This window comes from Phoca vitulina, unplaced genomic scaffold, assembly GCF_004348235.1.
Source record: "Phoca vitulina isolate PV1807 unplaced genomic scaffold, GSC_HSeal_1.0 scaffold21, whole genome shotgun sequence".
NCBI lineage: Eukaryota > Metazoa > Chordata > Mammalia > Carnivora > Phocidae > Phoca > Phoca vitulina.
Window position 1 is genome coordinate 7,159,507 of NW_022589724.1, and position 276,746 is coordinate 7,436,252.

Genomic DNA, 276,746 nt, shown 5'->3' on the forward strand with positions numbered 1-276,746 from the left:
TACCCAAAAACATGCAGTCATGTGAACAATGAGTCAGGCATTATTAAAATCATAGGAAAGACCATTAGTTCAGTGTTTTCCTACTGTGAGTGACCAGCACCAAGTCCTCCATCTGAAACTGGAAAGCCTGGAATTCACACGGCCAATTATGCAATACTAGACCACTGGGAAGCATTTCTGGCTGGCTCAGCTGGTGATCTGCTTTTACCCTGCAGCACCAAGATTGATAGACCTTATAATTTTATCCTGGTTAGTGCAGATGCTGTTCTTACATAAGTTGAAAAAAAACCCAACAATGCTCTTTTTCTCAAAAGAAAAACAAACTAAGCCCTTCCCAGGGGCTTGCCTTGATGACACCTCATGGTGGTGAGATTGGTACCTTGATCACTGGCTAGAAAAAAAAAATCCCAATCATGATTTCTGAATTTTCTGTAACTTAATTTCATTGAAGGCTGAACGTGCTTGTTTAAGAGAAAGAGTGAAAAGGAACAGCAATTTGTCCCCCTCTAAATCACTCCTTTATGAGGCTTCTTTGGGTATGAGGGGGATGGGAAAGAGACTCCTTCTTAGAAGGTACAGAATATCAATTCAGGAGCCGCTAGTTTCTCTTATGCTAATGACGAGGTATAATTTTAAAACATCACATTCATATGCATATATGGTGCACACATACATAATTAGTATATTTACAAAGCACCTTGCAGAACCTTAGAACTCCTAGTTCCATTAACCCTTAAAGGGAAAAGTTCATATCAGTCAAGCACAATGGAACGTACTCCCTTTCAATTATATTCACCCATCATCCATATCTACGAAAGAGACCTTCAAGAAAGTGAAACACATTTTTTTTTCTGAAGCACTGCCACAGTCTGTTATGTATTTATCTGCTTTTGCAGCTCTAATTACAAAATAAGCACTAGCTACTACATGGAATAACTACACTAGCCAAAAAGATTTTTATAATCTGAGAGAAATGCTCCCATATTGACTCTGCTAAGAGAAACAACTCCCCTTTCCTTGATTATAAAGAAGGAAGACAGATGGCTTCTTGTTTAAGACTGTAATTTTACTTTCAGCCTCCTCCCTCAGTTAAAAACAAGATGTACTTTGAGGCTTTGAGGGAAAATCTCAAGGGAAAGTTTTTTATTCTTGGCTGCATTGAATAATTCAACAAACACTTGAGAGAGCTGAGGGAAATACAAAGGAGAAAATCCTTTCCCTTGTTCTCAGGGAGTTTACAATCTAATTGTGAAGTTTATAATCAGAATTGGGACTAGGGCCATTAAAGTTTTATTTTTTTTCACTTCTATATAGTGGCCTGATGGTTACTGGTAACACACGGAGGATTTACTAGCCCAGCGGTATGGTACACCCTCCGATCAAACTGAAAAAGGGCATAGGTAGAATGCAGAGGAAGTATTGATGATCTCAGGGAGTAGTCGTAGAGTACAAGCTCTACCTACTAGCCGCTTTCTTACCTCATCTTGATGACAACGCTTCGGGGTCATCCTATTATTAACATTTCACAGAAGACCAGAAAGAGGTTTAGAAAGGTGATTGATTCATCCCCTGTCACAGACCTAGGAAATGGTATTGGAATACACCAACCAGGAATTCTTCTCTGGCCTTTTCTTTAGCTGTCTCCAGGTTCCTATTTTGACTTTCCTTTGCTTTCAATGCACATAAGGTCAACTTAGTTCTGTGCTGTTTTTTTTTCCCCTTAGACTTGGAGTAATCTCTAAAATTTGCTGTCTCTCATTTAGTCAGGCCTTCCAGAATCTCACTCCTTTGCAACTTTGCAAATAAACTTTTTTTTTTCTTTTCTGATTCTGTTTTTGAGACATTCTTTGACAGGATGAAATGAAACATGTAAAAGACTTACAATAGTGTCTGATACCTGGTTCTCTTAATATTAACCCTGATCTTTAAGTTTTATTCCTGCCACATTTTCACTTGCTTTTCACCCCCCCCCCCCCCCTTTTCAAAGTAAACGCTACACCAAACATGGGGCTTGAACTCAAGACAAGATCAAGAGTTGCATGCTCTACCGACTGAGCCAGCCAGGAACCCTTATTTCTGTGGCCCTTTAACTGTTCTCATCGGACACTATTTCCCAAGGACTCCCCGGTTGTAAATTTCCTGAAGGTCGTGACCACGCCTATTCTAACTTGTTGCTACCAGACAGTGTGTTAATGTAGCAACAAGGACTTGTAAGAGAACACAAGCTAATTTTTTTGTTGTTGTTGTTCACCTCTTTATTCCCAGTGCCCATAAATTACTGGAACTTAGTATGTCCTCGGTAAATATTTTTAATATGAATGAGTTAATACTCGCTTATTGTTTTTTGTGGACAATCCTGTATAAGAAAGTTTAGTTCAGATCCAACATGGCTCTGTATTGAGAGACCTGGCGAACTTGTTACCTTTTCCCTGTCTACGGCTCTTTATAAAAATTTCGACCTTGGGTGCATTTTATTAGGCTGTCTCCTTCAAAAGCTCAGTTTCATCAGCAAAATGGGGCCAGTAGCAACAGATGCTTGTCTCTCCCCGTTTTCTATCACCCACTCCTGCACCAGGGAAGGTTTATTGTGTACACTTTGCTCTGGATAAAAAGCGACCGTAGAAGCAGTAGGATGCCCTTAGGGTCTTCGGGTTGCGCGTCCAGTGGGGAAAGCGAGCAACTCCGCATGCCTCGCCAGTGCCTCTCGGGTCCGGAAGCAATCCGGCCACATTTCGGCTGCGAGCCCGCTCAGCCCCCGGGAGCCTCAGCCCCATGCGACCTCTTGCTCCGAGGCAGCGTTGTGCCTCGGTGCCACGGCTAAATAGGCTCGACACTGCGCAGGCTCCGACGCGCGCCGAAGGGCCCGGCCTCGTTTTGGCCGCCGCCGCCCGGCTGTCGGCGCGGCGCTGCACTGGGGGCGGGGAGTCTGATGGGAGACGCGCTCGGCGCTGAGGAGGCGGCGGCCCGGGAGAGGGAGCGGGAGAGGGACTGGGAGCGGGAGGCGGGAGGCGGGGGACAGGGGGAGGCGCCGCCGCCGCCGCCGCCCGCCCCTTTCCGCTGGGGAGCAGCTGCAGCAGCAGGAGCCGAGCAGGAGCCGCGCAGCCGCCGCCGCCGCCGGGGGATGTGGCCGGCGCCCGCCCCGAGCCGCGCCGCCTCCTGAGTACCCGCCGCCACCCGAGCCGCCGCCGCCGCCGCCGAGCCGTGCGGGGCCAGGCCGCGCCCTCCCCGGGCGCCCGCCGGCTCGCATGCCGAGGGGCTCCGGGGCGTAGCTGCGCGCCGGGCGCCGCCTCCGGGCTCCTCCGGCCCCGCCATGGGCTGCTGCAGCTCCGCCTCCTCCGCCGCGCAGGTGAGGGGCTCCCGCCTCCCGGCCGCCCGCCCGGATGCTTCCCCAGCGCCGCGCCGCTGGCACCCGCTGCCTCCCGCTGCCCGAGATCCTCCCTTCAGCCCACCGTGCGCTCCGGAGACCCCCACCCCCGCTTATCCCTGGAGTCTGTCCCGCAGGTGCCCCCGCGCTGGCTCCGCGGCTGCCAACTCGCAGCCCCCTCTGCGCGGCCCCCAGTACGCCCCTGGCTCTCGCTGGCCCCTTTCCGACTTGGCCTCTTCCCAGTCACACCTGAGCGGCCCGTCCCGCCCGCCTGCAGGTAGAAGCAACACAGGCGCCTCCTCTCTGCTCTGCCCCAGGTGGCCCCCCATTCCCTCGTCTTCTGGGCCTTGCGCCTCTCTTCCCATCTCCTTGGAGTCTCCCCTTCCTCATCCACCGGCTGTTTTCTGTGCTCCCAGGCGGAGTACCCTCAGCGTGGGCTCTTCACCCCTTTTCCACGTTATTCCAGTTTCTGCTCCATTGGATATTCTGTCCCTTTCTCTTGCTCGCCGCCCCTGACAGCAGGTTCAAGTGTTTAAGCGGGTTCCGGAGCCCTTACACGGCCCACTTCCCAGATCCCACCCGCTCGCCTTGCACCCCATCCCCCCTTTGTGCCCTGACCCTGGGCACCGCGGCCTCTTCGTGCACCCAGGCCCCTGCGGGAGCGCTGACACTAGGCTGGGAAGGAGATTGGGCACCTGGTGGGTGACGGGAGCGTTACGGAAACTCCCTCTTTGTTGCCAGTGTAACAGGAGGAAGAGGTGCCGAATTTAGTTTTTCTGTGGGCACTGGCTGAATGTTGCCGCTGAGGGCTGAGATGCAGAGATTTCTCCCAGCTTCTACCCTGCCCCCATCCAAATTTCGCTAACCTCCCCCTCCCTTGCCGATCCGAGCCCTTAACCTGGATGGAAATGTTTAGACAACTGTATAAGGATCAAATGTAATAGAACTTGACTGCTGGCCGCTAATAACTGAGAGGACCTGTTTGTAAATTACCTAATTTAGTGGATTAGTGAGTATTTACAAATACGATAAAAAGCAATCAGGAATACTGCATCAGACGTGTTGGTGTATGAAAAATAGGCTCTGACAACGCCTGGGATGTCATCTCACAGTTTCATTAGCGTAGAATTTAACTGTGGTCTTTGATTTGTTTGTTTTGGGGGGAAGACAAGGGCTCTTGTTTTTAGAAATAAAGGCTGGTTGGTTCTTGGTGAAGAAAAATGCTAGTTTGGAAAAAAAAAAAAAATTTCCTCCAGAGATGGAGCATCTGCGATAATGCCAGAAGTGTTTTGCGGCTGCTAAATGACTATATATAACTCAGTTTTAAATAACCTGCATACTTGCTCTGAAAATCTGAGATCTGTTCGAAAATGACTAGAATTGCAGATGAATGGAGGACATTTATGTTTTATGAAGTATCCAACCTATTTGTCCAGTTCTTTTTATAAAGGGTGTTTGCTTACTGGGTTTTTTGTTGTTGTTGTTGTTTTTTCCCCTACTAGGATCACAGTCAGGCTGATTGGTTTAGTTAGTTAAACCTTCCTATTCAGTTGGAATAGGCAAGAAAACTATAGGTGGTGGTATGGAGGAGAGGTCGAAAGACCAGGGTTTTCATATTAACAGTTAAAGGTGTGGGATTACACAATACCTTTCAACTGGTTAGGGAGTTTTGGGGGAGGGGGGAATCTAGTTGAGTGCTATTCATCTCACATTTACTTAGATATTATTTTCACCAAAAAGGTGTTTTCATACTGCCTTTCTTTTAGGAACTGGGTGACTTTACATCCCCCTTTGGTGGTGAAATGCCTTTAAAACAGGACATTATTGATAGTTTGTGGATGGCTTATTCAGTGTGTGAACAGTTAAAATTGGGAGGGATGGATGCTGGACCAAAACTCTGCTTTAATCACAGGTCTTGCATTTGACTAGCTCCACATCTTACTTTTCAGAATGCTGTCACATACATTTTCTTCGCTTTTTCCTCCTCTTGCAGTCACTGTTTCCTTCATGCCATGTTCTACAGACAAGATGCATGTCATGCACCCTCAGGGGTGCATTTTTTTTTTTTTCCTTCTGTAGATTCCTATAACCAATCAGCAGCTGTCACATGCCTTTAAGTTCAGCTTTAGGGACCTGTAGTGTTCAGTGGAGCATCGAGGAAGAGGTTTTGTGCCAAAGAGCTGGTCATCTTTTTTTTTTTTTTTTTTTAAATTTGAGATTTTGGCATCATTCTTCATTTGTGAAATGTTACCAATCTGCTGGCATTTTAATGCCCCTTTCAGGAGTGTCCCCAGTTTTAGAATAATATCGTATCTATGTATGTTGTGTTGAAACAAAATAGGGATGCAACTTCACAGTCACTTTGAACCTCTCTTAGATGCCTCAATTGTATTTTCAGGCAGAATGTGTTTCTTTTCATCCCTTCTACTGAACTGTAAGCTTCTTGATAACAGGAGCTGCTTTTGTTTTCCCCATCTTTGTATCCATTGCAGTGCCTCACTATACCTTGTACAGAATAGTTGCTTAGCAGTACTCAATAAACAGAATGTATACACACACATTTCACTATCTGGCTGGCAAGTAATATTGAATATGAGTCCAGCCCTGAGCCGCGTGCTGTTTCACTTCATGGGCTGGTTGACTAATTCCACCAAGCCATCCTCTTTCAAGCTCAAATTTGAACTGTTTAAGTTAAAATTGACCTGCCTTTCCCACATTCCTTCCTATTTTGTCAATGGTACCATCAGTTTGCAGAATTGAGCAGGATTCTCCTTTTCTCCTGGTGCTCTGCTGAATTGCCTGTATTTTAGTTGGAGCAGTGGCTGTAACATCTTTAAAAAGCTTGTCTGCAAACTCTAATGATAACCTGCATAGCACATCAAAACAACGTGCTTCGGGGTGCTCTGCAGTTCAGCTTAGCTTTTCTCAGTGGTATCGTCAGCAATTTTAAAGCTCTGGCAGGTTTTATCAATGTAAATATAGTGCGTTTCCTTTTTGTGGTAGGGATTCACTTTTGAAATGTAATTTATTTTTCCTCCTAGTCTCTTGCTATGTTGTAGACTCTCATAAAAGAGTTTATGGTCTTCCCAACTGTTTCATCTCTTGTAGTCTGTCCTGATATTATTTGCATTTTCTTGGCAGTGTCTGGATATCATAATTTGCCATCAAAATAATTATCCTGTTTTAGGATTTAGATCAAAGGGAAGTGTCACCTTCTATATTAACTTGTATTTCATTGCCGAAGGAGCAAATTATTGGCAAAATGATTTTGTGCTGTATCAGTTATGTACATCTAAGAGTCTTAAGAATGTCTACAGAGTCAGGGCTCTTATAGAACTCTTAATTATGATTTTTATTAGTGACCACTACAAGTTATTTGCTAATATTAGTAACTGCTCAAAACAGGCCAACACATGATAGCCTTTGCCTAAAAATCTCTTTGAAGGGAACGTAGAAGTGAGATAGTCTTGAGTTTCTTTTTACAGCACTAATCTTCCCTAAGACTCTTAAAATTTATTCCCAACTCTCCATAATTCGTTTATTCTGTTAAACCTGACATAATTTCTATTCTTGTAATGTTAAACTTCAAAGTTCATGTGTAAATCTTCAGATTTATGAAATGTTCTTTCCCATTGACAAACCAGTTTGAATGAAGCAGGCTTTCCAAAGATTACTTAGCAAATTGCCGTAAGTCTTTGTTGTTAATGGCTAGATCATTATTTCTCACAGCAGTGCTTTGGAGGCCAGGAGATTCTGCAAGTGCTCTGAAGTTCTGTGTCCTTTGGTTCTAACCTTAGAAATTGTGAGAAGGATGGAGGACAGTCTTTCTGGTTGAACAAACCACCCCTTGTCTGTCTGACTTTAGCAGAAATTGTACTTGTCTACTGTCTTGTCCCATGGTCCTCAAATTGAGAGCTATAAATTTAACTGTCTTTTTGTAGCTCTTCTATCTTGTCTAGGGAGTAATGAAAAACAGTCAAGTGGTTCAGTAATACTGGTTAACTTTTTGAGTATGTTAACTGTTCCTTAACAGATTTTAATAATACTGTAGTCTCCATCTGCTTTGTGGAATTTGAAGTCAGATGATGAAAATGGCATTTGAAGAGTGTAGTGGGTTTTCCCAATAGAAACTAAGTTGTTCCATTAAACTATGTCCAGCAAAGTAGACCTTCTGGGATTAAAAAGTCATGGCATGAAGACAGTTTATTTTTCTTCTTCTTCTGAATACTGTGCTCTTAGTATAGAAGATCCTCAAAATATGTAAATCAAAGTTACTGTTAAAATTGGAAAACAATGTAAAAATGGTAATGCTTTTTGTATAGCTATTTTCCACAGTGATTTTCGTGTTGTAATTTCTACAGTAACTCTGAAGTTGACTCTACTTTCATTGTACAGCTGAAGAAATTGGGAGTTGGAGGTTAGGAAAGTTGGCTGAAGTCAGCTACCAAGTGGACAGATCCAAACTTTAATCCTGGTCTTCTGGATCGCAGTCCTGTGTTTTTGTGTTCACATCCATGTTTCCCAAATCTTAAATTGCAGCTCACTCTGTCTTTAGAAAAAGTCCACTCGATAAAATTTTGGATTAAGGAATTTCCAATTTAAATTCATGGCACCATTTTGAACTTCATGCAGGTCCTAGCTGTGGAACAACATAGTATATAATAGAGCAAAACTAGTCTAGCTAGAATGTTCCCATGCTTCACAAATGCTATCAAATACTATTTGATGTGTTCATCCTATCATTTAGAAATGTTATTGGCTTGGGAGGATAATTATTTATAAAAACGCATTCTCTATTATGCTCTGGTAATTGGTTAATAGCTGTGTTTCTACATAACCCTCCACAGCCTCCCTTCCCCCTCCCCCCCAAGAAGAAGAAATATTTCCATGTTGTAACTTTGGCTCAGATTTTTAGGACTCTAGGGGATATTAGAGATAAACCACTCACCTTTCTGTTGAGCTAAACTAGAATTGAGAAGCTATGAAGTAGTCTGAGGTCGGAGAAATCGTTATGAGGTAGCTGGGACTAGAAACCTACTCTGTCTCTTAATCTCCTGATCTTTCTGCAGTCCAGTTAATTCTTAATGTTTTAAGTCCTCTTATCTTTGCAATCTTGGCTGTACATTAGAAACACTTAGATAACTTTAAAGAACACTAATGCTTGGGTCCTACTCCCAGAGATTCTGATTTCATTGGTTCAAGGTCACTGCCTGGGCATCAAAATTTTTCAAAGTTCCCTTGGTGATTCTCCTCTGCCGCCAAAGTTGAAAACCACTGAGAACATAGCCTTTCTTTAGGTAACTTCATCTCCTCTTATGGTTTCAATTACAATCTGTATGCTGACAATTCCCAAACTGAATTACTGAATTGAAAGAAACTCTGTCCTGGCTTCTGATCCTAATATCCAACCGATTACTTAGCACTTCCAGTAGGATATCTTATAGGCAACTCAAACTCAGCATGTCAAAAACTGAACTCAAAATTTGTACACACACTCATCTTTTCAGAATCTCTGGTTCACTGAAGGATACCAATATCCTGGTGTGGAAACTGAGGCATGCAGGGGCCTACCTTTCATTCCTCCACGTCTCGTCACCACATCTTGCTTCTTTTACCTTCTAAATTCTACTGCCAACACCCCAGTCTAAGCCTCCATCATCTCTGGCCAGAACCTTGCTTAGGGATCTCCCTGTATTATTCATGCTCTCTTCAAATTTTTCTTTCCGTACTGCAGTCTCAGTGATCTTTAAAAAATCCAAAGCTGATTGTGTCCCTCTCCTGCTTGAAACCCTTTAATGGTTTCCGGCTGCTTTTAAGACAAAGACCAGAATCTCTGACCTTAGCCAACAAGACTCTTTGTGGGGTGGTCTCTGTCTCTCTAGTGTCATTGTCCTCTCATGCTCACTCTTCGTGCTCCAACCTCACAGATTCCTCAGTGGATTGTATTCCTTCTCCTTTTAGGACTTTTTCCACTTGCTATTCACTTGTCTGGAAGACTGTTTTCTCCCCGGCCCTTGGTTGGCTACTACTCATCCCTTAAGTTTTAGCCTTAAAGTTACTTTTTTGGAAAAGGCTCCCTGATCCTTCAAACCAGGCCACGTCTCCTCAATAAATTCTCATAGCCTTAAGAATTTTGCCTTTGGGGCGCCTGGGTGGCTCAGTCATTAAGCGTCTGCCTTTGGCTCAGGTCATGATCCTAGGGTCCTGGGATCCAGCCCCACATCAGGCTCCCTGCTCAGCAGGAGGCCTGCTTCTCCCTCTCCCACTCCCCCTGCTTGTGTTCCCTCTCTCTCTCTGTCTCTCTCTCTGTCAAATGAATAAATAAAATCTTTAAAAAAAAAAAAAAAGAATTTTACCTTTGAGTACTTAAAGCAAAAAACAAATAATTATACAGTTGATATTGTCTAGACTGGGAGTTGGCAAAACTATAGTCCATGGGCCAAATCTGGCCAGCTACCTGTTTTTATATGGCTTGCAAGCTAAGAATGCTAAAATTGTGTGTGTGTGTGTGTGTGTGTGTGTGTGTGTGTATTTTTAATGGAAACAATCAACAGATTATTGCATGATACATGTATTTCGTACAATTGTATAAAATTCGACTTTCATTGTCCACATAGTTTTTTTGTGACACAATCCCACTCATTTGTTTACATATTGTCCGTGGCTACTTTCATGCTACAGTGGCAAGGTTGAGTAGTTATGACAGAGACTCTACAAAAGTAAATATTTACTCTGTGGCCTTTAAAGAAAATGTTTGCTGACCCCTGGTCTAGACCGAGCTGACAAAGAGTGGGACCATGTCTGCTCTGTTCATTGCTGTTATTCTCTGTGCTAGGTCGATAGCCGGTACATGATAGGTGCTCAGGAAATATTTGAATAAATTAACAAATGTTCTCTTTCCTTCCATGAACGGATGTGGATGAACTGCTACCTTAGCAAGTCTGATGATTGAAAATTCAATACAACAATTTTTTAAAGGGATAAAGACTTCGAAAGAAGATTCTCTATAGCATCCTCAACAGCATTCTTTGGCAGCTTGTATGTTGCAGGTATACATGTCATATGTGAAGCAAGGGGACTTATAGAGGTGTAAGTTCCCGGGTCAAGGTGGATGGGAAAAGACTGGTCCACTCCAATAATGGGCCAGTTGGATTTACAGTGCTGACGTTTTTATAGCAGGCACAAATGGATGGGACTTTATGTGAGGTGTTATAAAGAAAAAGTGTTTGAACTGGTGAAAACTTCAGTCGTTAAAGAGGCATTGTTATTTCTACTGTGGGAATTCACTCTGGAAATGGTTAAAGTTTTTGGCACAGTAATATTTCTTCCCTTTTAGTACTTTTTGTTGTCTCATTTATTTGGAAAATAGCACAGCATGATGTTCCAATTTTGAATTTATGCATTGTGTCAAACTTGGTACTCTTTTTAAAAGGTGATTTTTGAAAGTGATTTGCATTTTTCAGTTTTTTTTTTTTTTTTAAGATTTTATTTATTTGAGAGAGAGAGCGTGCGCTTGTTCACATGAGCTGGGGGAGCAGCAGAGGGAGATGGCTGAGCAAGGAACCCAATGCAGGGCTGGATCCCAGGACCTTGGGATCATGACCTGAGCCGAAGGCAGACACTTAACCAACTAAGCCACCCAGGCACCCCCTTTCAGTAGGTTTTAATATACTCCGTGGTAGTGGGGGGTCCTTAGTTTATTTTTTCCTGTGATATATTCCTTTAAAAAAAAAAAAAGATTTATATATTTTGGGGGGGGAGCGGCAGAGGAGAGGGAGAGTTGTTTTTTTTTTTAAGATTTTATTTGGGGACGCCCGGGGGCTCAGTTGTTAGGTGTCTGCCTTCGGCTCAGGTCATGATCCCAGGGTCCTGGGATCAAGCCCCGCATGGGGCTCCCTGCTCAGTGGGAAGCCTACTTCTCCCTCTCCCACTCCCCCTGCTCGTGTTCCCTCCCTCGCTGTCTCTCTCTCTCTGTCAAATAAATAAATAAAATCTTAAAAAAAAAAAAGATTTTATTTATTTATTTGAGAGAGAGAGAGCAAGTGTGCACATGAGCAGGGGGCATGGGGGGCAGAGGAAAAGGGACAAGTAGAGTTCCTGATGAGCAGGGAGCCCAACATGGGACTCCATTCCAGGACCCTGAGATCATGACCTGAGCTGAAACCAAGAATCCGACACTTAACAGACTGTGCCACCCAGGTGCCTCAATAGACTCTTCTTTGATTTCATATCAGTTGTATAATAGGATTTACTTAAAAAACATTTGGTTGATGAATCACTGGAAATTATTTTTTGTGTGAAAATAATATTACTCTTTTTTAGCTGTTCTCTACAACATCTCACAACCAACTATTTGGACATTTATTTAGAAAAGAAACTCTTAAAAGCTATTTTTAGTCTAATTTTTAAGGTTGTTAGATATACTGAAAATTGTTAAACAGAAGTGTTTGATTTCTGGATACTTTTATATAACGTAAAATAAAGAAAACAGCAAAAAGAAAAATTGGAAATAGGCGGTTACTTCAGGATGTTCAAGTAGAGTTAAGGTATAAAAGTTTTTTTTTGTAGCATTGTGGTGATGATGATGATCTTGTAACATTTTTCATTATGAATCACTTAGGATAATTCCACTGTAAGAAATAAAGAAACCTTAAGGGGCGCCTGGGTGGCTCAGTTGTTGGGCATCTGCCTTCGGCTCGGGTCATGGTCCTGCGGCCCTGGGATTGAGCCCCACATTGGGCTCCCTGCTTGGCGGGGAGCCTGCTTCTCCCTCTCCCACTCCCCCTGCTTGTGTTCCCTCTCTCGCTATGTCTCTATCTGTCGAATGAATAAATAAAATCTTAAAAAAAAAAAAAAAAAGAAACCTTAAATCTAAATAGCTAAAATATTAAAAAATTAATCTCACATAAATTGCAAGGTAGTATGGCTTCTAGGTTGGTTAGTTTAGCGGCTTGATGATGTCAGTGAGGACCTGACTTCTCTTTTTGCTTTTTAAATTTTTTTTTTATTTTAAGGAAGATCATTTCTCCTCACTTATCTGCCCTCATGATCCCAAGATGCATGTGGCTCTTCCTACTTTCTTTTGCTGAGCTGACAACCTCCAGTGTTTTCCCTTTAGTAGGAGTTAGGGAGGGTTGCATACTCATGCCTAAACAATTTCTAGCAGGGGGGAGACCAAGTACCCTGTCGTTGGTTGGCTTAGACTAACCAGGATTTCCTGGAGTCAAGTGGAGGGTGGAGCAGCACTAGAACTCCGACTGCAGTGCAGAGGGTGGGGATGGCGACGGGTCGTCAGCCAGTAGTCCCTGTTACATAGTTTTGCCATTTTCTTCTGCCTGTAAAGTCACACCTCTGCAGTGTTTCCTAACATTTTGCTTCTAGCTCCATTATAAGACTTCACAGCTCATAGCTGGAAGTCACACAATTATCTTTCTGTTCTCCCAGGAATATTGCTCTAGCCACTGCTGAAGCCCCTGTTTCTTTTACCCACCCCCTGCCTCTTTCCCGTTCTGAGGCCAGAATAGCTTCAGGATAAAGAAGACCATTTAAGGTTGGAATGATGGTTAAGTAGCTAATTAATATTCCCACAGTCACTGATCCTCAAGAGAATCTTGGGGGTTTGGATAACCTCTTCCCTCTGGCTCTCAATTTCCTCGTCTACCTCTTCTGTGTGTATTTATCTCTGTCTATTCGGTACTCGTTTATTCTCTTTTCCCTAACATTTTCTTTTTCCTTCCTTTTCACCCCTCCCTGATGCATTTAAGGAGCCATAATACTGAGTGGGATGTACTAGGATAGAGAAGGAAAAAAAGAGAGTGCCTTTTTTTCTTTCCCTTCCGTTTAATTTCTTTCTTTCTTTCTTTTTTGTATAAAGAATAATAAACCTGAAGATTCACATCATTATTTAGGATATCTACGATATAAAGAGCCCTCATAAAAAATGCATCTCTGCAACAAATAGCCAATTTACAGAAGAGGAAATAGTAAACTAATATGTAAATGTGTTCAATCTTACTGATAATCAAATTAACTGAAAGCACAGAGACACTCTTTTACACCTGCAACTTTGATAAAAGTTAACAGAATATTAATTGCTCATGTGGTTTTGACTCAAGTGTACTTTATTGATTTGCTGAATAAATTGGAATGACTCTCTTGGGACATTGTTTGATGACATACATTGAAAGCCATAAAAAGCAGTAGACATCACTTAATTTAGTACTCCAAAAGTACAGTAAATGCCATATGCAAGAATCTTTCCATTTGGTGTTATTTATAATAGCAAAAGAGTTATTTTAAATACAGTATTTTTGGTGTAAAATTTTTTTATACTAAAAAAAGTCTATATGTGTCTCATTTCCCATCCCCAGCTTAGTGATCCTCCCTTAATGCATAAGTGGCCTTCTACCTTCCTTATAAGAAATCCTTTCCCTACTGTTACCCCAAAGGGCCACTAGAATCCGTAGAATTGAACACCATCTTATACTGATGAGAATATGGGCTGCATAGCCAGACTGCATGGGTTTGAATTTCAATTCTGTCACCAGGTGGGTTATTTGGACCAAATTCTTTAACATTTGATGCCTCACTTTCCCCAGATGTAAAATGGGGACAAGTAATAAAACTTGTCTCATATAGGCTTATAGCAAATTGCACAACCCATGAAAATATCTCTAGCATTATCATATTAATGGAAACTAAATCTGTCAGATGTCTTTGTATCCATTAATCCTCCCCTGGAAAAAATCCTGTTTGGGTTTTGGAAAAGGGACCCTGACTTCTAAAAATTTTAAATTGTGTCTAGAAGATGAGCGCTCAGGGTGAAATAAGCAGCAATAATGAGAGGCTAAACTGGGTGCTTAGGAGTTCAGGGAATGGGGAAACCAAGAAAGGATGGACTAGCTGGTGAGTGGGCTACCTGAAAATGACTGTTGATCTGGCCTTAAAGGATGGGGCTTTGAGTGGGAGGAAAGACAGATTTCAGTAGAAAACAGAAGGGGCACTCCAATGAAAGGAATGGCTTGAACAGAGGCAAGGAAGCCTTTAACTCACTGCAAAGGAGACCTGGCCAGAGTAGAGAGAAGAGATGTTACGTGTAGGGAAGGCATTAATATTTGTTGTTTTTTTTTTTAAAAGATTTTATTTATTTATTTGAGAGAGAGAATGAGATAGAGAGAGAGAGAGCATGAGAGGGGGGAGGGTCAGAGAGAGAAGCACACTCCCTGCTGAGCAGGGAGCCCAACGCGGGACTCGATCCCGGGACTCCAGGATCATGACCTGAGCCGAAGGCAGTCGCTTAACCAACTGAGCCACCCAGGCGCCCGGGAAGGCATTAATATTTGAAGGGAAGGAAATAGGCAGCCATGGAGGGTTTTTCAGAGTGATTTAAGGAAGATTAATATGACAGCCTTGCTGTGCTCGAAGTGGGAGAAAGGGAAACAGATGCCACCCAGGAAGCTGTTCACTATCTTGGACCAAACAGTGTTTCCCAAATGGGAAACAGAGAAGAGATATTATGGAATTGAAATAGGACAGACTTTCCTGATTTATCTGGGTCTGTGGGATGAAGGAGAGGGATAAAACCAGTTTAGAATGCCATATAATAGAGGAAGGGTATTGTAATAGGCATTGCAAGGGGAGATGGAGACTAGTATGTGGGAAAGGGAAGGTGAGTTTAATTTTGTGTGCACTGAGGTTTGAGGTGATACTGATACTTCCATGTAGCTAGCAGTTTCCCATAGGCAATGGAAGACCTAGAACTGGATTTCAGATAATGCTTTAAGTCATGCGCCTAGAGGAGATGCTTTCAGGATGGGTGATCTCTGAGGGGAAGGAAAGGGCATGAAATACGAGAGCAGACAACTAGGGAATGAGTGATGACTGGTCATGAATTGGGGGTTTCTCTGTGCTCATTCCCTGTCTGCTCTCATATAATAAATTTCATTTTTTTCTCACAACTCTGGGAGGGGGGGGGGGTGCCACTGTTAGCCCCATTTTACAGATTAGGAAGCTGAGGCTGAGAAAGCTTAGTTTGCCCAAGTTCCCCCAAGTAGTGTGAAGCCTGGAGTAGTTCAAAGCACGTACATTTCCTACTGCACTACATTCCTCTCTCTCTACTGTACTGAGGACTACTACATTTGGATAGTATATTAAATGTACCTCAGACACCACTTACCTGTCACTTAAATTCAGAGATTGTGTGTACTGTTTGCCCTCACTTTAAAGTGTGTGTGTGTGTGTGTGTGTGTGTAGGGGAGGGTGTTGGTTTTTATCTATTTTTTAACATTTATTTATTTGGCTAAGATCAAGTGTAGTATCTGTTCTTACCAGTTTAACGTTTATTTATTTTAGAGAGAGATTGAGTGGGTCGGGGTGATGGGCAGAAGGAGAGGGAGAGGATCTCCAGCAGACTCCTTGCTGAGCATGGAGCCCAAGGCTGGCTTGGTCTCACAACCTTCAGATCATGACCTGAGTCAAAATCGAGAGTCTGATGCTTAACCGACTGAGCCACCCAGGTGCCCCGAGGGTCTTGGTTTTAAATCAATGCACCCCAAACTGGAGGTCCAGGATGACAGTTTGGAGCAGAGTGTGGTCTGCATAAGTGGTGGTTATAAACCTGGGACTCTAGGGACCCTTGACTGCTCTGCATTCCCTCCTGGGCCCTTTTACAGATTCTTCTAAAACCTTAAGTCTGAATAAGTCTATCATGGCAGTAAGTTTACCAAATGTGACTATAATTGTGTCCTTTCCCCCATAACTCAGATTCTTGAGAATATCATTTTAAATAAGGAGTATATGTTTATTTAGTCAGTCTTTGGAGATCCATGGCCTCTAAAAGGGTTAATGTAATTGATGCTGGTGGTATTTAATAGTGAGTACCAACAAGGCTCTGGAGAGCAGTAAGAAAGGAAAGGGTGAAGAAAACAGCCACAGTGAAGTTGACTTTGTAGCACAAATGATTAGCATGCACATTAGGATCAAATTACAAAAGCAGAAATTTTCACCACCAGGGCAAAAGCTGGATTTTTTTTTTTTTTTAAACGAAATTGTGCTTAAAACTCAGCATATTTAAGAGAATTTTATTCCTTGCTTGCTAGGCTCTGAAGTTTTTTTAAATCTGTTTTGCATGTGATTTTGTATTTTCATGACAAGTCCAAAAACATGAAGTGTTGGAAGACAATTCTAGAGATCTCAAGTTTTAGGTCTAGCATATTAAATACATTCTGAAACTAACTGTACTTCTACGTCAAGAAAAACATTTTGGAATAGATGGTGGTGGTTGAAGTAGATTTCAGTTATGAAAGTTTAGAAATAATACTTTAATACTTTCATTTTAAAATTGAATGCAATTCTATTTTTAAATAGGTAGTGATAATTAATACAGTTTAATCTAGAAACTTGCCAAGAGCAAGTAGAAAGGCATGTTTCTCTTGTAGTAACAAGCAAACAGAGCAGGGAGCCTCCTGGGCAGGAGGAACACTTTCTTCTGACCTGCTACTTACCAGGCTCTGTGATCCATGGGTGCTGTTCCACAGTAAGGATACAAATGTTACTTATTTAAGAATGCCTTAAGGGTTTCTCCAAAGGCTGTGCTCCGGAAACACCAGGGCTACTAGGTGATCTTCCAAGAAAAGGGCTCTCAGGTCATAAAAGTTTGGGAAATTCTTGCTCATTCCATACCATCTCCCCAACATCTCCCTTACCTCTTTTGTTTGAGTCACAGTGCATATCAGCCTATTAAAGGCTTATTGCCCCACACGCCCCATCCCCAACCCCAGGAAACCAGTTTAACTTTGCATAACTGACCTTTTGAATTTATTTGTCCTTAAATTTTTTCTTTTCATTACATCTATTTTTAAATATATTTTACTTATTTTTAAGTAAACTACCTCCAACGGGGCTCGAACTCAACAACCCTGAGATAAAAAGTTGCAAGCTCTATCCATTTAATCAGCCAGGTGGCCCTTTTCATTACATCTTGAGGAACACACTTTGAGAAATGGTTCTTGAAGTATTCCTTCTCAGTTCCCTTAAGTGACAACAAAGGAGAGTGTGGTAGTAACAAGAATGTTCTTGGATCAGATAACCCTTAGGTAGGAAGCTCTCAGCAGATCTGAAACGGAGTTCGAACACATCACAAGCTTCATGTTGTTTAAAATACTAGCAGAACAATGTAAATAAATTTCAAGTCACTTGAGTATATTATAATCTAAAAGCCTTCATGTGAATGGTTTCTCAGATTTGTGGTTTGAGATCTCCCAAGAAGTTAGGGAAGAGTTAATAGTTTACAGAAGGACCCTACCAGTTTGTAATTTGGGAATCTGGCTAGACTGCTGTGCGGCCACCTGGGCCAAATGCAAGAGAAGGAACCAGCCATTTGGGTTTGGGGGTTTTCTTCTTTCCTCTGGGCCTGCTGCCTACCACTCCAGAGGGCCATCCAGAGGTGGACCTAGTGATCCAATGTTGTCTTTTGTTGGAGAAAAAATTGAGAATGGAGATGTAGTTAGAGGGGCTAAGCAAATAATAGATCCGCAGTAGATGCTTATTGAATAAATGTGATGGTGGGATGGGGTATTCAGGGACTAACAGTTTAGGATGCTAAAGATACTTGTCAAAATTACTATTAAAACAAATATAACCTGTGGTGGAAGGAAATGGGAATGAACCTGAAAATTATAATAAGGCCATTATTCGAAATGTTTGTTAATACTAGTGATCATGAACCTGACCTTGTTAGCATGTGTCCCTTCATTATAATGAAGTTTTAGTGAAGACATTAATACTAGTTGGTCAGGGGAAAAAAAAAAAAGGGCACATCATAAACTAGAGACATCTGGGCTGGTCCACACCTAAGTATGCTATGTAATCAGCACTGGTTGATAGATTTATGAGAATGAAGGCTTCTCTTCCCTTCTGCCTCTGCCTCCCCTCTCCCCTTCTTCTTTTTTTTTTTTTTAAATTGGCTCGCATTGCAGAATACATGAAGGAAGCTCTTCTGGCCCATCTTCACAATGCCTGTCTGGTAGCAGAGTGAGTAGAGCTATAGGTCCTATGTATTTTGTTCAAAGTGTGACTGGAAGGACAAAAAGCACAGCAAAAATGACCACCCCTGCCCATGACTGTGGTGCAGGAGTGAGAAGCTCTGAGGCCAGTGGGAAGGCACTGAAAAGAAAAAAGTAAAAGCATCAAGAATGTTGGTAAAATAAAGAGAACATTCCAGGCGGGTCACATGCTTTGGTTCAGTTCAATGTTTACTGGCAAGTGTGCTGGTCAGGCTGCAAAGGACTGGCTTTAACCAAGAAAGAGACTTTACCTCTATAAGTATACAGCCTACAGAGGAGGGCAGGGGCTCCCACAGTGCTGGAGTGCACCTGCACCTCTCTTTCCACTCGTTTACAGGGTGTAAAGTGCTGACAATTTCTTGGTAGATTCTAACTAATTTTTTAAAAATAAGAGCTAGCAGTTGGTTGAGCAGCTGACTCCTGATTTCATCTCAAGTTGTGATCTCGGGGTCCTGGGATCGAGCCCCGCATCAGGCTCCTTGCTCAGCAGGAGTCTGCTTGAGAATTCTCTCTCCCTTCCCCTCTGCCCTTCCCCCTGCTCGCTTGCTCTCTCAAATAAAATAAATCTTTTAAAAAAAATAAAATACAAATAAGAGCTAGAAATAGATACTACTTTTGAAGTATGATCTGTGTCAGTTCCTAACTGGTAAGGGTGGAGTTCGGTAAACTTTGGGGTAAATTTATTGTGTCTGTAGGTGTGATAGTATTTTATTGCACAAAGTGAAGGGAAAAATAGTGTCCTTTACTAGAAAATAAAGCTTCCCTGAAGCCTATAGACTGGTCACATGGACTCTCGAGGTAGTCCCATAGAAAAGATGGTACCTATAATATGTTTAATATATTTTTTCAAGTTTTTATTTATTTAAGTAATCTCTACCCCCAATGTGGGGCTCAAACTCACGACCCTGAGATCAAGAGTCACATGCTCTTCCACCCAGGTGCCCCATATGTTTAATATTTTTATTCCTGCATCGAAATGACTAACATTTAAGCTAAGGTATGGTTTTTGTTCTTTGATAGTGCAAGGTTCTAGTAACTTTATTTAAAGTAGAACAAATGAAAGGTATTCTTTTGTTGTTCACTAATCTCTGGTGGCTTTCTTGCTGCTCATCCACATCTGTTGACTGAATCCCAGATCTCTGTCCTTTCACCCTGCCAGGAAGCCCAGGCACTCTTGCCTCATACCAGAGGTGTGGTCCCAGAGTCTCATACCTACCTGGGTACTGTGACCTGTTTGATGTCCCACAGCCACCGAACCACAGGGCCCAGAGTGGGTTCTTCAGTTGTCTCTTATCACTACATCAGACCAGCTTCTTGATTCTCTTCCAGCTTTCTCCCACTCAGATGGGCATTTTCTCTTCTACTCTCTAAGTATTTACACTTCATCTGCTTCCAAAAATATTTTACATGATTCATAACCAAATGTAAATATATTTAAGACTTTCGAAATGGGGGCGCCTGGGTGGCTCAGAGTGGCTACCTTCGGCTCTGGTCGTGGTCCTGAGGTCCTGGGATTTAGCCCTGAGGTGGGCTCCCTGCTCAGCAGGAAGCCTGCTTCTCCACCCGCCCCTCCCCCACTTGTACTTTCTCTCTCTCTCTCTCTCTCTCTCTCTCTCGCTCACTCTCAAATAAATAAACAAATAAATAAATCTTTTTAAAAAAAGACTTTTGAAATGAAAAGTCAAAAGCTAAAAGGAGAAGGTGGTATGGAAGGAAGAGACACACATGTCCTAAGTGCCTAAGCTTATTCATCTACCAGAGTTCCTATACCTTCTTTACAATAGTACTAATTCAAAGGAGATTATTACGTGAAATCCTTTTACAGAATCCCACAACTGGCAGGGCCTTGAGGTCTGTAGCCCAACCCACCAAGGTATCATATCCACTAAGTGGACTTTGTTCAGGCTCTGCTTAAATACCTCCATCAGCAGAGAGCTCACTGCTTCCTGAGATAGTTAATTCTGCTTTCAGGCAGTTAGTAGAAATGTCTTCATTTTTGCACAGCTGAGCTCTTGTGTCCATGTAACTTTACTGTTGGTTCTGATTCTGCACCCTTTAGCCAGGTAGAATAACTGAACTGAAGATAGAAATCAGCCTTTAATGTGTGCCAAGTTTGTGTGTATTTTAAACTTAAAAACCCTTAATTTATACAACCATTTCTACATGTCATGATTCCAGATCCTGTACTATTCTGGGCTCCCCCTTTTTTCCCTCTTATGCTTTGATTTTTAAGATTTATTTTTTTATTCCTATCAAAGCTAGACATGCATATATTTTTAAAGAGTCAAACATTTGTAGCAGGATTTTTTATTTAAGTCTCCCCCATTTTCTGTTGCCCTGAGGCCATCACTTTCAAATCTTTGAACTAAATCTTTTGCTTTTGCCTCTGTATCTCTAACATGCTTGTATTGCTGCCTCCTGGTTCTTCAGTTTCTGGCATTAATTTTGGCCTCCCATTATGGACCATGAAGATTGAGCTCTCTTGCAACACCATTCTTTGCCCCATCCCATGGGCACACCCTGTTATCCTCCTGCTGTAGACATATCATGATTTTGTTTGGATCAATGTTCAGTCTTTACATTATGACTATGTAAGTGTTCTTCACAGCAGAGTCATGTAATATTTCATCAATCTTACATAATCTTTTGTTGCTCTTGGAGATAATTGTCTTGTTTTGCTGTTTACCTAGTTTTCTATGCACTTAATGAATAATTTACCTCTAAATTCTTGCCTAGTTGTGTGAATTTCTTTGAGTCAGCTCAGATACCTTAGATACTCATTTCAATTTCAATTTCCCGACTCGATCTCTTCCATAGCTCCAGTCCGGGCTGGCGGGTTTTCAGGCCTACTGTAAAGCTCTTGATTTGAGATTTCCCTTCACATCATACCAGGGATTACCTTGATCTTTATCTGGATCCTGTGGACTTTTTAAAAATTTACTTAATATTTTTAAAATGTCTATGCGGCTTTATTTTATGAAATAAAATACCTTTCTGTGTAAGGAAAATGAAGGAAAGGAGGGAAGAAGGTGAAATAGAATTGGAGGAAGAAAACTTTTTTTTTGCCTTTAAACTGCAAGATCTGGGAAGAGTTCAGAACATCTTTCTGCTTGAAATGAGACCAGTGAGTCTGATCAACATGGTGGATTCAAAATGCACTTATTTCTGCTCCTTCTCCAAACTCCTTGGGGTGGCATAAATGTAGATCCTGATCACCTAGAATCTAAGGCCCAGGGATCCCTGAGGGCATGGGTGAGAAAAGAGGCTGAAAACAACAGAATTGGTTGACAGTGTGTGTTAGGAGTAGGTAGACCTTTGGATCACTTCCCCAGTGAAGCAACTAGATATACACACGGCCCTACAATTTTCTATTTTTACATCTTACGTTAAGGGCTGTGATCCATTTTGAGTTGAGTTTATAGAGGGTTTGAGGTATAAGTTGGGTTTTTGTTTGTTTGCATTTTTGCATATGGGTGTCTAATTATTCCAGTACAATTTGTTGAAAATGCTATACATTTTCCCACTGAATTGCATTTGTACCTTTTTCACTTGATCTTAGCCAAAAGGCTGAGAAGCGATTAGATACCAACCATATATGTGTGGGTCCATTTCCAAACTTTCTATTCTGTTTCATTCATCTGTTTTATGGTAGCTTTATACTATATATTGAAATCAAGTAGTGTGATTCCTTTAACCTTTTCCTTCTTTTTAAAGAACTGTTTTGGCTGTTACGGTTCTTTTGTCTTTCCTTATACATTTTAGAATCAGCTTGTCAATACCTACCAAAAAAATTCCTGCTGGGGTTTTGATTTGGCTTGCGTTAAAACTGTAGATCAGTTAAGGAAGAATTGTCAAAGAATACTGAGTTTTCATATCTGTGATGGTGGTATAGTTCTCCGTGTATTTAAGCCTTTAGTTTCTTTCATCATTGTTAACTGTTCTGGTCTTTTCTGTCTTGGTTTATTCCCTTGATTTGGTAAAATACCTGCTTCGGTAGTTTCCTGAGAAAGGATACTTGAGGTAATTTTTTTTTTTTTTTTTTTTGATACCTTGTATACTTTTATTCCTACCTCTTACCTATTTTACATTTGGCTGGATGTAAAATTCTGGATTGGAAATTATTGTCCCTCAGCATTTAAAATGTGTTGTTCTTTTGTCGTCTTTGTTTCTAGGGTGGCTGTTGACTCTGTTGCCATTCTGATTCTTGATTTTTTGGTATTCAACTTGTTTTATCCTCTCTGGAATCTTTGAGGATCTTCCTTGTAACCCGTGTTCTGACATTTTTCAGTGATGTGTCTTTTGAGGATCTGTTTTCATCTGTTACGCTGACCGCCGTGGAGCCTTTCAATCTGGAAATTTGTGTTTTGCAGTTGGGAAAAATTTTCCTGAATTTTCTTTGATTCTTTCCCATCTGTTTCCCCTGTTCCTTAATTTTCTTCTTTCATTTCTGAACTCCTGTTTTCTCCACATTCTGGTAGATTTCCTCAATTTATCTTTCAGTATTTCTATTGCATTTTTATTTCTGCTGTGAGTTCTTAATTTCCTAGGGTATTTTATTTTGTTCTCTTCAACATTCTTTTTCATTTTTGCATCTTCTATTCTTATCTTTCTGGGCATATGTGTGCACATTTGTCTTAAATTCAGTTCTCTATCTGCATCATCTGTTTCTTCCAACTTTGTTCTGTTTGTCTCTGCATTCGTGTTAAAACTTTCCTTAAATGCCTAGTAATCTTAGCTATCTGCTCATTATTTAAGTACCGGGCTCTAAAATGTTGTTTGAAAATATTCTATTCATTTGGGAATGGTTGACTGGGCTTCACTGGAAGGTGGTCTGGCTGGCCTGTTTCCTTGGGAAATGCCCAGTGTCAGCATCTTTTGGACTGGTCAGATTTTTCCAAAGAAGTTTGCCCCTCTCTCGTGGAGGGCATTACTAGCCTGGTTGCCAGAGTTCTGGGACACAAGGGGGAAAGAAAGTTGGGTGGGAGTTGGTCTCAATATTTAATACGTAAATTTCCACTTAAATTTTTTGGTTTCCCATGGGGTACCCCTGGGCCACAACCCTTCTGGGCAGACAAGGGGCAGTTAGGTGCTCAGTTGCACACAGGGTGTAACTTGCTTTTGAGCCTCCTTGCCCTAAATTCTCCCATTTAAGCCCACTGTCACCTCCAGTTCCAGAGATATCTTATACCACTAATTCCTGAGATTTGGGGGATTTTTTTGTGCCATAAGTCGGTATGCTTCCTGGCTTTTCCACTGTTGACTCAGAATAGCTTTTTGGAGTCTTCTAGGTCAGTTATCTCTCTCCTACCCACTTCCAAGCTCCAAATATTTTAAATCCCTTTACTGTCATTTTAGTGGCATTTTGGAAGGGAGCAGAGTTAAATGCATGTATTCAGTAAGTCAGCATTTACTGGCAGTACTATTTAAGTCTCTTTCATCTTTATGAGTTCTGGTTTAACAGTTTCATTAAAGTGTGGTGCACAGAAAGGAGCTCACTAAACTAGACTAAGTCAGTCCTTCTGGATTCTTCATGTTGCCCAAGGTGGAATGAGCTTTTCCAGTAACTTCACTTACGTTAGCTTGCAGTCTACCAAAAGCCCTAAGACATCTTTTTTTCCTGTCCTGATGTTTCTATAATGTTGGATTTTTAAAACATGAGGAAAAACTTGAATTTCCCTAGGAAATTTAAAGCTATTGGTTTTTGCCCAGTTTTGTAGACTTTCTTGAACTTTTGGAATTCTGACTTTATTATCCAGTATATTTGTTATTCCTTTCTTTTTATTTTTTATTATTTTTATTTTATTAAGTTTTTATTACCTGATGATTGGGTCAGCAAGCCAATTATGTCTTCATATTCATTTGAGAAAGGGCTTGTTAATTGTGGGGTTCACTGGCCTCTTTCCTTTGGAAAACCCTTGTGTCATTATCTTTTAGCCTTGATATTATTTATTGTTTAATTATTATTAAAAATATTTTTCATTTCTTTTCAAGACCTCTCTTTAGTTGGTCAGCTCTTTTCCCAAGACCATTTGAGCAGTTCTGGGGTGCCTGGGTGGCTCAGTGAATTAAGTGTCCAACTTTTGATCTCAGCTCAGGTCTTGATCTCAGGGTCATGAGTTCAAGCCCCATGTTGGGCTCCATGATGGGCATGGAGCCTACTTAAAACACACACACACACACACACACACACACACACACACACAAAACCATTTGAGCCGTTCCAAATATACTTGACACTTATTTGAGTCCATCTCTTATCTTATTAGATAAGATCAACACATTTTAGTAAAATTCAGCTGTATCATAGGTTTCCCAATCTCTGTTCTCCTAATGTCAAACAAGGACATGACATTAACCAGGAACGGCTTGCTCAGGTATATGTGCTGGCTCTTACTATATACCTCTTCTTGAGAGCCCCCAAACCCTCTTTTGTTAATCTGCGCTAGAATTTTACAGAGTTGAAGTTATGCTCAATCACATTCACTTTATTCTCCTTTCTAAAAGTGGGGCTGCTAACATGTTTCCCCCTGGTTCTCTGCCATTGTGGAGGGCATGTACTTGTCTGGATGACCAGGGTGTGAACTCTCCCCTGGGAGATAGGAGAGGAGGCAGTGTCTTATCTCCCTGTGTTCATGGCATACTGCATCGGTCTGATATAGAAGACACTCCGTAAATGTTTGAGTGAGTTTGTTTGAAACAGCTTAGGGTTCTTTCTGGACTTCCTCACCTATTCACCTATTGGGCTTCAGTGTTCCAGCTCAATGTTGAGTCTCATCCTACTAAATTTTGCTGATACTTCTAAGGGTATACTTTCTCACTTGTGTTTAAAGTGTCAAGATTTGGGGCGCCTGGGTGGCTCAGTCGTTAAGCGTCTGCCTTCGGCTCAGGTCATGATCCCAGGGTCCTGGGATCGAGCCCCACATCAGGCTCCCTGCTCGGCGGGAAGCCTGCTTCTCCCTCCCACTCCCCCTGCTTGTGTTCCCTCTCTCGCTGTGTCTCTCTGTCAAATAAATAAAACAAAAATTTAAAAAAAAATAAAAAAATAAAAAAATAAAAAAATAAAGTGTCAAGATTTGTCAAAAAAAAAAAAAAAAGTCTTTTCAGAGTACCTGTTGGTGTTGCAAGCATTATGCTGGCTTTTGGGTCTATAGTAAAGAAAAAGACAGCCCCTGCTCTCACGGAGCTCACTACCCAGTGGGGAGGAAAGCATTGAAGTGCCAACAGTAAAGTTTCCTGTGCGCGTGTTATCTTGACATTGGAGGTCATGTTTGGGATACTTCCTCCCCCCCCCCCCCCCCCCCGCCCCCGCCACATTCCCTTCTTAGACTGCCTCTAGTCTTTATGTATCATGTCTGGCATGTGCTAACTTTGCTGCCACCACCCTAGTCTGAGCCTACATTGTCTTGTGCTCAGGGGCCCGCACTCCTTTCTCCACACAGCAGTCTGCGTGATCGAAAAGCAAACTCCTATCCCATCTGCCCTGTGCCTAGGACCCTGCAGTACCTTCCATCACACTGAAGTGTGTATCTGGACTTCCTTTCTGCCTTGATCTGGCTCTGCCTACCTCTTCAGCTCCCCTCCTACCAGTTTCCGTTCGTTATGTTCTGGCCAGATTCACTGTTTTCAGACATGCTGAGATCCTTCCATGTCAGAGCCTTGCTTTTCTTCTCTCTTCTGGACGGTACCCTCAGATTTGTCAGCCTTGCTCCCCCTCGGTTCTGAGATGACCCTTCTACCCCAACCCTGTCATGGGCTATTTCTTACTTGGTTTATGTTTCTTTAAGCTGATCATCACCTGAAATTATTTACATGTATTTACTGGCTTTCTCCCTCCATAAACTCTGCGAGCACCGGGATTTGTCTGGTTGGTTGAACGCTGAATCCCTCAGTGTGGCACCAGGCTGTGGCAATTCGGAGATGGTCAGTCAGTGTTTATTACTGGATGAATGATGCATTATAGTATCGGCTTACATCATGGCTTCTACCTCTCTCTGATTAGTTCAAGGCCCTTTTGATGAGATAGGCCAGTCTGTGAGCAAAGTCATTCTTCCAGACTTAATAAGGTTCCTGCTGGTAGAGTTGTGTCTTAAACTGTAAAATACTAAATTCTGTTCTTTATGCCGTTTGTGTAACTAGTGGTTAATTTTCCACGTGCTTCCTAGTCCTGTCGGAATAATAGATAAAAAGACCAACTGTGGCTCTAACTCCCTGGGATTCATATTTCCTAAAAACATTTCTCAGATTTCTGCTGCTAGGCTTTTTGTATCATGCAATTTTTTTTTTTTTTTAAAGTAATCCCTCTGCCTAGTGTGGGTCTCAAACTCACGACCCTGGGATCAAGAGTCATATGCTCTACTGACCGAGCCAGCCAGGTTGCCCCAGTATCCTGTAATCTTGACAGGCTTTCTCTTACCTCTTGGATTCTTCCTGTTGAAACTTGTTAGACTTGTTAATTTTCTGTGTAGCATGGGATGATGGTTTTCTAGAAGATTCTGCAAATCCTTTGTCTTATATTTATCTTATAGCTTCTCTGGTACAGATTTTTCATTCCTTCCTTCCTCTACGTTCCTGTTCAATGGTATCTTTTTTTTTTTTTTTTTTTTTTAATCACCACCCTACTTCCAACTGGTCATGGGAAGGGCTTTGTGACTGGAGTATGTGTTTATCAGTAGTATGGGGTCTGGCTGAAAGGTAGATTGTGACCTTAAATGGAAGGTTCAGGATTATGGAGATTCTGTACTCTCTCTCATGATATTTTTATATTCTTAGTGTGGGAATTATTTTCTTCCTTTTATATATTAGTTGAAGGTGAGGATCTCTTAAATTTTTTTTTCCTGTCTTCAACAGCACCCTGCCTAGTAGCTTGCACATAATACGTGTTCAGTGTTGAGTTGAATTGAATTCTGATAAGAAGATTTACTCTCCCCAAGAATCTAGAAGGCCACACCTTTTCTATTTGAGAGAGAGAGAGAGAGAACGAACAGTGGAGAGGGGCAGAGGGAGAGGGAGAAGCAGACGCCCTGCTAAGCAGGGAGCCCGATGCGGGGCTCGATCCCAGGACCCTGGGATCATGACCTGAGCCGAAGGCAGACACTTAACGACTGAGCCACCCAGGCGCCCCAAGTCCCCACTCTTGATAGGACAGTTAATATTTTCAAAATCTCCAGTGCAGTGCTGTACAGGGGCATCTTCATGTACCCCGTTCCAATCAGGGAATTACTTCTGTTTCCCTCTGAGAAGAAAATCTGGAGCCACTATGAATTATCCTGTGTGAGGTATAATGGTCCTGTTTATAGATGAGAAAACCAGTTGATAGAGGTCAAAGGTCTAAGATTATTTAGCAAACAAATGACCTGGAATTAGAACACAAGTGTTAGGTTATTTTCTCTCCTCTGTGTTTTAGGTATCCCAAATCCCACTTAAGGTTGATGAGTGGCCTACTGGCCAATTGAAAAAAAATGCAGTTTGTGTAGCAGTGGTTAGTCCACATGCTGAAAGTGAGCCTTCCCCATCTGCTGAGGGTTATAGGCAAATTCAGAGCCTCTGGCCTTTCTTGTGACATGTACATGAAAATGGGTAAGAGAAAGAAAAAGGGGCACCTGGGTGGTGCAGTTGGTTAAGCATCCGACTCTTGATTTTGGCTCAGGTCATGATCTCAGAGTTGTGAAATCAAGACCCGCATGGGGCTCCGTGCTCTGCGGGGAGTCTACTTGAGGTTCTTTCCCTCTCCCTCTCCTGCTTCTCCCGCTGCTCATGTGCTTGCACGCGCGCTCTCTCTCTCTAATACATACACACACACATACATACATACATACATACATAAAATCATTAAAAAAAGAAAAATATTTTATACCACATTACATATTATGTTAAAATAATTCCATTCAGCATGTTTAATTTTGTAATTTTCCTGTATTTTCACTAGTGACATTATAATTCTCAAAAGGGCTTTCTTCATTTGGCGTAAGCTGGAACTGATACTGATAACTTTGATTAGAGTAAGAGTCAACCAAAGTTTATTTCTGAGACATAAAATGTTGATGAATTAGAGGTGGAGGTTTTATTCCTTATTGTCAGCATAGTCAATATGGACTATGGAGGTGAATGGACTACATTTTGCTTTTCTTAATACTTGTCAACTAGGTTTTTCTGAAGATTCTTTTTTTTTTTTTTTTAGTTCTGTTTGAACAGGTACCCATTGCTTTGAAAAATCCGTATGTAAACTCAGGATGCTGGGCTCTTATATCATTTCATGGTGGATGATTTGTGTAAAATTTCAACTGAGTAAATTTCATTCAAGCAATGGGAGTCTTGAAGATGTGAGTCCATTGCGAAAAAGTATTATGTTCTATGTATATTGTCTGATTCTTAACCTGCAGTTCCAGAGCAGTAATAATTCAAACCATTGTACCTACAATATCATAGTTCATTAACTAATTTGGCATTACTCTAAAATTATGGTTTTTGTTTTCCCCTCAACAGAATGTGCCTAATTTTTTTTGTTCTTAGTAATATTAATAATAAACTACTTTTCCTGGCTCTGAGGGGCTTTAGAATCAGATAGCATTTTTTAGTTGTAAGGAACCCTCAACCCTTCTTTTGTGTTTTATCCACACCCACAGCCACATGTGAATGAATATGGTAGTTCTCTAAGTTATTATTTCTCTATGCATTCAAATATGTTTCACAGTGCTGAAAGATAGGGTAGGGAAGGAACACGGACATTGAGGTTAGAGATAATGATAGTGAACAAGGCTAATAAAAAAAGGATATATCTATCAGGTTTTGTTTATGCTCATTATAGCAAGTTCTTCATGCATTCGTTAGATAAACCCCTAATTCTCATTTTATTGGATGTTTTCCTATGAGCAATATGAAGCTTCTCCTTTCCCACTTTTATCCTGTTGAGCTGTGTATCTTTTACACCAGCATTCGATTCAAAATTCCCTCTGGACTCTGCCCTCAGTTTATTCATATGGTCTTTGTCCACTGAGCAAGATGGTACTTGAGGCATATTGGCCTTTTCAAATAAGCATCTTACTCCTGCCTCACTGCTTTTACTTATGATGTTCTCCTTGTTTGGAGTTTTTCTCCCTTCTATCCAATTCTGTCCTGATGAGCCAGCTCATATTCCCTCCTTTACAGAAGTCTTTCTCTTTAGTCTATACTGATCAGTCTCATCTCTGAACACTTAACACATAATTGTCTCACTAGCCTGAGTATTGTTATGTAAGTGTTCCATGTCATCTACCTACAGAAATACTGACTTTTTAAAAGCATAGAAATGAGGCCCTGTCATTCTGGGCATGAAGCAAGTTCTCATGCCCAGAATTTAATTAACATGTTGTAGAATCGAATAACAGTAACACCTAACTACTTATCAACTTACTTTGATAGTTTGCTATCAATTTACTTTGCTACATGTAGTGCTCTGTATTTTATACATATTATCATTAGTCTCACACTGTTACAGATGAGAAATTAAGGGCACGTTGGTTAAATGAGTTGTCCCAAGGTCAGATAGTAGCTTCTTTGTGGTAGAGCCAGGGTTTGTAAACAGTTTGCCAAGTTTCAAAACCAGTGTTCTTTGTACTGTGTGAAACTCTTTGTACCTCAGATTCAAACACGTATGTGTGTATGACTGAAGGAATTAAGTAGAAGTCTAAGTTTCTTTGAACATGACTTTCTTCTTTGATAGACACTGAGGACTACTACCCCATGATATTATCGTGGGTCCAGGTTGTGAAGGGTAGTAATTTTGCTGTTCCTGTCTTCAAAGCACTTGAATCTAATTGGGTAATAGAGGCATATGTATTATTACCTACATACAAGGAAGGATGGAATAAGATCTACAAAAGGAAATTAAATAGTCGTGTAGGTCCATGGAAGAGATTATCATTTCCAACCGGAGGAATTAGGGATGGTACCAGAAACTAGCATTCTGGGATTGATGGAAGGATGGAAGTTTGAAAGAAGATTGTGTTGAGTTTGGACTTTGGAACTTGGAGATTGGGGTTCAGTTTCTTACACCATCACTCACTAGCCAGGTAAACTTGGGAAAATTAGCCAGTAGCTCTGACTTTTCTTCCTTTACTACCACTTATCCCTAGGGGTTAATGAGAAGACTCTAGGAAAAAATTACATGTGAATCTCTTGGCATTGTGCGTAGTGCATAATAAGCACTCAGTAAATGTTAGCTAAAGTAATTTTGTTAATGGAAAGGTCATGAACAAACCCTTAGAAGAAACTTGAAGGTGACTATTAAGTTTGTGGAAGGGTTTAGTCTCTTTGGGACACAGTGGGCTAAGCCTTGAAGGGTAAATTGGAAATTATGGTTCCAGTGAGTCATTTCATCCTTAGAATATTATTGCTTCTTCCTTAGACAATAGAGCCATTAGAGTTTTGTTTTTTGTTTGTTTTGTTTTGACAGAAGTGATGTTTTGTGACCTGAATTTTAGGAAAATAACTTGTAAGAATGGGAAAACTAGACTGAAGATGATTGGAGGGGTATGGGAAGACTGGCTGATGATGCAGCAGATGAGGGGAGAACTGATCAAAATCGAAACCAGTGCCAGTTGGGGAGGGGGGGAGTAAGGGGGAACAAGAATGTGAGACCTTGCAGGAGCAGGAATAACCTGTTATTTCAACCTCAAAATTATATGCACTAACACCAAAATGTATGTATTCTTTTTTTTTTAAGATTTTATTTATTTATTTGAGAGAGAGAGAGTGACAGAGAGCACAAGCTGGGAGGAGAGGGAGAAGCAGGCTCCTCCCCGCTGAGCAGGGAACCCGATGTGGGGCTTGATCCCAGGACCCCGGGATCATGACCTGAGCCAAAGGCAGACGCTTAACTGACTGAGCCATCCAGGCATCCCCGAAATATGTGTATTCTTATTGTTCAGATTATAAAATCTTTATGTGCTCATTGTAGAGAAAAGTTTAGGGTAAAATAATCATTTATAATTCCAGCACATAGAAACAACCACTATGTGCTTTTACTTATTTATTTTTTTAAAAATTTATCTATTTGAGAGAGAGAGAGATTATGGGTAGGGAGGGGCAGAGGGAGAGAGAGAGAGAGAGAATCTCAAGCAGACTCCCCACTGAGTGCAGAGCCTGACGTGGGGCTTGATCCCATGATCCTGAGATCATGACCTGAGCCGAAATCAAGAGCTGGATACTTAACCAACTGAGCCACCCAGGCGCCCATCCCTTCCAAATTTACAATGTCCTTTATACCCAATTTTGGTTGAAATATTGGTTTATTCTAATCTTCACATCACTTCATATCCATGTAAATGTGATTACTGTTATTATCTTGAGGTGGTTTCCCTTCATTTGTTTTGGGGTATTTGTATTTTGTTGTGATAGGTCTGGAAGGTTTTTTCTTTTTTTTTTTTTTTTTTGAGAGCGAGAGTGCTTGAGCAGAGGGAGGGGCAGAGGGAGACAAACTCAAGCAGGCTCGTAGTCAGCGTAGAGCTCACCGCAGGGCTTGATTCCAGGACCCTGAGATCATGACCTGAGGCGAAATCAAGAGCCGGGCGCTTGTCTGACTGAGTCACCCAGGTGCCCCTTAAATTTTTATTTGGAAATAATTTTAGATTTACAGAAGAGTTGCAAAGAATACAGAATGTTCCTGTGTTCCCTTCATCCAGCTTCCTCTATGTTAACATCTTACATAAAATTGATACATTTATCAAAACTAAGAAATTAATGTTGGTACAATACTGTTAATTAAACTACAGCCTTTATTTGGGTTTTCCCAGTTTTTCCACTGTTGTTTTTTTTTTTCTATCCCAGGATCCAATCTAGGATCCCTCACTGCATTTAGCCGTTGTGTCTTCTTAGTTAACTCCTCCAGTCTGTGGCAGTTTCTCAGGCGTTCCTTATATTTCATTACCTTGTCCTTATTGAAAAGTAAGCACCTGTGCTTCTGAAGTAATGAATTGTGGCTTCCCCGTTATCCAAAAGTAGAGGATTCCGGGGGCGCCTGGGTGGCTCAGTCGGTTAAGCGGCTGCCTTCGGCTCAGGTCATGATCCCAGGGTCCTGGGATCGAGTCCCACATCGGGCTCCCTGCTCAGCGGAGAGCCTGCTTCTCCCTCTCCCTCTGCCTGCCTCTCTGCCGACTTGTACTCTCTATCTCTATGTCAAATAAATAAATAAAATCTTAAAAAAAAGTAGAGGATTCCCTTGAAACCTTTTGTAAGCTTGAGATGCTGAACAAACAATTATTTCATAAAGACGAAAATCCTCTTCGGATTTCATTTGAGGAAAATAAGAGCTAATGTAATTATTTGGTAAATCGAACTTTTGGATAGCAGGGAAAACCTGTGTATAATTTGAAATTCACCCTATGTGTGGGCCCATATGAAGTTTAAATTTTTGTTTTCTTAAGATTTATTTAATTTTTTAGAGGTTATTTATTTTAATTAAAAATTTTAAAATTATTTATTTGAGAGAGTGAGCGAGAGAGAGAGGGAGAAGGAGCAGGGGTAGGGGCAGAGAGAGAGGGAGATGCAGACTCCCGGGGAGCGGGGAGCATGGGAGGGGGGCTCAGTCCCAGGACTCTGGGATCATGACCTGAGCCCAAGGCAGATGCTTAACTGAGCCATCCAGGTGCCCCTATTTATTTATTCTAGAGAGAGAGCACGAACAGGGGTAGGGGCAGAGGGAGAGAGAGGGGAAGCCGGCTCCTCACTTAGTGGGGATCCCGACACAGGGCTCAGTCCCAGGACCCTGAGATCATGACCTGAGCCAAAACCAAGTGTTGGATGCTTAACTGACTGAGCCACCCAGGCACCCCTAAATTCCTTTTTAAAAAAGTTCTTAATAATGATATAAAACAGATTAATGAAATTAAGATTTCAGAATTAATTTGAAATCATTTTGAAAAGTAATTTAATAAACTTGTTGATCCCCAAACTGCAAAGTTACAGGTTACAGGCCTGGAACTAGTCAAGTAGCATTCTTGATGTATTGATAAGAAAGTGGCATTTAAGAAACAACCATACTCTACAGCTATTGGGTATATAGTCAGGCATATTTCAGTTTGTCCTGACTCTAGGGTTATACCACAAATGTAAAGCTCCAGTGTTAATTCCAGCCCTTTCATGAAAAAGAGTATGTTTTTACAGCATCAGGGATGGTAAACACATTCCAGAATTGAGCACATGTCAGAAGTTTTAGGATAACTTTAAGCTTGTAGATTCATCTTCAGACTGTCCTAAATATTGACTGTTAGTTAAATTTTGCCTTCAGCTCTTGCATTTTGTTCATGAAAATGTGAGCCATGCCAATGGGACAAATGCTTGATAATTCAGGCCTGTCCCTGAAAGATGCACTTTAGAGGTAACCACAGATAATCTTTTGAGATTAATTGATAAGATTCTCTAATTTTAAAATTCAGTGATTCCACTGAGTGTGGGGGTTCGTCAGCTGTGGAAAATGAATGCAGTTTCCATGGGCTTGATTCACATGTCTGGTTTGAGGCAGAACACTTGTATTTCGTTGGTCATATCAGTAGTGCTCTGGGTTTTTTTTTTCCCCCTGCAGTTTCAGTTTTGGTGTGTTCAACTGTCTTGTCACATCATGGAAGAACAATCTTGTGAGTCGCCAGGGGGTCTGACAAGTCGAGCCACTCAAAGCCCTTTAATTCCAAGTGTCCTTGATCTGAGGAAGCAGCTCAGTAAATCTCTTAAATAAGTTTTCACAGCCTAGCCATATGCCTGCATTAAAATAAAGGGAACTTCTGGGGGCGCCTGGGTGGCTCGGGTTGTTAAGCGTCTGCCTTCAGCTCAGGTCATGATCCCAGGGTCCTGGGATCGAGCCCCGCGTCGGGCTCCCTGCTCCACAGGAAGCCGGCTTCTCCCTCTCCCACTCCCCCTGCTTGTGTTCCCATTCTCACTGTCTATGTCAAATAAATAAATAAGTAAAAATCTAAAAAAATAAAAAAATAAAATGAAGGGAACTTCTGTGCACTGCTTCACCTTCTTCCAAATATTCCTTGCATTTGTGATGGTGAAGGCCATAACCTGGAGTTACAATCTGTCACTTCCTTCATCACTTCATGCAGTGACCCTGATTCATTCATTCAGTAAGTAGTAATTGAGCTCAGTACGTTCTATGTCCCAGCATCTGTTGTAGGTACGGGGACATAGGACAGCACCAGGCTTCTTTTCTAGTGGACAGGGAAGGTGCACCAAATAAGTAAAATATACAGTTTAGCAGATGGAGATACATGCTGCTATGGAGAATATAAGGGAGGGGGAATAGGGAGAGTGTGTGTGTGTGTGTGTGTGTGTGTGCACGCGCAATATACAGAATGGTGGTCAGGAGAAGCCTCACTAAGATGATGACATTTGAGCAAAAACCTAAGGGAAGTGAGGGGGCAAGCCAGTTTGAGTACCCAGGGAAGGACTACTCTAGGCAGAGGAAACAGTAAGTGCAAACGTCAGGAGTTGGAAGCAAGCCCGAGGGACGGCAGCAAGGCCGTCATGGTTGCAGGTGTGTGGGGAGGGAAGGGAACAGCTCATAGGTGCGTGGCGCCAGAGCACCTGGTGTGTGGTAAGCCATCCTTTCAGTTGGCCTTTGCTCTGAGTGAGGTAGGAAAACGTTGTGGGGTTTTGATCTGGATTTCCGATTTCCGATGAAAAGGGTTTCATTTTATTGACTCTAGTGTTGAGGGGACAAGGATAGAAGCGGGTAGAAGGCTGTTTCAGTAATTCAGGTACGAGATAATGGTGGCTTGAACCAGGGTGGTAGAAATGGTCAGATTCTGGACATGTTTGGAAGATAAGAGATATTAGCATTTCTTAATGAATGGGATATGTGGTGTGGAGAAAGAGGCCCTCAGGTTTTTAGTCTGAACACCTGAGAAGGTGGAGTTACTGTTTGCAGGGATGGGGAAGGCAGTTGGAGCAGGTTGTGTGGGAGAAGATCAGGAGTTTTGGTGGGGTCTGTGTGCGTTGTGAATGAGACGATGGGGCCTGGTGTGGCCACCGCCCTTGCTTGAATGTACTTCGGAAATTTGCACATGCCCTCTCTCTTCGCTGCAGGTACTCCGTCTATGACAAATGATTTAAACTTTTCAATATTTAAATCAAGCATCTTAAATTCCTTGATGGCAAGTACTTCGTGTCTGTTAGCTGACTGGGTTAAAAAGAACCTCACATCTCAAGTGGGCTTCAGTGTGCTAAGCAGGTTGCAGTAGACCCGATAGGTCTGGAATACAGATGTTTCAGCTGCCACACCATATAGGTGAACCTGGAAAAGACAAGCAAACAAAAACAACAAAACTAAGACCTCAACAATTTAAAAGTTAAAATAAACAACCTCATGTTGTACAAAATCAGGCACTCAAACCACCAAGGCTGATTGAAGAAATGGAGTTGGGAAAGAACACTTAAAACTAAGGAACTTTGTAACTAACAGATGTAGTAGTCCTACTAGAAGTATTAAGAAATTAGCGCAGTTTACTGGTGTTGCACCCAGTATAGCAGTGAGAAAATTCTTTGTAGCCTTACACTCCAGTGCTCAGGCTTTCTTCTTTAGAGAAGTAGGTCTTAGAGGGTTTTTGCTTCTAATAGAGACCCTTTCATCAAAGTTAAAAATCTGATCCAGGTTATATAGCCTTCATTAATCCACGGTTGTAACAGGGAGAAATGTCTTTGCAGCTTCCTCATCTGCATTTACAGTTTTGCCCCAGATAGTTTAGAAGATGGAAAGTGTAGGGAATCCTGGGTGGCTCAGTTGGTTAAGCATCTGCCTTTGGCTCAGGTCATGATCCCAGGGTTCTGGGATCAAGTCCCGCATAAGGCTCCCTGATCAGCCTGCTTCTCGCTCTGCCTGCCGCTCCCCCTGCTTGTGCTCTCTTTCTGAGAAATAAATAAAATCTTAAAAAAAAAAAAAAGAAGATGGAAAATGTCGTTGTATTTGAAGCTAATGAATCAGCCACCCCTTAAAAGTAAGTCACTTCTGTAGATTTTTCAGCTTTCCCCCCCCCCTCCCCCCTTTAAGGTCTTCTTGCTGAGGCTTTCTCTTTAATAATCATGAGAAAACTTGTGTCTGATTCCTCAGAAACATTAACATGCCGGGAAAAAGTACATGGGAGCCAATGTGACTTCTTCATTATGCAGATATTCATCTGTTGCCAGTCGTGTGTGAGATAATGTGTGTTAAAGAAACACATTGTGGCAGAACAGATTGTTCCTGACCTGGGACTCCTGATTCCTGAGAGCTGACATACAATCCAGGACCAAACTTAGATCTACCTCCTTACTGAATAGTCCAGAATTTTTCTGTTTAAAATAGGTATGCAGGGGTGCCTGGATGGCTCAGTGAGTTAAGCGTCCAACTCTTAATTTTGGCTCAGGTCATGATCTTAGGGTCGTAAGATCGATTTCCACATATGGCTCCATGCTCAGTGGGGAGTCTGCTGAGATTCTCTCTCTTCCTCTCTCCCTCTGCCCCTCCCCCTGCTCGCATGCTCTCTAAAATAAGTAAATAAGGGCGCCTGGGTGGCTCAGTTTGTTGAGCGACTGCCTTCGGCTCGGGTCATGATCCTGGAGTCCCGGGATCGAGTCCCACATCAGGCTCCCTGCTCAACAGGGAGTCTGCTTCTCCCTCTGACCCTCCTCCCTCTCATGCTGTCTCTCATTCTCTCTCGCAAATAAATAAAATCTTAAAAAAAAAAAATTAAAAATAAATAAATAAATAAAATAAGTAAATAAATCTTTCAGATGTGCTTTAAAAAATAAAATAGGGTTTTCAGTAAGAAAAACCGTAATGTTGTTTCAATAGTATGCTCAAAAAACATTTGAAAAAGTTCAGCATCTATTCCTTTAAAAAACAGGAAGGGAAAACTACATCTTCAACAAGACCCACTGTTTCGAACCAACCAAAAGCCAGTATCATTCTTGACAATGATACACTAGAGGATTTTCTGCTTGCTTCAGGAACATATTAGCAAGACTTCTATTGCTACGAACAGTATTCTAGAAGTTCTGACTGGTGCAGTAAACCATAAAGCAAAAATAAGTATAATTATTTGAAAAGAGATAAAATACAAAAACCAAGAAAATAACTAAAAGTATTAATAAAGGGTGTATATATGGTAAGTATACAAAATCAATAGCTTTCCCAAGTGTTGACAATAACCAGTTAGAAACATACAATGGGAAGAACATCCTTTCAGTATAGTAACAACAAATAAAAAATACCTAGAAATAACCCTAATAAGAAATAAGTGGAATTGAAATCAAGAATACTATAAAACTTGAGATTTTTAAAGTAAAACTTGGATAAACTGGAGGGACGAACATGATCTGAGTAAAAATTACGTACATTTCTAGAGGGGCTTGAGAAAATGATTCTGAATAATAAACAAAGGAGAGACTAATATCAGATAATAAAACTTAACATAGAGCAGTCAATTATGTGTTACAGTTTAGCAGAGTAGTCATGATGTCAGGTGTTGGAGGTAGAGTACTTGGATTCTAGGCAGGTGATCATGGCCCAGTTACTTAATCCCTCTACTCCCGAGTTTTCTCACCTGTAAAGCGTGAGATCGAATGAGATAATGTAAATAAAGAGCTGAGCAAATTGCTGGTACATGGGAAATATCCAAAACATGTTAGTTGTTCTTGTTTTGTGTTGACACAAGAGTAAAATAGGTCAATGGAAGAGAATGTAAGACCATAATATAAATAAGAATTGATTATTTATTAAAGGAGCCATTTTGAATCAGACAATTGATTAGATATATTTAGGTAAAAAATTTTGGATAACTCATATTGCACGTCAAAATAAATTCCATGGAACCATAAACAAATAGAAGGAAAAAAAGGTATCAAATAGTTGAAGAGCTTAAAAGCAGTGAGAAAAGGTCCAAAGTCAAACTGATTTGCCTAGACAAAAAATTTATTTCTGTATAAAAGAAAAACTCACATGTTGGATGACAAACTGAGGCACAAGTAGTGGTGTATTGGTAAATATATAATCACCAGCTCTGAGGGAGGGGAAAAAAATGCCCAGATGTGTCACACTGGCAGATTTCCTTGGTATAAATTCTCTACCATACTGACTTCAGGCTATCGACATGAAGTCAGTGAGCGGGAATTGGGAAGGGATGTGCATCATTGGCTCTCAGGAGCCTGGTGCAAGCTAGCTGCAGTACACCACTTGCTCAGAAATGGCAGAGCATGCTGAGAAACCACCTAGAGATCATCCCAGGTCAGAGCACATTCCTGCTGGAAACCGCCTTCCCCAGGAAGCATCAGATAAAGATAACTGAGAATAAAAATCTACTCTGTTGTATCATGGAGAATACCCTGAACTGGACCTGCGCAGGGTGTCTGGGGTGGAAAGAGGCCTGTGGGGTGGCTAGCGCCCATCCTGGGAGCAGCCTCTTTGGAAACAAAATCATACGTTGGTTGAGGACTAAAGGGGCAAGGTGTTGCTAGGCAAACACTTAGCAGAAAAAGAACAGTTAGAAGAACAGACCAGAGCAGAGGTTGTTTCTCCCTTGGTTTCTTCTTCTGAAGCCCATGGTTCTCTTGGTAGTGGTACATGTGTTTATCTTCTGTCTCTGCATATTTATATTCTTATCTCTGTGTTTTTTATTCTCCTTTTAATATTGTTCAGTTACTGTCTATAGTCGTTTTCATAAGTGTGGTCACCAGAAAGACCAGTCATGATGGGAATGATGTGTGAGAGCATGAAGGCTTGTGTTTAGACAGTGATGAAGTGAGCCATATGCTTTCTTATGGTAGACCAGGAGGCCAAAGACATGTCTCATTGTGATCAGGGAATCATGGTATTGTCAGGAAGGGAGGCTTCAAGGTATGGAGACTTGGGGTCCTGTCTCATGTTTGTTGGATATTGGGATTCCATCAGGGGTTTGTACTTTCTATTCCACAGTGGATTGCTAGCTTATTTGGTAACCCAGCCTCACATTTATCATCGTAGATGATATCTGGATGATCATATCTGGAGTTCTAATAGATTGGAAGTAGGATTTAGTTGGATTTCAGGGAATTGGAGACTTTCTGAATAGGGGAGCAATATGGTTAGAAGTTGTATAGTTGCTTGAAGCCTGTGATTGAGAATCATTACATACTTTATGCAGTAAAGAACCAGTTGGTATGGAGTGGGATAGGGGTGTGGAAAGAGTGAAAAAAAGTAGTTACTTTTAAGGGGTTAATGAAAATTAATCTTATGACATGAGAAAAGTAACTTAAATAGACACACAGAGAACTAGTTGGTTGGAAAGATGGGTTGCCAGATTTGGATATAGACCAGTCAAGGTACAAATGAGGTGAGCCAGGGTTTAGAACTTATCTTTGGAGATGGACAAATATTGTTTCTTATGAGTGGGATTTTTTTTTAAGTGGGCTCTACACCCAGAGTTGGCTGGGGGGGTGGAGGGGGGGCTTGAACTCATCACCCTGAGTTCAAGTCCTGAGCTGAGATCACGAGCTGGACCCTCAACTGACTGAGCTACCCAGGTGACCCATAGTGGGATATTTTAATAACTCATTGGGCATGGAAGTTTACAGATGTTCATGTTTTTAGAGCATTTATTTATTCAAGTTTGGTCCATTAACATTCATTTTTCTTGGTTAATTTTTTTTTTAAGAGCAAGTTTAGTATCTGTCATTTACAGGGCTATTAATTTGATGATTCAGTGTTCCTTCTCACTTATTTGGGTGTTCCTAGCCTTTTCCATGAGTTTCTTTAATCACTTCAGATCTTTAGCTGGTTTTCATTAATTTAGCTCCTGATGTGCCCACATATTTTCCTGAAAACCTTCCCTGATGATAGAACATTGTATCTCAGGGTTGTAAAGGACTGTAATGGTTTTCTAATCCATCAGTTTGATGCTTGAATCCCCTGTATTATTCTTTTCCATTTCAGATTTACATAATTGATGTCTTGATTTTTAATAGTTGGATTTATCCTGGAGTGGGATTTGAGGGTTTGTGGCAATATAGCATTCTCAGACCCAGCATTCACTTGGAGATAACCAACTGGTCATACTTAGGGATGGCTGAAGGCCAGTTGGTTACTTGATGCTGAAAACATTGATACCATTCTGTGGCCCTTACTGCTGGGTACTCTGGCCTCTAACTTTAAACTCTGGGCACAGGGTGGGAGTGTGGTTGGATTTAGGACTCAGATTCTAGGCACAGGCTAAACCCAGGACTCTCATGTTCCTAGAGCTTCCTCCATAGTTCTTATCTATTTGTAGGCAGAGAGAGGGTGTTCAAAGTTGGTGGTGATATAGAACCAACCTCTTTGTTTCCCAGGCCTGCCAGCTAACAAGGCCACTCTGTAGGTCCAATAATAGCTGCCTGTTTGTAAATTATGCTGAAATGCGGGAGAATTCTCTAGAAGGCTCCTAAGTTATAGCTCTTTAATTTTTTTTTAAAAGATTTTATTTATTTATTTGAGAGAGGGCATGAGATAGAGAGAGCATGAGAGGCCGGAGGGTCAGAGGGAGAAGCAGACTCCCTGCTGAGCAGGTAGCCCGATGCGGGACTCGATCCCGGGACACCAGGATCATGACCTGAGCCGAAGGCAGTTGCTTAACCAACTGAGCCACCCAGGCGCCCCTCTTTACTTTTTTTTTTTTTTTAAGATTTTATTTATTTGACAGAGAGAGAGAGAGTGTACAAGCAGGGAAAGCAGCGGGCAGAGCAAGAAGCAGACTCCCAGTGAGCAAGGAGCCTGATGGGGGGGCCTTGATCCCAGAACCCTGGGCTCATGACCTGAGCCAAAGGCAGACACTTAACCGACTGAGCCACCCAGGCATCCCTCTTTAATATTTTCTGCTTATAGAATTTGAATGCAGAATACTTGGTATGGTTCAGGTTTCACCAAGGAAGCCCAGCTGATGGCTACAAGGAGGCTTTTACCAAGTACTGATGTTAGAATTCACCAAGCCCTACAGCTTTGGAAGCTCAGAAAGCTAATTTTGCTAGTACATATAGAGTGCATCCTTCTGTTAATAGTAGAATCACGTAAATCTAAGTTGTAAGACACATGTCAACTCAGGAGGCTAATTTATGAAACTTACGTATAGAACAGAAAATTTTAGTCGCCTTAGCTAGTATTAAGGTAAAGCCGAATCATTATTTTAAAATTATCCTATTTACTCTTTTTTTTTTTTTTAATTTTTAATTGTATTTATTTGTCAGAGAGACAGAGAGACAGAGAGAGCACAAGCAGAGGGAGTGGCAGGCAGAGGGAGAAGCAGGCTTCCTGCTGAGCAGGGAGCCCCATGCGGGACTCAATCCCAGGACCCTGGCATCATGACCCGAGCAGAAGGCAGCTGCTTAACTGACTGAGCCACCCGGGCGTCTCCCTATTTACTCTGAATAGAAAGGAGTACTTTTAAAAAAAAACAGTCCAATCCAAATTTGGAAATGTGTAAGTCAAAAGTCCTTCTGATCCTACCTGGTGAAATAAGTTGTTACAACTTAGTCTAGGTGTATTCATCCAGACTCTTTGCACAGGCAGGAGTCTGTGTTACTCTGTTACTTTATTTTTGTATAACTTTCTAGTTCAGTTATGCACCTCACTTGTTCACTTATGGGAAAAAGCTAGAGGACAGTCAGAAGGTTGCCTAAAGGGGCGCCTAGGTGGCTCAGCCATTAGGCGTCTGCCTTCCGCTCGGGTCATGATCCCGGGGTTCTGGGATCAAGCCCCGCATCGGGCTCTCTGCTCTGTGGGAAGCCTCCTTCTCCCATTCCCACTCCCCCTGCTTGTGTTCCCTCTCTTGCTGTGTCTCTCTCTGTCAAATAAATAAATAAAATCTTTAAAAAGAAAAAAAAGGTTGCCTAAAGACATGCAATCAGATGAACAGAGCAGCCTGGATGACTCACAGTGCAGCCACATGTCAGTAGCCTGAATTGTCTCTTCATCAATCCAGAGCCTGCTGCCCTGGAACTTCTTCCTCAAGACATTTTGGAAGGGCGATGTCAACGTTTCTCTCTCAGACTGTTATTTTTCAGTGTAACTGGTCAAGTACAGATCTTGCCATCTACTAGGTGCTAAGTAAATAGGAGCTGTGCATGTACCCGCCCTTTCTGGCCCTTTTCTCTGACAAGTACATTCTTTCTCTAGGTGTGTTTATACCACAGTCTAGTTTTGCCTTGGCATGTGTGCCCTTTGGTCTCTTTAAGATGACTTTTCTATTTCTACTTTGAATTGTTTTATCTTTTATTTCAGTTCGGTACGGCCTTATTTCTCTTTTCCTCTTGTGTTACCCACAGAAGGATTGAGCTATTCACTGAAAATCAGCATTCTATTTAGTAATTCTTGTAATTTCTGATTTCTCACAAAAATGCTTCCTTTCATCAAATTTCATTATGACCCAACTCTTTACCTTAATTAAAACTGTTCTGCTTTTATCTTGTTGTATATCTAATGTAGCTATGTTAGAAGTGTTTGTATGAAGTCTGTCGTGAAATCAGTAGAATTCCATGTGACGTGGCCAATATGGCCCCCTTTTAAGTGTTTTCTGTGATTTATACATATAACTACTTTATTGAGATATAATTTTTTAGAGGGGGAGGGACAGAGAGAGAGAGGAAGAATCTTAAGCAGCCTCCATGCCCAATGGGGGGGTTCGATCTCACAACCCTGAGGTCATGACATGAGCCGAAATCAAGAGTTGGACACTTAACCGACTGAGTCACCCAGATGCCCCGAGATTTCATTCTTATACCATACAGTTCACCCATCTAAAATTTACTGTTCAGTAGTTTTTAGTATATTCAGAGTCGTGTAACCATCACTACAATCAATTTTAGAACATTTTTATCATCCCCCAAAGAAACCCCATACCCATGAGCAATCATTTCCCATTTCCCCTCAACTCCCATCCAATACTAGGCAAGCTCTACTACTTTCTGTCTCTGTTGATTTACCTATTCTGGATGTTTTATATAAATGGAATTATATAACATGTGGCCTTTTGTGTCAGGCTTTTTTCACTTTAATGTTTTCAAAGATCATCCATGTTGTAATACGTATCACTACTTCACTCCTTTTATTCTAAAATTTATATTCAATGCTATGGATATACCACATTTCATTTATCCATTCATCAGTTGATGGGCATTTGTATGTGATTTCTTTCTTTTTTTTTTTTTTTTAAAGTAAGCTCTACACCCAGTGTGGGGGCTTGAACTCATGACCTTGAGATCTAGGAGTCACATACTGACTGAGCCAGCCAGGTGCCCCTGTATGTGATTTCTTATTAGCAAAGTAGTACTTTAGTATGATTTTTCTTTTTGAAATCCAAACAGTGTTACATACAAAATATGATGGAAGTTACAGAAGGCTAGGAGGAAACAACAGTTGTTTCTACCTATTAGACATGCCTGCAGGTGTTGACTTCAAATATCAACAGCAATATTTGGACATTTGGAAATTATCTTTGAACTCAAAATACAAAATATGTTAATAACATGTTATTCTTCGTTACGGCCTGTAATTTTCCTGTAAGAAAAATGTTAACCATGTGAAAAAATCAATTTAGATAAAATAAGCCACAGAATATACTACAGTAATTTTGCTGTAATTCTTATGCTTCTCATTGTTCTGTTTACCCTGTTCTCTTCCACATACATCATCAGTCCACGGTATCCACACAGGACTTTAACCACAGTCAACATGGAAGAGCAGTGCGGTCCTAAGCCATTGAGCACAACTACCTGCTTCACATCCCTGCTGTTTTAGTATTTACTGGCTGTATGACTTGGGCAAGTTACTTACCCCCTCTTTGCCTCAGTTTTGTCATCAGTAAAATGGGAATAATAATAGTACCAACCTCGGAGGCATGTTGTGAAAATCAAATAGGTTAATATCTGTAAAGTGTCTGACACATGGCATATGCTTGATGATATAAGCTCTAGTCAGCATGTAGTGTCATACAGTCACTAAAGCACTTGATAATAAAACATTACTTTGGTAATCTTTTTTCCTTAAGATTTTATTTATTTATTTATTTAGTTAGTTATTTAGTTAGTGATTGATTGATTGATCGATTGAGAGAGCACCCCCACAGGCCAGGAGGGAGAGGGACAAGCAGACTCCGCACTGAGCGGATTTTTGTATAGTTTGGTTGACTCTGGGTTTTAGAATTGAAGTTTTCTTCCTATTTCTTAAAAAACTTAAGACCTACGAAGGCATTTCAGTTGCTCTTGTTGCCATTGCCATTTGAAGGTTACTATTAATTTGTTTCTTATATTTACGACGATTATCTCTACAACTGTGCACTCATTAATTTCTCCTGATTGTATTTCCTTTACAACTAATTTTTCATTTTTTCAGGCACGCATTTTAGAATGTATGCAACATGGGAGGAATTTTTACATGCTTGAAATGAGCACTGGTGAGAATTCAATTTTTAAGATGTGTCATAGGGAAGATTTTCCCCTTTGCCAGTTGTGAAAGGTCATTAACAATGGTTTAGGGCCTGGTCCTAGCTCAGAGCTTTACTTAAAATCATTTAGTCCTGAAAACCACAGCACATGGTGTGGGGATAGTCCCCTCTACCTTACAAGTGGGGAAATCAGATCACCTGGTCATATTTCTATTTAGAAGAGGACCTAGGATTCGAACCCAGGTTTGTGTTGCTTTGTACTGTGTTTCCTCTCTAATATTTGCTAGTGTATTTAGTATCTGTCTGATGTTGCCACTTCTGCTTTCTTCAGGAGCAACCTTGCCCCTACCTAGTGGATTCTCAGCATATAGCTTTCCAGTGACATTTAAAGTGTTCTATCTCCTGTCAATAGTGTCAGACAGAATGACATGAACGTTCTCTGGCAGTTTTGATTCTTCGTCTGTTTATAGCTGATATTATACTGAGAAAGCAGAAAAAGAATAATCTGGAGAAATGGGAGCCAGTGTTACTTTTTTGTTGTTATTTCTTCCATAATTAAATAGCATTAATAGAAATCAAAATGAGGAAAACACATCATAAGTCAAACTATTTAAAAATTGCATTATCTCCTTCCAGTGCTTGTACATTTTCATATACTGTTTTACAAGTTTTAGAGCCAGAGCATAGATACAATTTCATACCATGTTTTTAAATACAACTTTTTATCATTATCATTTTTATATGTTACAATGAAAACTCTTCATAAGTATTTTTATAATTGCTTAGTATTCCATTCTCATATTTAACTGTTTTCTGATAGTTAAATTTCTAATTCTTTTCTCATAATAGCACTGTACTGAACATCTTATGTGCAGCTATTTTAATGTTTTAGATTATTTCCTTGGGTTTTTGAAATGTATTGCCAAATTACTTTCCAAAAGTATGTAACCAGTTTAAATTGCTTTCAGTTTCAGCATAGTCTTTTTTTTTTTTTTTTAAGATTTTTATTTATTTATTTGACAGAGAGAGACACAGCGAGAGAGGGAACACAAGCAGGGGGAGTGGGAGAGGGAGAAGCAGGCTTCCTGTCGAGAAGGGAGCCGGACGTGGGGCTTGATCCCAGGACCCTGAGATCATGACCTGAGCTGAAGGCAGACGCTTTACGACTGAGCCACCCAGGCGCCCCTCAGCATAGTCTTAACTAGCGCTACCCGCCTTCACTTCTGAAAGTGTTTTTCAAGTGGGAGCATGAACCCGTATGCTCTGGTTTCCAGAAACGTATTGTTAGAGAGGTTGGTACTGTGTACTCATGTCTCCCGTGACCACATAAGTTTTTGAGTGTCTCACAGTAAGGTCTCAGACAAATCCTACTTGGAAGAATAGATTTTGTTAATATTTCTGAAACTTATTTAAATTTGTCATTTATTTTTCTTGTAGACTTATTAATAAACATCTTTGGGGAATACCATACTATATAATATCTCTGGGGAAAGGAGCCAGCCTGTGATGCAGTAGAATGCTTTTTAGGGACATGATCTCATGCAGGAGGGACAATAAGGATGTTTGCTCTAACATTATGTCACACCAGTGGCAAGGGACCTAGCCTTGTTCATTCATTCATTAAAGAAATTTAGAGAGCCTGCTGTTTGCCAGACACTCTTCATCTACTGAGGATATAGCAGTGAATAAAACCAACAAGTCCGAAGTAGGCAGTAAGGTGGGAAGAATGGTCATTATGTGTTCGGTCCCTTACAGGAAAATTCTATGCACATTTTTTTAAAAGATTTTTTTTATGATTTGAGAGAGAGGGAGAGAGAGCCCGAACTGCAGGGAGGAGCAGAGGGAGAGGGAGAAGCAGAGTCCCCGCTGATCAGGGAGCCCGACGTGGGGCTCAATCCCAGGACCCCGGGATCATGACATGAGCTGAAGGCAGATGCTCAGCTGACTGACCCACCCAGGCACCTCTCTAATTCTGATTTAAAACATAAATTTACTCAGTTCCACCCACCCATTAGCTGTGTTACAGTCAGTGTAATCTTCATATTCCTTCTCCTTAGTCAGTATGGACTTCATGGGTCAGTTCTTTTTTTTTAATTTTTTATTGTTATGTTAATCACCATACATTACATCATTAGTTTTTGATGTAGTGTTCCATGATTCATTGTTTGTGCCTAACACCCAGTGCTCCATGCAGAATGTGCCCTCTTTAATACCCATCACCAGGCTAACCCATCCACCCACCCCCCTCCCCTCTAGAACCCTCAGTTTGTTTTTCAGAGGCCATCGTCTCTCATGGTTCGTCTCCCCCTCCGATTTCCCCCCCTTCATGGGTCAGTTCTTATTGTATCATGGAATGGAAGCCAGATGTGAGTTAGAATCCTATGCTGAGTACCTATGAACTCTTGCTTTAATACATATTTCTAGTATAGCAAGGAAATTCAGTAAATCCATTAGCAGTCTGGAAACTGGCTGTCCTGTCACAGGGAGGTGGTGCAAAGTAGAGCTTTGGTCTTTTTCGTGTCCTTGGTGTCATCAAGTACCGAAGAAGTTCTGACACTTGTAGGATGTAATGGGGGGAAAATGAAGGCCATAAAAATGGTATAATTAGAAAAAAAAAGGTAGTAATTCCAAGTTAAAAACATTGCTCACCACTGATTCAGAAGAAAGACCGGTTAGAAATACTGTTTGAGGATGGCAGACAAGGCTTGGATAATTTTGATCGTGTTTCATTGATGGTGGAGGTAAAAGATGCTATTAGCTACGTTGCAGAGCAGGATGACCTTGGCCTCTGCCCACTAATTATCATGTGCTCATGTGCAAGAAAGACAGCCACTGGGGAGTTTGATGGAAGAACATCTTTGTAGCAGGACCACAGTTATTTATTTATTTTTAGGGCAGCTGGAGGAAGGGTGAAGACAAAAGGGAGATATCTCCCCATGATCTTTCTATCGCTGTGTAACTAAATAACTTACAAAGTGGCTCTAGTTGCCATTTCCCCCTTTATTCTTCAACGGATGAATTGTTTGTGATTTAGCATAAAGTTCATGAACTAAGAAAAGCAGTTGGACACAGATGCTTGTATCTTTCCATTCAATGTATCTTATTACCTTTAACTGCCGTTAAAATCATGCTTTTATTTTTACCTTTCAAAATATAAATTGCCATCACCAGGCTTAGCAAATGAAACGGATTACTTATGGTAACTGTAAGTAGTTATGCACTCCAAATCCTTGAGAGAGCTTTCCCAAAGGGCAAGCGATGTCTTTCAAAATCCTATTACAGGATTTTATTTGCAGGTGCTATGAACAGAAGGCTGAAAGCCTCCATGTTTTATTGCTGCCCAACTTCATCAGGTCTGCTCACTCTATTGAAAATTGTGGCAAAAATGATACACATCAGCTCTTTTATTCTTTTGTTACTACTCTGCGCAAATAAAAGCATATTGGGGAATTTAATGAAGCAGTATGTCCTTGGAGGGAGCTTTGAAGATTTGGAGTGTATGACTATTTGCCTTTAGTACTGGAGATTTTTGTGTAAAACAGACTGGCACGAACAAAATAAAGTCCTCACAGATAGCCCAATGTTTGCCACATGGGTAACTTAAATCACACAGGTACCTAGTAGCAGTCACCTTGGAGATGCATTCAGTGACTACCTTAGAGGTTTTCTGGATGTGCCAAGGAGCAGCCAAGATGATGAAAACTGTAGTAGAGCCATTGGAACTATGGAGCCAATTTTGGAGGCGGTCTGTTTATCCAGGCAGTAGAGAGACCGTGATGTTCAAAAAAAAAAAAAGGCAAAAAAAACCCCTAATAATAATAACACTGGGGAGGGGGGATTTAATTATTCATCAAATTAGCAAACACACCCCAAGGAGGCATTCTGGGAATCTGGCCTGCACGAGAGGCCACATCTCAGCATGCTTTGGCCTTCACATGCACAGTTAGCTTTTCACTGGAATCTGGGAAAGGCAGCGTGGATGGAAAGGATGGATCCGAGCTGCAGAGATCTAGGCCCATACGTGGTGTCCGTATGCTTCTCATGAGGTGGAGGCTTCAGGTTACTGTAATTCCTGACCTCCCAGTTTAACTCTCATTGCAGTCCTGTGGGAGTGTAGGCACGTGTTGATGACCTTTAAGGATAATCTTGATTCTGCTTAAGTTTCTGAGCTTCCATACCTAATTATTAATGATAAATGCTTGCGCTCTATCTCCCGACTGATCAAAACACAGAAATACTGGGCAACTGTAGTTGTGAGCTCCTGGCCCTCACGGTGTTGGAGCTGTTGCTGGCTTGCCCTTTCTTTTGCAGGGTGAACACCAGCCTTCTAGGTTGACACTTCGTTCTGCTTTGAATGTAGGAGAATACAGTCCTCTGAGGCTTACTCGGGAAATGACAAGAGAGCTTGTGGTCAGTGAGTGCAGCAGAGATTCCCAGCTGAAGCAGTTCTAGATGTATGTGACCAGATAGTACTTAGGAGGCTCACCGGTGACATCAACATGAAAATATTTGAGCAGCTTAGTAAATACACTAATTGTGCCAGAAAAGGAAGGAAAACCACTTTTCAGTCTGAAAAGACTGAAAGGCCCCTTCCTCACTGGAGCAACCCTAGAATCTTTAGTATAAAGAAATCTTTTTTTTTTTTTTAAGATTTTATTTATTTATTTGAGAGAGAGAGAATGAGAGACAGAGAGCATGAGAGGGAGGAGGGTCAGAGGGAGAAGCAGACTCCCCGCCGAGCAGGGAGCCCGATGCGGGACTCGATCCCGGGACTCCAGGATCATGACCTGAGCCGAAGGCAGTCGCTTAACCAACTGAGCCACCCAGGCGCCCTAGTATAAAGAAATCTTGATACAAAATAAAGAAATGGCTGATTTTTGTATTTTTAAACCAACTTAATGTTGTTTGTTGACGACTAAACATTTCTGAGTGGAATAATTCTTATTTGGCAGTCAATATTTCCCCATCATAGAGAGCGAGAATTTTCAGTATGTTTTGGGCACAAAACACATTCTATTTTAGACACCAAGGATCATTTTTCAGTGTTTGCTTCAGAATTTGCGAGGTAATTTCAACAGATCTCACAAATGTTTACTCAATAGTTCGCATCTCTATCCCTGCATTACTTTTTACATGTCTCTATTTTGGCCTCACTTGACGATACCATAGTAGCTAATTTGTCTTTCTCTTATTAAACTGGAGTTCAGTGAGGGCAAGAGCTATCTTTTTTCTTTTTAATATTTTATTTATTTATTTGACAGAGACTCAGCGAGAGGGAACACAAGCAGGGGGAGTGGGAGAGGGAGAAACAGGCTTCCTGCTGAGCAGGGAGCCCGATTTGGGGCTCGATCCCAGGACCCTGGGATCATGACCTGAGCCGAAGGCAGCCGCATAACTGACTGAGCCACCCAGGTGCCCCAAGGGCAGGGGCTATCTTACTTGGCTTTGAATCTCAGGTACATTGTGTGGCACTCAGTATCGAGCTGAAGAATCAACAGAATGCCTAAGAGTATTGTCTGAAAATCGATTAACTTCTTAGTGTAATTGTGCTCTTTTCTGTAGCACATTTTTCATTATTTTCAAACCATGTCTACACAGGTCTGGCGTGTTAAGGAAAGATTCATAGCATTAGGTAATATTGTTACTAGATTAGTGTAAGAATCTTTTGGGAAGCTTCATACTTTTATCTTAGTTAAGAGAAAGTCATACAGAGAGTAAGCATAAAGTATGAAAAGAGGGCTGGAAGCATTCAGTCATTGCTGTTAGGTACTACCTGGGTGTCCTGTGACTTCCTGGATTTTGGGTCCTCCTTGACTCCGTGTTTGAGACCCGCTTGTCTCAATTCTGGATTGTTGGTATTGCCTCTCTGATCTTTTCATTTCTTTCTGATTATTCCTGCTCAGCCTACTTCGGTGAACTAGATTCACATCTGCCAGACCTTTTCCTACCCTTGGCCCACCCTGCCTGCCCTTTTTATTGCTGATGCCCTCCAGTGGTACCTGATTTGACCTAACTGGTTATAACATATCATTTGTCCAAACCTTTGTGTGTTACTGTTATCTGTAATACATTTACTCGACAACCATATTTTCATTAGAAATAACATGGAAATTTAGGTCATAACTTGTTACAGGTTTAGTTCCTAAAAAATACACATCCCTACTACAGCATATCAAATTTACCAGAAGGCTTTGGCTTTAGGTATTAGGGCTCATAGTGAATGTGGAGTCTAGGACGTAGTTGCCTGTGCTAAGACTTCTGTAAGAGATACGATGGAAGCTTTTCTTCCTTCCTCCTTCCTTCCCTCCCTTTCTTTCTTTTCATCTATGATGTGCAAAATGTAGGAAGGAATGTGAAGATATTAAACATTGTTCTTCCCTAACTTTAAGGATATGAATATAAGAAAACATAAACATGAGATAGAGGTCAGGGGAGTCCGGGTGGCTCAGTTGGTTAAGCATCAGACTGTTGATTCCAGCGCAGGTTGTTATTTCAGGGTCGCAAGATCAAGCCCTGCATCCGGTTCCATGCTCAGCGCAGTCTATTTGAGATTCTTCCACTCATGTGCACGAGCTCTCTCTCTCCCTAAAATAAATAAATAAATCTTTAAAAAAAAAACATGAGCTAGAGTTTGGTTGTGGTCTGACTTAGAATTGTTTTTTATGGTCTAGTACTAGTATTATAAATTATAATTTTGCCTTCTAGATTATTAACTTTGTATAAGTAGAAAGACTATATAGTATGAATACCATTGTACACATATATTCACACCCTTATTTTTTAAATTAAAAAAAAACTTTGGGGTGCTTGTGGCTCAGTTGGTTGAGCAACTGACTCTTGGTTTTGGTTCAGGTCATGATCTCAGGGTCCTGGGATTGAGCCCTGCTTCTGGCTCCCTGCTCAGCTGGGAGTCGCTTGTCTCCCTCTCTCTCTGCCCCTCCCCTCGCTTACATGCTCTCTCTCTCTAAGATAAATAAAATAAATAATAAAAAAACTTTATTATGGAAACTTTCAAACTTTAATTTTATCCATTTTTGGAAATCTTTGTTTCTCTGAGTACATTGAAATTTGTCTGGTATTTTATTAAGTCTGAAGAATTTTTTAGAACTTTTTTATAGTTGAGGTTTGCTGCTAATAAATTCTTAGATTTTGTTTGTTTGAAAATGTATTTCTGAGAAACATTTTTTGGGGGGTATAGAATTCTGGGTTAATAGTGTTGGTTGTTTTGGCTTTTTTTCTTTTTAAGAGATTTTATTTATTAGAGAATCAGTGGGGTGGGGGAGGGGCAGAGGAAGAAGAAGAAGCATACTCCCTATTGAGCAGGGAGCCGGACATGGGGCTTGATCCCAGGACTCCGAGATCATGACCTGAGCTGAAGGCAGATGCTTAACCGACTGAGCCACCCAGGCACCCCTAGTGTATTGGTTGTTTTTAATTTTTTTTTTTCAGTAATTTAAAGATGTCATTGCATTGGTTTTTTGCTTTGCATAGTTTCTGACAAGAAGGTTGTTTAATCTTTGTGCCCCGCCCCCCTCCACTGCCATCAAGATGATCTCTGTATTTTCGGTTTCCAACAGTTTGAATATAATATGTGTAGGGTGTGTATTGTGTGTGTGTATGCACACACGCATATGTGTGTTGGTTGGATTTTATCCTGCTTGGATTCTCTGAGCTTCTTGGATCTGTGCTTTGATTTCTTCTGTTATAAATTTAGTAAATATAGCTGTGCTAATTTTGTTACAATTTTTGGAAAATTCTCAGTCATTATTTCTTCTAACATTTTCTCTGTCTCATCCAGTCTTCTTCTGGGATTCCAATTACACATATGTTAGACCATTTGATATTGCCCTATAGTTCTTGGATGCTTGGTTGTGGGTTTTTGATTTTTTTACTCTTTTTTTCCTTGTGTTTCACTGTCAGTAATTTCTATTGACCTATCCTTGAGTTTATTGATTCTATCCTTGAGTTTATTGAGTCTTTCCTTGGCTTTGTTTAGTCTATTGATGAGGCTGACAAAGGCATTCTTCATCTTGTTACCATGTTTTTTATTTTTAGCACTCCCTTAACTGGAATAGTGTCCATCTCTCTGCTTGAGTTTGAGGTCTCAGGTTTCAGAAATAGATTTTTCACTTATTTTCTCTGAACCTTGGTTTTCTCTTTTACAAAATAGAAAAATCAGGAATATATAATAATGACTAACAGAATTGTTTTGAGGATCAAATGTGATCCATTGGGCTAGTCCCTACCTCTCCCTTCCCTCGGTCTCAATCACTGTCACTAAGGCTTACACGGTATGGTTACTTTGACCCTATTTAATTCCTAAATTGTAAGATTCTGTGAAGGGGAAGGGAGCTAACATTTACTGGCAGCTTGTATTAATCTCCTGTAGAATTTGAGAAAGGGATAAAAATCACATTTAACAAGTGCTTTTGTAAAACATTTTACTTTTGCTGGGTCTATGTGGATTTTAATTGGAAGAAACAGACAGCATTAAATCCAGTTGCCACTTGGTTAAATCTGTTAAAGAATCATTAAAGTTTTTCAACTGTTGGGTTTCTTGACTCGCTTGAGAAATGTCATGGCTCATAAAACATCTCACTCTCTTTCTCTGTGCATATAGGATTTTAAATAATTGGATTGGCTCCCAAATTTTGCGTTGTGAGGAAAAACTAATGGAGTTTTTTGCTCCTTACTGACTGGTACAAATGAATGATACTCTCATTGGATTTGGCTTTGTAGTCACAGACTTGGATTCAAATTCTGGTTGCACAGCTGTAAAATCTTGGGCTGATTATTTAACTGTTGTGCTTGAGGGTTTTTTTGTTGTTGTTTTTTATCTGAAATAAGGATACGTATATCAGCTGTTTTGCAGACATAATGTATGTAAAGAAGACATCAAGTATGTAAAGCTTTGGGTATAGCACCTAGTTAACAGTGATCAATGACTGATAGCATTAAGAATAGGAGCTAAAATGAAAATATGCCACTGTTAAGTCAAATTTTAGTAAAGAGAAGGGGGAAGTCAAGTTTAATATTTTTTTTTTAAGGTTTTATTTATTTGACAGAGAGATACAGCGAGAGCAGGAACACAAGCAGGGGGAGTGGGAGAGGGAGAAGCATGCTCCCCACTGAGCAGGGAGCCCGATGCGGGGCTCGATTCCAGGACCCTGGGATCACGACCTGAGCCGAAGGCAGATGCTTAACGACTGAGCCACCCAGGCGCCCTATCACTATTTTTTTCATATGTAACCCCTATCCTTTTTCCACTTCTCATCCCCTGTGAAAGGTTTTTTATATATTTGGTTAGAAGTGGCCCACAGTAAGTTGAATTGAATTGTTGAGATGTTGAATCTTTGTGTTTCTGGTCAAGAGTGAAATCCCACTTTCTTTATGTTTTGGTGAAAATCTAAGCATTAAAAGTGGAATGTTGGTCTAAGGTAAAACTACTAAGACAATAGTTGTGGATAAATAAACTCAATCAGTTTATTTATTCCCCCCTCACCCGACAGTTTAGAATAAACAAATATAGTATTTTAAAGTAGCTGTTGCTCTGGAAATTACCTTAGAGTAAATATAATAAATTTCAAAGAGGTGTCCAAATTCTGTGTTTGTAAGTAATTTTACTGTAATGGGTATTACTCAAGATTGAAATTACTTAATACAAAGAAACATTCTTTATTCATACTGTGAGCAACTATCTTCCAAAACACGACCACAATACAGGCATTCTTACTTGAATAATACAAGGAATAATGTTAAATTATTTTTGTAGCTTTTTTTTTTGGTCATAATAAAAATTTTCGCAAAACTGTCTTCCTGATCACAGATTTTTAGAGTTGGAAGGAACCTAAGAGATCCAATCTAACTCCTTCCTGCCACCCAGAGAGATGAAGCGATTTATCTAAAGTCATGTAGCTAGCTAATGACAGAACTAGGGAGAGAACAGAGCCCTTTATCCATTTTCCAAAGTGTTACATTCCTCTGGAAAAAACTGCCTACTCACTCTTCATTTTTTAATGCTAGTTAGAGTCTTGGGGTAAGGTTTTTCCCCATGACTCACTACTGCTCTTTTGTTTTCTTGTGTGGGTGTCTGGGAGCAAGCTTTCAAGGGTGGTGGGTTTTTTTGTTGAACAATTCAACAGTGTAAGGCACTAAACAAAGAAAAAGCATTTGTCTGGTTAGCACGTGAGGGGGCAGGAAAGAGGGGTTGTAGCTCAGACTCTGTGCCCTCAACGTTGATAGGCAGGTATTTTAAAGTTGAGTTTCCTAACCTGGGGTCTGAATTCCCTAAGGTTTTATGAAAATTATGCAAATAGATGCATACCTCCCAAGACAAGAATGTGTACCTTTCATCAGGTTATCAAAGGATACATAGCTAAAAACTTTTTTTTTAAGGGAAGGAAAGCTAATAAGCAAACCTGAGAACCAATTCCTCACTCTTGCACTCTAAATACTAGTATTTAGTATTTAGTATTAGTATATCTAGTATTAGAGGGCTCCGTATTATCTCCAGCTGCCTTCTGCTTGTGTGTGCTTTCCTGCAGATAAGCCTTCTCAGATGGCTTCCTGATCTTGTCATGGAAGCCATTGGAGGCCACATCCTCCTTCTTCTTTTTTTTTTAAAGATTTCATTTATTTATTTGACAGAGAGAGAAACACAGCAAGAGAGGGAACACAAGCAGGGGCAGAGGGAGAAGGAGAAGCAGGCTTCCCGCTGAGCAGGGCGCCAGATGCGGGGCTTGATCCCAGGACACTGGGATCATGACCTGAGCCGAAGGCAGACGCTTAACGACTGAGCCACCCAGGCACCCCCACACCCTTCTTCTTACAGGAAATTTTCCCATAGGTTTCCCGAGACTACCATCTCTCTCCCTTCTCAGTTTATTGTATTCAACGGAGGCTGTGAGGCTCTGGGATTTTTGTTCATTAGAAAGCTTAGGAGTGTTATTTCAGTTACATTCTGTTTAAAAGGAATTTGCAAGATGATTCGAAAACCTAAGACTGTTTGCTATACGAAAGAAAAATACAATCATGATTCCAATCAATACTTTGCAAATTCACTTTTAGAATGCTTCTAGTTCTTTAGTTAGGGAATCTCTGTTTGATCTAGAAACTCTTTAAACTTTCCAGAAACAGAGTAAAGATCCATGGATGATAGTTTAGGAGTTACCCAGATCAGTCTGTAAAAATGTTTTAATTTAGTTTTTCCTTCCTGAATCTTATTAGATATAAAAGAAACTACCCCCGAATAGGAGTTCATTTTAATGGGCTTTCTTCCTAGAAGAGAACACATGTAAAGCACATTATAAATTTGTTAGTCTAGCATCTGGACACACAAAGAGAAAGCTACCACTAAGATCGAAGTTGGAAGAATTTGTTCGTTCTTTTTTTATTTTATTTATTTATTTTAAGCAGGTTCTACACCCAACATGGAGCCCAACGTGGGGCTTGAATTCACAAATCCGAGATTAAAACCTGAGCTGATAACAAGAGTCAGACACTTAATCGACTGAGCCACCCAGGCGCCCCTGTTTATTAATTTTAAAAAGCTCACACTGAGTACATACCTTGAACCCTCCCGTGTCAGGGTAGATACCAGGAAATGAGAAGAGGTCTCTTCCCTTGTGAAGCTCATGCTCTTCTGAGGACACAGCTCAACACATTCCAATTCAGCATGCTAAATACCGTAATAGAGATACCAAAAAAAAAAAAAAAAAAAAAAAGCATTGCAGTCAGTACTCTGAGTGGACAGGAAGAACGGTGGGAGTTAGGGAAGACGTCCCAGAAAGGTGACACATATTTGAGTTGTGTCTTAAAAGTTTGAGTAAGAAACATGTCCAGCAAGAAGGAATCTAGGAGTAAGTGATATGTTTGTGCCTTCCTAATTTTAACTAAGTTTAACACTCGCCACTCTGTTACTTTGTGTTTTCCGACAGAGCTCTAAACGAGAATGGAAGCCGCTGGAGGACCGTAGCTGTACGGACGTGCCATGGTTGCTGCTTTTTATCCTCTTCTGCATTGGGATGGTAAGGATCCTCTCGCAGAGCATCAGACCCGGCGAACTCATGATCCAGGGGAAGGATGCGGAATTGGTTTAAAGAGGGAGCTTATTTATTTATATATTCAACCCCTCCTGAAGTGCTTCTAACTGGAGGTCCTAGGAGACCATCGAAGCTGTTATTTTTGTCCCATGCACTTCATTGGTATTTGGTACCTCTTGATACATGAGATAAAATTCAGAGCATTGGAACTCTGTCTCTTGTCCTAGATCATTTAAGAAAGCCAGATCATTTGACATGAATGTCTGTGAATTGTGATCTTGATGGAGTGTTGAGTGGAGCACTGACCCGAGTCCTGAGCATGTATCCAACCCAGTCCCACCAACCTGATGGTTATTTTTGTACCAGTGTTCCCCTGGGGGATTTGGTGTTCCTTTATATACAATTAGAGTTTGTGCTAGAGGATGTCTACAGTGTTTCCAAATCTGACATCTTTTAGTTCTTCCTCCAGGGGAGGCTGGTTGCTCCCTCCTTCTGCCCATACTAGCCTTCCCCACCCTGTGCTGTGTCTGCTATAAAGAGTGGCATCTCTCCATCAGAGATCAGGGACTTGGTGATTTTCCATTGGGTATAGAGGATGGAGGAGCAGAGCCCCTGGTGCAGAGTGTCGGTGGGGATGGAGGTGTTGCTTCTTCAAACTGCATCCCCACCCCGCCCTGCAGGATTTCTGACGCAGGCTTCAGGAACTTTGGAGTCACTGCCGGTGTGCTGGGCTGGGGGAAAAAAAGGGGGGGGATGACAGCAGTGCTTTTAAAGCTCGCTGATGTTGAGAGCTTAGAATGGGCTTAGAAATCCTCACCTGGTTCATCCCCCTCATTCTACAGATGAAAAGCATCCAACCCCGAGATGGAAATGACCATGCCACGGCCACACTGTTAGTTCATGGGAGAGTTGGTCACAGACCTGCTCTCCTCATTTCCAGGCCGGTACTCTCTTCTGCCTCAAGGGGACTCTGCAGACGGGTATTACGCTCTCTTTCTTAGTCTTCACAACCAAAACACAAATACACTACCTCTGGCAGCCTTTTTTTCACAAATGTATGAGTGTTTTTAAGCCCCATACCTTTTGTAGAGCTTCTTTAAGGATAATCTTACTCTGTGTCCTCTGCAACTGCACACCTCGCAAATGCCATTTGCAAACCACAGAACCACCCTAATCCTGACGAATAGGCATAATTGCAGGGACCAGTTATGTACCTGAAGAAAGGAAAAGAAAGCAGCCGACTTTAAAGAGATATCATAAATCGAATAAAATGAGGAATATTCGTTGTAAAGATAAGGACAGCTCAGTTTCATGAAACCTAAGATACTCAGAAAACATCAGAATACCCATTTCCTCATTTAGGACTTCGAAGATGTTGTTCAAGAGTCTCCTTAGTTTAATGGAGTAGCTTCTGAAATGTGGTGTGTGTGCCAAGTGTGGGAAAGATTTTTTTTGCTAACAGAATTAGCAAACCTCTCCCTACTCCCTGAATTACCCTGAGACAGACGGCAGCTGACCTTTCAAAATTATGTTTATAAAAACATGTACCTGCCTCTCCAGGTGCTTTTGATTTTTTCTGTGATAAAATAGCTCAGGAAAGTGCGATCATTAATGTTGGTAGGCTGACTGAGGAGTGACTTAGAATAAGGAGCTATTTGTTTACTGACACATTTTAATGCAATGGTAATTAATACAATGTTGATTTCAGTGCCATTGCAATTAAGACCCACTGTGTGTACTTCTAAATGTAGGCATAGTGGTTATTTGTTTTAAAATGGTTTTTTTTAAATGGATTACCCTCGTGGAGTTGAGCTAATCTCGCATTTTGCCATGTGGAAATGGGAGAAATTTCCAAGTTCTGTTGCCTACCATACGGACTCAGCAGTAGAGCAAAGCTTTTTGTCTTCTGTGTATTTGTTTTGTCTGGTTTTTAAAAGTTTTTTTCTTTAGGATTTCATTCTGTAGTACGTTTCAGAGAAACATTCATCTAACATTTGTTGAGCATTATCCTATGCTTGATGCTTTTGATTCATCTCATTAAATTCTCCCAGTTACCTTATGAAATAGGTTTTCTCCCCAGCTTACAAACAAGGTGTAACAAGGGTAAATATTAGCTTGTCTAAGAATAGAATACTGGTAATATGTGGCAAAGGTAGAATAGGAACTGGAATACTCTTTTAACCCAGTGGCCAGGTGTCTGCTTCTTTCTGTCATCTCATGGCCGAATATTCAAGCTAAATCTTTATTCACTGTCCTTACTTGCAGTTCTTTGCTCATTCCTTGATATCTATGCTTTGAAATAAAAATTTTAAGATCTTGTCTTATTACATTCATCTCCAGCATTATATCTTTTTATTTACACATGTTCACCTCTTCATAAATATCTGTACTTCTATTTCCTCCCTTACATTCCAGGTTTTTCCATGCTTGCCTTGTCTAGAACTTAGGGTATTTTTCAAAGCAAATTGCTGCCACCTTCTTGAGAGCTGTCATCTTCCACATTTGAACTTTTATCAATATTCTGAAATTATTGGACATACATTTACTGTGTTCTAAAAAAAAATTGCATGTAGCATTGTACTTCTAAATTTCTGTTTTCCATTAAAGTAGCAGTCAAGTTGTTCTCCTATTGGACGAGTTGCTTACGTATCAAAATCAGCTGGGATTTAAAAAATACTCTTTCCTGGGTTCCTCCTCTGATTCTGACTTAATCTCTGTGTTTCCAGTGTTCAGCCAGGGTTGAGACTACTGTTTTAGGTGCCAATAAACCACTGAAGAGTTTTCTATTCTTTTTTCTTTCTTTCTTTCTTTTTTTTTTTAAGAAGAGGAAGAATGGGGGAGGGGCAAAGGAAGAGAGGGAAAGAGAATCTTAAGCAGGCTCCACACCCAGCAAGGAGCCTAACATGGGGCTTAATCTCACAACCCTGAGATTATGACCTGAGCGGAAATCAAGAGTTGGACGCTTAACCGACTGAGCCACCCAGGTGCCCCAACCACTGAAGGATTGTGAGCAAGAAATGATGTGACCAGGCTTAGAAAGATGGCCCTGGTAGCCAGTGTCACAGATGGTTTATAACACATTATGAAGAGGGACCACTATGGAGGCTGATGGAATAGTCCAGGTAACCTGTGGAAAACCTGAAGTAAGGTAGTGATAAAGGAGAGGAGGGAGTACCATCAACGTTGAGGACAAGAGGGAGGCAGAGTAAGGATGACTAAGAGGTTCTTGTATGAAGGGTTCAGGGTAGGGTTTTTCAGGTCAACTCTGACTGCAGCTTATAGGTTCTAAACCACAGTTTCTGTATACATGAAGGAACAAGAATGAGGTGGATCAACAAAGCCCTATATTAGCCAGACAGTCACCTGATTCTACCCAGTAAAGAGCTGCTTGGTAAAAACGACTTATAGAATGAAGCTTAGGCCATGTGGCCTGAAGGTCCTTCCCATGTTGGGCAGTGTGACTTCATTCTGTCTCGGGGAAAGAGAGGTATGAGTGAGAAGAGAGAAGAGAGCCATCTGGACCCTCTCTGCCCAGATCAGCTTACCACAGAAAGGCAGGAAAGAGGTGACTGCTTGGCCCTAATAGGAGTGCTCACCATGGACAGTGGTGACGCCCTATAAGGTACCCCTGATACTGAGTGCTGCTTACTCTGGACTCGAGACTGTCCTGCATGTGACACAGAAACGTTTAAATTTCACAGCTATACAATGAAGTCGATGCTTATTGTTAACATCATTCTCATTTTACAGATAAGAAAACAGAGGCACAGGCCTATGTTAAGTAACTTGTCTAGGTTACACGGTGGCAGGGTTGGGCCTGGAAGAGAAGAGGTCTAGAAGGCGAGGCCTCAAGAGGTAGTCCCTCCTTTGTTGCCTGGAATTGGGAACAGTAGGAAAGTTGTTGTTTAGAACATGGACACAGTAACCTCACCTGCCAGGAAAATGTGGTGTCGTCAGTAGTTCAGATTCTGAGCAAACAGGTTAGCATCCTTGCTTCCTCCGGTGCAGTTAGGAAGCGAGAATGATGGCCAGAAGTGTGGAGGGGGGAGACCGAGGAGTCCGCTCACTCCGTACCTTACATGTGCGGTCTGGTAAGGAACGATACTACAAAGGCAGACAGGGTAGATGCAGGAAAGGGAAGTGGCTTGAGGAAATGTGGAATGAGAAGATGAGTTTGGGACAAGTAGGGTGTGGGTAAAGATAAGCAGTGGGAAATGCAGAGTTGGGAGTTTTGGAGAATGATCTGGACTAGAGCTGGGGGTAGGAGACGACACTGAATACGTTGTCCCTTCAGACTGCTTCAAGGACCTTTTTTTATTTTATAGCATTAGTCTAGTTCCCAGAGCATAGTGTTTCTACCTCATTAACTATTGTTGAGCATGCAGCACAAAGTGAAAGACTCAAAGACTCATTGCAATATTTAGTCATCTGTATGATGGTCTGAGCTCTGGCAGGATCCTAGAATAGGAAGAATAGCACGCCAAAAATTACCCTAAGGTTACCTGATCCAAATACCTACCTACTTTCTGTTAGATCCTTTGTTTTTTTCCTTTTTTAAAAAAATTATGGTAAAATATATATAACATAAAATTTGCCATTTTAACTATTTTTAAATAGTTTGAATCAATTTACTTTTAATCCACTCTTGTTTTTGTATCCTTGGTCACTGTGCTGGACCAAATGGGTTTATCCTTCTTCCTGCAAGTATAGTCTGAAACATTTTACTCTCTGTCTACTTTCCCTTAGGATCATAAAATTTGGGAAGAGGAAAGGGCTTTAGAGATTAATCTAGTTCAAGCCCTGTGACAGGCAAGGAAACTGAGGCTCAGAATTTAAAGTGACTTCCCCACGATCATAAGGAGTGTTTGCGGCAGAGCTGGGTTCAGTTCCTAGCATTCCTTGTCGTGTGTTTTATTTCTATTTGCATTGTTCAAGCTGCCCATGCAACTGAGCCTCTCTGATCTTGCTTCCTCACACCTCATTATTTTCTAATCTTTTGAGAACATTTCAGTTCTTTCAAGGTAAATTGTATGTCTTATAACCCTTTCATACCCTGCATGACATCTTGTGTTTGATGATGCTCGGTAAATGCTTATTGAGAGGCATTTTCTAGACTTCCAGTCATTTTTGCTTATTGCTGCTTTCTTCTTTCTTTGAGTAATACATCCTATTAAACCTTAAAGATCTGGCAGATTAGGGAAAATTTTTAAATTTTTTGTTTGTTTGTATAAATGTTAGCTCTGCATCAGATATTCTTATCCTGTCTGCTGGGTCCTAATAGCCTTTCCTGTCTCGGGGTTCTAAGAAGAGGAGAAACAGAAGCCAAATGTTACTTCAAGGTTTGACAAATTAGTTATTAGGAGATTGACTGCAAGCTTTGGATGAGTTTAGGGATAGAGGTATAGGATTAGGTATAGAACTAAAGGAGGTAGTATTTGAGGAAAAAAAGAGTCTGGGCATATTTTTTTTTAATCCCTGGGAGAGAGCTCTAAGTAGAAGTCTTTTTTTTTTTTTGACCATCTTTTTATTTTGAAACATTTTGCCATATTCATATTTCATCCCCACCTGCCACACACGTTTTTGTTGACTGGTTTTTTCCCACCCCCAAAGCCAAAACTAAGGCCTTCTGCCTTGCTCAGCTGCATGTTAAGGCTCCAGGTTTGAAATTCAAACATGCTTGTGAAATAAAATATGTCCCTTCCTTTGACTAATAGTGAATGAAACTAAGCAAATCCTCCTTCTTACGTTGAACTAGTGAGCACAGTTCGTTAATTAGCAAATTGCCTTTCTCCCACTTAGGCAATGGATACTTACTAGTTTGCCAGATCCAGCTTGGGATCCACCAATGTATGCCTTGATCTGATTTGAGTCACCTCCTGTTTGTGATTAGATTTGTCTCCTCCTCCCGTCTCAAAAGAGCAGTTCTGCAAGGACTTCAGTAACTCAGTCCTTTTAAGATTTTAGCCGTGGTTCTCTTCCTTACTAACAGGCTTACTTTCTCTGCAGTGATTGCTCTCTACTATAGGCGTATAAAAGCTTTCCTCATCCTCCTTATCATTTGCTTCATTAATATGATTTCCTTCTCTTGAATGCCTTTTCCTCTCCCCACTTAGAGCCATTAAATTATTGAGTGCATTCTGTAAAGTTTCTCGCATCCTATTTTAATTTCATGTACCACATTTTTTTCTCATCTGAAACTATATTGCTTCCCGCATTTGGATTTCAGAATGTGTGTGTGTGTGTGTTTTTTTAAAGGCAATTTTATTTTTAATTATATTTGGCCTAGTTCCCCATTGTCAGTACTTGTACCATATGGGAAGTCCCTGGGATAACGGTCATGGTTTCTTCCTATCTTATTAGCTTACTTATTCTCCTCCCTTTCTCCCCTGCAGCTTCTCACCCTCTCTTCTCTAATGCCTTTGGAAGCTACTAAGAAGTTTAAATGGTCTGTGTGAAAATATGTCAGTGTCCCATTTTACCACATATATGTAACGTTTATAATTTATCCTCTGTCTACATCCCAGAGGGATGTGAGGTGCTTATGATTTAAAAAAAAAAAAACCCACAAAAACATGTCCAACTGTACTGTTAAAAATAGAAAGGGAAATCAGAAACCATTTAAAGGAATCTGTAACACAAAGTACTTATCAAACATAAGAAGAACATTTCTATAAAAAGTGAAAGAAGAGCATAACCTTTTAATTATGCAAGGGCTTTGCTATTTTAGACTAGTAGTGAAAGAAGATTGTAATTGTGGTCTGAATGTTTCTATGTAGTGACACAATTACTGACAATATTGCTCATTTTCTCCCTAGAAATTTTTGTTCTACAGGAGAGAACTGAAGGAGTTTTTGGTTAGTCCCCAGTTACTGGTGTCAACTTCTTGAGGCTGGCTTTATCCTTCAGATTTCCCACTAACAGCTCCCATGTCTTATCACCAGCCATGTACCAGACCAGCTACGGGTTAGAGATGCATTATTTCATTTAGTCCTCATCATTAGGCTATGAAATAGATGATAGTACTTTGTGAGGGATGAGGAAGAAACACTCTTAAGTCGGTAATTGGATCAAAGTCACATAGGTAGTAAGTGGTAGAGTGAGGGTTTAAATCCAGATCTCTCTGGGTTCCCTTTCTGTTATTCTTTGATTCTTTTTGTTAAAGAACTGTATTGGAAAGGTTAGCCATTAAACCTCCTAATGTTTACCTTCACTTCCAGTTTTTGTTCAGTGTGGGATTTCCTAATTTGAGGTTTAGCGATATGTTTAACATGGCATGCTGGTTTGCACGTGTGTATGTGTGCAGGGGCTTAAATATTTTTTGTTCTTACGTTTTACTATTGGCTTGAGGTCCTGACATGGAACTGTCTTGCGTTTTCCATGGAGGAGTCAGGAGAGAGGGAGGGGGCAGAAGGCGAGGGTGAATGAGTGAGTCCGGACCAGCCTCTGCCTAACCCTAGTGCAAGCAGTTAGCTGCTGCTTTGAGGTAGAAGGGTACTAACGGTTTTATGGAAACAGACACTTACATGCATTATTTCATATAATTCTCACAGTAGCCTTTGTGGTAAGTGGTTTTAGCCTCAATTTATAGACAGGAAAACTGAAGCACAGAACATTAAGCAGGTTTGTCCAATGTTGCACAAGTAGAAAATAGAGTCATCAGTATTCCATTGACTATCTGACCCCAGAACCCATGGTCTTTTCCTTTACATATTCTCATTTCTAACAACAATAATGGCTAATATTTATTGAGCTCTTATACTATGTGCTGAGCAGGATTCTTCCCACTTTACTGGATTGTTTCATTTAATCCATACAGCAGTCTTATGAGCTACGCACTCACTATGTCCATTTTACAGGTGAGTAAATTGAGGCACAGAGAGTTAAAGTAACCTGGCAAGGATCAGAAGGCACGAGAGTAGCAGATCAGAGATAGTCTCCACTCTGGAGTGGACTTTCTTATAAACTGTAGTTTCAAGCAGTTTCTACTAGCTAGAGCCACACTCCCTACTCCCCTCTTCCCCCACCTCACTTTCCTTACCTGCAAGATAAAACTAGAGGGGTTATTTAGAAAAAAGAGTTTGTTTGCCTTTTTAGGAAAGTATGTTTAAGAGGGAAATACTCTCCTTGGAGGAACTGCAGTAAGTACTGAGCACTGTGGGCCTGAGATCTAGCCGAGTTGCTTATGTACGTCCTACTCATGAGACTTGGCTAGGATACATTAAACACTGATAATCTCTGCCTTCTTTGGCCACTTCAATAAGGATAATAAAAACTCACCCTCTTAATGACCACGTTGCAAGGTTTTCTAACCCCAGTCTTTTCGCCCGGTTCAGTTTATCGGTAGTGATTGACCTTACTTCTATTCTTATGCCTACTAGCCTGCAGTGAGTATGGGCTGTTACTGCTTTGCCTTGGTTAGTTCGTACTTGACTCAGCAGGCACGATGCAGTCCCCAAGCGTCTACCATTTATTTGCCTTTGGCACTGTGATGAAGCCTATTCCCACAAAATGAAGTGAGCTTTGTGGCACACAGACCCAGGGCCTCACTCTCCTTGAGTCTGCAGTATTAAAAGCGTGGTGGTGGTTCATGGCGTAACTCTTCAGCTTGTGTACAGCTTTACTGCAGGAAGGAAACAGAAGCGTTGGGTGCCCCGAAGTCATGATAATTCAAACCCACACGCCTATTCTTCTTTGAATTTTTTTCTTTCATCTGTTGCTCTTGTCCATTTAACAGAACTCCTTTACAACCAAATAAAAGTAAAGAATGAAACAAGCTGGGTTTGATTTTATGCTCTGATCTTTACTAGCTTCTAGGGCGTTGGGCAACTTATTGAACCTCTCTGGGTCTCAGTTTCCCCATCCTGAGGATTATCGATAATGTCTGGTAAGCACCTGGTAGGAGCCCAGCACAGTGCAGGTGTTCCATACAGAGAAGCCGCTATTATTATTATAAAATGCATAGACGATCTTATGATGTAAAAGCTTGAGATTTGTTTTGTTTATGGTAGTAAATAGTGTTTCCCTGTGGACTTCTCTGTGCTGCTTCTGTGAAATCCCAGGAAAACAGTAGAATAGTGTTTGCAGGAAGGAAAGATAGCTCTTTGTTCCCTTCAACAGACAAAAGAAGCTCATTATCGTATCAAGTAGTGACTGTTGCTATTGAACTGGTTTATTTGTATGTTTTTTCTGTTTTTTTTTCTAGGGATTTATTTGTGGCTTTTCAGTAGCAACAGGTGCAGCAGCAAGACTAGTGTCAGGATACGACAGCTATGGAAATATCTGTGGGCAGAAAAATGCAAAGTTGGAAGCAATACCAAACAGTGGCATGGACCACACCCATCGGAAGTGAGTAGACTGTTGGCTGAATGAACACTATGGAAACTTTGAAGGGGGGTGGAAAATCCTGCTTTTCTTACTATTATAAAAATAATATTCAGTAAGATATTATTTTTGTATGACTCCTGTTGGTGGTTTTATTTTTTTTTTTTAACTGCCCACTAGACTTATTCCTGTTTTTGCTCTGTAAATACATTTTCTAGGAAATAAAATTAGCTGCCAAGTTAAAATGCACCATCTTGAGGTTTTAATGAGTAAAGGCTTGATTTGAGAGCGTTATTCCTATACTCTCTTTTCCCATTAGCCTTTAGGTTGTACACGAAGTTTTAACTCTGGAAATAATGTAATTATTTTTTCTTCCTAAGATTGTACTTAATGGGAGACAGAGGGATGATAATGGATTTTGAAACATTAAAGGTATAACAAAACATTTTGTGATGCATCATTTATAAGTACAGTACATATCCATTTCCAGTTTTGTTTTGTTTTTTTAAGATTTTTTTATTTATTTGTTTGACACAGAGAGAGAGAGAGAGAGAGAGAGAGACAGCAAGAGAGGGAACACAAGCAGGGAGAGTGGGAGAGGGAGAAGCAGGCCTCCCGCCGAGCAGGGAGCCCGATACGGGGCTCGATCCCAGGACCCTGGGATCATGACCCGAGCCGAAGGCAGATGCTTAACCGACTGAGCCACCTAGGCGCCCCTTCCTGTTTTATAAAAGATAATGTTTTCTTCGTCAGACTTTAAAATTTGTTTTGAGTTCTCAAGCTTCATCTTTTGCATTTTATGAAATTCCTGACTTAATCGCCTTTTTTTTAATAAGAGCTATTATTTCATTTTTAATGTCTGTGAGGAAAATGTCATTAAACATACCTTAGGTATGATGTCAGTGTATTTGTCCACACTGTATACTAATGCCCCATCATACTTGATTAGACAAGCTTAATAAATAAAAACAGGTCTTCAGAGTTAACCAAACTAATTTTAAAGTAATGGGTTACCCAATTCAGTTAATGAACTTTACAGGAAAAGTCTAAGCAGTGAAAGCTATTTTTAGACTATAGTTGTTTTAAGAAGCATTTTCCAGGATATAGTAGCTGTATTTATTTTATTTTATATTTTTAAGATTTTATTTATTTATTTGACAGAGAGAGACACAGAGAAAGAGGGAACACAAGCAGGGGGAGTGGGAGAGGGAGAAGCAGACTCCTCACTGAGCAGAGAGCCTGATGTGGGGCTCGATCCCAGGACCCCGGGATCATGACCTGAGCCGAAGGCAGACGCTTAATGACTGAGCCACCCAAGTGCCCCATAGTAGCTATATTTATTATTAGATAAATTTGTTTGTTAAATCAGGGCCCTTTCTGGAAAGTATAAGATTAATTTGATAATTTCACAAACTTGAAGAAATCCAAATAGCTAATCATATCTCAGAGATATTCCCCCATTGAATGAAGGAATAATGCATTTCAAATAAATAAAATTTCAAATTATAATAATGAATGTTTGTGTAGCATATCATAGTTGGCAAGCATATGATACCGTGCTGTGAGGTAGGTGTAGCAGAGGTTTAGAGAGATTGAAGTGATTTTCTCAAAAGTCTGGTTGGTCAGTGGACTATCAAACACAGACCATGAGCTTTTCTCTCGATAAGCACCTGTATCCCTTGACAGAAGTGAAAATTGGACTCATAGAAAGTAATTTGGAGGATTTTCATTTATCCCTTTTTTGATTGCTTTATAGAATTAACCACAACTTTTAGGCCTTGTGTTATTTCTGATAACAAGACAGCATATATATAAACTTTTTCTTTAGAAATAATTTTAGACTCCTAGAAGTTGCAAAAATAGCATAGAATTCCACATCTTTTGTTGTTGTTGTTGTAGGTACTGTCTGTGTTGTCAAATACGTTTTGACTCTTTAATGCTGGTGACATGTACCAAACATAAAATATTACCATTTAGGTAATTGATGAGATAGGAGGAAAAGAGCTCTCTTCCCTGAGGTCTGTTGCTCACATGAGGTCATACTCATGTTTATGGCTCCCTTTATAAACTTGCTGATGGTTCCAAGCATATTGTCACCATAAGGTTTGTGTCAATGTCACTCTTTACGCTTAACCTTATGGAGGTTCATTTGGTCATTTCTTAATTTCAAATCCTTATATTTTCTATATACTGATATAGATATTTTCTATATACTGTGTGTTCTATACACTATATATATACACACACGCTATATATATATTTATATATATTGGCCTCTTGCAAAGAGAGCCTGCTTCTTATTCCAAAAAAAAGTGGTTACTTTTCCCCGAGTGCTTAGCATAGTTGGGAGCCATTCATGGATTGCTGTAGAGGAAATAGTTTCCCAAGTGTAGCTATACCTTAAATATGCATGTTTGTTTGTTTGTTTTTTTATTAAAGATTTTATTTATTTATTCGTAAGAGACAGAGAGAGAGAGAGGCAGAGGGAGAAGCAGGCTCCCCACTGAGCAGGGAGCCGGATGCGGGACTCAATCCCAGGACCCTGGGACCATGACCTGAGCCGAAGGCAGGCGCTTGACTATCTGAGCCACCCAGGAGCCCTGTTTGTTTGTTTTTTTATTGAGAGGGAGAGGGTAAGAGAGAATCTTAAGCAGGCTCCACGCCCAGCATGGAACCTGACCTGGCGCTCGATCTCACAACCCTGAGATCATGACCTGAGCCAAAATCCAGACACTCAACTGACTGTACCACCCAGGGGCCCCTGTTTATTTATCTTGGATCTCTACTTCTTCTTCTCTGCATGTAAACATTTCAGTGCTGACCCATCTAAGTATTTCTATCTATAAATGGAATATATATATTTTTAATGAATAATACATTTTTGAACATACCTTTCTCAGGTAAGTCTATACTGTTTGGTTTTGAAAGAAGGCATAGCATCGTCGTGTTTGTTACCTTTACTCCATCCTCTTCTTTTTCCTGACAAATGCATTCGTTCCCTCCTTTTTCATTCATTTCCTGATACATCTTTGTCTTCATTATGAATACTAGGCTGTACCATAGCTATAGAATTTTTTTGTATCTGTTTTGTCTGTTGCTACCTCAACTTGACCTTGATCACTACTTTCTCCCATTTCTTATCCCCAGTCCCTAGTGCCTGATACTTAACTAGGACCTACCTCCATACATATTTGTTGAATAAGTTAATAAATGAATCCTCTAAAATCTTGAATACAACTAACTCTTTCTTGCTTTCATGAGTATCGTTTTCTCTGTCAGAAAGAAACATTTCTCCCATTCTTCACGTGGCTAAATTCTACTCATCCTTCAGCCCTCACTATAAATGTTATTTCTCAGAAAGGTCTTTTTTGATCTCACAATTTAAATCAGGTATTTAAAAATACTTCCTCATGGGGCGCCTGGCTGGCTCAGTCAGTAGAGCATGTGACTCTTGATCTTGGGGTTGTGAGTTCGAGCCCCATGTTGGGTGTCGAGTTTACTTAAAAAATAAATAAATGAAAGTAAATAAAAATATTCTCATTGTTTCCTATCATTTGTGTAATTATATATTTATTTTGTGATTATTTGTTAAATGTGTCTTCTAAGTTCTGTGAGAGCAGAGGTGAGGTCTGTTTTCAGTACTATATCCTCAGTACTTGGAATGTAGTAGACACTCAAATATTTGTTGAATGGGTAAAAAAATTATCTTCTTAAAATATTTTCTAGGAAGTGAATTACCAAGTTTGAGGATAAGATTAAGATTACTAATACAGGGGCGCCTGGGTGGCTCAGTCGGTTAAGCGGCTGCCTTCTGCTCAGGTCATAATCCCGGGGTCCTGGGATCGAGACCCGCATCGGGCTCCCTGCTCCGCGGAAAGCCTGCTTCTCCCTCTCCCACTCCCCCTGCTTGTATTCCCTCTCTCACTGTCTCTCTCTGTCAAATAAATAAAATCTTTTAAAAAAAGAGATTACTAATACATATTTTAAGATTATTTTAAGATTATTAATAAAAATTGCTGATGAATATGGCTTTCCATAAAGTCTGTTCCATTTACACTCCCACCAATGTCTGAGATTGCTTTATCTTTGCTAGTATTACTAGTTTTTATTTTTTACTCATTTGGTTAACCAAAAAATGGTGTCTTATAGTTTTAATTTGCACGTCTTTGGTTATTCGTGAGCATGAGCCTCTTTCCTTCGCATGTTTGTTGACCTCAGCACAACTGTTGTGCTAGCGTATCTATTCTTGGTCTTCTAATCTCTAATCTTCTCCATCCTTTATACTGTGATAGGATTAAGTTCTTTCAAACACTTTTTATGGTCATTTCCCTGCTCAAGAGCCTTTGCTTTAGTGTTGATGTTTACAGTATCAAAGGTGAGCCCACTCAACACCTGCCATTTCAGGCTTCCCATGATCTAGACCCATTGTGCCTATTCAGTCCTTTCTCACTGTTTGTCAGTATAGTCGTATTGTTCAAGATAATCATTTTGCCTGTGTGCTGTCCCCTTGCCCTCTCTGCCAATCTGAATTCTTGAAAGCTTTAAGGTGGGTCTCCTAACCTCTTCACGAAATATTTCAAAACAAACTTTATCCCACAGTGATCTTTTATTACTTTCCTAGCTCAAATTTGTTTTTCGGTTGCCTTGGAGTTCTTCTCCAATTATACTGTGTGTTTCTTCTGCCTGTCATAATTACCATTAGCTAGATAACAATGTTACTATAAACTTGGTGGCTTAAAAGAAGACACATTTACTATCTCACCGTTTCTGTGGGTCAGGAATACGGGTATGGCTTAGCTGGGTCTCCTGCTTCAGAGTGTCTCTCAGGACTGCGATCAAGGTGTTGGTCAGGATTGGGGCTCTGCTGGGGAGTTCCTCTTCCAAGTTCATATAGTTGGCAGCACTCTGTCTTTCAAGAGCCTTGGCTCTTTATGGCTGTAAGCCTGGGGCCACCCTCAGTGCATGCTCTGTGGGCCACTGCATATGGTGGCTTACTTCAAAGCCAGCAAGGGAAAGCATCAATAGAGTCTGCTAGCAAGACGGAAGTTAAATTTCATGTATAAAATTATAGAAGTGATGTCCTGTCACCTTTGCCATATTCTACTTGTTAGAAGCAAATCACAAGTCCCACCCAAAGTCAAGGGGATTGAATTACACCGAAGTGTGAATTCCAAGAGGTGGGAATAACTGGGGCATCTTAAAGTCTTCTGCCACCCTGTCCAACTCTGTCTCCCTGGAGTGCTGTGTTTTTGTGTAGCTCCCAGATTTGAATACCCGAGAGTTACTTCATAGGCACTGATTGAATTGCAGTAATAGAGGAAGGAAGAAAGCTAGAAGAGGAATGAGAAGGGGGAATGCCTTTGACCTATTCTAATCGGAAATTTTCAGGGACACCTGGGTGGCTCAGTCAGTTAAGCGTCTGCCCTCAGCTCAGGTCATGATCCCAGTGTCCTGGGATCAAGTCCTGGAATCGAGTCCTGGAATTGAGCCCTGGAATCGAGCCCCGCATTGGGCTCCCTGCTGAGCAGGGAGCCTGCTTCTCCCTCTCCTTCTGCCCTTACCCCCGCTTGTGCATTCTCTCTCTCTCTCAAATAAATAAATAAAATCTTTAAAAAAAAAAAAAGTTTAAGATGCCAAGATGACTGTAGAATTCTATTAGTGGTAAAGAAAAGGCAATGTTTTATGGGGCGCCTGGGTGGCTCAGTCGTTAAGCGTCTGCCTTCGGCTCAGGTCACGATCCCAGAGTCCTGGGATCGAGTCCCACATCGGGCTCCCTGCTCCGCGGGAAGCCTGCTTCTCCCTCTGCCGCTCCCTGCCACTCTGCCTGCTTGTGATTCCTCTCTCTCTCTCTGTGTCAAATAAATAAATAAAATCTTTAAAAAAAAAAAAAAAAAGAAAAGAAAAGGCAATGTTTTATTGCCTTATCATTTTTTTTAAGATTTATTTATTTGGCAGAGAGAGAAGGGGAGGGGCAAAGGGAGAGAAAGAGAAGGAATCTTAAGCAGACTCCATGCCCAGCATGGAGCCTGAAGAGGGGCTCAATTCAGGACCCTGAGATCATGACCTGAGCCAAAATCAAGAGTCGGCTGCTTAACTCACTGAGCCACCTAGGTGCCCCTGTTGCCTTATCACTCTAATTGTAATGTGTTCTTTTTCTTCAAGTAATATTTTTGACCTGATAATATATTTACTGCAGTAATAAGGATGTAAAGGAAAATGGTAGATAATATTTTATGAGATACAGGAAGGCCCCAACTTCAAATGGATTATGTTCCCAAAGCTCATTTTTAAGTTGGTTGTTTGAGATATGTACAAATCTTCTGCATAGAAACAGTGCTATAAATAAGGTTCTGAGGCTGGGTTAACTCAGAAAGCTCATTTATCTTAGAATCATAGACTGTCAGAGGTGAAAGGGATCTTTAAGATTATCTAGTGTGTTAACCACCTTAAAGCATCCCGTCAAATATTGGTAAGCCTTGTGGGTAACCTCCGTAAAGCACCCCATCAAATGCTGGTGAGTGCCAACTGAGGCTCAGAGAAGAAAATGCCTTGTTTTGTAGTTGAGCTATTATTATGTAGCAGAGATGCTAGAGAACAAGGGTAAGGCTTACAGTCTTTTTGGGGGGGGGCGGGTTGTGGGGAGCGGGGTAGTAATAATATGTTTGAACTCTGATCGACAATTCCAAAATTCTACATTGCCTACCATTTTCAAAACCTACCATTCTTCCACATTCTACATTGCCTGCCATTTTCAAAACCTACCATTCTTCCACATTCTACATTGCCTACCATTTTCAAAACCATAAAGCTAGCTTTACAGTGTATATGTCAATTTTTAGAGAATTATTATTATTATTATAGAAATTCTTCCCAAAGGGGAAGCCTCCTCTCCTCCATATCAATTTGGATAGAACAGGGCTGCTTCTAGTTCTAAGATACCTGCATTCGTGGATATGGGGACTATACTGGAGCAAAACATCTAGCTCTGTTGGCCCCTGGGGAGACAGCTAGAGGAGAAGGGAGGTATTGTGTTTCCACCATGGATGTTACCTTGTCCTGGGTGCCTGGGGTGGGAGAGGCTATGGCGAGGTGACAGTGACTCTTAGTATGCATAGGTTATTGTAAAGCCAGGTGAGGGTATGTAGAGAACTGCTGTTAATCTTTTTTATATAGGTATTATATCATTATTAGAAATTTTTTCTCCATTCTGCAAACAATCCTAACGCAGAGCTTAGTGACCCTTTCTTTGTTGACTCTTAAATTTTCTCAGATAAGTGAGATAGGTCTCACTTATCAGTATCGATTTTTTGCATAGAGCTTCCAAAGATATATTTTTTGCACAAATCTAACTTTATTCTTTATCTTTTTATCTTTCCTCTAAGGAAGCCATTTAAAGCCCCAATCATTGATAAAGGCTCTTTGACGGTAAAATGCCTCTCAGATTTCAGATAATCAGTATTAATAGGATGTACAGGAAGTAGAGGTCTGAGGAGGTTGATGACATATATTTGCAAGTAAAATCTATAGGGCGCATTTTATTTGAGACCCCTGTCAGTTACCTTTGTAACCTGTGGCAGGGTATCTAGTGTGAGTTTAACTTCTTTTTTTTTAACTGTCTCATTACCCAGAAATGCACAGCGTAGAATGTTCATGGTGGAAGGGCTCTGGAGAACACTGAGCCCCTTCATTTTGCAGGTGAAGAGCCTGGGGTCTAGGAAACTTCAGTGGCTTGATGAAACAGTATCAGGACTAGCACCCACCCTTGGACGCTCAGTCTAGCGCTCTTTGCATTATATACTGCCCTGTCCCCGGTAAGCTACACAATGATTCCAATTGCCCACCCTTTTTACTTTTGGGGCCTCTCCCTCTGAACATTTAAAAATGAAAAACTTTTGGTAGAACATGCAGAGAAGGAAGGGCAGGTTATATAAATTAATAAAGTTAAAACTAAAGAAACTTTGAAACCTATATGATCCATGAAGCCTTCAAATAATCTGATGGCAGTCTTGTCTGTTTTTCTCTCTGTCAGATAAAGAACACGCATTTTTTTTTTAAGATTTTATTTATTTATTGGATATATAGAGAGAGCACAAGTAGGCAGAGTGGCAGGCAGAGGGAGAGGGAGAAGCAGGCTCCCCGCTGAGCAGGGAGCCCGATGCGGGGCTCGATCCCAGGACCCTGGGATCATGACCTGAGCTGAAGGCAGACGCTTAACTGACTGAGCCACCCAGGCACCCCAAGAACACGCACTTTAATGATGAAATGTGTTGTTTTTATTTCACATTTGGGCATTTTTACCATTTGTGTTTTAAATACTTATTGAAAAACATGTAGCTTAAACTGATAGTGTTACTTTTTTTCCCCTGATAATGTTACTTTTTATTAAGTTAGTTGATTACTTAATAGACAGTAGCCTTATTTTAAAGAAACTCTATTTTTATGATCTCTGCATGGATACAGAATAGGACTTTAGTGGCCACCGGTTACCTTCCCTAAAGCTCAGGTGTCTGTAGGTTTAATGTCTGGTTCAGCCTACCCCATGAGGGCTAATTAGCTTATTAACTCTTATAAAGGCTTATTTGGGAGTCGATACTAATACGGTACCAATTTGGAGACTGTGTTTACTCTTTACTCCTAAAAAGATTTTTTTTTTTTGAAGTTTTGTTTATTTATTAGAGAGAGAGAAACAGCATGAGAGGGGAGAGGGTCAGAGGGAGAAGCAGGCTCCCCGCTGAGCAGGGAGCCTGATGTGGGGCTCGATCCCAGGACTCCAGGATCATGACCTGAGCCGAAGGCAGTCGCTTAACCAACTGAGCCACCCAGGCACCCTAAACTACTAAAAAGATTGCCAAGGTTCCTGGGCCTACACCATGCTGAATACCCATCTATTTTAGGAAGAACATTTTTCTTTAATTAATTAATATGTAAAACATGCCTTTTTTGGAAGACCTTTAAAGAAGTTATCAAGTCTTGTTGACTGTGCATACCTGTCCCTGTTTGGAAAAGAAAAGGAACTAGAAATTTCTAGTACAGATAAAATTTGCTAAACTACTTGGTTCAAGGATCCTTTTATCAGCCAAGTATAGTTGGTTCTTCATGTTTATGCAACTAGGACTTCTTTCTCCTGATGACTGAAATTACTGTTTACTGAATGACTATCCTTCGCCATTCCTAAAAATTCTGTTAATTATTTTGTTTAGTCCTCAGCAAACATTTATTAAAATTTGTGTGCTAGAGATCTCCATTAGGAATAATAAAATAGGAAACAACCTAAATGGCTGAAAAAGAGGTTTGGTAAATTCATTTATTCATGCATTATATTTCTTGTCAAATTTGGGTTAGGCATTGGATCTTATAGTCTAGAGCAAAAGAGGCACACTCTTTTACCTCATGGAAATTATAATCTAGTGGAGAAAACAGAACTTAATAAAATCATCATACAATCACAGTATTATTATAGTTGTCGAAAGTGTTATGAAGGGAGACGCATAAGGGCATGAGATGGGTTGTAATAGGAGGACCTGGCCCAGACTGCGGTACTATGGAGTGAAAAAATTATGGTGTGGAATCATGTCCATTGACATTGAATGGCCATATAATGTTATTAAGGGAAAAATAAGTTATAGAACAGCATATGTAATATGACTTTTATTTATATGTATAAAAACATACATGTACATAGAAAGGTACAGAATGACATGAAGATGTTAACATGTGGTTAACTGTTATATTGTGGATGGTTTTAATTTTATACTTTTTCTTCTAAGTTTTCTTCAATATATATTATTAGCTTAATGAAAAAAATTGGAAAAAAAAAGGCATTCACAATCCCTGATCTTGAAGAGCTTGCATTTTAGCGAGGAAGACAGAATACACAGATAAACCATGACAGGGCAATGTGGGACAGGTGGTGACTCCGGTTTCCTAGGTTCCTAATAACAGGCTGGTGGGGACAGAAAAATAAGGCAATTTGATGGTGGCCCTGGAACCACCACTATATTAGTTGCTACTGCAGCTGTAACAAATTGCCACAAACTAAGTAGCTTGAAACAACAAAGTTCTCTGTAAGTCAGAAGTCCGCATGGCAAAGCTCAGCTGATTCCCTGTTCCAGGTTTCACAAGGCTGAAATCCAAGTGTCAGCAGGGGTTTGTTCCTCACTGGAGGCTCTGGGGGATGAATCTTCTTCCAAGCTCGTTCGTACTGTTGCCAGAATTTGGTTCCATGTGGTTGTCAGACTGGGATCCCATTTCCTTGCTGGTTGTCAACGAGGGGTCGTTCTCAGCTTCTAGAGGCAGCCTGTATATCCTATAGCCTATATTCTGTGGCTCATGGTCCATTTCCGTAAGCAACGGTGGGCCAGATCCTTCTCATGCTTCATTCTCTCTGACCTCCCCTTCTTCAGGGTAGCATCTTGGTTCTAGATTGTCCATTTGGAACCCCCAGTCAATGACTGGGGGTTCAGGGACAGAGTCATTTTAAGTAGTGTTTTAAAGCCTTAGGTTGGAGGTTCAGAGCAGGACTTGTATTACAGCAAGGGGAAAATCAGATAAAGTAGGCTTCTGGAAGGAGGGCACACAGAATAGTGATTGGGGGGGTTGGACACTGGTGGTGAATGGATGGTCATGTGGGTTCTTGGGCCACATGGCAACTCAAGAGCCCATCTCTCCTGAGGATGGAATTTCAATTAGAATGCCAAGCTTAGTTCTCATTGGCTGAAGAACATTGTGGGCTGAGTCTACAGGTTGGAGTTCTGTAGGACATGCCAAAGCTGGCTGAAAACTGGCACCCACAGTGAAGAGCTCCTAACTCTATCTTGTGGAGTTACAGAGGCTTAGGAGAGGAGAGGCAGTGCATTTTATCCACTGTGCTAATGCTTGGGTTTTACAGAATGTTCAGGGTATTCTTCAGAGCAGCCGAATAGATCACCTGCTCATTCCTACAGTTAGAGATAAGTTTGAACAAATGGAGATACTTTAAGCCTTTGACGAGTTTGGCTTTGCTTTGAGGGAAAGCACTGTCCTCTTGGCCTCCTGTCAAATAGTCTCTGATTCTAACATTAATACCACCTCTCCTAGTTTGGCTCAACGCAAAGAAGAGCAGCCTAGGTAGATACTACACATAAACTTGCATTTGTGGACTCATTTTGTCACAAGCTGATAAGCATTTGAAAACAGTAACAGTTCTAAATGGAAACTTATTGCATTATTTATGCAGTTTTTCCCAAACTTTATTTTTCTCTCATGGAAAATGTTAGAAGTTATAAAAATGATAGGTAAATTTCCTGAAGGCAAATTTATGGAGGCATCTTTGGAAAATTTTTTTTTTGCCATATTTTGTGACCACACTACTCTTTAGCCTGGATTTTAAAACTTTTTACAAAGGTAGCATCTGTATTACTAGTGTAATTCTACTTCTAGGATAATACTTGCTATTAATAATAGTGTTAGCAATTTGAAAAAAGAGATTCAATTACATACCTTAGAAAATGCAGGAATTGAAAGTTGAAATGTTTTGCAGATTCTAAAAAGGGAAGTAAAAAGCCACTTAGAATGAGATCACATGCATGCAATGAGGCAAGTAGGGGGTGATTGGTTTTTCTCTTGGTTACCTGCTTTGGTGTGTATCCTGCCCTAGCTAAGTTAAACAGCTGATTATATATGCTCAATCCAGACTTTCACTACTTCGGTTGGTTCCAGGTTAACCAGGCAACTGTAAAGATTCTAAAAAGCTCTTATCATTGTATGTAAGCTCATGGATATGACCTTTGTAATATACTTTAGATAAGTATTAACCACTTCAGCTATGAATTTTAAAGTCATTAGTTTGCCATCTATTTATTTATCTGGACATGAGGGCAACTGAGAAGCTGGAGGGTCCACAGTCCATACATGACCACCCTTACTTCTGACACCAATTGCAAGTTGAGGGGCCCACAAGACCCTTCTTAGGAAGCCTCATAGAACTCCCTGAAATACATTATACTCACAGGGAAGAACTACAGATTAAAATCAGCCAATGAAAGAAGTACACAGGGCAGAGTGTTCATTGTTTTCTCCCTGTGGAGTCAGGGCATTTACTTACCTGGCATTGATATGTAACAATACACATGGCACATTGCCAACTGATAAGCTCACCCAAGTCTCAATATTCAGAATTTTTATTGGTGCTTCATTATGCAGGCATGATTCATTGTGCATGAGGCTGATTCAGTCTCTAGCCCCTCTTGTCAAGCAAACACATATGATCCCAAACTCCTAGTCTGCATGACATTGCTGGTCTTTCTAAGCGTGGTCAACCCCTTGGGCACCTGGCTGGCTCAGTCAGTGGAGTGTGAAACTCTTGATCTTGGGGTTATAAATTCGAACTCCATGTTGGGTGTAGAGGTACTTAAAAATTAAAAATAAAATCTTTAAAAAAAAAAGAGTGGTTAACCCCTGCCCTAAATGCTATCTGGTGTGGCCTGCCCACATCCTAAATCACATTGTTGTTGGACTGTCTGCTATGACCCAAGGCCCCTGGCAAATAAAGACACTCCTTTGCCCAGGGCAAAGTTGAAACCTCTTTCTGAGTAGGTTAAATTCTTTACTACACACTTCAAGTGTGTGGGACTTAATTAGGGACTCTTTAGGTTGGATTTTGTAAAGTACATTTTTCAAGATGAAATTTGAAATATTTTTATAGTTTTATTAAGGTACAATTTACATATAATAGTTTACTGTAACTGGTAACTGTATATAGTCATACACCCTCTATCACAATCCACACTTCTGTTGCCCCCTGAAAATTACCTCATACCCCTTTGCAGCCAGTTCTCCCATCCTTGTTCCCAAGCAACCACTGATCTGCTTTCTGACAGTATAGTTTTGCCTTTTCTAGAATTTCATCTGCATGAAATCATATAGTATATTGTATTTTGTGTCTGGCATGTTTAACATAGCATAATAATGTTATTGAGATTCATCCATGTTGTTAAACAATAGTGTGTTCCTTTTTAATTACTAAGTAGTATTCCATTGTGTGGATATACTACATTTTGCTTGTCTGTTCACTAGTTTTTGGATATTTGGTTATTTACTTACTTAAAATAATTTTGTTCTATTGTGAATAACATTGCTTTGGAAATCTATGCATGTGATGCTGTATGGATATGTATTTCATTACTCTTGGGTAAATACCTAGGTTTGGAATTGCTGAGTCATATGGTGAGGTTATGTTTAACTTTACAAGAAATTGCGGAACTGTTTTCTGGAGGGGTTGCACCATTTTGCATTCCCACTGTAGCTGGCGCATAGGGATGCAAGAACACTTGGTTCCGGGGGTTCCAAACAGACCAGGTTTGGCCGGTCACATGTGCATGTGATGGTATTTCCTTCTGGTTTTAATTCGCATGTTTTAGTGACCAGTGATGGTGAGCATCTTTTTAAAGTATTGGTTGACCATCCATATGTCTTCTTTTGTAAAGTATTTGTTCAAATCTTTTGCACAGTTTTTGACAATTTGGTTTGTTTTAAAAAGTTTTAAGAGTTCTTTATATATTCTGTTTATAAGACCTTTGTCAGGTATATGTTTTGCAAATATTTCTCTAATTTCTGGTTTGCCTTTTAGTTTTCCTAATGGTATCTTTTGACAGACAAGTTTTCAATTTCAATGAAGTCTAACTTATCTGTTAGATACGTTTAAAACACACACACACACATACACACACACACAAATGTTTCTTTTTAATGGCTCATGTCTTTTGTATTCTATCTGAGAAATCATTGATGTCACTGAAGTCATACAGATTTGTTTCTATGTTTTTGTAGCCAGGGCACAGGGGTGCAAGAGCACCTGGCCCTGGGGGTCCCAGACAGACCAGGTTCAGCCCCTTGCCCCTGACAAAATCTAAAAGCAGAGAGACACATGGTGGGGAAACAAGAAAGGAATTTATTTCCATGAGGCCAACATAGGGAAGGTAGCGGACTAATGTCTCAAAGACTGTCTTCAAAGTGCTGAAAATACTTTTGGGTTTATATAAGGAGAATGTGGGACAAAGGTGGGTGGGTACATGCAGGTGGGCAGTAAAGGTCAGGTCATCATTGTCTTGGGGTCAGTCCCAGGGGGGTCTTGCTGGCTCAGGGCGGTCCTTATTGCTCGAGGGGGTGGTTTTGGTTCCCTTCAGGGGATGCTTTGCCTGCAGGGTCTTTTGCCTGAGTTAAGAGATAAACTAGAAAGAAGAACTTAATAGGTTAGAAAGTACAGACTGAGGTCAAAATGGAGGTAGTTGACGTCCTCTTTCATTTTCCTCTAGAAGTATTGTATTTAGCTCTTATGTTTATGCCTATGATCCATTTTGATTTAATGTTTGCATACGGTGTAAAGAGGTCAAGGTTTGTCTTCTTTTTCCTCCATACAAAAATCCAGTTATTTCAGCTTCATTTATTGAAAAGACTGCTTTCCCTGTTGAATAACCTTGGCACCTTTGTAAAAAAATAGACTTTTAAATCTGAGGGCATGAAAGGAAGCTGATGGAGTTTCTGGTAGTGGCAGATACCAGTATTATGGAAAAAAATTAAAGTAAGGATATCACCTCTTTTATAACACTATTTTAAATAACTAGTTGCAACAAATTATATAAAAGAGATAAATGGAATGCGTGTAGGTCAGTAGAGATAAAAATACTATCCACCAACGACAAGGGACTGTAACCTGAATGTTTAGGAGATTCAACAAAAACATATCTTGAAATGAGATGCTTAAATCATGGGTTATAAAACATACACCTAACTCAGTTCAGTCATTTATTTTATCACTAGACAAAAATATAATGAAAAACATAATACTTGTTTTATGAGAAAACAGAATCTAACAAGATATAGAGCCAAATACAGAGAATTATAGTACTTAAATAGAATGAAAAGAAAGCAAATAATAAGAGAATATAATCTACTCCTGGCTGAGTAGTCTTAATATAATAAAGATGACAATACTAACAAAGTTAATTTATAGATTTAATACCAGTTAAGATCCTGATAGGATGGTGAATTGGACTTGATTGATAGTATAAATCACAGAATAAAGGAGCAGGAAAGAACTTCAGGGGAGAACATTTTAAAAATTATTCTTGTTCTCAAGATAATTTGAGAGGATTAGAATTAGGAGCATATATTGTAAGTCAGTTAAATGGGGATAGAAGAGCAGAGAGCCATACAATGGAAGTAGAGAAGAGATTAGACCAGAAATCTAGGTAGTTACTGAAGTTGAGCACCAAATTAAGTGTGGACTTTATGGCTTTGCAGGTAGAAAGGGAAACTTATGGGTTTTGCAAACCAGAGTTTGCATATTTAAAGGCCTCTAAGCAGGCACTATACATCAGTTAAGTGGACTGGGAATAAGATAATAGGGAACGTTGGACACTTTGAACTTGATATGTGTGTGCCCAATAAAAGGAAAATTTCTACTTGGTCCTAGCTGATTTTTGGCATGTGGGTGGATGGCCCAGTGGTGCTGCTTTCTCAAAAGAAGCCAGAAACCCATTGATGGAAGGAGAGTAGGGGAACACCCGTGACCTACCACCTGCATCAGTTCAGGCTGTTACAACAAAGTATCACAGACTGAGAGGCTTATACACAACAGAAATTTAATTCTCTTAGTTTTGGAGACTAGAACTCTAAGGTCAAGACCAAGATGATCACATTCTCATGAGGGCCCTCTTTCTGGTTCATTGCTAACACTTTCTCCCTGTGTCCTCACATGGTAGGAGGGGATAGGGATCTCTTTGGAACCTCGTTTATAAAGGGCACTAGCCCACTCATGAGGGCTCCATCCTCATGACCTCATCACCTCTCAGAGGCTCCTCATACAACCACCTTTGGAAGTTAGGATTGAACATATGAAATTTGGGGGCACACATTCTGACCATAGCACCTATTGATCTTCTGATTCTTAAATATGAGCAATTAGTGTATTGTCCAAACAAAACAGGTAGGGGGGGGAGAGATTACTCACTGTCCAATTAGTGATTGTATAGAGTGAAACAAAAAGGACTTTTGCCATTTAAAACCAACACTACTCCCAAGTATATTAACGAGACTACCTGAATGCAGGTTAATAACAGTGATGGAAACAAAATAGAAATATCAGAAATAAACGGATAGTGGCATATGAGAAATCAAGTAAAATAAAAACTAATAGCAATCGGTATTTAACAAAAGACATTGTTGAATGATGATATGAAGGAAACTACCCCTAGAGCTATTTTAATCTCACACCATGCAAAATAAATTTTAAATGAGTTATATATTTTATTTTATTTTATTTTTTAAAGATTATATTTTTGCAAGAAAGAGAGAGAGAGCATGGGGGGGGGGAAGGGGCAGAGGGAGAAGCAGACTCCCCGCTGAGCAGGGAGCCAGATGTGGGACTCGATCCCAGGACCCTGGGATCATGACTTGAGCCAAAGGCAGATGCTTAACCGACTGAGCCACCCACCCCAGCGCACATGAGTTAAATATTTTAAAACAAATATTATACTTTTGTTATGGAGAGGAAATCATTTATATGTTATTGAAGCATTAAAGGAGTAAGTAGTGGGCATGTTTGACTGTCAAAAAATTTGATTCTCTGATACAAAGATAAAAGCAGTACCTTGAGAACAGTATTTATAGTTTTTCTATGATGGTAAGATTTTTCATGTAATTGGGGATATATCCATAAGGGTAGATTCAGTAGACAGATAACCAGTGGTGGTTTACATTTTCACCAAGGATGATTTACACTGGAGAAAATAACATTAATATGTGTGACCTAAAGATCTTCATTTGTAAAATGAAGATAATAATAGAACCTACTTCCTAGGGGATTTTGGAGGAACAAATATGATAAATGATATATGCTCCTTAGCACATTGCCTGGAACCATAGATGTTAACTGTTATTTATTATAATCTTTTTCATTATTATTATTTTGCAAAACAAGTTTCAAAGTTACTTATCAAAGCTTCTTCCCTTTTTAACCCAGATGAGGAAAACAGCTCATTTAGCCAAGTTTCCATTTGTGGAGTTCACAAAGCACTTTCACGTATTCTGTTTCATTGATTCTCACGCTAGCCCTGGGAACTCTGAATTTTCCTCTCAGTGGGGGCTTTCAGGATTCACTCTTCCGTAGTCACAGCTTGGTTTTTGGTCATCACCCTTTATCGCTCCACCTATAAAATCAATTGAAACTAATTCAAGAACTCCCCACTCTGACCACAGCCTTCTCTCTTAACGTCTTGTGTGTTCTTCTTTGCCTCCTGGAGCCATTCTTTGGCCTTTGGTTCTTTGACTCCTGTACTTTCTCCTAACTGCTTTTCTTTCTTTACTTTCATCCTTATTTTCTCTTATAATTTTTTCATACTCTTGTGATAATATCTAGTGCCTGCCTCTTACTGTGTCCTTCTCAAAAGACTAAAAAGAAGTCTGTGACGGGCAGAGGATCTGAATGGACATTTCTCAAAAAAAGAGGGGTGAATGGCCAGAAAACCCATGAAAAGATGTTCAACATCATGAGTCATCAAGGAAATGCAAATCAAAACCACAATGAGTTACTACTTCACATCCACTAGAATGGGTATGGTAAAAAAAGACATGGTTGCAAGTGTTGGCAAGGATGTGGAAAAATTGGATCCCTCATACATTGCTGGTCTGAACATTAAATGGAGCACCTGCTATGGAAAAGTCTGACAGGTCCTCAAAATATTAAATACAGAGTTACCATTTGACCCAGCAATTCCACTCCTTGTTATCTACCCAAGAGAAATAAAACCATATATCCATAAAAACATACATCCATACGAAGGCTTGTATACAAATGTTCATAGCAGCATTATTCCTCATAGCCCAAAAGGGAAAACAACATAAATGTGCACCAACTGATGAATGGATAAACAAAATGTGTTCTAGCCATACAACATAGTATTATTCAGCCATAAAGAGGAATGACATGGACAAAACTTGAAAACATCCTGCTAAGTAGAAGCAGCCAGTCACAAAAGACCATATATTCTATGAAACCATTTATATGAACTGTCCAGAATAGACAAATCTTTAGAGATAGAGAGTATATTCATGGTTGCCTAAGGCTAGGGGTTAGAAAGTGGGGGAATGGGGAATGACTGTTAATGGTATGAGATTTCTTTTTGGGGTAATGAAATGTTCTAAAATTAGATTGTGGTGATGGATAAACAACTCTGTGAAATATACTTAAAAATATTCAGTTGAACTGAATTGTACAAAACTTTGAACTGTACAGTTTACAGGAAATTTTATGGCATGTAAGTTACATCTCAATAAAGCTATTAAACTAAAAAGAAAAATCTCTGGTCATTGACTCTTAGCACATACTATTTCTCAGCCTGAGTGCTGGAACAAGTTGATTTTGAGAATGCTTCCTGTGACTGTGTGGTATTACTGGTGAACTTGGGGCTGGGGTGTTATTCCAGTTGACTAGAGTAAATAGAGAACTTCTCTTTCCTAAAGCTCTTGTGAATTATTTTTAAAAGGTATTTTAGGGACACCTGGCTGGCTCAGTCAGTGGAGCGTGTGACTCTTGATCTCGGGGTTGTGAGTTCAGGCCCCATGTTGGGTATAGAGATTACTTAAAAATAAAATCTTTTTTAAAAAGGTGTTTTAATTTGCTTTTTTGTCTCAGTTTAGTATGAGGAACACAATTTGCTGCCGAGCTCTTGGTTACCATTCTGGCGATTATTTCTCCCTTTATAGTATATGCATAAGGAGAAGACAGACACTTAGCTAAATAGTAGAATCGTTTTTTCCCCATGACTTTTCAGTTCCATGCCTTTGTTTTGGCTCTTTGCTCATTTTACTTGACTTTTAATCTCTTTGGGGGGCTTTGACAATCTGATCAAAACTATAAGTAAGAAATCTCTCTTCAGAAAACTGCATGTGAATTTGTGTACCAAATTTTGCTTACTATTTCAAGAGGGTCACAGATTTCACCAAGGATCAGAATCTGAACTCTGCACACTCACTTTGGTGATCTCATACACTCATGGGGGTGAGGTTATCATTTATATGCTGGTAATTCCACAGTCTCTATCTCTTGTCCAAATTTCTCTGCCAGAACATTCCAGCCAACTGTCCAGGTCCACTTGGACACTCCAGAGACACTCCAGACTCACACTGTCTACAGTTAGAACATGATCTTATCTCTCCAAACTCTACTCCTCCTCTTGAGATGTGTGTCTTACTGAACAGGAGTCCAAACCAGAACGCCCTGGCTACCCTAGTCTAAATCAGATCATTCTTAATTTCTGCCTTTCTTAATTTTTTCTGTAAATAAGTATCACACTTAATTTCTTCCCTCCCTCCACATATAATCAGTCATCAGGTTTTCTTAATTGTGTCTCAATGTTTCTGAAATCTCATTTTTGTTCCCCCTCCCACCCTAGTCGAAGTCATCCTCTAGGTAGAGATTCAGTCTCCTTACTTTCTCTCTTGCTCCCCTTTAATTCATTCCCCACATTACAGCTGGTGAACCCTCAATGGCTCCCCAGTGTCTTTAGGATGAACTCCAAAGTTTCTGACCTCTTTGATACCACCTATGAGGCTTTTATGATCCAGCTCCAGCTTGCCTGTCCGGCCATTTGGTTCTTTATCACAGTCCATTTCAACCACCCTGACGTTTTCCATTTTCTCTGTTACACCATGCTGTGTCTCACTTTTATGTCTTTTCATGGGCTCCTCTTTTTTCTGCCTCCTTTCCTCCACACCTTGCAAACTCTTACTCATTCTTTAGGTCCTGGCTTTAGATTTCCCTTCTTCTGGACACCTGTCCATTCACGGGGCCCTTTGGAGGCATTCTCTTATCTTTTCTCTACAATAGCATTTATATGCTTTTGTAATTACCTCCCTACTCTCTCTGGACTACCAGAGGGGAAGGAAGACACTTTTTGTGTTGGTCTCACTTATCATGGGAAGGGAGACACTTTTTATGTTGGTCTCACTTATCATGGCATCGTGACTGCATATTTAGCCCTGCACCTGGCAGGGGTGTTTGATAAGTTTCTGTTGAATGAATGAGACTGTTTCCTTCTACCTAAAATATCTTCTTCCTTACCTTCCCTCTACCCTCTGCTCCACTTGGCAAAATCTTACACAGTTACCATCCATGTGTTAACTCAACAAATAAGTTAGGAACTCCTTCTTTATTCCAGGCACTGTTTTAGGCACCAGGGATATAGTGATGAAGAAGACAGCAAATATTTGTGCCTTTGGGGAGCTGATACTCTATGGGTGGAGACAGATAATAAACCAATAAATAAGTAAAATAAATGTACAGTGTATTAGTGAGTATGAGTGCTAAAGAGAAACAGAGAAAGCAGGAAAGATGGATAACGCCCATCGGAGTGGAGAGACAGCATTTCAGATAGGCGGCGGCCCCACCATCATTGAGAGGGTGACTTTTGAGTGAAGACTTGAAGCAAGTGACGGGGAGTCCAGTAGCTGTGCTGCTCTCTGGAGGAAGAACACTCCAGGCAGATAGAAGTGCTAAGGCTTCTAGGTGCAAGTAAGCTGAGAGTGAGGAACAGAAAGGAGACCTGTGGGAGGTGAGGTCTGAGCGGTAAACATCTCCGAGTGTCCCTGTCTTCATCTGATCCCTGGGCTTCCTCCACCGTTGAAAGCTGTTTTTAGCTCTCAGTGCTGTGAATTTACCAGAAATGACTATGACATTTTCCCTTCTTAGCAGTTACCTATGAATCGAGGGCTACAGACGTGCTCGCATAGGAGGCTGCCAGGCTGCTGAGGTGCATGGTGAGGCATTTCTTTATCAAGTGCTACCTCCGGGGACATTTTTTCTCTTCCTCATTGAGACTGGGGCGGGAGGCAGTGGGAAAGCGGGGCGTCGCTGTCATCGGCCTCATGGGTCAGGTTGCCCACAGTTCACCTCCGCCCTTTTTCTCTGTTCCTTAGTGTTCTTGCGGTCTTGGTGGCATCATAAACATTGTACTGTTCTCTCAGCCGCTATCTAGAGTGACAGTTTTGAAGATAAATCACTGCTTTCAACATGTTTCGCCCTCTCCCCCTGGCTTTGTTCCAGAAAGTGGAGGGCCAGTGGGGTTTTAGTTAATTGTGTGTCACGTCGGTTTGTTGGGTTAGTGTGTGTTGGGTTCGTTTGGGTTTTTTGTGGACTGTGGTGTGCACGCTGCATAGCTCTGTCCTGTGTGGCACAGCCCTCCATGGTGCAGTTGGGTCCCAGCCCGGTGGGATGGCTGGACTAGCCTCGCTGGCACCCCACACAGGAAGTAAGAGGCCTCCTCTGGCCCCGTTCCCCTGCGGGCGGAGCAGAGATCCAGGGCTCTCTGAAGTCTATATTTAGCAATAGGAGAAGCCTCCGCGAGGCTGTTGTGTTTTTCCTTTTGGTGTGATTCACTAATGGCAGCATGCTCTGTGGAGAGGGGCTATAAACTGTAAATTGATATGAGGTAATAATTGGAAAAATGATCGGACTCCATTTCTATTCTCCTCTGGGGAAAAACACGTGTCAGGACTCACTAACGCAGAAGGCGATGGATGGAGGGATTTTCCAGCCAGCTTTCCAGCTGTAGTGCCGCAGTGCTTCCGTCCTGATTAGAGAGGAGAGAAGCCAGATTTGGCAGGAGGTGGCCAGCAGACTAGTATCTGTTTTGCCACTTTTTTGCTCCAAAAAGCCTTGCCGCAGAGTTGCCATGGCAGCCGGAGGCAGTTTAATGGCCGGGGCTCGGCTCTGGAGCAGCGCCGCGGGTCCCCGCTGCCCCAGCCTTCCCCTCTCCCGCCTCCCGCCCGAGGGGCTGGTGACGCCAGGGCATCCGTGTGCCGAGACTATTGAAATCACATGCCCCGATGCGGGGGAGCTCTCAGGGCCTTCAGGTTCGAGGGATGGCTACTTCTTCCGTCCCCTGTTTCTCCTTGGGCGTAGCCCTTTGATGTCCCATCCCGTAGTTCACCTTATCAAATTATTTGCAGTTCCTTAAATATGCTCTTTCATGCTTCTGTCCTTTTATACACGCAGTTTCGTCTGCCCAGAACGCTCCCTTCCCCATCTGTCTGGAAAATTCCTACTCATTTTCAAAACGTGGCTTAGATGCTGCCTCTTGCCCAGTAGCGTGCTTCCTCTAACCCCTTACGCTCTGTGCAGAATTCCACTGTTTCCTCTGCCATCTCAACCTTGCCACGTATCACATGATGTGGAAATGACTGTATTTTTGTTTCTTCCTCTCTAGGCTGTAAGTTATTTGCATTTAAGAACTGGTTGTTGTTGTTTTTCTTTAATGAATTTTGTATCCCCAGGCCTAGCCCATGAGTAGATACATAATAAACACTTTGTAGTTTTTGTTGAGTGAATGAGGTGTTTCCGGATCATCCTATATAATTCTTTTTTTTTTTTTAATATTTTATTTCTTTATTTGGGAGAGAGGGGGGGAAAACAGGGGGGGGGGGGGGGGAGCGGCAGAGAGAAGAGGGAGAAGTAGACTCTCCACTGTGCAGGGAGCCCGATATGGGGCTCAATCCCAGAACTCTGAGATCATGACCTGAGCCGAAGGCAGATGCTTAACCAACTGAGCCACCCAGGCGCCCCCATGCTATGTAATTCTTATCATGGGAGTGTAGCATACCACATAAAGGACGGCACTGTGTGATTGGTCTGTAACTCACTTGCCATTACCTTTATTCTCAGTTTCCATTTTAAATTGGAGAGCTAGTGGCGGGAAGAGCAGCTCTTGGGAGTCAGTCCCCCCAGGGTTCAAGGCAGTGTGGTCTTTGGTTGCTTGCCCAACTTGTAAATCTCAGTTCCCTCTTGTTGAGTTAGGATGTGTGAGGACAGTGCTGAAGATGCTTGGTGGCCCAAAGTAAATTCTCGGTAAATCTTATATTCTCTACCTTGCCCTATCTTCCTTGAAGAAAATGAAAGCAAAATAGAAGTTTAAAGCAGTGTAAGCCATCTCTGGCAATCCTTCTCTGCATCGGCTCACTCAGTGTTCACTGCCCTGCCCTGAGCTCAGCTTCAAAAGTCACCGCTTTCCCGAACTTTCATGCCTTACTGCCTTGTCGTCGACTTTGGTGCATCTGTCCCCACGAGTTTACTGTGTCCATAGACATTATCTTTAGATCTCTCTCCTGTCCTGTCTTTTTGGGGATAAGCTGTATTTAAAGAATTTCGATTGAAAATGAATTTATCTGTTTCTCACCTTCAGTAGTTCCCAGGAACCATCTCGACTATAATATATACTTATATGCCTTACCTGCTCTCCTCTGTAGTGTTCGCTTTACAGTTCAGTCTTTAGCATGTTTTGCCATTCCTCTAACTTCAAAGTTCAAAGCTCGCTTAGGTTGTTCTGCAGTCCTCTTTGCAAATGTGTTCCTGGTACCATGTGATGATGCTGCATGCCTGTCGTATGTGACAATGGCCACAGGTGTCTGGGCTGTTCAGGGTGTGAAAGTGTTTTTCTCTTTTCGTGTCTCTCCCTACTTTCATTCACACTTTTGGTATTTTATTCATTCCTGCTCCTCTACAGGATGTGAAACTTAAAGCTGTTTTTAAGTTGTTAGACGGTCTAGTAGAAGACTCACTGAGGACAGCGATGAAAATTTGCTTTTCACTCCAGTTTATTGCTTATCTGTGACAGTGGTTCTCCACCTTGAAAGGATGGAGCATGGGAGCCAGGGTGTGTAATCACAAATCCATGTGCCCCAACCCCTTCCCAACCGTTTACCCAGTGGCAGAGTCAGGGTAGGCTGTTTTTAAGAAACCTTTTAAAGATGTTTTATAGCCTCCTACCTGGTATCTTTCACCTTCTCGGTTAAAAAAAAAAAACCCACTTATCCGTAGATTTGTTAGTTAAAATAATCTGGCCTGCCAGTGTCATGCTTATTTGAGAGTTGGGTATTTGTTTCATCTCAAAAAAATGAAATTGGCAAATACAGTTCATTTTGTTTGAAGTGAAAACTGAAACTAATGTAAGGATTTATTTACCTGGCTAAGGGCATTTTTAAATCAAAAGGCAAGAAAGTGCAGTTTTAATGAATCATAAATTTGTCTGTTTGACACATGCACTTTTCCTACTCTGTAAATATTCAGTTAAATGCCATTTAGTTAAAATTTAATTACTTCCAAACATGTTGCCATGGATTGAACGAACTTCAGGATGGTGGAAACAATATTCAGAGTTAATATAGAACAGTAACAATGATTTATTATTTTGTAGGAAATATTTTGGGACTAGAGCAGGTTGGACAGAGGGTGAAACTCCAAATCAGAAGGACTAGGTTTGAATTCATGCTCTGGCATCTACTAGCTCTCTTGGGCCACGTAGTTAGTTCCTGGGGGCCTCAATTTTGTCCTCTGTGAAATGGTAATGGCCTCTAGCTCATAAAGTTGTTGTGAGGATCAAATAAAGTCATGAATATGCAGTTTTATAGATAAGGAAACTGAGGCTCAGAAGGATAACTATATTCCCCAAGGTCAGAAAACGACTAAGAAAGAGACCCAGAAAGCAGGCTCAAATGGGTCTGACCCAGGCTTGGTACAAGGCTGCTGCCCAGTCACTAGGATAAATCAAGAGTGTGCAGAAGCAGCTGGAAATATAGTGAGGACATTCTTGGCCTTGGAGGGGGCAGAATCCTGCAGGACAATCAGACAAGGTATCTGTTCTCAGCAGGCTGTGAAAGGCAGTGTCACTCATCCAAGGCCCCAGAAGCCTCTGGCTTTCTCCTTTTCCTGGAACCCATTTTTCTATTGTCCTGTGATTTCTCCAGGTATTTCTCCAGGCATTGCTCATCGCTTAGAACTGTGCACTTAATTCCTCTCCCCACCCCAGCTCCACTGCCCCCCACTGCTCACCCCTACAAAAACAGATAACAGGATTGTTGTGAGGATTGTGTGATAAGTGAGTTGATATGTGCAAAAGGTTTATTAATGCAGCATCTGGTACGTAGTAGTTACTCAATAAATGTTGGCTACCATTATTTTTATCAGTAGTGTTAACAGTATCCATGGTTGGTGGTGGTAAATGATTCCAAGTTTTTATGACACCTTCCTCAAGGCCCTGTGTGTGCCCTGCCCTGGGGCTGGCTTTGTGCCGGTCCTTGCACAGAGCCCCAAGCAGGGCATGCTCACTCCCATACAAGGACAGATAGAGGGAGCGTCAGCAAGGGGGCACTTGTTTCTACACAAAGGTGATTGGAGAGTTTTCTCCGGGCGCTCGTTCCTGGCCATCAGGCACAGGAGCCATCTGAATTCCACTTCCAAATACCATCTTTCTGCTTGGCATCTTTTCTTCCTTTTATCTATGTAGAACATGAATGGTATTGGAGTCACTAACACAGTTATAAAATACTCTTTTTTTTTTTTTTTTCAGTTTGGTGGTTGGTAGCTCATCCCCGACCTCCGTTCTGGGTTCCTGGTCCCCAGCTCCTCTGCAGTGTGCAATATTACTCCACCTGCAAAGGCCTCTCAGGTCCCCCTCCCCTTGATATTCACACTTTGTTTTTTCTATTGAATTTTTTTTCCAGTATCCTTTTATATCGTCCATCCCAGCATATGCTTTGACTTGATATTTTTTCTTTTCTTCTTTTTTTTTTTAAGATTTTATTTATTTATGTGAGAGAGAGTCAGAGAGAGACAGAGAGCACGAGCAAGGGGGAAGGGGCAGAGGGAGAGGGAAAAGCAGGCTCTCTGCTGAGCAGGGAGCCAGATGATGCAGGGCTCGATCCCAGGACCCTGGGATCATGACCTGAGCTGAAGGCAGACGCTTAACCTACTGAGCCACCCTCCTTTTTAACATTAAAAAAAAAAGTCTGTTTCAGTGTAATTTCTGATTAATCTTTCCTTTTCTAAAATATAAATGTATATAGGATACAAAAGGGATAATTTAAGATTTGGGCATTACTTTGTTGATATGTAACGGACCTTTTAATAAACAATATTTACTGTAGTTATCTCAACTCAAAGTCATTTACATTTCTAGAAAATGAGAATTCTGAAAAGTGAAAGAAAGAGATTAAAATCACTTTATTCTAATATCCAGAGATGACTGTAGTTAAAATGTTGGTGTATTTCCCTCTAGTCTCCATTCAGCTTTATATGTTCAATTTTATACAATTTTACAATTCATTTTTATAATTATATATTCCTTAGCAAAAGTTTATATATTCATTTTTATAATTTTATATTTTGTATATAATTATATTTTTATTACTAAAGTTTATATATAAACTACAATTCATGTTATATAGCAGTCTTGGGATATTCTAGTAATTTTTAGGGCACAGGTTTGGCAAAAAATAAAACAAATTAATTATTTAAAAAACTAAAGTAATTTCTAATTATAAAGTATACATTACAAAAATTTAAATATTGGAAAAATACATCATGACAAATGTGAGTCCTATAGTTCCTTTAGTCACCACTGTTCACAGTATATTTACAAGCAATTAATTAAAAAGAAAATCTGTGATTAGATTTGTGAAATATCTGTTCATCTTTGATAAAATTTGTGAAGGAGTATAGAATAGAATAGATGTTCTTTGCTTTTAGGCTTAGTCAAATTAGGCCGTGAACCAGAATGTGTTCTTGTGAAATAACATCTCGATATTCTTCTCCATGCTTTAGGTATGTGTTCTTTTTGGATCCATGCAATCTGGACTTGATAAACCGGAAGATCAGGTCTGTAGCACTGTGTGTAACAGCATGTCCAAGACAAGAGCTGAAAACCCTGAGTGAGGTTCAGAAGTTTGCGGAGACGAATGGTGAGACATGAGGCCATCCGAGTCCTCACCCCGGTCACTTACTCTCACTGTTAAATATTGTGTGTTTGCTTTCCAGTATAACTAGTGTTAAAGAAATCATCAAAGAACCTTAAAAAGAGAAAGAGAATTGAAAGTGCTTTTGGACTTCCTTGGTGGAAAAGATGAGAGTCACCTGGGGAGCTTGTTAAAACTCCAGATGCTTAGGTTCTACCCAGGGAAATTCTGACTGAGTAGGTCTTTGGGTTCTGGAAATTTTTTTTTTCTTTTTAACAATGTCTCAGGTGATTTTGATGTAGCCTCTTTGTGCATTTGGGAATTACTAGACTACTCTTTGTGAAATTGGGTTTTTTCTTTTTCTCTTCCTAAGTATTGATTAAAAGTATCTCAATTCGCATATTTTATTTTTATCCCTGGATAACAATGTAATATATGTTCTTATAGTAGAAATTTGAAAAATTCAGGAAAAGGAACATGAAGTAAAAACCAAAATTCTACCATCTTTCAATTGTGTTGGTTTGTTTTGCTTTTTTAAATTTAATGCTGTCTCATAAGAATTTTTCTAAGGGAAAAGTTTTGAGAAACTCTGAGGTTAAACATATGGGAATTAGCTGAGAAAACAAACATAGTCAATTTCCTGACCTCTGACTCCATTCCCTTGGGTTTCTCATTTCCAGGTGCTATCCTCAGTTCTCTTCAGAGAATTTTATTTTTAACCTCTCTTCGTGGAGGGCCACAAACTGCTAGCCTGTGTTTTTGAACTTCCATGAGGTTTCATGTTTGCATTTTGTGTGTTGGACTCCCCAGAGCTGCCTTAGCCCTGCCTGAGTTTACAGGCTAGTTCTGGTTCCTTGGAACAAGGACTGACTCCTGGATCCACTCAGGATAACTTCTAGCTGGGTAAAGAGACAGCTTGGGAACATACCTGCTCACACACCTCTACATGACTCCAGAGTCTTCCCGATTGGTTGCTGGCCTTTTGAGGGCAGAAGGACCGCATCCTTCAAGACTGGCCATATTCCTGTCCTCTCACTTCATGCCCTCAGCGTGAGATAGTGGGAAGAGCATGAGATTAATGTGACCCTGGATTCTAAATCTGCTGTCACCCCACTAACTGGCTCTGTAATGAGGGACAGAAGCCTCTCTGAACTAGATTTCCTCATCTGAAAAAAAAAGTGAATTAAAAATAATGCCTCCTTCATAGGTGGTTGGGAGGATTAAATGAGATGATGCATGAATCCTTGGTACTTTGTGGGCACTGAATAAAGAGGTACCAGCTACCCTTTAAGATCTCATTTTTTATTCCCACATGATATCCTTACCTGTATTGATTTGGTGAGTCTAATACTAGAACTGTTGGCCCTGTCTTTATCAGGTTTCTTAGGGAGAAACGAATTATCCCTTATGGGTTTTTCTAAAATCTTAGACAATGTGAGCATACACATTGGGAGGTGGTAGTGTTGAGTCATTAAGAGTATAGGCTCTGGAACCAGATTATCTTGGTTCAAATGTTGGTCCTGCCACTTATTAGCCATGAGACCCTGGGCAAGTTACTTGATCGCTAGATGCCTCAGCTTCCCCATTTATAAAGGGGATAATATTTGTATGAAAACTATTTCATAGGTTGTTACAAGGACCTCATACATGAAAAATGCTTAGAAGAGAGTCTAGCAAATAGTAAATTGCTAAAAAAATAAATAAAGTATTGGTTACTGCTGTTACATTACTACTATTAATGTTATTATTCCCCCAATGGAATGTAATAGTCTTCCTGCCTACAGTCTCTCTCTACTTCTAGCCCCTTACATACTGCTGCCGTATTAATTTTGCTAGAGCTTCAATCATATTAATCCCTTACTCAGAAGTCATCAGGGGTAAAAAATAAAATAAAATAAAATAAAATAAAATAAAATAAAATAAAATAAATAAAAAATAAAATAAAACACTGTATGTCTTACTTTGGCATTCAAAGCTAGGATCTAGTGTCAAACTATCTTCTGACACGTTTTCTTGAACCCACTGGGTGTGAGTCTTGGTCCCTTGAACCTGACATGTCCTCTGGAGGGCCAGAAGAGAGTTAGTTCCTTGTCGGCTGTATTGCCTGCTGTGATGATCCGCTGGGGAGAAATGCCCCATGCTGCCCTGCTGGTATGTTTATTTCCAGGCCATTATCCTTCTAAGTGATTATGATACTGAGTATGGCCTATTAAGGCCAGTTTATAAGACCTTTCTGGTGAGTTTTGCAGCTTTGTTTTTTTCATAGTGTCTTACACAAAGCAGGTGTTCAAGAATATTAACGAATAAATATTATTCCAGAAAACAGACTTCTTAAATTGGTGCCTAACTCCACAGGCACCCTTAGGCTTTTGAGGCAGCTGTTTGCAAAATAAGTCAACGTGTTAAGCATAAAAAAAAGTATTAATAATGGCAGCGTCAAGAAGCACAGCAGTGGAGGATAGAGAGGATAAATATTTTAAAAAGCAATAGAAAAACTCTGAAATTATAATAGAGAAGGGAGCCTTTGGTGGAAGGACACAAATACCTTTACTTTAATAGCAACCCTAAGTTGAAAATTCTGAATTTCTCAAAAAAAAAAAAAAATCTATATTGTTCTTTGGATTGGTGACTTAATACTGGACCTGGTAAAATTTAATTCCAACATTGTTCTTGTCACTGAGAGAATTCTTTGTTTTTTGCATTCTTCCTCTTTTGTCTTTCCATCATTTGAGGTGCATAATGATTTGGAAGGAGCAGATGGTTTTAAGTTTAAGTGGGAAATTTCCAACCCTCTAAGAGAGAGTTGTTCAAAATCCATGACCGAGTCGGAATGTAGGAGCAAACTATAAAGCTCTTAGAAGAAAACATAGGGGAAAACTTCATGACAATATATTGGCAATAATTTCTTGGATATGAACCAAAAGCACAGTCAACAAAAGAAAAAGAATAGATAAATTGGACTACATCAAAATTTAAAACTAATGTGCATCCAAGGACACAGTCAGCAGAGTGAAAAGGTAACCCATGGAATAGGAGAAAAAAGATTTGCAAATCATATATCTGATAAAGGGTTAATACCCAGAATATATAAAGAATTCCTACAACTCAAGAAAAAAAAAAAAACAACAGCAACCCAATTAAAAATGGCTAAAGGACTTGAATAGACATTTCTTCAGAGAAGATACATGATAGGCCAATAATGACATGAAAAGATGCTCAATCTACTAATCATACGGGAAATGCAAATATAAACCACAGTGTATACCCATTAGGACAACTTCTACAGAGAAAAACCCAAACATCACAAAACAGAAAATAACAAATGTTGGTGAAGTTATGGATAAATGGGAATCTTTGAGCATCATTGGCAGGAATATAGAATTGTATGTCCGCTGTGGAAAAGAGATTGGAGTTTCCTTAAAAAATCAAAAATAGAATTACCACAGAGGATTTTTAGGGCAGTGAAAATACTTTGTATGATACTATAGTGATGGATTCTTGTCATTATACATTTGTCCATGCCCATAGGACTAGGGACTTTGGGTGATTATGATGTGTCAATGTAGGCTCATCAGTGGTATCAGATGTACCGCTCTGATGGGGAGGTTTTAATGGAGGAGGCTGTGCATGTGTGGGGGCAGGAGGTATGTGGGAAACCTTTGTACCTGCCTCTCAATTTTGTTGTGAACCTTAAAACTCTTTTAGAAAGCCTTATAGAAAGTAGATTACCATATGAGCCAACAATCCCACTTTTTTTTTTTAAGATTTTATTTATTTATTTGACAGAGGGAGACACAGTGAGAGAGGGAACACAAGCAGGGGGAATGGGAGAGGGAGAAGCAGGCTCCCCGCAGAGCAGGGAGCCTGATGTGGGACTTGATCCCAGGACCCCGGGATCATGACCTGAGCCGAAGGCAGACGCTTAACGACTGAGCCACCCAGGCGCCTCCAACAATCCCACTTTTAAGTATATATCCGAAAGAATTGGTTATAGGATTTCAGAGAGATATTTGCAAACTCATGTTCATTGTAGCATTATTCATAATAACCAAGAGATGAGAGCAACCTAAATGTCTAATGATGGATGAATGGATAAAGAAAACATGGTATATACCCACAATGGAATATTAGCCTTGAAAAACAAGGAAATCGTGTCATATGCTACAACATAGATGAAACTTGAAGTCGTTATCCTAGGTGAAATAGGCCAGTAATAGAAAGATAGGGCGATGGTTTCTACCGGCTATAAAATCTCAGTTTTGCAAGATGAAAACATGCCTGGGTGGCTTAGTCAGTTAAGGGTCTGCTTTCGGCTCAGGTCATGATCCCAGGGTCCTGGGATCGAGCCCCACGTCGGGCTCCCTGTTCAGCGGGGAGTCAGCTTCTCCCTCTCTGCTGCTCCCCCTGCTTGTGCTCTCTCACTTTCTCTGTCAAATAAATAAATAAAATCTTTAAAAAAAAATGTAAGGTAAAATAACAGTTTACTTACCAGACTAAAAAGATAATATAAATCGTTTTCAAAGAGTTTTAAGTTTCCATGACAACATCTGAAAGTGCTTTTTAGCACTTACAACTATCCACTTGTGTGAGCTTTTATTACCTTCACAAATTATTTAAAATCTTTATAAGGGAAAGCTTTTAGGTTCCTATAATAACGTTTGTAAGAAATGCATTTATTAAGCAAAAAGTATTTCCTCAACTCTTTCTTTCAGACAAGAAAAAGGAGTGTTTTCTTGGACACTGAAGTTTGTAGAACACCATTGTCCAATGTGTCTGACTAGAATAGAAAATTTAGAAGTAACAGCTGGACATGAGATGGTTAGGAAGAGATGCTGCCATATTATAAAGAGCTTTAAAAGGCAAGCAGAAGAATTTAGACGAATGTAAAAGTCTAAGTTCTGGTACATGAGTTGGGTGGGAGGTGGACCAAGCATACACTTTATTATTATTATGGTTCGTCGTTTTTATATGATACAAATATAAATATGATGCTAGAGAATAAATTAAAAATTGCCTTTTAAAAATTAAAATTGCCAAGTACCATAAGGACTCAGTACCAAACTTTTTTGGTTCTTTGTTTATCATTTACCTGAGTAGTGCATGAATTTCCTGTGGGGTGGGATCATGCTATTCAATTCTGAATATCCAAGCCCTAGTACAGGACGCCACATAGTAGCTATTCATGTGTTTTGAAAGAACAATGCATTGGACTTCTCTTTCTCTCTCTCTTTTTTTTAAATATTTTATTTATTTGAGAGAGAGAGAGCATGGGTGGGGCAGAGGCAGAGGGAGAAGCAGACTCCCCGCTGAGCAGGGATTCCCAAAGTGGGGCTCCATCCCAGGACCACCTGAGCCACCCAGGTGCCCCTGGACTTTCCTCTTCATCTCTCTCAGCACTTAGTAATTTCTCATTCCCTCAGCACACTTTATCCTTTGCTCAATTCTGAATCTGTGTCAGTTGCCACCAGCTGGTAAAATGTTTAGCTTCATTCTAACCAGAATTGATGTGAATCTTTGGTCGCCATCTTTCTCATCTCTCAATAATTCATTTTAGTCATTCATTTATCTCTCCTGTCCATCCTATCTGCGTGATTATTCATAACCTTTTTTTTTCCCTAAGCCCTCTTGTTTTTCCTCTTTCCTCACCTTGTGCCCTACAGAGAAAACTGAAATCATCGGGTGGGAGCCCTCCCCTGAGTTATTTTCAGCAGAGCATGAATTCCATCTTACTCTAATTTTGCTTCCCTCCAGTTTCTGGTAAACAGGTTTCCTTCTTACTTTATTATCATTATTTTTGAAAACTCAAATAACGTATCCATTGTACGGGGGAAGAGAACGTCCCTACCTTGGAACCTAACTTCAGCTTTATATGAGATTTTCATCTCAACCCAGCCTGGCCACATCAGGTCGTAATGCCTGCTGGGACAGTCCCTTCCCTTCCTCTCTCCCCCATCCAAGTTTGGCCCATAGTTCATCCTTCACCTTACTCCACTCTCCCCATTGGTCAGCATGGGCGCCTGAGTCTACTGAATAGATAAATCAGACTTGAGCCTTGCCTTGTTTCACCATACCATTTATTGGTACCTACTTTGTGCCATGCACAGTGCCAGATGCTTTGCGTGTCATTTTATTCTTTCCACTTGCAAATCTAAATTCTAAACAGCAGTTTAGAAATAAGAATGACCTGAAAATTGGGGGCCCACTGCATATTCTCAGTCACTGCTAATATTTTACATGGAATACCTTATTATCTTATGCATTACTCTTATCAAATTTTTATAATATCTAATTTGTTTTTCTAACACAGAAGTAAAATGATAGAAATCTTATTTTTCTTGTTTGTGTCCCATTTATAGCATGGAAGAAATCACTCCCATTTGGGAGTGCTTCTTCAGTGCACTGTATTTTGTGAAAAGTAAGAGCTTTATGAACTACCATGTAGACCATGTTCATACTTTGAGTAGGGCCATGGAGCTGGGTGCTTTCTCGGTGATCATTGTTCTGTCTTTGAAAACCTCGAAAGATGATGTGATATATCAGATAAAATTTATGAATAGAAATAAGCCCTTGATTATCATTACCTAGGTGTTACGTTTAAAGTTAGTATCAACAGATGATCAGCATTACCCTCTTTCTTACCAGCCAGTAACAATATCACTTAAACCACACAGTTAGTATGGATTCTTTTTGGCACAGTGAATCAAAAGATTGGACTTGATATCATTTACAAATGAATGAAATGATCAACCCTAGCAACTGCTTTAATTGCCTCCAAGTCAGAAACCAGCAAGGGAAGCTTGGTTGTGAAGGGGGAAAAAAATCCTTACGTTTGATAATGCAATTTTAAATAATTCCTTCATTCGACAATTAATTAGCACCCAAGAAATACATGACAGAGGAACAAAGAAAAAGTACATTTCCCTTTAGGGAGCTTGCATGATAGAAGACAAACTTTTCATTGTCCTCCACAATACCTAGAAGTGTTGCACATAGATGTCCAAAATTAATTCACTCTGCAAATATTTATTATGTGTGTAGTATGTGCTGACAATGGTTGACAGATAATGTCATACCACCAGCTAGTTAATGGGTGCTTCTTGGGAACTACAAATATGTCCATACTTTTTGTTGGTTCCTGGAAATTGAAATTGGGAATTGTATTCTTCCAGCATATGAATATATGTGCTTTCCTAATTGGAGAGAAAGGGGTTAAATTCATTGGACCTCACACAGGAGTGTAATTTGTTTTTTGTAATGAACACTGTTCTGCATTGGGAGATTTTCTTTTTTATTAACTACAATTTTCTAAATTATGTTTTTTAAGGAATCTTTTCTGTTAATTTAGTATATCCTACAAATATCGTTGTGATAGGAGACATTTTTGATTGTCAAAACTGGGTGAAGGGTCGGGGGAGGGTACTGGAATCTAGTGGCTAGAAACTAAGGATACTGCTAAATATCCTGCAATGCACAGGACAGCTCCTTACAACCAAGAATTGCCCAGCTCAAAATGTCATAATACCAAGGTTGAGAAATCCTATTTTACATAGTGTAATTTGTAGTGAGGGGTGAAAAGCATATAAACATTATGTATAACATGTAACACCAAAGTAAGAGATTCAAAATAGGTTATTTTATTTTATTTTTTTTCCAGTCAGGATGTCTGTTGTATTCAACAGATGACTTTTGAGTAGTATCTATGTGCCAGGAGAGAGGGGTCCCACATATTTTGAAGGCATGACGTCCCAGTTCTCAAAGAGCTCACTTTCTAAAAATAGAGATGATATGTAAGCTAAAAAAAATTACAAAATGATATGCTAAGTTTTATAATAGACAAAGCAGTAAATAGCTTTGGGTGCATCAGAGAAAGCTTAATGAAGGAGGTGAGGCTTGAGTAGTTTGTAGAAATTCTGCTCAAACTTGAACATTTACTCAGATGGTCGTTAGGAATGGACAGTCCAAGCAGAGCCAACAGTGTGTGAAAAAGCCTGGTAGCTTGTAAACAGCAAAATTGTAAGTGGTTTATTATGTTAAGATAAGGCTGGAGTTTTAGGTAGAGGCCTGCCTTACGAGAGCTTTGAAGCCAAGGACTTTGGAAATTATCTTGAGAGCAGGAGGGTATTACAAGTAAGGACCATTTTACAAAGACCATTCTCAAGGTTGTGTGCAGCATATAGAGAAGAGACCCTTTGGGAGAGTAGTTTGAAGCAATAAGAGATCTTGAAGCTCTGAGATAACATAGAAGGGTCTGATGGTCAGGACTTGGTAACTTGAATGTCTTGAATGGTATCCAAAGATGATGGATAAAGAAGAAGATACAGGATGACTTCCCATTTCATCTTGGGGATTTCGTGGATGGTGGAGCCATTAACAAGGATAGGAGATATATGGGAGGAGGCAGAGCAGATTTGGAGAGTCGGTGATAGAAACATCTTTTTCTTCAAACATGTTTTTGAGATATCTGTGGGATGTATGTTTTTTGCCCAGAAGCTTATTGAATATTTGTCTGATTATGATGATTAGGAATGGCACAGAAGAAGCATTGTGGCCTAGGAGTAAAGAATTTTATTTCTAAATTTGTCAGTGATTGCTTAGAAAGGCCTTGGAAGTATTACTTTTTTCCTCTGTAATCTTTGGAGCATGGTGATGGAAACATACCTCTTAGGGGAGTTCTTATAAGTGATATTGAGCTAAAGAATAAATAATTCAATATTATAAGGCATTTGAAAAATTATGGTAGTTAAACATTCTGGGGACTATAGCAACTGTTTACCAAGATAAATGTTTATATACCAAAGTTGGCTTCCTAAGATCACTCATTCTGAATACCATTGGCTGAGTTGCACGGATTGCCTCTGGTGTGGTTTAGATAAGCTTTTGTTTTTGGTTTTAGACTTCATTACTCAAGTATGGTTTTCCCTGCCTTTTGCATTAGAAGAAAAACTTTGTCTTACTCTTTATGACCAAACCTCTTGCGCTAAGTATTGTTTATACTCTCACTATAAAAAAAAAGAAAAAATAAGATGGATACCACCTTAAAAAGTGTTCGCTGAAAATGCATTAGCTAATAAACGAGAAAAGAGAAACAAATGTAAAATGTTTGCCATTACTGGGTTGTCTTAATGTTCTGCATTGAGGCTTCTCTGTCCATCAGCCTTTTGAGTAGGAAGCATTAGAAGGTTTCTTCTGATTGTTACTACTAACATTGTAAAGATCTTTTTCCTTTAATCTATTTAGTACAGGATCTATTTAGTACTGGCCTATGTCCCAGAATACCATCAGAGATAAGGCTATTATCCTTTCATTGAGCATTATCCTGGGAAAGTATTTATAAAATTGAACTCTGTTGCACCTGCTGACCTCCTTTTTTAAATGAAGAAAGGGTGGGGACGGAGATTATGTTCGCTGAATTCAGATGGAGCAGTGTGCTTGCACTGACGCAGTGCTTTAGTTAGGCCCTTTTCATATTGTGCAAATTGATTCCGTCTTGCACTCTGAAAGAAAGAAGTTGACAATTCAGATCAGGAAGTTGATGATCACGTTGGGTGCTCTGCAGTTATTGACACGGTTGCTGTGTTTTTCGTGAGCAATTCTATAGTGAGACTCCCAGATATTTCAGGATTAATCTAAAATGTTTGCTTGCTACTGCTGTCATGTTTTCTCTGAAAACTGCTGTAAATAGAATCTAGTGGCATTATCTTCAAAGACGAAAGACTAATTTTAGAAGAGGTGGATATTTAATATTCATGCTTAACTTAAAAAAATAAGTCATTAACATGGAAAAGAATGTTCGAAAACAATTTCAGAAACTTAGTTTCCTACTGAATCTATCTTAAGAAGTGGAAGAAACTTGAACAGTGCCATGTAACTTTCAAGTATCTCTTTTAAAATATCTTACCTTGTCAAGGGGCGCCTGGGCCTGGGTAGCTCAGTTGGTTAAGCATCCAACTCTTGATTTCGGCTCAGATCTTAATCTCAGGGTCCTGGGATCATACCCTAAGTTGGGCTCCCTGCTCAGAGGAGAGTCTGCTTCTCCCTCTCCCTCTGCCCCTCCCCTTGCGCACTCTCTCTGTCTCTGTCTCTCTCTCTCAGATAAGTAAATAAATCCTTTTTAAAAAGTACTTTACATTGTCAAATTACTTGAATTATCTTTATATAAAATAGATGCTACATGTATTTTTGTAAGTATGATATTTACAGCCCATATATTTAAATACCTAGCAAGTTGGTTGCTGATTTGGGGGCAGCATTACTGAATTAAATGCAGGTTTGTGGCTTTTTAAAAATTCTTTTGGCTGATAGGACAAGATATAAATGAAATAAAACCATTCTCAAGGTTGTCCTAGCAAATCTTTTTTTCTGTATTCCCTTGAAGTTCTTTCACACATCCTCATGTGACATTTCTATAATTAGTTCAATGTTAAAACCTGCCGTTTTCACTTCACATTTTATTTTAAACTTTTTCTGTGGTCATATGGTGTGAAAGTCCATTGTTACTATAATATAAACACAAAGCTATTCTGTTTCTATTTAATAATAAAGTATTTGACCAAATTAGTAATCTGATAGGGACTGTAATTAATAAAATATAAACAGGTTACATGATAAAGTGCAGTAGGTCCTCAGCAAAATTGTAAGTAGAGCCTAGGTCTTCTCTTAATGATACCTATTGTATGACGAACCTGACAATATTCTAGTTGCTATGTTATAAAATTAGCAAGTCAGTAAAATAAGACTTATCAAGGATTTGGTGGACTGCATCCATCTGAATTTTATATATTATTATTATTATTTTTTAAGATTTTATTTATTTATTTGAGAGAGAGAATGAGAGAGAGAGAGAGAGCGCACAAGAGGGGGGAGCGGGAGAGGGAGAAGCAGACTCCCCGCTGAGCAGGGAGCCCGATGCGGGACTCGATCCCGGGACTCCAGGATCATGACCTGAGCCGAAGGCAGTCGCTTAACCAACTGAGCCACGCAGGCGCCCTGAATTTTATATATTATTAAGACACATATTAGCCATAGAAACTGAGAAATAGATGGCTGTTTGCATAACCGATCTATGATGGAATTTGAGCTGTTTTAAACTATCTGAAAACTGAATCCTTTTATCACTTTGTTCAGTTTATTTGCAATTAATATTTCTTGCCTTTTAAATAAGGAAAAAGTAATGTATTGTCTGAAAGCATATATGCTATATGCAGTCACTTAAAATATTTAGTAATGGGAAGCATAGGAAAGAGGGACAGGATGTGTAGTTGAGGCTGGGTTTGTAGTCAAAGAGATCTAGGAGTTCAATCCCAGCTCTGCTGCATAGTAACTGTGTCATCTTGGGCAAGTTATGTACCTTATCTCTTAGGCTCTATTTCGTCCTCTCTGAAGTAGGCTTAATAGAGTTATAGTAAATACATAATTAATATATGTGTGGGGTGAGAGGAGAACCTCCCCCGCCCCCACCAGTGACTTTCTAAGAGTTCCCAGCATGATGGGAGGAGGGGGCAGGCCCTTTGTCCATCCCCAGCCCTCCTGCTGGGATGAGAAACTTGCATGGGGAATAGAACCAGCCTTGGGAATGGGCTGCTCTTGGCCTAACCCTCAGAAGCGCTGGGCTGGCCAAAATGCGTGGCTTCTTCAGTAGGAGAATTTTGTCCTGTTTCTGTTGTTCTATTATTTGGAGACACTCCTGGACACGGTTTGGTCAGTTACAATGAAAAGTTGACCTTTTTTTTTTTTTTTTTAAGATTTTATTTATTTGACCCAGAGAGACACAGCGAGAGAGCGAACACAAGCAGGGGGAGTGGGAGAGGGAGAAGCAGGCCTTCCGCCGAGCAGGGAGCCCGATGCGGGACTCGATCTCAGGACCTGGGATCATGACCTGAGCCGAAGGCAGACGCTTAACTGACTGAGCCACCCAGGCGCCCCTGAAAAGTTGATTCTTTAAAAAAAAAATACATAGGGCTTGATATATGGCAGACACTCAATAAAGTTAATTCTAGTACTTATTGTTGTTATTACCCTTAATGTTATTAATTAAAATTTGTATATAAATTACGTGAGAGGAATCAGTTTTAAATGATTGAGGACTGATCAGATTCTTATTAATTTTATAGTGTTTTAAAGTTATATATGTTGAATTAATATTAACGTATAAAATAAATACAGTGAATCAATGAGAGAATTTATGGAGGCTCTGTTCTGCTAGCTAATGTACACCTTTTCTTTCAACAGGCTCAGCGCTGTGTAGCTACAACCTAAAGCCTTCTGAATATACTACGTCTGCAAAAGCTTCTGTTCTATGCCCCAAATTACCAGTTCCAGCGAGGTAAATTTTATTGTATTCTGTTACCTTGTGACTTTTGTTTTTGTAGGTAGATTTTAAACTGTAAATATTATCCTGGGGAAGGAGTCACTTGATGATACGGGTTGCTCAGGACCAATACTTTTATAACAAAATTTAAAAAGTAGTATTAGAAATGACAACATGTATTTCATATCTTAAAACACACACACACACACACACACACACACACGTACACACAGAGGCAAACAACTTTTCTCATTCTAAGATTTTAAATTTCTTTTGGGGGCTTACTTTTTTTTTTTTTTAATGCCATAATTTTTAAGTATATACAACTGCTGAATCATTGCAAAATCTACAGCAAAATTAGAAGCCAAGTCTCACCAAAGATTCTCAAAGATTCTCAAAGAATCTTTGAAGTTGACCCTAGTAATCACTTACTGGGATTATTTTTAATTTACTTTGTAAACTTAAAAAATATGCCAGTGATTATTCTCCACACCTTATTTCAGGCTATATCTTTTAGGTACATTCTCTATAATAATACACTGTTTGTCGTATCTTATCCAAGGTCTTATTCAACAAACATTGATTATTTCAGTACCTCCTGCATCTAATGGACACAAAGAAGAGACAGGACATATTCTTTGTTTGGAAGGATCTCACAGTAGTTACAAGTAAAGCCAACTTTAAAATTATAAATAGGTTTTTTAATGAGGAAATAAATTGGCAAGCATTGTAGAATATATCCTCAGAATTAGGTGCATAGGATTTGGAGCATGTCTAATCTTGAGAATCTTAAGTGTGCATCAGCCAGGTATGACATGAGTCAACTTCGCCAGGAATACTGAATTGAAGGCACTTTTATTATATCTTGGTATATTATAGCAAGCTACTGATTAAAATTTTGAGACTGATTTTATGTGTGCTTTCCTTTGGCTTGCTTATGGGTGTGACTCGTGCTTTATTAACTTGAGTGAAATTTGAAATTTTCTGTTGAAAAGTAGACAAAGGATCTATCAGTTTAATTGATGTCCAGCTCTTTTAGTCTTGTCAAGTTGCTATTGAAATGAAAATGTAAAGCCTACGGAAATGAAAATAAAGGGACTGTTTTAAAAGATATGAAGTAGGACCTATAAATTAGGGGCTTAGACTGATAGGTAGAGAGACCCCATTTGTGACCGTTGAGAATATTAGGGAGGCTGTAACAGTAAAGAAAAGGAGGTCCTTTGAATAGAGTTGTTGGAGAAAATTTATCAGTGTAAAGACAAGAAAGGCTCTGTCCTCTCATCTCCTCGACTGCTAACAGCCTGTTTTAAGTGCATACTGTGAGTATAGAGTCATATTTTAAGGCATAAACATATTACAAAAAGATAACCAGAGAGCCCTGATGTGAGGATGAGGTTGCTCTGTACCTGTGTTATATGGGTGGGGCAGGGGTCCGGTAAATCCTCCTTCACCTCTGACCTCTGACCCCACCGCGTCGAGGGCTGCCTCTTCCTGGTTATCTGTCTCAGGTGTTCCGTTCTTGGCCGTATAGAGCTCACACATCTCACATACAGTGCCCTGAAGAGCATTCACTAGAAGATGAAACATAGTATTAGGGGCTTGGGTTTTAGACATGGACAGACTTGGCTTCTAACAAGGTCATCCACTAATGTCTCAGTAATCTAAGATGCAGTGATGACCCTAAACCATCTGAAAACTGACTGTGTACTATGTTGATACTTTTTTAAAGATCCTCAGGTTTGGGGTGCCTGGGTGGCTCAGTCCTTAAGCGTCTGCCTTCGGCTCAGGTCATGATCCCAGGGTCCTGGGATCGAGCCCCACATCGGGCTCCCTGCTCCGCGGGAAGCCTGCTTCTCCCTCTCCCACTCCCCCGCTTGTGTTCCTGCTCTCGCTATCTCTCACTCTGTCAAATAAATAAATAAACTCTTTAAAAAAAAAAAAAAGATCCTCAGGTTTTACTTAGTTTAGTACCTCACAGTCTAAGTATCTTATCACTTTTATCTGAACTCAGCCTGTTGGAAAGTAAAAAAAAGAAGTAACAGTTGATAGGAGGAAATCAAATCAGGACCTGGTAAATAACATCATTTAGCCTTTGGCAAGCAAAGTGCAAAGATCAGAAAACAATGAATTTTTTTAATAAAAAACTTGGGGGCAATAACCACATTCCACACCTCGTATTAAATACCACATCTTCAAAGATGAGTAAGATCTAGTCTCTGTCCTTAAGAAACTCTGTCCTTTAAAAAAAAAAATACGGACTGGTTTTGGTGACTTTTTTGTATACACCAAAAGATGGGCACTAGGCAAAGCTATGATGCAGGCAAATGGCCTTTAGCATCGTTCACATCTCTTTGGCTTTCCTCCTAGGAGCACCCTAGTGGGACCGAAAGAGCTGCTGTACTTTGAGTCCAGATAGGTCTGGGGGTGAATTCTGTGTCACCGCCTTCTCTTTGTCAGCTTGAGCAAGTCTCTTCCCCTCTCTGTGAACCAAGTGTCCTCACATGTAAAATGGCAATATTAATACCTTTGTCATGGAATTGTTGTAAGAATTAAATAATGGCATATGTTTTAAGCATCCATCATTGTGCTTGGCATCTGGCTTAGGGAGTAGTATTTCTCTCAACCTCTAGAGCCTCCCATTTCGCCCTTAACTTTCCTGGGTACCTGGGCACCTTCTGCCATTGAAAAGCAATGCCTATTCCTTGGAGAAAAGCAATTATAAACTAATTTGCAGTAAAACACTAACACTACGTAATTGCCAAATGCTTGCTATTCCTAAGAGCTTTTGAATTTTAAAAGCAAATGCCTAGAAAGGGCCATGTTTTATACAAATTTGTAACTATTGGTGACATGCTGAGCATGGTAGCCATAGGGAGACTAGCCCTTATACCTAAAATGCTTAAAGGTTTAGGTATAGCTAAAAAAACTGCAGTAGTAGAAACGGATTACATAAATTCAGTTAATTCACCAAACATTTATTTTAATATTTCTGGATGCCAGAAAGGGATATTAGATATTGGGGAATTAATAGCATGATATGGAAATGAGAAACTAACAGCCAAGAAAAAAGTGTTATCTATTCATATTTTTAAAATGAAGGATTCAGTGTAAATTAACATTTACAAATGATCTATTGTGTTCCAGCCACCATATTAAGCTTCTCATGTGTATTCTTATTTAATCTTCACAAAAGCCTATAAGGATATTGTTCCTAATTTATAGGTGAGGAAATAGAAGATAAGAGAAGTTAAGTGAGTTGTGCAGAGTCATACAATTAATTGTTGGGAATCAGAATTTTAATTTAAGATCTTATAAAATCTATACCACAGTTAGTTTTATACTGATCTGAAAGCTATCTCGTTATATCCATGGGATGAGGTGAGTTTAGGGTCCTCCTACTCTGCCATCTTCCCCAAGACAAAGTCCTATACCACAGTTAGTTTTAAAAAAAAAAAAGGTGGGGGCACCTGATCTGGCTCAGTTGGTAGAGAGCATGTGACTCTTAATCTCAGGGTCATGAGTTCAAGCCCCACATTGGGCATGGAGCCTACTTAAAAAAAAATTAAGAATTAAAAAAAAAAAAGAGTACAGGAAGGAAAGGAGAGAAAATAAATGAAATGTATGAAAAACCACTGAATATTGCCATTAGATTCTTGATTTATTTCCTGCATTTTCTGTGCTATAGAGATATTGCCAGAATCCTTTATTATTCTTCTTTCTTAAATAAAACTTTTCATTAGAAATCATGTGTAATTGCTTACCTATAACCTGAAGTTTTAAGATAATTGTGTGAGATGCAAACTCCTGTCTTCTCTTATGAAGGCATATGAATAGGATATACTAGGCTTGTTTGTCACCAGACTTTGAGGGAGGGGAGCTCATTAACTGTGATAGTCTGGACTTAAGGCAAATGGACAGAATGTTTGCCATGGTAAGATATAATTTCTGAGTGGCTAATTTTTAAAAATCTTTAAAAGACTCATTATAAATTCATTTTGTTCTTGTTGACTAATGTTTCAATAATGTGAAACAGCATCAGTTCCTAATGGGACTACATTGACTTCTTAAAGATTCAATATTCTGTGGGCTTCAAAAGGTAGAAAAAGTTGCTATGAATAGAATTCTTTATGCTTGTCCTCTTGATTAAAAAGCACAGAGTGTGTCACTTAGGTTAGACACTGAAGTAGAATAGATCTCACGTACGAGGTTCTCAGAAGTATTCTTTTCTGAGAGGTATATGAAATCAGCTAACTCAAATTCATTATATCACATAAGACTTCAGTGGTAAAATATAAGACAAACCATTTCAATCCCATGATTACTTAGATTTTTTAATAAGAAAGTCATTTGAGTATTAAAAACTCATGGCTGGTTAAGTTGTTTTTGTTCAGGGAACAGTAGAGGGAAAGAATGACAAGGGAGTGTAGGACTTTTTACTTTAAAACTAACTCTTTAACTTTGTTTTTTACTACTGTGTCCAAATACTGTCTTCTCTTTTATTTTCCTTCTATTTCTGATATTCCTTACCACTAAGAGCAGATTTTGACCATTTTGACCAGCAGCTAAACAATGTAATCAGTCTGTGCTAATTTTATACCTTCAAATTTAGAGCTGACTGTCAGGTTTTGTTGTTTTTTTTTTAACTGACATAGATTAAATTTTAAGGTAAGGAACTGTTGTTACTTTGCTTCAGTTCTTTGAAGGAGACTTGTAAAAGTACTCTTTCCAATTAGCCAAGTGTTTAGGTATAGTATAAAATTGACTTGAAAAGGTAAGAGAGCAGATATTACTCAGCATTAACTCTTAAATAGAAATGAAAGGTTTGAATTTTAAGAATATAATCCTTCCCGTTCAGCCATCTATCCTCATTATAAGTCTGAAAAGCAGAAAAACATGAACGCTGCTGGACATGCTGCTCCTGTTAATTTAGAAGCACTGACTTTTGGCTGGGCTCTATTACTATTTATTATTATCATTATTACTCCTACTCTTTGAGCTAACAGATGGAGACACATGCAACTGTGTAATGTTAGGAGGATCACCCAGGGCTTTTGAACTTGTCCAGTTTTGTTTTCTGTTATAACAGGCCCCGCCCGCTCTCTTTTGGAAATGATGCGTATTTCTCTTCGAGTCTAAAACTATAGCAGCATCCTGCTAGGATATGGGAGATAGAGGTGGAGCTGCCTCTGGACGGAGGATAAGGTTCAGTTATGGTTATATGACAGGAGAAAGGAAACAGAGCAGGGCCAGGAAAATTGGTGGATGTTGAAAGCGAGAAAATGGCATCCATATCCTTAAGGTAGATATATTTTATGTTCAAGGTTGGAGGCAGGTGAACTAAACAGAGGCTGCACCAGAAATGATAGGGTAATAAGTAAAGCAGATGAAGATACAGATAATTGTAGAACAGAGAAGATTTTAGTTTTGAAAGGTAGAGAACCAGGCTTTAGTTACCTTAGACAGGGACATTAACGTGGCCAGGGACATTACCTAGATAGATAGCATCAGGAAAAAAAACAGTTGTAGGTCACAGCAGAGGTTTCTGTCCCAAATTAGCCACCGTTGACTACGAACTTATGGTTAATTCTTTTGATCCATTCCTGTAATATTTCTGACTAAATCCATTTCACCAAAAGGTATTCTATAATTTAATAGATTTTTATATCATTAGTGAAACAACTTCGGTCAAAAACGATGACTTGCATACCTTTAATTTAAGCATTGCTCAGAATGCTCTGACTTTCTGCAGTTTCTGACAAAATATCAAATCTTGGGCGTTAACTTTCACCAGTGCCATTTTGGAGGTTCACACAAATACACCCACAAGTCACAAGAGACACTTCTTTTTTAAGTGAACATTCATGTCATAGTGTCACGTCATTATTTTGGAATACATTTTACTGAAGCATAACTAAGGTAAGACTAGATCTTTATTATTATTATTTTATTGTTCCATGAAGTTAACAGCATGGAAGTTGTTGCCTATTCTTACTCCCATTGGTGCTCATTTACCAGCATTTAAGGAAAATCAATACATGGTACATTTATATTTTTATTTGAAAAGAAATATTTTTGTTGTTTTTTCGAGGAAGGAAACAAAGATAGTGTTTTGCTTCAGGTCATACAAAACTGCTTTCCTGAGATCAGAAACCTTGGAAGTTGGTATTCAGTCATATATTCTTATCCACGAATTTGACCCAAATACAGTGCCAACCAAGAATGAGCGCACACTTAACCTTATTGCCATCAGCAGTGTTATGTTAGAGCTATGACTGATGGTTCTACAAATAATTCTAAAATATGAGATTTATGTTAGCGATAGCTAACCTTTAACTTAATGCACACAGATGTGTGTATCTGTGTATGGACAGACATACGGACTCTCTTAGAATCCATACAAATCACAACTGAGGGCATGTTCATAGAGCTTTTTTAGAATCTCTCATTGATCAGATGTATACCATATTCTCAGAGGCTAAAATAGAATATGTTACAACAAACCAGAGCTACATCTCTGTTCACACATAGCTGTGTTCCTTCACAAGAAGAGCTGTGGTCAGTATAAACCTGATATAACTGATGACCTCATTTTTTGGACACAATCTTATAATCATAATGACATATAAAAAGAAAAGAAAACAGTGCAGAATCTCATGACCCTAACAAATCAGAGATTTTTCATTTACTTCTATTTTTTTCTGTTCTCATTCTTATGTTTATATCTTTTGTATGGAGATGGCAACCATCACATTAGATGCAAATTTTTGTTTCTTTCCCCTTGCACTATTACCTCCTGTTTCCATACATTAGTATCCATGGTTATTGTTTTAAACAGCCGCATATTATGCTGTATGTTGATGTCTCGGCATGATTAATTGATAGGAGAGTTAATAAGCTTGTGCCCCAAACACCTTTTCTTAATGCAAGGTTTATGTATGCTGTTCTCATAGAGGCAACATTTTACTCGCGGTGGCACATTTCAAGCAAAAGCATGTGTGTTTTCTCTTTTTAAATAGCTTCTGGCAAAAATTCATTTTCAGTTCAACGAAGTATATGTTTGTAAGTTCTGTCATCTGCCCATTGACTGATAGATGTACAGGCGGAGGAGTTTAAGTGTTTGCTTTTGCTTTTGGTAGTTCTGTACGTGTGTATGTGCGTGTATATGTGTGTGTGTTTCTTTTCAGAAGGGGAGGGTAATGTCTTCCTTTGGAATATGCACTCCACCCTCTCTCTGCTAAGGCCTGTGGTAAGATTCGCATCCCTGCCCATGACAGTCATCTTCATAGCATTAAGCTCACACCTCTTAGCCCCCATATGATGTGTGGAGGGTGGAGTGTATTGCAGTCATAATCACCTTTCATTTGTGTGTTTGATGTGGCATTTATATTGAGTAGGAGTAATTTTTTTTCTGATTTTTTTTTTCTTGTATCACCAGTGCACCTATTCCATTCTTCCATCGCTGTGCTCCCGTGAACATTTCCTGCTATGCCAAGTTTGCAGAGGCCCTGATCACCTTTGTCAGTGACAATAGTGTCTTACACAGGCTGATTAGTGGAGTAATGACCAGCAAAGAAATTATATTGGGACTTTGCTTGTTATCACTAGGTAATTGTTTTTCTCATTATTAGCTATTTCATAGTACCGCAGTAGAAGACTGTTCTGTCTTTTAACCAAAATATGAATACAATCGGGATACCTGTAAAATGTTTAACTTCCCATAGCCAAGACAATTGTTTCAGATTATATAGAGTTATAAATATATACATATTTAAATACATATATATATATTTATATATCTGAAACTTTCTTTTTCTCTCATTGGAGAAAACTGGTGTTTTCCCAAACTGGTTACTGTCTATGATAACCTTTAATATGATAGCAGGAGGCTTCTTTTAGTAAATCAACACCCCTTTGTTTTTAGTTATGATTCCAGAGGCTTATAAAAAGAGGCCACATGGTCTCTTCTCTATTTCCATCAAAGAGCATAGCTTTATGATAGATGACTTTTGAAATACATTTTTTTTTTCATTGCTACAGTTCATAATACCATGGTATTGCGGGAAAAGTTAGGAAATCTCCACTGGTTAGCCATCGAGTTTTCTTGTGAATAGATAATATAATCAAATAAATGTGGTTTTCAAGATGTAAACTCCCTGTATTATCCTAGAACTATATGTAGCCATGTCACAATCTATAGATCTTTCTAGTCGGGAGGAATAAACTGTGGTAGGAACCAAGCACCTCTTTCATTATATAAGTAAAATGAGTATTTATGCCTGTTAACAACAATTATAGTCATTGAGAAGACTAGCTGTATTTCCGTCTTGTCATTAGAGAGTATTTTCTTTTTGCTTAGGTAGTACTTGACTCAATTGAAATAATGCTGTCCATATGAAAAGCTATTTCTGTGATATATGAAACGCTCCCATCTGTTTTTGGTTCCTGTACATTTATTGCGAAAGTGAGTACCTTAAGAATGTTACCTAGTCACAGATCCCAACCATTTATTTGGCTTTGCAAATGGCCCCCCAAAACGTGACTATTAGTCTGGCTTTATAAAAAAGTTATTTGGTTTCTGAAATAGTTGAATACTTTAACCAAGAAAAGAAAAACCAAACCTTAAAAATGGTGATAATAATGTTAAACCATTGGAATTCCAGTTTTTATTAGAATGGTTCTCTTGAGGCTTAAGATCTTTGTTCATTTGTTTGTACCATGGGCCTTTAGATAATTAAAGATGAACAAATTATGATTTCAGAAATGAATTCCCCCATGCAAAGGTCAAATCTTCCCAGTTTCCTTTTTAAGATTTTTTCACTCAAGATTTTAGCATGTTGGAATTTAGCTTGGGTTGGGTAGAGGCATTGGCTAAATAACTCAAACTAAGCTTTGCTGTTTTTTGAAGAGTCTCTCAATCAATCAGGACCCCTGACCCCAGTCAAGAAAAAAGGTTAGAGGAATTTGGGTCTCAGCAGGCTTCAGGATATTATTCCGTAGGGTCAGAGCATTTCTTGGAGTTTTAGAGGAGAAACTATCAGAAAAAGATAAAATACTGTCTAGCTTGTGGACCATCTATCAGAGAAGTTGGTCCTGAAATGCAAGGATTATTCCAGGAAGTGTAGCACCTACTTTAACTGATCTCTGTCTGTGTGTGGTAATTTTTCCAATCACCAACATGACACATCACTCTCTACACTCTGTGTGTTGGCATGTATGTTTGCATGTGAGTTCTGATGTCTTCCCGTGGTGAATCCACAACAGTTGTGTGCTGTTTTTGAGTCACCATGTTGCATTTGCATGTGTTCTTTTCTGTCATTTATAAACCCACGGTTAGGTGCCTTTAGTTTCCAGTGGTGCAAGTACCAGAGTCAAAGCACAAAAGTAGCCAGTTAACCTTTCTTACCTAAATTGGGGTCTTGAACGTGTCAATAGCAACCAGTTATATCCCTAGGAGAAAACAATTGAAAGAGTTTCTCTTTATATTTTCCAGTGTTTTAAAATAATATTCTACGTGTCTCTATCTTCCCTGCAGTTCTATCCATGATTCTGATGGTGATAATCAGGTATATTTCAAGAGTTCTTGTGTGGATCGTAACGATTCTGGTCATACTGGGTTCACTCGGTAAGCTGCTTATTCGTTTGTTTTTTAGTAATTAGAATTGAGAGTTTGCTTTTAACAGTCCCACAATTCAGAACTACTTTGATTATTTTAAAGATTTTATTTATTTATTTGAGAGAGAGAGAACGGGTGCTCGCACCTACGCAGGACCAAGGGAAGGAGCAGAGTGGGAGGGAGAGGGACAAGCAGACTCTGCGCTGAGCGCAGAGCCCAGCAGGGGGCTTGATCCCAGGACTTGGAGATCATGACCTAAGCTGAAACCAAGAGTTGGATGCTCAACCCACCGAGCCAACCAGACACCCTACTTTGGTTATTTTAAATAATTTTCCTTTTGTAAGGCTTGTGAATTCATTTATACACCATAAAAGGACTGGTGAGTGGATTGTACTGATGTTAATTCACTATGAGATCACTAAATGAGATAAAATGGTGAAGTCACTGGCATTCAGAATAAAAGCAGGTGGAGACATTTTTAAAAGGGGGCTAACATTTTTCTGTCAGTACCAGTTTTGGGGGGAAGAGCCCATGAGAAAAAGAAAGCAACTGAGGCCCTGTTCTGCTTCTTGTTCTTTCATTTTTCACTTAATACTTTCCATGTTCCCTTCCTGGCAGAAGAAGGGACCCTTTCCTTTCATCCTAAACTTTTTAAAGGCCTGCATTCAGGTTATTAAAATTAAAATATTATTTGATACGGGCGCCTGGGTGGCTCAGTCAATAAGCGTCTGCCTTCGGCTCAGGTCATGATCCCAGGGTCCTGGGATGGAGCCCCACATCGGGCTCCCTGCTCTGTGGGAAGCCTGCTTCTCCCTCTCCCACTCCCCCTGCTTGTGTTCCCTCTCTCACTGTGTCTCTCTCTGTCAAATAAATAAAATCTTTAAAAAATAAAATAAAATAAAATATTATTTGATATATTGTATCTTTTTTAAAGGATTTTTGCTTTGTCTTGAAATGTTTCATAATTACATTTATAAATTTATTTACATTCTTCTGTCCTAGTTTTAGTGAGAACTACTGGTCTTATTTTCATAAAACTTAATTCTTGAGTTCTTAATTTCGGTTCATCTTTGTTTTTAATTCTTTATTTAAATTCAATTTAGTTAACATACACTGTATTATTAGTTTCAGGGGTAGAATTTAGTGACTCATAGGTTGCATATAACACCCAGTGCTCATTCCATCAAGTGCCCTCCTTAATGCCCATCACCCAGTTACACGTTCCCCCCACCCTCCTCCCTCCAGCAACCCTCAGTTTGTTTCCTTGAGTTTGGCATCTCTTATGGTTTGCTTTCCTATTTTCATCTTATTTTATTTTTCCTTCCCTTCCCTATGTTCATCTGTTTTGTTTCTTAAATTCCGCATATGAGTGAAATCATATGGCATTTGTCTTTCTCTGACTGACTTATTTCACTTAGCATAATACCCTCTAGTTCCATCCATGTCATTGCAAATGGCAAGATTCCATTCTTTTTGATGGCTGAGTAATACTCCACTGTATATCTATACCACATCTTCTTTATCCATCCATCCGTCAGTGGACATCTGGGCTCTTTCCGTAGTTTGGCTATTGTGGACATTGCTGCTATAAACATCGGGGTGCAGGTGCCCCAGTTAATCTTTGTTTTGACGAGAATTTGAATTCATGTAACCTATTTGTGAAGTACTTGCGGGTTGTATATTTTCTCAACCCTTGATTATCTAAGATTATCTTTGCCTTACATGTGAATATTAAATCTGTTGCATATAAAATTCTCGAGGGGCAATATGTTCCCTGGGTCCATACTTCACTTTTTGGAGACCAGTCTAATTTTGTGCCTTTGCCCATCACCTATTTCACTTACCTAGATGTGTATCTTAATTTTTAACTTATCCTTATAACTTAAAATTTCTGTCTGATTCTGAATCTTAACTAAGTTTGCCTATGATCTCTTTTTTGGGAGGGTGTGTCTTTTCCAACTTGGAGAGTTGTCTTATTTCTGTATTTGATTACTGTTTCTGTTCCAGTGGTTTTCCTCTTAGCATCATTGTTCATTCTTCTGATACCATCTTCTAAATTATCATTTTAATCCTTTGTCATTTTCTCTGCACTCAGGAAGAGCTCTTCAAGTGCACCTTCCAGATCACTGATTGAGTTTTCCTCACTGTCACTTCTGTACTTGACTACCTCATTTTGTTATTCCAGTCCTTCCTTCGTCTAGTCATCTTTCTTTTCAGTTCAACGGGTAACCATTATATCTAGTTTCTGTGTTTTAGTCACTTTGGGCTGCTCTGACAAAGTACCATCGACTGGATGCCTTATCAACAAGAAACATTTACTTCTCACAGTTCTAGAGGCTCAGAAGACCAAAGCCAAGGTGCTTTGGTATCTGGTGAGGGCTGGCTCCCTGTGTCCAGCCATCATCTTGCTATTTTCTCCCATGGTGCAAGTGGGGAGGAGCTCTCTGAGAGTGGTTTTATAAGGGCACTGACCCCCTTCATGAGGGCTCCACTCTCATGACCTCACCATCTTCTAAAGACCTACTTCCAAATAACCATCTCATTAAGGATTAGGATTTCAGTGTATGAGTTTTAGGGGGACACAAACATTCAGCTTATAGCAGATGGATCATTTTTATAATAAAAGTAGATTTGAATTCCAGCTCTGCCACTTACTAGGTGTGTGACATTTGGCATGTTACTTAACTTTCCTGAGTTTCAATTCTGTCATTTATAAAGTGGGACTTTTAATACCTAGTTAATGGCATTGGGGTGATTCAATTTGGTCGCCTCTATTGCACACTTCCTCACACAAATTTACATGTTTAATAAGTGATATCTTCTGTGGCTGTTGTGAACAATGTCCTCCTTGATGTCTTCATTATTATTTCGTTCTGTTTTCTTTTCTGTTTTTATTCTTTCTTTCTCATTTCTGTTTGTCTTTCTCTCATAACTTTTTTAAAGATTTTTAAAAATTTTAAGTAATCTCTACACCCAACATGGGGCTCCAGCTCACAACCCCAAGATCAAGAGTTACATGCTCCACCAACTGAGCCAGCCAGGCACCCTTTTCTCATAACTTTTTATTCCTATTTATAGAGAACGTGTTTTATTCCATTCTTTGAGGCTATGACAGTTTTCTTTAAGATTTCAAAATGGAAGGGGCGCCTGGGTGGCTCAGTCAGTTAAGCATCTGCCTTCAGCTCAGGTCATGATCCCAGGTCCTGGGATTGAGTCCTGTATCGGGCTCCCTGCTCCGCGGGGAGTCTGCTTCTTCCTCTCCCACCCCCCCTGCTTGTATTCGCTCTCTCTCTCTGTCACATAAATAAATAAAATCTATGAAAACAAATAAAAATAAAAATATTTCGAAATAGAAGTATTTCCCTTTTTTGAATGTTTTTCATAGACTCGTGGTTGTTTTAAGTTTGTTTACTCATCTTCAATAGAAAAAAATTCATGCTCGCTGTTTGCCACCAGGTAGGGTTGACATTTCCCTTTGATACTATTCACTGTTTACTTGAGTGCTGGTGGGGATCAGGTTGATTTGCATACTTCTCAGCCCAGTTTCTCCTCTCCTAGGCATTTATCTTGTCTGCCTATACATACGCATCTTTACTCTGAATCTTCCATTTCCTTACCATAGCCTATAAGGCCTTCCAGTAGGATCTGGTCCCTGGAGCCCCTCTGCCCACAGCTTTTATCCTCTGCCCCTTGCTTTTTGCTTAGCCATGGTGGCCCCCTCTCTCTCCTGCCAGGCATGTTCCCATCTCAGCATCTTAGAATTTGCTATTACCCCTTGCCTGCACACCCTTTCCTTAGATAGTTTTATAGATTGTTTTCGGTCTGTCTTTGATTCTTTTGCTCAGATATCATCTCACCACTGAGACCTTGCTTACCCATCTTATCACAATGCTTTCCCAAAACCAGCACTTTCTCTCTCTATTAAAAGGTGACTTTTTTTCTTAGACGTCATGTACTATATTTTTACTTATTTCCTTATTTGTTTTGTTTCCTTATTACTATATAAGCTCCATGTGGGATGAGGGTTGGGATGTAGTTTTGTTCACAGCTCTGTCCCCAGCACCTAGAACAGTCGATGCTCTGGGCACTCAGAATGAAGATGTCTGATGCAGCTTTCTCGTGTGGAGGCGAGTTTGCCCCCCTCTTCAGTTTAGCTCTTCGGATCTCTGAACCAGTGATAGGGAGAAAAACTCCCATCCCTAGCACACACTGCTAGCAAGCTATCAAAGATCTCCTATCTTTGTTCCTACTTTTGGTGGGAATTACTTCTTTCATCTTCATTTGCTCATTGTACAAATACTATATCAACTGCATGACTATTTCCACACAAGGCCCTAGGGTTACTAGGATAGCACAACAGAGAGGATCTTTGCCTTCCTCAGTCCTCAGCTTCATTGCTTATTTCTGTGACCCTTACTTGCTTCGTACAAGCTCCTCAGGTCTCAACAGGCGCTGACTCTCTCTTTATGATCAGTTCCTCTCAGGGGTACCTGTCTTTGCAGGCTCTGTCTGAGCTTCAGTGTCAATAATAAATACAGTTGAAGGACATTTATTTGATACACTGAAAGATATCTAAGCACCTGGTGTGGACAATGATAATGGAGTAATTGGAGCTCCCCTTATGCTGCACAAAGTTACAGCCACGCGCCTCCCAGCCAAATGGATTGTTGCTGCGTCAGTCCCACGGTGATGTGTAGGAAGGATCCAGGAAAGTGAAGATTTATGTTACGCATTTCCTCGAGCTAGTTATTTCCAAAACAATTGTTTTTTGAACCCAGGTGGCACAGGGGTCCTGTGGTGGCTGTATGCAAAGCAAAGAAAGTCTCCCAAAGAAACCGTGATTCCTGAGCAGCTTCAGATAGCTGAAGACAATCTTCGGGCCCTCCTCATCTATGCCATTTCGGCCACAGTGTTCACAGTGAGTATGGGCTTGGGTGGATCTTTCAGGTTTACATTTTTATTTACAGGGATCATTAATGGAGCAGAAACTCACCTCTAGCTATTGCATGCCTAACCCTGATCTCCATTAGATAAAATCTCTGACATGGTGTGGAACACTAAAAAGTCTTCAGAAGGCTTCCCTAATTGATGAGTGTTATTTGGTGCAACCTTTTATTCTGCGCTGCCTGCTTGTTGAGAGAGGAGTTTCACCTAGAATATTTACATTATCATTTGTAAGAACATATTATCTTACTGTCGTAATTCCTTTTTAAAAATAGTTTTCGGGGCGCCTGGGTGGCTCAGTTGGTTAAGCGACTGCCTTCGGCTCAGGTCGTGATCCTGGAGTCCCGGGATCGGGTCCCGCATCGGGCTCCCTGCTCAGCAGGGAGTCTGCTTCTCCCTCTGACCCTCCTCCCTCTCATGCTCTCTGTCTCTCATTCTCTCTCTCTCAAATAAATAAATAAAAATCTTTAAAAAAAAAAAAAATAGTTTTCTTTACTAAAGTATGTTAAGAAAGATACTACTTCGTATCATTTCATTTACTTGTTCACTAATTATTTTCCTGTTTTTGCCTTTTAAACTTTTAACAACATTATTCCAAGTTGGAGGTGAGCTTTGCTGCCTAGTCACCATACAGTAAATTACTCATGAACATGTGGTTAAATAATCTGTACTCATACCTTTGGTTCACCTCCTTCTCTCTGAAAAAAGGAAAAAAAATCTCAGACCATTTCTTGGACCAATCCCAAGCTTTTAATTGAGCTTTAGAAATTAAAAAATAAAGCCACCAAAAAGTCATTGGTGCCAAAAGGTATTTGTTTGTTATTATTAATCATCTTTTAAGTACAATTCTTTTCTTTTTTTTTTTTAAGTATAGTTCACCCGCCCTCATCCGGGCCCAGTGAGGGTGTGCAGGGCAGGGAATCTGACATCGACCCTGCTGTTTAGGTGCTCTTGGTCCTATAAAGGAGGTGAAGTACGAATACCCCCTCTGCTTTCCTAGTCATGGCACATGGTCTTCCCCCCTGTTTTCAGAGTGACAGGTGTGTATCCATCCAAATAAATTCAGAGCCTCATGCTGACTGACAACACATTTTGATTCATAATGAGTAGAAAGGGAAAGGTAGGAGAATTCTAGGATTTATTAATAAATTGAGAAATCCTTTTATGTTTAGCCTTAAGGACTTTTTCAGTATACAACTGAGAATGCTAAGTGCCTCAAGACTGATAAAGTATTTTGGGGATTCAGAGAATAATCCTTCCCCCATTTGGAAGGAAGGGTTTTGTTAAAAATGTCCACCATTGTTCGGTTTCTATTTTCACTGCTCAAGACAGTAACCGGAGCCTTTCTCTGCATTCTCTGCACACAGGTTATCTTGTTCCTGATAATGTTGGTGATGCGCAAGCGTGTTGCTCTCACCATCGCCCTGTTCCACGTGGCTGGCAAGGTCTTCATTCACTTGCCACTGCTAGTCTTCCAGCCCTTTTGGACTTTCTTTGCTCTTGTCTTATTTTGGGCGTACTGGATCATGACACTTCTTTTTCTTGGCACCACTGGTAAGGAGACATGCTGCTTCTTTCTCTTAGTGATGATCTGATTCATATTAAATTATTTTAAAACTTCAGATATAATTCTTAGACGTTCATGACTGAGGTCTGATTGCCGTCAGAACTAGCGGTGGTTATGGCTCTTCCCCAACCCACTCCCTATGCGTGGTTTTTAGATCATCCTAGCAAAGTGGTTCTAAACCAGGTCATGGCTTTGAAGTAAACTCCAGGACTGATTCAGACATTTGGATTCATTCTCAGATGAACAGATGAATGCAGTGTGGCTGTGAGGTTGCCTTAAGCCCCAGTTACAGCCAAAGATGAGCTTGCTTCCTTGGGATTTTCTTGTTTGGAAAAGATCTGAACCTACGTAGAGTTCCTCGTGATGATACCGTTCGTAGTTAGACTCTCAGACTTGCTTGCAGCCACACTTCATATCAAAAGTGACCCCTAAATGGAATTAATGGTGAGGAATGGCATAAGGATCGTAGGCTTATATGTAACCTCTCTGGCCATTCAGCACACATTCACCAATTGAATATAATATTAATTTCCATCCTTCGCTAATGATTTAGATCTGTAATTATTGGATGAGTCATAAAATAGCTCTGAAAAAAAAAATGGAAGTGTTTGAAAATTCATGCCTAAATTAACCAATGTGGTAAGAACTATATTCAAATAGAACACCTTTTAAAAACTATATGATGCCTTCGGGGAAAACAGAATGCTTAATTGTACAATGTCTGGCTTCACAACTTTTCAAGTGATAATTATTTTTGTCTCCTAATTAAATAGTGCCGCAATCATCAGGTTGGTGTTTTGGGGGTAGGGGAGGCCTGTTGTTGGAAATTAGATTAATCCCTTACATTGAATAGCCGTATTTCTTAGTTTGCACTTTATGTGCTTCTCGTTTCCTTCCTTGATGTTCTCCTAGGCAGTGCTGTTCAGAATGACCAAGGCTTTGTGGAGTTCAGAGTTTCTGGGCCTCTGCAGTACGTGTGGTGGTACCATGTGGTGGGGCTGATTTGGATCAGTGAATTCATCCTAGCGTGTCAGCAGATGACTGTGGCGGGAGCTGTGGTAACGTACTATTTTACTAGGTGAGAATTCATACTGGCCAGAAAACTTAAGATCATCTAAGGGATTGTGTCTGAAGGAGATGGAAGTGAGGCTGGTAAGAGTTTCATGTCTTTAAAAAATAATTGGAAGTGAATATGACACGATGTTATAGCTGATCATTCTGGGCAGTAGGAACATGGGAGGTTGTTATTTTAATCTTTATGCTTTTCTGTAAGTTTCTCAAGAAATTAATCAGAATAGCAGGTCATGATATAACTTCAATTATATTTAGCAGAAGAATAAAAATAAATCTTGTAGTGTTTCTTTGTATTCTTGCCTCATATAAAGGTCCATCGGGGCGCCTGGGTAGCACAGTCGGTTAAACCTCCGATTCTTGGTTTTGGCTCAGGTCACGATCTGAGAGACTCTCTCCTTCTTTTTATGCTCTCTCTAAAATAAATAATCTTTAAAAAAATTAAAAAATAAAGGTCCACCAAAGGACAACATGCCTTCTTATTTTGTTTGGATCAGAACAAGTATTGTAACTGCCTTTCCTAACTTCAGAGCTGAATACAAGCTGTAGGCCTTACAATTTTCTAATACAATGAGGTACCAGGTCTAGATTGAACATATTTTTTTTAAAGATTTATCTATTTATTTGAGAGAAAGAGAGAGAGCGGGTGGGAAGGGGCAGAGGGAGAGGGACAGCGAGTCTTTTAAGCAGACTCCACACTGAGGATGGAACTGACATGGGGCTTGATCCCACGACCTTGAGATCACGACCTGAGCCAAAACCAAGAGCTGGACGCCTAACCGACTGCCACCCAGGCGCCCCTGAACATTTTTTTTAAGTTCCGTTTTTTGATTGTACATTTATCTCTGTAAATATTTACTAGTAAAAGCTTTCAAAGCACAGTTTCATTTTACTTAAAGTCTTAGAGCCTAAGAACCCCATGAAACCACCATAGAGAAATGAAACATTAATTTTGTTTGGTACATCAGTAGCATTTGTATTAGTTGTATATTACTTTGCCATTTTGTCACAAAGCTAGAATTTTTTTTAGACGAACTAATTTTTTCACTGCATTGGGCTTAAACCATTCCTCTACTTAGCCTTTGTTTTAATTGTCTTTTTGGTTATTTTTAAAATAGGGATAAAAGGAATTTGCCATTTACACCTATTTTGGCATCAGTGAATCGCCTTATTCGTTATCATCTGGGTACGGTGGCAAAAGGATCTTTCATTATCACGTTAGTCAAAATTCCACGAATGATCCTTATGTACATGCACAGTCAGCTCAAAGGAAAGGTAAGGAGAAAATACTTTTCTGGGCTTTCTGTGGTCACACCCCAGACCTCAGCTCTGCATGGGGTAAAGCTCCCAATGATGTTAAGTCCATAGCTGTGAATGTTTTCTTCAAAATCCCTGCAAAGCAGAATCTAGCCCTTCTGCCTTGTCCCCCACTCTTGCTTTCTATATGCTCTGGCAAAATCCATCATATCACTGGTTTCCCAAAGTATCCTGTGCTTGTCTTCCTCTTTGTTGACTCATACCTTCCTCCTTGGAGCCTCCTCCCTGTCCCTAACTGTGAAGATAACATGCATTTCAACACAGGTTGGCTCACATGCTACCTCTTCCCAGAAACCTCCCCTGATTCCTCCTCCTCCTTGATGATGTCATCTCTGTTTTCCACTCTCATAGCACTAGGATCTGTTGCATATTCTGATTCTAACCTTTTTTTATGTTTTGCTTTTTTTTCTTCTACAGTAGTGTAAGTTCCTTTCTGGTCTTAGATATCTTACTCTATCTTATATGCAATAGGTACTAAATATCCGTTGAATTAAATTGATTAAAAATAATTTAGCTATTACATTTTGAGGGAAAAGACTGGTGGGTGTGGAGGCCTTGAAACATAGGTTGTGATTTTTTTTTAACTTTTATTTTTCTAACATTTGGAATATTCTGTATGATGGTTTGATTCTTTGGTTTTTAATTATTTCCAATTTTTGTCCTTTCCAGGAAAATGCTTGTGCTCGATGTGTGCTGAAATCTTGCATTTGTTGCCTTTGGTGTCTTGAAAAGTGCCTAAATTATTTAAATCAGGTAAAATATTTAAAAAATCAATCTAACATTCACTTTCAAAGACAGGTTCATCATTTCTTCTTCCAAGATAAAATAATTGAGCTTGTTGTTGTACATTGTGGCTTGTTCAGGTATGTCTATTTCTATCATATATTTTCTAAAGATTTTATTTATTTATTTGAGAGAGAGAGAGCACCCGTGCCTAAGCAGGGGGAGGGGCAGAAGGAGAGGGTGAAGCAGGCTCCCCACCCAGCAGGGAGCCCAATGCAGGGCTCAGTCCCAGGACCCTGAGGTCATGATCTGAGCTGAATGCAGACACTTAACCAACTAAGCCACCCAGGTGCCCCTATCATATTCTTATTTTTAAAAGTGACATGTATTCTTACCAAGGCTCGTTTTTAATTAATTGTAATGTAGGGATAAAATATCATTAGGGTTCATCTTTCAGGAAAGACATTTATGTCTTATCCCTTAATTAACATCCTTTCATCTTTGATTTTCCCTAAGAACCCATCTACTATAGTCATATTTCTTTAATTCTTCTTTTAAATGTTGTTTGAGGGGCGCCTGGCTGGCTCATTCCATAGAGCATACGACTCTTAATCTTGGGGTTGGGAGTTCAAGGCCCACGTTGGGCGTGGAACCTACTTTTTTTAAAGGAATGAATGAATGACTGAATGTTGTTTGAAACCTTTAGTTTAGTGAAAACCTTTAGTTTAGTTCACTTTTAGTGAAAAGTCACTGTGACACTTAAACTCATTTTTTCCTGCAGTTCTACTATTGTTCAAGACTAGTGTGCTCTCTATCCTGATACTTTTTTTGAGGGGGGAGGGGATCCAGCTGCTTGAAGACTATGATACTAGCCTGGGAAATATTATCAGAGGAAATGCTATCATTTCTCAGGTCAAATGGCAGAACTGGTATTACAGGATAACTGTTTTTAGGGAGCATTTTGGTCCTCTGTCTTGCTGTGTCTGGGTACACAGGACTTGCCAGGAAGCACTCTTCCCATCTTTCTTAATTTTTTTTTTTTTTTACCACTTCTCTCCATTCCTTGAAAATCAATTGTAATCTGCCAATGCCCTCTTGTAATAGACCAAAGATAAAAATGGACTTTCTCACCATTTACGGCTAAGTGATTCAAGAGTAGCAGTGCATTTTCCATTCACTCAAGGATAGTCTGAGGGTGGTAGTCCTGTGGCCGTGGTGGTGAGCATGCCTGGAGTTTGCTTTATTGGAGTTCTGTGGATAATATGAAAAAGCAGGCATGACATTTCATTAGCAAAATAAATTCTTATAGATTGTAATACCGTATGGATGGAAAGTGTTTGGAAGGTCATTATTAAAAATAATTAGTATCAGCCATAACAATCTGAAAAATTACATTCTTTAAAATTCAGAATGAGCCTTATCAAAAAGTTGATGGATGCACTAAAAATAATCATCATTACATTTTGTACCCATCACTAGATAGCTCATCCGCAGAGAGAGATGCTAAACCCACCTTTCCGGTCTCAGTTTCTACCACCTTCCCACAGGAACCTTTTGCTCTCGCAATTAACCAAACATGCCTGGAATGACATCCTTCCAACACTTGAGTAACTCCTACTGATCCTTCACGATTCTGTCTGAGCATCACCGCAAAGACGTCTTCTCTCAGTACCACGGTCCATCCACTGACCTTTCACAGCACGGGTTCATACCTCTGTGAAAACACTAAGAACATTAAACGGAAACCGTCTGTTTACATCTTTATCGCCACCTTTAGACCATTAGCTCCTCAAAGACAGGGATCTTAGTTTCTTCTGTCCCGAGACTATCACAGTGCTTGGTATAGAATAAGTGGTCTTTAAATGTTTTCTGAATGAGAAGTGCCTGGGTGGCTCAGTCGGTTAAGCATCTGCCTTCGGCTCAGGTCATGATCCCAGGGTCCTGGGATCGAGTCCCACGTCGGCTCTTTGATCAGCGGGGGACCTGCTTATCCCTCTCCCTCTGCCCCTTTCCCTGATCGTGCTCTCTCTCAAATAAATAAATAAAATATTAAAAAAAAAACAAATGTTTTCCTAATGAATTATTAATCAGTGAATATTTGGATTTTAAAAGACTAATAGGGTGATATAAAACCAGAAGAAAGAGTCTCCAAAAGGAGATGTGTAGTTATACTGAAGGAAGAGAACAAATCACATGATGTTAAGATGCTCAGTAACCAGGTGAAAAAATCCAAAGTTCTCAGCTCATCCCAAGCTAAACATTAATCAGCAATTTAGTACAAACAGTCCTGAGATGTATATCCAAACTTCAAGTTGGTCTTTCTTATCCAAGTTTTGTGCAGTTTGGATCTTCACTGTTTAAAGATTCAAGGGAAGCATTAACATAGTAATAAATAAATGAGTGAAGGTTTAGGGAGAGTGATTCCAAACTAATACTTGGTTCTGTTTGGGAATATGAAATGCTTCACTCTGGGGACTGATTACCAGGCTGCTTCACGTCTCCTATTTGCACAGGAATTTCATTTGAAGTGAGGTCAACATATTGAAGAAATTAGAACACCTCCTGGCATGAGAGGTTATGCCTAAGTATCAGTTGCCAGTGGAATTTTTTTAACCCTTGTTCCTGTGAAATGTTTCAGAGCCAGGTGGGCACCCATCCATTTAAAATATGTAAGACAGTAGGAATCATGGCAGTACTGAATAGATGAGCTCTAGAGACTTTTCTAAAATTTGAAAAAAAGCAGTAAGGCCCAAGAGTACGATCTGCTGGTGTTTGAAGGGGCATTCTTCTCAGCACTGTCACATACGTTTGGCAGTTACGAGGTTAGTGCTCTGCTAGAGATCAAGCCAGAGCAGGTTGTTCACACCTTTCCTTTTGTCTCTGGTGTTTATCACCGCTTTCTGAAAATGAAGTTCCTTTTTCCCCATACACGTTGGATTGAGTCCATACTTTGATAGCCTTGTAGGAGAAGGCACAGTGGATAATTGGGGGGATAGATAGTGGAGAGAGCCCAGATATTGAAGGTGTGTTTCAATCCCAACAGTTTAACTATTTGGCCAGCTCAGTGAAACCTCAGAGTCTCAGTTTCCTTCTTCAGTGAGTGGAGAAAAATATTCCTGTCCTCATAGGCTTTAGGTAAGGATGAAATCTAACGCAGATAAATCAACGCTTACAGTGCCTGGCTCTTGGTCCTCACCTAGTTAAGTGTTATCGCTCTCCCCCGCTCCCCTCATTTTATTGTTTTATAAAGGACTCCCAATGTTTTACTGTAAGATAAGAGAGTCTGGCAAAGATAAAACAAGAGGCAGTTCTAAAGATGTATCTACTTTCTTTAAAAGTAGATAGAATGTAAAATACTGAAGAGTTTGGAAAACTAAGACAAAACAAAACATCACCCATGATCTCACCATGCTAACATAGGTTACCTTCATTGAAATACTTACTATTAGCTTTGAGAAAAAGTTTCTAATCTTTTACTTCAGTGCAGTAATGTCTTATCAGACATTACTTATAGACTGTCTTATCAGTCTATAAACATCATCTGTAAAATGGGGATAATAATAGTATCTGTAGTGCCCATAACCATGAGGATGCAGAGGGATGGTATCTTCAGTACTCCGAGCATGTGCCTGGACACAGCAAGTCCTCTGTAATGACAGCTCTTATTCTGTAGTACTGTTCACAGTTAGTTTCTTTTACATTTTTATAAAATATTTTATTTACTTATTTGAGAGAGAGAGCACGAGCCGGGGAAGGAACAGAGGGAGAAGCCAACTCCCCACTGAGCAGGGAGCCCAGTGCCAGGCTTGATCCCGGGACTCCAGGATCATGACCTGAGCCGAAGGCAGACACTTAACACATGACTGAGCCACCCAGGCGCCCCTCATTCTTATTTTTCAAAAATTTCTTGTCTAATCACCTGTTTACATTCTGAAATTATCTTTGGAGTGTTCAATAGAGTACAGTGAAATAATAATACTAATTATAATGCCAGCTAATATTTATTGAGCACTTACCATGTGCCAGGCACTGTGGCTCACACTTTACATGTAGAGTCTCCCATTCAGAAATCTGTTTTGTCTACTCTTTGGAAATGGTTAATAATTAGTTAATGCCCGTTGCATTGTTTTCCTCCTGTCCTTTCTTTTGCTGTCACTCCTGAGATCAGTATGCAACTTTGAAGTCAAAAGCCTTGAGTAGGGCTGGATGACGCAGACCCCTGCTGGGCCAGTTGAGGTGCATTATGTTACTCATGGAAATGAGTGCATCCGACAGGGTCCAAGGCAGTAGAGAGTGGTAGAGAGTGGTAAGTTGGGAAGTTCATATTCCATCCAAAGAGGGCAGTCACTTCTTAGTTCTGGTATACTCTTGCTATGTGAGAATTTATAGACAGTTTCTAACTCTTCCAGTTTCTCAAGTGAAGCCAGAATTCGGGATGTTTGCATTTTATCTCCTTGCTATTAAAATGTTGACAACTAATTAAAAAAATAACTGAGTGAGCCAGAGCAAACGAGGTATTTGGGCCACACAATGTCAGTTGACCATGGCCCCCCAGTTGCCAGTGCTCAGAAAATTTAGAGGATAATAGCAGAGGAGTGTTGATACTGAGGTAGAGGAGACCAGAGTCCTTTTGCAGCACCGTATGAATTCCCATAAGCCCAATCCATGGTCCAGTGCCAAACTGCATGGAAAATATGGCTGGCTTCAAAAACGACCTTTGGGTTTTCAAAATAAGTCATTAATTATTTATAGCATAGCTGCTAGAGTTTTGCACATAAACAGAGTGAACTGTGAACTGCTTTTTGTTTCTGCGAGTGCTTATCTTTTTTTTTTTTTTTTTTTAAAGATTTTATTTATTTATTTGAGAGAGAGAGAATGAGAGAGAGCACATGAGAGGGGGGAGGGTCAGAGGGAGAAGCAGACCCCCTGCCGAGCAGGGAGCCCGATGCGGGACTCGATCCAGGGACTCCAGGATTATGACCTGAGCCGAAGGCAGTCGCTTAACCAACTGAGCCACCCAGGCGCCCTGCGAGTGCTTATCTTAACGTGTTGGGAAGGTGATTGTACATCTCATCTAACAGAATTCACTTTAGGTGGAGAGACTGTTAGAACTAGAATCTGTTTCTTGTGGGCATTACTCAGGCCTTGGTTTACTTCGACACCATTTGGAGGTAGTGCGTTTAATACTGGAGGAGATCTGCTTTCTGGCTGCCAAAGCTCTTCTCGACATAGTATGAGTGAGAATTGCAAGGAATATTTTTTGAGCACCTACTACCTGATAATATATACTAAGCACTTAATCTATATTATCACTTTCTCTCTACAACTCTATAAGGAAGGTTCATTTCCTCTGTAGAGAAAGTTGAGACTAGCATCTTGTGACAGACCGTATGACCTAGAGATGGGGGAAGTTTCCAAATCTAAGTTTGTGTAGTTGTTGCCACGATATCACCCTGTTTCCCATATAAATATATACCCTTTTTATGCAACATAAAGAAGACTATAGATTATTATAGAGAGTATGCAAACATCTCAAACTTTCATGTTGCATGCTATAAACTAAAACAAGTGATGGTTTCAAAGACAATTTAAGATTTGCAACATATTTTTAATTCTTATATCTCTTAAAAAGTCTAAGAATTTAGAACCAAACTGAATGAAACGGATGGTGTAGGTGGGAGTTTTTGCCCCCTCCATTCCTCACTCAAAATAAGAAAGGGGTAATTTTAATTACTTTTTCTCTCATTTAATTTACAATGATCCACACATAGAGTTGCACATATCTGTTCCCTTTCCCTACCATTGTTGTCTAGCTCTCCCCTATTGAGTTATTATATAAAGATTTTAAAGAGAATTTTTAGGTCTGTAAGTGAAGAAAGGAAAGTGTGGAAATGTAAACGCTGTATTCTGGGACATGTGGCCAAGCAGGCCTGGGTTATCTACATGGGGACCTTCTACCCTAACATTTTCTTCCATGTGACCAGGACTTTCTCACCTCATCCTGTCACACACCGATGTGACCAGGGACCACTTGGGCCTAATAGTCATCCTTTTAAAATGCTTCCTGGAGGGTGATCACCTTTTATCTTGCTTCCGGGAGTTATATAGCCTTAAGCCTCCATCCTGCCTGAGCAATTGTTGGGCACTCGCTAAATGTTAATCATTGATGCCTCTCTGCGGGAGGTTTAGCTCAAGATCAGGAAGGCTGTCTGAGAAGGGAGGTGGGCTGGAAAAATCTCATCCAAGTAGTAGAGCAGAAAGTTCAGAGAACAGAAATAGGGAAAGCCACAAAGAACTCAGTATTTCTTGAGAATCTTAGCGTGAATCCTTGCAGACAAGGAGGTATAGAAGTGGAAGGAAATTTTCACTAGCCTGCTGTGATCTGTAGTACAGTTTTCCTCCTGAAGAGGTCATCTTGACCTCTGTGTGTCACATGCAGCTCATCTTTCTGCCTTGGGAGTGGGAGAAAGAGCTTACAAAATATCCACTTAACTTTTTTCGGTTAGGCTGAATACAAAGGAGCTGCACAGATCTGTAGGAATATTGCCAAGAAAGCTAAATTTCTATGAGCGTATCCAACCCTGGAACTTAGGAGTGGAGAAAAGAAATTATTGCTGCCTCCTTCCCTGTCCACAAATAAATAGGCTTCTGCTCTAAATGTAGATGGGATGGGTGGGGCAGCGTGGGGAGAGAAGAAAGAAGCAGGAGAGGAGGAATAATAATTTCTTCTGAAATTATTGAAAAACAGAAAAGCTTTTATGGTTTAGTTTGGGGATGTTAGGCTCCTCTGAGTTAGCTGGTCTGATGATAGAGGAGAGAGATTGGAGGTATGGGGATCCTCTCTTGCTTCTGTCTCTTTCAGAGAAGGTCCTTTTCAAACTGGGAAGGGTAGAATAGCATAGTTAAGAGTGAGTTGTTGATCCTCATTGAGGAGGTGAAATTTAAGACAGTACCTACTTGATTTAAATGGGTTATCCAATATCTTTGATTCTAGACATTATAATGCTTTTTTTTTTTTTTTAACTTCAGGAAGCATGTCATAACAATATATAGTTAATATGGCAGGGTATTGTCCCCTGAAAACTTGTTATAAAGTAACTGGTTCATTAGTCTCTTGATTATGTCTTAGAATAAGGGAAGTAAGGTATTTTCCTTATGGGATGTTCTGTTTCAAATCACTACAGACATCTGTAAGTCATTGAATTGAAGAATTATAGTGAAAGATGCTGAAAGACTTGGAAGTTGTAGAGAAAGGCACTAGAAGATTGGAAATGAGGAAATGTGATTCGTATTTCAAAAGGGATAAGAAGATGGGTTGACAAGGTTGATATTGTTCCTGGGCAATACTCTAGAACAGGGGTCAGCAAAGTTTTTCTGTAAAGGAACAGATCGTAAATATTTTTGGCTTTGTGGCCATATAGACTCTGTCACAATTGCTCAGTTCTGCCATTGTAGCATGAAAACAGCTATAAATGCCATGTAAGCAAATGAACATTGCTGTGTTCCAATAAAACTTTATTTATAGAAGTAGGAGCAGGCCAGATTTGGCCCACAGGTGGTAGTTTGACATCCTCTGCTTTAGAATAAATTATTAAGTGGGTTTTTGGGGGGGGTTTGTTTTTGTTTTTGTTTTTTGTGAGTATGGAGGGAACTGGTCAGTCTTCATTCTTCGGGAATAGATCAGGACTAGGAAGTTCTTCTCCATCATTTTTCAGCAGAGTTACTATTATTACATAAGATCAAAAGTATAGTTTATTTTGATGTCATTGAGGCATTTGGCAGAATGTTTCAAAGGAAGCTTTAGAGATGAAGAAATGTAGACCACTGCAATTAGGTAGTTAACTCTTCAGTGCCTGCTATCTTTGAACTGATAAGAAGCATTGGCTGATGACACTATGAGAGCAAGCAGCAAATGAATGATACCAGAATAATCTAATAGTATCATTTCTTTAAAAGACTCTGTATGTTAGCTTTTGAGATAAAAAGAACTGCAAACATGACGTAGTAGTGTACTCTGATAATAAATTACCCCAATATGTTTGATGGAATTATATATAGTAAAATGATACTGTCTGTCTCAAAGAGCATCATTGTACCCCACTGCTCCCTTCCTGAAAACGTAGTGTCCCACTCAGTATAGTTTTCTTTCCTTGGCCCTAAAACACACTGTAGTTTTTTTTTAAGATTTTATTTATTTATTTGACAGAGAGAGAGAGCAGGGGGAGTGGCAGGCAGAGGCAGAGGGAGAAGCGGGCTCCCTGCTGAGCAAGGAGCCCCATGCGGGACTGGATCCCAGGACCCCAGGATCATGACCTGAGCCAAAGGCAGACACTTAACCCACTGAGCCACCCAGGCGCCCCTATACTGTATTTATAATCAATAAATTTAATTGTATAATGGCAAATTAAATTTTTGGTGACTCAGACTTCATCTTCATACCAGGTTCCTATTAACTAACAAGCATACAATAGGAACATTCATAAATTAAAAACTGTATCTCCCAAGCTCAGTGTTTAAACGGGAGTGGGCGGGGCACTTGGGTGGGCTCGGTGTTAAGCGTCTGCCTTCGGCTCAGGTCATGATCTCAGGGTCCTGGGATCGAGTCCCGTGTCAGGCTCCCTGCTCGGCGGGAGGCCTGCTTCTCCCTCTGCCACTCCCCCTGCTTGTGTTCCCTCTCCGGCTGTCTTTCTCTCTGTCAAATAAATAAAATCTTTAAAAAAATAAATAAACAAACAAACGGGAGTGGGCGATACAGGCTTCCAGTTATAGAATGAATAAGTCGTGGGGATGAAAGGTACAGCATAGGGAAGATAGTCAGCGGTGTCATACTGTGTGGTGGCAGATGGTAGCCACACTCGTGAGCAGCGCAGAACTTAGAGTTGTGGAGTCAGTTGTGGAGTTGTATAGCCTAAACTAATGTAACGTTGTCAACTGTACTTCAATTTAAAAAGAAGACTTTACAGGGGCTCCTAGGTGTCTCAGTAGGTTGAGCATCTCACTCTTGGCTTTGGCTCAGGTCATGATCTCAGGGTCATGAGATCAAGCCCTGCATCAGGCGCCACACTTAGCACAGAGTCTACTTGAGATTCTCTCTCCCTCTCCCTCTATCCCTCCCCTTGCTCCCATGTGCACGCACACTCTCTCTCTCTCTAATAAATAAAATCTTTTAAAAAAAGTAAACAGAACTTCACAGATAACACAATGTAAAATAAGCCCTTCATGTGCAGCAGTTTTCCAACAACTTTAACATTCTGGACTCACCAACAATTTAAGTCCACACTAAACCAAAAATTCCTCAGGATTATAAGTTTTAGTCACAAAACCTACATACTTTCCCTTCCGAAGACTCAGAAGTATTTGATGTTCTGGCGTGTATTCACGTTTCCCAGAAAATGTCAATCCTATTCTAGAATGCAGTGTACAAAGGGGAAAAAATTCAGAGTCTGTGACAGAGGGTCAGAGAGGACACGGAGCAGCAGAAGCAGGTATAATTGAATAAAAGTGTGTCAGCTGGGACTCAGTACTACAAGGGACAGAAAGCCAGCTCCATCTGGCCTAAAAAAAGAGAGAGCGAGGAAGCGGGAGGGAGAGAAAGGAGTGATTCTTAGCAATTTATTAGCTTCTGTGGCTGTAAAGTCCAGAAATGTGGCTAGTTCCTAATCATGCAAACATTGTCGCCAAGTACAAGTCACTGGTTTCTCTCTGCTCTTACTTCCATGATGGTAGCCTTGCCCTCTCTTTCACATTGTGACCTTCACCAGCTTCAGGCTCTTCCCATTATGTTGGCCAAACAGCCCTGACAGTTCTTACCCTCACACCTCGCTATTCAGGAAAATGAGAGAGCTGCTTTGTCAGGAGCTCCTATGGAAGAAGAAGGAGAAGAACTCCAGAAGCCCCAGGGTTCCCTTATCTTTTGCTTTCATTGGCTCCATTAGTTTATGTACCAGTCCCTGAACCCGTTGTTGTGGAGGTGGGTAGAACGTGCTGATTGGCTTATATCAACCAAGGCCCACCCCCCAGGGCTAGAGGTGATGTCCCCCACTCAGACTCTAAGAGAATGGGGAAGGACTGTTTTCTCAAAGGGGACTTAGGGTCCTGCTCCCAGGAGGGAGGGGTATGTTGGGCAACAAACAGCTGTCTACTACAAGAACTTTAAGAAGTGATAGCATGGAGGAAAGCACCAAAGAGGAGGTCTTCTAGATAAACAGCACAGCATCTTTGTGCTTTTTACCTATTTGTGTAGCTTTTAAAGCATCACTGATATGGTAATAATGCATCCCTGATACTCATAGTGATGAACCTGAGACATCTAGGAAAGGTTAAATTATGTTTGATTTACTGAGACGGGGAAGAAGTTAATGGATGTTGGAAAGGTTTATGTGTGTGTTAATAAATATCAGTGTTTTAAAAGGACTTAAATAAGCCAACCGAAAAGCTCTTTTTATCATATTGGGTTTTTTGTGTTTTTTTTTTTTAATGTCTAGTATTCCCTTGTGCTTAATCTTAACCTGTACCTCACCAGAGCCATGCGTTTAACTGTGAACTGTTTTCACAAGCTGTGCTTTAAGTGTATTTGGTTTATATCTTAACAAAGTAAAATTACATTTATTGATGAAAATACTGTTTTTTGCTTTTGTCCAGAATGCATACACAGCCACAGCCATCAACAGCACCAACTTCTGCACCTCTGCGAAGGATGCCTTTGTCATTCTTGTGGAGAATGCTTTACGGGTGGCTGCCATCAACACAGTGGGGGATTTCATGTTATTCCTAGGCAAGGTAAGACCAAATACGTTATCTGGGACATACAGTGAATTTTTGCATACATATATTTGCTTTTTCATTTGAAAAATATCTAGCCCACCAAAAAACTAAAAGTAATATGTGTAATATAAAAGAAGCACTTACAAAGCCCTTAGTATGTGTCGGGTACTGTTCTAAGTACTTTACCTGTATGGTGCTCATTTAATCCTAGCAACAAATTTGTAAAGGAAGTTCTGTTATTATCCTCATTTTACAGATGGGGACCTGAGATATAGCAGTTAAGTAATCTGTCCATGTTTCTCCTTACACATTTTGATCTGTAAAGAATTCAGGAATAGTCTGCTTAGTGGTTAGGGGTGCTGTATCTGGAGCCTGACTACCTTGATTTAAATCCTGGCTCTGTTACTTACTAGCTGTGTGACCTGAGGCAGGGTACATAACCATTCTGTGCCTCAGTTTGTTCATCTATGGAAGTGGGATAATAACAGAGCCAAACCTCTAGGGTTGTGAGGATTAGACGGGTTAATACATGTAGTGTACCTAAGACGGTGCTTGACACATTGTAAGTTCTCGATGAATGTTGGCTGTCATTGTTACTGTATATAAATGCCTTTAAAACAGAGCTGTGTGGGAATGAGACTTACCTGTCCTTAAAGTGTCTGAAAAGAGCTAATTTTTCTATATTATTAAAATCTGCAGAATAATAAATAACATTATAATTGGATTTTTTGTATCTGTAGTTCAAACCATAAAATACTCAGAAAATTTGAAAAATTGAACTGACACCACCATAACCGAATAATATCATTTTTATATATTTCCTCCCAGTGTTTTTTCATAGGCTTATATATCTATAGTCCAACAATCATAGCATACTTACCAGTTTGTTCTGCCCTTTGCGTTTATATTATATCGTATCCAGTTCTCCTATTGCTTTGATAATCTTCATAATTATTCATAATCATGATGGGTAGTATTTTATCAAATGCTATTCGTAGACATTCTCTTACTACTAAACACTTAGGTTATTCCAGCCACTGTGTTTTGAAAATGTTTTTGAAAAGGAAAAAATACTTGGTGTAGAGAGGCCAAGATACCAACTGTGCAGTTGTTTTGAAAATCTGTGATTAAACTTATACTATTGGATTTGTTCTCGTCATGTTTTTACAAGAGGAAATGTTTTATAGTAAGGATTGAATGAGTCAGTCCATGTTAAGGACTGAGTATAGTGCTTGACACTCTTATTAACTATTGCTATTATTTATATGCTATATGACTAATTTAGGAAGCCTTCAGATTTTTTGTCTATTTTATGTTTTACATATTTATAATTTATCCCTACTGCTAAGAAGGATATGAGGCAGCTTAAAATATGAACACATGCACACAGAGCAGTTAAAATAGAAGAGAAGCCATATAGAGGAATAACAGAAAATTATATTCAGGGGCAGCATTTTTTTAAAAATTTTTTATTGTTATGTTAATCACCATACATTACATCATTAGTTTTTGATGTAGTGTTCCATGATTCATTGTTTGTGCATAACACCCAGTGCTCCATGCAGAACGTGCCCTCTTTAATACCCATCACCAGGCTAACCCATCCTCCCACCCCCTTCCCCTCTAGAACCCTCAGTTTGTTCTTCAGAGTCCATCGTCTCTCATGGTTCATCTCCCTCTCTGATTTCCCCCCCTTCATTCTTCCCCTCCTGCTATCTTCTTCTTCTTCTTTTTTTTTTTCTTAACATATCTTGCATTATTTGTTTCAGAGGTACAGATCTGTGATTCAACAGTCTTGCACAATTCACAGCACTCACCATAGCACATACCCTCCCTAATGTCTATCACCCAGCCACCCCATCCCTCCCACCCCACCCCCCACTCCAGCAACCCTCAGTTTGTTTCCTGAGATTAAGAATTCCTCATATCAATGAGGTCATATGATACATATCTTTCTCTGACTGACTTATTTCGCTCAGCATAACACTCAGGGGCAGCATTTGATCATGATGGTGATTTTAGTAAACTCTGACGGAGACACTTGCTCAGTACTAGGTACTGAGGAGTGTACTTTATATGAAGTGTTATTCGTCCTCTCCTGTAGGGTGAGCCACTACTATTATCTTCATTTTATAGCAGAGGAAGCCAAAGTTTAAAGAACTAGAATGTGACAGAGCTGGAGTTCAAACTTAGGTCTGTCTGACTTCTCAGTTTTCAGTCACTATGTGCTGACATTAAGTTTGCCCTTGGACTTTTTTTTTTTTTAAGTCTTTTGATTCAGTAATTCTGTTGATGGTAAACCACTGCTAGAAATAATTCTAAATACAGAAAAATACAGCATTATTTCTAATAGTTACCAGTTGCAAAAAATCTACTGCTTACCAATAGAGAAATGGTTAGAAATAATAGCAGACTATTACCCACCTGTTACATCATGTTTTTCATTAAAAGTTTATAATACGATCAGTACATATGACAAGTGAAAAGGCTGAGTAAAACTACTTGACTATAACTGTTAAGTACTGTTTAAGAATGTACATGAGAAAGAATTACTCTCTCAAAATGTTAATGATTATCTTTGGATATTGAAAATATGAGTGAGAGGGAAAAGCAAGATGGCGGAGGAGGAGGAGACCTAAATTTCGTCTGGTCCCAGGAATTCAGCTAGATAGGTGTCAAACCATTCAGAACACCTACAAAATCAACAGGAGATCGAAGAAAACAATAGCAGCAACTCTCTGAACAGAAAAGCGACCACTTTCTGGAAGGTAGGACATGCGGAGAAGTGAATCCAAGGCAATATTTGGGAAGATAGACCGAGGGGGGAGGGAGCCACCATCGGCCAGTTACCGGGAAATGATAGAGCAGAGGAGCCTTGGAACTTTTAGAAGTCTGCTCCGCTGAGGGACGTCGCTCCAGTGGCTAAGCAGGGGGTGGAACCCTCACTGGGACAGTGTGGTCTCAGGACCCTTGGGGTCACAGAAAGACCGGGGGGTGCCTGAGTACGGCAGAGCTCCCAGGTATCGGAGCAGGGAAGCCAGCTACAGAGACGGAGCCGAGGAGTGGGCTCTCAGCTCAGAGTTGCCATAAACCATGATCCACGGCAGAGTCCGGACCACTGCCCAACAAGCGGCAGATCCGGGGAGACTCTCCTTCCTCCCCCGGGAGAAGTAGTGTGGGAGCACACCGCAGGACTCTGCTGGGTTTGGAGACTCCAAACAGGGTTGGGTGTAGGAGGTAGAAATGCTCGGTCACAAGCCAGGTGAGCATAGAGTGAGGCTGGAGACCGCAGAGACAGGAGTGATTGACTGCTTTTCTCTGGGGGCTCACTTTTGGAGGGGGGGCCCCAGCTGTCGGCTCCTCTGGGACCAGAGATTGGGAGGCCGCCATTTTCATTCTCGTCCTCCAAAGCTGTACAGAAAGCTTTCAGGGAACAAAAGGTACCGAGAGCAAACCTGAACAGATTACCTAGCCTGGCCCCTGACAAGGGTGTTGCAATTCCGCCTCAGGCAAAGACATTTGAGAATCACTGCAATGAGCCCCTCCCCCAGAAGATCAGCAAGAACAGCCAGCCAAGACCAAGTTTACCGATCAATGAGAATGGCAAAACTCCAGCACTAGGGGAATACAGCACATAGAATTCATGGCTTTTTCCCCATGATTCTTTAGTCTTTCAAAGTTAACTTTTAAAATTTTCTTTATTTTTTTCTTTTTCTATTTTTTTATTTGAATTTTTCTTCTTTCCTTTTTCAACCAACATCTTAACTTATCAATTCCTTTTTTAAAGTCTTTTTTAATTTTCATTTTTACCCTCATATTCTATCCCTTCATTGTATTTAACCTTATTTTATATATATATATATATATGTATGTATAAGTTTTTCTTTCTTTAAAATTTTGGGATACAGTTTCTTCTAATGGTCCAAAATATACCCTAAATCTAGTGTATGACTTTGTCCTAGTTTCCCGCCTGATCACATTCTCTCTTTTTTTAAAGTTTTTTTCATTCTTTTTTCAACCAACTTCTTATCTTACCAATTCCTTTTTTAAAAACTTTTTTAATTTTCATCTTTACCGTCATATTCTATCCCTTCATCGTATTTACCCTTACTTTTGTATATATATAAGTTTTTCTTTCTTTAAAAATTTGGGAGGCAATTTCTTCTAACAGACCAAAATATACCCAAAATCTAGTGTGTGGCTCTGTTCTATTCACTAGCCTGATCATATTCTTTTTTTTTTTTTTTCCTTTCTTTTCCCCCTGGTTTCGGGTCTCTTCTGATTTGTTTAGTGTATATTTTTCTGGGGTCGTTGTTACCCTTTTAGCATTTTGTTCTCTCATTCATCTATTCTCCTCTGGACAAAATGACAAGGTGGAAAAACTCACCTCAAAAAAAAGAACAAGAGGCAGTACTGACTGCCAGGGACCTAATCAATACAGACATTAGTAAGATGTCAGAACTAGAGTTCAGTATGACTATTATAAAGATACTAGCTGGGCTTGAAAAAAACATAGAAGATACTAGAGAATCCCTTTCTGGAGAAATAAAAGAACTAAAACCTAACCAAGTCAAAATCAAAAAGGCTACTAATGAGGTGCAATCAAAAATGGAGGCTCTAACTGCTAGGATAAATGAGGCAGAAGAAAGAATTAGTGATATAGAAGACCAAATGATGGAAAATAAAGAAGCTGAGAAAAAGATAAACAACTACTGGATCACGAGAGAATTTGAGAGATAAGTGATACCATAAAGCAAAATAACATTAGAATAATTGGGATCCCAGAAGAAGAAGAAAGAGAGGGGCAGAAGGTATATTAGAGCAAATTATAGCAGAGAACTTCCCAAATTTGGGGAAGGAAACAGGCATCAAAATCTAGAGGCACAGAGAACCCCCTTCAAAATCAATAAAAATAGGTCAACACCCTGACATCTAATAGTAAAACTCACAAGTCTCAGAGACAAAGAGAAAATCCTGAAAGCAGCTCAGAACAAGAGATCTGTAACCTACAACGGTAGAAACATTAGATTGGCAGCAGACCTATCCACAGAGACCTGGCAAGCCAAAAAGGACTGGCATTATATATTCAGAGCACTAAACGAGAAAAATAAGCAGCCAAGAATACTATATCCAGCTAGGCTGTCACTGAAAATAGAAGGAGAGATAAAAAGCTTCCAGGACAAACAAGAACTAAAAGAATTTGCCAACACCAAACCAGCCCTACCAGAAATATTGAAAGGGGTCCTTTAAGCAAAGAAAGAGCCTAAAAGTAACATAAACCAGAAAGGAACAGAGACAATATACAGTAATAGTCACCTCATAGGCAGTACAGTTGCACTAAATTCATATCTTTCAATACTTACCCTGAATGTAAATGGGCTAAATGCAACAATCAAAAGACACAGGCTATCAGATTGGATTAAAAAACAAGACCCATTGATATGCTGTCTGCAAGAGACTCATTTTAGACCCGAAGACACCTCCAGATTGAAAGTGAGGGGGTGGAAAACCATTTATCATGCTAATGGACATCAAAAGAAAGCTGGGGTGGCAATCCTTATCAGACAAATTAGATTTTAAACCAAAGACTATAAGAGATGAGGAAGGACAGTACATCATACTTAAAGGGTCTATCCAACAAGAAAATCTAACAATTTTAAATATCTATGCCCCTAACATGGGAGCAGCCAATTATATAAGCCAATTAATACCAAAATCAAAGAAACACATCGACAATAATACAATAATAGTAGGGGACTTTAACACCCCCCTCACTGAAATGGACAGATCATCTAAGCAAAAGATCAACAAGGAAATTAAGGCTTTAAATGACACACTGGACCAGATGGACTTCACAGATCTCTTCAGAACATTCCATCCCAAAGCAACAGAATACACATTCTCCTCTAGTGCACATGGAACATTCTCCAGAATAGATCACATCCTGGGTCACAAATCAGTTCTCAACTGGTACCAAAAGATTAGGATCATTCCCTGCATATTTTCGGACTACAGTGCTTTGAAACTAGAATTCAATCACAGAGGAGGGTTGGAGAGAACTCAAATACATGGAGGATAAAGAGCATCCTACTAAAAAATGAATGGGTCAACCAGGAAATTAGAGAAGAATTAAAAAAATTCATGGAAACAAATGAAAATGAAAATACAACTGTTCAAAATCTTTGGGATGCAGGAAAGGCGGTCCTAAGAGGAAAGTATATAGCAATACAAGCCTTCCTCAAGAAACAAGAAAGGTCTCAATACACAACCTAACCCTACACCTAAAGGAGCTGGAGAAAGAACAGCAAATAAAGCCTAAACCCAGCAGGAGAAGAGAAATAATAAAGATCAGAGCAGAAATCAATGAAATAGAAACCAAAAGAACAGTAGAACAGATCAAGGAAACTAGGAGCTGGTTCTTTAAAGAATTAATAAAATTGATAAACCCCTGGCCAGACTTATTAAAAAGAAAAGAGAAAGAACCCAAATAAATAAAATCATGAATGAAAGAGGAGAGATCACAACCAACACCAAAGAAATACAGTTACAAGAACATATTATGAGCAACTATATGGCAGCCAGTTAGACAGTCTGGAAGCAATGGATGCATTCCTAGAGACATATAAACTACCAAAACTGAACCAGGAAGAAATAGAAAACCTGAACAGACCCATAACCAGTAAGGAAATTGAAGCAGTAATCAAAAATTTTCCAACAAACAAGAGCCCAGGGCCAGATGGCTTCCCAGGGGAATTCTACCATTTAAAGAAGAAATAATACCTGTTCTTCTGAAACTGTTCCAAAAAATAGAAATGGAAGGAAAACTTCCAAACTCATTTTATGAGGCCAGCATTACCTTGATCCCCAAACCAGACAAAGACCCCATCAAAAAGGAGAACTACAGACCAATATCCCTGATGAACATGGATGCAAAAATTCTCACCAAAATACTAGCCAATAGGATCCAAAAAGGATTATTCACCACGACCAAGTGGGATTTATTCCTGGGCTGCAAGGGCTGCAAGGTTGATTCAACATCCACAAATCAATCAATGTGATACAGTACATTAATAAAAGAAAGAACAAGAACCATATGATCCTCTCAATAGATGCAGAAAAAGATTTGACAAAGTACAGCATCCTTTCTTGATTTAAAGTCTTCAGATTGTAGGGATAGAGGGTACATACCTCAATATCTTAAAAGCCATCTATGAAAAACCCACAGCAAATATCATTCTCAATGGGGAAAAACTGAGAGCTTTTCCCCTAAGGCCAGGAACACTGCAGGGATGTCCACTCTCACTACTGCTGTTCAGCATAGTAGTAGAAGTCCTAGCCTCAGCAATGACAACAAAAAGAAATAAAAGGCATCCGAATTGGCAAAGAAGTGAAACTCTCACTTTTTGCAGATGATACGATACTTTATGTGGAAAACCCAAAAGACTCCACCCCAAAACTGCTAGAACTCATACAGGAATTCAGTAAAATGGCAGGATATAAAATCAATGCACAGAAATCAGTGGCATTCCTATACACCAACAACAGGACAGAAGAAAGAGAAATTAAGGAGTCGATCCCATTTACAGTTGCACCCAAAACCGTAAGATACCTCAGAATAAATCTAACCAAAGAGGCAAAGGATCTGTACTCAGAAAACTATAGAATACTCATGAAAGAAATTGAAGACACAAAGAAATGGAAAAACGTTCCATGCTCATGGATTGGAAGAACAAATATTGTGAAAATGTCTATGCTACCTGGAGCAATCTACCCATTTAATGCAATCCCCATCAAAATACCATCCACTTTTTTCAAAGAAATGGAACAAATAATCCTAAAATTTGTATGGAACCAGAAAAGACCCCGAATAGCCAGAGGAATGTTGAAAAAGAAAAGCAAAGCTGGTGGCATCACAATTCCGGACTTCCAGCTCTATTACAAAGCTGTCATCATCAAGACAGTATGGTACTGGCACAAAAACAGACATGTAGATCAGTGGAACAGAATAGAGAGCCCAGAAATGGACCCTCAACTCTATGGTCAGCTAATCTTCGACAAAACAGGAAAGAACGTCCAATGGAAAAAAGAGAGTCTCTTCAACAAATGGTGTTGGGAAAATTGGACAGCCACATGCAGAAGAATGAAACTGGACCATTTCCTTACACCACACACAAAAATAGACTCAAAATGGATGAAAGACCTAAATGTGAGACAGGAATCCATCAAAATCCTTGAGGAGAACACAGGCAGCAACCTCTTTGACCTCGGCTGCAGCAACTTCTTCCTAGAAACATCGCCAAAGGCAAGGGAAGCAAGGGCAAAAATGAACTATTGGGACTTCATCAAGATAAAAAGGTTTCGTACAGCAAAGGAAACAGTCAACAAAACCAAAAGACAACCAACAGAATGGGAGAAGATATTTGCAAATGACATATCAGATAAAGGGCGAGTATCCAAAATCTATAAAGAACTTATCAAACTCAACACCCAAAGAACAAAGAATCCAATCAAGAAATGGGCAGAAGACATGAACAGACATTTTTCCAAAGAAGACATCCAAATGGCCAACAGACACATAAAAAAGTGCTCAACATTGCTCGGCATCAGGGAAATCCAAACCAAAACCTCAATGAGATACCACCTCACACCAGTCAGAATGGCTAAAATTAACAAGCCAGGAAACAACAGATGTTGGCGTGGATGCGGAAAAAGGGGAACCCTCCTACACTGTTGGTGGGAATGCAAGCTGGTGCAGCCACTCAGGAAAACAGTATGGAGGTTCCTCAAAAAGTTGAAAATAGAGCTACCCTATGACCCATCAATTTTACTACTGGGTATTTACCCCAAAGATACAAATGTAGTGATCTGAAGGGGCACATTCACCCAAATGTTTATAACAGCAATGTCCACAATAGCCAAGCTATGGGAAGAGCCTAGATGTCCATCAACAGATGAATGGATAAAGAAGAGGTGGTATATATATGTATACATACAAACACACACACACACACACACACACACACACACACACTGGAATATTATGCAGCCATCAAAAAAAATGAAATCTTGCCATTTGCAACAACGTGGATGAAACTAGAGGGTATTGTGCTAAGCAAAATAACTCAATCAGAGAAAGACAAGTATCATATGATCTCACTGATATGAGGAATTTGAGAAACAAGACAGAGGATCATAGGGGAAGGGAGAGAAAAATGAAACAAGACGAAACCAGAGAGGGAGACAAACCATAAGAGACTCTTAATCTCAGGAAACAAACTGATGGTTGCTGGAGTGGAGGGGGGTGGGAGGGATGGGGTGGCTGGGTGATGGACATTGGGGAGGGTATGTGCTATGGTGAGCGCTGTGAATTGTGTAAGACTGATGAATCACAGACATGTACCCCTGAAACAAATAATACATTATATGGTAATAAAATCATAAAAAAAAAAAAAAGAAAGACAGTATGAGTGATTCCAAACCCCTCCCCCTGCTTTACCATAATGAAATAAATTTCTCTATATTAAATATGCATTTTTTATAATGGATAAATACAGAGATGATAAAATATAGTGTTTTAAAATTGACTTTGAGTTTTTCAGCAGCCTAGTGACCTGTCAAAATTTTTTCTTTAGTTTTATCATAACCTTTTTTTCATTCCACAAATATCCTAGAGTACCCACTAGTAATGTGCTAGAGACTTTTCTGGGTACTGGTTATATACTAGTCAATAAACAAAATTTAAAATCTAGTAGAAAAGTCAGGCTTATATCCCTCTTCTCACTTTATATTATGTTATGAGCATTTCCTGATTTATTAAAAATGTTTTAAACATGGTTATACAATTGTATCATTTATTTAACCAAACCTCCGATTTTTTTTTACAGTTAAACTCTTCTCATTTTACTAATATAAAGTATGATACAGCAAAACTTTTGTATACAAATCCTTGCCTGCATCAGTCCTTATTTCCTGATTCCAGAATCCTAGAAGTAGAATGAATGACTCAGAGTACATAATAGGTTTCTTCATGTGCATTACCAAATTGCTTTCCAGAAACATTTAAGTTTGAATAATAAAAAATTTATAACACTGTAAAAAAATTGCCTTTAAAACCATGAAAGATAAACTGTTTTTTAATCCAGATACCCACCCCCCAAAAAATGAGAGGGGAATAAAGTCTTCTGGGTTTCCAACATACTGAGATAAACATTCTTTAGTTTTCTTTTTTAAAAATGTAGTTCTGATCACCGAATACAGTAAATCTTTTGAAAGCATTTCTTTCATTATAATTAAAAGTGGTTGCTAGTATGCAGAAATAGTTTCTGATCAGATAGTTCAAGTGGGTAGATCAGAATAAGCATTATAAAAGACAGGGAGCACCTGGGTGGCTCAGTTGGTTAAGTATCTGCTGTTGAGCTCAGGTCATGATCCCAGAGTCCTGGGATCCCCTGAATTAGGCTCCCTGCTCATCAGAGAGTCTACTTGTCCCCTCTCTCCCTCTGCCCCTCCCCCTGCTCATGCTCTCTCTCTCTCTCTCTCTCTGTCTCTGTCTCTCACTCACTCCCTCTCAAATAAAATCGTTTTAAAAAGTAAAAGTGTCAGGAACAGACTATTGATAATATACAACTTGGATTAATCATGAGGTAATCTTGCTGAGTGGAAAACACCAATCCCAGAAAAGTAAATACTGTATGTTTCCATTTATATAACATTCTTATATACCTTTTTTTAAATTAAGTAAGCTCTACACCCAACGTGGGGCTTGAACTGATTATATAACATTCTTGAAATGACAACATTATGGAAATTGGGAACAGATTTGTGGTCACCCAGCTAGAGATGGGGTTGGGGGGAAGAGTAGGGGTAGTAATGAAAGGTTAAAGTGAAGGATCCTTGTGATGATGGAAATGTTCTGTATCTTGACTATGTCAATGTCAATACTGTGGTTGTGGTATTACACTATATACAAGATGTTACCATTGAAGTGAACTGGGTAACAGGTACATGGAATCATTCTGTGTTATTTCTTATGACTATATGTGAATTCAAAATTGTCTCAAAATCTCTATTTGATAATACTTCTTCTAATATTAATTACAGGCAGTTTATTTGGCATTGATGAATAAGAAATGAGAATATGAATTATTACTTAAATAGGTGCTATTTTACTGGTAAATAAAATCTTTCAAAACTTGAGTTCCACGTGGAAAGGGCATCATAAATGCAAGATTTATGGTGGAAATGAAAGGAAGAAACAAAGATTGCCAGGCACTGTGTTACATGCTTTTAGAATGCTTATTTTAACAATTATGGATGTATGTACAATTTATGTCTCTTTTAAAGGCAGAAAAACAGATGCAGAAAGGTTAAATTTCAACTTGCTTGGAGTCACAAAACCAGGAAGTATTAATTCTGTGATTCAAATCTACATCTTTCTGATTCCAAAACTAGCACCCTTTCCTTCCTGCTGCTCACATCCTGCCCTGTGTATGAATCTCTAATATTGTATCACCAATAATTTATCCTGTAGAACAGGAGAGTCTAAACTTTTTAAATCATGTATTTTATTAGAAAAAAATTTTGATCACACTTCCTAATATATTTACATTTATTAATATATGTATAGCTTTTAATAATATGTATTATAAAGCATGGTATAAAAGAAAATTTCAACAAATGTGAGATACAATTTGAAGTTCCAGGTGATCCCCTTAAATACTCCTTGGGTATGTGTACCCTGCTATGGAAACCACTGATACAGACCAGTACTTCTTATAGGCTGCAGACTTTATCAGAATGACCTGAGGTACTTTTTAAATGAATATTGCTGGGCTTCGTCTTAGATTGAACCAACTGGACTCAGGGTAGGGCCCAGGAATCTGTGTTATTCACGAACCCCCCCCCAAGTGATAACCAGCCCCTCCATCGTTTGAGAGCCATTAATGTATCCTCTGCTTGAATAAATGCATGACAGCCTTTCATTATATTTGGGAGTAATTATTACATTTCTTTGACCTTTTTGGCTAAATATCATTAACTCTTGAAGTTGTTTCTAATGTGACAATATCCAGCCTTCCACCTCAACAGCTTTTACCTCAACATTGGTTTGTCCGAGCTACACCTTCTCCCTATAATTGACTTTACTTAACATTTCAATGTGGCTTAACTTTAACTGGTATAATGAGAGCATAAAGAACCTCAGCCCTTCTGTAGGGCGGATATCAAAAATTTGAAGAAGAGATTTCAAAAACAGTGGTTTCATTCTAAAAACCAAAAAGAGTGAAAGAAAATGGATATAATTAGCGATCTGTAGAAGTCACCCCAGAAAGTAAGTAACTGTAAGAGAGGATTCCTGAGTGTTTTCCACAAAAAATGGTGGAGGGTCTTCCAAATTTTGGGCAGACCCAGACTTGCTCCCTAAAATCATCCGAGAAGGGTCAATTTATAGCCTAACCAATATTTCGTCTAATGCATTATAGCTCTTGGTTAAAATAATGGTGAAGGAGAGATGCTTTGGTGTGGGTAAATAGTAGGGAAAAGGCAAGAGAATTCTCAGTCTGCCCATTCTCAGCACTGGGCAAGGAAAGGCTGCTGTGGTTCTAGAGACTCTTTCTTTTCCTTTGTTACTTAATGCTGGATGGTAGGCCAAGTAAGGGGCTGAGCATGACTGTGTTTAGGATTCAATATAACCTATTGCTGCTTTATATCCATATCCAAGTATTTGCTGAGTTTTTACTTGCAAAGAGTGCTCGAGTTGGCATCGTAAGACCATGATTTGGGTGGTATCTGCTCTTCTGCTCTGTGACCTTGGGCAGGTTGCCTAGTGTCTCTGAGCACGTTTCCCAGTCTATAAAATGAGGATGATGATGTTTGCCATAAACTATTCAAAGGGACTGAAAAGCTGAACTAAAATGTAGTAAAAGAACCACAAGAAATGTAAAGTGCTGCCTGGGAAGGATCAGAGTAGGTTGTTCTAGATAATAAGCAAATTGGCTATTTCTTGTATTCTTCTATGATGGATGTTTGTGGCAGTCTCTTTCCTCACAGGTAATCCAAATATAAATTTCGTGGCAAATCATATTAAATTTGCCACATATTCTATGTGAAATAAAATATGAAACAGAAAAAACTCTTATGTTTGTTGCAGCCTTATTTATACCAGAAAACAATAGAAGTCTCCAGTTATAGGAGCCCGGTCAAATTTTAAGCCCCCCGTAAGATGAAATTATGTGGCTAAGTATTTATAACATTTATAATGATACTATAAATATTAATGAATAGCTTTTAATGATTCATATGTATAATACTATTTCATATATGTAAAAGTGCTTAGAAAGAAACACATAGCAGTACCCTGGAATGTCAGTAATTTTCTTCTGAGTGCTAATAGGGCCATTTTCTAAAATAGGCATACACTTATTTTTAAAACTGCTACAGGTGCTACATATGGGAAGTTTTAAGGAACAAGCATAATATTTGGAAAACATGACTATTTTTTCATGTAAACCAGAAGTGTTTAAAGGATGATGTTGTGTTTATGTGACGTGCACGTATGTGTGCGCGCACATACGGATGTGTATGTGTCTATGGGTCTGTGTGAGTGATACTTCCTAACTTGAGGTGGAATGAATGTGTGCAACCATCATTTATAAATATTGAAGGGAACTTGAAATCTGCACATGATGAAGAAACAATGGTTTTCTGTCGTAGGCTATTAAGTGTGCTCTTTGTTCTCTCTGCTTCAGGTGCTGATAGTCTGCAGCACAGGCTTGGCTGGGATTATGCTGCTCAACTACCAGCAAGATTACACAGTCTGGGTGCTGCCTCTGATCATCGTCTGCCTCTTTGCTTTCCTAGTCGCTCATTGCTTCCTGTCCATTTACGAAATGGTAGTGGATGTATTATTCTTGTGTTTTGCCATTGATACAAAATACAATGATGGGAGTCCTGGCAGAGAATTCTATATGGATAAAGTGCTGATGGTAAGTACTTCAAATGCCCTCGACTGCTTTAGGGGTAAAAATACTAGTCAAAATATTTTGCAAAACGTTCTCTGTCTTTCATTCCTATTATATGCAACTGAGTGATTCAGTTAGACCTGCAGTGCTCATGAATGAGCTTAGTCTTAGGAAAATCAGGCAAGAAGGTCCTTGGGCATGGATGGGACCATTTAAATACACCTAGCTGGAGCAATACCCATTAATAGTCCTGAGTTCACATTATTTCAGACTCCTGCCTCCCTCTCTGTGGTTAGACGGATTAGAATTGACTTTTTCAACCTGAATTTTAGCCCTTGAATTGGAACACTGGACCACCGATGTTCTAAGTGCCCTTTCCTAAAGTGGAGTTCAAAGACGTCCCAGGTTGTAGTACCTGCCTGTATTTCTCCATCTATCACCTTTCCAAATATTACTGCTGTCAGCCCCATTAAAACTCATTATCCTAAGTATGCCAGGCCAAATTGAAGGTGTTTCGTAATGAATACAGATTAACAGACCCATGATTGTATTGTTTTCCATTAGTCAAGATCCGAACCTTTACACAGGTATTGCATTCAGATTCTTTATATTTAGGTAGCCTCTGCAGCTTTCCTATATTAGAATCTCTATAGAAATTTTTTACAAATTTAGACATCCTATTTAAATGGTTCAAATACTGTTATCAATGTCAAATTCTACCAAATTAAGGAAACTTCTTAATAATAGGACTTTGCTATTAAGCTGTGAAATATTCCTATTTGAAGAGTGGGTAACATTGAAGACTAAACATTAGACATTGAGATAACAAGTCCTCTTCCAGGAGCATGTTTTATCTAGTTAAATCTAAAATAAGTGTGTCAATAAATAGATTTTTTTTCCAATCACAAAAATTCCAAATGATTTAACTGGCGTATTTGGTACTGATTATCTCTTTCACTGAGAACACCATCAACTAAATTTCGGACATTTTCGTAATGTCTAAATTATAATTCTAACTGGCTGTTTTCATGATGGAATTTGACTTGTGAGCATTCCATCTCCCTTCTGATTAAGGCATTGAGAAGAATTTGGGGATGCCTGGCTGGCTCAGTCAGGAGAGCGTTTGACTCTTGATCTCAGAGTTGTAAGTTTGAGCCCCACGTTGGGTGTAGATAAAATCTTAAAAAAAAAAAAAAAAAGGAAGAAGTATTTGTTTTTGTTTTTTAAACACCTGATCAAAAGCTGAGTAAAAGAAATACACTTTTTCTTCTTTTAGTTTTTTCTGTAAGAATAATGAGGATATTTAATGGAGAAGTGCTCCATAAACTTTGACAAGATAGAATTGTTTCCTTCGGGGCATAATCCCATTTTAGCTACTTTTGGCCATAGATTCTGGTTGTTACTTCCTGTCTTCCTGCTTTATGGAGTAATTTCAAAAAGCCAGATAGACTTTTTTTTTTAAGTAGCTTATTTATGGTTTGGTAAAAACAGTATTTTGACTTTAGTGGTATCGATGCTTTCTTTTACCTTCTAGGGTTATTTTAAAGAGAGGTCTTCTGGAGTGAAATGCTCTTGTTGTTCTGTTTAACCTTGATACGGAAGAAGTAAAACAACAAATAAAACAATAATCTATGGGAAAATAGTCCTCTTCAAAAAAAAAAAAAAGTTAGGTATTTTCTCTTCCAAATAGAAGTAACATTCTCTCTTTGAACCTAAGTGCAATGGTACCAATGAATGGATGGAAAAAAGATTTCATCTTGACAAATTGCAGCCTACCCACACAAACTTAGCAGCTCTTGTGTAGGATACTAAATATTATTTATTGCTATGTTTTTAGGCCATCCCTTTACTAACATTGAATCCAAAAATGTAAATGCTCCTTAGGATTCATCTACCAACCACAGTCTGAAAGGACCTAAGAATTTATGCCATTTGGTCCATATTTTGCAGGAGTTTGTGGAAAACAGTAGAAAAGCAATGAAAGAAGCTGGTAAGGGAGGCGTTGCTGATGCCAGAGAGCTAAAACCGATGGTAGGTGGACATGAGGAGGTGGCCGGCCTCCAAGAGTTTCATTTTCACTTCCTCTCTCTCTCTGTCTTCACTGACTGCACTTCTTCGGGAGAAGCTGTTATTATCTGTATCACGCAGGATGTACTGCTCTTTCTGTTTGTGTGTTTACCCATCACTTGGATGGCAGAATTCTTGTCACAACTGAGACCACCTTCTGTAAAAGTAAGCTGAAAGGAACAGCATCTTTTTCAGTGCTCATGGTGGGGAAGGGGCTATTTTTGTCCCTAAACTAGTATTGCCATTTCTGGGGTGGGGGGGTGTGTTTTGGTTTTTTTTTTGTTGTTGTTGTTGTTTTTCTTTTTAACTGTCAGTATTTGGTTTTCATCAGACTGAACATTTGGTTGTACACTTAAACTGACAGTTTGATTTTTGTCATTTTTGGAAGGTGATAATAATTCCTTTCAACTTGCTAAAATTCATATCCCCCACTTTTTTAATATTGGTTTGTTTATGTTGCTGTCTTTTATCCTTCGCTTTTTCTTCTGTTGCCTGGATTGTACTTTCTTTGTTTCTTAAGCTATTTTTCAGTAGAAAACAAGGTTATTTCCATCAACACTCACATTCCCACTCAGTAAGACAACCTGGTCTTGTCTAGCCTCAGCTTAATTGTGGGAAAGATAAATTATCTCTGCTCAGTGATACATATGTATTATAAGTACTCTACTTTCATTTGACAAGAAGAAACTTAGTCAGTGTAAGAGAATCCTGAGTTGCTTTTCCCACAGATATTCTCACCTCTGCATAATAACAGATGTCTCTCACATATGTTTGTGTAATTACTGCCTATTTTACAAATGTATTGTTCTTAAAGAGCATGTGACTTCAAAATATTATATAATTGCCTACCTCCTTAAACAGTTCATTTTAAATAACATGCCTTCTAATTGCACATAATGTCCAAAAGTGTGAGATGAAGACTCTTCTTTCTTCTTTCTAGTTTAATAAGTGGTTGATTTCATAGGTTTCCATCTTGAGAAATACGTAATATAAAACAAGCCCATTTAAGTATATAAGAGTAAAGGAATGGGTTTGTTTAAGGTAGGGGGAAGGGAGGCTATATGTATATGCAAGATAATTACATATTCAACCTAAATTAAAGCCTCAGCAGAATGTTTAGATATAAACTCTTTCCTCCATAACCCCTTCCAGGCCCTATTTTGGTGTTGCTTTTAATAGCACTGATGATTATAAAGTCAAACCTTCAATGTTTAGTTCCCAAGGTAGAGATCACTCTAATCGTAAGTAAATTATGTAGCACTCTTAGTTTTAAGCATGCATCAGCCAGAACTGCATTGAGTGGGCAAGGGGTACCATCAACAGTGCCCCCAGTCTGGTTACTTGCCTTCCGTACCCTTTCTTTCTGTATCCCCCTTACTTGACCCTGGCTGACAGAACAACAGTAAAGATTCTTGCCAACCTTCTGGTGGCATGGGTAAATGAGGAAGGCTTTCTTCTTGTCGCTCTTGGCTTATCTTACTTGTTCAGTAAATAAGGTTCCTAGCCTATAACTTAAAAAGGTAAAATATAAAATCTTAAAATGTAAACTATCTTACCCCCCACCACTTTCTGTCTTCTGGTGGTTGACACTTCTATTAAATCATTTGTCAGTAATAATCATTTTTCAAAATGGAGAAATATGTGGAGGTCTAGACTAGCTTAGTTTGAACTATGAATTGGCATGTATTTCTGCATTATCCTTTAGTGAAAGACAAATTGTGGTAGACCAGAATGCAAGTATTCCTTCCCTTACCAAACCCCAATTCATAGGTAATAATACTAGGAGAATTGCCCAAGTTATGTGGCATTCTACCAGAAGCGAAGAATTTAGAAAGATTTTTCTCCCCTAATATTGCTTTCAGTTTTAAATTAATGTCCCTTAACTCAAACACTGCTTTAAAATCTTCATTCACTTTTTGCTTTTATTTTATGTTGTTCATCAGCTCATTGCTTGCAGATTAATGACAAAACTCTCCACTCTGTCCCAAAATATATCTTTTACGTGCATTGTTCTTCTGGTGCTTTGGACATTATAGCATTTGATCCCTGAGAATGATGTTTTATATGTTTTAAAAAGTTCCCAGGAGAGAAGTTGAGATGTTGTTAACAGAGTAGTTAAATATTTTAAGCATAATCAATACCTCTAATTCTTATCCCTCTTTTGCATTAGCATGGTAACAGTTGACCACCATCTTGGATGTGTCCCTAAATAATTATCTGAGAAATTCCTCTCTAAAGTTTAGGGATTGGTAGAATTTAGGATTGCTTATTTGTATTTGCTTGTTTTAATTCACATGTTATTCCCATAGATGAAAGTTCTGTGAAAGCATCATACCTATTTTGTCGTATCTGTACAACCTGCTCTTTAAGTTCACTGGTCTATCTTCTTTCTTAATGGGATATTTTAATTTAGGGTTTACTTTTAGCCTATAGGATAATGTTCAGGAAAAAATGATGTTTTAGATTTCCCTTTTGACAGGGGATCATTGAACTAAACATAAGGACTTCCAGTTTTCCTCTTGGACTATTTCCTTTTTTTTTCTTTTTTCTTTTTCTTTCTTTTTTTTTTTTTTTTTTTTTTTTGAGAGAACCTCACTAGTTAAGGAAACTTTGAAGGTTTGTGAGGTCATCCTATACATCTTTGAAAATGATTTTAGAAAAATTGATCAAATGTGTTGTAGAAGTTTAAGAAAGAGACTTTCCGGCCCTCTGCGTACCGGAAAGAATTTATAGAGGAAAGGGAGAAAAAACCTGGACACTGTAGCAACATAGGCCAGAGACGTATTCGCTGCATATCTCAAAGATGACCCAGAAGGAAGTGTGACTTTCAATATTCATAGGAATTGCAGCCCCTGGAATATAGGTTCGGGGAGAAGGGCTCTCAGTCCATTTTGCTTTGTTGCCGCTTGTGACCATCTATGTATTTGTAACATCATTCATGATCTCCTTTTAATGGTAATTGTCTAAGATTGTACTCTGTATGACTTTGTTTTCTAGGCTTCGGGAGCAAGTTCTGCTTGAACCTAGCCGACCGTTATGGAACCCATTGACATTCCAAAACAATATATACACATAACTATGTATTTGTGTGTGTGGGTGTGTGTATATATGTATATGTATGTGTGTATATATATGTATATGTATATACACACACACACATAATCAGCCAAAATCAGAGAAAAGGAACAGGGATTTAATACCTTTTTTATGCTTATTTTTGTCAAACATGTACTCCTTTCATACGGGTGGCTTTTACAAGGCAACTGCCGTCATTTAATGTTTTCAATTGTAATTGTCTTAATGGAAATGTTAAGATTCATATCTGATTAACATTTTTAATAACTTAGAGGAGATTTTAACTTTAGTTATTTAAATTAGGTAAAATGATTGTACCGAATTCTCTGTCTAAAGTTTATTCAGGGGTGATTTCCCTGATGTGTGCATAAAAATCAAGGTCTTATTTTACTGATGCATAAGTCCTAGCCGGTGAGACTAGGCATATGCTTTCAGATAAATAAGGAGATACTCCAGTCATTTTTCCCCAATCAAAGAAGCCATGTCATTTTACTTTTAGAAACATACTAGTGGACTCAATATGGGAATTTTCATAATAGCTCATGCATTTGTCAGCCAACATTAAAAAGTAACCAACTCCTCAGGTATTTGTAGTTTACCCTAAGCTTCTATAAGAGAGTAGGTTAAAAAGAAAAGGGTAGATAATCTTTCTTATGCAAACTTTGTTCTTACAGTTTGTCTTTCTTTCATTTTTTACTTTAGTAGCATCCTCCACAGATTGGTGTGCCTGATTTGAAGGGAAGCTGGGGCGCCCAGCAACTTTAGCCTTTAAGTTTCCGTGTATTGATTTGCAGATTAAGTAATGCTGGGAGGAATAAAAAAAGAAGGGGAGAGAGAAACATGCAAATTCCAGTGCTTGGGCTTCTGCTTCTAAGGAACTGAAGTGGCTTCAGGCTAAGTGGCCATTTTATTCAAATGCTTGCTGTAAAACCCGAAAACATACTGGCAGGTGCTCCTCTCCTTGGCAATTCATTAAGTATCCAGAATTCTACAATGTTTAACTGAAGAATTGGTTATGTTTTCATCCTCAAGTGTTGAATATTCTTTTTGTTTGGGAATGGGTTTGGGTTTTTTTTGTTTCTCGTTGTTTTTCTTTTTTATTCCTGAAGCTTACCAGATATGAATGGCTAATATTCCATTGTTCTGCTTATTGTAATGGTGAATGCTTTAAGAAAAAAAAAGTGTAATTTGCTAAGAATAATTCATGATCTGTTTATGCGATAACTCCTTTTTGTTACGATTTTTTTAAAAAAAGCTATTTTTGTTAATGTAAAGTAAATATTTCAGAGCAAATTTTTTAAACTTATTGCACTAAATACAGGCTCTGTACAAAAAAAAAAAAAAAAAGCCTCAGCATTTTATCATTCCATGGAAGAAGAATCTTTTGAAAGAAAGCATTGCCTCTTACCAGAATTAGACAGTGAATTAGACCGGTATTATGGAAATGCATTCAATTAATGTCACTAGGGCTTAATAAGCAGCGGTTTGCTCATGTGCTTGCTTTCAAAGGGTTAGACCTTTAAATTGCTGCAAAAGGTAAATTGTATTTTTTCTTCTTTTCTTTTCTTTTTTTTTTAGTATCCGTGTTCTTTACTCTAGCTAGGCTAAAATTTGCTAAATGCCTTGGTTTCTTTTCAAAGCTCATGTAATATTTCTGATTTTTCAGAATATTTGCAATAAGAGTCTGGATTTAAAAAAAAAAACAAAACAAAACACACACACACACAGTTAAGAGCTCATATCTTGGCAAGAACTGGGAAACCAACATTGTGAGAATAGCTATTTTGAAACAATAATTCTCCAGAAGTTAACATCTAACATTGCCAGACAGTTTCATTGTACTCTTTTTGTATCATTTGAAATGGAATAAATATAATGATGTAACTAACAATTATCCAAATAGATGAGAGAGCAAATCATGTAAGAAAATTCAGAATACCTTCTGTTTCATAGCCACACAGATTTTGGACATTAAGAAACATTGGGAACTAAATTTAGGATTGGAAAAAGTCTGGAAGATGAGTATCAGAACAGAAGACATTCTATTCTAGGAGCTAGCTATTTTAGGAGATGTCCCTCCAAAGTGACCTGATGGAAGTCTTGAATTTGGAAATTAGGTTCTACTCACTTGGACATCCCAGCATCACGGACTCTTGCTGTTCCCCTGTTCCATTTGCTCGCAATCTCAGCTATTTGGAAGCCACCAGGAATGCTTTCTAATTATCATTTGCAACTAGAACTGTAATCAGAAAGAAATTTTGTATTTTTGTATAACTTGATTGTGTGCCATTTTATATAACAGGTCCTGTTTTACAAATAAATTTTGTTCTACTAACTTTGTGTTTAGAAATTATGATCTATGTGTAACCATGTCACTTGAGTTCCAAATTAATTGCCAGGCTGTTTTCCCTAAGTAAATGTGTGTGCCATGTAAGTAGATATATGCATCTCTGCATATATATGTTACAGAGACACACACAGAGAGATATTTAACATATAGAATATCACTCTCATATGAGCTTCATTCCTTGATACATTTTATAAAGCCTCACAGAGGCTTTTTAACAATATTTCAATGTTTTGAGGTTATGTTTGGATATTCCTGCTGCCTCTTTCATTCATTGCGAGTCATTCTTCAGCTAGCTCTGGGCTGCCTTATTGCTGTTCGCTCACTGCCTCCCATCTTCTGCCCAAGTGAGAAGAATAGGTGAAGAACAAAAATTATCCGTGATACGTGGTGACCTGAATAATTTTATAAGCCATTGACTCTGTGTTGTGGTTTGTGTCTTTTTCTGTGGTGGATCTTCAAAATCGTGTTCAGTACTGACATCTCCAGGGTACAGTTACGGTCCACTCGTGTAAATGGTGATCGTGGTGACCAGAGCACCACTGTGGGTTCTGCCCTCAGCAAAAGGCTCGCGCACAGGATTAGACTTTGCAGGCTCCTGCCTCAAGAGTCAGTGATGCTGTAATATAAAATGGGAGGAAAAAGGTTATATTTCAGTATAAATCCAAGAGACCGATCTTCTACGGGAGGCCTAACCAGTACGTTAGGTAAACATTAGGAATTTAGCTAGGGCATTGAGATTATATAATCCTTACATGGATGAGCAGAGCTCAAAGCAGGTTGTTCCTTTAAACCATTTAATGCAATGCTTAATGTTTAGGATTAGAGCTTTTATCCTATCCTATAGCATGATTAAGTCCTACGTTACTGCAATGTAAGTAGCTTAACTGTGTTTTGGTCCCCAAACTTTTTCCATAATGGTTGGGGAGGAGGCACTCACTGAGTCTCTTTCAAAATTATGCTGGAGATAAGTTTTTTTCTTTGTAGAGATGTTCCCTTACTCTTGTATTTTCTTTTTTCAGCAAAGAACATTAAGCTGCTGATTTCCGATACTATTGACCTTGGTATCTGCCAAGGGCCCTTGTCTTTCCAGGGCAGTTTCAGGATTTCATCCCAGTAGGGGTTAGTGAAGAGATGACCCCTTCCTTTATCCTGGTCCTAAGCTGCTTCTTTATACAGAGTGATGCTTCTCCCACCAAAACTGTGGGCACCAAATATCAGGCCATATCAGTGCGCCCGAAGCTTCAACCATTTCCACCATGCACAGTACTAGCTAATAAAGGCCATTTCCAGAGATCCCCACCCCAACCCACCCCACCTGCAAAATAGGACTGTGGGGTCATTTCCAAAACCAGAGCTGCCAGTTATGGTGACCCAAGCATTTTATTTTATCTTTGGTCAGTAACCTTCTCATCTGAATTTCTGGAGTTTCCAGTAGCCTTAACATAGCCTGTGAGAAGTTACCTTCAGAAAAGTCTTTAAGCTTTCACCTTGCAATAAGTTCTCTACTGCTTTTCTTATTGCTACTTAAAAAAAAAAAAAAATCCTGAGAGTCTGGAGGCTTTCACCTGCCACAGTTAATTTTTGTATTCTTTTCATATATTCCATCTGACAGATAGGAATGCACTATAAGGGCTTGCCTAGAGTTGTTAAGACGTGGTCTGTGAATATATATTGGAAAATTGCAGGTTCATAAGTAAATACACATAAAGCAGAGATTTGCGTATTATAAATTCACAGCATAGATTGTCTTTTGCTTTAAATGCATATTCATGTATCTTTATGTACTAAGGATGCATATTAGCCCTTTTGAAAAGTAGGCACTGTTCAGATACAGTGACTGCTTTTGGAATTAGCTCATCTTTGATTAGTGGCACATAGCCTAAATTTTGAAAGCAGGACCCTTGTAAGCTTGTAACAAACTTCAAAAACAAAACAAAAAACTAAGTATGTTGTATACATTTGTCAATTTAAAATAGCACATTTTCCCCATTTAGATTTCATAAATGTGAGCCAAATTCTTATTCTCCACATTTTAAGAGGAAAATTTTAATCCAAGATTCAAATCTTTTAAAATATCTTTCTTATAGAAAACTTCAATGCAAAGTTTCTAAATTTGAGAATTCCTGTGGAAAACCTTTCTATAGAAATACTATAGTACCTTTTCTTCCTTCCCATCTTCATGATTTTTATATGCATAAAAAAAAAGACAAATGTTTCAGTTTCAGTATTGCATGAACAATGACCACTTTTGTAAATTACATGGACAGGATTTAAGTTTGATATTTTCTAAAGGAATTCATTAGTAAATTTGTGGAAAAGATATGAAATTATTAGGAACCAAAATATTAAGCAATTTTATTCCATTTTGATACTCAGTTTTATAACTAAAATGATTTCCTGAGGAATAAATACTCCAGGCCAGGGCATTCAGAATAATAAAGCTTTTAGGTTACTCAAAGTCTAGTCAAGAAAGATCTAGCTGAATATGAAAACATTGTAATTCCCAAATGTTTCGGAAAATTTTCACTTTTATTTGCTAAGACCTGAATTTAATATTTGATATTCATAAGCAGATTCTTAATCTTTTGAGAGGACTATGGGCCCCTTTGAGAAGCTTATGAAAGCAATGGACTCTTTCTCTCATATGCACATAGCACATTTATGAACATTTAAAATGGTAATAGAATTTCAGGGCCAGCCTCCACCCCACCATCCTCTTAGGGTCCAATGCACACAAATCAAAGGCTCCTCTAAAGTTGGTTTGATAACATGTTTTGAAATAAAGTAGTGATTAGGCCTCCACTAAAAATACTTCTAATATGGTACTAACGAACTTCTAACTTGGAATTATTTGTATAACCTGAAGACTTTCATTTAGTACTAGCTTTGGAAATAGAAACCACACTAATATGAAGGAGTAAGAAAATGGTCAACACCAAATCTTCAAGACATTTAAGATTTCATTCCTTGGAGGTGTGATGGTGTGTGTCGGGGAGGGATTTTGGCAAGCTACCAAATTATTTGCAGCAGACAAGAAAATCTAAGAAGTGAATAAGGAAGGAATCCTTACAATTATCCATCTACCAAAACACTTGATTCTTTTTTATTGTTGCTCAGATAAGACAAATGTTATCAGTAGATCACTGTCTAAAAATATATGTCATTATGACCAAGAACAGTTGAAGATGATGAGAAATTAGCAAACTCAGTATAGTTCACAACATTTTAGTGGAACGTTGGAGGGGCAGATACTGGGGGGGGGGGGGGGAGGAAGGGAATTCAAAAGTTATTTTTCTCCCTACTTTAATCAGGGAGGTATTTTTTTGTTTTGAGTGTTTTCTAGTCCCCACTACAGCAGACTTTGGCCACTCTGCCCATGAGACTGTGTCTCCACTCCCCCACATCCACCTCAGCTTCTTCGGGAAGCATGTGGATTTTTTCACATCTCAACCTTACTATTAGGTAAGGGTGCCGCATCTACATGGAGGGCCCGTAGGGCCCTTAAAAGAGCAGGCAGAAATCCTTAAAGGAGTTTAAAGGTCTTTTAAGATTTGATTCCAGTGAGTCATGATTTGTAGTCAGACATCAAACCGTTGCCTACATTTTCAAGCTGAAGAAAGCAGTGGGAATCTCATAACTGGCTGGAGAAGAAAGGAGGAAAGTCAGCTCCCTCCCCCACCCCACACCTCCAGAAGAGCTTTAATGAACCTTCCACAGTAGCAAATGGAGAGGCCGTGGGTGGAAATTCCCATAACGGGTGAAAAAGGGCCTAAGTCCAGTGTAAGTATCTGCATTTGATATTCCTTTTGTTGTAGACGTGTATAACTTAGAATGTTCTGATCTTCACATCTGAATCTGATCCACCCATCCTGTCCAATTGGAATGTAGTTTGAGTTAGTTATTTTTTTCAGGAATTTGTGTTAAATCATTCTGTGTGAGTAAAAGTAAGGACTGAAAAGAAGACTTGAATAAATGGGCACGGAACTGAGAGGAAGCTCCAGCCAGCATCCCACGGACCATTCTACCTGCCACTAGAAAATGTGAGCACTCTCTCTATTTACCATTGATCATCAGGCCAGGATTCATAAATTGTGTTAGATACCTCACAGGAATGAGACAATAATAGGACAGCGTTGGGGGCTGATGATGTGAGACATAGACTCTTAAGGAAATCTTCCCCATCCTCTGGGTTCCAGTAGTCTGTAATCAGAAGTTCTTTTTGGCTCCTCTTGTTTTTGTGCTAGTTTTGATTTTCGGAGACTTAGCATGGGGAAAGTTACCTTTCTTCTGTGTTGCCTTAGTGCAACAAGATTATGGTGGGTTGCTGAGGTTTCCTGACTTCCTTCTTCCTATAAAAGGGTACTGGGAGCTCCATAATGAAAAGAAGTTTCAATGTTACTGTCTCAGAATATTCTTGACCACTGAATGCACTTCAAACAGGTCTTGTACCCAGTGACGTAAGTTCAGTGGGTTGTTAGCTGATTTGATTATAGGAGGAAAAACATTACAACCCACAAACAGAAAAGTAGGGAGAAAAGTATGGAGGGCACCTAACAAAATGACAGGGGCTCTGGGGAAACAACCAAAGACAAAAGTGTATCTTCTGAAGACCAAAGGCCCAACTTTAAGTACTTGCTGGCACAGCCCATCTGAACTTTGGGAGTTTAGAATAGAGCTCCTAGAATAGGCAGCCGAGCTTTAAGATGAGTCAGTGCAATAGGGACCTGCTATTAATCTCTCAGGCTCTGAGCCTTATATCCAGTGTCAGGCCCAGCCCAGTATATGGGATGATATGAATAGAAAACACGCATCGGTGTGTGTCGATTGCTCACTGCTGTGTGATCCAGCATGAGAAATACGTCATGGTATTGCATATTTCTCAACCTGATGCCTTTTTTGTCTTTGTCATTTTCTTTCGCCATTTGCATCCTATTTCATAGTGTCAAAATGAATTTTTGTATCACGTCCTGTCTGTCCATTATGAACTGTTAGGATCACAGTTCAGCCTTCCATGAATTCTGTAGTTCGGGATCCTTTACCTTAGCGTTATTGTGAGCTTCTCCTTATCCCAGCATCACTACACTGTATTCAGGTGGGGAAACAAACATGTAGGTGCTTGAACATGCCCCACAGACACGGTTGTAGCCCTACTCTTTGTGACTGTCATTATTGACACAGTGCAGACTTTACAGACAGAGCATTATGCTCTCAGAGGACTTTAAAAATATGTATATTAAGCAATTAACTTTCTGGAATTATCAAATCTTGCTGGGAAATTAACTTCCAAGAGCTCTGAATTGGATGGAATTCCATCTGGCTTCAGAGTACAATGAGCCTATATGAAATGGAGCTTTGAAATGTTTTTCTTGTGCAGAAATATGAACTAGAAAAAAAGTGCTGATCCAATGCTAAGTTTTCTCTGTGTACTGACTCAGTTGCCAGAATTATAATGAAAACTGTATTTTAGTCTAACAAATGTATAGAATTTTTTATGTAATAAATAAAATTTTATAGGAAAGAATGTCATTGTCTACTGTGTTGGAACACTTCCCCATGCCCAGGGTGGTGATTAATAGTAGTGGAAGGGAGGAAAATAATTTTCCCCCTACCCTTCTGAGTTCTTAGTTGAGACCCCCCCCATAACAGAAGACAGATTAATGAGAGAAAAACACGCAAAAATTTATTAACATGTATACCTCGTGTGTACATGGGAAAGACCCAAGGAAAATTGAGTAACCTACCAAGACGGGTTAGAATTCAAGCTTAAATACCATCTTACTAGGGAAGGGGAAGGGGCCGTGAGGTAGGTCTGTTAGGGGAGAGGAGATGATTTTTAAGAAAGATGAGTGGGCCCTGAGAAGAATAAAGGAGAGGTAAGATAGTTTGTGAGAGAGTTTTCCTGGGTGTGGTGTTGACTTCTTGTCTCCTGTGATAAATCAGTTCTCCCTGGTTGATGAACCTCCCAAGAAGGGAGTTGATGACAATTGAGTTTCTTTTGGAGGATCTGTCTTCAGGCAGATGAGGAGAGTTCAGAGAAATCCTCTTCCTGCATTTGCTATTTTTCAAGTACCTACAGTTCAAAATGATCAATATACCAAAATGGAATTTTGCAGGTGAAATGTTTTGAAATCCTACAGGTCATATTTTGGGGCAGCATATTCTACTCTTCAATAGAAAGTGATGCTGGGCAACATTTTGCCTTCAGATTAGGTCATTATGCTGCAAGGGTGCCCTAAAATTTCCCAGCTCCTCCATTCTAGCCCCTCCTAGCATATCCTAGGGTCTTTGAAGTACAAAATATAAAAGGGCTATAGACTAAAGAAGTACAAAGTTCATCCACTGCCCAACCAGGCTTGAGTCTGAATTGCCCTGTGAATACTAAGGTTGCAACTGAATTAAGTCATTAGGTAGAGTAGAAAAAAGCCTGTTGGATAAGGTTTACAATGGAAAACACTTTTGCCTGGTACTGTGCCCTGCACGTAACTTGAAGCCTAGATCTGTGCTGAGTTCGTGAGTTTGTGAAACTGTGGTATGCCCTCATTTACGCAGTTGGCTGTGTGTGCCCCATTAAAGCTTGGAAAAATCAAGCTTGTTTAAAATGGATTGTATTTTAAATGATACTGAGGAATAAGGAAGGGGATGTTCATAAGTGGAAGACCTTTTGTAATACCAGGAAACCTCTCCTAATTTGTTTCCTAATTTTGGACTTTGAGAGGCTGCTGTACAGACAGCTTTTCCTTAGTAAATGTGAATAATGCCCAGATCGTAGCCCCAGATGTTCATCTGTACCATCTTGCCAAAAGTTGTTATAGAACATTTGTGAGGCATCCTCAGATACTGCAGGTATTTGACATACTGAAGAATATTGATAAGTCTAGACTGTTAATTCTTTTTTTCGGTGGTTCTGATGCAGATTTACACAATTTCTTGTTCTATAGCCCACCTAGTGATTAAAGAGCCTGTGAAAAGCCTCACGTCTCCTAAAAGGTACCCAGAATTTTTTTTCTCTGTTTGGCCGTGGAAAAGTATACTCTGTATTCGATTTCCAATTTTAGAAAATAATAAGATTTCTTTCAGGAAGAATACTATTTGTGCACTCTAGGTTAATATGTAAGTTAGGATTGAAATCTGAGCTTCAAATAGCTATATAGCTTAAAGCTCGTACAGGCGTTGAAAGATTCAGAAAGAAACCAGTGTCGTACGAGAATCTTTGGCCTTAGATCTCTGATCAAGTGCTGTGAAACTAATCAGTGCCTCTTCACATTATTTTTTTAGTTGTGGCAAGTAGCAATGAAAGCAAGAAGAGCCTTGTGCCTTTGATTTGATATTACGCATTTACTGTTCAAATCCTGAGAAAAATAACTTTAGAAGATGCACCTCAATTAAATTTGGGTTTTCAGAAAATGCAAAGCTAAGCTATTAGACCATTTCGTGGACTTATCAGCAATTTCAATAGAAGTCTTAAAGCTTTCTAGATAGTTATAAGCTCCCTGGCCAAGTATTTCAGTCTAGAGAGGCGGGAGTAAAGAATTGCCTTCAAGGCAAAACAAAAACGCTTTTACTATTTATACTCATCATATAACTTTACACTTGGAGACAGGATACTAGGCATTTGTGTTTGATCTACTGTCCATCTGCCAGGAAGGATTCTCGCAGCTTACAAAATAAAACAACTTAACAACAAAATTAAAATTAAAAATAAAAGGCAAATGAAAATTGAGAAAAGAAGATTAGCTGTATAAGAAACCCAAGGATGAGCATAAGACTGAACTGCTAGTTTTCTGTCAGTCCTGCAAAGAGGAAGTCAAAAAGGTACATAGTTTTACATGTCTAATAAAAGGAAGCATTGACTAGAACTTTAATAGGAGGGACTGGTCAGGTATTAAAAATGTGTAATATTTAATGACTTGGCATAATGTCTATAGTCAATGAAAAAGGGATAAAGCAGCCTGATCTCATTTATGTAAATCAATATTTTTGTACATTTTTAAATGACTGAAGGTATGGTAGATGCAATTCTGTAAGAACTGGTAGTTAATCGGTTAATTGAAAAATTTGGTGAATGAAGAGAATCATTATTAATGAAAAAAATTTTTAAATACAAGTAAATAGTCATTGGCTAATCTTTGACATAGGTATAGTTCTTTTTTTTTTTTTTTAAGATTTTATTTATTTATTTGAGAGAGAGAATGAGATAGAGAGAGAGCATGAGAGGGGGGAGGGTCAGAGGGAGAAGCAGACTCCCCGCTGAGCAGGGAGCCCGATGCGGGACTCGATCCCGGGACTCCAGGATCATGACCTGAGCCGAAGGCAGTTGCTTAACCAACTGAGCCACCCAGGCGCCCAGGTATAGTTCTTTTTTATGATTGACTCCTCTGAAGTTTTCTGTTGTCTTTTTTGCATTAACCACACCAATAATGTAACGACCTAAAAATGTGATAAATGAAATATGGTTTTTAGAAGTGGATCAGGAGTTTAGACATGTTTATGAAGCCAGCTGTGTATGGACTCCCAGATTTTTATAATTTCTTTACATTGTTTAAAATTCTCACATACACATAATTTGCGAGTAATATTTTTAGTATCTTTATAGTCCTTCCAAAGCATTCAACTTAGTTTTCTTTGCAATTACTCTCTTCATACTCATTGTTTTTTTTTCAATATGTATAATATTAATAATCATACCATTAGAATAAACACTGCACCTGGCATAACATGTTGGAATAAACACACCTGACTCTTGCTAAGCATAGTCCACTGATGGCTGTGAACAGAGTGCACATGCCCCCAGGAACATTCAGCCTGCTATGACATCAACCAGTACCTTCTACAGGGGAGTGCAGAATGTCAGTTAATCTGGCAAGGTGGTGACGTGGAAGTCGCTAAGAAAGCCACCCTTTTTACACCCAAATGGTAATTATGGTTATCTCTGTGGGATTGTGGGTAACTTAATTTTTTCTTTGCTTATCTGTATGTTTAAAATATTCCTCTATAATTTCTTAATATGAAAAAACATAGTCACATTAAAAAGCAAATAGCTAGGTAAGTATAATAAAATGATAGTAACTAAACCCATATGGTAATAGATTTAATGGAGTAGAAGAGATAGTTCCCAAAACAAATTATATTTTTATAAGAATTTCATAAAAACTAAGGATATACCTCAAATGAATAAGGAAAGAAAGAGTTCATTTAATAAACGGTGTTTAGGACAATTGGCTTTCAGTTTGAAAACAAATCTAAGTCAAATCCAAATGGATTAAGGATATTTTTTTAATTAGACATGGGAAAGATCAGGGGAAGGAATGGGAGGGACTTAATAAATTTAGAAGGATTAGGTTTAAAAAAAAAAAAGAGCATAGACTGCTGGGAGTTGGTGAGATCCATGTCTCACATTTTGCGGAAAATGTAACGAGTGAGGCCCATTTCAGATGCATTTACTAATAAGCATGTCTACAGCAGTGTGCTAGGTATGTTCACTTTAATTCAACAAGCATTTCCTGAGACCTCCTCTGGTCAGCCAGATTTATAATGTTGGAACCCAGTGGTCAATATTCACTCCCTGAGCTTAAGGAGCTCACAGCCTGATGAGGGAGATAGCAGTGAAGGTTAGGATGAGAACAGGGTGTTTTGGGAGCACATAGGCAGGTATTGGGGTCATTAGGAGAAGCTACCTTGAGCCGAGACTTGAAGGATGAGCAGGAATTAGCCAGATGATGATAGGAGAGATGGTGGGAGGGGAGAAGATTCTACTCAGAGGAATAGCAGTGATCATACAGCAACGTGAAAGAACACCAGTTGTTGAGCATGCCCTAAGCCAAGAACATGTGGATATGCAGCGAGCGGTGGCTGTGACCCTGGAGAGGATACAGGAGTCTTGCTGTGCATTTAGACCTGAACCACAAGCTGTCAGGAGCCTGGGACAGGAAGAGGGAGACTGGGAGTGAGGAGGAAAGGGAAGAGGAATATTCCAGGGGGAAATCTAACAGGCCTGGTGACCAGCTAGATCTGGGGAGAAAGAAAAAGAAATTGTGGAGCTCTACACTCAGAGTGGTGCATGTCACCTCTGCATTTAAAGATAGGGGCTTGCACCGGATGGTCAGGTTCATCCAGGCTCTGCTTCTCTACTTCACTGAATATCAGAAATACTTACCTTTTCTTCTTAATGCTATCTGATGTAAAATTTCTGTAATGATAAGAAGGAGTTAGTTGGAGAAGAGTTTAAGGGTCTGAAAATTCTTCTCTGTGCCAACAAAATATTTATTTTTTCACTCCCTGATAGATGAAATCCACCCAATTTCTGGTTTCAATTAAGAGATCCCAACCTAAAAATGGCTGTGCAGTTTAGGTAACTGCAGGCAAACTCTGTCTCAATGGCTGTAACTCTGTTCTACTAATTGTTAATCACCTGCGCACTTCTACACTAACAAGAAATAATGCAATATATTTGGTGTATTTGTATGTTTATATATTCATGCTCTACTTTTTTTCCAAAAAGGCATATATACAATAAGATTATTAAAAATAGAAAAGCAAGGGTGTCTAGCTGGCTCAATCGGTGGAGCATGCAACTCTTGATCTCAGGGTCGTGAGTTTGAGCCCTGTGTTGGGTATAGAGATTATAAATAAGTAAACTCTAAAAAAAAAAAAATAGAAGAGCAAAGGATAAGCAAGAAGAAACAAATATGCTAGATTCTAGGACTAATTGTCACAGCATAATAAGGCATTAATATTTTGAGCTTCCTGGCAACCTGAAACGAAAGGAAAGCACCAAGATTTATAGAATATTATTCTTTGATGGAAGTAAGTGTATGCATTATTCAAGTGCCTGTGAAAGCCAAATTAATCTGCATATGACTGTCAAATTTGGGTTTGGAGGTGCTGAGCTGATAAAGTCCCAACATGTTAACTTCCTGAGTCTTTAACTAAATGTGTGACTTTATCCTTACCCAGATCTTCCTCTGTTAGGACTTAAGAGACACATTCTTAAGTGTTAATAAAACAGAAAGGAGTCTTCGTTTATTCTGAAGACATTTACCAAGTCCTATATTAGCTAAGGATACAGAAATGAGAGATCCAGTCTTTGCCTTCCGAAGTCTCACAGTGTTTAGGAAGGCAAAGGGGTGAACAGATGATTGTAATATAGTGTGCCAGACGCTCTAATGGAATTCACTCAGGAGCAGCATGGAGACTACTTGAAGGTGGGAAGGGTAGGGAGATGGGATGTGGTAAGGGAAAGAAACCTTTTGCAAAAGGGAGGTAGTGTCTCTGCTCCAAGCAGAAGGAACAGTGTATATAAAGAAATGACATGTCTGTGAATCTGTCCCAGAGAATGGGTGTGGGGACATGAAATTGGAGAACTCAACAGAAATCAGATCTTGAGGGTCTTGTGTGCCATGCTCAAGGACCTGATTTTATGCTGAAGAAAGTGGAGACTCACTGAAGGATTTTAAGCAAGAGAGTGCTTGATGATTTGAGCATTTTAGGGGGAAAAATCACTGTGGTAGCAGGGGGGGACCTTACCCAACCTGATACAGAGTGTTTATGAAAACCACACAGCTGGGGTGCCTGGGTGGCTCAGTCGTTAAACGTCTGCCTTCAGCTCAGGTCATGATCCCAGGGTCCTGGGATCGAGCCCTGCATCGGGCTCCCTGCTCAGCGGGAAGCCTGCATCTCCCTCTCCCACTCCCCCTGCTTATGTTCCCTCTCTCGCTGTCTCTTTCTCTGTCAAATAAATAAATAAAATCTTAAAAAAAAAAAAAAGAAAAAGAAAACCACACAGCTAATATCATACTCAGGGGTGAAAGACTCAAGGTTTTCTCCCTAAGATCAGTAACAAGACAAGCATGCCTATTCTTGCCATTTCTTTCCTTTTTTTTTTTTTTTTTTAGATTTTATTATTTGACAGCTAGAGACAGCAAGAGAGGGAACATAAGCAGGGGGAGTAGGAGAGGGAGAAGCAGGCCTCCCACTGAGCAGGGAGCCCAACGTGGGGCTCGATCCCAGGACCCTGGGATCATGACCCGAGCCGAAGGCAGACACTTAACGACTGAACCACCCAGGTGCCCCTATTCTTGCCATTTCTATTCAATGTTATACTGAACATTCCAGCCAGGGCAATTCAGTAAAAAAAAAAAGGGGGGGGGAAAGGCACCCAAATTAGAAAGAAAGAAGTAAAATTATCTCTCTTCCCAGATGACACAATCTTATATATAGAAAATCATAATGAATTCACACACACACAATTAGATTTAAACAAATTAAGCATTGTTTGTGGGACATAAAATCAACACATAAAAATTAGTTTTATTTCTATCTAAAGTTTTATTCCTATCTAACACGTAAAAATCAGTTTTATTTCTAATCTAAAAAGGAAATGAAGAAAACAATCCCATTCATAGTAGCATCAAAAAGAATAAAATCCTGAGAAATAAATTTAATCAAGGCTGTGCAAGATGTTTACATTAAAAACTACAAAATACCATTGAAAGCAATGAAAAGAAGACATAAGTAAATGGGAAGACATCTATGTTCATGGGTTGGAAGGGTTAATTTTTTTTTTTTTTTTAAGTAGACTCCATGCCCAACGTGGTGCTCGAACTCACAACTCTAAGATCAGGAGTCACATGCTCTACTGACTGAGCCAGTTAGGCACCCCTGGAAGAGTTAATATTGTTAGCATATAATACTACTTAAACTGGTTGACAGATTCAATGCAATCCTTATCAAAATCCCAATGGCCCCCCCCCCTTTTTTTTTTTGCAGAAATGGTGATTCAAAAATTCATATGGAGTTTTGCAAGGAACTCCATTTTGCCAAAACAATCTTGAAAAAGAATAAAGTTGGAGAACTACCACTTCCTGATTCCAAAACTTATTACAAAGTTATGGTAATCAAAACAACATGGTACTGACACATGGATAGATAATGGAAATCAATGGAATAGGATTAACAGTATAAAAATAAAAGCATGTGTCTATTGTCAACTGTTTTTCAACAAAATTGCCAAGACTATTCAGTGAGGAAATTTATCATTTCCTTATCATTTTCAATAAATGATGCTTGCACAACTTGGTATCTACATGCAAAAAAAAAGAGAGCGAAAGAAAAAGAAATTGGCCCTTTACCTCACATCATATGCAAAAATTTAAGTCAAAATGAATCAAAGACTCAATATAAGAGCTAAAACTGTAAATCCCTTGTAAGAGAACATAGGGGTAAATCTTCATGACCTTGGATCTGGCGATGTTTTCTTGGATATGACACCAAAACCCAAGCAACGGAAGAAAAATAGGTAAATTGGGCTTCATCAAAATTAAAAACTTTTGGCTTCAAGGGATACTATTTTTAAAAGTATGCAAAGGCACCCACATAATTGGAGGAAATACTTGCAAATCATATACCTGATAAGGGTCTAGTATCCAGAATATTTAAAGAACTCTTAATAGTCAACAACAAAAAGACAACCCAATTTAAAAATGAGCAATGCACTTGAATAGACATTTCTCTAAAGAATATATTTTTAAATTTTTTCTTTTTCTTTTTTAAGATTTTATTTTTATTTATTTGACACAGAGAGAGAGTACAAGCAGGGAGAGCAGCAGGCAGAGGGAGAGGGAGAAGCAGGCTCCCCGCTGAGCAAGGAGCCCGATGTGGGGCTCGATCCCAGGACCCTGGGATCATGACCTGAGCCAAAGGCAGTTGCTTAACCAACTGAGCCACCCAGGTGCCCCAAGAATATATTTTTTAAATGGCCAAAAAACACATGAAAAGATGCTCAGTGTTATTAAGTATTATTAGACAAATGCAAATCAAAACCACAATGAGATATGACTTCATATCCACCAGGATGATTATAATCAGACAGCCAATAGCAAGCATGGATGAGAATGTGCGGAAATTGGAACCCTCATATGTTACTGATGGGAATGCAAATTGATGTAGACCCTATAGAAAATAATTTGGCAGTTTGTCAGTATGTGATCAAGCATAGAATTACCATATGACCCAGGAATTCCTCTCCTAGATATATACCCAAAATAATTAAAAACAAACATTGGAACAAAAATTTGTAAACAAATGTTCATCACAGCACTATTCACAATAACCAAAAGGTGGAAACAATCTAATATCCATCCACTGATGAAGGGAGAAACAAAATGTGGTATGCCCATACAATGGAACATTATCCAGTCATAAAAAGGAGCTAGGTACTGATACATGCTACAATATGGATGAACCTTGAAAACATGCTAAACACAGAAGGCCATATATTGTATGAATACCTGTATATAAAAATATCCAGGATAGGCAAATCCATAGGGACAGGAAACAGATACAGTGGTTTTCAGAGGCTGGGGGAAGGGCGGTGGGGGGAAGAGCTTACTTCTTAGTGGATATGAGGTTTCCTTTTGGGATAATGAAAACATTCTGGATTATATAGTGGTGATGATTGCACAACTTTCTGAATGTACAAATGCCATTGAATTGTGCCCTTTAAAATTATTAAAATGTAACATTTTTATGTTATGTGTATTTTAACACAATTAAGAAAAAAACTAATGACACTGGTAGATATTATTCATTTAACTTTATTTTGAAATTTTAGAACTTACAGAAAAGTTGGAAGAATGGTACAAAGAATTCTTATATACCTCACACTCAGATTCCCAAAATGTTAGCATTTTATCACATTTGCTTTATTATTTTCTGTCCCTCTTGCTCTCTCTGTTGCTCTATATTTGTCTGTCTCTCTGTTTCTGATTCTCTGTGTGTGTGTGTGTGTGTGTGTGTGTGTGTGTGTGTGTTCTATAGACTATTTAAATTTTTACAGTTGTCCCACTAATGTCCTTTATGGAAAAAAATTCTGGTCAAGAATCCAATCTAGGATCACACATTACATTTAGTTCCTTGTGTCTTTAATGTCCTTTAATTTAGAACAATTCCTCAGTCTGTGTCATTTATGACCTTGACATTTTTTAAGAGTCAGGCCATTTATTTTGTAGAATGTCCTTCAATTTGGGTTTAAGTTTCCTCATGATTTTTTTTTTTAAGATTTTTTTTTTTTTTTTTTAATTTGACAGAGAGGCAGTGAGAGAGAGAACACAAGCAGGGGCAGAGGGAGAGGGAGAAGCAGGCTTCCCGCTGAGCTGGGAGCCTGATGCGGGGCTCGATCCCAGGACCCTGGGATCATGACCTGAGCTGAAGGCAGTCACTTAACGACTGAGCCACCCAGGCGCCCCTAAGCTTCCTCATGATTAAATTAAGTTATGCATTATTGGCAGAGCTACCACAGAATTCATGTTGTGTTCTTCTTAGTGCCTCATCTCAGGAGGCACGTAAGATCTGTTTGTCCATTATTAGTGATGTTAGCTTCCATCATTTGGTTGAGGTGGATTTTCCTGGTCTCTCCACTATAAATTTGCTATTTCTCCCTTTGTAATTAATAAGTATCTTGTGGGGAGATATTTTGAGACTATGTAAAGATCCTGGTTCTCATCAACCAATCATGGCTTTCGCATCTATTCGTGATTCTTCTCTGAAACAACTACTACTGTGGTTTTTGCCTTAATGGTGATTTTCTAATATCACCATTCCTTCTACATTTATTAGTTGGTGTTCTACTATAAGGAAGAACTTTATCTTCTCTCCCACTTATTTATTCATTGGATAAATATTAAAGTATGAATTTTTTTTCTATCATCATTATCTTTATGCCCCAATTGTCTCACATTTGCCCAATAAGAGCACATCCATACTGGCTTCTGTATCCTTTTGACCTGTCTCTATGAGCCTTTGAGTACTTCCCTGTTTACTGACACAACCCAGATAGTCCAGGCTCATCTTGGGCTTGCCCTGTCTCAGCTCTATAATCACTAATGTCTTAAAGGAATCTTGGTTCCTTTTAATGGAAATTGGTATTTAGAAACCAAGATCTGGGCACTAGAAGTATTCATTGTGGTAGCTTTTATTGAAAATACAGAATGTTGACTTTCTACTTAGTGGCATTTTACAATGCTTTTTTTTGTTGAAAAGGCAATATGAAAATACTGAAAATATTCCACCTTGTGCCAGTTCTATTTTTATTTTGTACACATTATTTCTAGTTCTACATAGGAATGAACATGTGCATATATATGTATATAGTTATAGTTATATATATATAGTTATATATACAAAGTTGCAACCATATGTCCTATCACTGTCTTCCTTTTTTCACTTACATTAAATCCTGATCCTAAATATGTTGTCATGCTGCTACAAGGGCTCAATCCCTCTCCTTTCAAATGGCTACCCAGATTTCCACTGAGCAGCTGTGCCCTGTACATTTAAGTTCTTCCTTCTCCAGTGTGGGCATATAGTGGCTTTTCAGTTTTAGCTGTTCTGAGATGGTTCTGAAAATCTAGCATCTATGTTTTTTCTTCAGTTGTATTTGTTCCTCTGGATAAATTCCCAGAAGTCAAAAAAAGATGTTTGGTTTTTTTTTTTTAAGTATAACACAATCTATTTTCCTCACTATCTTTTCAACCTTTAATCTTTCACATTTCTTTCTCCTTCAAGGACGCCTGGAGCTCCAACAGTGCATTGGAGTTTCACTGGTCTTCAAAGTCATAAAGCAAGGGGTACCTGCCGGGTGCCTGATTCTGTGCTATATGGTTTGGAGATGTGTGCTTGTGCACGTGTGTATGTGTATTTGACTCCTCACAACAAATGTGCAAAGTGGGTCTTATCTGAGGAAACTGAGAGACAAAGAGGTTAAGGAGTTTTTCTGGTGGCAAATGGCAGATCCAGGATTCAACCTGAGGTCTTTCTTCCTTCAAAGTCCTTGATCTTGTTTGCCACACTAAAGCTCTCCATACAGCCGTCATGTGTTTGCTGGGCTGCTACACCTGCTCCCTGCATTTAGGTCATATCTCCCATTTTTCTTCAGCATCAGCCTGGTTCTGGGAGTGCTTCCTGTTTATCTAAATTACAAAGGACAAGGCTCTTAGGAGCTAAGCAGACCTGAGAAGAAATATGGGTGGAATAGTCATTAACTGAAGGACCAAACCTAAGGCTTGCTAATTAATTTCAACCCAAAGGAGGGCTCCGAGAGAGGAGGCAGACACCAGATGTGAGTAACAAAAAACCCCGAAATAACAGTTGCTGAAATAAAACAGAAGTTTATATTTCTCACACATTGCCCTAAGGCAATGCATTACAGTGATTAATTAGGAGCATGAGCTCCAATTCAAGCACACCTGTACCTCTTAGGAGCTAGATGATCTTGGGCTCCAGCCTCTCGAGGCCTCTGTTTTTTTACCTATGTAGTAGAGTAATAGTGTCCAATGTAAGAGAGTTTTTATGATTATTAACTACATTATTACATGTAAAATGCATAGAGCAGTTCCTGGTACATAGTGAATGTTCAGTAAATATTAACTCTTGTTGTTGGTCTTTTGCCTTAGTCTTGGACAGTTTAATATTTTTCCCACTGATGTGGATGAAGAAATGGAAAGAGGGGCGCCTGGCTGGCTCAGTTGATAGAGCATGTGACTCTTGATCTTGGGTTTGTGAGTTCAAGCCCCATATTGCGCATGGAGCTTACTTAAAAAAAAAAGAAAGGAAGGAAGGAAGGGAGGGAGGGAAGGAGGGCAGGCGGGCGGGCAGGAGAAGGGAGGGAGGAAAGGAGTGGCCAAGACTACAAGTTGTCTCCCCATGTCCTTTCAGTCTTTAATGGTGACATTTACCTGATTTTTAGATGGACCATACAGCCGTTCTGAACAAAGACTACATTTCCCAGCTACCCTTGCAGTTAAGTTATGACTATGTGACTCAGTTCTGGCCAGATGTAAGTGGAAATGAAATGTAATTACCAGGAAATGTCTAAACGGAAGGGCCATTGCCTCTTCCTTGATTTCCTCTTCCCTGCTGGCTGGAATTCAGACATGATGGCTAGAAGTCCAGCAGCCATCCTGGACAATGCAGTGACCTTGAAACTGGCAGAACTTCATAATAGAGTAACAAGGTAGAAGGTGCCTACATCCCTGATACTTTGGCACATCATATCAGCCCTGGGCTGACAACCTCCAGACTGTGTGTGTGTGTGTGTGTGTGTGTGTGTGTGTGAGGAGACAGAGAGAAAGTGAGTCAGGCGGGGGGACGGTGGGGAGGGTCGTGGAGGGGCACAGGGAAAGAGAGAGACTCTTAAGCAGGCTCCTCAACCAGTGTGGAGCCCAACATGGGGCTTGATCTCATGACCTTGAGATCCTGACCTGAGCCAAAATCAAGTCAGACTCTTAACAGACTGAGCCACCCAGGCGCCCCCAACCTCCACACTTCTTGAATAAACCTGTTCTATGTCAGTTACTGTTACTTGGTTGGGTTTGTTTTTTGTGGTTTTTTTTTTTTTTTTTTTTTTGTCCATTACAGCTGAACACAATCCTAACTAATACTAAAGATAGATCATATTTTAAGGTGACTTAGAGCTAAAAATGCTAGCTGTGTAGTTCACTGGGTAACAACCAGAGCTCAGGAGCAATGGACTAAATCTGGCAGCATGGAGTTTAGCAATGATTATGTAAAGTGCTTTCTTGGGTCCATAAAATCAGCCTTGCAATGGCCTGAATGAGGTTGATATGGCCTTGGGGTCTTCTGAATGGTATGTCTTATAAAGGAGATGGCAGAGTGCCTTTCAGAGAGTATGTATTCAGTGGTGTGTGTCCCCATTGCCCCACCTCTTCCCCACAAGCGTCAGAGTTCAAGGCGTGCTCTGTATAAATTGACAGTAGGATGTTTCAGTTCAAGGGATTTGGGGCTCTGTTAATAGCACGGCGTACAGCAGGAAGAAGGCGATGACTCTGCATTAGTTTTTATAGGTCAATCTGCACCTGGAATATAAACAAATGGGAGTGTTTTCAAAGACAAGCCTGGAAAAGACATCTACTTGGAAAAGAGACATCTTGGGGTAGGGGAAGTGAAAAGAAATGATCACTGTATTCAATTATCTGAAGGGATGTTACAGAGAAAGAAGAGTTTCTATAATCTTGTTCTAAGCCCCTGAAGGGTTCTAATGGTTAGAAAGACAGACTTTATCAGCCAATTAACATGTTAATCACCTATTACTATCTGGCTCTGGCAGTGACTGCTAATTGTCCTACCCAGTATCTGTTCTGCCCTTCTTCCTCATGACTTTAACCCAGATGTTCTGGTCAACAAAGTGCCCAACTAAAATACCCACCTTCTCATACTGAAGTTTGAGGTGGTCATGTGACATCGTTCTTGCCAACGAGACACAAGATGAAATATAAGGGGGAATTCCAAGAAAGTGTTGCCTTCTTGATATAGGTGCCCCCCATCCTCCTGGCTTGCCCTTCCCTCTGCCTGTCTGGAATGCAGATGCAGTGCCCGGAGAAGCAGCAGTAATCTTCAAGCAGGAGCAAGAACCACAGGTGAAAGATGGCAGAGCAGAAAGATAGAAGGAGCCTAGCTCCTGGAGGACATCCTTACATCCTTCATTTGGGCTTGCTGTCTGCTGGGCTTCCTGTTGTATAAGAAAGATGAACTGCTTCCTTGTTGAGGCCACCGTGACAGGTTTCTTGCCCATGCAACTGAGCATGCAGTCCCGCCCCAGGCACCATGCTAACTAGGGGGGTCAGGGAAGGCTTTCTTGTGGGGACACTGGCTTTTCCTGCCTGTCAGTCAGGATGTGAGGAGGAAGTTCCTAAAAACTGGAACATTCCCAAGATGGGCTGAGCTCTGGGGAAGGAAGTGATCCTCTTGACCTTAGAGGAATGCATCAGAGGCTGGGAAGCACTTTGGCCGCTGCAATGTTGTAAAGCAGTATTGAATGTGGAGTGAAAAGTTGGATTCAATGACCTTTCAAGTCCATTCTAGAACAAAAACTTTTCAAAAGTCAGAAAGGTAGTTAAAAAAAAATAGGGGGGCTCAGGGCATTTTAAGTGTAGGTCACTGAACAGATGGTGTGTTTCAGCCGTAGACTGCACTGGAATACACATTTTCCATTCTTTCTAAGAAAGCACTCTCCCTGAATGCCCCCGTGGGTAACCATGTCGTGCCAATTTTAAGTTTCTAATGGAATTTTAGTTTATGTTTTCTTTGTAGTAATGTAATTTATCCCACTCTTTTACTACTAGGGTTTTTATTTATCTTGGATTTGCGAAGTTAACGTGACAGTAGGACCTATACTCAGCAACATTTTGATTTTCATTATTTTTGTCTTTGTTTTAAAATAATGGATTTATTATTGTCTGTGTTTTAAAGAATGGATCTTGGTAACAAGATTCCTTTTCAACTATATGTCCTATAAAGTAACCATTAGGAATCCGTTAATTGGCAGAATTTCTGTAAACATGGGAAAGGAGGACTCTGTTCTTTATGGGAAAGGAGGACTTTTTTTCCTCTCATGATGGAAGCCAGGTTCTTTGATGGGGTAAATAGAAGAAAGGATAATTTCAGTCTTGACTGGATGCTATGTCAGATCCCTCAGTGGTGATCTCAAGCCTGAGGAGTGCTGCCTGACTTTGTGAGGGCACCCAGGGGGGACTGGCAAGCTGTAAGGGCTCAGTACATGTTTGGTGAATGAATGAACCAATGAGTCCCTTTCCAGCCTGACTATCTCTGAGTCAAGGCTCTGAGATGATATTGTGCAGTGTATGCGGGTGTAAATCAGTGTTTCTCAAAGCGCCTCACAATGGAGGGTTGAGGGAGGATAGGAAGGTGGTGCTTAAAATGGAAATTTTTTATTCAAGGCTCTACTCCATACCTACTGAATGAGATCTCTGCAGCTGGAGCTCAGGAATCTGCATTTTAACAATCCCTACCCTCCAAGTGACTCTCCTGGGCAATGAACTTTAGAACCCCGGGCGTGTATATTGGCAGTACCAGTTGAAGCTTCCACAGAGGGATGGGACCTTAGAGAGCAGCAGGAATTCCAGCTGGAGCGGGGTTTGGGGTGGTCATCCTCGAGAAGGCAGCCCTAGCAGATGTGCTTGTCTCTGGCGACACCTGCTGGTTGACAGTAACAATTAGCAAGCACGCAACCCCTCTCTACACAGGTGTTTTTCCTTATGGGGCCCACAATACTGTGGGTGCTACATTTTAGTGTTTGAATTCTAACAGCAATGAATAATATACCCAAGCCCTAGGTATCGGGCTGGGGGGGCACCTGCTTTCACATTTCTCTCCTCTTTTTACTAGCTTTGGGTAGAATCAATGGATTCTTGAAGAATATTGTCCTTCAATTATCTTCCATGTTTCTTAGAACAAATATTCTTATGTCACGTTCATATGAAACGCTGACAACTTCTGGATGTTCTCTGAAAGGATTTACTGAAATTTCAGCTAGGGAACTTATTCTTTGTGGTTGTTTGAGGAAATAACGAGAAGCCAACTTTTATCTCTCATTGAAGACTCCAGGCAAGATATAGAAAAAATGTTTCAAGATATCTTAGAGCAATTGATTCCTTTCCTTACTGAGCACCTACTCTATGCCAGTCCTCCTCTCAGGGAGCTCACAGTTCAGGGATGGAGAGGGGATGGGTGTGGTCAGGGCCGTGGAAGCGTATGTGATGTGTGGAAGCAGCGAGGGGATAGAGATGGAATCCAGGAATAAGATGAAGCCTGGGGAAAATTCATTCTTCCAAATCTTACATAGACATTCCCAGGGAAGAAGTTCCCAGAATAGAGACAGGCATGTGCTAAAACATAGAGGTGTGAAATGGTATTTGGGGTGTCTGCACTGGGAGAGAGGTAACCTCCAAAGAATTTGTTCTTGTGAAGTGTGAGGCTGCAAGGGATGGGTGATGGGGCCAAGGAGGTAGGCCAGGCCTCATCCACCTGCTAAGAAGGTTCGATTTCATCTAGTAGGTGTGAGTGACCACTGAAAAGTTTAAATCTAAGATTTGCTTTTTATCGTACTATTTATTCCATTGGAATATCAATGCAGTAAGTACAGGACTTCCTTTGTAACTAACAGTGGTCAAATCTGAGTCCAAATTCCTGATTAAGACTATAGGTGGTAGTTGAGAATTTTGTGCAGATTCAACACAAAAAGTCCCAGTCCCTTTGGAAAGTTTCTTAGTATTCTGGTAATTAGATTTAACCTGTATGTTTTAACAGGGGATTCTTTTAATGCAGGTATGTGGCAGCGGTGGATTTCTGCGCCTTTAAAAAAAAAAAAAAAAAGATTGGATTTATTTATTTATTTATTTATTTATTTAAGAGAGAGAGAACACAAGCAGGGAGAGGGGCAGAGGGAGACAAAGAGGAAAGAATCTCAAGCAGACTCCATGCTAGGCACGGAGCCGGAAGTAGGGCTCCATCTCATGACCCTGAGATCCTGACCCTGAGATCATGATCTGAGCCGTAACCAAAAGTCGGATGCTTAACTGACTGAGCCATCCAGTCATCTGTGCCTTTTATTTCAGAACTTCTGCACTGCCTTCTCTTCCTGCCCTTACAGGACTCTCCATGAAGCTTTGCCTATCACACAAAACCCAGGAAAATCCCACAGCTATCCTTCCCAGGACCAAAAGCTAACACTAGTTCATATTCAGAGCCAGAGGCAGGAAATAAACTGATTCATTATTTTGTGCATAATTTTTCATCTTTTAAAAATAATAAGTGATCGGGCGCCTGGGTGGCTCACTTGGTTAAGCATCTGCCTTCGGCTCAGGTCATGATCCCAGGGTCCTAGGATGCAGCCCCACGTCGGGCCCCCTGCTCGGTGGGGAGCCTGCTTCTCCCTCTCCCTCTGCTGCTCCCCTTTGCTCATGCTCTCTCTCTCCCTCCCTCTCTCTTTCTCTCTCTCAAATGAATAAATAAAATCTTTAACAAAATAATAAGTGATAATGGATATATTTCCATGTTGCTTTTCACAACAGTGTAAGGTGCTCAGCTTGTGTTCATGCTACAGAATCAACACTTTTCCTCATGAAAGAGGGACAAACAGAATTTGTTTCTCCCTCCTCCCTTCTGCTCCATCTTCAGCCACACCATGCATATCCTTACACATTTGGCCTGGTCTAGCAGAAAAAGCATGGATTTGGAAACTGATGGACTTGAATTTGAATCTTGCCTCCTCCCTGCCATTATGTTGGCAAGTCACTTAACTTTTCCTCTTTTTTTTTTTACTGGGCAAAGGAGCTAATAATACCTTTCCTTGAGGATTGAGTGAGAAAAATATGTATGAAATGACTGAGACCAGTGCGCAACACACAGCAGGTCCTTAATAAATGTTAGCTCCTTTCCCTTTTTTCTCTCCTTCCCTTGATACCAGTGAATCATCAAAAGACCAGGAAGCACACAGCATTCAGACTGCAAGAGTGGTAAGTGGCTATTAGTTCATGCTGTTCTGTGCTGTTCTATGGGGCTTACCACCTCTGAAACAGGTTAATTAAATAAGAGACCTTTTCTTAGCTTACAGATTTTCTGTCCCAATCTCTGTAAAGAGTTTGAGCTTGACGGTCATTAACCAGCTGTTTCGAGAGGAATCCAGTTCTGTCAATATTTGCTCACCGCTGGACATGGTCCATAACTGCTATGTGATCCCCAAAGCCAGGCTCTCTTGACCCATGGGTGGGGCTGCCCCATCTGCACAGATAAGCAGCGTGTGCCTGACTGGCCCGACCCCAAATCAGGAGAGGGTCTTTTAGCCACTCATGCCCAAGGGTGACTTTCTTATTAACAGGTATTACCTAACACACTGAGCGTTCTTGCTTACTAGCCAAGTCAACAGCCTAAAGGACATTACTCTCAAAGATTTGGTCCAAAGTTAATCTTTGACTTAAAGGGATAACATTTTGGGGGGGGGGGGACAGTTCCCCCAGATTGTATATATTCTGTTCTGTTGTAATCATCTACTCTTAATATCCTGGAAATGCAGAGATATTGGCAAATTGTGTCTCAACAAAGCTTGGCAGGGGGCATGACAATCAAAAAAGGGCCAAGTGACAAAAGGTTGAAAAGCCACAAAGAAAAAAGACTTTGCAGCTGAAGAACCCTAATGTTGGCATGCGGACATGTGGTGGGAAGCGTGCTGGTTTGCACAATGTCAGTACTCCCCACCAGCACTAATGAAAACCATATAAACACCTGCCCGAGGGCGGCTGCAGCCAAAGCTGGTGAGGACACGGGGAGGTAACAATGATAGTCAAACCTTACTCTGCGTTATTTGTCCTTGCAGGATTTTAAAGTATGTTCAAGGCAACTTTTATTTTCGTGTCTAATAAGCTCAAAGGGTTGGAAAGGAGACCGTACCTTCACCGTAGTTTTACAAAGGGAGTATCTTTCAGGAAATACACGAGTCAGGAGAAAGAGCCTTTGGACAGACTATTATGTCCCAAGCTGGGATTTAAAAGGTTTGAACACACTTTACTCCAGGAAGCATCTTGTTTGCTCTGGAACTGCTAACTTACAGGTACACCCAACTGCCAATTATTAATAGAAATTAATTTAGTAATCTCTACCTTCTAACCAGGTTAGGAGTCCTCGTAGAAGGAAGCCTGTTTCCACGCCGCCTGCTCTGACAGTTGGAGAGCAGAATCTGGTGCTTTGCACCTTCCATAGTACACTCTGCTCTGTCTTTTCAAACAGCTGGTGCCCGTGCTGTTTGAGACCTGTCAATCATTTGCTTAGAGGTCTCTTTTGTCTGCTATTATTCAGGACAAATGCCACAGTCCCCAGAGCCCATCCAATCCGGGATCCCCTGGTCTGGATGGAAAATATCCTGCTGCTGCCTCTTAGTGGCTAAGAGACCCTCAAAATAAAATTTGCATCATATTTTAAAAGCTCATTGTAAAATAATACCCTCCAAATTATAGTTCCTTGGGGCAAAGCCTGTTCTCGGTGTCCTATTTGTGGTCTGCATGAAGTTAAACATTTTTTCCCAAAATTCTTAGAGGGCCATCACCAATCTAAATGCCAACATTGTGTCTGGAAGAGAGGGGAGACACCAAATGTCCTGTTCAACTTCTTGTTAGCTTCCAAGGAAGAAGGAGGAAGTCATAGGACTTGATTAAATACAAGTCATGGTTATCTGTAACTTCTATTATTTACGAAGGGTTGGCTTCCTATTGGGAATGGAAAAGTAAAGTTATCACAAGATTGTCCTGGAGACAGAAATGTGTGCATGGAGGAGTAAGAGTGGAGTTACAGAGACTCCTTCCTTTCACTAGGAATCACACATCCCTGTTGTATATGTCTCTTTCTTTTCTTCCAAAGTAAGGAAGTCTGCAAAGTTGAGCTGATTACAGTCAATATGATATTTATTTAAATAGCACAGTCTAAATAGATCCCCTTTTGGGTTGCTTTGATACCCCACCAAGCAAAGAACTGCAAAGGCCCCCTCAAAGACACAGACAGATAGCATAATTTTGGTATATAAATGTGTTCCGCAGATGTTGAATGAACTAACAAATCTCTAGGGTTCCAGAGGTGTAACCACATCATATATTTTAAGAAGGCAGATGTTGAGTTTTTAAAAAATCATACCTGGGAATGCTTCCTCTGGTTTTCAGATAGATGGTCTGATAAATAAGATGCGTTAATAGTTTATGAATCAGATGTGCTAGTAGGATGTACATTGTTCCAGCAACAGCCACCATTTACTGAACACTTCCTAAGTGAAAGCTACTGTACTGTGGGCTTTATGTGGATTATCTCTTTAAATTCTTATAGGCATCATGAGACATTGAATTGTTCCCATTTTATTTATTTATTTATTTTTAAATATTTCATTTTTTAAGTAATCTCTACACCCAGTGTGGGGCTTGAACGCACAACCTCAAGATCAAGAGTCGCATGCTCTACCGACTGAGCCAGCCAGGTGACCCCAGTTCCCATTTTAAAGATGAAAACACAACGACTCATGTTCAGAGAAGAGAGCTACAACACTCATAATCCACTCTTGCTTTAGGTTCATAATACTCCAGGCATCTCCTTGTAATTCCTTTGGCACCTGAGTATGTTCTTAGTATTTCCCGGCCTTGTATAGGGCCCAAGTCTTCCAATAACTAGAAGTAAATATAGTGTTGTGCCTGCTGAAATCTTCTACTAGGTGTCAGCTGAGAGGAGACAAGATGGTATTGTTGGGTTGGACTCTCCTGAGTGACAACCATAAGGACGTCCACCAGCACCTCTTTTAACTCAAGCTCACAGTCAAATCTAGCAACTTAGGTGCTCAAGCCACGTAGTAGGAAATGTACTTCAAATCAAGAGTTTGGGCTGGCCCTCATGTGCACAAAGGGGCCTCGTGCCCCGACCTGGGGTCTCCTGTTGCATCCTTCTCTATCAGATGCCAGGAGACAGACCCCTGGCTAGGGCAATGCTGCCCGCAAGTCCTGGTGAGATGATGTGGCCACTGGCTAAGAGTAAAATTGGCATCATATTTTAAAAGCTCACTGTAAAATAATACCCTCCCAATCATAGTTCCTTGGGGCAAAGCCTGTTCTCGGTGTCCTATTTGTGGTCTGCATGAAGTTAAACATTTTTTCCCAAAATTCTTAGAGGGCCATCACCAATCTAAATGAAGAAGGAATTTTAACTTATTCAGATTGCTCTCCAGAGCTAAAGAAGAAGTTTGGGGCAGGATATCCAAGTCACCCAATTCAAAACTCTAGAGTCTTCCATAGCTTTTCCTTCTCCCCAGTCTTCTCCCAGCCCCCAACAAGGAACAAAGCTAGATTTATCTCAGGCCCTGTGTGGGTCATAGTAGGTACTCAACAAAAGTTTATTTATTGAATAGACAAAGGAAAAGTGGGAAGGAGAGAAGGACAGAGGGAGGGAGGCTCAGAACTTCAGTGTTCAAAATCTGCCCTAATGTTAACAGTGTGGGAAACAGCTCTTTTAAAATATATTTGGCAATGTGCATTAAAAATCGAAAGAATGTGCACATCCCTTAATCAAATAATTCTGTATTTAGAAATTAAAGATGTGCAAAAAGATGTCGCCACAAATCAGAGTATTGTTCCTAATGACAAAATATTGCAAGCAACCTAAATGTCCAACAAGAGGGAATCAGATCAATGAATTTACAATATATCTATACCTGTTCTTCCCCTGGTCTTCCCCATCTCAGTAAAAAGCACTGTTAAATCAGTTGCTCAGGCTGGAAATCTAGCATCATTCCTAAATTTCCCTCCCTCTATTCCAACTGTTACTCCAAGTCCTATACAGATAATACAGCTGTATTAACTTAAGCAGGCAATCGATGCCATCAAGCCTAAAAGCCAGTGTATGAAACAGTTATGAACGCTTTCAAGGGTTTACTTGTCATGATACAAAGGAAATATATTGTAGGTAAGTGGGTGTTGATGACTCCATCGACATCATGTAGGATGAAGTTAACTGAGAGACAGAGAGAAACATGGACAAGGAAAAATTAGAAAACAATGATAGAGGGTCACACGCACAAAACATACAGTATATGCTTTATGGATGATTTATAAGATTTTTCCAAGTTAATTTTGACTAGATGCAATAGTTCTGCCTTAAGTAGCACTGAGCATCAGGTCCTCACTCTTGCCCTCCTCCCTCTGGACCCCTTCACAGGGCAAAAAGTCCACAGAACTGAGGGGACATGGCCCCCCAAAGCCCCCTTCCTTCCCCTGAGACCACACTGAAGAAACCCAGGTCCCTAGTACTCCCTCCTCCAACAAGGCCTGAATAGGTTACTTCTCCAGGTACCTCCTTGTAAGGGTGGATCCTGCCTGTGGCAGGTGGTGTGGATGGAGCTTGGACTAGTGGGCTCAGGAGTCTACAGGGGAGCATCAGAAGCCCCTTACAGTGTGGGCTGGAGCAAGGGATGGGGAAAGAATGGGAACAGGGTCTTCCAATTGTCCTCTTGCCTCCGACCCCATAAATGCTAGCAGCCATCCTGGATGCAGAGTTTACTGCCCCCCCCCCACAACTCCATTATATCTCATATCCACCCCATCACCTCCTGTTTGGATTGTTGCTGTACTCCCCTAACTAGTTTCTCATCTTACACTCTTGTCCCCCGATCCATTCTCCTACACAGAATAGGCAGAGTGAGCTTTCTCACATATGAATCAGATCATGTACCTGCCTCAGGGTGAGAACACAGTACATACTCCCTGCCGTGGTATCGATGTCCTCCAGCTTCTGCTGTCTCAGCCTCAAAAAGCGCCAGCCACATCCACCATCTTTCCGTTCCCAGCACTTGCTGAGAATTTTTCCACCTCAGGGCCTTCAACTATGCTGCCCCCCTCGGCCTGGAACATACTTCCTCATCTTTCACATGCCATCCCTCTCCTTCAAGTCCAGACTGACTCCCTCCTTACTCCCTTATTCCCTCAGAAGACCTTCTTCCACCCTCTGTGTACCTCCACTATCTTCTCTTAGTATCCTCTTCTTTTCCTTCATGGCGTTTTACCACGATTCAGCCCCCTGCAGTTACTTCTGCTGTTTGTTTAATGCCTCTGACCTCCATCAAACTGTAATCATCACGTTCAATAATATACATACCAGAATTTTGTACTACATAGTACATGTGTGCAATTAATTAGACTGTAAATGGAGTACCATTTTGTCATAAAAATAATGTTTCCTGGCATAGAAAGTTGCACAGGATGTAAATTCAAATGAAAAAAAGCAGACTGGGCTCCTGGGTGGCTCAGATGATTAAGTGTCTGCCTTAGACTCAGGTCATTATCCCAGGGTCCTGGGATCAAGTCCCGCATCGGGCTCCCTGCTCCAGGGGAGCCTGCTTCTCCCTCTCCCACTCCCCTTGCTTGTGCTTTCTCTCTCTCTGTCAAATAAAAAAACAAAATCTTAAAAAAAACAAACTGAAAAAAAAAATTTTAAAAGTGGGGTGAAATGATAAAAATAATCTTAAAATGATGTTACTGCTTTGCAGTGATAGAATTATGGTGATTTCTTTTGTTCACCAAACTCCCTGTAATATTACTTTCTACATTTCTACATGTTTGAACAATTTATGTCTGATCTCCTCTTGTTGCATATTAATGTTTTGGTAAGAATATTTGTAGAATTTAGGCTTTCTGTATAAATGACTTCAAAATAAAATCTCAAATTCCCTGGGATGTGAAATGCATCACTAATTCCACAAGGTGGCACTATCATAGTTATTAAGCCGCATGAGAGAATTTGCTGGGTTACTCAGGGCATTGCATCGTTCCTAATGTTATTTCTTCTTATTTGATCTTTGATTTACATTGGCATTTACATTCCTCTAAAGTCCTGAAAATGTAATATATTTTGTGGGTTTTATTTTTAAATTATAAGGTAAATAATTCCTTGACTGGGAGGATGTGAAGGTCTCTCTGCCCACACATTTTTGGTTCCTCACTACTTCTTTGCTTCCTAAGTCTTTTTCTTTTTTTTTTCTTTTAAGATTTTATTTATTTATTTGACAGAGAGAGACATAGCGAGAGCAGGAACACAAGCAGGGGGAGTGGGAGAGGGAGAAGCAGGCTTCCCGCGGAGCAGGGAGCCCGATGTGGGACTCGATCCCAGGACCCTGGGATCATGACCTGAGCCGAAGGCAGACGCTTAACGACTGAGCCACCCAGGCACCCAGTCTTTTTCATTTTTTAAAATAACAATTAAATAATATCAACTGATATTTCCTGAAAACATTTTATGAGTAAGTCATTGTTCTGGGTCCTTATATGCATTACCTCATTTACTCTTGCACAGTGGATGGTCTTCATTTTACAGATGAAAAAACAGAGGCTAAGGGAAAATTGGTAATTTGCCCAAAGTCCACAGTTATTTTTTGCCAGAGCCTGGATTCAAGCCCAGTCTCTGTAAAGAAATGGTTAAATGGATAAAATGAAAAATAAGAAATAAGTAAATAAATGACCATACATAAATAAATGAGAGAGAGAGTGTGTATGTGTGTTATCTATCTACTATCTATCTAATTCAGGTCATATTAAAAATAAAAGATTACAGTAAATTAGATACATATTAAATAATTTCTATCCTGTTTTCCCTTAATATAAAATATGAGAATTTTATTGTGTGTGATTAAAAATTCCTTGCAAATAGGACTAGTAGATTTATAATCTTCTTTCATTTTATGTATTATATTTTCTTCAGTCTTTCTCCTATAATTGAATTTAGCAGTTCCCTCTCAAAATTAGAGAGTTATTAATAATGTTAAAACGATCACCTTTATATAGAAATCTTTGTCTTTATCTTTGTCCATTGTTAAGGATACATTCCTGGAACTTGAATGACTTATTAGGTAAAAAGAAACGAACTTTTAAAAGGCTCTTGTTGAGTTAAAGGCTTAACCTGATGATCAAAGTAACACATTTTCCTTTTAATATATGTAGCAAATATTTCCAGAAAAGAGAGAAAAACTATGCTGTATCCCCCTAACCAGAATTAACTACTTTTATGATTTTTGTTTATTTCCTGCTATATATTTATATATCTACAATATTTATCCACATATATATCTCATTTCCACAAACTTGATAATAAAACATACACATAGAAATTTTCATATCCTGTCCTTCCTATTCCAAGGAAGTATCAGTTGATATTATTTAATTGTTATTTTAAAAAATGAAAAAGACTTAGGAAGAAAAGAAGTAGTGAGGAACCAAAAATGTGTGGGCAGAGAGACCTTCACATCCTCCCAGTCAGGGAATTATTTACCTTATAATTTAAAAATAAAACCCACAAAATATATTACATTTTCAGGACTTTAAAGGAATGTAAATGCCAATGTAAGTCAAAGATCAAATAAGAAGAAATAACATTAGGAATGATGCAATGCCCTGAGTAACCCCAGCAAATTCTCTCATGTGGTAGGTATGTATATATACACAAACATATTTCAGATCTTTAAATATTCTTCAGAAACATGATTTATAATAGTGGATTTATATTTCCTTATATTAATGTTTTATCATTAAACTTTTAGATTATGTATAGTCTTTTGATTGTAGAGATGGATTTGTCGTAATGGTTCCTTAAGATAGACTTCTGGTAATGGTATCACTAGATCAAAAGGTAAAGGTACTTCTTTATGAATGTTGATACATATTGCCAAATTCTCAAGAAAGGTTGTACCAATTTACTAAAGTAAATATTTACTAAGGTCTATGAATGTCCCCCATTTTCCCCACACCTGGCAGATAATCATGACACCGTTCTCATTCGCTTCTGACAACCCTAAAGCAAGAAGATGAATGACAGTCTTTTGTTTTTACTTGCATTTCTTTATTAGTGAATTAAATATTTTGCATTTATTTATCAGCCCCTTATAGTTCCTCTTCTGTCAATTCTCTGTTCATGTCCTTTGCCAATTTTGCTATTGAGATATCACTGCTTTCCTTACTGTTGGATAAAAGATTTTTAGATATTAGGGATATTAGCACTTTTTCAGTCATATATTCATTGCAAATATTTTTCCTTATTTATAATTTATCTTTTAATTTTGTTAGTGATATTTTATCTACAAATGATTTAAATTTTTATGATAGACAAATTGATTTATTTTGTGTTATTTTTCCAATTTTCTGTTCAAGTTTTTCCTTATTCTCCTAAATTAATAAAATACTTATCTATTCTTCTATTTTTTCCATATTTTTTCTTTTTAAAATTAAGGTATGATTTATGTTCTGTTTTTAATGGTTTTTATCTATCATTTTTCATATTTATTAATAACTGGAAATAATTTTATTATATAATATGTTATATAATGTAAAATGAGGCCCATATTGAATATTTAACGAATTTCCACCAAATCATTTATTGAATAATTCATCCCTTCCCCCACTGGTTTGTAAAGATGTTTTATCATATGCAGTAGACCCCTTAATATTTCCAAGAAGTATAGTAGTAGTCAAGAGTTTGGACTTTGTGATCAGCCACACCTGGGTTCAGATTCTGGCTCTGCTATTTTTTTGGTTTGGGGGAAGTTACTTAGCTCATCAAATCCTAAATTTCCCCATCTATAAAAGAGGGATTGTAGAGAAGACTCTATTAATGGCGCATACAGAGCGTCTAGCGTGAGGTGTGTCACCTGGGAAACATTCTATAGAGTACATACTAGCTACCATGATTATGACTGTGATATTGGTAAAGTTATTCCATGTTTTAATAAATCTCAGTGTTCTTGAATGGTGTAGAAAGCTTTAATGAGTTACTGGGAATCTGAAAAATCAAACAAACCTGTATTTGTTTTAACCTGTAATGAGTTACTGGGAATTTAATTAAAAAAATGAAACAAAGCTGCATTCACATCTCCACGGTGGATATTAGCTAGGCTCACTCACAGCTAAGTGACACTTCCACATCCACAGGGCACACAATTCATATTATGCCTTAGAAGGAAGACCTGGGGATGCCTGGGTGGCTCAGTTGGTTAAGCGACTGCCTTCGGCTCAGGTCATGATCCTGGAGTCCTGGGATCGAGTCCCGCATCGGGCTCCCTCCCTGCTGAGCAGGGAGTCTGCTTCTCCCTCTGACCCTCCCCTCTCTCATGTGCGCGCTCTCTCTCACTCATTCTCTCTCTCAAATAAATAAAATCTTAGAAAAAAAAAAAAGAAGGAAGACCTGAAGGATAAAAAAACAAAAACAAAAATGGATTACCTCAAAACCTGGAGGGATTTGAGGGTACAGCTTTCTGTATTACTTTAATTTTTTGGCAATAATGATGTATATTGAGGGAAGAACAATAAAGAAGTTTCCATTGGAAAAACCGCATACCTGAACAAAGTTAACGATTAATCATCACCAAGATTTAGAATTCATTGCCAACAGTAAAAACATCAATGCTTAAATCTGTAAATGCAGAGAAGCCTTGTAGGAACTGTTTCAAGGCATATTTCTTGTTTCATCGATCTCTCTGGTTTCTTGTGTCTTTTGTTTATTGTAGTTTTAGATTGCACTTTTCTATCTGTGAAGCCAATTCCCACCTTAATCTTTATTTTGAAATTTTATTTACTAGCAACTCTTGCCCATTATTCTTCCAGATGAAATGCAGATTCATTTTTAAGCCTTTCCAACTGCCTACCTGCCATCTCCACTTGGATTTCTAATAAGCATGTCAAATTTAACATTCCCAAACCAAACTCTCCTCAGTAAATAGACACTCTGCCCTTGCATTTGCTGGGAACAAAAGCTGTGAATCGTCCTTGACCATGCTTTTTCTCTCACGCCCTACCCCCAGCCCATTAGCAAATCCTGTCAACTCTCTTCTTCCACAGAGAGCCATAATACAATCATTCTCGCCTCCTCCATTGCTGCTACCCTTTATTTCTTACCTGGAAAATGGCAACAGTTTCCTAACTCATCTTCCTGCTTCCAGCCTTGTCCGCCTGCATTTTATTCTCAACACAAGAGTCAGAGTGATCCTTTTAAAATCGAAGTCAGATCTCATCAGTCCGCTGCTCAAAACTCTCCAAAGGCTTGCCTTCTCACTCAGAATAAATTATTAAGTTTCAGAGTCCCTACATGATTCACCCTCCACCCACTCACCCACCTACTGCTGCTCTCAAATCATTTCCTACAATTCTCCCTTCAATCACTCTGTTCCAGCAGGAGACCTCCTCCTGCACCTGCTGTTCTTCATATAACCAGGTATATCTCAGGACCTTTGTACTTGCTCCCACATGTCTCATGCCCTCATTTGTCTCAGGTCTCAGTATAAATGTTGCCTTATCAATAAGTCTTTCCTTGAACTACTTATAGAAAATAGTAACCCCACCACCACATTCCCTGTCTGCTTAATATCCTTTATTATCCTTTGAATATAAAATCATTTAGTAAGTTTTTACTGTCAAAAAGGTCTCTGCAATTTTATTTAGAAGACTACTAGATTTATAAATTAATTTGGAAAACATTATTTTAAAAATAATTATTATTCCCATTCAGAATTGCACCAGTTCCAAGAGCCTCCTAGAGACAAATGGACAAATAAGACCCAAATTCCAGTCCATATCATACGGCTAAAAGAATTTGAAGCCTAGTAAATTTTAAGCAGGTATAACTCCGCATGTCCATCCCAGCACCCTCAAATTCATCTGATAAATACTTATTGAATTCCTAGTCTCTACTGTGCACAATAAACCAGTCTTGATTGAGGACTTCTATTTCTGGCATACTTCCAACATTTTCCAAGGTTACCAAAAACAGTAAGTCGACTCTACTCTCGTTTTTTCATAGGCTAAAAACAGTTAAATGGTGGCTCTAGTTTTTGAATAGTTGCTTTATAGGCCTTTTCTTTGTCAATAATTACCTTGTAGGCCAACTATCTGTTCAGACTGCTCCTTGTTAGAAGCAATAAAACCTTATCATTTGTGTATAACAAGAATGCCTGTTCTTCTACTTCACTTTGTTGAAAGTAGTTGTGGGGAGGCGCCTGCAGGACTGAAGAAAACACCCCAAAGGATATCATGTTATTAATAAACAAGATATAAGGAAGGGGGGTGCAGAGACAATGGTTCTCTGGGCCTGGAAGTTTTGTCCTTCTCTCTTTAGGGACCAACGCTTTGTTGCAGTGTGGTCTTCCAGAACAACCAAAGGTGGATCCCAGAGATCACAGAGTCGCGTGGTATAGAGTTTGTGTCTGGTAACGTTCTATTACGATGACCGCTGGAACAAGAACCATAACCCCGAACTTTGGAACAAAGATGGTTTTCTGCTCAGCACAAGTTTTATTACAGTGCATTACAGGAAACCCAGAAAGACAGCCCTGATTTTTTAAGATTTATTTATTTATTTATTTATTTGAGGGCGAGAGACAGAAAGAGCATGTGCACGCACTCACACGAGCCGGGGGAGGGACAGAGGGAGAGAATCTCAAGCCGACTCCACCGAGACATGGTACTCGGTCTCACGACCCTGAGATCATGACCTGAGCCAAAACCAAGAGTTGGATGCTTAACTGACTGAGCTACCCAGGCGCCCCAAGACAGCCCTGATTTTTATTTTATTTTATTATTTTTTAAAGATTTTATTTATTTATTTGACAGAGAGATACAGCCAGAGAGGGAACACAAGCAGGGGGAGTGGGAGAGGGAGAAGCAGGCTTCCTGCTGAGCAGGGAGCCCGATGCGGGGCTCAATCCCAGAACCCTGGGATCATGACCTAAGCTGAAGGCAGCCGCTTAACAACTGAGCCACCCAGGTGCCTCAAGACAGCCCGGATTTTTAAACGAAATTTTTCCTTTTTAAGTTGCTTAAAATTGAGCCTTACATTTGCCATAATAAAAAACGAAGAACTCCTTTTCATCAAAAGACACCATTAAAAGAGAGAAAAGACAAGCCACAGATTGGAAAAATGACATTTTTCATTACACATTTGATAAAGGGTTCCTATCCAAAATTTATAAGGAACTTCTGTAAATGAATAAGAAAAAGACAAGCCAAATGGCTAAAAGACTCGAACAGGCACTTCCCAAAAGAGGACAGTCAAATGCTCAGTGAGCATATAAAATAATGCTTACCATCTTCAGTTATCTAGGACAGGCAAATTAAAATCACAATGTGATACTACTACCCACCCACCGAAATGGCTAGAATTTAAGGTGTTGGCTAGGGAACACCATTCATTGCTCATGGGAAAATAAATCGGTGCAAGCACATTGGAAACTTATCTGACTATATTATTAAAGCTAAAAATAAATATATGTCCTAAGATCCAGCAAGTTCACTCCTGTGTGTGTGCCCAATGGAAGTGTATGCATATGTGCACCAAAAGATATCTTTAATAATCTTCATGGATGGATGATTTATAAGAGCCAAAAACTGGAAAAAACTCTATGTCAACTATACTTCAATTAAAAAAAAAATAGTAAAGGGGCACCTGGGTGAAATAAAGTCTTCAAAAAAAATAAAATATAATAAAAGTAAAAATAAAAAAATAGTAAAAACTGGAAATAATTCATGTCCACAATAGTCAAATGGATTAATAAATTGTGGTATATTTAAAGAATAGCATACTACACAGAAGTGATAAAGAATGAGCTACAACTAACTTGAAACAACATGAATAAATCATACAGATACAATATTGAGCAAAAAGCTAGACACAAAAGAGTACATACAGTGTGATTTCATTTAACTCAAGTTTAAGAACAGGTAAAAGTCATCTATGGTAAAAGAGAACAGAATAATGGTTACTTTGTGGAGTGTTTTGACTAAGATGGGGCATGAGGGAGACTTCCTGGGTGCTGGAAATATTCTATATGTCAATCTGGATGTTACATGGATACATACACATGCAAAAAAGCATTAGCCACGTATACTTAAAATTTGTGTACTTTATTGTATTTAAGTTGTAATTAAAATTTTAAAATGTATATTAAAAAATAAATTTTTCCAGACACCATCCTCTATTCTGTGAAGTCAGATAACTGCCCCTTCTTATCCCCAGCAGACAGCTAGAGGGGTATTCTCCGAAGAGGCTAAAATAGAATTTAAGGGGACATCAGAAGCAGAACTACCACACTTAAATCAGGGGGATTAATTGGAAGTCTGCATACTGGAAGAGAGGACCTGAGGCCTTCTTGCCCCTTATAGCTCCTGGAATTCTAGCAGCTGGGCTTTTGCCCACTAAGTAGGAAATTGGAAAATTATTCTCTGGGGAATCCAACTAGGTCAAGGGAAAATACCTAAAGAAACTAATAAGGAGTTCTCCAACTAAAAGGCACAGCCAGATCACCCTTAGTGAAGCACTTCAATGATAAAATCTACCCACAAATAAAAAACTTCCAATTAGTTTTTCATGTCCCATTCTTTTTTTTTTTTTTTTTTTTGAGAGAGAGTGTGAGTGAGAGAGCACAAGCAGGGGGAGGGGCAGAGGGAGAGGGAGAAGCAGACTTCTCACTGAGGAGGGAGCCCAATGCCAGGCGACCTCAGGACCCTGAGATCATGACCTGAGCCGAAGGCAGCTGCTTAACCTGCTGAGCCACCCAGGTGCCTCTCAGGCCCCATTCTTAAATAAGAATTACCAGACCCTCTAGGCAAGTCTCTACGACGAGAGAGATCAAAACAAAGAGAAAACAACAAAACGACTTGGAGGAAACAGAAGTAAGATAGAAGAAAACATTTTTTAAAAAAGTACTAAATTCAGGGGTGCCGGGGTGGCTCAGTTGGTTAAGCAGCCAACTCTTGATTTCGGCTCAGATCATGATCTCAGGATCCTGGGAATGAGCTCCGTGTCAGGCTCCATGCTCAGGGAATCTGCTTGAGGATTCTCTCTCTCTCTCTCCCTCTCCCTCTGCGCCTCCCACCACTCTCTCTCTTCTCTCTCAAATAAATAAATAAATCCTTTTTTAAAAGTACTAAATTCAGATAGATAATAGAAAAGATTATATAGTGAAAATAGCTCGTTATTTAAAAGAGGAAGACTCAGAGAAAAACAAAACTCTTGAAAATTAGCAATAGAACAAAAATGTAAAACTCAGAAGAGTTAGAAGATGAATTTGAGGAAATCTCTCAGAAAGTAGGGTAAAAACAAGGTGGAAAAAATAAAATTAGAGATTTATTCCAGGGGATTCAACATCCAAATTACAGGCACTCCAGAGAGGTTGCAGGGGAGGGGCCCCTGGGAGGGAGGGAGGGAGGGAAGAAGAGCCAGGGAGAGGAGGAGAGGAGGGGGAAAATGTTATACATAGAAAAAGGATCAAGAATCAGAATGACAGTGGCTTTCTCAACACAGCCCTGGTAACTACAAAAAAAATCAAAGGACACCTTCAAAATCCTGAAGGAAAATGGTTTCCATTGTAGATTCTCCACCTATCCAAACTATGAAATAAATGTGAGGGTAGAATAAAGGCATTTCAGATATATAAGGAATTTACATGGGATCATACCAATTATACCAGATCATAATCAAAGACAATTGATCATTCTAAATGTTTTCTACATAAAAAAAAATAATAATCATGATCAACTGTTTTTATTTCAAGGAGGTAGAATAAGAAAAAAGTCAGAAGAAAGCAGGATGATAAAAAAATAATACATGAGGGTAAAATTTGAAACCACTTAAATTCACTTTTTATTCAACAAATATGTACCTAGTGTCTACTTTTTGCCAACATTGTTTGGTTTTTATTATTTGAGAGAGAGAGAGCGCGCACAAGCAGGGGAGAGGGGCAATGCGAAAGGCAGAAGCAGACTCCCCGCTGAGCAGGGAATCTGCTGCAGGACTCCATCCCAGGACCCTGGGATCATGACCGGAACCAAAGGCAGATGCTTAACCAACTGAACCACCCAGGTGCCCCTTGCTAGTACTGTTTTAAATGCTCAGAGTACAGTGGAGAAAACAGACAAAAGTCTTTGCCCTTTTAAAGCACATTAGGGAAATGTTTAAATAATAATTATACACCTACTTAGTGAAATATTATGTAACCCTTAAAAATATACGTGAATACCAGAGGGGCGCCTGGGTGGCTCAGTCGTTAAGCATCTGCCTTCGGCTCAGGTCATGATCCCAGGGTCCTGGGATCGAGCCTCACATCGGGCTCCCTGCTCGGTGGGAAGCCTGCTTCTCTCTCTCCCACTCCCCCTGCTTGTGTTCCTCTCTCGCTGTGTCTCTCTGTCAAATAAATAAAATCTTTAAAAAATATATATATATATACGTGAATACCAGAGACATAGGAAATGTTTATAATATAATGTGAGGTAAAAAGAACACAGGCTTGGCCAAAAACAAAAGGAAAGTCATAAACCTGAAATAGGTATGCTACAATGGTGAAATTATGAATAAATTTTTCTTTTTGTAAAAATTCACTTTAATTTTATACTGGGTTTTTAAACGGACAAGGGAAACATCAAAAATTAAAAAAAAAAAAATAGAACTGGTAAAAATCCTATGTTGGCTGTTTAAAATTCTATGCCAAGCATTTCATTTGGAAAGAGTTGTTGTCAAATATGTTTATTATCTGAAATGTTTATTAGACTTTTGCTGATAGGGTACTATTTGCTAGTAGGATACTAAAGGATATTGTATTTAAGTTCAGGTGCCATCTAAAAAATTTTTCTACCAAGGGGTATTGTTTCTCTTCCTTAAGAGAGAGAATGGGAAATTACCCACTCCTGGTGGGAAAAATATGGCCATTTGGTGAGATGTTATCATGAACGCTTTCTTTTTACTCCAGCTATGCAGGGGAAAATGAGGGTATCGAAAGGAATGCAGATCCAATGTTAAATTGGAGGCTAGAAATAGCAATTAAACTTTGCCTATTAATGAGGCATTACCTCTATGAGCTAATGAGCTCTATGAGCAAGGTGAATAGACTCCCTAAAATTGAACCAGAGCAATGTCCCTGGCAGCTTAAAGGCAGCTGATACCACAGTTTTCCATAAAGGACACTCTAATATTCATGGCCAGTGAGGGGATAACACCGGAGGTGATGTTACTGAGCTACTTCCCACAGGTGGTAGTGAGAGCTTATTTTAGCATCATGTGTTTGTACTAAACACGAGACTTCAGGAAACCTCTGTGTGAGGTCCTGTGTCGAGAACTGCTGTATACTGTATAGGAAACAAAACTTTCATGGATCAGCGAATTAGATCTAGTCTTGGACATGAAATCTGGGCTCCCAAGGGATCTGACATAAAGGGAAAATTCAGGGAGTCTTGAATGTTATAATCATGCCTCGGGATGAGTTAGATGCTGTGAGTTTTTTCGTGTCCAAGGGCAGTAGGAAAGATAATGATTGCATCAAAGTGAAGTGTAAAATCTTTATTCAGCCAGACTACACACATTATTTATATTTGGCTTCTTAAACAATATTTTACAATTTTAAAATAGGAGGAAAGCTAACTGTAACGTAGTTTCTTGGATGGGATCCCTGGGATGGAAAAGGACATTAAAGAAAATTAATGAAATCTGAATAAAGTATAAAGTTTAATTAATTACTATATACCAATGTGGGTTCATTAGTTTTAACAAATGTACATAGTGATATAAGATGGAAACAATAGGAAAACAGGGTGTGGGGTATAAGGGAACTCTCTCTATTATTTTTACAACTTTTCTATAAATCTAAAACTATTCTAAAATTAAAAAGTGTATCTAAATTTAAAAAATAGGAGGAAAAACTTTTATCTCAATTTCAGACAAATTACAACTTCGGCCTGAGCCTAGTGTTCAGGACACAAGACGGTAACTAAACGTCCACCACTCTCGGATGTCAGTCTAATCATAGCTTCTGTTAGCTTCAGTGGCAGAAAAAAATATCTTGAAAGTTGAAACTACAAATCAAAATATATAAAATCATAAAACACCAGAACTGATGAGACAGCAACGTTTAGAAAATGTGTTCTGGAACAGAGGAAAGCATTGTCATTTCTTGAGTGAGGAACTGATGCAGTGAGAACAATGACTTGGGGATTTATTCTATCAGCAGTTTGCAAAATGGATTGAAGATGGGGAGAAATCTGCGGCAGAGGATCGGCAAACAGGCAATAATTGGCATGTGAAACAAAAGTCTCAAGACTAAAACCCTAAAATGAAACGCAGGGCAAGGGTTTCAAGCAACATTATTCTTAGTGCCACATAGAACCTGTTTTAGGCACCTGGGGACAAGCAGGGTCTACCGGGGAGACGTGTACTGGGGCGATCTTAGCCTGACTCCACTGCACATTTGAATCATAGAACCACTGTATGTCCCCTTGTTCAAGTCCAAGCTCTCTTGGCATCTTGTCACCTCTGCTTGTCCTTGCAGCCGCCCTGTGCTTATTTGATGGTGGAGCTGGAGTCAATGCTGCTTTTCTATTTTTAACCCATCCTAATGGCTTTTAAAAAACTTTTTATGTGGAAAATATTTCAAACTTACAGAAAAGCTGCAGGGATAAGAATGGTACACAGAACACTGTAGACTCTTGTTACACCTATTGTTAAACATTTCTCTCTCTCTCTCTCTATATATATATATTAATTGGGTGTCGTATATATATGAATGTGTGTACACCCAATATTTTTGACCATTGGAGAATAATTTGCATACCTCATGGCCCTTTAGTCCTAATGATTTCATTGTTTATTTCCTAAGAATAAGGATATCCTTTTATAAAAACCACAGCATATAGCTATCAACTTTGGTACACTTTACTCAGTCACCGTTTCTTAAATTGAACCGAACGATAGGAACACCCATTATCCTGGTTTGACCTGTCCTATTGCTGAGTCACAGGAGAGAGAAATCCAAAGTCTCATTTGAATTTCAGGTTTGGGTCTTTGAGAGTATTACAGCCTCAGATTTTTCAGATTCCTTTTGAATTTGATTCATTACGTGTTTGTTTGACTGCATTCTTCAGCTATTCTGAAACATCTTTTTCTTTTCTTTTTTTTTTTTAAGATTTTATTTATTTATTTGATAGAGACAGAGACAGGGAGAGCAGGAACACTAGCAGGGGGAGTGGGAGAGGGAGAAGCAGGCTTCCCGCTGAGCAGGGAGCCCGTTGTGGGACTCGATCCCAGGACCCTGGGATCATGACCTGAGCCGAAGGCAGACACTTAACGACTGAGCCACCCAGGCGCCCTGAAACATCTTTTTCAAAGAATAATGCTGATACCAATATTGGCAAACACTAACCGGACATTTATGATTATTCAGGCACTGTTCTAAGCACTCTATATTAATGCACTTAATCCTCACAACAACTGTAAAGGAACATACCATGACTACCTTCATTTTATACAGGTGGAAACGTAGACATGGATGTTAAATAACTTGACCCCAAATATACAGCTGATAAGGGCATAAGATCAATATTTGAACTCAGGCTCTTTTCTTATTTGTTAATGTGTGTGTGTGTGTGTACTTAGCCTTCTTACATTTCAGTGTCTTCTCTAAAGATGACCCCATGCTATTTCTTGTTATTGATTGGTTCTCATTGTGTCGTGTTCCCCTAGGAGAGAAGCATTCATTTTCTTGATGTGTTTATTTTTCAGCTGAAGCGAAGGTGACTGGTCCCATGAGCCCGGAAGAATGAGCTCAGAAGAGGCTGTTTACATGAGCGAGGATCTCCCACTCACCAGCTGTTGAGAGTCTGTGGATGAAGAGCAGGATCTTATTACTTCGATGGAAGTGTGCGACCATGTTGCCGAACCACCAACAGCCAAGTGGATTTGGCACAGTGGGGCTGCCTAATAAATGATTCATCGGAAGTATTTGATACAAATCCGTCTTGCAGCAGCGTCTTCAAAGTTAGCGCTGCCTTCTTATCTAGCCTCGTGTATGTTTGTCTGATCTGCTGCTTCTCTCTCCAGCACCGCTACCGGCCCGAAGGCTGGATCCACAATGGAATTCTCCTCATTCAGACTATTTATAGAGCCAGTGTGGGTTCATAACTATTTATTGAATGCCTGTTCCCTGCCAGTCATTAGACTGGATGCTTGAAAGCATTTAATCTTCACAAAAATCCTATAAGGTTGCAGCTACTTTCTCCATTTTGCCTATGAGGAAACAGAGAGAGGCTCGGAGGGGTTGTGCTCTCATAACTAGAGACGGGGACGGGGCTATCTGTGTATGGCAATGTCGGGGGCGGGGGTCAGGGAGGCTTTAGAGGCACTGAATAACCATGGAATTATTTTCTAAGAAAAATAACACGATGTGCTTTTAGATGAAGGGTTGATAAACTATGGCCTGTCAAATCCAGCCCCCAACCTATTTTTGTAAATAAAGTTTTATGGGAACACATGTCCAATCCTGTATGTGTTGTCTCTGGCTGTTTCTCTACAGTGGTGTAGTTGCGTAGTTGTGGCAGAGATCATATGGCCTGCAAAGCCTAAAATATTGACTCTCTGGGTGTTTCCAGAAAAAGCTAGCTGATCCCTGTTTTAGGTGACTTAGGAAGAAAGCCAAGTTATTATTTTTTCCATTGGACTGAAAAACTACTTAAAGATGTGTAATGCTGAGATAATCACTGTATTCTAATGGTGGTGGTGGTGGCAGAGTCGGGATGGGGGGGTGGAGGGTTTGGGGATCTAACCCGGGAAGGTTAAGGGACAGGGACTAGAAGGGAGACGTCTGGGCCTCTGGGTCCCAGACTCATCCCACTCATGTCCTTCCTATTCCTCCTGCCAAATCAAGTTTCCTAAAATAACCCTTTGCTCATAAACCTGTAAGTGGCTTCCCACTTACAACATGCTCAAATCCCAACACCCCAGCCTGGAATTTAGAGACCATAACAATCTGACCCCTACTAATCTCTCTTTCCACACCTTGCCTTTTTTTTTTTTTTTTAATCATGAGGAAGTCATGCCAAATTTGAATTTATATCTCAAAGCCAATTTGTCTTTGATTCATTTTTTTTAGTTTTTTTTTTAAATGTTAATTCCAGTATAGTTACCATACAGTGTTACATTAGCTTCAGGTGTACAATATAGTGATTCAACAATTGTATGCATTATTCAGTACTCATCATGATAAATGTGCTTTTAATCCCCATCACCTATTTCACCCATCCCCCCACCCTTTGATTCACTTTTTTTTTAAGAGAGAGAGAGCGCGTGTTGGGTGGGGGCGGAGAAGGGAGGGGCAGTGAGAGAGGGAGAGAAAGAATCCTAAGCAGGCTCCATGCTTAGCATGGAGACCAATGAGGGGCTTGATCTCACTACCCTGAGATCATGACCGGAGCTGAAATCAAGGGCTGGATGCTTAACCTACTGAGCCACCCAGATGCCCCTGATTCACTTTTGTATAAGTAGAAAAGTAAACATATAAAAGTTTTTTTTAAGATTTTATTTATTTGACAGAGAGAGAGACAGCGAGAGCAGGAACACAAGCAGGGGGAGTGGCAGAGGGAGAAGCAGACTCCCCGCTCAGCAGGGGCCTGATGCGGGACTCGATCCCAGGATCCTGGGATCATGACCTGAGCCGAAGGCAGGCGCTTAACGACTGAGCCACCCAGGGGCCCCTTCTTTTTTTTTTCTTTAATAAAAGTTTGGTAACAGGAAACCAGGCTCAGCTTTCATATATGATGCCATTCCACCTAAGTTAAAACTTAAAAACAAAAGAAAAATTTATAAATGTGTTATTTACTTTCCTACAGTAGACATTATCCATTTAAATTTTGAAAAAAACTCTGGCTAAAATTTCTGTTTTGTTTTTAAATTGTAATATAAGCTTCCTCCCACATTGCTATGTATTTTTCATAAAGATAATTTTTCATGCTGCAGAATATTCCATCACTTTATGTTCCAATGTTTTCTTAATACTTCTCCGATATTGGGGCATTGAGGGCTCCTATTTCCATTCATTTCATCTCCTATCTCCGTTCCCCAGAGTTGTTCTTCTCGGTTCCCACCTTTGTGCAGGCTGTTTCCTTGGCTTGGAGAGGGTCCTATCTTCCCTTCTTGTTGCTGTCTTAAGTTCCCCCTTCCAGCTTCGGTTCTGGCACCTTCCCTCTTCAAGTTCCTATTGCTAGGGAAAAGCCCTGCAGAATGAGAGATGGGTTTCAAGAGCCTTATTTCCCTAAGCAGTGCTGACGTGGCACCATCCGAACCTGACAACAACAGCACTGCAGTCTCAAAGGCTCACAGACGCGATTATTTCCTGGTGCTGTGCTCAGCAGAATGGTTTATTTTAGAAAATAATAATTGATAGGGGCACCTGGGTGGCTCAGGCGGTTAAGTGACTGACTCTTGACTTCGGCTCAGGTCATGATCTCAGGGTCGTGAGATCAAGCCCTTCACTGGGCTCCGTGCTGGGCATGGAGTCTGCTTAACGTTCTCTCTCTCCTTCTCCCTCTGCCTGCCCCCCGCCCCGCCCCCGCACTAATGCTCTCTCTCAAAAAATAAAAATAAATAATTGATAGCTACCATACATTATGTACTTTCCATAAATCGGGCATTATTCTAGGTAAGCACTTTACATACCCTGTCATTTATCTTCATGACAACCTTTCAGCTGGGTATTATTAATACTCTCATTTTACAAATAAGACCACTGAGGTACAAAGACGTTACCCAATCGCCGAAGGCCACACAGCTGGTAAGTGGTAGACTTGGCACTTGAATTCAGTCTGGCATCAGAATCTGGGTGCTCAGCCCGTGGTCAATTCACTAGGGCCCTTTACCTCCCGAGTCTCAATCACTCAGTCTCATTCTGATCCACACCATTCTCAAAGTATATGCGGAGGGAGAGGGGCTGCTGAGTAATGTTCTCACTAGGAACAGTGAGCCTGCTACTCTGGCGGGGGGTGTGGTGGAGGGTGGGCTTTGTGCTCGGTCATTCTCTGAACAAGATGTGTCCAACGGCATTTCGGGAGCCAAGGCAGGCTGTGATGGAAACACCTGTGTCTCCCAGACTTCACTTATCTCGGTGTCTCCAGTGCCTAGCAGAAAACAAGCCATCACACACGGAGAAGGTATTGTGACACAGCAACATCATAATGGCTTCAGTTTAGTTAACTGCCCCTTTCCTGCCCTATCCCAGGAAGGAGAGGGGCCTCTTGCAATGGAGCATAAGAGAGTAGGGGTGGGTAGAAGAGATAAAGAGCACATTCCAGAGGTGAGTACAATTGCAAAGCTGAGTCAGAAAGGGAATGAATAGTCATTGGCTTCTAATTTGCAGAATGACAGAACCTCAGGGTTCAGGAAGATGTTAAAAATTATCTCTGCCATCTCCCCTTCCACTGCTTGGTGCCCCCTAGGAAAGCTCTGCCAAGCACATGCCTGGGACCTGCCACCGAGGTCCTTGCCAGCTCTGTATGGCCGTTAGAAAGTTGGACTTTCTGTTGACTGGAAATGCACTAATTGGGTCTAATTCTATCGGTGGGATGCTAGAGAACAAGTCACCTGCCTCTTCCACACCACAGCCCTAGAGAGATTTGAAGCAAATGATCATGTCCTCTCTGACATGAGAAAATTTTCCTTTCCAGGCTAAATACAGGCACTTTTAATTGTGTCCCTTCTCACACGGTTCCCAGGCTCTTTGTTGTGTTTGTGTGCATCGATGGCTCCCCACTTTGCTTGGAGCTCTCCAAGTATGGAGCTAGACCACCAGCTCACAGCAGAGCAGAGTCATCCTTTCCCTCCTAGGAGAGCTTAAATGTCTACGATGAGTTACTAGGATCAGAAATTAGTACTCGGAGTTCAAGGGGGTTCCAGGACTTTTTGGTTGAGTTTGTTTTAGTCAGAAGGAGGCAGGGAAAAAGAAGAATTAGGTTTCTATGATTGGGAAGAGAGGGTCGCTAATATTTTACGAATACTTACTACATGACAGGTGCTGCTAAACACTTAACATGAATTATCTCATTTCATCAACTCAAAAACCCTATAGGTGGTACTGTTATGATGCCTCTTTCACAACTGAAGAAACTGAGGCTCAGAGACACTCAGGGTTTTCCTGGGTTAGGTGGTGTATGCTAAGATTCAGGCCAGATATTAACAGGGAGAAACAGGTGGAGATTTGGGGCTTCAACAAAGAGCAGCATCTGGCCAGAGATTATGCTTCAGAAAAGCCGGGATAACAATGAAAATGGGAGTTAGGGGTGAGAATAGGACTTCTAAGGCCTCAAAGACCAAGAGGGGAAGAAAGCCATCCAAGGGTGGCACAGAAGGATATGATGTACAAGGGAGTAATAATAGTAATAGCTATCATTTGTTAAATGTGTACTAAGCTCGGTGCTTTACATATGTAATCTCCTTAATCCTCACAACAACTATAACTGGGAATGACTACTATTATGATCACTGTTACAGATGAGGAAATTGAGGCTTATCTAGGTGAAAAGACCCACTGAAGATTACACAGCTGGTAGGCGTTGGTGTCAGTTTTTAAATTCAGACTGCTGACTCCAGGCCTGTGGCCCTATACTGACTCCCAAAGGGGAACACTGTTGGCAACACTTAAGGAAAGGAACTTTCTCTCCCAAGAGATGGGACAATCCCAGAATTTATGAAGGTACTCAGGGTGCAGGGGTGACTCCTGGCAAGAGAGGACAGAGAACCTGGTTCTGGAAGAGACAATTTTGCCAGACTCTTCACATCAGCAGTGCCAATCCTGAGGTTATTCTAACTTGATGTTTCCTCAGAGAGGCATTCCTGGAGGCCCAGGAACCTCAACAAAATAAATACCTATGACTAGATATGCTATCTCAGAAATAGAAACCTAACGGTTAGAACATCATCTGTTTTTATGCCTCTGTAGTTGCTTCTCCTTTTCTTTTCTTTTTCTTTTTTTTTTTTTTAACAATTTGCTTTCTCTTGGTTCAATGGTTCTCAAGCTTTAGTGGCATCAGTCACCTGAGGACTTGTTAAAACACAGATTCTCTGGACCCTCATGCCAAAGTTTCCGATTTCGTTAGTCTGGGGATGAAGGTTGAGAATTTGCCCTTCTAACAAGTTCCCAGATGGTGCTGATGCAGCTGGTCTGGGGATTACATTTGAGAACAGTGGCTTTACTTTATTAGTAAAGCTACTTTTGAAAATTTCCAAATTGACTTGGCTGTGAAAAGATCAGTACAGAAAAGGCAAAGGACTTGCCCATAGGCCAGAAGCAGCGGGAGTGGGTTGGGGGTGCAGACTGAATGCCCAGCCAGGTGAGTACTGCTGCCAGAAAGCCCGGATAGGCAGGGGAAGACAGAAGTCACAGCCAGAAGAGACAGGAACAAGGGCAAGCGGAAGGCCTGAGTGAGCTGGGCAGGGAAATCAGTCTGCCTGAAGAAATAGAGATCTGGCAAGGGCAGCAGTCAAAAGGGGCAGAGCTCTTGTCCAAAGCTGCAGGCTCCTGGCTGGGCTGCAGGGAAAGAACTAGAGGAGTGAGGAGGCAAGGAGCCAGGAGTGAGCTCCTGGGATGTGACCTGTGACAGTATTCTGGCGATCACATTTCAGCAGCGACTTGCTGTCTCCAAAGCCTCCTTCTGTCTCCTCCTGTGGTTATACCTATCAGTCATAAAGTGTCCAGGGGTTGCCCTCTGAAGTAAAGTCCTTGCAGCAAGAGAACTGGGGATAGCACTAAATGCTGTTTCTTGCCCTTAATGATGTGTCCCACAGCAGAAGGCAGGGACAGGGCTAGGGCGCTCGCTCACAGTCCTGCAGTTTGACCTCTAATGTTCTGCCATCCCTAGGCTGCATTTCTCCCTCACAGGAAACTGACTCAGCTGCAGTGAGTACGCAGTGCAGAGAAGGGCCTTCATGCTTGCAGCCCTGCACTAGAGGCTGGCTGCTTGGCTGCCCGTTGCTCCTCATGAAATCGGGGTGGCTTGGATAGGAGGTTCCTTTCCCTTGATACCAAGAGACGGAGCATCTCTCTGCAAGTTTGCATGCCATTACTCCTTTCAGCCGTGGGAGCAAAACTGTGCACATAAGCTCTCCCTGGGCCCTGCCTTCAAGCACTGTCCACCTAGCTTGAGCCAAGTCCCCGTTTTCCCTTTTGTGCCCTTCGTCCTGTTTCTTGTACATGTCTGTCCAGTAAAAAAAGGATTTATTGAGTGCATACTAGATGGCAGGCCCTGTGCTGCGGATACAGATCGAAATGGAGGATTGAGGCCTTTCTGTTTGGGGAAGAACATTTTCAAGCCCACCTCCCCTAGCTTTCTACAGTCTGGATGGTCCCTTCAGGCCAGACTGAGCAGGTTCTAGCTCCGCACCAACAACTATAATTTACTGGTCATTAATTACGTACTGGGCACTTCAAATCCGTTATTTTATCCTCACAACGCTCTGCAAAATCAGCATTATCAATCTTATTTTAAGGAAGATGAAATAGGACCAGGGAGAGTGACTTGCTCAGAATCACAGCACGATACCCACGAGGGCTCTCTGGGAAAGGTCTACTAGGCTCCACTACCTGTGTTTCTGCCACGTCCCTACAGGCCTTTCCCATGCTTCCACTGCATCCTCTACCCCAGCCCTTTCCTTTTCACCGGACAGTGGGCCTAGTCTAGCCTGGCTGCTCCTGGGCAGCCAGTGTCAGGGGTGCTTTAGATGCGTGCAGGATGGAGAGGCGGCTGATCTATCTCAAGTGTCAGACCTTTCCTTCCCCTGCCCTCCCCACGGGCCCGGCTGCTGGATGCCCAGTGGTCCATTGCAAGGCCTGCAGCGATAGCGCGCGTGCTGGAGGAAAAATGATGCGGGAAGGAAGGAAAGCTTCAGTCAATGGACCCGCGGCACTAAGGGCCGAGCACTCCCTGGTTTCCGCCCCTCCCACCCAGCAACGGACACCCTCCGCCCCATCCCGTCCCACGGCAGCGCGCATGCGCAGGGCGCTCCGGGCGCCCTCCCTCCTGCGGGCCGCCCTTTCACCCTGGCAACCGCGGCGCGACGACGGCGCGCGCGCGGGCTGGGCGCGGACCGGGCGGGGCCGGGCGGCGCCGGTGCAGGCTGAGGCTGAGGCTGAGGTTGAGGCTGAGCCGGCGGTGGAGGAAAGCGGTGGCCGCGGGGACCGTGTTGGCGCGCCCGACTTCCGTCCGCCTCGCCGCACGATTTTTCGACGCGGTTTCGGGCCCAACGGACCTCGTCCCTGGCCATGGACTCCCAGAAAGTAAGTGGGGGAAGGAGGCGCGGGGCTGCAGAGGTTGGGGGGGGGGGGGGCGGGGCGCCCGGGGCCGGGTGGGCGGTGGGCGTGCGGGGCTGGCCCGGCCAGGCGGGCTGCGGCGGCGGCGGAGGGCGAGGCTGTCGGGTCCCCCCACCCTCCGCTCCTTTCCCCGTGAGAGCAAAGCGGCGCCCGCCAGGCTGCGGGGACCGCGCCCGGTGACTCAAGCTGGCCTTTGGCCCTGGGCCCTGCCTCCTGAGGGGAAGAAGGGAGCTGTCCCCATTTCTCAGTCATTTTGTGCAGCGCTCTAGGCCCCCTTTGATTCTCGAGCCTCCCCGCATGCGAGCGCCGGTGTATCCCTCCTTAGCAGAAAGCGAGGCGCACGGGGTCTACCTGCTGACGCCGAAGCTGATGCTCCTTTCTCGACTCAGCCGTCTTTCTTGGCCCAGTACGTACTGCTTTAGGTCAGGAACCACATCTCCGCGCCCCCCGCTCCCACCCGCCTCGTGACCCGTTCGGAAGCAGGTCTTGGTGTTTAGTGTTAGTTGAACTGGGAGAAGAGACAGCAGTCCCACCCTCTTCGACTGGTTTGTTGCTAGTCACAGTTTCCTTAATGGTTGGTGTGGCCTGTTGTATACTTTCCGAACAAGTTAAAGAGAGGATATACAGAACTAGTAATTTCAATTAAGGAAAAAAATGTTTCGAGAACATAGCCAGTGTTTTGAATACAATTAGAGTTATGAATATTCAGTCATAATCCCTGTATAGAAATCAACCACCCCTGTTCTCTTTGTTAGATGATAGTAACTGAAGTAGAGGATAGTATAGGAGGCGAACACAAGTGTTATTAATAATGTAGCAGGGAAAAACAAGGGCATATTCAAGAGGCCATTATTTTCTATTATTAGATGGAAAGCACTGGAAAAACTTACTAGAACAGTGTTCACCTCCTCAAGGAGCACTGGGGACACGGGAAAATCGTGTAGTGATGTGTTAAGCATTGACTATTATAGTATTTTATTAAAGTTCATATGATTTAATTGTATGCGTGCATCTTGAAACTCAATTGGGTATGCTCAATTTTCATTTCCATGACTATTAGACATATGTAAAAAATTACATTTTGTGTATTTTGAGTATATATATGTTTAAAACATGTCTGCCTTGGGGCGCCTGGGTGGCTCAGTCGTTGGGCGTCTGCCTTCAGCGCGGGTCATGGTCCCAGGGTCCTGGGATCAAGCCCCGCATAGGGCACCCTGCTCGGGGAGGGGCCTGCTTCTCCCTCTCCCACTCCCCCTGCTTGTGTTCCCTCTCTCCCTGTGTCTCTCTGTCAAATAAATAAATAAAATCTTTAAAATAAATAAATAAAACAACTCTGCCTAAATGGGTAAAATATTTCACAGCTTATTTAACTTTTCAGGTAAAAGTCATATGATAGCTGAATGGGTGTTGTTAGTTCTGGGCAAGTGGAAGGGCAGAGACTTGGGTTCCATGCTGCTATTTACTGGCTCTGTGATACTGAGCAAATCACTTAACTGTGATTAATCTATTTCCTCGTTTATGCAGTGAAGTAAGAATATTTTATAGAGTTACTGTAAAAATCAGGTAAAATAATTAGTTATGAAAACAAAGTGTTTTAAAGTTTACAAAGACAAGGTACTAAAATACTCTATGTGTTGTAAAATATAATTTTAAAGAGTATTTTAATATGGATCATCTTATTTTGCCGGGGCATGCATTATCCCTCACTTCAGTAAGGACTCGAGTTGGCATTTGTGGCTCCTGCAAGGTCCTACCACTAGCCATGAGACTAAGATCTGAACTTATTTGGTCTCATTCCACACGGTGTTTTTGAGTAGCTACAAGTACCACGAGCAGTTTCCCCAGAGGTAGCAAAGAATTAGGTGTTCTTTGTGGTAACTTTGAAAATCAACTTCTCAATGTTAGAAAATGTGTTGAACTTCATTTCATTTGTTGGTATCAAATAATATTTCTAATAAAAAACTATTTTCTTCTATAGCTTAAAACGAGAATCTGGTGTTAATGCTTATAACCAATTTATTGCTATGAATTTTAGCATCTTTTTCTCATGAATTACTGCAGAATCAATTATATACCTCAACTAATAATGAACTGTGTATTTCTTTTTAAGTAGTACACCCCTGGCATGATTTTTCTTCCTTTTTATAAAATGTTACAGTGACCGGTGCCTGGGTGGCTCAGTGGGTTAAGTCTACCTTTGGCTCAGGTGGTGATCCCAGAGTCCTGGGATTGAGCCCTGCATCGGGCTTCCTACTCTGCTGGAGAGTCTCCTTCGCCCTCTACCCCTCCCCCCGCTTGTGCTCTTGCTCTCTGTCATGCTCTCTCTCTCACACACTCTCTCTCAAATAAATAGATAAAATAAAAATAAAATAAAAAGTTATAATGAAAATAACAGGGATGGTACTTTAGTCATTGTAAGGAAAATGGTAAGGTACTGCAAGTGGCAAATGGTGAGGATGGCTTGAATGTACACCTATTCGTAAGGCAGTGGGATTTGGGCTTTAAATTATTAGGAGGATGGCTTTGGAGCCAGGTCTCCAGTCTTACTACCAACTAGGAGCTGAATGAGCTTGGGTAGTTTGCTGTGTGTCTCTATTTTCCCATCTATAGAATAGAGATAACAATTGTACTTACCTCAAAGGGTTATTGTGAGGATCATGTTAATTTTTAAAAATGCTTGGTCCCTAGCACACATTAAGTACTGTTGGCTCTTGTTATGAATTTCATAATCTCAACTTCAAAATAACTTTCTCCTTTTGTTGATAATTTGTATAACTATTTTTCTAATCCAATCTACCATTTTTAACCTTTGTCCTTAAGTTTTAAAATATGTTTTCTGTTCTTATATCTGTAATAAGTGATTTCAAATGGTGGTGTCAAAGAAGAGTTGTTAAATCCTAATTGAAAGAGGATTGGGAGTTCTGACTCATGCAGTCTGACAATAGGGGTTAAGTTAACTGGACAGTCTTACAGAAGCTTGATGGTGGCTAGTCAGCAGATGGATTAGCTTGACCAGCTGCTTTTTTGTCTGTGAAAATAACTTGGACTTCAGTGTTGTGTTAGCAACAGATGCTCTGTTTGAGTAGGGGAAGAAAACATAATTGCCTTGGGTATGTAAGGCATACTGTTGGATACAGAAAACCACAGTATTATCTCCTAGAAATAAAGGATTTTGTTTATATCGAGTTTCTGGGACACTTTTGCGAACAGGATGTGTTATGGATAGGTGGCTTTGTTTGATACTCAAACCTTTTGATTATGTCCTTAAGTGGTTTTAAGATAAAATCCCAAAGGTTTCTGTACCTGATTAAATGCGTATGTTCAAAGAAACCAATGAAACAACAGACATTTACACCTTTCTAGAATCTTGGCCCTTAGAATTTGAGTTTAAGGTTTTGCACAGGAGATCATTTGTGTTCATAGGGGTTCCTGTTTCTAGGAAAGGTACATGCTGTAGGATAATAAAGGTGGAGAGGAAGGGGGAGAGGTTGCCAAGAGCATACATTGTAAATTGTTTGGTTTCTCCCACTTTTTCCTGCATATTCTTTACTTTCTACTTGGAAAGTGGTAGTGACAGGTGAGGGTTGACTACGCAAGACTGGACAAATGTAGATTGGGGAGACTGAACTGAATAGGGGGAGTTTTATTTTTTACTTTATATTTTTTTCTTCAAGATTTTATTTATTTATTTGACAGAGAGAGACACAGCAAGAGAGGGAACCCAAGCAAGGGGAGTGGGAGAGGGAGAAGCAGGCCTCCCGCGGAACAGGGAGCCCGATGTGGGGCTCGATGCGGGGCTCGATCCCGGGGCCCCTGGATCATGACCTGAGCCGAAGGCAGACGCTCAATGACTAAGCCACCCAGGCGCCCAGAATAGGGGGAGTTTTAAAGCATGACAAGCTGTAGCAAGTAGCTGTATACACATGGCTTCCTTATCCCAGTTTCCTCCTCTACCCTGGTATTTGCTCTTCTTTTCCTTCATATTGTACCTTAGCAATTCAGAGACCTCCACCATATCCAGAAAACCAACCATTTTCATGTTCCAAAATTACTTCTTATTCTCAGTCAAAAAAATATTTCCTAAAGAAAGGAAAGAAAAATGAAGTCAGCATCCCTAACCCCTGTGTTGTTCAAGGGCCCTTGATGAGTATTGTTCTGCATCCAGTATTGTGTTAGACTGCTTTAAACCCTCATGATAGCTCATATTCCAGTTGCACATCTATTGGAAAACCAAACTCAGAGGCTAACTGACTTCTTCAGGGTTGCACACTAGCAAGTGATAGTCTGAATTTAAGCCCGGTCTTTCTTCACAGCCCAAGCTTTTTTCATTACCACTCTTCTTTCCTGAATCCTTTGTCTTTAATGGTGATATGAGTAATTAAAATTTAAGATGTTAATAGGAATGAATCCCTATAGTTTTTTTTTTTTTTTTTAAGATTTTACTTACTTCTTTGCGAGAAAGAGAGAGAGAGAGAACGCTCGTGCATGTGCGCAGGAGCAGGGGGAGGGGCAGGGGCAGATGGAGAAGGAGAAGCAGAGCCCCTGCTGAGATAGGAGTCTGACCTTGGGCTGGATCCTAGGACCCTGGGATCATGACCTGAGCTGAAGGCAGACGCTTAACCGACTGAGCCATCCAGGCGTCCCTATAAAGTAGTTTTTTTTTTTAAAGAAGCTAATTAAATCTAGTGAAGATAGTTGATAGAAAGTAATAGAACATGATTTATATAAAACCCTGGAATTTGGTCTGTCTTGATGCCCTGATAAAATCATTATTTTTCTAGTGTGTGTATATGTGTGTGTGTGTGTGTATCTGTATCCCCTCTCTCCAGCTCTTTTTCTTTTTTGAAGGAGGGTCTTAGCTTTCTAAAGTAGAGCCGTGAACAGGAAAGTACAAGTGGAGTTTTATATACCCTACCCAAATGCAACCGCAGTCATTCCCATGGAATGGATCAAAGTAATCTGGGATATACAGGCATGAGGTACCCTCTTCAAAGGACCGTACTGACATACTCTTGATCACTATATTTAAATACAGATATGTTCATTTTTTTGAACTTGGGAGTTTTAAAAAATTGGAAATAACAGTTGACCCTTGAACAACACAGGGGTTAGGGGTGCTGACATGCCCCCGACACAGTTGAAAATATGCATATAACTTTTGACTCCCCCAAAACTTAACTACTAATAGCCTACTGCTGACTGAAATAGTAAACTGGAAGCCTATGGGTAACATAAACAGTCATTTGGCATACATTTTGTATATGTATCATATGTTGTATTCTTATAATAAAGTAAGCTAGAGAAAAGAAAATGTTAAAAAAGTTATAAGAAAAGAAAAATATATTTACTGTACTGAACTGTAGAAAATCCATTTATAAGTACACTGATGCAGTTCCAACCCAGGCAGTTCAGAGGTCAATGGTGAAGCAGATTCATCCATCCATCTTTCTTTCTTTCTTTCTCTCTTTTTTTCTTTCTCCTCCTTTCTTTTCTTTCTTCCTTCCTTCCTTTCTTTCTTTCTTTCTTTCTTTCTCTCTCTCTCTCTTTCTTTTTTTAATTTTAATTTTAACACAGTGCTTCTTTGCAATGCCTGACTGAATGTAAGCAGGATTATTCATGCAGTAAACACATATTGAATGTTTGCCATGGTGATAGATAATCCACTCCAACCTAGGGTGGATAATATTTTAAAGTTGGTAGATTTTATCTCCAGCTTTCTTTTTGTATGTTTTACATTCTCAGTTGGCACTCTTTCTCATTCTCAGTTGGCACTCAGAGCCACAGGGTTCTGATAGAACCTGGTCTTAGTTATTGATACTTGTTGATTGATAGCTAATTATATTTTGAGCTAATTTATAACAAGGTGTTAGCACTGTGTACTTTTGTTACATTATAAATATAAGTAATAAAAAGCTTATTGTAGGAAAATAGGAAATATAGATAGATGAAAATAAAATGAAAATCACCCATAATCCTGCCACCCAGAGATAACCTGTTTTAACATTTATAGTATTTCATTCCAGTTTTTTAAATGTAGATAGAAACTTATGAAGACTATGGTATCATGCTATGGTAATACTGCTTTATAGTTTGCCTTTCACCTAATATAAATCTTTTATCGTGTTAGTATTATTCTACACTTAATTCAGAATTCTTTGTATGGATGTATTGCTTGGTTTTAATTTTTTTTAAGATTTTTTATTTTTTATTATATATATAGAGAGAGTACAAGCAGGGGGAGCGGCAGGCAGAGGGAGAGGGAGAAGCAGGCTCCCTGCTGAGCAGGGAGCCTGATGTGGGGCTCGATCCCAGGACCCCGGGACCATGACCCGAGCCAAAGGCAGACGCTTAACCGTCTGAGCCACCCAGGCGCCCCTATTGCTTGGTTTTTAATCAGTACTCTTTGGTGTATATTTATGTTGGTCCCAACCTTCTAGTGTTATAAATAACACTGAGATGAACATCTTGTAGCCAAGTCTCTTGGTATACCTTAAATTATTTACTTAGAATAAATTTAGTAGAAATGGAATTATTGAGTCAATGTTTCTAAACTTTTAAAAATCTTTTGGTATGTATTGCCAAGTTGTCCTTCAGAAGGGTTGTTAGTTTATACTAACCCCTATCTTCATTCCTACTGCACCTCCCTCAGTTAGATGGTGGGACCTCTGGTTTCTTTGGCTGAATATGAGCTTCCTAGACTTCAGTGAATGGAACAACCAGTTCAAAGGTCACTGTGCATGGATAAGGCTTCTTTAGCTTGTCACTCGTTATATTTCTTCAAATCCTGGGTGGGAGAGTACCTCTTCTGTCCTGATGTCTTACAGCTGGGCTCAGGGTTTAAAGGCAGAATTCCCTACCAGGTCTTTTACTAGATTTTTTTCCTGTGGATCACCTCAGTTGCCTCTGTAAATAGGTAGTGTTAAGAGAGGGCATGGCTTTCTACCATCTAGCTATTTATGATGATCAGATTCCTGAATTCCTCAGCAATATATAATTCTCCTTTTTTAGCTCTTCACATAACATCTGAACAAATACTTTTTTTTTAATTTTAATTTTTTTTTAAAAGACTTTACATATTCATTTGACACAGAGAGAGAGAGCGAGAGAGAGCGCGCTAATGGGAAGCAGCAGAGGGAGAGCCCGATGCAGGACTCGATCCCAGGACCTGAGACCATGACCTGAGCCGAAGGTAGACGCTTAACCGACTGAGCCACCCAGGCGCCCCTCTTTTTTTTTTTTTTTTTTTTAAGATTTTATTTATTCATTTGACAGAGAGACAATGAGAGCAGGAACACAAGCAGGGGGAGTGGGAGAGGGAGAAGCAGACTCCCCGCTGAGCTGGGAGCCCAATGCAATGCGGGGCTCCATCCCAGGACCTGGGATCATGACCCGAGCCGAAGGCGGACGCTTAACGACTAAGCCGCCCAGGCGCCCCTGAGCAAATACTCTTATTTGTGTTGCCAGAGCTATGGGGAGCTGGTGAGATTCTGGTTGTCTAGCTTATCAGCTGGATAGAACTTTGTGGAATTTAACTCTTGTTACCTAATTCAAAGGAGAAGTCTATGGTGTGATGTGATGCAAGTGGCATCATTCCTGGTGGCATTAGGATATTTTCCAGGAATGTTGTATCCTGGTTTCATTGATCCCTTTGCTCTGATTGCAGAAATCCTATGCTTGTTTTGTACACTCCACGGCAGTGTAAGCAGCCTAGGGTGGTATAAAAGTACAGGCAGCTTCCTAGATTTGAATTGTGACTGCCACTTGATAGCTGTGTGATCTGAGAAAATTTCTTAACTTCTTTAACCTTCCTTTTCTTCAACCATAAAATGCAAAGACTGATAGTACTTTTTAAAAATCTGTTGTGATGACTAAAAAGATACTCCATGTTGACAGTTTAGCACAGTTCCTGGCACATTGAAGGTGCTTAGTGTATACTACTGAAATTTACCATAAAAATAGCTTGACCCTCTTAAATGGTAGATTGGCTAGTGATATTTGCTGTGATTATAGATTTGTGTATTTCAGCGGTCTGGAATACTAATGTAGAATTTGAATCAGAAATCTCTTGGTGTGAGTAGATGCTGGTGGGAAACACAGGTGTCAGAGTGTTTCTCTAATTATGACCACATGGTCATTGAGGTCCTCAGATTCAGACTAGCATATAAACCTGGGTATCATGGTTTTCTGCCACTGGTTCTAAGAACAGGAAGTTTCTGCACCATAATTTCAGGGGCTGGTTGCGCTGGATAGTTTTCAAGTAACCCAAGCTGGCAGTTTTTTGTTGGATGTAGCAGAATTAAGACTCAGCATTTGAATTTGTCATCTTCACATATATTAAGCTAAAACCAGTAGAACCATGCCATTTCAAATGTTGGAAGTCATCATGTTCTCACATGTATAAGATGATATACTTGAGGTAAGGTTGCCCTTGTATCTGGCAGGGTGGTACCTGTTACAATTTGTTGATCAGTTCTAGTTTTTACAATCTTGAAGTAAAATCTTAGTCTTTTTGGTGCCCTTAGATATTCTTTTCATGTACCTCTGATCTTTATTTTAGGTAGTACAGTGTAATAATTAAGAGCAACAGACTCAGGAGTCAGACTGCCTTAATTTGAATCCGGCTGCCACATTTTAGCGCTGAGATCATGGGCAAACTATCATTTAACTTCTCTGTACCTCAGCTTCCAAATTAGAAAATGGGGATAATAATAGTGTCCTACTTCATAGGATTCTTGAGAGGATTAAATGAATTAATATATGTAAAGAGCTTAAAATGGTGCTTGGCACTTAAGAGTATAAAAGTGTTATTTATTATTTTGCTCGGAGGCTATTGTGCTTTTACTTCATATGATTTATTGGGACTATAAGCATAACATTAAGCTATGCTCCTTTGAAGAGGGTACCTCATGCCTTGTACATCCCAGCATCCTAGATTTTTGATCCATTCCATGGGAATGATTGCAGTTGTGCTTGGCTGGGGTGTATACTCCCCCCCCCTTACTTTTTTTGGTTTTTGTTAGCATAGCGCTTACCGTAGCCTATTTCCCTAGTCAAGTAATTGACAGGCTCAATCTTGATATAGTTGTTTTATTTTTGAGATCCTGGTAACTGTGGATCTTGACCAAAGGATAATGGCTGAGATTGCCTGTGCACCTTCCTTTGGAGATATATGTCGTATATATTTTACTGTGATCCAGCAGAATTGGTATTTGGCAAAGCATATCTTCAGACCTATATCACCTAGAACCCTTAGTCATGGCCACCTGAAGTCTTGCAAAATATAATTATGTTGGAAGGTGATGGGAGACTTGAGGCCTGAGATGAAATCTGAGACTCTTGTAGGCATCCTTTCACAATGATAGAATCCCACAGAGCAGATGTCTTCCTTCATCATCAGGGTTTTATAATAACTGAGGCTAATGTATTATCACACTGAGCTTATTCCATACATACCTTTTTGGAACTTGTCTTAATGATGGAACTTTTTTTTTTTTAAGATTTTATTTATTTATTTGACAGAGAGAGACACAGCGAGAGAGGGAACACAAGCAGGGGGAGTGGGAGAGGGAGAAGCAGGCTTCCCGCTGAGCAGGGAGCCTGATGCGGGGCTCCATCCCAGGACCCTGGGATCATGGCCTGAGCCGAAGGCAGACGCTTAATGACTGAGCCACCCAGGCGCCCCAATGATGGAACTTCTTTTAACAATACATCATGTATATGTTTTAGAACAGTGCTTATAGTCAGAGGAACTGATAGGTGTGAGGGTTCCCAGGTGGGAAACAAGGCATGTTAGAAATAAGGCTACGCAGTTGGAATGCAGCAAGGAAGAAGAAATCTGGTGTGAGTTGAAGCAGGAGAGGTAGGCAGTGGGAAGATCATGCAGGGTTTTACAGATTATGTAAGGTTGTGTTAACAGGTCATGTTAAAGATTTTCAGTTTTATCCAAGGACCAGTGGAAAGCCATTGAAGACCAACTATTAAGCAGGAAGAGTGATGCTATCATATTATTCTAGCTGCAGTATACAGAACTGGTTATTGGGGAGAAAGAATGGATCACAAGCCAGTTAAGTTTTCCAAGTGTGTAAGTTGAGATATGATATTGACTAGTACTAAGATAGTAGTAGTGATTATAGAACTATTTAGGAGGTAAAATTCACAGGACTTGGTGACTACACGTAGAGAACAAACGAAAGGAGAGGATGTAATGATGATGGCCTAGTTTCTGATTTTGCAGCTAGTACCACGATTTGCAGAGATAGAACACTAGAGAAGGGCTCTGGTTTAGTGGGGGACGTTATGACATGTTGAGTTTTGAACTGCTTGTGAGACATCCAAGTGGAGATTCCAAGTAAGCAGTTGGATGAAAATGGTCTGGAGCTCAGAGGAGAGGCTCTGTATCTGATGGTGCTCCGATTATGCAGAGCTTACATTACATCATTGAGGCTTTTGGCTTTGTGCTTCCTCCTCAAGTTCTTTATCATTGCTGTGTCTCCATTATAAAAGCTATTGATTAATTGTGGAGGCCCTAAAGGGATAAAATGGGGTAGAAAACTCAAAAGGATTATGTATCTTTTCTTTAAAACTTTAAAATTCTTTCTCTAAGTTTCTGAATATAGATACCCTGCCCTGGCATGTTGCCGGCCATATTTAGAAAACACTTTAACAAAATTATGTTGGATTTGATACCTATTCAGCTAGCCCCCTGTTGCATACCTTTTATATATTAGGCACACACTATCCCTGTATACACCTCTTCTCTGAGTCCTACCACCTACAGAAAACTTTAGCTGTGTAGCACATACACAAGCTGGAGTTAAGTTTCAGAACTCAGTTCATGGAATCCTAATCCTTTAGTTTTTATAAGTTTTGGTATTGGTGGTGGTACTTAAATATTTTGGTTACTTGCAATTTGTTTCCCAGTTCTGCTCAGCTCCAAGTTCCTTAGTTCTTTCTGTCTTCATGCCATTTTCACCTTTAGTCTAGCCAGTCCCTGTTCTTGTGAGGACCAGAATGGTTGAAGCCCTGGTCCCCTAGATAATTTATTTCTCATCCCTTCCTGATGAACTTCCACTATAGGAGAATACTAAATGTGAGTTCTTAATTATAGTCTTTTGCAATTGATCATTCTCTCCAGATTAAAGGGCAAGTGGCTTCAGAGCTTCTGGAGCCCTTCAGCAGTCTATCCTTGCAGAACTTACAAGATACCTTCCTTTCTTCTTAGAAAAGCTTAGGGTAGAGGCAGCACTTTATCTGTATTAGCTACCAAGGTCACATTGGTTGCTTTGGGTTCTGACTCTTAGTCATCTGGATGATCGTTTCTTCTGCAGCCATGTTTTCTTTTCTTTTTTAAAAAAATTTTATTTATTTATCTGAGAGAGCACGTGAGAGAGTGAGCATGGGGCAGGGAGGGCAGAGGGCGAGGGAGAAGCAGACTCCCTGCTGAGCGAGATCACTACCTGAGCCGGAGGCAGACACTTAACTGACTGAGCCACCCAGGTACCCCACTGCAGTCATGTTTTCTAATACATTTGGTAGCTGTTAAAATACAGGTGACCTTAAATGCTGAGGCTCCAAAGCCTCTACAGCTGGCTTGTCCATTTGTATAGCATCTCAGTGGTGTATATTACAGCAAAGGCTCCAAAGCTCTCCTTACCTAGAGATTGGAGTAACACCCCCACCCTGAGAATCTCAGACTCCAGTCTTTGTTACTTCGGCAGTAAGGTAAGCTGTTTTTCTCAGGATGTGGGCCCTTTATTTAGGTGTTCTGTGGTAGTCCCTCATTCTGTACTAGAACTCCCAGTGAAGTGCAAAATGTGAGCCATAAAGCGTTTTCTCTTCAAAGAATGAGATGATGTTTCCCTGAAATAGTATATCAGCCTTTAAAGACCTTTCCTTCCCCACCACTTTCTGGGGGAGTATGGTATTTTTAAAGACTTAGGTAATTCATATAGAATACCATTACCCCAAAAGCTTTAACACACAGATCATAGGGTTTCTTTCCAGAAATATTGCCAATAACACTTCATGGGCCAATACAAATTGAGAAAGGTCATTTTTCATTTTCTGGTGATAGCAGAATTTTGAATGAATGAAAGGGGAATAGTCTTTACCATTAGATTTTTTTTTTATAGTCTTTAACCATAAGATTAACTGTAATCTCAGGGTATTATATCTTGGAGTTTTGGGGCAGTACCATACACAAAGGATCCTGATGATTAAGTTTGTATAACTTATATGTCAGCTTTCTTCAGGTGCAGCTTTGTTTTTGTCAGATACCAACCTTGACATGGACTTTTAAGTTTTTTCCAACCAAAACCAATGAGCAGTATAAGTTTTACAGGAGAGAAGAGTAGCTTTCTCTTGTTATGGTATTAGAGGGATCCTGAAAGGAGAGCTGCTTATGCCTTGGTTTGTTTGTTTGTTTGTTTGTTTTTGAGAGGTGGTAATATTATAATATTACTTTTCCATTTCTAAAGGTAATATTTACATAAATAAAAACTGAGAAGTTAGTGAAATTCTGGTAAAGGAATTTGGTTGTAACATTTTAGCTTATATTCACATACAGCTATTATAATTCAGGAATCTGGCATATGGTAAACATATATAGAAATTCTGGTATTCCAAGAAAAAAATTCAGAAAGCTTTTGTTTATTATTAACTGCAAATTAAGCAGATCTGTATAGTCTCTTTGCCCTCCCTGTCCCAGTCTTAGAAACATATGGACTATTTGTATGGTTTAGGCCTCTAAAGCTATGTCCAGTATGGTAGCTTTGAGCCCCATTTGGTTATTGAGCACTGGAAATGTGACTCATTTGAATTGAGATGTGCTGTAAGTGTAAAATACACATCAAATTTTGAAGACCTAGTACCAAAAAGGAAGGAAAGAAGGAATTTGGTAATTGTTAAATTTTGATTACATGTTGAAATAATATTTTGGATCAGTTGGGTTAAGTAAAATATTAAAATTAACTTCACTTAAGTTTTACTTTTTTGATGTGGCTACTATTTGGCCCTCACTATATTTCTGTTGAATGTTGCAATTGGTAAAGGCTGTATTCTTCCCTCTAACCTTATTGTGAGAACAGAGTCTAATAACTTTCAGTAGGTGGGTAACTTTTTTTTTTTTTTAAGATTTATTTATTTGAGGGAGGGAGAGAGAGAGAGAGAGAGAGAGAGAGAGAGAGAGAGAGAGAGAAAACAAGTGGGGGGAGGGGCAGAGGGAGAAGCAGACTCCCTGCAGAGCAGGGAACCTGACTCGGGACTCGATCCCAGGCCCCTGGGATCATGACCTGAGCTGAAGGCAGACGCTTAACCAACTAAGCCACCCAGGCACCCCAGTAAGTAGGTAACTCTTAAGAGTATAAAGGATTTAGCTTGAAAACTTTAATAAAAATTAAAGCATTTAGATGTTTTTGACTATACCCAGTAAATAGCAGGGAGCTTTAAAATGGTAGGAGGCTTCTCATTAAAATGTTTGGAGCTTAGAGGTTACCTAGCTGAGACAAATAGGCTTTAGCTATCTCCAAAGAATTTTTGCTGCAGAATTCCTGAAATACAGAGTTTGTTACTAAATTTAGACAAAAAATAAAAGTGGAAAGCTGTTTTGTACTAGGGAGGTTTTTTGGGTTTTTTTGTTTGTTTTGTTTTGGCTCTGAACTAGTTCTGCCTTTTTTATATACCAATGCTTCACAGTTTTTTTGTGAAATTTCCTTCAGTGTTTATTGAACTCACATATATCCTGGTGATTGAAATTTAGTTACTGAGTTGAATTCATTGGGCCTAACGCCTCCTTTTCATGGGATAAAATTTCTCCTAGAAGACTTTTCATTTTTACTTTGAAGTTCACGAGTATGCTTAGCACTGGACAGAGCTTAACCTCAAGCAATGATTCTCTATTATGGAAATTCTAACAGTTTTATGTCATGAAGAGTCTTTTTTTCTTTTTTTTTTTTTTAAAGATTTTATTTATTTGAGACAGAGAGAATGAGAGAGAGAGAGCACATGAGAGGGGGGGAGGGTCAGAGGGAGAAGCAGGCTCCCTGCCGAGCAGGGAGCCCGATGCGGGACTCGATCCAGGGACTCCAGGATCATGACCTGAGCCGAAGGCAGTCGCTTAATGAACTGAGCCACCCAGGCGCCCCTGTCATGAAGAGTCTTAGCAAACCAAAATTTTAAAAGAATATATAATTTATTGTATGGATATTTCATATGATGGGCAAATTGGTTAGACTTAGAGACAGTATTCTAAAGAGGTAAACTGCATGGATTTTGGAGACAGAGCATAATTTTTAACTTCCTAGCAGTTACTACCATTTTCTCATCTGTACCATATGGATGTGGACCCCTGCCATTAGGAGTGATAAAAAGGGAGGCAGCTGTAGTCCATTTACCAAAAAGAGCCTAGGCTCTTTTTTTTCTTTTTAAAGATTTCTTTATTTATTTTAGAGAGAGAGAGCAGGAAATGAGAGCAAGAGTCAGGGGGCAGAGGGAGAGAGGGAGAGAGAATCCCAAGCAGACTCCTGCTGAGCCCAACCCGGGGCTCGATTTCATGACCCCAAGATCATGATCTGAGCTGAAATCTAGAGCCAAACGCTCAACTGAGAGAGGCCAGTCTTAATTGAAGCTTACTCTACACAGACCAGTGATTGTGCAGAACCATTTTTACTCTTCTATTGTGTTTTTAAATAGATATAGAACCAACCTTGGATGAATAACTGGAAGACTAAGTCCACTGCCCTCCTTTTCTACATCCCTGTACTACCATTCTTGCCCCTACAACTATGCCCACTCCTACCCCAAGTCCCAGCTTCATTCTGCCCCTCTGCTGGTTGTCTTTGTATTCAAATCTTGGTGCACCTGTTTCTGGGAGGAACACCAACAGGATAAACAGCTAACTCTTGGTGTTAATCTTCTTTCATAGCATAATTTCATTGTATTATTATACTAAAATACCACCAGCGGTGAGGATGGGAAGAAATAGTATAGGTAAGTGAATACAGCAGAGAGCCCTAGGCAGCCTCAGGGATGGTGATAATACCTCCTTATCTCCAGGGATTCTTGTGAGAAATGAGAACTGTTGTGATTATTTTTAATTTTTTACTACTATAAGGCCTTATGAACATTTATTAAAATATTATCCCTTTATCAGTTTATTTCCTGAGCTCTTTATATATAGCTCTTTATCAATGTCCGATTATATTTTGAGGAGAACCTTTATCACAAAGTGATTTAATAATGTTTATTAAACATTATTTATTATTAAATTATTTACACTTGTAAGTGCTTACAGAAACAAGGCTTGTGCTTCTGGGAAAATTATAAAGTACAAGTACTTGCATTTGATTTTTACTGAGAATACAAGTACCTTGTATGGATTTTGCTATTACTACCCATGAAGAGTTACTGAACAACTAGACCTGTGCTGTCCAATATGACAGTACTTGTCACATGTGGCTATAAAAAGTGAAAATAATTAAAGTTAAAAACAATAAACTCAGTTCCTCAGTTCTGTCTACATTTCAAGAGCTCGTTAGCTTCATAGAGCTATTGACTACCACTTTGGACAGCCTATATAGGATATATCCATCATAGCAGAAAATTTTATTGTACAGCACTGAGCTAGAGAGTGTGGGAAGATTAAATAACCAAGTGTTTTATTTAAATAGGAAGCACTATCAAAAAGTCTGAGGTATTTGCTACAAAAATTACTTAACTTATTTATGGGTTTACAGCATCTGTAAATATTGCAATGAATATTATAATTTTAGCTACAAATTTATCTACTTTCATATTTCTAAAGTGTTTTTTATTTTTATAAATAAATAAAATGTCAACTTTTGCTGCCTCTTTGTTTTTCTTCCTTATAGCCTAATATCATATTAGAAAGTTCCATTTGTTTTTGCAACATTTAAGGATTTGGTTTTATTCCTTGGCCCTGGCCCTGTGACCTAAAATAATACTATTAGTATTAAATAATATTGATCATCTTCAGTATGAATGGTATGGTGGTGATTAAATTGTACCCGAGGAATAAGAGGTTGTAAAACAGCACAAATACATATCCCATCTTTGGAAATTTAACAATGAGAAACTTTACATTTCTCCTCTTATATGGTTTGTTTAGAGAATTGTTATGGTTTATAATTCTCTTATTAAAATATCATAATGCTAAGTGTTTTTCTTGTTTTAATCCTAGGAAGCTCTACAAAGGATCATTTCAACCCTGGCAAATAAAAATGATGAAATTCAGAACTTTATTGATACACTAAATCAAACACTAAAAGGAGTTCAGGTATTAATCTTTTTAAAAATGTTTGTGTAATGTGTCACAATGAATGATTGTTGGGCCAAATCAGAAGTATAAATATACTACATTAACTCTAGATTATAAATTAAAGGAGGTGAGAGTAAGGTTTTTCTTTTATTTATTTAAATGCATGTGCTTTTTTTTTTTTTTTTAAGATTTTATTTGAGAGAGAGAGAGAGAGCGTGCACGCACAAGTGGAGGGGAAGGACAGAGGGAGAGGGAGAAGCAGACTTCTGGCTGAGAAGGGAGTTTGATGCGGGGCTCAATCCCAGGACCCTGGGATCATGATCTGAGCCGAAGGCAGACACTTAACCAACTGAGCCATCCAGGCGCCCGCCTCAAGAGTAAGGTTTTTAAATGGTAGATAAATAAAAATGTTTTCCTTACTATTTCTGTACTGTCAGTGGAAAGGTCAAATAGTAAGGAAAGAAGAAGACTGCAATAGTAATTGGTAGGGAATATTATAGTGCTCACTTTTGACCCTTTCCATTGTAGATTTGTCTTTTGTAATTCCAATTAAGAACAAATTATATTTTTTTGGAGTACTGGGAAGTTAACCATTTCTTTTACAATAAATAGTGGAAGGAAAATGTGGATGGTAAGAGGTCTGCTTATAGAACTGGAAGAAAGTAAAAAATAAAAGTAAAAAAGTGCCTAATGAGAAAGAGGAATACTTAAGGAAATGGTCCCAGGTTTGGGGAGATAATCCATACTGTATGTAATCAAATGTTGATGAATATGCCTTAGTGAATTTAATGGTCATTTTTTGGTGAAGTAAACAAGATTTATAGGACACTTGTTGACAGTAAATCCTTTTCTATGGTTTTTGTTTGAACCTAGGTTATTGCCTGGGTCTTGACCTGTTAAACCTTATGGTCCTTGTATTTCCTTTACTTCTGAATTTGTTGTAATTGAAGTTAGTTGATTAAGATCTTCACCACTTTAACTGTCTTTCCCAAACTATTTTACTGGAAAATTTGGTGAATCTATGAATCCACTGTCTTTAAATAAGCAAAGCTAGTTTTCCTAAGGCTCTTGATCTATATATAAGAGAATCATCACATTTGACATCTGGAAAAAGAGACTGTGAGCTAGCCCAAACAATTTTTCTGGTTAGTAAATTATTAGTATTCTACCTTAGAATCCAGAAAAAAAATAGAGGGGGAATTTAGCTACATTCTTGTCCCTGGAGATGGGAGCATAAGAGGTTGTAGGCAAGAGACTGTAAGGATGTGCCCATTGGTTTGAGTAGTCCATTCTCTTTTTACTGATGAGTAAACTCTGAGGTCCAGGAATTTAAGTGGCTTGTCCGAGGTCACACTGTTACTAAGTGGTTAATGCGAGATTTGACTTAGGTCCTTTGCCTACCAGACTGCACATTTCTTTTGCCACAGCTTGTTCTTTATCACTGTAAGTCAATTAGTAAAATGATTAACATCACTTTTGGTAAGACTCCAGTGAGGTGATGTCTGGCTTTTATAAAAATTAATAAGCAAAAGGGGCACCTGGGTGGCTCAGTCGTTAAGCTTCTGCCTTTGGCTCAGGTCATGATCCCAGGGTCCTGGGATCGAGCCCCGCATTGGGCTCCCTACTCTTCTGGAGAGTCTGCTTCTCCCTCTCCCACTCCACTGCTTGTGTTCCCTCTCTCGCTGTATCTCTCTCTGTCAAATAAATAAATAAAATGTTTAAAGAAAAATTATAAGCAAAAGATTGGTTTATGTTATTACAGTAGATTCTGCATATTCTCTTAACCAGTGCCAATTCTCTGAATTGAATGATTCATCTAAATTGAAAAATGCCTAACATAATTTCTTCTGTGTCATAATTGCTGCAAGTGTGGGATATTGCTTATCTAGAGATTTCACACATATTTTAAGTTATTGTTGAAATACCAGCATCTTGCTGAATTGAGGCAGTGAGGAACTCTGGGAAGTCAGCAGGCTTGAAATGCTTTATTGATTCTACCTCCGGTAACTAGTTGTGTGGCTTTGGGCAAGTCACCTTTCTGTATTTTAACTCCTAAAATTTAGGAGTTTGACTACAAATTCTAGTCAGTAGATGACTTCTGAGGTTCTTTCAAGCACTAAAATTCAGTGTTTGATAACAATCTCTTACATCCAGTAAGGAATTGCTTGGTCTTTTAAGTTCTGTAATATCTTATGTAAATGCACTGGTTTAGACAACCTGAAAGATTTTAAGATTTCACAAAATTAGCCCCATCCCTGTATGTGCACACTATTCTTCAGTTATGGAATCAAAATCTCTGGAATATTTTTATTAAAATGCACCATCGATGATTCTGATGCACAACAAGGGTCACGAACCACTGGCTTAGGGTCTGCCTTGGAACCTGAAGGTCTGGACAAGTTGGCATCCTTAAAACAACCTTTCACGTTGTCTTGTGGAAACAGTGGTCTAAAAGGTGAAAAGAATATGGGCTAGTCCATAAAAAGCTGCTTAACTCACAGCATAACTGCGATAGTGCTGTCAGCATTAGCAGCCAGCTTCTAGGGTTTACTTATTTTTAAAGCCTATGTCACATACTAGAATTTTGTTGTTTATATGATTTTAGCCTGAGGTAGTTTATACTGTGAATCTGTTTTCTCCTTTGCTAAGCGTATCTTTTAGTTTTCCAGTGTTTGACAGCTTCAGTAAAATCATTGTTTTGTTTATTAAACAGGAAAATTCTTCTAACATACTTTCGGAGTTAGATGAAGAATTTGATAGTTTATATTCTATTTTGGATGAGGTGAAAGAAAGTATGATTAACAGTATCAAGCAGGAACAAGCTCGTAAGTCACAAGAGTTACAGGTGAGATCACTTAACATATTTAAATATGAATAATTTTAGTCTAATACTTGATTTATTGACAGCAAAAATGAGTGAATTTCTGTGAATAACTACTTTTATCTTCTAGAAAAATGATTATTAACTTTGGTTATAGATATCTTGTTTTTTCTTAATTGTGATAAAAACCCAAGATTTACCCTTATAACCATTTTTAAATGTACAGTTCAGTAGTGTTAACTCTGTTGACATTGTTGTGTAACAGATCTCTAGCACTTTTTATCTTTTAAAACTGAAATTCTATACCCATTGAACAACAACTTCCTGTTTGCCCCTTACCCCACACTTGGCAAACACCAATGTGTTTCCATGATTGTGATTATTCCAAATACCTCATATAAGTGAAATTATTCAGTATTATGGCTCAGGTCATGGTCTCAGGGTCCTGGGATTGAGCTCCGCGTCAGTCTCTCTGCTCAGCGGTGAGTCTGCTTCTTCCTCTCCCTCCTGTGATCTCTCTCACTTTCATTCTCTCTCAAATAAATAAATAAAATCTTTAGAAAAAATAAACTGAGATGTGACCTATAACATTATGTTAGTTTTAGATGTACAATGTAATATTTTAGTTTTTATACATAGTGCAAAATGACCATCAGAGTAAGTCTAGTTGACATCCATCACCACAGTTATACGTTTTTTTCTTGTGATGAGAACTTTTAAGATCTACTCTTTTTTTCTGAGACTGTTCACAAATTATTGCTTTAAATGTATGTCATATATTTTTTTCATCAGTTTCAGAGGTAGAATTTAGTGATTCATCAGTTGCAGGTAACACCCAGTGCTCATTACATCAGGTGCCCTCCTTAATGCCCATCACCTGATTATCTCTTTCCCCCACTCACCTCCCCTTCAGCAACTCTCAGTTTGTTTCCTATAGTTAAGAGTCCCTTATGGTTTGCCTCCCTCTCAATTTTCATCTTATTTTATTTTTCCTTCCTTTCCCCTATGTTCATCTGTTTTGTTTCTTAAATTCCACATATGAGTGAAATCATATGGTATTTGTCTTTCTCTGACTGACTTATTTCGCTCAGCATAATACCCTCTAGTTCCATCCACATCATTGCAAATGGCAGGGTTTCATTGTTTTTGATGGCTGAGTAATATTCCACATCTTCTTTATCCACTCATCTGTCAATGGACATCTGGGCTCTTTCCATAGTTTGGCTGTTGTGGACATTGATGCTATAAACATTGGGGTGCACGGGCCCCTTCGAATTACTGTGTTTGTACCCTTTGGATAAATACCTAGTAGTGCAATTGCTGGGTCATAGGGTAGTTCTATTTTTAACTTTTTGAGGAACCTCCATACTGTTTTCCAGAGTGGCTGCACCAGTTTGCATTCCCACCAACAGCGTAAGAGGGTTCCCCTTTCTCCACATCTTTGCCAACATCTGTTGTTTGCTGAGTTGTTAATTTTAGCCATTCTGAGTGGTGTGAGGTGGTATCTCATTGTGGTTTTGATTTGCATTTCCCCGATGCTGAGTGGTGTTGAGCATTTTTTCATGCGTCTGTCGGCCATTTGTATGTCTTCTTTGGAGAAATGTCTGTTCATGTCTTCTGCCCATTTCTTGACGATCATTTGTATCTTGGGTGTGAAGTTTGGTAAGTTCTACTTTCTTAGCAATGTTTAAATATACAGTACAGTAGGGGCACCTGGCTGGCTCAGTTGGTAGAGCATTCGACTCTTGAACTTGGGGTCTTGAGCTCAAGCCCCACAATGGGCCTAGAGCTTACTTTAAAAAATATATACAGTATATTATTAATTCTTTTCACCATGCTGTATATTACATCCCTAGGACTTATTTTATAACTGGAAATTTGTACCTCTTGACCACCATCACCCATTCATCCATATTTTTAAATTTTTTGGTAGTAGCCATCTTAATGGGTGTGAGATGATACTGTTTGGAAGTGGTGACTGCAAAGATGTTAGGACCATTTTCTCTTCCTGTATCATCACTTGAGATCTTCGTGTTTTCCAGTGATTCCATTGTTTTCTTTTTTTCCTTTTTTTTTTATTGTACATCCAATTATCCTTTATAACTCTTAATACTTGCCTCTCAATGCCACAAAATTTTGGCAATTTTTTTTTTCATAGGAATAGTGATCTAGGGGAGATGAAGAGATACTAGATGACAGTAGGCTGCAAAGTAAGACTGAGTTGTTGAAATACAAGCTTAGTGAACATAACTTCATTGTTGTGTTATGATTCAAAGGAATAGCTAGGATGGTATCAGCCTAATGGTAATTCAAACCATAAAGCTTTTTTGGGATAGTTTAAAAACCAATTATTAAAAAGAATCACAACTTGGCTACCAATGCCATTTCTTTCTTTAGTTGGAGACAGTAGAACATCTGTGTTCTTTTGGGTTCATAAACTTGATAGCATGTTGTTTTCATTAAAATTTTATCACTCTAAATAACTGACAAGTTACTGCTCTTTAAATTATATTCCTTTGTGCCCTTTTTTAAAACTTTTCCTCTTGACTTGAAAGCAAATTCATAGCATTTTCTTTCTTTTTTTTTTTTTTAAAGATTTTATTTGAGAGAGAGCGTACCCGCAGGGGGAGGGGCAGAGGGAGAGGGAGAAGCAGACTCCCCGCTGAGCAGGGAGCCCCATATGGGGTTCGATCGCAGGATCCTGAGATCATGACCTGAGCCAAAGGCAGACGCTTAACCAGCTGAGCCACCAGGTGCGCCCATAGCATTTTCTTAGAATAAGATATTTTATCTTAAACTTTGACCTCAGATTGGATTCTTTCACTTTAATAGTTTCTTGAGATATATTGCTTATTTTTTTTGTTATTTTTTACTTTAATATACTACATTAACTTAGTCTCCCCTAGTGATCCTGTGTAGACCATTTGTAGCTACCATTTTGTTCTCAGTGATTTTGCTTAAACTTTTCATAAAGCTCTTATACAAATGGGATATTTCAGATGGTGGTTTGTTAATTATTCTTTGGAACTCATAAGAGGAACACTAGGAATAGTAGTATTTTTAGGAAATTGTGGTTAGGTTCTTAGAATAATACATGAAAACCTATTTTAACCCAAAATATGGCAAAATTATTCTCCTTTTCCAGAGATATAACACATTCAGAAACCAATAAAATGAGCCATAGTTTATCCTTAGTGCTGATCTTAAGGGATACCTAAGTAGATTTGAATATGGAATAGATAGTAGTAAATAGATACTAATATTCTGAAGAAGAACCTTGGGTACATTAAAAAACTTAGAAATAGATCTGTTTCTTTGTTTAAAGGTATCACTAACAATATTTTTGCACGACTGGGCTTAGTTTTAGACCACAGATGATAGAGTGACAGAGAACTGAATAAGAAAGACGACTGGTACATGAAATTAATACATCACTCTAACAGGGCACATCACTGTAATTACAGTTACCATCTTTTGTTCCTCTTTATTCTTTTTGAAATCTTGGCACTTGCATTTGTGATTCCTATGTTATCCAATTTTGGAAACTATAAATTAGCATTTATGGTAGTATGTATTACTTGAGTAATATGATGAATGGGGTACTAAAATTGTGCTCAACTGTATGTACCTGTAACTTGATTCATAAACTTTAGTTTAAATTGTTAAATATCATCAAGAAACCTAGTCTTCATTTATAGAGGATGTTTTCTGCAGATGGATTATTTTGATATTTTAATTTAAATTGTTGATAGTTAAAAAAAATAAATTGTTGATGGATTTCTGACAGCCCTGATTGAGAAAAATCTTTAAGTAAATTTGACCTGAACTATTTATAATTGCTTTATTTTGTGTTGTGTTTTTAAATGATGACTGTATCTGTATCTGTAGGCAATTAAGCTATTTTGGACAAATTATGGAAAGACGTTAAGTACAATATAAAGGACAGTTAAAATTTGTTACATATATGACTAGTGAATATGTTACTTTAATAGCTCCCTAAAATATTTTTTGTTAAGTTTTTGCTATTAAAATTGTAAGTTCATTATAACACTATATATTTAAGGTTCTCATGGAAATAGGAAATTTTATTTTAAAGATTTATTATTGTTTTTTAGAGTCAGCTCAGTCAGTGTAATAATGCCTTGGAGAACTCGGAAGAACTACTAGAATTTGCAACACGGTCACTAGATATAAAGGAACCTGAAGAATTTTCAAAGGTATAAAAAAACCAGCCAAAAAACCTAAACTAACCACTTAAATAGGAGAGCCTTATTTTAAAAAATGATGTTTTCCCTTTCAGTTTTGGATTTATTAAGTCATTTCTAATAAAAAAGTCTTTGTATTTCTTAAGTAAAATGCTATCCATTTATTACAAAGTGGACACCTGGATGTATGTGTCTTTAGGGTCATGAACAAATTATTTAATTTCTCTTTAATGCTTTATTCAGATGAATCAAGTTATTTTCCTTTTCAGTTACATCCCAATTATTGGTCATTTATTTTAAGGGTACTTGTGTATTTTAGCTGAGTCATACCTTTGTTATAAATATTTCATGACTAAGGAAAGAAGATTAATATTGCTATTAACATTCTTAAAAATCTAGTTTTATATTCCTTTCCTTCTTTGAGCTGATTGGGAAAACATCACTTGATGCATATGAGCACTGTAACCTAGTGAAGTTTGCTATTAAATTTATTATTAAATGTCCCACTGTTTAGTGTAATTTTTTGAATGTTTTATTAAGATATGAAAATGTAGGTTCTTATTTGAAGGGTATGTTTGGTATGAAGTATAAACAGTAGAATAATAAGACTGGTAATGTTTTAAGCTAAATCCTGGTATTTAAGAGATTCTGAATTCTAGATTCTAATTTTTATTTTAACTAGAGTCATTTTTAAATGATTACCAAATTATCAAATCAAATCTCTATTTGATGTAGAATATATTAAAAAATGGTGTCAGAGAAGTGGCAGCTTGAGCTATATAATTAGGAAAATATATATTGTGTAGTAATCTTAGCAAGGTAAGATATTTGAGTTTGATATTAATCTCTTGGTCTTTTTGGACTATGTAGTGAATTTCATTAGTCTTAGAAAGGTGGCTTTATAATCCATTTGTGTTCATCTAATACTTTAATTTCATGATTTTTCTGTGAACTTGAAGGTAGAAAAATCTTCCTTGAGAAGATAACATTTGGTGGCTTACATCCCTGCATTCTGAAAACGAATTTTAAAAATTGGTGCCTTTTAATGAAATGAATCAAAACAAAAGTTCTTTTGCTACAAATCCGTGAACTAATTAATCCTTGAATTTAGAGGTAGATTGTAAGTAGGTTCATCTTTGCACTTGGTAGGACTTGCTATATATAGGAATTATGAGGAAAATGTATCATACTTAAGTACTTTAGAAGATAGTTATCCATCACCTATTCAGAGGACTTTTATGGGATAACCTCAAATATCTGGAACATAGGCAAAAAAAACAAAGTAAAAAATATCTTGAGTCATCAAAATTAGTGTCATAGAGTTTATGGGCAGGAATTCATTTTCTTTTTTCATGATAGTTTCTCAGAATCTAGTGACTATTATATACATGGTGCTACTAAATTTTTAGTTTTTTCTTTAGTTTCCTTGTCGTTAACAGAGTCCCCTTCTAGTGGAGTGGGGCAGCTGTTAATGACAGGCATAATCATAGCAGCAAGAATTAACTGTTGAGAGCCTGAGAGTGAGGAAGAAGACAGGAAAACCATAAAACATGGACAGAAGTACTCAAAAACAACTTGAATCCAATTGCATTTAAGTAGGGAATGATGCTCGGAAAAACTGTGATCAAGTTTGTTTCTCCCAAGTTTCCCTTTCTATTATTTTCAGACCTCTCCCCTTCCTCTCAAAGGCTACTGTTTTCTCTCTTTCCTTTGTCCTTTCCCGCTTTGTTAAAACTTTTTCCCAGCTGATTGTAAATTGGAAAGGTTCTGATAAAATAAATTACACTGTGGTTTAAACATATTTTCTCAATGTTCCATGTTGCTTCTTATTTTATATTTTTGGTTTTCCAGCATTTTGTAGTACTGCTTAATAGCTTAAACCGTTTGGAAATGTGGTAAAATAAATTGTCAGTGTTACCTACCTAGAAATTGGAGTTTATTGTTCAAGAAAAATGCTTAACTGGGAGTTGTTTACAATTATTTTCTTAGTACATGCACATAGTATCCAAATAATGGTTTGATTCCAAGTCAAAAGCCAAGTTCCCTTGTTTCACCAGGACTATAGGCTTGCCTCAAAGACCAAATTGCTGACAATAGGGAAGATGACTTTGAAGATTAATTATTGGAATTTGAAGAATAATTATCTAGTATGTTGTTAGATATTTGGAAAAATAAATTCTTTTAAGGTGTACTGTTTATGAATATCCCATATTAAAGTAATTAAATCAGATTAATATGAACAGTTCATGGGCACAAAAAAAGCATAGGCTAAAATCCAGTCCATGAGTCTTTTTAGACTTCATTATCTTCAAAAAGAGTACTTTAAATACTGATATTTAAATGATCACGTTGCAGTACCTCAGCATGAGAATTGAATATGAAGCTATGCTGTTTACTAGTATTAGACAATCTGAAAATGAATAAAAATGGCACAGATGGGAAAGGATTTTGGAACATACTTTCAGTAATTTTTTAAAATTTGGCATTACAAATTGGTTTTATTTTCACTATTTTTTTTAATTGTTAAAAGTTTGGTTGATAGTAAATATATGAAGAAGGATCACCAGCATATGAAATTTGGATCATTTGCTTTATTTCTGGATGGACAAGTAGCCAAAACCCCACCAAACCTGGCTTCTCTGCTAATAACTGGCCTGCAGAGCATTGCTTGGATCGTTTGACAAAATTAATATTTCTATTCTCCCACCCCTGAATTTAGAACTTGAATTCTACTTAGGAAAAGAGCTGAGTCTGTGGGGCAATTTCCAAGTCACTAAGCATCCACTTCCTCACTGTCTCGCCACACATAACCCAATTGTCAGACTAGAAGGGAGTGAATGGTTACCTGTACATGGAGCCTTCAGTGGAATAAAAAGTACAGAGTGGGGTGAAAGGGGAACAGTGTCTTCTGACTTGATCACAAATGAAAAGGGAGAATGGGTTTTGTGTATTTTCCACTTCAGACTCACAGTCACTCGCCATTGGCATATTGTCCGGTCAGTGTCATCCTCTGACCACTGGGAGGGAGGAGCAGACGAGGGGTCGAAGCTCACTATGTTTTCAAGGGAAGAGGTGTTGGCAGAAGTGCTTTCTGTGGGTTGAAGTCAGGAATGCTGAGAGAGGAGAGGACCTTCACCGAAAGCATGCATGTTTTAGTTACGAAGGCAGTTTAAAAACAAATGTAAATATTTGTTAAGAATAGCCCAGACTAATTTTTACCTTTATTTCATTCGTGGGTGTTTATGTCTTACAGAAATATAGTTTCCTATTATATAAATATGCTTAGTCATAGAACAGATGTACTGTATTAAAAGTTTATTTCAAGTTGTTTACTATAGCTTTCTGAAGACTAAAATGATCATATTTTTTGAAAAGTAGTTCTTTATATAAACAGGTAAATATATAGAAAATATAAAACTTTTAACATAGGGAATCAACTGCTTTGCAGTGTTTTGTTTTTTTTTCTTTTTTAAAGCTGGTATTTTTGCCAAAAGGAAAATAGCATTTTGAAGCTATCTCTTTTTCACTTTCTCTTACGTCCCTTTCATTTCCCAAGTCATTCCTTAATACAGTATCTTGGGGGTGAGGGTAGGAGTCTCAATTATGTATTGTAAAAAATACTGGGAAAGTATTGTATGTTTGCCCCTTAGTCATTTTCAGTTTGTCTCAAGGAAACATTACAAAAATTTCTATCCCAAGTCTAGTAGGAAAATCTGAAGTATAAAACTATGTGAACATACAGACAAGACTTGAAAAGTTTCTCAGTGTTGTGTGGCATTCAGAGTGTTAGTAGGAACTCTATTGGGCTTAACTGCAAATTAAAATAAAGACAAATTCTGTCAGGCAAATGCCAATTTTGAAATCTAGTTTTTGCTAGATTCATCATTTTGACAGTGTGAGTGTTTTTTTCTCTGTTGTTATTCAGAAACAGATATACAGTTGGCCCTTAAACAACATGGGGATTATGCGCACTGACCTCCATGTAGTTTAAAATCCGTGTGTGACTTTTGACTCACCCAAAACTTAACTATTCATAGCCTACTGTTGACGAGAAGACTTACCTATAACATAGTCGATTAACGCATATTTTGTGTTATATGTATTATATGCTGCATTCTTACAATAAAGCTAGAGAAAATAAAATATTACTAAGAAAATCATAAGGAAAAGAAAATAACTTTACAACACTGTGCTGTAAAAATCCTGGGCATATAAGTGGACCCACGCAGTTCAAACCTGTGTTGTTCAAGGGTCAACTGTATTATTTTTCTTGCTTTTTATTAATGCTCTGATTTTAACTAACTTTTCCCTTGCGGCCTCTTCATTTCAGCCTATATTTCAGAGAGTTAGATTGTTAAAATGCTTAATTTATTTTGGATAAATTTTAAAAGTTGCTGTGTGCAAATAAGATGGCTTAGGATGGACTTTTAGAGTTCGAAGATACTTTAGTGCTCATCACTTTATAGATGAGATAACTGAATCCTAAAAGAGTTAAGTGACTTGCTGGTTAGTGTTGTATGAAACTCAGATCTCTTAAGCCTTGGTCTCATGCTCCATATTTTTTGCTGAGGAGTTTTACAACTTTTGCTTTGGGAAGAAATTTGGAAATCTCAGATTTTGTTCTTTTTGGGTAAATGATTCATTGAGTACAATAAGCAAGATCTAAAACTTCTTTATTTTATTATTATTCCCATTTTAACTATTTAGAAAATACTATTCGGTTAGCTGCTCCACAGTAGAGTTATTTTAGGGTACTTTGCATCTAACATCTTTCTATAAAAGGAGAAAAATCGGGCGCCTGGGTGGCTCAGTCGGTTAAGCGTCTGCCTTCAGCTCAGGTCATGATCCCAGGGTCCTGGGATCGAGTCCCGCATCAGGCTCCCTGCTCAGCGGGGAGTCTGCTTCTCCCTCTGCCTGCCGCTCCCCCTGCTTGTGCTCTCTCTGTGTCAAATAAATAAATATTTAAAAAAATAAAATAAAAGGAGAAAAATGACGATATCAAGAAGAAATATAGAAACAATAAGATCTTAACCTTTAGAGTGCTTGCTAAATTCATGGAAGAAAATAGTTTCTGTATCTACTTAGAGGAGATTAAAAACAAGAGAGATTGGGAAAAGATCTGGTTTAAATTCTTTATACTTTATTGGTAATTATGAAGAACCATTTGTGAATACTCCTACTTGTACTCTTATTACAGGAAGTTTGGTCTGAGGTGACAGATTCCTAAAACTGATAAAGGATCAGAATTGTAAGATTTATTTTGAAAACATTTAGAGAGATGGAGGAAGGGAATGAGAGAGAAAGAAGCCATCTCTGAATAAAGAGAAATGAAGTGTTGGCAAACAAGATTTCAGTAGAAGATTGAAATAGAAATAGTGATTAAAATTGAAATTGAAAATAGTGATATTGAGCAGGGTAATATAGCTAATGTTTCTTGAAGGCTTTCAAATAATATACAGTAGCATTACCCCAAAATCTAAAGATTCAACTGAGACCTGTTCATAACTCACTAAGTGGAATTATATAGATGCAAATAAATATGTTAGAGATAGAGCAGTGGTAAATTCTGGAATCATTTGGTACTTGGTAAACAGAGATGTTTAATTGACAAAATGCATCACTCTTGAAATTGAAACTTAGAGGAATCAAGCAATACAGTAATGTGTATCTTTTGGATAGATTTCTACTTTGGGAGAAGAAATTCCAGAAAAAAATTAAACAATTTATTTTCCAATTTAAGATGTTTCTTAAAATTGGGCCCTTTTAGAGAAGTATCTTCAGAATTTGAGACTTTCTACCCTTTTATCATTGCACAGAATAACTTTTTCAACCCCTTCTGCATTTACACAGTGTATATACTGTTAAATTCGAACCTAAATGAAAGAGGAACCGCTGAGTCTTCAGTTTGATCACCTGGGTATGTTTATATATAAATGCACAAGACAACAATTTTTCCAACATTCTTTGGCTTTTCATCTGCTCCTTTTCTGGTTTGTCACAAGCAGCCTAGTACATTAAATGATAACAAGAAAGCTTTACATGCATGTGCACATGTGCACACTTGTACACAGACACACTAAAAAATGGCACGTTACTAAGTTAAGTAATACTAGACACAAAATTGAATTATTATGGTCAGTTTAAAAGACAGTATTGGGGGTGCCTGTCTGGCTTGGTCAGTAGAGCATGTGTTCTTAATCTCAGGGTCGTGAGTTTGAGCCCCACATTGGGTGTAGAGATCACTTTTAAAAAATTGTTGTAAGGAAATTAAACATATATAGTGTATAATGTTCTTGAAAGATGAAAGAAAATCTCTGTTAAAAAAAAAAAAAAGACTGTTGTGGTCTTCATATTGTTGGGTTCTTTGAGAGTGATTGGTAAGTAACATTCTTCTAACCAAGTTCTAAACCAGTTGGGAAATAAGATAAAGCAATAAAGCTGATAAGAGGCCAAATACCAATCAAATGATATTGGAGAATTTTGCTTATATCAGTGGGCAAGCGTTCTAATATTAATCCTAGAGTTAGTCACACTTGCCCACTTAGGTGTGGTCAATACAAGGGTATGTCAGCTCTGTGTATGTGTGTGAGAGCCTGTTTCTGTGAAACTTCCTATGTAGAGGGAAAGAACAGAATATATGTTCTCTGTAGACAAGCAAGCTGCCAGAAAGAGGGAAAAATAGCTGAGCTACTTATTTCTAGTTTCTCCTTTCAAATCATAATCAGATTAAGTCCTTTCACCTCACCCAGAGAAATGAAAGAATAGAAGAGGCTAAAGGAGTAATGCTAGTGGCACTTCTCCATAGGTAAAGAAACACCAAGAGCAGAGGAGTTTCCTTTTTCTCTCTCCTGACATTTATATTAAAATATTTGGTTATAAATCTAGCTGTAATGATAATAATTTTTAAAAATGAGTGTAATTGACTTTCCTAACATTTCTTATTCCTAGTGCCAAAGTAGTGTTATGACTTAAGACACATATTAATGCCACCAAATTGGGTTGTTTGCTGTAGAATGTGGAGCTTGGAAAGGATCTGTAGAAACAGTAAGGACTAAAATTTCTTAATAAAGGAAAGAGAATGATTAGTATACAGGTCTCACAATTGATTATGGTAGTGTTGGAAATGTGTCATATGCTGATCTCCTAAATGTCAGTTCTGTTTTTTTGTGTAGAAAGGTACTCAGATCAGAATATTTTAGGATGGGTATAAAAATGACCAATACCAAATAAGAACAAGATTAGAACTGAAGAAGAGAGGCAATAGAAACATTGTTAAATTTAATAATCATTAATATTACCATGTGCCAAGGTTTATGCTAGGCCTAGGTAGAGTGTAGAGCAAAACAGCCATGTTTTACGTTGGATGCGTTGTTAATTATGGTGGTTAGTTTGGGGGAAAAAACCTTTTGTTGAATATATTATATATAAATGTGAAGGGGACAACGGGTTTTGTGTGTATTTTTCATTGTTTTTCTGTATACTGTACAGCACCAAGTGATAACTATGCCCTTTCCTAAACTTCTGCTAGCATTCTCAAAAAAAAAGAAAGATATCTCATGCTGAGTAGGTTTAAGTTAGCAGCTTCTATGAAGTCATCTCAGGGAAAGACCTTATTGCCAGAAGTATTTCTCTGGTTTCTCCTTGTCTGAATTTTTGTCATTATAACTTTATTCTTTGGGGCAAAGGATTGAAGAACTGCAGCCCAGTTTTATATGTTAGCAGGCAAGCTCTCAAAATGCAAAGTCTTTGCCCAGGGAAGGCATATAGAGAAAACTTGGAACAACCATGATGAAGTGGTGAAAGAGATCATTGAAGAAAAATTGGAGAGCAGATTTAAAATGTATAAGAAAACCATTAGATTGCATAGAAATGTGTGCCCCATGAAGGAGATTGATTGTTCTAGTTGAGTGTAGGACTGAATTGGAAGTGGAGGTATATTTTGATGATCTTAAGGTAAGGAAAAATGTGTATAGTCATCTGGAATTAGTTTGAAGTGTTCAATTTTCCTCCTTTCAAGGTGATTTATATGGGGTCTGGATTTTTTTTTTTTTAACTATAGTTCTAACATCACATTATGTAAGCTGATGTGAACTGTACAGATTTCCTGTAATTCATGTTTTGGTGACTGTGAACTAATCTATTCCAGGGTTTATATCCTAACTTTTCTTGCATGTCACTGCCATTGAAACTTGCATGAAAAGCACTAACTGCCTTCTTTCTCTTCTCCCTGATTTGCTCCAAGGCTGCCAGACAGATCAAGGATAGGTATGGTATAAAACCTATGTTTTTATATAAGTATCAATATTGAAGTCAGAAATGAAATTCAAGAACAGTTTCTTATTAGACTTTCATTGGTTAAAATGAAAATACCTAATGGCCATGTACAAAAAAAAGAAAATCTCTTTTGCATATCTTCTGGAATAAACAATATATCAGCAAGATTTTTTTAAAAACATAGTTGTGGACAATTATGTACTCCCAAAAGAATTTCATTTCTGGTATAATATAGTTAGTTTTAGTATAGTTCTTAATTAGCTATGAATGGATAGAGACCCATTTTGGATAATTAAAAAATACGTAGTCCTGGAATGTGGTTTTTTGTTGTTCACAAATTTTATAAGTATGTCTTATTTTCTGAGAAGTCATAGCATTTTTAATAGTCCTTAAGAGCTAAAGCTCCCCTGTTTGACTGCTGTCCTGTTTAACACCTTTGTATTCTCATTCCATCCTGTTCCTGGTGCCATCTCTTCTGTTTCTCATGCCACTACTGTCTAACGTGTGGGAAGAGAAAATGAAAGAAAATGATGAAAGACTGTCTTAAAAGGTCTTTCTCATTGGTAGAGCCAGGATTAAGAAAGGTAATTTAGTATTTGCTCTAATGAAAACACCAAAGGGCCAGAAGAGCTGCTGGCAGTTCTGGATTGAGTTACCCCAGAGGGGATGGTTTTGATGTTCCTGGCTAATCACTGAGCTTCGACTGTAGTGAGATTATCACTTAAGGTTTCTTCCTTTGAGGATTATGAGATTCTGTGAAAGGCATAGCTCTTCAAAGCACCACTCTGAATCCTAGATTAAATTATTTATTCTTCATCAGGTAATTCACAAAATTATTCATCATAGATTGTGTGAAAACCAGTGTGTCTATTGTTAATTTTGGCTGAAGTCTTCAATTCTGTTTTTCTGATGGTCTTTTGTTTGACTGGAGCCAAGATTCACATGGCACTCATAGCACTCTTAGCACAAAAACTAATTTTTATGCCATTTTGGTATATTTTATATCAGGGAGTGGTTAAAGACATGGATCATCTTATCAGTCCTAGATGTAGAAAGGTGATTATGAGAGTTTGAAGGTGAAAAGTATTGGCTGTATGAGGAGTGGATGCTAGTAGGTAGGTCAGTTTTTTGGATAAGGTATAATTGGGTTGTTGTCTGCTGGAATTTGCTATATGTAATCCATCTTTCACTGTGGCTAGATTATTCTTCTGTTTAGCCACTTACTCCAGTAAGTCTTGCTATGGTCTCTGATTTTCTGGATTAGAAGTCATTTCCTAATCAGGCTTTGGCCTATCCAAGGACTTTGCGAGGACCCTTGCAAGATCTTCTCTTGTCCTCTCCTAGGAATCTATATGGTTCTGTGCTTCCAAGAATCCTATCCTGACCCCTGACATCTTTCTCTATCCAGATTTGTTTGTCAGAATTTAATGATGAATTTTCATGGTTGAACGCAAAGCTTCAGTGAAGCTTGACTTCTTTGCCTCTTCTAAGCCCATTTCTTGGCTTGATTTCGTCAGTTTCCAGGTGATAGCAGGAGTCAGGGTTCCTTTTCTCTGTCAGGGCAAACTTCCCCCCCCCCCCCCAAAAAAAAAACAACTTATACATTATTTATTTTGGCTACCCATGAAATTTTTACTTACTGCCCAAGAACACTTCTGGGTCTTGGGTTAATTTTTTAAACTTGATTTTTAACTTCAAAATGTCCAGGTTTCTCTGATACATATATATGTATTACATATATATTAATATTAGGTACTCTCCGAGGAAACAGGCTTCTAGAATTCCATAATTGCCATTTATGATATAAAAATAATTTAAATATATAGTCATAGTAAAATAATTTTTACTAAGGGAAGAAAGGATCATTCCCTTATATTGAGGGCAGAAGTGGAATTTTAAGGAGGAGTGTGTAACACGTGAGCAGGGAATCAAATATATAAAAATGAAAGCATCTGTGAGAACTGAATATTTATCATTTGTTGTGATAGAAGTTATGCAGGAAAAACAGTGGGAATGACAGGAAAAACTAAGCAACTACAATGAAAAGATAATAGCAGATCTCTGTAACTTTACAAATCACTTAGGGATGCTTTTAGTAATGTTGGAAGATGATTAGTTGAGGTTTGTTGTGGACTTACGGTTCTTGAAAGAAAAGGGTCATGAAAGGGTGAGTCAAGTTAGATACTTTGAGGAAATTGAAAGTGTTCATCCATATGTTTTGCAGTTATTTTTTCTTTGTAAAAAGGAAACTAAGGGGGAAAGGATCTTTGTATTCAGCTGTACTATAGGAAATAAACCAAGAAAGTCAAGGTGAATGAAAACATTCCTAACCATATGGATCCTGTAATGTTAGAGAATTATCTATGGATTTTAGGTTGATTTGGGCTTTCAGGCACAATTATCTAAATGTATTCAGTTTAAAAATAAAAAATTCAGCCTTTTGAAAGATTATAGCATTGTTGTACATCTAAGTTGGTTTATGGAGACTGAAATTTTCATTGACTAGAAAATAAAGGTCATTCTTGTTTTTTAGGTTTTGATAGACCTTTCTAATGCACTTTTGGAGGACATTCTTTTTCTTTGAGGCCACCGTGATTAAAATGAAGTTTTATGGATAAAGTTTCAGATTTAAATTCCCTGAAACACTTTCAGATATTTTTTTCCAGCCGTTCTCAACAAACATTTAAATAGGTTTAGAAGCATCCAAGTAGGTTCAAACCCATTCATTGATTCCGTGGTCATTTACTAAGTACCTATCTGAATCTAGCTCTTTAAGAAGTCTTCAAATCAAAAGATACTTGGGACTTTAAAGAACAAAGTAAGACTTAGCCTTTGTTCCTAACTATATAATCTGAAATTTAATCATTGAGAACCAACAGCTTAAAGTAATGTGTGTGCAATATTCAGCATTATGCTTGACTTTCAGTGAGTTCACTTCCCCATAAGTTGTATTTCACTATAGCAGGTTCTTCTTGATCAGTAGATCAGCTGTTGTTGACTCGTTGTTATTAATAAAGTGATTACTTTCCTAGTTTTAAAGTGAAATAAAATAACTGAATACAACAACAGTTTGATGTTTTTTATCCCAAAATAACTGAATATAGCAACAAGTTTAATATCTTTCATACCACGTATCCCTGGGTAGATTTGGCAGATCTGAATGACTAGGCCTGGTATTCCCTTTGTTCCTCAGCTCTATTTACTACTCCCAAATTGTGTACTAGCAGGACAACATCCATGAATAGTACTTTTGTATCATTCTTTGACCAAAGATATTAAGGGAAGCTACTTTGTGATAACTTGTGGGAATTTACTGTAATATGAAAAATTGAAATTTGAGATAAAATGACAAATTATTTGAATATGAGAATTTCTTTTAATCTCCAGTTTTCATTGACAGAACAGTTCCCCATACTTTGGGTAAAATGAGGTCTGGTATGGCTTCTTTCTTTTTTTGGGGGGGGGGTTCCTTTTGTTGTTTTTTATACCACATTCATCTATTAAATATTTGTTGAACTATTATTTCCATGGCATATGGTTTCACAAGGCTGTTTCTCCTTGTATCCTTCCATGTAGGTGATGTCGATATATCAGGGTGACACCTACTAGCATGGTATTCAGAATAGTGATTTCACTTCTCTCCTTTCTCATCCATGCGCTCTCTTTAGCAGCTACCAGGCTGTACAGTATTTGGTCAGGCTACTTTTACTCTTAATTGAAGATACATGGAGTAGCTGTGACTACTAAGGAGAATATACAGTTCGTTATTGGGCATATGAAAAGGAGTGAGGTTGGCATCAGGAAGTCAGTGAGATTGAGTGTACAGAGGTTCAGATACCTATTGGGTCTGTTAATGATGATTTATATGGGATATTTTCTCTTGTGATATTTTTGTGTGTAATTTTATAAAACTGCCTGAAGGAAAGTTGCTTTGTCTAAATTTAAAAACATTTTACAGTTTAGTTAATTTTCAAAAGGCTCAGAACAAATTTCTTTTTAGCTTTGTTACCTTTGTTATAGTTTCTGAAATCACTAAAGTGAAATGACTTCTGTCTTTTCATTTATAAATTAAATATGGTATACTCCCCATTCTTTTATTTTTAAAAGTATATTTGTGTTTACCGTAGAGTAACAATGGCTTCAGCCTTTCGCCTTTCTTTGAAACCAAAGGTCAGTGACAACATGACTCATTTAATGGTGGATTTTTCTCAGGAAAGACAGATGTTGCAAACTTTGAAGTTTTTGCCAGGTAAGTATATACATATATTAACATATAAAGTGTTTTTGTTTTATTTTTTATAATGAACTTTGAAATGTAAATACTGAGAAGTATAGTGTGGGTTTTTTTCTTCATTCAGCTAAGGAATAATTAAATTTGCTAGTCTTTAGTTTTAGAGAATTATTTTACTGGTAGTAAAAATTCCATTTTGAGAATCCCATTAAAGGGATATCTTTTATTATTAGTTTTGCAGAGAGAAGCAATATGTCATGATGGTTAACAGTGGGTTTTGGGGCCAGACTTGGACCTGAATCCTGGCTGCCAGTTACTTGCTGTGAACCTTGAACAAATTATTTAACCTTGTTTCATTTTCTTCATCTTTAAAATGTGATGTTACTCTTCAATGGTTTGTATAAGGATTAAATGAATTGAAACCTCTAAGTCACTTGAAAATAGCACTTGGCACATACTTAACACTCAGTGCATGTTAGTTGCTGTCATTACTAGTATAGTTGTGGTTGTTGGCTCAGATGGACTTTTATTTCCAGTAATAATATGTTAATATTGGTTTATTAGAGTATTAGTATGAGGATATTCCAGTAGCCAAAACCATTTGAAATTGAGTCCCAAATTATTTTCCACTTGTATGAGAGAGCCAACTAAGTACCTTTTGTTGGTATTCTCTTTTTAGCTAACATGAAGTAATGGTCTTAGGTTAATAGCTAAAACAGTTTGGACATGGTTATTTGAGGGATCAGGTGCTTTTTTACTTATTTACAGGTGCTTTTTACTTACAGGTTCTAGTTAGAACTGGCTTTAACTTTTGGAGGTTAGCTGTTTTTGAATAGAGAATGTTGTTCAAATGAAACCATTCTCTGAATATTTGGTCAGGGACTTTAAAATATGATTGTAAAGACAGGTTAGTAGTCATGAAACTATAATGGAACTAATGAGGGTAGTATAAGTGAAGTATTAACTTGTGTGGTACAGGTCAGAAGTTCTAGAGGAGTTTATGGAAGGAAAAGATGAGAGAAGGAACCATAGGTGTAGACTAGAGGAAGAAGGTATACTTGTCAGTGGATATCTACCTGTAAATTAGCCTTTCAGAATTACTATTATATTGTAATTCACACTACTTATAAATTCAGAAGGAGAGTCAGGAGTGGTGGATTGTGAATATACACATGAGTATTATTATTATGATTAAAAAAAAAACTAAAAAGCAATCTTCTCACCATTACTTTCTTTCTCTTGGATTTTCTGTGATGGCTTAATAGACCAAGGCCATGTTTACTATATAGTCAAGTAGATTGCATGCACAGTTAGGATTTCCTCTTTTGGGAAACTGTTAAGACAGTCTAAAGCAATGAGGTATAATAAAAACAAATCCTTTTGTGGAGGAGTTTCATCTGAAAGGAAAAATATAATAGGTTGTGAAAATTTATGAAAGATGAACTCCTATCACTAATTTTTTATTCTGCTATAGCATAAGAATTTTCCATAAGATGGAGTCAGATTAACTTAGAAAAATGAGTACCTTTATCCTTTAATAATCCATTCCATAAACACCACAAAAATCAAAACTCTACACTGTATTATGTATAGTAACAGGAGTTGTAGACTTACTTGAGTCTGAAAGATGGAAGTGATGATGATGGATGGTAATAAATAGTCATTTTCTTCTACTCTAAGCTATTTTTTATACATTGAAACTTAAGAATTTATATCCTTCTCCTCTCTGAGCTTCTACAGCTGAGAAGAGAAACATGTCTGTGGCAATGTTGATGCCACTTGTCCTTTCACATTCACATGTGGAGAATGTCAAATTCCTGAACCAGTTTCCACACTATTGCCACTTAAGTGTTACTTTATGGAAATTGCTTTCCATTCTCATTTTCAAAGAGAGTTCTGCGTTCCTAAGTAATATTTTATGTTACAAGTGTACCACCTTTCATCTTCCCCTGAAGGTCTCTCCCTCATTTGATGAATGCTTCTCTTACTTCTGTATAGAATCTTGGGTGAACTTTCCACATATTAGACCCAAGTAAACCTTAATTTGATATACCAGTCTTAAATTATCTACATTTTCTTTCTCCTCCCAACTATCACCACTTTCTTGGATTTTTTTTTTTTTCTTTCATTTTTACCGTAGTTACCACTTCAGCAGTTTGTTCTCTTTTGCGGACCATTATTCATAAGAAAGAAGTATCTACTTTCCAGTACATTCTTTTTTTTTTTTTTTTTTTTTTAAGATTTTTTATTTTATTTATTTGACAGAGAGAGAGACAGCTAGAGAGGGAACACAAGCAGGCGGAGTGGGAGAGGGAGAAGCAGGCCCCTGGCAGAGCAGGGAGCCCGATGCGGGGCTCGATCCCAGGACCCTGGGATCATGACCTGAGCCGAAGGCAGACGCTTAACGACTGAGCCACCCAGGCGCCCCTACTTTCCAGTACATTCTTACAGGAATGGCAGCTGAATTAAGAGGTAGACAGTGGAGTGTTAGCTGGGCCTGTTTACAAATTAAATGATTCTTGCTTTCTCTTAGCCTCTTGGAACTTTAAATACAGGTTTTTGACTCAGCAAAATTATGAAATTGCTACATGCCATATGCCTTTACATTTCCTCACATGTAGGCAGTGCAGAGCATATTAAGTTCATAAATGCCTGTGGTTTATCCCCTTGGCAATGAATAGTAATCTGTATCACTTACGTTTCAATAATAGAGATTAGCGTCTCTTATGTGTTATAGGGACAAGGATCCTACAAAACAGAAAAGGAAATTAACAGTAATGACGAATGATAAATACTTATTTGGTTGTCTTTTGTCTTACTAATAAGGCATATCAGATTCTAAATAGTTATTGTACAGTTACACACATACAAGAATTGAACTTTGGATACTATAGTTAAGGGAGATCAGTTGTCCCATTTTTCTCCCTTCCTCCTTTTGTTACTAGTTAGGCTTGAAGATGTAAAATTTACATCAAATTCTTTTCATCTTGGTGTTTTTTGTTTTGTTTTGTTTTGTTTTTTTATAAAGAGCTTGGTGGAGCCTGATGCTAGGCTATGGGGCTCGAACTCATGACTCTGAGATCAAGACCAGGGCTGAGATTAAGAGTCAGACGCTTAGCTTACTGAGCCACGCAGGCACACCAAGGACTCATCTTGGTCTTGATTATTTTATCTAAGATGTAAAATACTTGGTTTACTTTATTATTTGTTAAGTTCCACATTGGTTTGCATTTTAACTTCTGTATATAATTCTTTTGTTGTCATAGTTTTTAAAAATTAATACTTTGTGGGGTGCCTGGATTCTCGATTTCGGCTCAGGTCAGATTTCAGTGTCCTGAGATCGAGCCCCGCATCGGGCTCTGCACCGGGCATGGAGTCTGCTTGAGATTCTCTCTCTCCTTTTCTCTCTGCTCCTCCCCACTGTGTGCACACGTGCGCGCACACACACACACACATGCTCTCTTTCTCTCAAAATAAATAAATAAATCTTTAAAAAAATTAATACTTTGTTTTTTAGAACAGGTTTAGGTTTATGGAAAATTGAGTAGATTGTACAGAGACTTACCATATATCCCTTCTCCCCCAAATACAATTTACCCTATCATTAACATCTTGCATTAGTGTGGTACATTTGTTGTAATTGATGAACCAATATTGATACATTATTATTAACTGAAGCTCTTAGTTTACATTAGGGTTCATTTTTTGTGTTATACAGTTCTTTGGGTTTTGACAAATGTATAATATCACGTATCCACCATGACATCATACAGAATAGTTTCACTGCTCTAAAATTCCCCTCTACTCTGCCTGTACATCCCTTGTATCCTGCAGCCTTGCTATAATGGCTTGTTAGTTCCAGGAATTTTTTTTTTCCTTGATTCTTCAGATTTTCTACATTGACATTGATGCCATCAGTGAGCAAAGGAGGTTTTCTTTCTTTCTTCCTAATCTGTATACCTTTTACTTCCTTTTCTCATCTTATTGCATTTAGCTAGAACTTCCATGGAGTACAGTGTTGAATAGGAGTGGTGAAGGGGGACTTGCCTTAGAAGAAAAGTGTCTAGTTTCTCAATATTAAGTATAATGTTAACGGTAGCTTTTTTGCAAATGTTCTTTATCAAGTAAAGTTCTTCTGTGTTCTGGTTTGCTGAGTTTTTGTCATGAGTGTCAAATATTTTTTCTCTGTTGATAAGATCATGTGATTTTTCTTCTAATGTGATCGATTACATTAATTGATTTAGAATGTTGAACCAGCCCTGTATACTTGGAATAAGTCTTTTAAAAACTCTTTTTAGTGACAGAATGTTTAAATACAGTATCTGCAGTTTCACACATTTTAGACACATCTATGTCACTGGAGGACCATGTTCTTCAATTAAGTCTCTTGTTTTGCAAATGGAACATCTGTTGATGTTGAGGAGCTATGGAAAATCTCTTCTATGGAAAAGAAATGAATTACTGTTCATACATGTTAGTTATGGCTCATTTACCCTGGTTAATTTTAATGACTCATAGAACTCTTTGCAGAAACATCTAAAAATCCTAAAGTATTTTGGGAGGTATGGGGAGTTCATTTTTGTTTAGTGATGAGAAATTACAATTCTTTTATAAATAAGATTTTAAAAATACATTGAAACTATCTTAAATTACTTTAATCATTGGATTCAAAGCAAAGTTTTCTATTTTGTCTTCAGTGATTTAATATATATTCTACAGCTGTTTGAAGTAGCAGATTAAGAAGTATGTGTTGAGAAATAACAAGTTATTCTTGATTCTTTATCTTTGGCATGTTTGAATTGCTTTTTGCCAACTAGGATTTTAATAAACTTTGAATAAGTCTATAAAAAAACTTGAAACATGAATTTTTAAGTGGAACTTTGAAAAATAGTTATTTTGCATTTATTAGGTTATCCTTTCTCTTAGCCTCATTCAGTTGCACCATTCAAAAGCAACATGAAAAGCAGTTTGAATGACAAACATAAATATTGGATTATTACTATAATAAATGAAATGAACCTTTTTTTTTTTTTCTTCAGTCCCTAAAGCTCCAGAGATAGATCCAGTAGAGTGTTTGGTGGCTGACAATTCTGTAACAGTAGCTTGGAGAATGCCAGAAGAAGATAATAAGATTGATCATTTTATACTGGAACATCGGAAAACTAATTTTGATGGACTTCCACGTGTAAAGGATGAACGATGCTGGGAAGTAATCGATAATATTAAGGGTACCGAGTATACACTATCAGGTAAAAGGACTGCATTTCATGAATCTCATTCTCAGAAAGTAAATGTAATTGTGAAAAATATTTGGAGTTACTTTAAAAGATTAAGTTTCTTTAGCCACGCTGACTTTCCCTATAATTCATTATAGAAGTAAGTTTCTCTTAAAATATCAGGAAAACTTTCATTTTAATTACTTCTGGATATTTGTAATCTGGTAAAACAATGTATGTAAAACAAACATGAAGGGGTGTTCTGGAAACAATATTTCAGAATAACATTTAATTTTAACCTTGGTTTTCTAAGAATAAAAAAGCTGTCAATTTTCTTGGTGTACATACTACCCTACATTTCAGTGGCACCATGAATACTGTTGCTTTTACCTTTTTATGATTACCTTCACAGTAATACTTAAGGGCTGTGACTTGGTATTAGAAATTTGTGTTAGCCTTTTAAAAGTCTTTAAAAAGGTATTTACACACACACAAAAGGTATTTCCACATATAGGGGACTTTGGGTATTTGAAATGGACAGATGTTTCCAGAGTTCTTCAACACTTCTTATGCATGAGCAGTAACATTACCATTATTGAGCACTTACTATTTGTCAGGAGTTGGGCTGAAGTGTATTACACAACACATCTCATTTAATCTTTACAATTATGAGGTTGGTTTTATGATTTCTATTTTGCAGATACAAAAACTGCCTCTGTCAAGTTGTTGACAGTCCCATAGCTAGTAATTTTTGGACGGAAATTTTAAAGATTTTATTTTATTTTTTAAAGTAATCTCTGCATTCATCGTGGGGCTCAAACTTACAATTCTGAGAACCAGAGTTGCATGCTCTACTGATTGAGCCAGCCGGGCGCGCCATGGGTTGAGATTTTAATCTAGACTTGACTAACTTCAGAGTTTACTATTAATTCCTATGCTCTACTTTCTCTTTAAATTCATTTTTCACATAAAAAGACAATGTTTCATAAATATAAAAATTCTTTAGGGTGTCTTCTTTCCAGAAACTGAATGTTATTTTAAATTTCTCCTTGAATAAAACATCACTTTTAACAAGGCTTGAGAGTACCTTTTTATCACTAGGTTTAAAAAAAATCCACATTGAAAACTATAATTTATTTCTTTGGAAGAAAGTAATAGATAAATCATGATTCCTCTTATTTGAGGTGTTATCGTTTTAACATAAACATGTACCCTCCTGGAGTAAAGAAATAGTTCCAAGGAGGGAAAGTGTCTGTTTGAAGGTTCATATTCATACTTTTGGAGTAGATCCCTTTATTTTTCATATCTGAAAACCATTTTCATTTTCTCAGGCTTGAAGTTTGATTCAAAGTATATGAATTTCAGAGTACGAGCTTGTAACAAAGCTGTAGCTGGAGAGTATTCTGATCCAGTGACTCTAGAGACCAAAGGTAAGATCATAGATATTTATACAGCATAAAACAAAACTTAACATCTGAAGTTATTCAAGACTGTGACAGGAAGCATTTCATGTATGGTAGCACTTCTTCCCCACTGCATGTGCGCATACATACACACACTTGGAGTTCCCTGCAGTAGGAATTTTAAGATGGGAAAATTAGAATTACAAAATTGGTTTTCATTAGTTCATTTTTTTTTTAAGATTTTATTTATTTATTTGACAGAGAGAGAGACAGTGAGAGAGGGAACACAAGCAGGGGAAGTGGGAGAGGGAGAAGCAGGCTTCCCGTTGAGCAGGGAGCCAGATGCGGGGCTCCATCCCAGGACCCTGGGATCATGACCTGAGCTGAAGACAGATGTTTAACGACTGAGCCACCCAGGCACCCCCATTAGTTCATCTTTTATGATGGTGTTCAGATGGGTAAAATAGACTGAGATGATGGCTCTGGTGGATGTTAGTTTATAATTTGCAATCTAGTATAAATACATAGGCATCAATGAGATTTGCCTACAGATTTCTCAGGGAATGGATTATGGCTCAATAATAGGGAAGTACCATTTCAGTTTAGTTCAGGTTCTCCTCCTTTCCTTCCTTTCCCCTTCCTTCCTTCCTTCCTTCCTTCCTTCCTTCCAGAGAGGGAGGGGGGACGGGGTGGATGGAGAGGGAGAGAGAGAATCTTAATAAGCAGGCTCCACGTCTTGTGCGGAGCTCGATGCGTCCTCAATCTCATGACCCTGAGATCATAATCTGCACCAAAATCAAGAGTCAGACCCTTAACTGACTGAGCCACCCAGGTGCCCCATGTTTTCTTAAACCTTATTTTAGAAATTAACATTGTATTTTTATTACTGTTTACAAAGCACTCTCAGAGTTCTCCATTTCATCATTAAAACCATCTTGAGAGATCAGTAGTCTAGATATTATTGATACCCATTTTGCAGATGAAGAAAGTGAAGTTTAAGTATGTTAAATGACTTTCCCATGATCCCTAGAACTAACTTGGAAAGGTGTAATTAAGAATCTGTTTCCAAGTTCTGTGCCAGCCCTTATTGTGGGCCTGGAACCTGGGTGCTTCTAGTCTTCAGAGCAATTTGTATTTAGTAAAAACTCTAGAATAACGTATTTCAACATAGAAGATTTTTAAGATATTTACCACTTGGAAGGCCATAATGCTAGAGATCTTGTCAGTTGTGAGATGATAATTGACTGGGTTTACTTCAAGAATCAGATTCTCCACATTGTTGAGGTACTTGGGCCTTCAAGTGTTCCACAAGCCTTCAAGTGTTCTAGTTCATATATCATTTGAATGGGTTTGCATACCAGAGTTTGATATGATTTGGAAGTGATATAAAAATACTATATCAGAGGGCGCCTGGGTGGCTCAGTTGGTTAAGCGACTGCCTTCGGCTCAGGTCATGATCCTGGAGTCCCTGGATCGAGTCCCGCATCGGGCTCCCTGTTCGGCAGGGAGTCTGCTTCTGCCTCTGACCCTCCCCCCTCTCATGTGTTCTCTCTCATTCTCTCTCTCTCAAATAAAAAAAATAAATAAAATCTTTAAAAAAAAAAAAAAATACTATATCAGAATAAAACAAAATATGAGGTCCATAACTTATTGACAAGGCAAACTCAAAAGACTGTATTTGCATCACAAAGGTAAAAAAACTAAGTTGAATAATTTGTTTGGATTACCAAATGTTTTTATTCAAGAACTATAGATAGCCAAGAAATGCAATTACTTTAAATTACTTGCAATCAAACTGAGACGTTACTGTGGTTTCTTTAGAAATTTTAACCATTTCAAAGTATAGTCATATTTACGTAGATTAATCTTTTCTACACAACTTGAACTGTTTTTAGCCCTTGTCCAGTAAAATTACATTATTATTCTCCCTCAGGAGTATTGTATCTTTTTATGTCTTTTGTTCCTTCTTTTTTACCCTTTATAATAAATTTAGTGACCAAACTTGGACATGTACATTTCTTTTTTTTTTTTTTTAAGATTTTATTTATTTATTTGACAGAGAGAGACATAGCGAGAGCGGGAACACAAGCATGGGGAGTGGGAGAGGGAGAAGCAGGCTCCCCACTGAGCAGGAAGCCCGACGCGGGGCTCGATCCCAGGACCCTGGGATCATGACCTGAGCCGAAGGCAGACGCTTAATGACTGAGCCACCCAGGCGCCCCAGACATGTACATTTCTATGCAAATTCCACAGATTCAGGAAAATGAATAGCTGGCTCGTAGTCTTCTTGGAGCTGGGCTGGCTGCTCCTATTGGCAGTGTCTGAATCTTAGTAGTCAAATTCTCGGTCTTAGTGTTTGTAGAGAAAGACTAAGTTGATTTTAGTCCTTTCAAGAGTTCTCACTGTGAGGGGCGCCTGGGTGGCTCAGTCGGTAAAGCATCTGCCTCGCTCAGGTCATGATCCCAGGGTTCTGGGATCGAGCCCCACATCAGGCTCCCTGCTCAGTGGGGAGTCTGCCTCTCCTTCTCCCTCTGCTCCTCCTTCTGCTCATGCTCTCTCTCTCACTTTCAAATAAGTAAAATCCTTAAAAAAAAAAAAATCCCAGCAGTTTGTTGTGTTGGAGTTATAAAAGAAAGAAAAAGAGTTCTCATTGTGGGGTAAACCTCTTGGGGTGGGGATAGACTGAAACTGAACCCTGAGACCTACTAAACATTGATTCTGACCTTCAGGGAGACCTAGAATAAAATTTGTCCCTTACATGGCTGTAGGTCACAGCTTTTCTAAGGTTATTCCATACCACTGGAGTAGTTACTAATGAGAGGAAGAGCTCCAGAGGAGAAGTTCAGATTTTTAAAAAATGACATGTTGAACAATTGTTTGCTAATTTTTTTGGCTTGCTGTAGTGCTTTTTGACCAACCGTAGAAATAAATGTATGGAACAAAGAACTGGAGGGAAAGGGAGATGGAGATTAAATAGTGGAATTCTACCAAAATTTGATATCCTGCCTTTTAATGGTGTTCAATGTGGGAAACAGTGAACATTTTTCATTTCTGTCTCTCCAATGTATGTAGCATTGTTTCTTGTCATTGGAACTGTCACATGTGATGAGTAATCTAAGTTCTTATGTATAGAATTTTTAAGTATTTTATCCCTTACTTCCTTGTAAAGGTAAATGATACGATATTAATCACAAATTACTCTCTAGTTTGAAATGATAGTGGCTATGATATGGAGTACCAAGAAAGCAGCCACCAACACAAACACATGAAGCATAATGGTGCTTCAATTTTTTGGTACTTTGTTTTCACAGACTTTTAAAGATACAGAAACTAATACCTATCTCTATTTAGATGATGTGAGCGAGAGGACTGATGTTTGAGACCTCACTTTTGAGACCAGTCCTTTTTTTAATTTTTTTTTAAACTACACCGTATCCCTGTTAGCTTAGCGAGACTCAGTGACTTAGTTGAGGTCCCATAAAGGGGATAGTGTCCAAAACAAAACAAAACAAAGGGAGCGAGATAAAAGATTATACCTCTGGGATTGAAGCCCGTGCCTTTCTGTCTGCATGCTGTGGTATTTAGCAAGTCTAGTCTCAGTTGGCTTGGAGATTATATCTTTTCTTGCCACTCATGACTCCACCCTTCTCCATCATATTAAACATTAGGGAACAGCCTTAGGATTTTTTTCTTGCCTTTATTTTTTTTTTTAAAGCCTTAGGATCGGGGTGCCTGGGTGGCTCAGATGGTTAAGCATCTGCATTTGACTCAGGTCATGATCCCAGTGTCCTGGGATCGAGCCCCACATCGGGCTCCCTGTTCAGCGGGGAGTCTGCTTCTCCCCCTGCTCATGCTCTCTCTCTCTCTCTCTCTATCTCTGTGTCTCGAATGAATAAATAAAAAAATCTTAAAAAAAAAATAAAGCCTTAGATCTTAACAAGCAGCTAAGAATTGATTGCACTTTAGAGTAATACTTACTTTTTCTTTCTCTCCAGTAGATACCCTCACATGTATTGCCTAATAGCTAATATAGGGGTTAATAAACCCTGGGTTTTTTTGTTTTAGTTTATTTATTTATTTATTTTTTTAGTAATCTCTACACCCAGTGTGGGGCTCGAACTCACCACCTCGAGATCAAGATTCTCATGCTCTTCTGACTGAACCAGCCACGCGCCCCAACCCTCTTTTCTTAGGGCAGTTCATTCTTGATAGTGCAGGGTCTCAAATTTGCTTAATCCTAATTTTTTGGTAACCTACTTATGAAGTAACTATTAAATGCCTATTTAGTAACCTTATTTAGGAATTTTTTTGTCATTTGTATTGAAAAACTATATTCTTTCTGTAAGTTCATTTCTGTTTACATTGCAAATTTTGAAAAGTTAACAACTTGTTTAGTATGATATTTCCTAGAAGTAGTATGGTCAGTAGATTTGTATTTAGAAAGTTATTTTATAAATAAAGACAGTGAACAATGGTCAGATGCATAGTTGAAATTAAAGTGTTCTTGGGACTCCTGGGTGGCTCAGTCGGTTAAGGGTCTGCTTTCAGCTCAGGTCATGATCCCAAGGTCCTGGGATCAAGTCCCATATCGGGCTCCTTGCTCAGCAGGGAGCCTGCTTCTCCCTCTGCCTGCCGTTCCCCCTGCTTGTGCTTTCTCTTTCTCTCTGACAAATAAATAAATCTTTAAAAAATAAAAAATTAAAGTGCTCTTTACAGAATAGTGAAGGAAAAAATTTTTAATTTACCAGGTAAACATTAGGCTCTGTATGTGACTATTTTGTTGTTTGATGATGCATACTTTGTAGATACACTGAAGCTTTGGCTAAATCGAGTAATATCCTTAAGTGAAATAGGGTTGTAACGGAATATCACTACAATGAGTAATTACCAGAAATTTGAAATTTTGAAGGAAAATATAACTAACAGAAGCAGATTAGTTGGTAACTATGTAGTAGATGATACCTTGCTTAAGGCAGAGATTCTAGGAATTGCATTTGAGAACATGAGGAATTCTGCATTATTTAGCTTAATCAATACATTTTAATGATTTACCTTCAGTTTCAAAGAGAGAAGATAATACCTTGTTACATTGATTTCCTAAACTAGCAGTTCTGAGTAAGTCTATGAGTAAGATAGATAGTTTCCCAAAGTACCAAGTAATTTGAAAAGCATAGTTTTGTTTCATTTTTTAAATTATTTTTTAAAATTTGGCACAACATTACATTAGTTTCAAGTGTACAACATAGTGATTCAGCTTCTCTGTAGTTGTGCTATGCTCACTGCAAGCCATAGCTACCACCTGTCATCATATAATGCTATTCCAGTACCACTGACTATATGCTCTATGCTGTGCCTTTTACTCCTGTGACGTTTTGAGTTTTTTGATTTGTTTTCATGGAAGTCATCCTTTCCCCATGTCTTTGCCATCTAAGTCATATCTAGCTCTACCAGCTGGGCCAGTTTTCTTGCTTCTGCTGTCATAGGCTGTTTCTCTGTGCTTTTTAATTCAAAACTACTGAGAGTTTAAATATGAAAATATTAAGTATTAGAGCCTCAGAGAAAATGTGTTTGTGCCAGGCTGTATAATTTTTTACACCACATCACCTTTTCCGCATCCTCAAGTCTACCAGCTCCTCTTCCTATTTAGTTGTAGCAATCAGCTGATAATCAACTGATATTCTAATAACAGAAAGTTGAGATTATTATGTGCTGGTGGAGATTCCAGCAGAAGGAATAGCAGAGACACCAGAGGCCATGCAAGTACATTGTATTTGGTTGGAGTTACAGGATATGTAGAGAACAGCAATGGTCAATAAAGTAGGAGTTAGTAAATTACAGCCTTATCTTTGGGTACCTTAAATGCTAGCATTAGGAATTTGAACTTTATTAAAGTTTATCTATAGTGTTGAATAAATTAAGTAGGAAAATAATGTGATGATAGTTGTGCTTCAGAATATGGGTATGTTCTATATTTTTTAAAAAGTGAAATATTGTTTTGGACAGCACTAAACTTCAGTTTGGATAACTCATCATCCCATTTGAACCTGAGAGTTGAAGATACCTGTGTAGAGTGGGATCCTACTGGAGGAAAAGGTCAAGAAAATAAAATGAAAGGGAAAGAGAATAAGGGCAGGTAAGCCAGTTCATTAGATCTGTTATGTGGACACCTGCTTGTACATTGTTTCTTACTTGACAATGACTATGATTTGTGATAGGTTAATAACACCACAGTAGTGAGGAATATAATACTGTTTATCAATACTGGAATTTGTTATAACATTTCTTATTACTTTTTCTTTCCTAATCCTCTTTTTACACATTTCAGCAATCCATTTCTTTAAAGTTATATCTACAGCAACTTGAACTGCTTAAGAGAGAAGTTCCTGAATTTTAGACTTATAGATCACCTGTCTTACCTGAAGGTCTGCCTTAAATGACAGCTTTTAGCATGTACTGTCCCATTGTCTTGCCCCTGATCAGCAACCTTATGAACCAAAGAGGAAGTCTTAGGACCTTTTGTTGTTGTCAGACTTACTTAGACAGTCTCCAAAGTATGGGAGCCTCTTTCCTTTTTTTTTTTTTTTTTTTTTTTTTAAAGATTTTATTTGACAGAGAGAGACACAGCGAGAGCAGGAACACAAGCAGGGGGAGTGGGAGAGGGAAAAGCAGGCTTCCCATGGAGCAGGGAGCCCAATGCGGGGCTCGATCCCAGGACCCTGGGATCATGACCTGAGCCGAAGGCAGACGCTTAACGACTGAGCCACCTAGGCGCCCCTCTTTCTTTTTTAACAGAGGAAAATTTTGCTCAAACTGAAATAAAGTAATATCACTGTGAGTTAAAACAGTGAATTAAAAAAAATTTCTCAGCAGACTTTTGATCTTAGTATAAGCTGTTAAATTTAAGTTGTAAAGCAGTCTCTTTTAACAGTTGCCTATTTTTATCTAACAGTGTCCATGTTACTTCACTGAAGAAACATACAAGGTGATGATCTATGTCTGTCTGGTTCTAGGACTTAGTATATCTAGCTTGGCTGAATAACTTTAATTTTTCTTTTAACCAATAAGCAGAAGCCATTGCAGCGCTTTCATAAGCTAAAATACTGCTCTGTGTAGACTGTCTGTATTGGTAGCTTATGTTTTGAATTTACAGTATTAGAGTATGCTGCATACTGTTTAGATTATATTGTATATGGTAACAAAACAATAAGCTCTGCTTTAAAGTCTTTCTTGAGTTATCTTCCCTCATCTGATTTTTTCTACATTTACTTATACCTGGCATCTTTCTTGTGCTGTATTCACTATATCTAACATTACAGCTTTGTTTTTATTTGTATTTGACACGAGGCAGGTTTGAAGTGTTCTATATTGTGTAGTGATCATGCAGTTTCAGAAGTATCAAGGATAAAACATAAAGGTCATTACTGAAATTACTAGGACAGTGCTCAGAAAGATGAATCAATTCAAATTGCATGATTAATAATGTGCTAATTTGAAGAAACCAGAATGTATTCCCTTTTCAAAATTATTTTCTTTTTTTCTGGTTTATCTGCTCATTATTAGTGAAAGTGACTTCAGCGTTAGCATATTATAAATTATAAAATGTTGCTGGATTTATATATGAAGTTTCATTTGGTCACTTGGAGATTTTTATAGACTGCTTGTATTTAGCAGTTCAGATCATATTATTTCTCTTTCTCCTTTTTAAGGGTATTTTATGTGTAGGGTACTTCTGGAATGTTATATACACTTATTCTTTCCATAAATATTTGTTCATGTAAGGTGTTAGCTGGATGTGGTGGGGCTTATAGGGATAAACAGTGTTCCTGCCTTTAAGAAATTTGCCCTGGCTTATGTATATAAGATACATATCTATAATCAAATAACAATAATACAAGGTAGAGATTACATGTTATGGTAAGCATGAATAAAGGATTTTGAGGAAGAAAGATGTCTTGAGCTGCCAGGTTTTAAGGTGATCAATTAGGACATTGAGTCAAACTAAAAGTAACAATCAAGCCTATATTCACTTACGTGATAGTATAAGCAAGGGGCCTCAAAGGAAAGGCTGCTAGCTCTCTTCAGTGTTCCATTTTTCCCAACAGAATGGCACTGGGTGAGGGTCAGTTAAATCAAAGATTGCAAATGGTGGTTATCTGGAGGATCATCTCACTGCCAAGAGAGCCCCAAACAGAATGCTCTTCCTGTTGTTTTATGGACCTGAGGCCAAGAAGAAGGGAGAAGAGGGAAGGTTAGAAGTGGAAAAGTATAGAGATGGAGTGGAGAGAGTGTCTTCAGACCACACACCTCACCCCTGTCCCCTGTAAGGAGGTCTATACAGAGGCAGCTGAAAAGGTCTCATAAGGGGGAGTCTGAATAGAGGTGCTTAAGCTAGGAATGCAGATACGCATATGAGCACTGGGTTGGGGTGGGGGTGAATTGCATCTCCCTTCAGAAACTGTGGTGAACTAGCTATGCACCAAGTCTGGTATGGGAAAGGCAGCCCTCCTAGGCCTGTCACTAAAAGCCTTTTATACTTGTCTATGGTTGGGCCTGAAAGGCTACACATAGGATTTTGGCCTGGAGCTGGATTCCTCAGAAGTGTTATTTAGCCTGGTAAGATCTGGAAGATTTTCATTAATGAAATAGTATTTAGGCTGGTTCTCAAGAAAGTAGAAGAATGCATGCCGTTTGGACTTGGATTGAGAGAGGGAGGAACAAGAGAAAAGGCACTGAAGCAGGTTGCTTGAGTTTAAGGAACACTTTAGCTGCTACATTTAGCTGCTCTCTGGGGGTGAGAAGGCTAGAAAAGCGGATTGGGACCAAATCCAGAAGAATCTGAAATGCCAAGCTAAGTTGTTTGTAGGCAGGAAAGAATACTTGAAGATTTTAAAGTAGGCGTGTCACATAGATTTATCTGGTAACAGTGAACAAGATGAATTGGGTGGCAAAGAGATCATTTCGGAAACTAGTAAAACGATCTAGAGTGCAGGTAGACTTTTTACACAGTCAAGCTGCAAAGGTATTGTTAAAGGGGAGAGGTGGGAGGGATCATGTTTGACCTAGGACAGTAATAGCTGTTGTACTGCTTGCAGAAATGTTCTTAGGGTTGGAAGTCTAGAAGCTGCAATGGAAGAGTCCTCCTTATTTAACTTTTCTTTGAAATTTAAACTGCTACTCTTAATAGTTATGTTTTTTGTCTTTTCTCCATGCTTTCCCTTTATTTCTTTACTACTGGTAAGTTATGATTTTTTTGTTTTTTAAATGCAGTGATTCAATATAATTGAAATGTTATTTTTTAGGCATATTTGGGTTTTGATTTATTTTGCGTTTTTGAGATTTAGTGAAAGGCCTAATACTGTCCTGTTTATCATATCATATAATTTGATGTAAGGGGAGATCAGGTTGAATCTTGTTCATTTTAGTAGGAGAAATGCTTTATAATATTTTATATTATCCTGTGCATGGATTTGGGCATTTACTATTTCTTCTTTTTAAGAAGAAAAGATCCAGAACAAAAATATTTGCTGCTTATGAAAAGGTTATTTAGTTTTCATTATAATCATATTTTTGCATTTTAAAATTTAAATTTAACTGCAAGAAATGTAAGCTCTATAATCCATTACCTTTCTTGAGTTTTTTTCTTCCTTTCGGTTCTTTTGTTTTCCTTTTTATCTTGTCTCATTTTGGCATTGTTTCTTATATCAACTGTGTGTCCTTTATATAAGCTTTGTTCAGTCTGCATGATATTAGTGTTCAGCCTGCTTTGTGTTGATGACTTCTTACATTTCAGTGTTTATAATTGACAACTCTGTTTGATAATAATTCAGATAAAAGTAAATGGTGTTATTTGTGCAACATAATTAAACATCTTTTCAAAGTTTCCTTTCATGATTTGTAATTTTAGTTTGTGAAACATTTATAACCTAGAATATTTGTTTTTTTTTCCTGTTTATATAGAAGTGGCACACCATCCCCCAAACGGACATCCATAGGCTCCAGGCCACCAGCAGTAAGAGGCAGCAGAGATCGTTTCACTGGGGAATCATACACAGTGCTGGGTAGGATACACATAGTCTTCATTATGTCAGTTGATATTAAAGGCATCACGGTCACACTCGTGGGCTTTCCACTCACTTAGAGTTGGAGTGGCCTGTGCACTGAATGAATATTTGCCAAAGTTTATCCCTCTTGAAGCCTGATTACTTTTGGCGGGTTTCAATTTGTCTAATCATTGATTGCTTCATTTATGTAGTGCTCTATGTATACGCATATCTTTTTTTTTTTCATTTTTTTTATTATGTTAATCACCATACATTACACCATTAGTTTTTGATGTGGTGATCCACAATCCATTGTTTTTGTATAACACCCATGCTCCATGCAGTTCCTGCCCTCCTTAATACCCATCACCAGGCTAACCCATCCTCCCACCCCCCCCTCCCCTCTAACACCCTCAGTTTGTTTTTCAGAGTCCATAGTCTCTCATGGTTTGTCTCCCCCTCCTATTTGCCCCCCTTCATTCTTCCCCTCCTGCTATCTTCTTCTTCTTTTTTTTTAACATATAATGTATTATTTGCTTCAGAGGTACAGATCTGTGATTCAGCAGTCTTGCACACTTCACAGCACTCACCGTAGCACATACCCTCCCCAATGTCTATCACCCAGCCACCCATCCCTCCCACCACCCCCCACTCCAGTAACCCTCAGTTTGTTTCCTGAGATTAAGAATTCCTCCTATCAGTGAGGTCATATGATACATGTCTTTCTCTGATTGACTTATTTCGCTCAGCATAATACCCTCCAGTTCCATCCACATCGTTGCAAATGGCAAGATCTCATTCTTTTTGATGGCTGCATAATATTTCATTGTATATATATACCACATCTTCTTTATCCATTCATCTGTTGATGGACATCTTGGCTCTTTCCACAGTTTGGCTGTTGTGGACATTGCTGCTATAAACATCGGGGTGCACGTACCCCTTCGGATCCCTACATTTGTATCTTTGGGGTAAATACCCAGTAGAGTATATGCATATCTTTTGAGGAGCTAGTAAGGAAGAAAAGTTCTAAAGCCTTTTATAAATCAGAAAAATTAGTAGTAAATATACAAGTAAAGTTATAGCAAATACTCTGCATTTAGTGTCTGTGTGTTAATATGGTTATTTTTCTGAATCAGATTTTTTGTGCCATTTTGTGGGATGAGAGATGGGTAAAAATCTGTGTGACTCATAAGGAAGAAGTTAGAGCCAAATTTACCTTTCTCGTCTTTTGCAGGAGACACTGCTATTGAAAGTGGACAACATTATTGGGAGGTCAAAGCCCAGAAGGATTGTAAATCCTACAGTGTGGGAGTAGCATACAAGACTTTGGGGAAATTTGACCAATTAGGAAAGACAAACACTAGTTGGTGTATCCATGTCAACAACTGGCTACAGAACACATTTGCAGCAAAGCATAATAATAAAGTCAAAGCCTTGGATGCTACTGTTCCTGAGAGAATAGGTGTATTTTGTGATTTTGATGGGGGTAAGTTTACTGATTTTCTCATAAGTCATTTTGTCATAGTTGCTTGTATTTTAGTACTTTTCACTGGTAATCGTCTATATACAGTTTCCATTAATGTGGTGGTCAGGGTGTTTTGACCTACTAAGATTTGATCACAAACATAATTTCAGCTCTAGAATTGACTGGAAGGGTGTGTGATGTTTGCCTGAAGCCTTACAAAAGCACTCATCTATAATATGCTTAATAAGTCTGAAAGAATGATTTTCTTAATTTTTGTCTTAAGCATTAAAATTTTTTCTGTCCATTTTAATTCCTTCCTGACCTTATTTTTATTACCTGAAAAGAGTGGTGGAGTCAGATTTTTCAAGTTGGAATGGACTTTAGAAATTGCCCAATCCATCCCTAGTAATGTAGGTTGGAATCTGATTCTGAGGGCCTTGAAAAATAATAATAGGCTCGTCTTTTTTATAGTAGTTGAGGGAAGGGGATTTCTATGCATTTTTAAAAACTATAGTCATATGATGATAATCTACTTTTAGAACTATTGGAGAGTAAGTGGTTAAATGTGGAAGAGATTGCAAACATAGAGTAAGACTTTTCAGGAGTCAGTCTTTGAGCAGTGTAAGCAGCACCATGTTTGTCTTGTTAGGTATTATATCCTTATTGCCTGGCAAGTGCTTTTACATAGAAAGCCCCCCCCCCTTTTTTAAGATTTTATTTATTTATTTGACAGAGAGAGAGACAGGAGAGAGGGAACACAAGCAGGGGGAGTGGGAGAGGGAGAAGCAGCTTCCTGCTGAGCAGGGAGGAAGCCCGATGCGGGTCTCGATCCCAGGACCGTGGGATCATGACCTGATCTGAAGGCAGACGCTTAACGACTGAGCCACCCAGGTGCCCCTAGTAAGCCCTTAATAAGTGTTTGTTGAGTGATTAATAGTAACAAGGGCCTGAGCAGTGGGGAATCCGGAGGAATGGATTTGGTGGTTCTGAGAAGTAGAAGTCATAGGACTCAAAAGCTAAATATGAATTGGAGAGCAAACAAAGAAGAGTTGAAGATGACTGAGATTCCAGCCAGTGTGGTCAAGAGGATGGTATGTCATCTGCAGCATGGGGAACATAGTCTGGGGAAAGAGGAGATGCCAGCAGGACAACCGTGTGGCGTGGCTGGCTTATACTTAGAAATTCAGTGTTAGAACTCAGAAGAGAAGTAGAGCTGAAGCTAAGTGTTAGACACTGCATCACAGAGTGGCTACTGAAGAACAATTAAATGTTACTGCTCTGCTGTTTACTTTGTGACCATACATAGGTTGCTTAATGTTTTGATGTACTGTATATAAAGAACCCAGTGCTTTAATGGTAGACATAAATATTAGTTTCTCTTCTCTGTTTGGTGGCAGCTGAGTCATTAAGGGAACATTGTAGAGAGAACACAGAACCTGGACAAGCATCTACATTCAGAATAGGAGAAAAGGAGACAGAAGATATCCTCAGGGTTAGAGATACAGAGAAGTCATGGGACAAGAATTTCAAGAAGTGGTAACAGATGTAAGGAGATCATCAGGTTGGACAGTTAGGTGGTCAGAAAGACAGTTATTTTAGTTGCATGGTCATGTTGAAAGACTGAGGTATTTTAAAAATTAACAAAACTGAAGCAGTGATAATTATGATTTCAGAGACTGAAATGAGTATGGCTTCAAGTGTTTAGAAGACAAGGTTTAATAAAGTAAGCCTTAAATGATGATAGGATTTGGGTACAGAGGCTGGTTATAGTAAAAATGAAGAAGAAATAGCCTGGTTTTTACTGAGTTAAGGAAACCATTTGTTAAATAATGATAAAATAAATAGTTTATAGTTGAATAAGTAGAGTAGTGCCAGATTATGGAAGCACTATGGAGATCCTGAAAATCAGGAAAGAAAACTAGATTTGGGCTTTTTCTTACACATGTCTACTACTGATTACTGATTTTCAAGTGAGAATTTCTGAGTCTAGTCCTTATAGTTTGTAACCAAAAAAAGTGCCAAAATATGTGTTATTACATTTACCCATGATGATATGTTAGATTTGATTAAATGTTTTTGTGTAATAAATTAGGCTTTTTTTTTTTCCTTTTAGGTCAACTTTCTTTCTATGATGCAAGCTCAAAACAGTTGTTGTATTCCTTTAAGACGAAATTTACTCAGCCAGTACTACCTGGTTTCATGGTTAGTACCGATTTATATTTTATTTGATTTGATAACTTTAAGGAGAACAATCTGTGCTATATATTTGGGGAAGCCAAACACCTTTTTTTTCTTTTTTTCATATTCTTCCCTCTTTCCCTAATCTACCTCTCCCAAATCTGTGATTGTCTGTATATTTTTGGTATTTTTATTGAAGTAAATATTATTACATAAAAGTACACAAATTATAAGAATGCAGTTTGATGAATCTCACAGGACTACACACATTTTTGTAACCAGTGTCTAAATCAAGAAATGGAACATAACCAGAATCCCATAAGCCCCCTTGTGCCTGTTTCTAGCCCCTGCTGGTCAGCCAGCAAAGTGGTTACTATCTTGAGTTTTAATACCATAAATTCATTTTGCCTCCTTTTCAACTTTGTGTATTGAATCCTACAATATCTTTTTGGTTCAACATTATGTTTGTGAGATTTATCCATGTTCTGTGTGGTGGTATTCATTCTTATATAGTTTCCCATTGTATTTATATGTATAGTTTTCCATTATGTGACTATTTTATCATTTATATATCATTGGGTTCTTGAGTGGTCTCCCCTTGGGGACGTCTAGAATAATGTCTGTGAATATTCTTATTCATGTCTTTTGGTAAATGTGGGTATATATTTCCATCAGGGTATTAACTAAGATTGGAGTTGCTAGATGGTATGATAGGTGTGTAATCAACTCTCGTAGGGTTTTTCAGAGTTGTTGGTTATACTAATTAATTGCTAGCAGTATATTAGAGTTTGATTCTTCCACATTTTTATCAACATCTGGTAGTATCTTTTTTAAGTTTTAGTCCTTCTAGTGGATATGATATATACTCACCAGTTGAAGGACTTTTGGATTCTTTTCAGTTTTTGGCAATTTTGAATAAAGGCACTGTAAACATTCGCAAATGGGTTTTTGTGTGAATATTCATTTTCATGTCTCTTGGGTAAATACCTAGGAGTGAGAATATTAGATCACTTGAAAGTGCATGTTTAACTTTAAAAGAAACTACCAAAATGTTTTCCAAAGTGGCTGTATGACTTTTGCATTCCTACTAGCAATATATGAAAATTTACTACATCCTTGCCGTTACTTGATATTGTCAGATTTTTTGTTGTTCAGCAATTTTAATAGGCATGTAATGGTATTTCGTTGTGGTTTTAACTTGTATTTTCCTAAGGACAAATGATGTTGAGCATTTTTTCATGTGCTTATTTGCCATTTGTATAATTTCTTTGGTGAAGTATCTACTATTTGTTCATTTTTTATTGGGTTACTTGTTTTCTCATTAATGAGTTTTAAGATTTCTTTATGTATGATGGATATGAGTCCCTTATCAAATAACAGTTTTGCAAATATTTTCTCCCAGTTTGTGGCTTTTCTCATTTTCTGAACATTTTGAAGAGAAGGTTTTCATTTTAATGAAATCCTGTTTATCCATTTTTTTTCTTTTATGGATCATGCTTTGCCTAACTCAAGTTCACAAAGATATTTTCTTTTGCATTCTTCCTAAAGTTTTATGGTTTTAGGTTTTACATTTAGGTCTGTGACCCACTTTGAGCTGTTTTTTGTATATGGTACCAGGTATGGTTTGAGATCTAATTTTTTGCATATGGATTCCAAGAATTCTAGTGCCACTTACTGAAGAAGACTAACCTTTCTTCATTGATTTGCCCTTGCACCTTTGTGCTAGATGTTTTGAGTAAATAGGTTTGTAAATCACTTAAATAATTTCCAAAAAAGTAATGTAGTGGTTTTATAATCACAGAGCTGCTTTTGTGTTTTGGGAGTTATCATTACTGAACCTGCTAGTTTTAAAAATTTGAAATGTTAATCATACAGCTATAAATTTCACAGGTCAATAAATTCTTTGGTACATTACTGTAATCACTTAGTAAATACTAAACACTTTAGGATATAATTGAAGGTGGGAATAGGAATACTTCAACAGTTTCTAGGAGGTCCCTTGTCTCAAGCTATGTCAGCTACAAACCAGGCATTGGTGATAATTTAAGTGATCCATTCTTTCATATTTTAATTCATTTGAGTCTGTTCCAAATCAGTTGTCATTCATCTTATTGAATGGTATCTACTCTGTTTACAGGCAAAGCAGTTTCATCTTTCATAAACTTATTCACATTTATGATAATTAATAGACTATGGCAATATGGTTTATCTGGATATTGCTATTTACATTTTTCTTAGAAGTCTTTAAAGAATTACAAAAGGTTCTTATTATTAACAAGTTAGGGAAGAAGATAATGGATTTTACTCTGTTAACACAGGAGTGTTAGATTCCTATAGTTTCAGGCCACACTCCATTATCACAATCTAAAGAAAATTGGGATGAGGAAATTGGCTCTTTGGGCACTTCTCTTGGTTGTAAAGTTTATTTTCTTTTTTTTAAAGATTTTATTTATTTATTTGACAGAGAGAGAGAGAGAGAGAGACAGTGAGAGGGAACACAAGCAGGGAAGAGCGGGAGAGGGAGAAGCAGGCTCCCTGCTCACCAGTTGTGATGTTTAGCATCAGTAATAGTAGCCATTGTCTTTTGCCTATTAATCCTAAAAATTTAATCTCCAGGGGCGCCTGGGTGGCTCAGTCATTAAGTGTCTGCTTTCATCTCAGGTCATGATCCCTGGGTCCTGGGATCGAGCCCCGCATCGGGCTCCCTGCTCCGCGGGAAGCCTGCTTCTCCCTCCCCCGCTCCCTCTGCTTGTGTTCCCTCTCTTGCTGTGTCTCTCTCTGTTAAAATAAATAATACAATCTTTTTTAAAAAATTTAATCTCTAAATTTCTGCAGCCCTTAGTTCCTTCTATTATATGCAGCTCCAGTGGGTTCTGCTAGCTACCACAAAGACTTCTGTGGCCTCGGTGGTTCTAAAAGATTCTTGAGTTAGCCTTTCCACTTCGCCTTAGTTCAAATATGAAGGTTATCAGTTTGGAACTTGTTGACGTTCACATATGTGGCATTTTGCCTTTCAAATGGAACTTTAAGGATCACCTAAGTTCTAATTTGATTTGAAAGCTGACTGAAGCTTTGTTTTGTCTTTTCTCAGGTTTGGTGTGGTGGACTTTCTTTGAATACTGGGATGCAGGTTCCAAGTGCTGTGAGAACACTTCAGAAAAGTGAAAATGGAATGACTGGTTCAGCTAGCAGCCTAAACAATGTTACTCAGTAATGCTTACTCAGAATATGTTTACCCCCCTTCTGATTGGGTGACCTTTTCTGTGCAGTTACTAATCACAGAAATTTACGAGTGGTGGAAATCAGGTTTGCTACGCTCTGCTTTAAGGCCTGGAATGTGTTAGCATTAAGCATCTAATGCAAAGTACTCACGGGAACCTACTGTGCAGTATCATCAAGCAAGCAGATACGAAAGCGAGAAACTGATGTTTTGAAGAGTAAATGGGAAGAAAGGCAGTGTTTAAATAGTTATATAGAAACTCATTTTTGTGTTTCTTGGATTACTTTGGCTCTTCTAATATGTTTAGTTACATATGGTAGCCCCAGGACCTGAGAGGAAAGCATTTAAAGCTTGTCGTCTTTTCTCTATACTTTTCCTTTATCTCATCACTACCTATTACTACATTCTTACACTGAAGCTTTAAAAAAAATACAGTCTTCTAAGGTTTTCTAAAAATTGAAATAATTGGTTGGGGATGCTAAAAAGGTTTTCTTACAATGGTTTATTTTTCTCCTTTTGTAAGTAGGTTGAGTTTTGCTAAATTATCCTCTTTTGTTTACTGACTAGATTGTGTATCATTTTCTCTTTCCCAAATACCATGATATTTCTCTTGTGGTTAAAACTCAAAATAGAGTGGATAGAAGAGTTTCTAGACATAGTAGCTTAAAATCACCGATACTTTAGTTTTTTACCTGCTGCACGAACAGTGGCAAAGGGATAGGCTTGATATGTTGCCTTGTTTAATTAGACTTCTTTTCATTCCATCATTTTGGATGATGGATAAGATTTTTAAAAGCTTTCTTTTCTGATTTTGTTGTCTAGTTTAATACTACCTTTAATAGTTATCTTGGTAAAATTCCCACTTGAATTTGGTAATAATTGATAATTATACTGATTTTTAATACTTCAAGTAGGAATGAAATGTTATTGAAGTTATATATAGGGTAGAAAAACTTACACCATTTAAGTTTTATCTCAGAAGGATAGTTTATAAAAGGAGGTGCCTGAAACTATACTGAAGTCATTTATGTCTGCTTTTTAATAAGATTTGGAATGGTTTAAACAAGTGTTTTGAAAAATGTCTACATATCTCTGACTTATTTGCCACATGAATTTTTCAAACATAACTATTCAGAGGTTATTTTTCTTTTAATCCTTCTACAACATTCATTTATTTTCTAAAGGGGTATAATTCTTCCAAAAATCATCATAGAAGAATCTTTCCCAAACTTAGGGAAAATGTGTTAAACAAAGAGTAAAATCCATGGTTATTGAGTAGAACATACCTATTTTTTTAAAAATTGGTTAAAATTTGTAATACAAGTTCTTTGAGCCAAACTGAAAGTTGTGATTACAGTATTTAAGGATCCCTTGAGCATTTTTAAGTGGTCTCTGGATTTTTCTTTCTCATGTTGACTTTCATTCTCATTTTAAGTGTATTGTTATGACAGCCTTCTCCCAAGAAGTGACTCTTGCTGCTTATAGCTGAGTTGCCTTTTACAGAAAGGCCTGTGGAATAGGTATAGCTCATTCTCTCTTAAAGTTTACTGCTTACTGATAGGATATTTTGTTCAGTGGTAAAGCAAACCTAAATGAGAAATTTTATTTGAACTGGGTATTATTTTTCCAGAAGACATTTATATTTGCACCGTTGTCTCATGACATATTGGTAGTTTTAACGACTATAAGGCAGTTGAGAAAATGAAATATGTCAATAGATATCCTTTTGATTCTCCAAACAAGTATAATTTTGGTTTTTGATCTTCCTAGAGATTTTGAAAAAAATTTTGGGTGTTCTGTTCCCTACAGTGGGATTATTCCAGGACCTAAGCAAACAGAAAGTTACAATTCTCTTTCATGGAGTCAAATCTGAAAGCAGTAATTTAGTGGTGGAGGTGCTTTAATGTGAACAGTTACATATGTGTGTTTTAGCAAAAATGACACAGAAGAATTCTTGCCAGAAGTTCTTGTATAAAATTTTTTACTATTCGATCTTACGTAATTGTGTCTTCTCTTTAATTCAGTGCCTTCTTCTTCTGAGCGTGCTCCTGTTCCATGCCCCAGGCGGCGTCAACTGATACTTAAGCCAGAGACCATTATGTTACACTGCTGAGAGCCTTCTGCCGCAGGGGTATGGAGGAGCGGGGTATCAGTCGGGCTGGAGGAGTGCGCATGAGTCTTTCCTGTGCTCATGCCATCATGTGAAGCCCTTCATATAAAACTTTCTAATACTCATTTGGAAAATTTATTTGAAGTAATAACAATTATTACTTCAAAATAAGAATCTGAGGTTTTCCTCTTACTGTACTTCTTCTTAAAGGTCTCTAAATATAAAGAACAAAACGTGTAGGGTTTTAAGTTTGTATGTTAAGTTAAACTGGAAGAGTTTGCCACCCTAATTTTCGAACTAGAAAATAATCGATAGTGCCTATTTAAATAGTCTCACATTAAGGTAATTGTTAACTTGACGATAATATATAACATTCTCATTGTCATTTGAATTAAAAAATATTGAGCCTTTTTGCTCAATTTAATGCATTATGGGAAGATAGTATACTCTTTCAGACATTTTTTATTAGTTTATTTACTGTTTGTTTTGGCAGGTCAAACATGATTGCTTTCTGTAAAAGAAATGCATGAGAGGTTGATGGTAATGGATGTATCACAGGTATAAAAAATTTGTCTTATAAAAACATGCATTTAGTATTGCATTTCCCTTTTAGCAGTTGAATCCCAAACCGGTTTTAGTAAACTGGATAAAGAAATGAAGGAATTGCCTTAAGCACTTTAGAAAAGAATTTTTTTAGAATTCATTTTGACTATTTGGGCTTACCGTGTCACATATGTCTTTAACTTTTGGTAAATATGTATATATCAAGCATTTAATAACTGAGTGCACATAGAAATTTAATACACAGTGATTCTTTGAAGGTTCCAGGTGTAGTAAACAAAAGGAAAGTATTAGAGGTATGCCTGTCTGTACATGGGTTTTATTGATGGCATCTGTACCGTGTCAACAAACCATTAACTGCCACTGTATAGCTAGATGTGCCCTGCTTTGTTCTGCAAACAGTAATTTTTCCTATGTTATCATTTAAAGAAACATACTGGCTTGGTTTTATTTGCTCATTTATTAAAGTATGAACAGTATCATGTATAATTTGAATTTTTTGTGACTGATCTTTGGTGGTACAAATAATAAAAGTAAATAATTTGTAATGAGAATTTAATAAGGCTAACATACTCCATTTCATGATTTACCTATACTTCTAAAATTATAGTTACTTTTGTTTCATTTGAAAACATGGAAAAAATTGGAAAAGGATATACACAGGAAATGATTATTTCAAAGAGTATTAATTCTGGAAGAGGACACTGTAGACTTCTTACTATAAAATATTGTGGATTCCAGGCTAAAAATACTAAGGACTGTATTTTCAAATCATCATAATCCTTTTTATTTTAAATTTTTTAAATCACAATTCTTTTTATAAAAACCCATATTTATTAGATCAGTGTCCATTCATCGGCTAATTCATACAACAGATAGTTAAGTGCGATACGGCGGCCATGCTTTGTATTTAGATTTCCATAATTAGTGAAGTTTGATTTACTGTGCATATAGTTTTGCTACTTTTGAGGAGTGTGACAAAGTTTGTATGTTAAAAACAATGTTTTGTTAATAAGTCAGAAATTCTAAAAAGTAATTTTATAGTTTATAAAAAATTCAAATTAACTGCTTATAATATGGTTCACTTTTATATAGTCACATAAAATGGGTCTAGAAAACTTCCTTGATTTTATTTTAAACTGGATATATTCTTTTAGGGAAGTGTATAGTCAGCATACATTTACTCAACACCCAAATAACCATAAAGTTTTTTGCTATTTTTAACCAAAATGTACATTTCATAATGCTGGTACTAGAACATTATAATACATCATGTATGTTTCCTTTATCATTACAGAACGATTACCTCATGTTCAGTATAGTTTTAATTTTGTGTGTATCTTACAGTATTCACATTATGCAAATATTTGTGACCTGATATGCTTTGTTACCTGGAATATTTGATTAATGTAAATACATAAAGCTTTTTGAGTAATTTGGAGTTTAAATGGATTGCATTTGGTATATGTTGTTTTTATTGAAAAGATATTGTTGGTCTTGCCATATAAAGGTTAATACTGGCTTATAAATAAATAATAGAGATTGCCATGGTACTTTTCTCCTCAGACTACCCAATTACTAAATTAAAACAGTATTTGTTATTTCTGGGTCAATATAAGGTACTGACTTTTGATTCATAATCATTTGAGCTATGTTAGTTTAACCTGATATATTTTCTTAATGATACCCATTCACTGTAAGTTGGTCCTGGGGAATGGGCATGTGGAGGATTTCACAGTATGTGGGCAGAAGATGGGTGAATGTGTTTGCCTTGGCTTGGAGCTTCATAAGTTTGGAACAGTTTTAAAATAAGTCATATTGTAAGTGAGTGGTTAAAAGGCCTTTTTATTAGTATTGGAAATTTTTGGAGAGCCTAAGGGCAGTAAGAATCCATGTATATGTTTTTTAACATTTTCAATATCTCTAAGGTACCAAAGCACAGAGTCTAATTTACCATTTAAGGGAGACTCTTTAAAATCAAATTTATAACTAATTCATACTGTAAGATATATAACAAAGTTTTGGAGCAATTTACATTAAAAACCAATAGTCTTTAAGATTTTTGGATATAATATAAAAAGTATTTTGGTTTCATTTCTTTTGAAGTAATTAATTAAATTTAAAATTAATCACCTTAGCTCTACCATACGTAGACTTAACTAGATCTGTGACCTCTACATAAACTATTTCTCATCTTTGGGCCTCCACTGCCTTACATAAAATAATTGTAACTTGTTCAGCTTATCTCACATTTGTGAGAATTTGTGAGAAATGAAATGGAGTATGTGAAATTGTTTCAACACAGTAAAATGCTATGTAAATGTAAGGTATTATTTTCAGTTAATAATGGATTTAAGTGTTGGGATACTTGTAGATGCTCTTTCTTTTAATAAAGCATGCGCTTAAAGTGGTATCACGAGGACTTCAAAAAAAAAAAAAAAAAACCTACCTGAACAAAATGCGCTTTAACATTCTTTAGTTTGTGTATGACCTGTGGCCTTTTTGTATTTTCTCATCAAGCTTATTGCTCTATATCAAGACTTTGTACAGTTGTAAACATCTCTCACAGCATTAGTGTGTCAGTGTAGAATAGTAGCATAAGTAAATGATTTAAGCTATGTTTCCATTCAGGCATTTGCACTTTCAATTTATGACTGCTCAGTGCCACATGCAGAGTGAATTTAGCCCAAATAATTATTTCCAAACAACCAAATATTCAGCAGTTTGTTGTCATGGGATAAATGATATTAGGTGTATGTGTCCACTTAACATTTGACACTTTTGTTGCATTAAAAAAATATGAAGCATTTCAAAACTTTGCTAACCTGGATATCATTTAGTATCTCTCCTAACATGTTTTGCTTTAAATTGGATTTATTAAATGGTTTACAAGTTATCTTCATCTATTGATTATTTGGTATGTCTATTATCTATCTGGACATGGTTTTGCTATGCAGTTCTGATAATAAAAATTCTTAATTCCTCAGGTTTAACTTTTAAGTTACAGATGAAGAACATTTCTAATGAACTACTTAAAATGTACTCAATTCTGCAAACTAGTGTTTTAATAAGCATATTGCCTCATTATCCTTGGAAACAAGACAAAGCCTTTTAAACTTTAAACTAAAAACTTTTTAACTTTAACATAGAGTATTCAAAGTGGAGTAACTTGTATGTTGAAATGATTGTATGTTCTGTATAGAATGACAGAGTTAAGTTCTTACAAAAGCACCTGGAATATCTCATCTAAAAATTAAACTTTTTTTCTGCTTTCTTTTGCTTCAGTGCTTGCATTTTTATCAACTTTCATTAAATATCTACAATGTGCTTTTGGGGATGAGAAGATAAAAAGCCCCAAGAGCTTATATTTTAGAGCAGTGCTGTTCAACAGAATTTTATGCAGTGATGGAACGTTCTGTATTTGTGCTGTCCAACACGATAGCCACTAGCCTCAGGCAGCTCTTGAGCACTGTAAATATAACAAGTTCAACTAAGAAACTGAATTTTTTATCGTAATTAATTTTAATGTAAATAGCCACATCTTACTAATAGCTACTGTTTTGTACAGTGCAGCTATAAATGGAAGATGAAACATGCTATAACTATAATATAAATCAAGAATTTAGTTTTGTCTTTGGAGCTTGTCCCATCCTGGGTTACATTTTGGCAGATTATAGCTAAAAGGGAACCAGAATCTAAGCCTTTTTAAAATGTGTTTCCTAACTTGAAATCGGTTTAGGAGAAAAAAGAAAACCAATCAATGACTACATGAGATTGGAGCTCCTGTAACTAAGATCATTTTCACCAAAAGAAGAATGAAGGGAGGAGACTGGATAGTCTTGAGTCATAGGGAGAGGAGCGTGACAAAGATACTGAGAAACCAGTACCCTCATATAGAAGATGTAGTGAACAATTTAGCAATATTAAATACACATACCTTTGAAAAGTTAATTCCATTTCTAGGTATTTCTCTTACAAATAAGTCAGTACTCATTGCAGCATTACAAGAGCAATATACAAGCAACCTAATTGTTAATTTAAGAAAAGAATAGGCTACCAGAATTCCAAAGGCTCCCCTTTTGTAAATTGCTGCACTAACAAGCTACATTGTTATATACTTGTCTAGATATATTCTGCATGCCCTTTCCCCAGTAAATGTTATGAATATGTAAACTATTACTGGAGTTGGTTTCCTCAGAGTCCTTTCCATGAATACCAGTCCTGTTCAGGTGCCTCAGTAAGTTAAGTGTCTGCCTTCGGCTCAGGTCATGATCCAGGGGTCCTGGGATCAAACCCCACATCCAGCTCCCTGCTCAGTGGGGAGCCTGCTTCTCCCTCTGCCTGTCACTCCCCCTGCTTGTGCTCTCTCTCTCTCTCTCTCTCTCTCGTGGCCTCTCTTTCAAATAAATAAAATCTTAAAAAAAAAAAAAAAATACCAGTACTTCTGTGCCTGTCTGAATCTCTGTGGGATAAAAACTCAGGAAATTGGATGCACTCTACTTTTGTCCCAAGAGTTTCCCTTACTGAACCCTATTTTACATTTACACCGCATGATACTAGTAGTATGCTATGCCCCTTTTGCACAAGGTCACCAGAATGGTTAGAATGTGATGCTTCCATGTAACCCTACACACCTCTTACAGAATATGCTACTAATGGAAAGGTATTCATGATATGAAATGGAAAAAGCAAGTCTAACAGTATATATAGTATGACACCATGGGTGTGTGTGTGTACTTAGACTTGGGCAAGAGGGGTCCCTGCCCTGATCCTCACACTGGCTGTGCCTCTCTTCGCGGAATGAAAAATTGAAGGAACCAAGGGATTGTACTCACTTGGAAGTTCATGTTCCTCTACCCACTATGCACCAGATAGCCAGAGCCCCAGAATTCCCTGCCTGACCAGCCCAAAGCTTGGTCCCAGAACAGATGCAGGCCTCTCAGATCATCCTGAGGACGGACTGTGCTACAGGTGTATACTTTACACTTAAGAATGGCAGCTCGTGAATAGTGTGGATGGAGCTTGGATGTGCAGACTGGGGTGTCTGCATGCATGCATACCAGGACTCTCGTGGTAAAAGACTGACTCAGGGCCTTGTGGGAAGAGCAAGCAGACCCGGTTCCTGTGCTGCACTTTATATAGTATATAAGAATTCCAGATTCGATCCTAGATTTCTGTTCTTTGAGAGGGAATATTTGCCAAGGTAGAAGGACATATTTATTTGATGGTTCTTAGACGCTTAAAAATATGTCAGAGTTAGACTCCATTTATACTCTTGCCCCAGGACCCACAATATTAGGGTGGGCCGGGATGTGTGTGTAATCCCACATCCGAGTAATTTTTATAAGATGGATCTTTGGGGCGCCTGGGTGGCTCAGTTAAGTGTCCAACTCTTGATTTTGGCTCCAGGCATGATCTCAGGGTCATGGGATTGAGCCCCAAGTTAGGCTCTGCGTTCAGTGGGGGAGTCGGCTTGAGATTCTCTCCCTCTTCCTCTGCCCCTCCCCCTGCTCATGCACAGGTGCTCTCTCTCTTTAAAATCTTTTTTTTTTTTAAGATTTTTTTTGCCTATAATAGAGGCTGTTTTTACCCATTCTTGTACCCTTTGTCCAATTGGATTGGCTGACCAAGTTAAAGCATACTGACAGCTGGAGGCTTACATCTGGGCTCCCCTCTGGTATGCTGGAGAAGTACTGCTCCCACCAGTCAAGTTACATGTTTACTGCCTGTTAGCTGTTTGTTCCCAAACCTGTTTATGCTAGTGGCAGTCATTGTTGTAATTATAGAATTTAAATATGACATAAACCAATGAAATAGTATGAAAAATTATGAGAGTCGGAGGAAACTTTAAAGATAAAGAGCTAAAAAAAAAAAGTCACTGACAAGATAGTTGTGTCCAAGATAATTGTAAATGATAGGGGAGGATTGCAGAAAAAACAAAAAACTAGGACTCTTTGAGTTGATTCCTTCACTTGTTTCTGTAAGTTCTTGGGCCACTTTAAAAAAGTAGAAATAGTAGGTGATGCATTATTATGTCTGTGGTTTATGTAGGAGAAACAGTGAGAGGCTCCAATCAGTTGATTTGTATTTTAAAAGATCTTGACTCAAGTCAAAGGATCAGCCAGTGTAATCCTCTGCTTTAACTGCCGTTTTTTTTTTTTTTTAGGTTTACATGGAACAAGATTTGTTATGCATTTGAAAAGTACTCTAAGAACCTGATAATTTTCCCTTATTAATTTTTATTATGACAATTTTTTGTTTCAGCCATTTCCTTTAATCTTTTTAAAAATTTTATTTTATTTTAATATGTTATGTTAGTCACCATACAGTACATCATTAATTTTTGATGAAGTGTTCCATGATTCATTGTTTTCCTATAACACCAAGTGCTCCATGCAATAGACAATTTTCAAATATATAGAGAAGTAGATAGAGGCTATTGTTGGTAATGAACACCTTTATGCCCATCACAGGTTTATCAGTTATATTTCATCAGTTATATTTTGCCATGTTTGTATCTTTTTAAAGTTTTTAAAAATTTCACCTATAAGCATTGCAATATGCATCAATGATGACTTACTCTTTTATTCCTTTAAACACAGCCACATTCCATTAGCATTCTTAGCAAAATTATAGCGCTTCCTTAATATCATCTAATGGCTCAGTCCATATTAAAATTTTGTCTCAAAAATTTTTTTTTAGGATTTTTAAATTTTTATTTATTTGACAGAGAGAGAGACAGCGAGAGAGGGAACACAAGCAGGGGGAGAGGGAGAGGTAGGCTTTCTGCAGAGCAGGGAGCCCGATGCGGGGCTCGATCCCGGGATCCTGGGATCATGACCTGAGCCAAAGGCAGACGCTTAATGACTGAGCCATCCAGGCGCCCCATCAAAAAAAAAAATTTTTTTTTTTGAGAGAGAGCGAGCGAGCGTGTGTGAGAGTGAACTCGTGGGGGAGGGGCAGAGGGAGAGAGAGAGAATCTCAAGCAGACTCCACACTGGGCATGGAGCCTGATGGGGGCACAATCCCACAACCCTGAGATCATGACCTGAGCCTAAATCAAGAGTCAGACACTCAACCAACTAAGCCACCCGGCACCCCTCAAAATGTCTTTTTTATGGTTGCTTTCTTCAAATCAGGATCCAGACAAGGTCTACACACTGCCTTTGGTTATAGGTCTCTTTAAGTGTCTGATTTTGTAGTACTTCCCTCCCTCCCTCCTCTTTAAATTCCATTGATAAAGAGACTGGAGCATTTATCTTGTAGAATATCGCACATTCTGAATTTAGCTGATTGCTTCTCTATATCGGGTTCAATTTTTAGGCAAGAATCCTTCATAGGTCAGGTGGTGTGTACTTTCTGTTGCATCACCTCATGAAATACACAATGTCTGGTTGTCCCAGACTCAATCATAAGATCGATCAGTGGGGTGGTTCAGGTGGTGCCAGTCTAATCCACCTATAATAAGTTCCCCATAAAAAAATTACAAAAATTTTTCAAAAGTTTCCCATCAACATTTCACCTTAATTTTATCATCTATTAAATGTTGTACTTTGTATTATTTCATTAGGAGTAGCAAAATGGTGATTGTTCTATAATTCATTTATTAGCTAGAATTCTCATTAGCATGTTGGCTACACTGAAATGCAGTTCATGCAAGAAATGATAAATGTGGGGCGCCTGGGTGGCTCAGTCGTTGAGCATCTGCCTTCGGCTCAGGTCATGGTCCCAGGGTCCTGGGATCGAGCCCCGCATCAGGCTCCCTGCTCAGCGGGAAGCCTGCTTCTTCCTCTCCCACTCGCCCTGCTTGTGTTCCTGTTCTCGCTGTGTCTCTCTGTGTCAAATGAATAAATAAAATCTTTAAAGAAAAAAAAAGAGGATAAATGCTTGATGTCTTTCCCTTCATCAAGTTTTACAATAGTGACCTGATGCCCTAACCTTAATCATGACTAGTGTATTTCATTTTTAAGGAATTATTATGAAGTCAAGAATTTTTATGTATTTGTAGTGTTTCAATCAGGAAGTTATTCATTTTGATGCTCAAATTTTCCCATCTTAGGTGTGTCAAGTTAGCACTTGTGTCTAGTGATCCCTTTAATCTTTGATAACTTCCTTCCTTTGGGTGTTATCTTTTTTGATTAATCTACCAACTACTAATTCTAAGTCTATAGAACTAGTTCTAAGAGGACGTCTACAAAATAAGCTTTACGTACACAGAAAATTTCTAGAAGGAAAAAATAAACGTAACAGGAAATGAGAAATTAAAACTTTTCATTATATACTGTTCCAAAGGAACAAAGTTTAGAGTTTTTAGTTTTTACTATGGACTAATAATAGTAATTTTTGTAGAAACAACTTAAAATTACAGTATTTAGTGCTTTATAGTTTCCAAAATTCACGTCAAAATTGATACATATCTGATCCTTAACAATCCTTTAGATCACACTGTGAATTAAAAAAGCCAGGGCCGGAACTGTATGCGTGTCTATTTCCAGACGTAAACCGGAGTGTAACAGTCCTCTGGAGCTTGGATGTCATGCACCTCAACCTCATGAGCTAAACGCAGCTGCTA

The 276,746-nt window shown here is 39.0% G+C and overlaps 2 protein-coding genes across 7 annotated transcripts; both read left to right on the top strand.

Annotated features, from left to right (window-relative positions):
• The first annotated feature begins 3,245 nt into the window (after nt 1-3,245).
• SLC44A1 (solute carrier family 44 member 1) lies at nt 3,246-199,352 on the top strand. Of its 3 annotated transcripts, none has more exons than XM_032418522.1 (16): nt 3,247-3,346; nt 56,756-56,845; nt 66,063-66,205; nt 92,811-92,947; nt 105,170-105,263; nt 112,684-112,853; nt 114,781-114,870; nt 119,640-119,779; nt 121,173-121,359; nt 122,285-122,450; nt 123,562-123,718; nt 124,430-124,513; nt 135,125-135,262; nt 148,993-149,229; nt 151,156-151,236; nt 198,605-199,352. In XM_032418522.1, exons 1-16 carry the CDS (start codon nt 3,311-3,313, stop codon nt 198,617-198,619), a joined length of 1,965 nt encoding a protein of 654 aa, XP_032274413.1. In that variant the 5' UTR covers nt 3,247-3,310; the 3' UTR covers nt 198,620-199,352. The 3 variants fall into 3 exon arrangements, with proteins under 3 accessions (XP_032274411.1, XP_032274413.1, XP_032274412.1); XM_032418521.1 differs by lacking the exon at nt 198,605-199,352 and adding an exon at nt 154,270-157,658; XM_032418520.1 differs by lacking the exon at nt 198,605-199,352 and having other exon boundaries at nt 3,246-3,346; nt 151,156-154,263.
• Nucleotides 199,353-205,925: 6,573 nt separating this feature from the next.
• Nucleotides 205,926-271,454, top strand: FSD1L (fibronectin type III and SPRY domain containing 1 like). Of its 4 annotated transcripts, XM_032418302.1 has the most exons (14): nt 205,926-206,141; nt 222,370-222,465; nt 225,161-225,292; nt 229,384-229,485; nt 237,716-237,738; nt 241,875-241,996; nt 247,018-247,227; nt 248,526-248,624; nt 254,601-254,730; nt 255,547-255,579; nt 258,555-258,655; nt 259,875-260,126; nt 262,219-262,307; nt 265,375-271,454. In XM_032418302.1, exons 1-14 carry the CDS (start codon nt 206,127-206,129, stop codon nt 265,495-265,497), a joined length of 1,527 nt encoding a protein of 508 aa, XP_032274193.1. In that variant the 5' UTR covers nt 205,926-206,126; the 3' UTR covers nt 265,498-271,454. The 4 variants fall into 4 exon arrangements, with proteins under 4 accessions (XP_032274193.1, XP_032274194.1, XP_032274195.1 ...); XM_032418303.1 differs by lacking the exon at nt 255,547-255,579; XM_032418304.1 differs by lacking the exon at nt 255,547-255,579 and having other exon boundaries at nt 258,558-258,655.
• Nucleotides 271,455-276,746: the final 5,292 nt, after the last annotated feature.

Excerpts from the sequence above, each read along its gene's own strand:
- FSD1L (XM_032418302.1), top strand. Across the intron at positions 229,486-237,715 it reads AACCTGAAGAATTTTCAAAG|GCTGCCAGACAGATCAAGGA; the intron begins GTATAAAAAAAC and ends ATTTGCTCCAAG. Across the intron at positions 254,731-255,546 it reads GGGAAAGAGAATAAGGGCAG|TGTCCATGTTACTTCACTGA; the intron begins GTAAGCCAGTTC and ends TTTATCTAACAG.
- SLC44A1 (XM_032418520.1), top strand. The coding sequence starts at position 3,311 with ATGGGCTGCTGCAGCTCCGCCTCCTCCGCCGCGCAG. Across the intron at positions 3,347-56,755 it reads CCGCCTCCTCCGCCGCGCAG|AGCTCTAAACGAGAATGGAA; the intron begins GTGAGGGGCTCC and ends GTTTTCCGACAG. Across the intron at positions 119,780-121,172 it reads TTTCGGCCACAGTGTTCACA|GTTATCTTGTTCCTGATAAT; the intron begins GTGAGTATGGGC and ends CTCTGCACACAG.